Here is a 288358-nt window from a genome sequence, read left to right as displayed (position 1 = left end):
GGGAAAGTGGAGGCAGTATTTTGCAAGGATAGAAAGGTTGAAGGTGTCTTTTTTTGCTGGTTTTGACAGGGAGGGGGACAGTACCTGATGAGAGGAAACCTTTTACAATGTCAATTTGCATGGGTGCCAGGAAGGAAAGTTGGCAAGTCAGCAAGTGTGCAAATGAAGTCAAGGGAGCAGAACAAAATCTCATGGACAAGTTGGACTCTGAGGTGGTTTGATAAGTGATAGGAAAGAACTGAGAGAAAGTCATCAGTTCAGACCTAGTGCAATTGATAGCCTGTGGGAGGTTTGGCTTGGTGAATAAGAGGAAGGGAGCAAGCAGCAGAGGTAGTTGACTGGTTGATCTCAATCTTCGTAACAAAAAAATCCATGAGTTGCTCATACCAATTGTTGCAGGTAAAAGTGGAGAGAATGGGGGGAAATTATAATCACATTTAGCAGTGAAAGAAAGAATACAGGTTATCTTTTTTCCAGGATATTTCTATAGAAGTAGGTGGCATTGGCAGAGGAGAGTGAGGCTGGATAGCACTTGGTGTGATCCAGCCAGATCTGGTAATGGATGGCTAATCCAGTTCTGTGACAGATTTATTCAAGTCTTCACCTCTTGGATTTGAGGGAGTGAAAATGGAGGCTGTATCAGGAAGCTAGGAGAAGGTAAAGGTTTTCCAGAGATAAGGGCACAAGCCATCAATTTTATGGACCTTTGTCAAACAGGAGAGACTTTTGTTCTGGGTTCAATGTCTGCTGTCAGATGAACAAACCCATCCATATCACCAAGTTATGAATGTTTAAATGGCAAAATTAAACTCAGCTACTTATGAGTACACAGTGGCACTGTATAATATGCCAAGCAGGCCAAGCCAAGAGCTTAATTTGGGCATGGACTGTTAGTTTAGTACCTGCAGGTATATTGTTAGGCATGACTCGTGTGTTTTATTTATAGCGTTGTGACCATTGTGGCATCACTCTTACACAATTCTTTGTTCACCTTCAACAGAAATAAAATTTCCATCGAGTACTTGGAGCAGAGATGGGAATACACAGGTAATGAAAACATGTTTATTGTAAAATGCAGAGATGTTGACTCCTATTTTCTCATACCCTTAATCACAGATTCTGTGTCCATACTTGGAACAGGAGATGCAACCACTTGCCATCTGGTAGTTCTGCGACACACAGGTAATGAGAGTTGCTTTACAATGGTGCAATTGAGCTATAAACTTATGTTTGTGATGATTCGAGAGTTCACTGTGTAAAACAGTGTGGATAAGTGTCTCCATTCAGAACAAACCAAAATATTACAAATTTTCCAATCTCTGAAATTCTGCAGTCTTAAAATTGAACTCTGATCAGCAGGACAAGTGATATAATTGGGGCTTTAATTTGCCAAATAATTGATATTTTAAAAAATAATTCTAGTGTTATAATCATTGCTATGAGGCCAGGAGTTATTGCTTGACCCTAATTGCCCTTGGGAAAGTGGTGATTAGCTGCCTTGAACTGCTGGCAGCCTGTGCTGCAAGATACTAAGTTCCAGAGCTTTGACCTAGTGATGATGAATGAACAACAATATATGGCTAAGTCAGTCTAGTGTGTGATTTGCTATACTTGTCCTTCAAAGTGGTGGAGATCGAGAGTTTAGAAGATTTTGCTGACGAATTCTTTGGCTACTTGCTGCATTGCATCCTGTCAATACTTCATACTACAGCCCCAGTACACCAGTGTTGAAAAGATTGCATATTTAACCAGATGGATAGGGTGCCAGTCAGGTGGGCTACTTTGTCCTGGATGGTATTGAGCTTCTGGGTTGTTGGAGCTGCACTCATCCTGATAAGTGGGGAGTATTCCATTATACTCCTGATTTGAACCTTGTAGGTTCATAAAACCTAATGAGTGTGTGTAGAATTGAATTATTTGGTTAATTATAGGTAAATTAATAGTTGTGTGATTTGCCTGAAGGCTTTTTAAAATGGTGAGGTTGGTTTCATAAAAACAATTGGATGACTCCTTTGTTGATTTTTATTTATTATCACATATTATGTGATCCCATATCCAAGCTGTCCTTTGTAGATGGGATCTGGATGAGATGAAGCAATACTCTAATGTAATAGTTAGCATTGTAATTTGGTCCTTCAAGTTGTGCTGGCAGAGAATATGCAACCTCTTTCATGGTTTAAAAAAAATAAAATCTACTTAATTTGTGTTTTTCCCACTTTTTCCTCCTGGTGACTGTTTGCTGTGATATAATTGCACAGGCACCAATTAGTCTCTTCTACTTTGCCTCATGGCCCTTCTTTGTGAAAGAACCTAAACAGTGGATTTAGCCAAAATGTATGCACAGAAGCAGGCCATTTGGCCTAACTGGCTCATACTTATACTCCCCATGAGTCTCCTCTCGCCCTACTTCATCTCACCCTATCAGGATAAAGTTCTATTCCTTTCTCCCTCGCGTGTTTCTGTAGCTTCCTCGTCAATACATCTCTCTCACACACACATATCATCTGTTTGCGTTCAGAATTCTATTTCATATTTATTTTAAGTCTTTTATTTAAATTCTTAAGTTTTTTTTATTACATTTACCTCATTCCACCATGGCAGCTGGTGGAATTTAAATTCAGTTAATAAAATCTGGAATTGAAAGCTAATCACTAACGGTGACCATGAAAGACTATAAGACAAAGGAGCAGAAGTAGGCCATTCGGCCCTTGAAGTCTGCTCCTCCATTCAATGGGATCATGGCTGATCTGATAATCCTCAACTCCACTTTCCTGCCTTTTCCCCATAACCCCTGATTCCCTTACTAATCAAAAATCTGTCTATCTCAGCCTTGAATATACTTAATGACCCATCCTCTACAGCCCTGTGCGGTAAAGAATTCCACAGATTCACTGTCCTCTGCGGGAAGAAATTCCTCCTCATCTCTGTCTTAAATGGGCGACCCCTCATTCTGAGATTCTACCCTCTGGTCCTAGACTCTCCCACAAGGGGAAACAACCTCTCAGCATCTACCTTGTCAAGCCCCCTAAGAATCTTATATGTTTCAATAAGGTCACCTCTCAATCTTCTAAATTCCAAAGAGTACAGGCCCAACCTACTCAACCTCTTCTCATAAGAAAATCCCTCCATACCCAGGATCAATCTGGTGAACCTTCTCCGGACTGCCTCCAATGCCAGTATATCTTTTCTTGGATAAGGGAACCAAAACTGTTCACAGTATCTAGGTGTGGTCTAACTTGTGCCTTGTATAGTTTTAGCAAGACTTCTCTATTTTTATACTCCATTCCCTTTGAAATAAAGGCCAACACTCCATTTGCCTTCCTTATTACCTGCTGAACTTGTATGCTAGCTTTTTGTGATTCATGCACGAGGACCCCCCAAATCCGTCTGTGCTGCAGCTTTCTGCAGTCTTTCTCCATTTAAATGATATTCAGCTCCTCTATTCTTCCTGCCAAAGTGCATAACCTCACATTTTCCCACATTATGTTCCATCTGCCAAATTTTTGCCCACTCATTTAATCTGTCTATATCCCTCTGTAGACTCTGTCATCTTCACCACTTGCCTTCCCACCTATTTTTGTGTCATCTGCAACTTGGCAATAGTACAATCACTTCCCTCATCCAAGTCATTAATATATATTGTGAATCCCTGTGGCACTCCATTAGTTACGGGTTGCCATCCTGAAAATGCCCCTTTTATCCCAACTCCCTGTCTTCTATTAGTTAGCCACTCCTCTATTCATTCTCATATGCTACCCCCAAAACCGTGGGCTTTTAGCTTATTAAGTAGCCTTATGTGCGCCACCTTACCAAACGCATTTTGAAAATCCAAATATATTACATCTACTGGTTCCCCTTTATCTATCCTGCTTGTTACCCCCTCAAAGAATTCTGATAAATTTGTCAGGCATGATTTTCCTTTCATGAAGCCATGCTGACTCTGCTTGATTATATTATGTATTTCTAAATGCTCTGCTATTACATCCTTCATAGTAGACTATAACATTTTCCCAATGACAGATGTTAAGCCAACTGGCCTATAGTTACCTGTTTTCTGTCTCTCTCCCTTTTTGAATAAGGGTGTTACATTGGCAGTTTTCCAATCCTCTGGGACTTTTCCAGAATTTAAGGATTCTTGTAGGATTACTACCAATGCGTCCATTATGTCTGCAGCTATTTCCTTTAATATCCTAGGATGCAACCCATCAGATCCATGGGACTTATCAGTCTTTAGCCCCATTAGTTTCCCTCGTACTTTTTTCTCTAGTGATAGTTATTGTATTTATTTCCTCCCCCTCTTTTGCCCCTTGATTATATAGTATTTTTGGAAAGCTATTAATGCCTTCTACCATGAAGAAACTATCATCGATTGTCATAAAAATCCATCTGGTTCACTAATGTCCTTTAGGGAAGGAAATCTGCCATCTTCACCCGATCTGGCCTACATGTGACTCCAGACCCACAACAATGTGGTTGACTCTTAACCGTCCTTTGAAATGGCCCAGCAAGCCACTCAATTCAAAGGCAATTGGGGATGGGCAACAAATGCTGGTCTTGGCAGTCATGCCCATATCACAAGAAAGAATGATGAGAAAATATATCCTCAGCTAAAAGCTGTAAATTCTGTTCTTTACTTATGTACATTATCTGGGTTCATTTTTAGGCAGTGGGGCTACAAGTTTGGCGCACTGTGATGGATCAGATACAGAAGAGACAGTGCCTTTAATGTTAAATGCTGTGAAGTCCTTGTCAGTCGGATGTGATTCTGGAAGGTAAGCTCTTAGTGCACTACACGATAAACTGCAGGTAAGGGGAAACCTTCAGTTCACACCTGATGTATTCCACCTGGCAGCTGCATTTTCAAACAAATAATGGTGGTTTGTAGAATTTCATAACCATGTAGAATTGTGATCAGCGTTGCCCTGGTTGTTACAACTTCCAGTCTACCACCTCTTATGATGTTATGGTCTAGGAAAGAGCAGCCCTGTTGGAAATTTGGAAAATTCCAGTTTGGGGTGAGGGTTAAGAAATGTGGATGTTTGGTGAAGATTTGAAACACAGGGCTTCACATAATCCAAACTGAAATAATCAGTAGGACTCACCCTGCGCATATTGAATTGCTTAAGGTGGGTGTGAGAGAAAATCATAACTGCGGGTGTGAATGAGAGTCAGGAACATTAGGATTGTGGGATTGCCCCTGAAGTTAAGATCTTCTGGAGTAATATTTTTGATTGGGTCCAAGTCAGATTACTCATTTCCTCATCCTAAGCATTCTCAGTTACTCTCTTTCAGTAAGACTTTTAATCTTAGCGTTGGCTAAGAGAGTTATACTAAACACTTAATGCATTTAGGACATTGCTGAACACAGTAATGTCCTTCCCTCTCCATTGCAACAGTGTAGGGAAACCTAAATAATGTGGACAAAGAACAGCATTGCTGTGGGCCAGACAAGATTTTGCCACTCAGCAGCCAGGCCAAGTGAAAGCATGAAATAGAAATGGTGTAAATTTCCTTTTATAATGCATGTGTAATGTTACCCAGACTGTCTCCTTGGATAAAATTTTAGATACAATTAGAATTTCCAAGAGTCATGGGGACTTAGGAGCAGGAGTGGGCCAAATGGCCTACTCCTTTGAGTCTGCTCCACCATCCCATAAGATCATGGCTGAACTGGTTGTGGTCTCAACTCCACTTTCCCATTTGCCCCCCATAACCCTTGACTCTCTTGTCTAACCCTTGACTCCCTTGTCTATCAAAAATTGATCTAACTCAACCTTGAAAATATCCAATGACCCAGCCCCACAGCTTTCTGGGTAAGAGAATTCCACAGACTAACGACCCTCTGAGAAAAGAAATTCTCATCTCCATCTTAAAAGGGAGACCTCTTATTTATAAACTATGTCCCCTGGTTCTAGCCTCCCCAACAAGAGTGTCCACCCTATCAAGTCCTCTCTCAGTAAGATCACCCCTCGTTCTTTTCAACTTTAATGGGTCTCAGCCTGACCTGTTCAACCTTTCTCCATAAGATAAACCCTTCATCCCAGGAATGAGTCGGGTAAACCTTCTCTGAACTGTTTCTAATGCAATTATATCTTTTTTTCAAATAAGGAGACCAAAACTGTACAGTTCTCCAGATGTGGTCTCACCAGGGCCTTGTACAGCTGCAGTAAAACTTCCCTACATTTATTGCAAGGGGAATGGGATATAAACATCAACATTCCATTTGCTGTACCTGCATAGGAACATTTTGTGATTCATGTGCCAGGACACCCAGATCCCTCTGTACCACAGAGTTCTGCAGCCTCTCTCCATTTAAATAGTTTACTGCTTTTCTATTCTTCCTGCCAAAGTGGGCATGTTCACAGTTTCCCACATTACCCTCCATCTGCCATCTCTGAGTCAGACTGTTGGACAGGAGATTGTGCCATTTTTTAAATATTAAAATGACTAATAAAAGATCAATTTTAGCCTAACCTTGTGTGGTTATTGTCTTATTCAGCTTGAAACTATTGAAAACACAGTAATTCTGTATAAAGCAGTAATAATGCTCTTGCACGTTGAATTGAATTGCACATTGCAATTCCATGATGCATGCACGGACAGGTATACACTAATGTCCTGCATTGGTGCATAGGGTGGATTAGTAGAAGTGTACTTCCTTGAGCAGCATTGCACCTCAAGTTAAGATAGTTACTGGGGCACTGTGAGACAAAAAAGAATATTTGGTTGTTTTAGCTCCCCTTTAGAAAAGGGCCATTGAGAGGAGGCCTTGACATTATTGTCATGAAGGAAGCAGTCTAGCTTGCTTGGAACTTCTCCAGTTAAAAACCAGGGCTAAACACCACCTCGACTGTCAGATATTCTTATGTGTCACCCACATTTTTACTATACGTTTAAGATGAGACCACCATGTCTGCAAAAATATATTTGAGTTTTCTTACCCCGCTGTGGTTCTCCTCAGGGAACATCGTCTGATTTAAAGAATATTAATGTTCGACTACATCACACTACTTCCAACTTAAACATTTTCTTCCGAAAATGTTTGTGAAATTGTAATTTTGAATTTTAGATATGAAGTTCACCTTATCGGAGGATTCATTGATGAAAGGTCATTATCACACAAGCTCACCCTTGAACTTCTTGGTAGGTTTCAATCTAATATTTTACTGAGACGTTTGGAAATTGAACAATTTATATATTAGTGCATTTTTATGGTAATGTGTGCTGACAAACGAAGAAAAATTACAGTATGATAGTTGAAATTGTTATAAAAACACTGCCAATAAATGCCTTATCTTGTTTCTTTCGCTTCTTTGATTTTGCAGTTATCTTTCTGTTTTATAATAAGACCACAATCTCTGAGAAAATACATTTCCTAAGTTGCTTTTCTGTGATTTAAAAAATCCTCTCTATCTCTGAAACTATACAACCCTGAGAACTTTGTGTTCTTCCAAGTCTAGTCCCTCGAGCACCCCTGATTTTATCCTCCCCTCCATTGGCTGACGTGCTTTCAGCTGTCAAGGCCCAAGGTGCTGGAATTTCCTCCTTAAATTCTCTGCTTTTTGTCCTTTAAGATCCTCCATAAAGCCTGTCTCTGTGATTATGTTTTTGACCACCTGTCATTATATATCCTTACTTGACTCAGTGCCAGTTTTTCTGTTAATGCTTCTGTACAGTGCCATGGGATGTTTTAACCAAGTTAAAGAGAGACAATGCACCATCTGAATGTTCACTTGTGTATGTTAGTGTAGCTTCTATGGGAAGTACTGCAGCCAAATGTCCACAATGGTCATATCCCTAAGAAAACACCTTTGGTCATTAACACAGGTGAATTCCTTTGTTTAGGTCGATGTTAGTGGAATACTCATTGCAAGTTAGTTGAAGCACAGAACATAAGAGCAGGAAGGTTATGCTTAAAACCATATACAACACTAATTAATCCACACCTCGAGGACTGCGTTCAGTTCTGGTCACCACACTACAGGAAAGATGTGATTGCACCGGAGAGGGTGCAGAGGAGATTTATGAGGATATTGCTAGGATTGGAAAATCTTTGCTATGAGGAAAGATTGGACAGACTAGGGTTGTTTTCCTTGGAAGAGAGGAGGCTAAGGAGTGACTTAATTTTATACATTTCAATTATGAGGGGTCGACATAGACAAAATAGGGGTGACCTACTTACCTTAGCAGAGGGTCAAAAACCAGGGGGCATAGATTTAAAGTAATCGATGCAAGGATTAGGAGGGTAAATGAGGAAATATTTTTTCACCCAGAGAGTGGTAGGGACAGAAACTCTCACCACATTTAAAAAGTACTTGGATGTCTACTTGAAGAGCCGTGACCTGCAGAATTATGGGCCAAGTGGAGGAAATAGGATTTGGCTGGTCTGGTCAACGAGCACAGACATAATGGGCCTCTGTCTAAGATTTCTATGATTTTTACAAAGGGTTGAGTCTCAGAGACACAATATTTTGGAATATTTATTTGGAGACACTGGGTATCTAGCTTCTGTAATTGGAAACGTTAATGAACTTCCTGAAGAGAGACAATGCACCATCAGAATGTTCACTTGCGTATATTACTGTAGTTTCTATGGGAAGTACTGCAGCCAAATGTCCAAAATGTCATATCCCTAAGAAAACACCTTTGGTCATTAACACAGGTGAATTCCTTTGTTTAGATCAATGTTGGTGGAATACTCATTGCAAGTTAATTAAATCAGAAAATGTTCGTTATCAAAAGAGTTAGGCAGGAGGTAAATCTCACCCTGTAATTCAGGTGGGCGGACTTTTCAGCTGGAGGGCCACATTTGGGTATGGAAATTGTATGAGGGTGGTGGCTATAAATGTTCAAAATGCCATCCATGAACAAACAGCAAAACAAAATAAGCCCAACTATTAGACAACTCTAATTTTCTACATGGCTATGGCAATAATCTAGATTTTATATGATTGGCTTCAAATGTCGTCCAAAATATTATGCCTCTGAGACTCAACCCTTTGTAAAAATCATAGAAATCTTAGACACATGAGGGCTTTTGGCCCATCATGTCTGTGCTGGTTGACCAGAGTTACGCAGCCAAATCCTATTTCCTCCACTTGGCCCATAATTCTGCAGGTCACGGCTCTTCGAGTAGACATCCAAGTACTTTTTAAATGTGGTGAGAGTTTCTGTCCCTACCACCCTCTGGGTGAAAAAATATTTCTTCATTTACCCTCCTAATCCTTGCATCGATTAATTTAAAGCTATGCCCCCTGGTTTTTGACCCTCTGTTAAGGTAAGTAGGTCACCCCTATTTTGTCTATGTAGACCCCTCATAATTTTATACATTTCAATTAAGTCGCCTCTTAGCCTCCTCTCTTCCAAGGAAAACAACCCTAGTCTGTCCAATCTTGCCTCATAGCAAAGATTTTCCAGTCCTAGCAATATCCTCATAAACCTCCTCTGCACCCTCTCCGGTGCAATCACATCTTTCCTGTAGTGTGGTGACCAAATTGAATGCAGTCCTCAAGCTGTGGATTAATTAGTGTTGTATATGGCTTTAACATGACCTTCCTGCTCTCATGTTCTGTGCTTCAGCTAATAAAAGAAAGCATGTTTTATGCCTTCTTATTCATCTTATCAGCCTGTCCTGATAGCTTTAAGAATCTGTGGATGTATTCTCCAAGGTCCCTCTGTTTCTCCACATTACTCAGCATCCTCCCATTTATTGCATATTCCCTTACCTTGTTGCACCTCTCAGAATGTGTTACCTCATATCTTTCTAGATTGAATTCCATTTTCCACCTTACTGTCCAACTGACCTGACCATCTCTATCTTCCTGCACTCTAAAGCTTTCCTCCTCATTGTCAACCACACAGCCAATTTTTGTCCTCTGCAAACTTCTTTTTCATGCCCCCTACATTTCTGTCTAAACAATTAATATAAACTACAAAAGGCAAGGGACTAAGTACTGAGCTCTGTGGAACCCCTATGGTAACAAACTTCCGGTTGCAAAAGCATCCGTTAACCATTACCCTTTGCTTCCTGCCTTTAAGCCAGTTTTGGATCCAATTTTCCAGTTTTTGTAAGTTGAATCTAACTTCAAACAAAATTCCTTACAGACCGTTCATGTAAAAGTTCCAAAATGGTACAAAGGTACCGCTGAAATCAACAAACCTGACACATGTTGGGGATTGAACCAGCCAGCTTTCTGGTCTGCATGACTCAGCTATTCACTAGAGAAGCAAACTGTGACATTGAGAAACTTTTTAAAATACTTTTGATTGTCACTGTGAGCTGTGTGACACAACAAGCACATTGATTACTCATTTATCATAGAATTTCTCATGTTTAGAAATTGCTCACTGAGGTGAACTATAGCACTTACTGCCTCATTGAACTGTCTCTAACATTATTAATGGTCAGTTCCATTGTTCTCTAAGCTGATGTATTTTGTGTCGCTCTAACTTAATACTGCAATTTGTCACCTGTTGTCTGGTCTGTCTTTAGACATCTTTCAGAGTTCTGCTGGGTATAAATTAAAGGTTCGAAAACTATCATTATATCCTAGAGATCACTCTCTGTAAGCTTGTTGTATATATTCATCTGTTTTATTACATTCATTTGCAGAAGCTTTCAATAGGCAATCAGAGAACATTCATCTGGAAACCTACTGTTTAACAGGTGAATCAATTGTATTTACTTTTCACTGTTATTCCTTTGGGCAAGAATGATGCACTAAAATTTGATTATCGTAGATAATGTTATGAAACTCTTGATTTTAAATTATTTGTAACCGCTTTTGTTTTGCTTAAATATCTTGTCCTCTTTTAACTTTAAAGGAAAAAAATATATAGGTTTCACATTTCCATTTTTATTAATGATCTATAAGGTATTGGTGGATGATTGTAGAACATTCGCAAGTGTTCAGATAATGAAGCAGCCCACGCTCACAAGCAGCAAAACCTGGACAAGATCCAGGCTTGAGCTGATAAGTGGCAAGTAACATTTGCATCATAGAACTGCCAGACAGTGATCACACCAGCAAGAGAGAGCCTGACCACCTCCCCATGGCATTCAATGGTATCACCATTGCTTAGTTGACCAATGAGAGTGATTCAGTCTCTGTGAGAATATTAGCATCTTCCTGCTGAAGGGATGTTTCCAAACTGCACTTGGTGCTGCCTTTCTCCAATGGTATGGCACATGGCATTAAGCTTTCCAGTTCTATTTGGCAGCACCATGCCTTAAAGCAGCATTTCAAAAGTTACCTTTAATTTAAGTGGCCTAAAAATTGGACCTAATTGCATCTGTTTTATCAAGCAGAGAGGGGATTAATTTAAGGGGCTACATCCTATGCCCTAAAACATCTGAAATATGTATGACTCCATATTTGGACAGATGATTTTACAGACATCCCTTGATGGCTGCAGAAAGCAGTCTTTCAGCTCCTTGTATGTGTTGGTCAAGGTGTAATGCCCTTTGTCAGCCTTGCTTGCACCCCCTTCCCGATTGCCACCCTCACTCTTCACTGAAGACCGCTGTCAGTGTTCAATGTTAATTGAGCCTTGGCCTCCTTGTTTCAAAACAGGGATCATTCCTTGTATCTAATTCACGCTGGCAGGCTACACCAGTGTTTACTCTTTCACTCTCTGTTGTTATGCATTAGGGCAGAATATTTAGCAAGAGCTGAGATCACTGGTCCAAGAGAAAAGGCAAAAAATATTCATCCTATGACAGATTGCTGACATTGTCCTTTGTGGAACCTTGCCTTGCACAAATTGGCTGCTGAGTTTCCTCCAATAAAACAAAAGTTCTTGGTTGGTTATGAAGCATTTAGGGACATCCTAAGTTCATGAAACATGCTATATCAATGCAATATTTATTTCCTTTATCTCTCATCTCTGTGCCTTCCTTGTATCTGATCTGTACAACAAAATGACATGGAGTCATACTAATTAAATATTTAAAGAAAATGTTTTGTTTTGTAGAGCTTAACGATGTAGTGAAGAAAAATGTTCACTGGCCTGTAATATATGGGATAGGTGAGTATTTGTTGCATTTTTGCCCCCTAACCTGCCTCATATTTACATGTTTGCCAGGCTTATGTTGTGAAATATTCTCTACAAAATCTTCTCCTCCTGTGTTTTAAACTTGCCTCTTGGGGATTAAATTTTCTATTGTGGGATGGAGAACCATGAGCTCTGGACTTGCACAAGTTCATTTTTTCATCCCTCTCCTTATGAAACTAATTTGTGCTGAGAGTTCTGTGGACATCAGAAACTCTCTGATACCTTGTCCTAGTTACCACTCTGTTCTATGAATCTAGACTGACTGTCGCCAGGCTTTTTGGCAAGGGAAGGCACCATCTAATCTTGTATTGGTAAGGATGAGTCACTGGATAATTTTAAGGGGTATTCCTAGTTGAGTTTTTTTTTTGGCTTTCCCAGCTTAAGAGACTTAGGACAGGTGTAGTATTTCCATTGCAGACTTGGTTAAATTAGCCAATGTCAGTGTTCAAGCTGGAACCTTCATGAGCCATCAAGAGGAACAGGTGTTACAAGAAAAGGCTCCCAGCAGTAAGGAATGATCTAGTTGTCCTCATATCTTTAGATTGGGAAAAGAAAAAATGAGCTAGTGCCTACTCTTTATTTCCATTCAGTGAGGTTATTGGGTTTGGTATTAAGTGCTTTCCTGATGCATTAATTAATTTAGCTGGTTGTAAATCACTAAACTTCTTTCAATGTCCTAAGAGCAATTTCACTGTGGTTTGTTTAATGTTCTTTCAGCTGTAAATGTGAAAACTGGAGAGATTTTTCACGCAACTTTTCCAGACAGAGGTCCAGATGAGGTTATCCGTTCTGCTCGTAATTTTTTGGGGGGTTCTGTAAGTTTGAAAATCATCTCAAAATATAAAAGCCAGTTTAAAATCACCAAGATGTCCTGCTAATATAGAGCTGAGTTCTCTAAAGTACATACGTTTTCCAAGTCATCCATTTTTGTCTTCCAAGATTATGTCAGTTTATGATGCAAAAGTGGAACAACTGCAGATTGAATCATACCAGTGGACACTATTTCCAGCTGCTCAGTTCTGGTTGCAGCAGACTGATCAAGTGATATTACAGGTACAACAACATTTGTTCGTTAGAAATTTGTTTAAAAGTGTTCCTGTTGTTTGGAAGATGAGAGTTTAGATACTTCACTTCCATAGCTATATACACACAATTATTCTATGTTTTCTGTCTCTTTACAGAATTTTTCAACATCTCCACTTGTTGAACCCCCCCACTTCGTTAAACACATGAGGTCTATTTTCCAATTTCTAATTCGCTATCCCGAGGAGTCGTTATTTCCTAAGGGTAGGTCCAGGATCTACAAAAAAACTGCAGATGGTTTGTGGGAGAGGATTGACTGTGCTGCCTAATTTTTTTTTGAATTGCAGAGCCACTGACACCCAAGTGACACTGCAGTGTTCAACATGGAAGCTTGTTTATGCAAAAAAAAGTTCAAGACAGTTCATCCACTGCATGTGCAGCTTCAAAAAAAAAAAAATCCTGAACTGTTTTACAGGATGGAAGTACAATATATTTTTGTAAGGCTTCAGTAATTAATCTGTGGACCACTATGTACAGAACATTTCCCATGCTGGATTGGAGCTATAATGCTTCTAATTTGCTGAAGGTGGGAGTTTGTATAAGGAAAATTTTGAAGTGATTATTTTACTGATGCCAGTAAAAGAAAGACCGCTAGTCTATTTCCTGGTTATGTAATGATTAAGAATTAAAATAAATTATATTGCCAATTTTTCTTGTATCACATTTGGATAATCTACATTCTGTTGCAGAGTTCCATTGCTTGGTAGTAATTGCATAGGCAGTAAAATAGAATTCTCACTTACAGGAGGATTTACGGTTAATGTATATTTGCATTGAACACGTAGCAGAAGTGACTCTTATACAGAACGGATCAGGTAAGGATAAAATTAAGACCAGCCGTATCCTGTCATCACACTGATTATTCCAAGGCTGTTCGTTTTCAAACTACATATTAAGTTGACACTGGAAAATATAGTATTCACATTTGTCAAATAAATTTTATTTGATTTTGCTTAACTAAGAATCAAAACACTGAATTAAGTTTTATTTTGCTTGATGCTTAAATAACATTCAAGCATCAGATGTGTTTGAGTCTTAAATTATTAAGAGATGTACATAGGGGACGGTACAGAAAGGACAAAACCACCAATGTGCAAAATGAACAAAAATAAAATGATCCCCACCCAATTAAATATTGACAGCAATAGTAAAGGTTTACTAATTTTAAACAAACTACAAATTAATCCATTCTATTCATGGTGATAAGCATACGTAATTGTATTGCAAATGTAGTGAGTCAGGTTGATAATCGTATAAGGAAGAAAATGATAGAGCTTTCTTAGCACTCTACAGAAAACAGAACAATTGCACTTCTGAGATTCAGCCCACTTGACACATTCCATTTAGATCAACTTTTTAAATCAGCCCTTCAATGACAATTGAAATTCCTAATCATGTCACAGTAATGTGCAAAATCCTAATCAAAGGCATACAACAGTAGTATCCTTATGTACTATCACATGGCACAGTTCACATTAGTAAAGGTTCCATGTTATTCCAAGCATAGGACATGTGCTTTTTTCTGTATACAAAGTCTTTTCGCTTTTTTTGCTTTATCTAAGATCTTCTTTCTCTAAATCCTGAGCTTCTGCTGATTCAGAGGTCTGGTGAACTTCTTGTACGTTGCTCCTATTTTCATCAGATTTTCCCTCAGGCTGTATCGGGCCTGGATGCTCCAAATCACCATTCAGCTGCACTGAAGATTCAGAGCTTTTGTGAATTTCATTTTCACCCTCAAGCCTGGTTGTTCCTGTGATAGTTTGAGATCCTTCCATTTCTTCTGTGTGGCCCACTGAAGTTTCACTGACCATATCTGAGACTGAAGCCCTGGAAGACCTTCTAAACAGTTTCTGTCCTATTAATTTAAAAATGCTTATTAGGCAAGACTCCATTCCTGCATGTTAAAAGCCAAGAAAATATCCTGGTAGTGGCAATATGGAGATCACGCACAGTAAGTGAAAGCTCACAGGTATGGGGAAACCATCCCTGACTGTTCTTGTATTCTTCCTAGCTGTTGAGTGGCTACAGTTTGCACACACCATTCACTAAATAGATGGACAAGTAACTGTTAAGGGGCGCACATGAGCAATTCAGTGATTATTAAGTTTAGGGAGTAATCTGAAACTAGCCTTTAGTATTTACAGGGTAGAGCATATGGTAATAAGGTGCTCCTTGTAAAAAAAAATTGTATAGCTCATGAAATTGAGCAGCATTTTAAGCATATTGATTTTCCCTTCATTTTTCAAACCCATAAATTCTGCTTAACATTAAAATCAAAACAAATATTCCTCTAATCTGAATGACATCTCATTAAAATTTTAAATGTAACCTTTGTTTTGGGCTGTTCCTCATATTATACAAGTGTTAGGCGTCAAGACCTTAAAGTAAACCTGGGTGGTTCATTCAAGGTTGTGTTTTTCAGTTTGAATTTTGACTTCACAAAATCAATTTACCCTATCTCTTCAAATTCAGTGCAGATCCCAAATTCAACTCGTTCCAGAGGCAGTGAGAAAACGTTTTGCTGAAATGTTGAACTCATAAAATAAGTGGTTTATTTCTGGATTTTTTTTTAAAAACAAGGAGGTTAAGTGATCTGCCCAGCTGTCACATTGCATATTTTCAAAAATAGGAATAAGAAAAATAAAAAAATTGCAACATACCTGGTGACTTGGGTTTGGTGCGACTGGCTGTGGGTGTTGGAGGTGGGGTTCCTTCAGAGGCTTGGGCTTTTAGTGCATACAGCTTATCTGTTGACTCCAGAGAACCTGACAAACAATAATCAAGATAAATGAAGCCAAATGGGGAAAATGGTCATAAAATAAGTCATAAATAAGCAAAATAAGCAGCATTTATTGTTTGAAAATTAAACGCACAAGGGCAATTAAGTGTAGATATACAAGTTCAAAACACGTATTCATGCTTTATAGTAAAAGTTGCCTGTCATGCTCATTGCTTCAGTGGTGGTGGTTAGTGATCAGAAACTCATGTGCAACAAATTGCTGTAGTTACCTTATTACAAAAAGCTCTACACCCTCTTTGCAACTATATTTTCAACAAAACAATTATGAAATACTAAATGCAAAATAATCTTCCAGAACAATTTCTTTCATGTAGAATTAATTGTCACAATTCAGTTATGCTTTGCATTCTGCCCTAAAAACATAGTTTTTTAATATATCTATTCTATATTTAAAGTAATTTTCTTCTATAATAATTAAGATCTGATCCAATCTTGTACTAAAAGAAATCACTCAATGTTTAAGTAGCTGTATTTCGCCTCATCTTGAAATCGGCATGGCAGTGTTTAAGCAGGAATATCTCTATCTTTTGGCCAAGGGCTCCAAATCCAGCCCCTCAAAATGAGCATCAGGTGGAATTGATGGTTAGATTACAGTTGCTACCCTTTACCAAGTTCCAAACTGGAAGAGTTAATACAATATTTTCAGAATTCAATTTGTGGAAACTTCCTTATCTACATATTCTATGGAGCTTGAATATTGCAACTCTAAAATCCTTTTATTTTAAAAGTGGGGGGTCTTATTTATTCTGCAGTAATTAACTAAATATTTGGGTCATCCTATATTAAGGATTGATGGCACAGAACCAGGAATCTTCCAAAGCCTGCAACAGAGATTTGTGAGGACTGTGTGTTGAGTAACCCTAGTTTAAGATTACAATATATTTAAAATAATTCTTCAGAAAACCGTTGATCTTTCAGCTGGCGTGAATCAAGTTTGCCTCCTGATAGAGACTGTGGAACTTGAAATCTTTGCTGCTAATTTCCCTGCATCTATAAACAAGTGATTTTGAATTGCTGATTTAAAATAAAGAAAACAAATGGGGAAAATAGAATTCAAGCTTTTGTGTTAATGCCAGCATGTCTCTGATGGACAAAAGATCCAACAGCATGGATTCTGTAAATTGGTTAAGCAGAGCATCTTTTCCCTGATAATTTACTGTTTATATATTTTATGTTTTTAAAATATTGGAGGCTCAAGGTGTAGAGGCTCCAGACAACCACTGATGTAGTCGCTGGAATATACTCAAAATGAATTAGTGACGTTGATTGCAAGATAAATATTGGTCAGGATACAGGTTAACTCCCCTGCTACTCTGCAAAAAAGTACCACGGGATCTTTTACATCTAACTGAGAACAGGTTTAATGTCTCCTCAGAAACACGGCACCTCAGTGCAGCAATCTTTAAAGTGGGACTTGAACCCACTTTGACTGATACACACAGTGCAACTAACATTACAATAACAAAATATCAGACTGAGATAATAAATGTTATGACAGGAAATATGTTATAGAAAAAGCCTGATGAATCAATTTATCATCAAATACTACGCTATTGATACTTGTGGTATATGTTATTGCTCATTCTGCATTAAACACGGCAAACTTGTGACAAATAATTTTCTAATGCACATGTTCTATTCTAGTAATGTGAGAAATGATGCCCTGGCAGCTCCCTTGATAAATATCATTCATCTCAGATATAAATATTAGAAGGCTCCAGGTTCAATTACTGGTCTGTGCTCAGCGTATATCAACTGTGGTGTTTGTACAGACTCAGTATTTCACTGTAGCATTCTGGATGTGTCGAAAAAATGGCCAGGATTTCCAGTAACTTTTATTGGAAAGTGGATGTGTGTGGACAGGATCCAGCTAGGCTGAGATGCCCAAATAACCCTCAACGCTCACTGCTTAGGTACGCATGAAAAATGTGGCTGACTGGTGCAGACCGTACCATATCTAGCAGAAGTCAGGTCCTTCAGGAAAGGAAAACTGGCAATAAAAGTTTTTGAAGTTCAGGAAAAGGGAATCTGATGATACTTAATCCTGGGATTTCTTATATTCTGTTTTCAGAAGTTTTATAATAATGGGTAAAATTAGAAGTACTTTGCTCTAGAGCCATCATCCATATTTAAATAGTTTGTTCACAACCTGTGTTAAAAAGGTGCTGCAATAATTAATGCTTTGAAAAAATTGAGAGCATTATCTTTTAAGCAAAATAAATTATGCATATGACTACTGATATCTCACCTCCTGCCAGACTGAATGATCTTCCTTTAACTGAGCTGCGGACTGGGGATAACCAATTAAGCACTGAGCCAACGACAGGAATCTGTCGCAGAACTCCCTGCAAAGATAGAATGTGATGAAGGACCATAAGTGCACAAATACAAGTTTGTATTATTTTCACGTCTCCATAATTTAAAACTGACTTCTGGTACTGTTCCAATTTTCAAAGCTTATTTGTGCTGCATGGATGTTTTCTCTGTAATCAACTCCAACATGCAAATAAGTAAACTTCAATCGTTCATTCTTTTTGTGTGTGTACACATAATCACACATCAAATGCCATTACTGGCAGGAAAAACAATGAAGTTATACAATAAGTTAGAAATGATGATGAAAATACTAGTGAATGATTTAATCTCAAGGATTCTACAAAGAATTCTGCCTTTTGTGTGGTCATCTGAATCTGCAATAAGATCATTAGCTATTCAATGCCCAGAATTTGCGTGGTGATCATCGCAAAACTGTAAGCATTCACAATCATTACCTTACTGAAACTGTGCAGAATGATGCAGAAATCCAGAAGTTTCCTATCAGTGATTCTGCTCTTCTCCAGAATAAACACTATTGAGGTCCCCAAAACTGACATGTTTACAGTTAACAAAACAAAAACAATTACCTGGAAAAACTCAGCAGGTCTGGCAGCATCGGCGGAGGAGAGTTGACGTTTCGAGTCCTCATGACCCTTCAACAGAACTGATTTTTCTTCTCCGCCGATGCTGCCAGACCTGCTGAGTTTTTCCAGGTAATTCTGTTTTTGTTTTGGATTTCCAGCATCCGCAGTTTTTTGTTTTTATCTCTGTGTTTACAGTTAACCTTGATGTAAAAAGACTTGAAACCTTGTTAAATGAAGTGTAATTGGATTTTGAACAGTGTACTAAGTGCATAGTTACTGCTAAACTAGCTCTGGAACGCTCTTATTATATTTGTGGGATGCCAAATGTTTCCATTATGATAAAAAAAAATTCCACATTTTTAATTCCTTTAAAAATTATTGATATTTTAGCTTCCGTCTAAATCCAATTATAATTATTTTGCTACCAAAAAACTTAAATTAAAAGTGAAGGATATTAAGTGCTTTTAACTTCCTGGTTTTCTGTCTAAGAATACTTCAATGTGATTGGCTCCTTATGGGACTTATTGAGATCACTGCTGCTGTATGATTGGAGATCCCCTCGTCATGGCACTAGCTTTAAACTGGTGTCAGAAAAAGGGAGGTTTTCGCTACAGAAATCACTGGCAGCTTTAAGGTGAGTAGCCAGCGCAGTTACTTCACCACTGCCCTCCAAATCTGGTCAATTATTCTCTACTTACTAATTGACATTTATTAAAATTTGTATCTTATTGTACAAAGAGCAATTTTTTCTTGTAAAGTAATTAAACAATGCCAATAATTCCAAAGAACACTAGACTAATGTCAATAATTCATCTGTGCTCATTGTATTTTGCTTTCCACCATAATCAGTTATAAAACAATGCCACAAATTTAAAAAGTTCATATGAGAGATGTTGAATTAGTTGAAATTAAAGTTGGTTAAACATTTAGTTTATTAGCTGTCAGACTTTTGTTTAAAAAAGGACAGGTAATGCATACTTGAGGCTGTGCTTAAGGGTAGAATTTTCTCCCCATTGGTGGGGGGAGGATGTTGAAGAGTAGGCGCGTGGCGCCATTTTACATGGACAGGCCAATTAAGGTCCACCCAGCGTGACGTCCGCACGGAAGTGCTATGTGCTCCAGGTGCGGGAGGATTCCCTGAGCCGAGAGTGTGCACTCATCTCCCTGAGGCTAAGTGCTGCCTCAGGGAGATGGGCTGTACATTAAAAAATTCCTTGACATGTCCCCTTATGTGACACTGTCACGTGAGTTGGGACATGTCCATAACTTTTAAAAACACTTTAATCAAATTTTTAAAAACCTACATGACACCTCATCCCGCCCGTGGATGAGGTTTCATGCTTTATCTAATGCCCGCCAACCTTAAGGTTGGACGGGCAGGTCTGTTAGTTAGTTTAATGACACTGCCAATGGCCACACAGCTGATTCTGCTGAGCCCTGCCTACCTGAAAATTTAAATGGAGTTCTGCCCACCGTCACCGCGTGTCATTTTACCCGTCGGTGAGCGGGCCCCACTGGCCGACCAGGAAATCCTGGCCTATAGTACAGCTGCTAACCTGAGACTAGTAGGTACATAATCAATTCCATCCTGGCAGTACCCAGTTTCTCCAAGTCAAACATCATATTCCTGCCCTACTCGCATTTAAAAAAAAATCATTTGATACTATTATGTTCTACCACCACTCCAGACTCTGGAATTACACATGACTTTTGCGCCATCGGAAAGTGGCGGTATATCTACACTCCTAGTGATTTCAGCAAATATAGTTTGAAGATTTTTCTGAAATGAAACAATGACTAACAATAGATTACTAAATGTAAAAGCACACAGGTCAATTTAAAAGTACAGTCCTGTATTGTTATCTGTTTCAGTTCTTATGAATAACATTTGATAGAACGATTCAATGTACTAGATTATATCAAACTATATCAAACAATCTGGAAATATCTGTATTTACCTCTTCAAGAAGTTTAGCTTCATTTGCCTTCTGCAACTGTTGCTCTGCTTCAATAATTCCTTTACGGACTACTTCAGTCATGTTCTCCAATAACTTCAAAACAAATACAAGGAAGAAAGAATTAGGATTAGTATTGATACTAGACAAAGATCCAAGTAGTTTCTTCCACTGCATAGTCAATTTTTCAAAACACAAAGTGTCTGTTATATTCACCTCATTTAGTAATTCAACAAAGTAAAACCCTGGTTTAGCCCATTCAAGCAGTGACAGATACAGTAGAATATGCTTGGAATAATCCACAATGGAAGGGTTAATGCTTAACTGTCAAAACCACATTGTATTCAAAGTGGTAATATTTTGTAGAAAAAAAACACATGGAAATGTTAATTTATGAAGATACCAGAGACAAAAATATCAGAATCCAAAGCTGATTTCCCAGCTGTACTACTGTTCACCTTTTGAGTTTCACTTGGAGAAAGGAGAGAGTACTTAAAGGACAATGTTTTAACCAGTCTTTACTTCCCCTGACTCCAGTGTTAATGAACAGCACCATTGTGTGGTAACTTTACCAGCCAGCTATTTAAAGTATAATCCATGGAGAATAAACAGCCTTCCACGAATGATGAGCAGCACAAAACAGTACCATAATGAGAAATTGGCTGTAGCTACATCAATCACTGTAACTGGTTTTGACTGCCCTTGCAAACCATAACTGTTCAGACATAGATGCAGCATCTCACCTCACCCCACCGCCACCACCCCCCCACCCAATATGTAATATATATAAATAAAATATTGAGATCTTGGTGGAATTAGATGCAGAAGGAATTTATGCAGAATTTAGTTTGAAAATAGCATCATTGACAACTCAAAGCTTGGAGTTATGGTGTATTTCAATAAAGTTTTAACTTAAGTGACTTGGCATGCATCAATATACAAAATTAAGCATCGTTTTTGAATAGAAAATGATCTTTCTCAAACAAAATTAGTTTGTTTGAAAAAGAATGATTCAAAGTGTACATACCTTTGAACTTTCCTCAATTTCTTTGCCTGTGGCTGCAATGGTTTCCACTAGTTCTGGCACATCTAAAGTTTCAGCTACCATACCGATATAAATGCAATTCTTCTCACTTCCAAACTCAGGCCCTACAGGTTCAAAGTATTAAGTAATAAAATTAGCACAAAGTACAACTATAATGCTCCTCAAATAATGCCATTTATTTAGAATATAATTAATATTAAGTACAAAATTGGTTATGATGCCCATCTTTCCTACAAATAACGAGTAAATGAAACCAAACATTGCTCTTCCTCTGGTTGCTTTGGTAAAACAGGCTAAACATTGTTGGATTAAGGAGTATAATCTAATGTAGCAACTATGGTTCCCTTGATGCCCATGATCCTGTGAATTGATGACTATTGTGCTTTGGGGGAAGGTCCCTTTAAGTCCAAAGTGAAACTAAGGTAATTCTGGCAATATGTCCTTAGATTTTTGAAAAGTACTCATGCGACCTAGGTTGCTATGGAGCTGAAGCAAAAAGTAAATAGGCAGGTATTTGGATATCAGATGACAGCTGGTCTAAGCAGAATACAGAGACATAATTATCTTGACTGTAGAACAGAACCTGCAGTTGAGGGGACACTTTTTACAAGGAGCTGTATTTTTTTATTATTCGTTGCTGGCTAAGCCAGCATTTGTTGCCCATCCCTAATTACCCCATCAGAGGGCATTTAAAAGTCAACCACATTGCTGTCTGAAGTCACATGTAGGCCAGACCAGGTAAGGACAGCAGATTTCCTTCCCTAAAAGACATTAGTGAACCAGGTAGGTTTTTATGACAATTGGCAATGGTTTCATGGTTGTCCCTAGATTTTTTTTTTAAATTGAATTTAAATTTCACCATCTGTCATGGTGGGATTTGAACACAGGTCCCCTGGGTCTCTAGAACGCTAGTCAGTGACAATACCTCTATGCCACTGCCTCCCTTAAATATCTAATACAGCTGAAAACAGGGAGAACAAAGATTTTGGATTGGACAAGACTATTACAGCTGCTTGAGTTGTGCCAGAGCCAACCAGATCATTTAAAGGTATTGGAGAAAGGAGTCTCTGTGGATTCTGTGCCGTCAAGACAATTGTGAACCTGGCTAAGGAGGTTCTGCAGGAGTTTGCTATTTGGGTGTTGACTGCATCCAGGAACTTGGCACAGAATACGGCTGCCAGTGAAAGTGATTCGAGGGCAAGTGAGAGATTCTATGTACCAGAGCCTGAGTCAGAGCACTTTGGTACTGCACATGGTGCCACGTGTGTGCAGGGAGTGATGTGGGTGCTGGTGGTCCTGTAAGATGTATCTGGGTTCTATTGGCTAATTAAACCTTTTAATTGAAGCATCATCGTGTCTGTTAATTTTGATTTCTTTATTACAATAAAAGGTTTAAAAAGTTGTCTTGTCCTTCAGTTATTTCCATTGGCGTGATTCCAAGTTATACGAGGATCATAACAGAATCCTGATGCAAGCTCACGTGACAAGTTACATAAGTAAAGAATAATGATGCTTTCCTCTCCTCCATCCAATATTGATGTGTACCATCTAGACTCAAGCGAAGAAATGCAAGGTACCACAAGGCCACTGCACACAGAATTATACTCAATCCTAAGCCACTGGCTAACATAAGAAGTTAAGAAATAGGAGCAGGAATACACTATTCTATATGATTCCGACTGATCTCCTGCCTCAACTTCACTTTCCTGTACGCTCCCCATATTCCTCGATTCCCTGTGAAATGAAAAATCAAGGCCTATGTCGGCCTTGGATATACTCAACAATGGAGCATCCACAACCCTCCAAATGAAGAAACTTCTCATCTCGTCCTAATTGATCAACCCCTTATCTTGAGGCTGTGCCCATGTTGTAGATTCCCCAGCTAGAGGAAACAACCGTCCTGTGTCTTTCAGAATCTTCTATGTTTTAATGAGATAACTAAAGCTGAAAGCAGAAGCCATGTTTTTCCACAAGTCAAATAAAATGTCAAATATATTTTTCTTATACTCGATCTTAAAATATTGCTGCGTGTTTTATAGTCAGACATCAGCAGAATACTTGGAAGTCTGAAATAAAAACAGAAAATGCTGGACATATTCAGCAAGTTATGACAGCATCTGTGGAAAGAAGCAGTTACCGTTTCAGGTCTGTGACCTTTTATCAATACACTCTGGCTTCTCTTCAAATCGTATAAATCTTTCACCTTCATACAAAAAGAAGAGTTTCTGCTAAGCTGAATATGTTAACTTTTTTTTGAAAGAAATTAAAACAAAAATGATCCCAGTTGGACCCTGTTAGATTTTTCTCCCACATTCCTCCAATAAGAGCTCCTATTGATTTATCCATCTATCTAATGTAAAATGAACTTCCCCTCCTGGTCCTGTCCCCTAGCAGCATGACTGAGATTATAAATTCAATAATGGAGAAACTCAGTTAACCATTGACCCCCATGGTGCAGCAGGTGTGGCACATTCTAAGTAATTTGCTTTACACACTTTATCCTATAGGTAGAAAGGCTTTCTGACCTGTTGAGAACATCAGATCGGAGTCAAATTCCTTCAATTTCTTTAGCAATCTAGTAGTGATTTTTTCCATTGCTAGTAGCTGCTTTTCTGGGTCAGGTTCTTCATTGTTAATTTCATACCTGCAAAATGTATATAATTCAATATTATAATTTAAACCCAACTAGCAAGAAGCAACAAAAGAGTGTTCAATCTATAATTTCTTATTTATGTTTAAGGTAGGAAATAAGTCAAGGAGGATACAAAGTACTTCCCTTTACATCCCATCGACTTAAAAAACAATTAAACAGAACATTTAAGTCTTCACCCCAGCCATCCACCAAGGTCGGGGTCCCCATGAAGTCACTATTAAAGAGCAGCCTCATGCTTCCCAGACTGGTTTCATTCAATAATGGAGCTGCAACTCTGCATCAATATCAGGGCCATACTGGAGTGGCCCAAGCATGGTAAACTACAATCTGCAGCCCTGACAATCATGCCTTTCAAGTTGAAAGAGGATTTGTTACAATGGAAGATAGCAGTGGAGATTTTCAATTGGGGGAGAGTTGAAATGACAAAAAGTAAACTGGGGAAAAGGAGCACAAAATAAATGTGGATGAGAGATACTTTTGAAAATTTATTATAAATATCAGGCACAAACCATAAACATTGTAAATGCAATGTAATGATGCCAAAATCACCCCTTTTAAGCTGACCAGAGGAAGAACAACAACATTTGATGCTTTAATTTCTACGCGAATAAGTATTTCCTGGTAGTTGAATTAATTAATTGTTGGAAAGAACTTGTGGACATTGTGGCCAATTTTGTACTTTTACAAACTACAATCTAAAGAAATGCAGTCATTTTTTATTCCCAATCATTAAAAAGCCACATCTTAAAAGTGCATTTTAACTTGGAGTTTAAATCAGATGAACCATTTTTGCTATCAATATCCCCTAAACTACTTTTTAAATGTTACCAGCCCATAATGTGGGATTATGTACATTGTTTATTCTTGCTGTAATTAATTGCAATCATGCATACTCTCACTACTTCCAGAAAAATATTTTTGAATAAAGAGATTTTGAAAATCCTACCGTATAGCACCTAATCCTGGCCAACTCAGGTCTTCAATGTATGTCAGGGCAGGTGTCTGGTAAACTTCCTGTTTAAATTCTTCTCGAAGCTGTAAGGTGCTAATTAGAATGGGAATTTTTGCTTTCAGGCATTCAACCAGTTGGTCCACGTGCTCTGGCGTGGTGTTCAGGACTAAATAAAAAAAGCGAAATTCTCTAAAAACTCTTGTCTAGCAGTAGTGTATGACAATAACCAGTGACACATCAGTAAATGACATGGGAATTATAAGCCTTAAGTGACAAGTGATTTATTTTCTGCCTCTCATTTAGTCAAGAATGGCAAATTCTCAACGCTGTAGTGTATTAAGTTTGTAGCTACACTTATCATCATTACACTGCTTTGAATGGCCCTTTTTTATACGAAAAGGGCTTGTAGAAAGGTAACATGCAATAAACAGGAGAAGCAAATTTCCTGACTAAATGTGACAATTTGTTACAGGAATTAAATATCTGAATTGCACTAATAGGTGCACCAGAAAGTTCAACATAATTTTAGCCTGGGCTATTCAAAGAAGTAATGAAGTCAAAGAGAAATGCACATGGGATTTGTAGTCATTACTTGCTCAAGTCCAGATAATTTATATATGCAAAATCAGTGCTAAGATTGTTAGAATCCTTACAGATCATGTATGACTCCTCTCCTAATACTTCTGTAGACACAGCATATTGCAAAAGGCTAGTGAAATCAGCATCAGAATTGATGTTGGCAAAAATAGTTGTTAAACCTTCACCCAGCCTAGGCTTTAAACAGATATGAATTCAAGTAATTTGATACTGTGTATAACACTATTTTATAGAATTCAGGCTCTTTTGCGGGTAGGAGACTGGACGCTACACTGGATTACAACACAATACTGTCTCACTGTCATCTGACAGTGAGTTCAGACTAGTCTGATCCTCTCTATAGGGAAAGCTTTCTGGTCCATCTATCAGTGTGAAAAGAAAGAACTGATATTGTAGGACAACATTTCTGAGCCTTAAGCTAATGTAATCGTAAAAAAAAAGTATAAATAAAAGGATTTACACAATGAAGACAAATCCTTCACTGCAAAACATAAACTAATAGAAATATCTAATCGAGTTCTTTACTCACCTGCTGCTGTCATCAATGGGCTAAATCGTATACACGCTCCCTCATCTTCCAATTCTACAACATCTACGCCACTGGTCGGAACCAACTGTCCTAGCTGTTCTCCTAACTGTTGACAGAAGTACAGGGTATAAATTTGGTGACTATCTATAAAAAGATAATGCACTTCTATGATGTCACTTTGAATATCTTCAGTATTTTAATTGATTACATGGGCACTGGTTCAACATTTAATTATACATCTGCGAACCTTAACAATCATAAGCTTCACATTAAATTCTTACCCAGCGATTCAGGGCATCATCAGTTTCTCTCTCATTGCTGTCCTTTGTGGATTCCTGAACTGCAGCAGTTTGGTACTGAGCTCCATCTAGAGCTGAAAATGTTAATAGCAAAAAATTACAATGGAATTCACAAATGTCAAAGAAATGCTGCAGACATTTATTTGTTTTTGGCAATTTTCCTTTCTCCTCACTTGATGATGCAGACTCCTATGCTGGTATGGTTTTGTAAGCATTGTTCACCCTTTGGTACCCAATGAATGCTGCCCATGGCAAAGGAGTAGGAAAGGACACCACATTTGAACCTGATCCTCTGATCATCAGATGTCCACATGTATTTTTTCCAGTAGGCACCTGTGGATAACGAAGACTAGGTCGCAAGCGACATCCATCCTTCTACTATCAGTGAAGCAGAGATAGTCAGATTTGGAATGGGAGCCAGTGGAGTTTGGTGAGTGGAGCTTACAGAATTAGATGAAGAGGATGACGTTCTGGATGAGTTGAAGTTTGTGACCGGTTGAGCTCAGGGATCCAGGAAGGAGTGTTTTGCAGAAATAGAGCTTACTGATGACCCAGACATGGATAAGGGTTTCAATGCCCATGGGCATGAATAGGAGTTAAGGCTGACATTACAGAAATGGAAGTTGGTGGTGTCAGGAAGATATAATAATTCTCAATGTTATTGGAATTTATTGTAAAATAGAGTAATAGTGGGATGTGTCTGTGTGTGTGTGTGTGTGTGTGTGTGTGTGAGACTTAATTGGATTAAAGGCAGCTGGTCTGATGGCTTAGATGTAAACATGGGGGAAGTTTAGAATATAAGGTAAAAGGACATTTGCATTTTTAAATAAACCAGACTACAGTGTTTTCAAAGGAGGAGTGAAATGTGTCACCTAGCCAGGTGAAGTTTAGAAACAGTGTGTTTATTTTTCCCAAAGATTACTGGTAAAACTTAGTGCTGGGAGAGGGTTTTATTATCAGGAAGATAAAGCCCAAAGACATAGTGAAACAATGGGAATTTTCATGCAAAGGGGAAAATATGTATAAAGGAGTGAAGGCTATGTATAAGGGTAGGCATTTTAAGATTTTACAAGTGTGAAAAGCCTTCAGCATCTATGCCTCAAGCTGGTGTCTTCAAGGACTGAAGTTAAGAAAACTCAAAACAAAAATAAAAATAAAAATACCTGGGAAAACTCAGCAGGTCTGACAGCATCTGCGGAGAGGGACACAGTTAGCGTTTCGAGTCCGTATGACTCTTCAACAGAACTGTTCTATTGAAAAGTCATACGGACTCAAAACGTTAACTGTGTCCCTCTCCGCAGATGCTGTCAGACCTGCTGAGTTTTTCCAGGTATTTTTATTTTTGTTTTGGATTTCCAGCATCTTCAGTTTTTTGCTTTTATCTTAAGAAAACTCACCTTGAATTTGACTTGTTCAGGGTGTCATGTTTCTTTGCCTGGGTCTTTTAAAATCTGTTGTCTTACTCTTGCTTTAACAAAAGTGTAACTGGGAGTTAGAATGATTAGGGGATTTAGAAGTTATCATAGTAGTGATTTGTAGGTCTATGTATATTTAAAAATCATGTCTCTTATTAATAAATGTTTAATCTAGTTTTGTAAAACCTACAAAACTTGGTGGTCTTATTACTACTGCAAAACTTATTGTGGCAGGTGTTTCAAGTTTCCCTTTGGGATTTGAACAATTCAGCATTTACCATCGGTTGTGCCATTACAGTGGTTTTGGTGACAGACTACATGTGAGGTTTGAAACTCTGATCAGGTCCAATGTGGCCCAATTTCCACCCCATTTTGTGCATCACAGAAGAGGAATTAATAGTGAAGTGTGGAATCAAAGTGCACACAAACTTACCTTTAAAACCACAATGCCTTTAAAACAGTTTGTCTTTCAGTAACTTATAGAAGCTGGATAAGGATTTGGTATCTGGCCAGTGGTTGGAATCACTTATGACCCTATTTGGGTACAGAGGCACACAACAAACAATATTCTTTTTCGTCTGTTGACCCAAAAGCATTAGGCAAATAATAATCTAATGAACAAGAAATTCTGGAGGGTAACTGTTGGCAGTTCTCTGAGACAGATATCTGAGTTGGCTGACACTCAATTTGATCATGTGAAAATTGTTATTCTCCTAACAAAAATCATTCATGCAATTGAGTCATTTTCTGTCTGTCCGTGTTGAATAAAGAATGAACAACTTAGATTATGGTGTTAAAATACTCACATTCTGTACCCATCTTTATAAGAGAACCTCCAAAAGACTGTTCAGTACTCCTGGTGTACATGACTGTCTCACTGAGATCTCCATGTACTATTTTTACCCAAACAATTGAAAAACTAAGTAAAATAGGACCATGTGAAAAACTAGTTGCCAAAATTTGTCCTTTTATTTATAATGAACTTAATGATGAAATAAACAGGAATTCTGTTGTGACATTGCAATTAACCCCATTGATCTCCAGTGTTGGCTTTATTGTTGTGTTATTGGGAACACATCTACCGACGCATATACATGTAATTCTAATGTTGAGACTAATCAGGCCATGGAATTCTTCAATGTACCAAGATGCTATTTGGTTTACTAGAAATGATTCCCATTCTCTACACATAGTGTACCCTGAAATTGCACAAACTGAACAGGCAGGACCTACTTGTATTGGTAATTGGAACAATAAAGCTCCCCTTTTCCTTCTGCTGGGATAGAATGTACACATAATGAAAGGTTGATTTTCCTGGCTACCCTCTGTACTTGCCCAGACTGATCTCCAGTTCAATGTGGTGCACCGGAACATTAGCAAGGATTGGTCACAGCCCTGTAGGTGCAGGTCTTCCTTTTGGCAAGGCCTCACACCAACGTACAGAGGGACTTGCAGGTTCAGGCCTGGTCACTGCTCTCGATGCTGCCAGTATAGAGCAGCAGCCAAAAAGCTCGGGGAGCCAAACATCTGTTGAAAGCTGAACATGATTTATTTTCATCTAGATTTGGAGTATTATTGCACTTGGGATTGTTACCCCCAAAAAGATCCTCTTTTCTGAGAAGAGTCCAGGCACACGTTCTCAGCAGTTTCTTGGAATGGTGATGCAATCTGAATAAAGGGGAACAGCTTCCAAACATAGGATAGTGGTCGATTGTAACAAGCTGCGATATTCCCATACTCCTTTGCCCAGACTGTAGGTAAAACCACAGGGCATCTACAATACCTCCATTCTCCCAATGTACCAAGAGCAATCATCAGAAACGGGGTGCAGATAGCAGCACATCCCACAAAATGTTCTAAACAATGGTTCCATAAAATTCTTTATGTATACCTGAACAGGAGAATAGGGCTTTGGTTTAATGTCTCATTTGGAAGAGAGCACCGCTGATGATGGTGCACTAAAATTTCAGATTATGTGCTCAAGTTTTAAATTGATGCTTGAACCCTTAACCTCTGGCACAGAGACACATGAGCAACCACTGAGTCAAGCAGACACAATCCCCCTGCAGAGTACACAACAATTTGAGCACTATTAAAGTTATTAAGCAGATACAGAGTTAAGGGTCTACTTGATTGTGCTTTAGCCTAATACTGACAGTCATGGAGATTTAAAGAACAAAAAATCTAACTGTTCGGCATGAACAGTATTGGGCTTCTTACCTGATTTGAGGTGCTCCTGGATGAATCTGAACACTAACACTGGAGAATTAAATTCATCTTCAACCTTGTAATAATAATAATAATAATAATAAAACAACAGGTATTAGGTACTCATTGTTTTTAGTGAAGGAATATTTTGAACATTTGCTTTATGGGCCTTACTATTTTGGTCAAATAAAAATGTACAGCTTTTAGCAAGAAGTCACATTACCAACTCGTTCCAATGACCTTTAGTGGCAAGGCTTGATCACTGATTAAAGCAGGATTTTGATTTTCTAGAATGTTGCTGTAATACTATAGGATTGGTTCCCTGCCAAACATATTGGACTTGGCCCTTGACCACAAATAAAAAGATGAAGAGCCCATAAAACAACTTCCAATTTCTGACTAAGAGTCTTTTCTCTATTCTACTGCAGTGCGCATTTCAAACACAAAGAAGCAACATACCATCCAAAAGTAGTAATAAAAAGCCTTTGACATTTTCCATTTTTGTGAGTTATAACCCCAGTGAAAAGTTAAAAAGATTGGAAGCAGCATAAAATGATACATTAGAATCTAAACAAAAATGCTTGACCAAATATAGTCCAAAAATATTGCAGTCAGCATCATTTCTTATACAGACACAGCATCCATGCACAAAACCCAGATCCATTAAATGCTCACCCATTGTTTTATTTAATGCTCACCATACTGAGCAGAATGTACTTGACATAGAACCCTGTAGTAGGAGTAACTAGATAACTGGTTGGCAGTCAAGTGAGTAAGCATAACTAAAAAAAAAACTTGCTTGGTGACCAAGTGAACTCAGCTCAGGCACAACAGACTCACTTGCTTAACTTGTAGGTTTGTTGTTAGTGACTTAACGCTTGATTTTTTTAATTCGTTGACAGGATGTAGGTGTCACTAGCTAAGCCAGCATTTATTGCCCATTCCTCATTCCTCTGGAGAAGGTGGTGGTGAGCCACCTTCTTGAACCACTGCAGTGCATGTGTTGTAGGTACACCCACTGTGCCGTTAGGGAGGGAGTTCCAGGATTTTGACCCAATGACAAGTGAAGGAACGGCGATATAGTTCAAGTCAGGATGGTGTGTGGCTTGGAGGTGCGATGGTGTTCTCATGCATCTGCTGCCCTTGTCCTTCTAGGTGGCAAAGGTCATGGGTTTGGAAGGTGCTGTCGAAGGAGCCTTGGTGCGTTGCTGCAGTGCATCTTGTAGATGGTACACACTGCTGCCACTTTTAATTTCAGCCAAGCAGGGAAAAATATGGGTGTCAGTTCTTGAACAATGGAAAATGAATAAATCACAAACTTTAAAACCATTTTCTTTTGAAAATTGAGAAAAGGTAAAAGGCAAAATAAAATATGATAAAATGTCGGGTTGCCAATAGTGAGCTTTGCAAGTCAGGAAGATTAAAGATTTTATTCACAGTCTGTGTAAAATTAGATTTCAATCTTCAGTCTGCACTGAATTTCAAATGGGACAGTCAAAACGAGTATACAAGTTAGCTTCAATGTCTTTGGGTTTAGGTAAAGAAAAAGTGAGGCAAAATCTACTGTTCTCCTGATTACTAACCAGCAACCTCTGCTGGATGTCGCTGTGTAGGCTTCAGGCAAAGACAGTATCAAACTGTGATGTTTCCAATAACTGGCTATCCTGCTGGCACTCACCGTCATGGCTCAGACATGAAAGGCCAATTGGACGAGGTACCAGAGGGTGATCGGCATCCAGCAAGGAATTAATGTCTTCAGGAGAAGAGGGGATGGGAAAGAAGGAAGAGAAAATTGGCAAGAAAATAAATAAAATAGCAAGAATTAGGACATGAGACTAGGAAAGATAGATGAAACTCAATAAGAGAGGCAGCACATAAGATCCATTTTTATTTACTTTTGAGAACAGAATATTAATTATACAGTAATGAAGATCAGTCACCATTTTCATCTCCTGCATCAATTTCAGCTCCTGCTATCATCTTTGATTTCTTACCACTGACTAATTTCCTCTCTAGCCAATCAGGCTGAATCAGGCAGTGCAAAATCTTGGTGCCCAAAATGATCCAAGGATAAGCTTCAAACCCAATATTCCATCTATCACCAAGATCACTTATGTCCACTTCCACAATACTGTCTTCACTGCTTCAGCTGTTCTGTAACTGAAACCCTTCTGTTATTTCTGGACTATACTTCCTTGTCACTCTACTATTTTCCAGAAACTCTTCTGTTGTCTGAATCGAGGCTGCATTATTCCTGTCCTGCACTAAGCCCCACCTTGCCCCTCACACCCATCCCCACAAACCTACACTTGTTTGCTTTCCTCCAATGCATTACATTTAAAATCCTCATCTTAGTTCCCTCCATGGCCTACCCCACACCTAGCAATGTAATATCCTCCATCCTTATACCCTTCCATCCCTAACACATTCTCTCCTTCTCTGGCCTTCTCACATTCACTCCCTTTGCCCTACCCTCTGGAACCGCCTCCCAAAGCACTTTGCCTCTCCACTTCTCTCCCCCTTCAAAACTGTCCCAAGATCCAGTTTTTTCCCCCCACTGGTTCTTCATTCGCTCTTTCCGTGGCTGATGCTCCATTTCCCTAACTATTTTCTTTTAAGACTGGACTGGATAGGCAGGCCTGCCCGAATACTCAAGCCACCTCATGCCAGCATCATCCCAGAGGTGGGATGGGGGTCGGCATGGCTACCTGCCTGCAGATGGCAGGTAGACAATTAAGGGATTAAATGGCTACTTAAGGCCTATTGTCAAAGGACAACTGGAATTTTTCCAGTCAGCCTCCAAGCCCCCAAAAGGCACCAGGCACTAAGCAAGCTGCCTGGAGGCAGCTTCCTGCTGGCAAACAGAGAGGCCTGTGCTCCGGGCAAGCTCTGAGACTTTCCCTGCCTGCCTGCCCAGAGCTGCAACTGCTGAATCCATTCTTCAATTGCAAAGTTTAGGAAGTTGGAAACAGAGCACCTCAAGACGGAGGCACTGCTGCTCTCTCTTATCTGAAAAGACAGGCTGCAGCTCCTTCAAAACTGGATGGCCTCCTATTGGCCCTCCAGCCTCGAGAGCCCACCCACCTTTAACTGAGTGGCAGTCTTGCCCTCTGACCACTAATTAGCCAATTTGGGGCAAATCACTGCTGAGCGAGTGCTTCCCGTGCAGTGCAGGTTTGCGACTCTGATGTTGGGGTCCCGTCTTAAAACCATTCCCTTTATGTTAAAAAGTGCTGAAATATAAATATAAATGTAAGCTGTTATTGTTAAATCAGTTATACATTACAAAATATTGCCTTTTTGTCAGGTGCATTCTTATTTTTTGCCTACATTGATTTGCAAAATACACAGGCAATGATACACTGAAATGTAGTTTTCATATTGTGAGCTATAGTAGGAACTTCTGATGGTTCTGAAGTATATTAAGTTTGTCAAATCAAACAAAAGCATGTAAGATCAAGAATGAAAATCTATTAGTGCTTTTTTGTTCTGCTTTTGGGTCCTTTCGAATCTAATACTATATTATTTTAGCTCTCATATAGGGGGTCCCAAGCCCCCCTACCTCAGAATTTAGTGAAGCTTTCGGTCATATGCCCAGGAATTTTGTTATATTCATTCATGGGATGTGGGCATTGCTGGCTAGGCCAGCATTTATTGCCCATCCCTAACTGCCCTTGAGAAGGTGGTGGTGAGCTGCCTTCTTGAACCACTGCAGTCCATGTGGTGTAGGTACACCCACAGTGCTGTTAGGGAGGGAGTTCCAGGATTTTGACCCAGTGACAGTGAAAGAATGGTGATATAGTTCCAAGTCAGGATGGTATGTGGCTTGGAGAGGAGCTTCCAGGGGGTGGTGTTCCCATGAGTCTGCTGCCCTTGTCCTTCTAGGTGGTAATGGTCATGGCTATTGGAAGGTGCTGCCTGAGAAAGCTTGGTGAGTTACTGCAGTGCATCTTGTAGATGGTACACACTGCTGCTACTGTGCGTCGGTGGTGGAGGGAGTGAATGTTTGTGGATGGGGTGCTAATCAAGCGGGCTGTTTTGTCCTGGATTGTGTCAAGTTTCTCGAGTGTTGTTGGAGCTGTACTCATCCAGGCAAGGAAATGAACAACAAATCTTGTCTGGTAATTGCTTTTACCTCTTGTACTTTTCCTATGCCTCCACAAGACCACCTTCCAACATTTAAAAGTGGCTGAACATCACTGTTTAATGTTTTTATGTTTAAAATATCATGCAAATTTATTCTACAAAATATGCACAAGTACTTACACAGTCACCAGATATACCTATTTGTTTACACCATCCACCAAGTTTGCAATTGTTACACCCAAGCTAATCCTTGTAATGAGTGCTTTTTCTAGAATTTCTTGCCATTGTGGGAGTGTAATTAATCATTTTTTTAAAAATATAATGTAATTTTTCTCTCTTTCAGGAATTTAAATCTGATCATTTCTCACTGATTTTCAAATGTTGTCTTTGATTTGAGCAAAACAGCTCTTTTAATACTCTGGAGAAGAATTACCAGGATCCCCTGGATTTTGAATACCCCCATCATTTGAATTTTAAAAGCAATGGTTAGTCTTATGCAAATTGAATCAAATCATATTGTTTTCGTTTGAATCATTCCTTTCACTAGATAGGAACTGATGAAACTTTAATACTGTATTGTTTCAGGAATGGCTTGGGACAGGATTCGGAATAGCAGGTGGTTTTTAAATTACATGTGCGCACTGTCTGGATTTAAAGGAACGGGCAACAATCAAAATGTGGCAAAAATATATTATTGTAATATAAGAGGCATCACATTCATGGTGTAAGATCTTGTGGCGCATTTTATCATCTTTGTACAGTGAAGTACTCCACAATTTGGTCAATTCTAACTTAACTACATCTACTTAAAATCAGTTTTGAATAAAACAGGATTAAAAATTAAATAGAACAAAAATTTATGCAATAGCAGCCAATGTAGAAGTTTGCAAGTACCAAGAAAACCACCTAATTCTATGGATTATCTTTTTTAAGTTACACATAGCTGACTGCAAAACTTCTCTAACCCTCTTAATTGTATCGAAATTTGGATCCACTGTCATACATTTTTTATCACTCCACAGACAGATTATTTAACACTTTGCCATTGGATAAAACTTCTATTAAGTTTGATAATATTTTAGCTTGCATATAGAAATTTTTAAAATCCAAACAGTCTAAAAGTGCAGAGTACAAATCACTGAAAACAACAGCATAGTTGAAAATTTAATTTTTTGCGCAATCTCAGCATTTTTGACCAGATGGGGAAATTACACAGCATTTCTCAAGAGTGTTTAAATTTTTGAAATTGTAGTCCTATGAAGGCAAAGGGTTATTACAGATTTTAATTGCATTTGGGACTTCTTTGTCTGTACTATCACTTTAGATAAGTGTAAACAACTACAAATTGCTTTAATGGAATGCATAATGTTTCTTGATATGTCAAAGGCCTTTCATTGCCATGCAACAATTAAAATGTCCTTCATCTTTGGCAAAGTCAATTCCTTTTACTAATAGAGCAAATAAAATGAAGATCCTATTACATGCACATTACATCATGCACATGCAGTAATCCATAGTTTGGTTTGATTGACAAAGGACAAGAAATGAGCATTCAGAGCCAAGAATTGTTAGTTAACAGAAGAACAGCCACAGGGGAGAATTTGCACATGGTCCATTTACAGTCCAAACAATTCTCTAACAAAGTTACAAAATATATTCTGTGCTCGGTGCAAAGACAAACAACACCGCTTATGGAGCCACTCATGTAAGCATATAATTTTGTAGCACTGGTTAGAAGGCTGTTTAGGAATTACTGCAAAAAATTACTGGCATTGTAATAAATTCTTTTTGGTGCATGTAAAGGGCACCTGTTCAGTTCCAACATAAACTTTACGTAGGGCGGAATTTTAAGGCCCCATTGTGGTGGGGGCAGGGCCGGAAAATGCAGTGAGCCCTTCAAAACTCCACTGACTTTGGCGGGACCAGAAGATCCCACTGGAAGGGCGAGGCCGTAAAATTCTGCCTGTAGTTACACATTGGAAAATTGAGAAAAGACAAGGCTGCAGCACCACAATCAGTCATTAAAGAAATCCTAAATAAGTAAAACAGCAAAGATTTATTACAGGCCCCAGAGGACATTTTGAATGCATTGCAGTGGTATGTCATAGGTAAAAGGGTAATAAAAATTAGTGCAACACTGAGCTTGAAAGAATTTGGTATCAAGTGGCAAGTACAATAGTACGAGACATATTTTTCCTGCGTGATTAATCAAAAGTACCCAATATTCCACATGGACATACAGGCTGAAATTTGTTGCAAGGCCTGAACAGACAGATGGTCAAAAACTGATATAAAAATTATTTCAATGTGATAAGAACAAAGAATGAAAAACAGTCCCAGAAAACCTTAAAATACACTTGTAGCTTTTTCCACAAGTTTTTGCATTTATCAAGTTGAGGAATGTTAGTATTTGCGAATGAGCACTCCGAGGTCAGATATAGCACAGAAATGAAACTCCATCTACTTTGCCCAACATTCCTCAGCCTGAACTTCAGAAATGCAACCTTCACAGCACCAGTGTGACATTTCTTTCCATTTCCCAAAGCAGTTCATGCTGTGGCCTTTTGAGTGAGATTGTCAGTTAATCCTGAATTAGGCCCACACTCACATGGTTTTGGATTGAGATGTTCAAACTCATCACGTACAAAGAATATTTTCATCTAATCAGTCTGGCTGGGTTTGAACCGAGGTGACAGGCCAGTGTCAAACCTACTGATCTGCCCTGTTTTCCAATACTGTTCCAAAATATATACAAGTGAAGCTGGGGATTTTTCTCATTTTTTCCCAACTAGCAGCTAACTATTTTGTTATACATGCATGTAATTCTCACCAATGCAAGGCAACACATTCCACGTTGAACAGCCCTCTTGCCATCTACATATTACTGTAGTTGCAATTATTCAATATTAGGCTATTTAACTATAATAAACTGGTAATATTCTGATGGATATAACCACACTAAGTTAAACAAAGAGCTTATTTAAGTTAGAAAATTGGATGTTAAATGGATCATGTAACTTCTATATCTGGTAGCTACATATAATTAATGTTTCAAAAGAATTGGATGCATGTTAGCAATAAACAGTTTAGCAGGCATCACTTTACTCCACCTACAATTGCCAAAAGAATATTCCCCAAGATATTTCCTACAGACTTTCCAGTGAATGTCAGTTCCTTAGGTTTGGTGATTACCTCCTGAAATGATTCAGTGAGACCAGTCTTATTATAAAAATATTAAACATTATCAATTAGAAAATAGTTCATCAATAAAAGTTGATTTAAAAATTGCTCATCAGCTGCAGAATAATCAGAACAAGCTTTGAAATATATAATTGTGTTTTAACTAAAACCAACAATATACTGTATGTTCAAAGGTGACATTTATTTCCAAAAGCAAAAGTTATTCTCTTCCCCAAACCAGACACAAAAGCTGGGCATACATCAGGGCCCAGTCCTCTGTTAATGCTGCTCTGTCACAGCTATTAATATTATAGGAGCATGTTGAGGATATGCACTCTGATAGTTTCCCCCCATCTCTTCTGCAGGAACACTCAAATTTCACTGGTCACTTCAGTGGCCTGAGATGACATTCATGAAAGGAAGTTCTAACCTGATAATTAAAGAGAAATATTTGGACAAGGAATACATTTAACAGCCAGCAGTGAAAGGCAGCATTTATAGATGTAACAGTGGTTTCCAGCACAATTATCTGCCTTCAGCCCCTTCCACAAACCTCATACTCTTGTGCCAATTCAATTACCCTTCTCGGTCACTGTCTTCAAGTTTGCAACCTTGGCATCCTAGTTAACCTCTGACAGCATATCATCTCTCTCACAATGACGTTCTATTTCCACATCTGCAATATCACCAATCTCAGGAAGTCTCGTGCTTCACCCTATTTGCTGCAGAAATTCTCATTCAGATCTTTGACACCTCCAAATTTGACTATTCCGATGCACTCAATGCCATCCTCCCATCCATAAACTTCAATTCATCCAAGCCTTTGTGTAAACAGGTCTGCTAACCCATCAGCCCAGTTCTTGCTGACCTACTCTGGTTTCCAGTTAGTTGCCTAACACCTCCAATATAAAGTATTCATCCTCATGTTCATATCCCTTCATGGCCTTGCCCCTCCTACCCCTGTAGCCTTCACTAGCCTGAAAACCCTCAGAACTTTGTGCGCCTCTACTCTGAACCCTTGCTCATTCCCCATACCTTTCACCCCAATATTGGCAGCTGTGCCATCCAGATCCTAAGCTCTGGAATTCCCTCCCTAAACCTCTCCACCTCTATTTTTTTTAAAAACCCTCTTTAACACCTTCCCCTTTGATTCAAGCTTTTAGTTACTCTTCCTAATAGCTCTTTGTTTGTCTGATTATGCTTCTAATTTCTTAGAGGGTATTTTATAATTTTAAAAGGATGTTGCTGTAGCTGACCTTTAGAGAATTCAGAGGTATCTGATGGTTATTTATCTATCACATTTGGAAGAATTAAGATGCACAATGAAAATATTTAAATTCAAACACACACACAAAAATGTACATTTATCATCTTTGAAGCTTACACACACTCAAAAAGAGATGGATGAATAATATCCAACATACTCATTTTCAAAGGGGCGCAAGGTTGATAAGAAACGTCTTAAGAAGTTTGTAGCTTTCTTAAAACTAATATGGTCATTTCTGGACTACATCCAGCAAGTTGTTTTAAAATTAAATATAACACCTTTAACAACTGATACAAATCCCAATTAACCAAATCAAGTATAATTAATAACTAAAATTGTGAATATCAAAATTCCTCTTGCAATGTTCTTCTGAAAGTTTGTATTCTAATGTTGCATTACATGACTTAAGTAATAACCATGTGGTGTTTATTCTACTCAAATCGCCAAATGCCATAAAGATACAAGTAAAATACTTACCGAAGTTCTAATAGAACTTAGTTTTCTTAAGTTTTCCAGCAATCTCTGGCTCTAAAATATAAATGAAATGAAACAACTGTTACAACTTTTTTTTCCTTCTCCAAATACCCACCCCCCCACCCCATTTTATTCCTTGCATCTGGGGTAATGATATTCCCTCTGGAGCCTCATCTAAATGTCATTCTTTATGAAAGAAGATGATCCTGAGCACTGACAAATGATTGGAGTATGTGAATCATACTGAATCCAATCTTAATGGCATCCAATATCCATGAAGATTCACATCAAGTCGTCATCACACAACATTCATGTGGCCACGAATGAATTAAAAATGTTTTTTCCCTGATGAAGAGTCATCTGGGAATGCTGAGGTATCATATAATGTACCCAAGAAAGATGATTGAAATGGAAAGGAATACCACAAGTACACGGCAAAATTGTTGTCGCAAGATTGATAATTATAAGACAGATGTTTGGCACATCTCAGTGCACCTATCCAGAAAGAACCTACAGGTATTTCCATCATGGCATTTAATGGTTTCTTAAATGTTTCTGGCGTTTTTACTTACAGTCCCCTGCCCCTCTCTGTTCATCACCGTCTGGGTGTGTGCGAATGAAGCGGAACATCCTAATATCAGCCCTGAATTTGCCTTTTGTTAGTTTTGAGTGTGTCCTTATGTCCAATCTCAACTATTAAACACAAAGCAGTGTTCTTTCTATACCATCTACTATCTTACATACCTTTCTGAATTCTACCTTGGTCATATCATTTTAAAACCCCAGGTTTTTCTACTTTCTTCCTCATAACTGTTTTACAATACTATAGATTGCTTAGTGGTTCTTTTCTGCACCACTTTCAAGGTCTGATAACTTTACTTGAGCTTTGTTGACCAAAACAGAATAGATGTCACCTGAGCACTATGCTCAGACTCTGCATGACATCCTGCAATCTGGATTATTATCTTGGTTACATAGAATTTGCTTTGATTGCTATCCCACATCATGTTAAACCCAGTTCTGGTGAAGAGTCATACGGACTCGAAACGTTAACTGTATTCCTCTCCGCAGATGCTGTCAGACCCGCTGAGTTTTTCCAGGTATTTTCGTTTTTGTTCGGATTTCCAGCATCTGTAGTTTTTTGCTTTTATGTTAAATCCAGTGTATTACACCAGGATGTCTCCTAACTTTCACCATTAGCTGATTCGACAAAATATGTCCACTTTCCTTATGTGCAATACTTCACACTTATCTCTTCTTAATTTCATCTGTCAGTGCTTTTCTAGTTAAATATTTTATCTAAGTAATTTTGTACATCTTTGCCATTCTCTTCACATTCAATTCCCCCTCCTAAGTTTAATATGATCATGATTTGACTGGTTTACTTTGAGCTTTTGAATCCAAGCCTTTAATACAAATAGGACGCCCAGCAATAATCCCTGAGCACTCTAGTTATCACTTTTCCCCATTATATATACAGATCAACAAATCATACAAATACTTATGTTCATGGTTTCTTATATTTTGTAGAAATGGTACAAGAGTCAACACATCACTTTCACCAATTTTAGTGTTGCAATTTCTAAGAATAATTTATACCAGACTATCAATAAAAATGGTATAATATTCCTCTTTAGTCCTTGAATAAAAAGGAGACAGAATCCTTGCGGCTAAAGACATGGTGTTGTAATAATGTTGCTGTTGGACAGGATGCCTTTCCCCCACCACCCCCATGAACGATCAATTATCTAACTCATGGCCATGCTGTTGAACCCCTGTAGATCAAAGCGGATTCTGGAAAAGGATGCCTGAAATGGGCCCTGCTGTGCCTGCTGCACATAACAGCATGAGCCCACTGGCCAACATTGCTGCAGTCAGATATATTTGACAGCAAAAATAAAAACACTTGCCTGGGCTTTGCTGAAACAAAGCCCAGAATCTCCATGAGCTTGAAAGAAGCCAAAGAGAGTAACTACCATTGATCCGGAAGGTTATTCTACAAATGGATATGCAGCTTGCTTCCTGTCCAATTCTCTGAAGTGTGACAAGGCAAATCCAGTATACTGACAGGGCAAATGCAAATGCTTATTTTAATACTTTATGGTTAGTATTACAGTAATAAAGTTGTTCCCGATGCTTGATTCATTTCATTGCTATAATCATGTTTACTGAGAATCAAAGTTCACAAATTAAAAGCTTACAAAACTGGTTGGCCCAGTGAGGAGTAGCCAGAAGGCTTGTAGTTTCATGGTTTAATAGTCTCTCACTGTACAAAACAAACAGTTTCAAATCCTGGTCAGATTTTTGTGACTGGCAACAAACTGGGAGTGTAAAACATGCTCCATTTTAGTGTGCTGAGTCTTATCATTTCTAATATGAGGAGGGAAGTAATGTTGCGGAGATCACTAAAACACTGGGATGTAAACCTACAGGGTTATGCTGAAGTGACGTACTGCGCTGGTCAGACCAGACCTAAGGGTTCTTTGTGCAGTTTATGCCACCATCTTTTAAACGAGGAATGCAAGAAACAGAGTAAATAAAAAACAGCAAGAACTATTCTACAAGAGAGTGTGTATGAAGAGAAGATTCAATAAACTTAAACTAATGGGAAGATGAGAGGGTTTTTTTGATTCATTCACAGGATGTGGGCTTCGCTGGCTGGGCCAGCATTTATTGCCCATCCCTAATTGCCCTTGAGAAGGTAGTAGTGAACTGCCTTCTTGAACTGCTGCAGTCCATGTGATGTAGGTGCACCCACAGTGCTGTTACAGAGGGTGTTCCAGGATTTTGATGCAGTGACAGTGAAGGAATGGTGACATATTTCCAACTCAGGATGGTGAGTGACTTGGAGGGGAACTTCCAGGTGGTGGTGTTCCCATCTAACAGCTGCCTTTGTACTTCTAGATGGTAGTGTTTGTGGGTTTGGAAGGTGCTGTCTAAGGAGCCTTAATGAATTCCTGAAGCAGAGGTTGCAGGGAGGTAAATAAAATATTAAATAGCATATTATCTGGATTGACTCCCTTGGGTTTGTGGACACTCCATTCTGGCTTCACGGTGCCCACAAGTAGACCTTATTCCAACACAGTCTCATTGGACAGTTTCATACTGTCTCCTCTGTTTGGGATTGTCATTTTTTTCTCCTCAATTCCACCATGCCTATGTAACCCAAATTCCCTTTATGTCCATTTACATGCACATTTCGGATACTAGCTCCACTTTGTGTCACAAGTTTAAACTTTTTATCCTCACGTGGCCCAACCCATCCCTATCTCTGTAACCTTATCCAGCCCAACAACTCATCCATACTCTGATATTTTTTGCATCCCCCTTCCCTTCACCCCGCCATTATCCAAAACAACTGTCATCAAAATCCCAAATGACATCCTTTGTGATCATGATCATGGCACATTTTCCCTCCTTGTCTTTCTTAAAAGTAATTTACAGGATTTGGGAGTCACTGGCTGGGCCATCATATATTGCTCATCCCTTACCTCACTGCAGCCTCTACATCTCCACACCTTTCAATTCCTTCAAACCCTCTGCTTTGACTCAACTTTTGGTCAGAACAGCTAATATCTCAGTCTTTGGCTGTGGTTGTGAAATCCTTGAAATTTTGTTTGACATCAGAGGCGCTACATACAGTAAATGCAAGTTGTTGTAGTAGCAGTAAATATGGAGCGCCCAGAAAATTGCTTAACAAAATACAAATTTAAATTAACAAGAAGAAAATGAAAAAGCAGATTTTCAAAAAAAATCAAGGGTTATAAATGTTTGGAATACCTCTCAGGTAAGCTGATGAAATCAAAGATTTTAGTGGAGTTCAAAACACAGTTGGTTGGTAGGAAGGAGTGATATTTCTTGCCTTGGACATCTATGATCTTACAGAGAACAATAGCAACATCTACTATCAGAAAAGTGTCTGATATAAAAATTCACACCTAGCTTTGGGACTGAGACATCTTTAACTCATTCAAATCTAGTCAGAGAATACTCAAACATTTTTTCCAAATTAATTTTCCCTTTCATGCTTCAATGCTTATTTGAATATTTTAAAACTGTTTTTTCTCTTACAAATGCTGCCATACCCAAACTTCAATCGGGGCAGCTGAATCGTTTGAAGGTTTCTCTCACGAATACAATCAACATCTGCCTCACTGGTTGATTGGAAGCATGAATCAAGTTAAGCAGCCTAAGGTCTCTCTGTATGCTGCCCAAAAGACAAAACGTTGTGGGTGGAATCATGTGTCTTGATGAAAATTATTAGTGCTTATATAACCAAATTTGGGGCATCATGCATCTGTGAGTATTATTGATGATTTATTTAATGATTGTTAAATACCAAGTTAAAGATAAAACAATAAACAGACACTTACCAACTGAGAAGCATACTTGATTCTGTCAACTATCCCATCATGTCCCAAGTATTGTAGAGAGAGCCAGAGGGGCAAAGCTCGGAGTTTCTCAACTGGCTGACTTGTGGTGAGTCCCGCAGCTAGAGACTAAAGTAATAGTTGATTATACCAAAGATTCTAGAGCTCAGTAAAAACCTTTGAAGATAAACACACAGAGTTTAAACAATCTTCCTTTAAATTTGGAGCCTATAACATTGATTTGAATATTTTTCTGGATTTTTTTTGTCAAATGTTTGGTTCAAAGAGAGTCATTTACATTGAAACACTGTAAAGTTACTAATTATTTCAGGCTATATAATCTCTTAAATTTATGAAGCTAAAATATATATGTATAAATTCTTAGTTCTTTGCATGTTTGTCTTGAAGCAATAAAGCACTTACCAATGAAGGGTCCTCATGTCTATATAGTGTCACTGCAGGCACAGCTGGGAGACCTAACCAAGGTCCTAAAGTCAAGGTCATGCTGTCACATTTAGTTGCAGCCTATAAACATGAGAGAGTTAAACATCTGTACCACGCACATGCTAATATGGTATCAAATAATTCTAATGACAGCCAAAAAGTGGTAAAGTCAAACATTGAGGATTCATTCCCAAATTAAAAACGTTTCTTCTCTCAGCTTTCTGAAGTAACCAGTTAGCCATAATACACAAAGGGCCATAGGCATCTCCCTCCATTCTGTATTTGTTACTTACATTACATTGTCTTAGAATGTTTTATAATGCTGGTTCAATGAATATTAAATTTAAACTACCTGAAATTCCACATGCCTCCAGGGATCATATAAACAGTAAAAATAAGTAACTAAGATGATCAAACTACTTCATTAAACCAAAGTGTTACTAACCAGTACAGATGAAGAAACATAACCAAGTGTCAATGTGGCCAAATTAACGCTGCAACAGAAAAACAAATCTAATTTTAGCAACACATCAGAGGTCAGTGAAAACACTTGACAAAAGAGAAGTATACTAGAAGAGGCCACTTAATGGAATAAAAAACATTGCTGGCTCTGTGCAGATTGGTCTATGCTTCCCCTGCCTAACCTGGAGACACTGTAGCTTCTATACTTGTAGTTCGGTTGAGATCAACACAGGTAGGGATCAACCTCTAACTTTCCTGGTCTTCATGACTCAGTACCGTTACATATGGGCATTTTTTCACTGATCTCTAATCCTTTTATGTAAATTCGGGAATAGGCAAAATTCTAACAGGCCACCCACCACCATACTTTTGATCACTTTTGAGTGCACACAAATTTGCAAGAAATGGACTACAAGTACCAAAGCAATGAGTTATCTGTTGGAGAGCAATGTTAAAATTAGTTACATGCAAGTTCTTCATTTTTAATGGGCACATCAATTGTGTCAGCTAAATATATGTACAAATGGAAATCTTAAAATGCTTCCTTCACCAAAACATTTCTTTGCACTGATTGCACTAAACCTTTAAGTAACTTGTCACAGAAATGTAACAAAATAGCATAGCATTTTCATTGGACAAGAACATTTTGAAGTAAAGGAATTGCATTCAATCATTAAATTTAGCATTGAACTTGGTTAAAATGCTTATTCTTACCCTTCTACATGCAACCACATCTTGAACTGACTGCAGAGTTCCTTTAACCTTGCAAGTTTGTCTGTGTGTCCTGCGCCCGGTGTGCCTAAAATAAGTTTAAAAAAAAATCTCCATGTCTAGGAGACCCATTCAAACTAACATAGGTCAAATATCACCCCCAGCCATCCCATTAACAGTCTCTGCAGCACTGATCTCAGTGGAGGTGGTGGCTTTAGTATCAATACAATGCCTTACTGTTTAAGCATATTAATGTGCTGGTGAGAACTGCATTTAAATAAAGGCACTCTCTGTGGCTTTTAAATTTAGCAACTCCGTTGATATCAGAACTGCAGAGGCTGCCTATAAGATTCCTGAAGTGAATAAATACTGCCTGTAGCACTCACATGGTGTAGGTCACCATATGCCAGTAGATCAACAACAACTTGCATTTACATAAGCACCCTTATGGTTAAAAACCATCTCAAGACACTATGGAGAAATATAATCACTCAAAAATGGATAGTGGGCCAAAGAAGCAAATATTAGGAGGGATTACTGAAAGATTAATCAAAAAGGTGGGTTGTGAGTTGGGTCTTGAAGGAGGGGAGAGGTGAAGTTTTGCAGGGACTTTGGGAGGCCATTCTAAAGCAGGGGGTCTAAATAGCCAGAGGCATGGCTGCCAATGGTGATGGGAGAGTAGATGCATAAGACATACAAGTCAGAGAAATTAAAGGTTTAAGGGGGTTGTAGGGGTAGAGGAGATTGAAGAAATAGGGAGGGCCAAGGTCAAAAAGGGATTTCAACATGAAGATGTAAATTTTAAATAGGAGGCTTTAAAGCGGCTTTGTAGACAAGCGAGGACCGGGTGATGGATGAGCAACATTCCATGCAGGATAGAATACGGAAAGCAGAGTATTGGATGAATGGACATGTACAGCCATGAAGGATGGGAGAGATTTGGAACTCTTGGGTCTGGAAATGACAGAAGAATGGATGACAGTTTCAGCAGCAGAGGCAGATGAAGCTGCATGAAGGCTTCGGTTTTCTAATATTTAATTGGGAAGGAACTGTGGCTCATCCAAGATAGGATGTTGTTTAATCAATTTGACAGTGAGATAGTGGAGAGGGCAAGAAAGGTAGCATAGAAGTAGAACAGGGTGCCATCAGTGTACTTGCGGAAGTTGACTCCGTGTCAGTGGATCATATCATGAAGAAGTATAAGGGGAGATGGGAGAGAGACTAGAAAAAAGTTGCAGGATCGGGGCTAGGTTGGTGGTGGTGATTGAGGGTAGGGGGAGAGGCAAATAATGGATAGTTTGAATCTTAGTGACAAAGAAATGCAGGAACTCCCTGCACTTGATGGAGATGAAGGTTGAGGGCAGAGGGAAAGAGATTTAAGGGAATGGTTGGTGGCAGAGAAAAGAAGCTGTAGGTTACAGGAATTTTCCAGCACCCCCACAGTGGGGCCAGTGAGCCATTGATGTACAGGACCAGAAGGTCCCACTAGCGTGAAGGGCTGGAAAACTCCGCCCCAGGACTGTGATCTGATTTTTTTTTAAATGCCAAATCCCTTAATTAACAAATATTCACATGAATAAATAAAAATGTGGCTATTGGAAGTATGGGTCATTGAAGTGCCAATGCATAAAAAAATATTTTCTCTCTGCCTTATTACATACCTGCGTTTGCTACAAGTAACAGAGGAAGTTTTCCACATTCAATATCATCTTTAATAAGCCTTTCCAGGAGGGCTACATCCTACCAAAGCAATAAACGACAAACCATTATAATCCAAACTGGTTGCAAGCATTAATGCTAGTGAAAGGGCGTTTTAAAGAGCTTTGGTATTAGTAACTGATCTGTAGGCAGCAGGAGTTATACAAGCATTTATTCATATTATTATGGTGAGGTGGCACCACAAGTGGGTTTCCTGAAACTGAAAGGCAGGATTGAAAATACAACCCAGCAAAACAAGCTTTTGTTGTAAGGTCTAACTGTGTGAATTCCCACTCATCCTCCACCTGCCAATATTATGAATCAAGAACTTACCATTTGATGCTGAGATCCAAACATGGTGTTACAAGGCACACTGCACATACAGGAGATCGGAAGACCAAGCTACAATTGAGGAAAATTCACACAATTTAGTTTCAGTATAATGTATCTTCCTGAAACTAATAAATTTTCCTTTTAAAAATAAAAATAAATTTGGTGTTGCAAAGACGTTACAAGTTTACTGTAATGTTGAAATACAGTTTCCAATGGTCTCCACTTATAGCTACTCTGAAGCATATGTGCAAGATTAAAATTATACTGTCATGGCCATAATACTTAACTACATTAACAGGGATTTAATGTTATTGCAACACCTTGAACTAAATAAAATAAGCATAAAATTAAACATTGTTTCCTGTAATTTTTGCAAATAACTAATTTCAAACTTATGCAACACAGTATTTAATAGGGATGAGGTGTCATGTAACATTTAGCCAAAAAAATTAAAATTTATTTAAATTTTTGCTAAATATAATTTTAATACACATCCCATCAAGCTATTCAAATGTAAAAAGGTGGCTCACCACCCACCACCTTCTCAGGACAATTATGGATGGTCATAAATAAATCGACAACTCTCGCATTCCAAGAATGAATTATCAAAAGTTGTATCATGCAATGCAGGCCAAAATTTACAAAATAATGACCAAGATTCTGGATTCCAGATAAATGCATCATTTGGCTTCTTTAAAAGCACACACAAATTCCAGCAAAGGTCCATAAAAGTTGTCAATGTGCCAATTCCTTTTATAGTTTAATGCTTGAATCTGGTATAATTTAGACACAAGGTTTTTAATGTCACTATTTCCTGAGACCTATATCCTTCACGTCAGCACTGTTGATGCACCCCTATTGTTCTCCATTTCTAATATTTCACTTGCGCAGTCAATTCAATCGAGCAGAATGTTAGTGAATTTTCAGAAACAGAACTGAAGAATAACATAGAAATGAAAATATATATTCCAAATAATGGATGGTGAAGAATGAATTAAATGAATAGATTCGATGGTCCCTCATATGTGTAGTTATATGTCCATTTACATCAGATCCTTTGGTTATATACTGACCCAAAACTAATAGTTTACAATTAATCCCATTTGTGATGCAATTTGTATACAATGTATTAGGAAAAGTAATGCATTTTACCTGGTTACAGATATACTGACCCAGACCTGTTCTACTGGCAGCACTAATATAGAGGACAGGGGATTTGTTATGCAGAACGTTAAAACCTTCTGTTGCATAGTCGTCATAGTTTGAATGAATGATGAGTTTGCACACTTTCAACAGACCTTCTCGATCATCTTCATGATAATAGGCAGAACCATTTTCATACCTGAAAAACAAAACTCAGGCCTCAACTCACGATCATGATGTTTAAATCCTAAAGCTCATGCATGTACTCAGTAATAAATATGTTTTGAGCAGGACTATTCCTTTTACAGGAATCCACGGAAATGTACCCTCTTTGCGACTTCATGTGGGAAATCTGGAAATCAGAATGGCAGTAGTAACTGAAGATACTGGCTTGGCTGAGAAAGCCCAAAGGAATTCCTGTCCCAAGGAGTCTATATCATTGAATTATAACATCTTGCAGCACAGGAAACAATTCTACCTTTCATGCCTGCGCTGGCTATTTGAAAGAGTTCTTCAGTTTAATCCCACAACCCCAGCATTTTTCTGCTAACCCCACAAATCAGTCCTCTTCAGCAATATGTCCAATTGCCTTTTGAAAGTTCCTATGCAATCAGCTTCCATCACCCTTTCATGTAGTGTTTCAGATCTTAACAACCACTGATGAGAAAACATTCTCTTTTCTCTAGTTATTTGGTCAATTATTTTAAATCAATGACCTCTGCTTACCAACTGACATACCAAAATGCAGTTTGTTCATTCATCACCTATCAAAACCCCTCTAATACCTCACCCCTTGCTATCTCTAATCTCCTCTAGTACCACAACCCTCCAAGATATCTGCGCTACTCTAATTCTGGCCTCTTGTGTATTCCCAGTTCCAGCGTTGGCGGCCGTGCCTTCAGTTGCCTAGGTCCCAAGATCAGGAATACCCTCCCTACATCTCTCTGCCTCCCTACCTCGCTTTCCTCCTTTAAGATACTCCTTAAAATCTACCTCTTCAGCCAAGCTTTGGTCATCTGACCTAATATCTCCTTAACAAAAACAGAATTACCTGGAAAAACTCAGCAGGTCTGGCAGCATCGGCGGAGAAGAAAAGAGTTGACGTTTCGAGTCCTCATGACCCTTCGACAGAACTTGAGTTCGAGTCCAGGAAAGAGCTGAAATATAAGCTGGTTTAAGGTGTGTGTGTGGGGGGCGGAGAGATAGAGAGACAGAGAGGTGGAGGGGGTTGGTGTGGTTGTAGCGACAAACAAGCAGTGATAGAAGCAGATCATCAAAAGATGTCAACAACAATAGTACAATAGAACACATAGGTGTTAAAGTTAAAGTTGGTGATATTATCTAAACGAATGTGCTAATTAAGAATGGATGGTAGGGCACTCAAGGTATAGCTCTAGTGGGTTTTTTTTTTATTTTATATAATGGAAATAGGTGGGAAAAGGAAAATCTTTATAATTTATTGGGAAAAAAAAAAGGGGGAAACAGAAAGGGGGTGGGGATGGGGGAGGGGACTCACGACCTAAAGTTGTTGAATTCAATATTCAGTCCGGAAGGCTGTAAAGTCCCTAGTTGGAAGATGAGGTGTTGTTCCTCCAGTTTGCGTTGGGCTTCACTGGAACAATGCAGCAAGCCAAGGACAGACATGTGGGCAAGAGAGCAGGGTGGAGTGTTAAAATGGCAAGCGACAGGGAGGTTTGGGTCATTCTTGCGGACAGACCGCAGGTGTTCTGCAAAGCGGTCGCCCAGTTTACGTTTGGTCTCTCCAATGTAGAGGAGACCACATTGGGAGCAACGAATGCAGTAGACTAAGTTGGGGGAAATGCAAGTGAAATGCTGCTTCACTTGAAAGGAGTGTTTGGGTCCTTGGACGGTGAGGAGAGAGGAAGTGAAGGGGCAGGTGTTGCATCTTTTGCGTGGGCAAGGGGTTGTGCCATAGGAGGGGGTTGAGGAGTAGGGGGTGATGGAGGAGTGGACCAGGGTGTCCCGGAGGGAGCGATCCCTACGGAATGCCGATAAGGGGGGTGAAGGGAAGATGTGTTTGGTAGTGGCATCATGCTGGAGTTGGCGGAAATGGCGGAGGATGATCCTTTGAATGCGGAGGCTGGTGGGGTGATAAGTGAGGACAAGGGGGACCCTATCATGTTTCTGGGAGGGAGGAGAAGGAGTGAGGGCGGATGCGCGGGAGATGGGCCGGACACGGTTGAGGGCCCTGTCAACGACCGTGGGTGGAAAACCTTGGTTAAGGAAGAAGGAGGACATGTCAGAGGAACTGTTTTTGAATGTAGCATCATCGGAACAGATGCGACGGAGGCGAAGGAACTGAGAGAATGGGATGGAGTCCTTACAGGAAGTGGGGTGTGAGGAGCTGTAGTCGAGATAGCTGTGGGTGTCGGTGGGTTTGTAATGGATATTGGTGGACAGTCTATCACCAGAGATTGAGACAGAGAGGTCAAGGAAGGGAAGGGAAGTGTCAGAGATGGACCACGTGAAAATGATGGAGGGGTGGAGATTGGAAGCAAAATTAATAAATTTTTCCAAGTCCTGACGAGAGCATGAAGCAGCACCGAAATAATCATCGATGTACCGGAGAAAGAGTTGTGGAAGGGGGCCGGAGTAGGACTGCAACAAGGAATGTTCCACATACCCCATAAAGAGACAGGCATAGCTGGGGCCCATGCGGGTACCCATAGCCACACCTTTTATTTGGAGGAAGTGAGAGGAGTTGAAGGAGAAATTGTTCAGCGTGAGAACAAGTTCAGCCAGACGGAGGAGAGTAGTGGTGGATGGGGATTGTTCAGGCCTCTGTTCGAGGAAGAAGCTAAGGGCCCTCAGACCATCCTGGTGGGGGATGGAGGTGTAGAGGGATTGGACGTCCATGGTGAAGAGGAAGCGGTAGGGGCCAGGGAACTGGAAATTGTTGATGTGACGTAAGGTGTCAGAGGAATCACGGATGTAGGTGGGAAGGGACTGGACAAGGGGAGAGAGAAGGGAGTCAAGATAACGAGAAATGAGTTCTGTGGGGCAGGAGCAAGCTGAGACGATCGGTCTACCGGGGCAGTTCTGTTTGTGGATTTTGGGTAGGAGATAGAAGCGGGCCGTCCGAGGTTGGGCAACTATCAGGTTGGAAGCTGTGGGAGGGAGATCCCCAGAGGAGATGAGGTCAGTGACAGTCCTGGAAACAGTGGCTTGATGTTCAGTGGTGGGGTCATGGTCCAGGGAGAGGTAGGAGGAAGTGTCTGCGAGTTGACGCTCAGCCTCCGCGTGGTAGAGGTCAGTGCGCCAGACAACAACAGCACCACCCTTGTCAGCGGGTTTGATGACAATGTCAGGGTTGGACCTGAGAGAATGGAGTGCAGTAAGTTCAGAGAGAGACAGGTTAGAATGGGTGAGAGGAGCAGAGAAATTGAGACGACTAATGTCGCGCCGACAGTTCTCAATGAAAAGATCGAGAGAAGGTAAGAATCCAGAGGGAGGGGTCCAGGTGGAGGGAGAATATTGAAGATGGGTAAAAGGATCCGTTGAACTGGGAGAGGACTCCTGCCCAAAGAAGTGAGCCCGGAGACGAAGACGGCGGAAGAAGAGTTCAGTATCATGCCGAGCCCGAAATTCATTGAGGTGAGGGCGTAAGGGTATGAAACTAAGTCCTTTGCTGAGCACTGAACGTTCAGCATCGGAGAGGGGAAGGTCAGGGGGTATAATTGACTGCCACTGCTCTTCAAGAAATGCCTACCTCCTTGAAGAAGTTCTGTTCCTCTCTGCGACAAGATTTCTGTTTTTGTTTTGGATTTCCAGCATCCGCAGTTTTTTTGTTTTTATCTAATATCTCCTTATGTGGCTCAATTTCATACTTTGTTTTATAATGCTCTGTGAAACACCTTGGGATGTTTCATCACGTTAAAGGTGCTCTATAAGTTGTTTTTGTATTAAGTCTCCCCTTAGCTTTGTCTGGTCTAAGGAGAACAATCTCAGCTTCTCCAATCTCTCCACACAACTGAAGTTCTCTGGCATCATCCAGGTCAACCTTCTCTGTACCCTCTCCAAGGTCTCAAGATCCTTCCTAAGGTATGGTGTTGAGAACAGAACATAATACTTCAGCTGAAGTCTAACAAGTGACTGGTAAAGGTTTGGCAAGACTTCCTTGCATTGTATTCCATGCCCAAAATAAGTCTCCCATATGCTTTCTTAACCACTTTATCAACTTGTCCTGCTATCTTCAAAGGGTTGTGAATATTTTATGCATCACCTCAAAATAGTAGCATTTAGATTATATGCCTTTTCATGTTGTTTCTCCCAAAGTACATTACCTGAAACTTATCCGCATTAAACTCCAACTGCCTTTTGTCTGCCTATTTCATCAAGCAACTTATGTCCTCTTTATTTCTACTATTCTCTTCACCAATATTGTATTATCCACAGGCATTGAAATTGTACTCCTTAAAGCTAAGTCCTGGTAATTTATATGAAACAAAAAAATAAACGATCTTAATACCAGCCCTTGGGGACCCCACTGCATATTTCTCTCCAGTCTTAAAAATGTTAATTTGCCACTGCCTCCTATCCTTAACCAATTAAACACCCAAGTTACCAGCATTCCTTTATTCCCATGTGTTTTTATTTTTACAATTAGTCAGTAATGTGGTACTCCGTTAAATGCTTCTCTACACTTCAAAGAATTGTCGGGTTAGTAACACAGGATTTGCCTTTAACAAATCCAAGCTGGCTGACCCTTATTCACTCAATGCTCCTCCAAATGAGAATTAATTTTGCCCCTGACCGAAGTCTCTAGTGGTAAGATTGGACTGACTGGCATGCAGTTGGCAGATTTATCCCTCTCCCCGTTTTTAGGTAGGGGTGCAACATCTGAAGTCCTCTAGCCCTCCAGCACCACTCCAATATCCAAGGAGGACTGAAAGATCGTCAGGGCTCCCTGCTATCACTAGCGTAACTTCCCTCAGCAATCCAGGGTGCATCCCATCGGCACCAGATAATTTGCCAACTAAATGTTGTTTGTTTATTTGGCACCTCCTTTCTTTCTATTTTCTTTCATTCCAATATCTCTACACTCCCTTCCTCTACTGAGCATTAACTTCAACCTCTTTTGTGAAGACAGGTGCAAAGTACTCATTCAGTACCTCAGTCATGTCCTCTGCTTCCACACGAAATTTCCTATTTTATCCTTAATCAGCTCTACCATTCCTTTTACTTTATGTACGGTGATAAAAGATTTTTGGGTTCCCTTTTAAATTATCCTTTGATCTCCCTCTCTCTTTACCCTTCTCGCTTCCTTTTTCAATTTCCTACACAGCCAGCAAATTAAAAGACAGGCGCATCATACCACCCGGTGGGAGAATGCTGCAATGTAACATGCTGTACCATATTACTGTTCAGTTTTCGTGAATGGGATAGTATGTAGTTACACGTGCTTTGCACTGATAAGAACTATTACCTGAAAAGTCTGCACAACCAAAGTGTGGTATCCGACAAAATCCTAGTGGTCAGTTTTCGCAGTCTTTCTTTGTCTAGCACAGAGATATACGCTGCCAAACTGTGACCCAATAAGGACATATGACCTTGCTCTCCAATGTTCTGTAATCTGCTAATCACAGAAAGGTTATTAAAATCTGGCATTAGTTTTCAGGAGAAAATGCCCTCACATTGAAATACATATCAAAACAAAATGCATTAGTAAGGAAAGAGCAAGTTTCTCAAAGTACAACTGCAAACATCAGTTTACCTGTGTATATCTATTTTGGGCTGTGTTGGGTCTCTTGCTGTTTATTGTATATATTAATGATTTGGACTTAAATGTGGAGGCGTAATTGGGAAATTTGCAGATGACACATAAATTGGCTGTGCATGTGATAGTGAACAGTATAGCTGTTGACTACAGAATAATAATAATGGTTTGGTTGAGTGGGCGTAAAAGATGCAAATGGAATTCAATTCAGAGAAGTGTGATTTAATGCATTTGGCAAGGGCAAACAAAGCTAAGGAATACACAATAAATGAGAGGATATTGGGAGGGGTAGAGGAAATGAGAGACCTTGGAGTGAATGCCCACAGGTCCCCAGAGGATGGCAGGACAGATGGTTAAGGTGGCAAAAAACATATGGAATGCTTTCATTTATTAGACGAGATATAGAATACAAAAGCAGTGAGGTAATTCTGGAACTGTATAAAACATTGGTTAGGCTACAGCTGGAATTTTGTACACAGTTCTGGTCACTACATTACAAGAAGGACATAATTGCTCTGGGGAGACTACAGAGGAGATTTACAAAGATGTTGCCAGGGCTTGAAAATTGCAGCCATGAGGAAAGATTGGAAAGGCTGGGGTTGTTCTCCTTGGAACAGAGGAGGCTGATGGGTGACTTAATTGAGTTGTACAAGATTATGAGGGGCCTAGATAGAGTAGACAGGAAAGACCTATTTCCCCTAGCTGAGAGGTCAATTACCAGGGGGCACAGATTTAAGGTAACTGGTAGAGGAATTAGAGGAGACATGAGGAAAATCTTCACCCAGAGGCTGGTGGGTGTCTGGAATTCGCTACCTGGTTTGGGTGATGGAAGCAAAAACTCTCAACTCATTTAAAAAGGTACCTGGATCTGCACCTAAAGTGCTGTAACCTGCAAGGCTACAGACCAGGTGCTGGAAGGTGAGATTAGAATGGGTGGTTAGTTTTTTATTTTTTGGTCGGCACAAGCACGATGGGTTGAATGGCCTCTTTCTGTGCCGTAACATTTCTATGATTCCATGTACCATACAAAAACGACCAATTTTTCTCAGCATTGTTTTCTTGCTGTATTTAAGAATTATCTTGCAATATCTTCAAGCTTTGGACAAACTTTCTGTACAATTTGGTGATGCCATCATAGAAATTGGCATTGAAATCTGATTCAGCTCTGAGGGCGTGCCAGGAGTTAAGAAACTGTATAGAACATCACAACATTTCTTCATTGTACCAGTTCATCATTTTTTTACTTTAATTTTTGATGGTATGCTGTTGTCTTGAGAGGGCATACATCCTCTTTTGTGTCCTGGCTGACTTTTCCCTAGGAAGTGCATCTCATGTATCTAAGAGAGTGGTGAAGGCAGTCTGCTCCCCATTGCCATCAACTATAACAGGCAGGAGAAGAAAAGACCCACTGTGGCTACTTGACTCATTGATATTTCTTCAGCTGTACCAAGGAGGAGGGAAGAATACTTTGTTTCTACCAAAAAGCATGGGAGAAATTAGGAACAGAGTGGGCAGCAACCTGCATCACGCCACACTGTCTCCCATTTTTTGACCAAAAAAACGAACCCATATTGTGAAGGGGTTGGTACTTTAATTTTCTAAACAGTGTTCTACCGTGATATAATCTTACAAATTAATTTACTGTAAGTTCTTACTGGTCAGATAAAACGCTTCTCCTAAATCTACTGAGTCAATGTAATTTAAAAATATCTTTGTATTCTGATAAAATGGGTAAATGTGATTACAAAGCTAATTTTTGGCAGATAAATTTATTGCCAATTTCTAAAACCAAAGAAGACGAGTAATTCAATTAATTGGCTACATATTTGTACTAATGTTCTGACCCAGGAAGCAACCAGCATTACATAATTGAAATAAGTGCCTTGCAAAAGATGTAAAATATAATTAATTTGCCAGAAGTTAATTTGTCTTATTATTAATGAAAGCCTTGGAGACACAACATTTCAAGATATGTTTGTTATGAAGTTTATATTTCTTGCTCGGTTTATCCCAAATTGGACCCATACTGCATATGAATAGAAGTCTTGCTTTATGCCTCAAAAACTCAATAAGAATTATAGTGATAATTCGCAAAACATGAAAACAGCATGAGTATTTCTCAGTTTGTATTAAACCAATAAACTTAATTTACACAAAGTAATTTTATTCTACATACATTTGTTGAAAATGTATAAAGAAAGAACAATTAATATCTATAAAGCACCTTATCTTGCAAAAATGTCCCAAATCACTTTACATATAATGGATTACTTAGAAATGTAATGGTTGTTGTTGGTAAGTAAATAATTACACAGAAAAGGTCCGCAAACAGCTTAGAAAAATGAACGACTCATCTATCTGGTAATATTGGTCAAGGACGGAATATAAGCCAGAATACTGAAACAATTCCTTTATAGTGCCATTGAATCTTTAATGCCTACATGAACCATCACAGAGCAGATTTAAAGTCTGATCAGCACCTCCGATAATGCTGCACTCTAGCACATTCTCAGTACTGCACTAAATGGGCAGTCTAAATTGTGTACACGCATCCCGGAATGGGGCTTGAGCGCACAAGATCTGACTCAGAGACGAGAGTGCAATCAGGTGATGTAAGATTTCTGTACAGTGTCCTTTTGGATTATGACTTATAGTCTGCTGTACAATTAAAAGATCTTGTATTTTCAAAAGTTGGATTATGTCTAAACATAGCATGCTGTACAACACTAAGTGCTCATAGTTATGTATTTGCAATTGATGCCTAAAGTGGCAAGAGCAACTAACACTGAAGAATTTGTAGTATAAAGATGAGTATTGCACAACATGGCTGTACTTCCCACCCCACCCCCACCTCATGGTATTAAGGTAAACAAGCTGATGGGCAACACTGGGTAGCAAAGATCAAGGCTGATAGGAAAAAAAGCTAATTACTGTTAATCAAATAGCCATGGAAAAGAGGGATCAGTCCAAATCAGGAAAGCAATAACTAAGTTGATCCCATGGTTTGTACCCATCACCCCAAATCAGCCCCTCCCTCTCCTGAAGAAGATGTGGTATATTATGCTATGAAGTATATGAAGAAACCACCATTACAATAGCAACAACTTGCATTTACATGGCATCTTTAAGGTAGAAGATCAGCACCAAGATATGAGGAGAGGTAACAAAAAGCTAAGCTAAAGAGATAGGTTTTACGTGGGCGATAAAGTAGGAGGGCAACGCAGAGAATTTTAAGGATGGAATTCCAGGGCTTTGGACCTAGATGGCACGGCCGCCAACCGTGAACCATAGGGAGTGGGAGATGCACAAGAAGTGACAGCTTGAACAGCACAGAGTCTCAACAGGTTACGGAGCTGGAAGAAGTTGCATTCATAGGGAGAAATGAGTAGATGAAGAGGTTTGAACACCAGGGTGAAAATTTTAGATGGAATTTTACGCCGGCAGGATTTCACTGTCCCACCGAGGTCCGTGGACTTTTGAATGGCTCGCCACCACCCCCCAACTCTTGAAATCGGAGGTGTTGGATCAATACGAGTCAGCAAGCACAGAGGTGAAGGGTGAGCAGGATTTGGCACAAGTTAAGATACAGATAGCAACGTTTGAACAAGCTGAAATTCACGGAGGATGGCAAGGCCAACCAGGAGGTTGGAACAGCTGAATCTGAAAGTGACAAAGGTGTATGAGAGGGTTTCAGCAACAGACGGAGCAAGGGTGGAGATGTGCGATGTTATGGAGGTGAAAGTACGCTATAAAGAATATAGGATTAAAGTTCAACTCTGGGTGGAATTTTCTGTGCCCGCTGGCAGCGTGATAGGGGGCATATGCGGACAATATGCTGTGATCGGTTTCATGACGGCGGGGGTGACAGGTGGTAACCTTCTGCTCAGTCCGCCAACAGTGGGCTGCATTTCCCACCGACGGTTGTCAGAGAGCTCATTGTAATACATCAGCATACCATTAAAAGGCCATCCTGCCAGGCTTTTGGACCCCCGCTGGATTTTCCGTCCACGTCAGCGGGAAGGCACGTTGACGTGTTTCACAACAGCACAGAGTCGACGTACACGGCGGCCTTCACTTTGGAGAACTGGGGTGAGTGAACAGCATCACTCTCCACAGCTCGCCAGGGTCGCCTGTCACCTCACAGCCTCTTGCAATCTCAGCAGCCCGGTTAGGAGCTGTCTCCCCTATGTCGCTGGCCGACAGGGCAGCCATGCAGTGCACTCATCAGTGGCCATCCGAGAGGTCTCCAGCACTCTCCGGGAAGCATTAAAGGGTCGTCACACAGGGCCAGGAAAGGTGCTAAGTTCACCCATGCTAAATCACATCTCTCTCTCTCTTTCATGCCACAGAAGGACCACATCAGGAGCATGGATCCTGGTGACCTAGCTGTGTGCCTGATGGCCTGCAGAGACTGAAGAAGATGGAGGAAAGAGCAACTGAGGCTCCTGGCTGCGCAAAGGCAGGAGCAGAAACATCAGGAAGAAGGGCTGCTAGGGCTCCCGCACATGCTGCCCAGGAGCGACAGTGAGCCGTTGCTGGTGACCTAGTGACACCCAGGACCATAGATGTCGCCTGTCATTTCTACAGATGACCAAGAACCAGTGTTGCCCATGTCTGTGCATTTTTAGGGGCCTGGTGGCTCACATCTGCCACTTACTGCAGGACTTGGCACCAAGGGGACATGGGAGGCATCCAGTGCCAGTGGCTATGAAAGTGACTGTAGTGCTCAATTTCTATGCCAGTGGCTCCTTTCAGGGTGCTACAGGAGACCCCTGTGGGATATCACTGGCCACCACCCACAAATGCATCCATGAGGTCACAGATGCCATCTTCTTGAGGGCGCACAGCTTTGTGCATTTTGCCCAGGACTGGGACAGCCAGGATGCAAGGGCCATTGCATTCATCCGGATCTCAGGGTTCCCACAGGTGCAGGGTGCGATTGGCTGCACCCATGTGGCACTCAGGTCTCTGTCGCTGCACACGATGGACCACATCAACCACAAGGTATTCCATTCGCTGAGCATAGAGCTGGTATGTGACCACCAGAAACACATCCTGTAGGTGTGCGCACGGTTTCCAGAGTGTGCACGATGCCTACATCCTCAGTCGGTCACAGGTCCCTGGAGTCTTCCAGGGTCCACAGAAACTGCAGGGATGGCTCCTCGGGGACAAGGGCTAGCTGCAGAGGCCGGGGCTGATGATACTCATGCGGTGGCTTCAGACTGCAGCAGAGCGACGGTATAATTGCTGCAGCTCACAATTTGGTGGAGCAGACTACCGGGATGCGGGATGAGGTTCCAGTGCCTGGACCGCTCTGGTGGAGCCCTGCAATACAGTCCGCAGAGGGTGTCACGTATTGTCGTTGTCTGCTGCGCCTTTTACAACCTGGTGCTCTAACAGGGAGATGAGTTAGCTGAGGAGGAGATGGAGAAGCTGCACGTCTCTTCCGATGAAGACGAGAAGGCAACAATGATGAGGTTGAGGCCCTCGGACTGGCTAGGCGAGGAAGGCGCACTCGGAAAACTCACATAGCTGCTAGATTTGTGGATGATGACGACATGCAGTGAGGTGACCCCACTGATCCTCATATCGCATTTGTGAATGTTTGACTCCAGTCTGGCTTTTGGCAGTGCAAATGCCCTCTGTGAGAATGCTCCTGTCATGGAGACTAGGCAGAGGCCCTAACAGTCACTCACTTGCAGGAGGATGATGGCGACATGCAATGAGGACACTCCATAAATCTTCGCATAGCCTCTGAGAATGTCTGACTCCTGTGTGGCTGAGGGCAGCTCGCTTGCACTCCATGATCTGGAGACGCAGCCAAGAAAGTTTAGAAGCATCTGATGCTTTGTCCGCCTGCAGCACCTGAACCCTTGAGGAGCTGGAGCACAGCATCAGTGGTCACAGATGGGGGACAGCTCCTCCTTAAAGGTTCTGAGAACACATCAAGAAAATGAGAGAGCTCTGTGGCACCTGCCCACTACATTCTGGCAGCAATGAGAAGCACCTACGAGGTGCAGGCATCAGTAATGTTTCTAGGGAGTGTGCAGCCAGACCATCACTTCGGTCTGAAAGCTGCAGAGAGCACAGGAAGAGGCCCTGGACTGAAACATCTGCCTTTATCTTGTGCAGAAAGGTTTCACATCTGAGTGACAAGAACACTGCTCATCAGAACAAGGAGCCAGAGATAGGGAGACATTCTTGAAAGTTTATTGACAAAAGTGAACAGTATGTACAAGTAATTAACACCTGTGCCAAGGCTGTGCAACAAATTCTCCTTAAATTTTCTAACCTTGCCTCTATATCTTGGTGCTCCCCAGACATCCACAGCGGAGCTGGAGGCAGCCTGCTGACTGCGACGCCCTGTCTGTGATGACTTGTGGATGTCCTCCGGAGGGCCAAGACTTGGAGGGCCCCAGACTGCTTTTGGGGTCCTGCTTTGCGACAGTGGCACCCTCCTCGGCCTGTGGAGCTGGAGCTGTTGAGGTCACAGGAAGAGGGGATTCGGATAGGCTGGTCACTCCCGGAGTCACCTGGGTGGATGGGCCCGGAGCATGCACCTGCTGACCCTCTGCTTATGGGTACCTACAGGCCCCTGGCTGACTCCATGAGCGGAAGGGGTAGCTGCAGTGAGACCGAGGTGCCGCACACCTCTCTTGCAAACACACTGTTGTAGGCCAACTATGGCATCAGCAATGGAGTTGAGTCCATGCAGCAGTGCAGGAGTGACATACTGGATCAAAGTCTCCATGGCAGCCCCCATCCTACCAGTGTTGACCTCGGTGCGTTGTTATGCCAGCGCTATCACCTTAGCCTGAAGGCAGATGGACTCCTCCATTGTGCCTTGCAATCTGAGGAATGTAGCGGACATCCCTTCCTGGTGTTCCTGAGCTTGCCTTTGCATCTCCAGCAACTGTCACATGACCGAGTCCAGAGACTTGTCATCTGACTCGGACTCATCAAATTTCTGGCCTCCAGCAGTTCTCCGAATGCCGGGAACCTGGGAAGTCCCTGCCTCTGCCTGCTGTCGGTTAGACAGTGCGATATGCTCACCAGATTGTGATCCCGTGTATATTCTAAAGCTAGGTCCCACCGAGCTGTGTCCCTGCGCTAGTGGAGGGTGTGGGTGAGCGCTGTGATGGAATTTCGAGGAGGGTGCCTCCAGGTTCCCCTTCAGAGGTTTCTTTGGGGCTTGACAGGAGGCCCTGGGTTGTGGGCTCCGTCGGCTGTTTGGCAGATGTGCCTACAAAAGGAAGAAGAGATAAGTAATGCATGGCAGTGGCCTGTGAAAGAGGACACATCACTCACGACATGGTTGTCTGAAGAATGTTGCACAGCTAGATCCTCACTTAGTAGAGCAGCACCGACCTCACTGTCAGTACAGGATCGTTCCAGATCCTCGCCAGCCAACTGGATGGCTCTATTTTCAAAGTCGGTGAGGACCTTGATTTCGGGCATTCTGCCAACAGTCTGTGGCCTCTCTCTCTTGTTGTGTGCCAGCTTGTCCTACGTGGATAGAGATGGAGAAAGTGCAAGCAGCATGCTGCTGGGCCAGATGATAAGTATGCCTGGCCTGTGCGAGTGGTGAGTGGTCCCATGGATGGTCTGAGGGCAGTGAAGGTGTGTGTGAGAGAGTGAATGGTGATGTCCCTTGAACTGGCAGTGAGTGAAGGCCCTGTGGATGTGTGCTGAGTTTGAGAGAGTGAGTTGAGAGTGCTGAAAAGAGAGTGATTTACCCTGGCGGGACAGTGGAGATCATTCATCCTCTTGCGGCACTGGGTGACTGTCCACTTCAGAAGGGCACTGGCGCTGACTACCGCTCCCAAGCCAGATTGGTCATGTTGCTGCCCATCCTGCGGCCAGGGCGAGGGTACAGGACATTCTGGCGGGCCTCCACAGCATCCAGCAGTCGCTTGAGGGACCTGTCATTCAACTGGGAGGCTGAGGCCTTTTTGCCTTTGCTGGCCATGTCTTCCGGACAGCGGTGGTGAACTGCTAGCGATGAGCGGTGTGCTGGCGGCTGGCGTGATGCAATGGCGGGGCGATGGCAGGAGGGCAAACCCACCAAGGAAACGGCGTGTTTCCTGGGAATGCATAAGTAATGTGGCGGGCTTGGGGCGCTACGGTGTGAAAACCCGCCATTGCCGTCGACGGGTGGAATGCCATTTTGCCTGTCTGCTACCGCGCTTAGTGCGAACTTGGGAAAATTCCACTGTGTCAATTCGGTGGATCTTGTGAAGTTGGCTTCAAGCTACATAAATGGTTTTGCTTTCAGCCAATTCATTTTTAATGTGAGGGTCGTCCAACATTTAATAACAACTGTGTGAACAAAAATCAAAATGCTACTCATTAACTGATGGTGCAGCCATGACAAACTGCTTGGGGCCCTGCATTCGGAGTTCAAGCCAAATTTAATTCGTTGTTCTCCCCCATTTCTCACCACAACAATTTCCCACCAAAAACATATTTGACTCAAAAAACACATTTTCCTTCAGCTTAAATGCAGATGAGACTCATATTTCTTTTGAGCTAGTCTGCAACACCACCCAGTGTTTAGGTAAGCATAGTAGTTTCTGGTTATTATTAAGGAAATGATTTGTTACTGCTCATGAGTTAACATTTTAATGTAAATTTGCAGTACTTTGCCATCAAACAGATTTACATAAAGTTGTGCAGTAATTCATCAGATTTGTTATACGGTGCTACACTGCACCAAATCATGTACACTAAAATGGGGGAGACAGTGGCATAGTGAGAATGTCATTGGCCTAGTAATTCAGAGACCCAGTTTAATGCTCTGGGGACATGGGCTCAAATCCAAATAAAACTGGAACTGAAAATAGTCCTAGTAATGAAGTGACCATGAAACTTTAGTAATGATGACCATGAAACTATCAATTGTCATAAAAACCCATCTGCTTCACAAAGGAAATTTGCCATCCTTACATGGTCTGGCCTACATGTGACTCTTAACTGCCCTCTGAAATGGCCTAGTAAGGAGTCAGCTCAAGGGCAATTAGGGAAAGGTAACAAATGCTGACCTTGCCAGCGATGTCCACATCCCACCAAAGGATTAAAAAAAAATCAATTTTTCTTTCTTTATAATGCAGAAGCAGGCTATCCTTCTCCAGGTGCTCTTTTACAAAACACAACTGGCTCATTATCCTTATGACTTCACCAAACTAACAGAAAAGTTCAAGTAAGTGCAAAGCAAGTTTTACCTGCACTGAAATACTTTTAAAAAACTAAAATAAAAATATTACTTTAAGTTTACCCCTCTAAAAGCACCTCTAAAAATTAACTATTTACCGATGGGACTGTAATTCCTCCTCATCTTCTCCATGCATGAGGTTCTGTACAAGTTGAAGAATAGCTGTCATGTTCTGTCCACTGGAGAAAAAGTTGAGTTTAAACGGAAAATAAAATTACATTCAATTAAAATCAAGTTTCTCAACTGAAAATATTTACTACCTCATTGGAAATACTAATTTTAGGGTGCTGAGATTTGATTTTGTAGTACTTAGTCTTGGTTTCCACGATGAATAATGGCACATTGTTCAGCATGGCATACTTATTGAAGTTTTTAATATATAGTACATAAAACGATTTGTAGTGGTACTTTTCAGGGAATCCACAAGACGGAGATTTCCTACATAGCTGGTGATATTTTTAAAAACTCATCTATATTTTACTGTTTCAAAAAATAATGAGCCAGGGTGGATTCCCATTAGATGGCGCAATGATGCGATAATGAAATACAATTTCTCAGCAAACTAACCACATCAGTGTCTCCAATTGGAGGCCCAACATCCATATTATATTTTTCAGGCAAATTAATTTCAGTTAAAAATACTTCCTATACAGGAGGATGCTTCCATTGCAAATTATACTTATTACTGTTATGAAGCATTATCCAGGAGCATTCCAATGACTGAAATGTTGTTGAGAGAGCCCAAAGCCGTAATGTAGTGCTCAGTAGCGAAGCAATAGCACTCGCTGTTCACTACCCTCCAAATAAAGCAGGCAAACTTTAATAAATTTTAAAGAGCTCTGCAAATTTAACAATGGTAGGTATTCAGGTATATGCAATTCAAACTAAAAAGTTTCTTTATGGGATAACTGTAGTCACTTAGAAAGCACATCAAATGAACTCAAAATAAAATTAACAATCCAGAATTTGGAAGACTAATTACGTGCCCAATAACATTACCACGGTATATGAAACTGGAAATAAAATAGGAAGACATTGCAAAGAAAGAAAAAACCTGCACAAGAAATAATGATGATCTCCGCAATGTGATTTGCAGTGTTACCCACCTGCCCTGCAATGGGCCAGGAATATCTTTTCTGATATATTTCTTCTTCTCTCTTTCTTCATCTGCTTCCCTGAATTGATTAATAAAATTGAAGACATCACTAATTTGAGACATGCCCTGTGAGAAAGAGCAATGGCTCTACTGATCATACATAGACAAGATGTTATTTGAATAAGGATACATTTAAGTAGCTAATTTTATTGAAAACAATTTTAAAAGATACCACTGACTAAACACTTTCAATTACAATGAACAGATGTAACCTGCATAATATTTCATTTGAACCCTGTTAATGGAGTCATAACCACTGTAAAACAATTCCCAAATATTTGAAGATTACTCTTTAGTCATTACTAAAATATTAAAGCATTTAACAAGTTCCATAATAGTCAAAATAAAGATCATCCAATGCATTCTTTTTCCATAACTGATCAACTCATAATTACGACAGCACTCAAAAATATATATGTTTAGATTCTTTTAAAGGATAAAGCACACAATGGAGAATGAATATACTATAACCAAGTAACTGATAATCAGGGGAAATTCCAGGAGTTCTGAAGTTACTGAGAATGATTGCTCAGAAACTGATGAATGGGAAACGTGGATGATCAAAGTGTTAATAATTATAAGAAACAACCAAATTTATCATGAGGGAAGGCATTTACAAAAATGTGTTAATTATGTAGTTGTGCAACTTTAAGTTATTGAATAAACATGTTCCCAAATCACTGGCAGATAATTTCAACATTAATTTGTCTGTTCCTTTCTTGAATGCAAGGAAATTCACATCACCTCCTCCTGGCACTCTTTAAAAAAAAGTTTTCATGAAGTGATTTAATTGATACAGATTCTAAACTTACCTCTGAGAGTCTTCTAACATCTTCATAGCCTCATTGAGGTTCTTCCCCATCTCAGCTAAAGTGGGGTCTACCATCTGTCAAAAAAATGTGAAAGAATACTTAAAAGTAAAGAAAGAAAGACTTGCATTTATATAGCATCTTTCACACCCACAGGACATCTCAAAGTACTTTACATCCAATGAAGTATTTTTGAATTGTAGTTACTTTTGGTAAAGTAAGAATCATGGCAGATAACTTGTGCTCAGCAAGAATCCACAATCAACGATGTGATAATGACCAGATCATCTATTTTTGTGATGTTGATTGAGGGATAACTGTTCACCAGGACACTTGAGATAACACCCCTGCACTTCTTAGAAAAAGTGCCATATTATCCTTTATGTCGAGCTGAAGGGGGCCTCGGTTTAATGTCTCATCCGAAAGACAGTGTCAAACCTTCTCGTTGCTACACCAGAGCGTCAGTCCATGTTACTGTGCTCGAGTCCTAAAGTGAGACTTGAGCCCACAACTTTCTGCCTCAGGGGCAAGAGAGTGTTACATCCTGAGCTATGGCTGGCACTCAGACAAATTAAGTGAAATATAATAGCCCCAAGACATGTACAGGAACATAAGAAATAGGAGCAGGAATAGGCCAGATGGTCCCACCAGCTTCCTCAACCATTCAATATGATCATGCTGATTATCTGCCTCAATTCTACATTTCCGCCATTCTCCATATCCCTTCCTGCCGAGACAGCAAAAATCTATCTCAGCCTTAAAATGTTTTAAGCAATGGAGCATCCAGAACACTCTTAAAAGAGAGAAATCCAAAGATTCATAATTCTTGGAGTGAATAAATTTCTCCTCATCTCTGTTCCAACCGATTGACTCTTTACCCTGAGGCTGTTCCACTGTTTAGATTCCCTAGGGAATCAACCTCTCAGTGCCTACCCTCTTCATTCCCTTCAGTGTGATCAGCTCTCATTCTTCCAAATTCCAGACAGTATAGGCTCATTTAAGGGATGAGGAGAATTTTTTTCTCTCAGAGGGGTCAAGTGTCTTTCGAACTCTCTTCCACAAAAGGCAGTGGAAGCAGGGTCTTTGAATATTTTTAAGGCAGGGCTAGATAAGTTCTTGATTAACAAGGGGGCAAAAGGTTATCGGGGTAGGCAAGAGGTTACAATCAGATCAGCCATGAATGGCAGAACAGGCTTGAAGTGGCCTACTCCTGCTCCTAGTTTACATGTAATTTACTCAGCCTATCATTCAAGAAAACAATCTAGTGAATCTCTGCTGTACTGTCTACAAAGCAAGTTATATCTTTCCTTAGGTAAGGAGACCAAAACTGCACACGGTATTCACGGTGTGCTCTGGCCAAAGCCCTGTTCAATTGTAGCAAGACTTCCTTATTCTTGTACTCCAATCCCCTTACAGTAAAAGCCAATATGCCATTTGCCTTAAATGAAAACAAAGTGCTGGAAAACCTCAGCATGCCTGGCAGCATCTGTGGAGAGAGAAACAGAGTTAACATTGAGTCCACTATGACTCTTCTTCAGAGCTGAAGCTCAGTTCTAAAAAAGAGTCATATTGGACTCAAAATGTTAATTGTTTCTCTCTCCACAGATGCTGCCAGACATGCTGAGGTTGTCCAGCACTTTGTTTTTATTTCCAAATTCCAGCATCTGCAGCATTTTGCTTTTTAGTGCAATTTGCCTTCCTAATTGCTTGCTGCACCTGCATGCTAACTTTCTGTGTTCCTTGTCAGAGTATACCCAACTCCCTCTGAATGTTAACATCTAAATGCTTCATGAATATTTAAAAATATTCTGCTCTTCTACTGTAACTACCAAAGTGAATAACCTTATTCCACCTGCTACTCACTCACTTAACCCACCTATACCTCTTTGCAGACTCTTATGTTGGGATTTTCTGGCCCCGACCACCACTGAGATCTTCCAGTCCCACCGAAACAACGGACTTTTGGGTGACTTGCCACATTCCCCGTGGCTGATCCCATCATGGGGGGGGGGGCAGAAAATCCTGGCCTTTGTGTCCTCCTCACATCTTGCATTCTCACCATTCAGCAAAATTTGGTACATTACTCCTGCTTTTTTTAAATTTAATTGCTAGTATAGATTGTAAATGGCAGAGGCCCAACACTGATCCTTGAGGCACTCCACAAGTTACAACATGTCAACTTGAAAATGCCGTTTATTTATAGTAATTTGGTAGTACAAAACTTCAGTATTGCTGGGAAAGAGACACATCTAAGTTTTTCGTCTTGAACTCATCAGGGCACTCGCAAGAATACCAATATAAGGGGAGAAAACAAATTATACAGTATGTGAAGAGAGTGCTGATTGGTTGGAAAGTGGCATTGCAATGGAGAATGCACCACTGATGGTGACTAACAGTTAACTGCCTAGCATTGTTTGAAATTTAAACCAGGCAGCTTGGTCCTATTTGGTCAAGGCACTGCCCCGAGGAATGAGTCTTAGGGCAATGCCTACACCAGCACTTAGAAGAGCTCAAGGCAATTCAGAAGAGTCGGCATAGTTTTGTGACAGGAAAATCATGTTTAACCAATTTACAGGAGTTTTTTGAAGGAGTAACATGCGCAGTGCATAAAGGGGAGCCTGTAGACATATTGTACTTGGGTTTCCAGAAGGCATTTGATAAGATGCCACATCAAAGATTATTACGGAAAATAAAAGCGCATAGTGTAGTGGGTAACATATTAACATGGATAGCAGATTGGCTGGCTGGCAGAAAGCAGGGAGTATGCATAAATGGGTCGTCTTCAGATTGGCAGAATGTGATGAGTGGCATCCCACATGGGTTTGTACCGGGGTCTCAACTTTTTATGATTTACGTCAATGATTTAGATGAGGGGAGTGAAGACATGGTAGCTAAATTTGCAGAAGACACAAAGGTAGGTAGGAAAGTATGTTGTGAGGAGGACATGAGGACGTTGCAGATGGATATAGATAGGTTGAGAGTGGGCAAAGATCTGGCAAACAGAGTTTAATGTGGGAAAATGTGAAATTGTTCACTTTGGCAGGAATAACAAAAAAGCAGAGTACTGTTTAAATGGAGAACGGCTGCATAATTCTGAGGTGCAGAGGGATCTAGGTGTTCTAGTACATGAGTCACAAAAAGTTAGTATGCAGGTACAGCAAGTAATTAAGAAGGCAAATGGAGTGCTATCCTTTATTACGACACAGATTGAACATAAAATTAAGGATGTTATGCTTCAGTTATACAGGGCATTGGTGAGACCACAACTCGAATACTGTGTGCAGCTTTGGTCTCCTTATTTAAGGAAGGATGTAAATGCATTGGAGGCAGTTCAAAGGAGGTTTACTAAATTGATACCTGGAATGAGTGTGTTGTCTTATGAGGAAAGGTTGGACAGACTGGGCTTGTTTCCACTGGAGTTTAGAAGAGTAAAGGGTGATTTAATTGAAGTATACAAGATCCTGAATGGCCTTGACAAGGTGGATATCGAAAGGGTGTTTCCTCTTGTGGGGAGTCCAGAACTAGAGGGCATTGTTTCAAAATTAGGGGTCGCCCTTTTAGGACAGAGATGAGGAGAAATTTTTTCTCTCAGAGGATTGTGCAACTTTGGAATTCTCTGCCTCAGAAGGTGGTGGAGGTGGGGTCGTTGAATATTTTTGAGGCAGAGGTAGATAGATTCCTGTTAGGTGAGGTAATCATAGGTTATTGGAGTTAGATGGGAATGTGGAAATTGAAACACAAGATCATCAGCCATGATCTTATTGAACAGTGGAGCAGCCTTGAGGGGCAGAATGGTCTACTCCTGTACCTATTTCTTATGTTATGCTCTTGTCTGTTAACCATTCCTCCATCCATGCTAATACGTTATCCCCAACTCCACTAGCCCTTATCCTGCATATTAATCTTTTGCATGGCGCCTTATCAAATGCCTTTTGGAAATCCAAGAATATTACATCTATTGGCCCCCCTTTGTCTACCCAACTTATTTACAACCTCAAAAAACTGTGATAAATTTGTCAGGCACTATTTCCCTTTTGTAAAACCATGTTGAATTTGCCTGATCATACTATGATTTTCTAGCTGCATTGTTAAGACTTCCTTAGTAATAGATTCCAGCATTTTCATGGCTACTATTTTGGGCTAACTGGTCTGTAGTTCCCTGTTTTCTCTCTCCCTCCTTTCTTGAATAGCAGAGTTACATTAGCTAACTTCTAATTTTCTGGTACCATTATAGAATCTAGGAAGTGTTGGAAAATCATAACCAGTGCATCCATTATCTCTGCTGCTACCTGTCTTTGAACCTTAGGATGTAGGCCATCAGGTCCTGGGGATTTGTCAGCTTTTATCCCCTTAAGTTTTTCTAATGCTTTTTCTCTGCTGATATTAATTACCTTAAGTTCTTCACTCTTATTAGTCCCTTGGTTACCCTCTATTTCTGTATGTAATTTGCCAGCGACTCCACAATTTTCTGAGCCATGAACCTTTCATAGTCCTGTCCTTTTGACATCCTTTACTATCAGGGCTACTTCTCCTCCTTTCTTATTCTGCCTGCCTTTTTGAAATAAAAACAGAATTACCTGGAAAAACTCAGCAGGTCTGGCAGCATCGGCGGAGAAGAATAAAGTTGACATTTCGAGTCCTCATGACCCTTCAACAGAACTGAGTAAAATTAGGAGAGGGGTGAAAAATAAGCTGGTTTAAGGTGGGGGGGTGGGGGGGGGTTAGAGAGAGAGAGAGAGAGAGAGAGAAGCAGAGGGGTTGGTGTTTGTAGGGACAAGCAAGCAGTGATAAGAGCAGATAATCAAAAGATGTCACAGACAAAAGAACAAAGAAGTGTTGAAGGTGGTGATATTATCTAAGAGAATGTGCTAATTAAGAATGGATGGCAGGACACACAAGGTACAGCTCTAGTGGGGGTGGGGTGAAATAAGACTAACAGAGCATAAAAGGTATAGATTTAAAAGTAATGGAAATAGGTGGGAAAAGAAAAATCTATATAAATTATTGGAAAAAAAACAAAAGGGAGGGGGAAGAAACAGAAAGGGGGTGGGGATGGAGGAGGGAGTTCAAGATCTAAAGTTGTTAATTCAATATTCAGTCCGGAAGGCTGTAAAGTGCCTAGTCGGAAGATGGTGTGCTGTTCCTCCAGTTTGCATTGAGCTTCACTGGAACAATGCAGCAAGCCAAGGACAGACATGTGGGCAAGAGAGCAGGGTGGAGTATTAAAATGGCAAGCGACAGGGAGGTTTGGGTCATTCTTGCGGACAGACCGCAGGTGTTCTGCAAAGCGGTCGCCCAGTTTGCGTTTGGTCTCTCCAATGTAGAGACCGCATTGGGAGCAATGAATGCAGTAGACTAAGTTGGGGGAAATGCAAGTGAAATGCTGCTTCACTTGAAAGAGTGTTTGGTGTTTTCCAGTGAAGCTCAACGCAAACTGGAGGAACAGCACCTCATCTTCCAACTAGGCACTTTACAGCCTTCCGGTCTGAATATTGAATTCAACAACTTTAGATCTTGAACTCCCTCCTCCATCCCCACCGCCTTTCCGTTTCTTCCCCCTCCCTTTTGTTTTTTCCAATAATTTATATAGATTTTTCTTTTCCCACCTATTTCCATTACTTTTAAATCTATACCTTTTATGCTCTGTTAGTCTTATTTCACCCCACCCCCACTAGAGCTGTACCTTGTGTGTCCTGCCATCCATTCTTAATTAGCACATTCTCTTAGATAATATCACCACCTTCAACACCTCTTTGTTCTTTTGTCCGTGACATCTTTTAATTATCTGCTCCTATCACTGCTTGCTTGTCCCTACAACCACCCCCCACCCCTTCTCTCCCCCCACCCCTTCTCTCCTCCCACCCCCCCTCACCTTAAACCAGCTTATATTTCACCCCTCTCCTAATTTTACTCAGTTCTGTTGAAGGGTCATGAGGACTCGAAACGTCAACTTTATTCTTCTCCGCCAGACCTGCTGAGTTTTTCCAGGTAATTGTGTTTTTGTTTTGGATTTCCAGCATCCACAGTTTTTTATTTTTATGCCTTTTTGAAATGTTGTGTACCCTGGGAAATTTATTTTCCAATCTTGGTCACCTTGAAACAATCACTGCTTGACAGTCAATGGCATTACCGTCGCTGAATCCCCCCTCTAGGGGCATTACCATTAACCAGAAACTGAATTGGATAGCCGTATAACCAACACAATTTGCTGCCCTGTCTTCTCTGGGCCCGCTTCTTGGCCAGCTGAGCTTTTTGTTTCTGCTCACCTCTTCCAATATCCTTCCAGTCAGCCTCCAGAGGTCACAGCCATCAGTGGTTGCTTCTCAGTTGTCAGTGACAACATCCACCATCTTCATATCTTGCCTCCAGGTGTTCTTGTAGCAGAGGGATGCCCAGGAGGCCGTGACCCAGTGGCCAGTTCACCATACAGAAGGTCTTTGGGTATAAGGCCATCTGATGAACGTGGCCGAACCTGAGCAGATATCTTTGGCTTAGAAATGAGTGTATACTCCAGGACCTCTTAGTTAGTGACCTTGTCCTGCCAAGAGATGCTGAAGATACATCTGAGACTGCAAAGGTGGAAACTGTTAAGTGTTTTCTTCTGCCAAACAAATGTTGTCCAGCTCTCATCACTGTAGAGCAGTGCACTGAGGACACAAGCTTAGTAGATTTGCAGTTTGGTGTTCTCAGTCAGGTTGCAGTTGTTCCACACTTTCTTACTCAGCTTGAACATAACAGCTGGCGCTTTTGCAATGCATGTGTTGATTTCAGCATCAAGTGCCAGATTACTGGTGATTGTGGAACCTAGATATGTGAAGCCATCAATGTCGAGAGGTAGTCGTATGGCAACATCCTGGGCCATGACACTGATCTTCCTGATGCCAATGCTCAAACCAAACTCTTTACTAGCATGAGAGAGTCTATCCATTTGCCAAAGGTGTTCCTCGATACAGAACACTAGTGTGGCATTGTCAGCTTGGAGCAACTCTCTGATGAGGACCTGGCGCACCTTTGTCTTGGATCCCATGTAAGCAAGGCTGAACAGTCCTGGTATGTAATTGTCATTGAACATTTTGTACTGTGAAACAAGCAGTATGGAAAAGTAATATACTACAGTAGTTTCAATGTGATATTTACATTGTTCACATATATAATTAGGTGGAGTTATATTGAGTTCCAATTAAAGATTGCAACATTGCAAGATGTAATAGCAGCAATCCCACTAAACATCTGTCTGTACACAGTAATATTTTTTAAAAGACTAGCTTGGATTCTTTTGAGTACTTGAAACACACTACACTGACTGGCTGAATGACTAGCCACTTTTTTTCCTTGTGGGTATTGGTGACAATATGCTAAATAACCCTAGTGGCAACACAGAAAGTTCCTGCCTTAATGTTGCTTAATGTTTTCACTTGATCCTAATACTGAAGAACCCTCTCCTAAACTATTAAAGGCACTGAGGTGTTCTTTACTGTCAAGCAGTGTGAAGTGGCTATCAGCAATTTTCAAGTTACAAAGTGAAAAGTACATATGCAACTTACACTATTTAAGTGAGGGTAAACACCATTGAGGAACTGCTTTCTATTCAATCATTTTCTATTTGCTCAACATATCCGGCTGTGGATATATTCTCTGACCTACTGTGCTAACATATTAAATGTTTTGAAGTGCTGTATGTACTTAAAATCATTTCTCTTATTAATAAATGTTTCATCTAGTTTTATAAAAACCTATAAGACTTGGTGGTCTTATTACTAGCGAATTCAAGGTACGCATCTCGAAATTTACACAAATTGAAAATTAGTTGTGGCAGTTGTTTTGAGTTTCCCTCTGGGATTTGAACAGTTCAGCATTTACCATCAGCTGTGTCATAACACTCATTCTAAAGTAGTTTCACAAATGCAGAAGTGATGTTAGAGCTCAGGAGTCCGCTAGATTTTGACTCCACATTAGAATAACGTGGCACCCTTGAAGGGGATAGTCTCACACTGATCAGAGTTTGACACCACATGGGATTAAACTCCAGTGTAGTGTCAGATTGTGTTTACAAATGCTCTTTTCTAATTTAAACTTCAGGAGCAGAGTTCTATGTATATTCATGAGGAAGCATGCACAGTGCTCTCTGCTGGACCTTGTGTTTAAATTTCAGAAAGCCAGCATAAATAAAGCAGTATTTTGCTTTAAATAAATGAGGCATTGTTGGCTGCAAATCAATATTGCAGCTATCAGAGACAGGTGCCCTGAGACAGCTATCTGAGACAGGTGTCCAAGTTCTGTCCAAGGGTCATGAGGACTCGAAACGTCAACTCTTTTCTTCTCCGCCGATGCTGCCAGACCTGCTGAGTTTTTCCAGGTAATTCTGTTTTTGTCCTGAGACAGCTATCTGAGACAGGTGTCCTGAGACAGCTACCTGAGACAGGTGTCCTGAGACAGCTACCTGAGACAGGTGTCCTGAGACAGGTGTCCTGAGACAGCTCTGGTATGTAATTGTCATTGAACATTTTGTACTGCGAAACAAGCAGTATGGAAAAGTAATATGCTACAGTGGTTTCAATGTGAAATTTACATTGTTCACATATATAATTAGGTGAAGTCATATTGAGTTCCACTACACTGTAGCTTAATTCCATGTGGTATCAAACTCTGATCAGTGTGAGACTATCCCCTCCAAGGGTGCCACACTATTCTAATGTGGAGTCAACTTCTAGTGGACTCCTGAGCTCTAACGTCACTTCTGCATTTGTGAAACTACTTTAGAATGAGTGTTATGACACAACTGATGGTAAATGCTGAACTGTTCAAATCCTAGAGGGAAACTCGAAATGACTGCCACAACTAATTTTCAACTTGTATAAATTTCGAGATGCGTGCCTTGAATTCAATAGTAATAAGACCACCAAGTCTTATAGGTTATTAATAAGAGAAATGATTTTAAGTATATACATAGACCTACAAATTACTATGATAACTTCTTATTCCCCTAATCAATCTAACTCCCAGTTACACTTCTGTTAAGGCAACAGTAAGTCACACAGATTTTAAAAGACCCAGGCAAAGAAACGTGACACCCTGAACAAGTCGAATTCCAAGTGACTTTTCTTAACTTCAGTCCTTTAAGGACAACAGCTGGAGGCATAGATGCTGAAGGCCTTTCACACACTTGTAAGATCTTAAAAATGCCTTCCCTTACAAACGGTCTTCTCTTCTTCATACATATCTTCCTCTTTGAATGCAAATACCCATTGTTCCACTATGTTTTTGGACTTTATCTTCCTGACAATAAAACCTTCTCATAGCACTAAGTTTTACCAGTAACCTTTGGAAAAAATAAACAGTTTCTAAACTTCACCCAGCTAGGTGACACATTTCACCCTTCCTTTGAAAACAATCTAGACATAGACATAGGCATAGAAACTAGGAGCAGGAGTAAGCCATTTGGCCCTTCGAGCCTGCTCTGCCATTCATTATGATTATGGCTGATCATCCAACTCAATAGCCTGCTCCCGCTTTCTCCCCGTACCCTTTGATCCCTTTTGCCCCAAGAGCTATATCTAACTCCTTCTTGAAAGCATACAATGTTTTAGTCTCAACTACTTTCTGTGGTAATGAATTCCATTTGCATTATTTCAAAATGCAAATGTTCCCTTGACACCTATGTTTCTAAACTTCCCCGTATCTAATTAACATTTCAAACCTAACCTCTCTCTTCCTAGATCAAAACACCCAAATTAATTCAATTAATTTTTACACACACACACAGAGACACATCCCACTATTATTCTATTTTACAATAAATTCCAATAACATTATGAGAATTATTACCTCTTCTTGTCAATGAGTGAGGTGCAACAGGCAGGATAACTTAATTGGCAATACTACCCCAAATGATACAACCAAAGCTTTAATAACTTTGTCGCAGATAACCTAAGTTTTTATAACTGTGGCTCCGCAAAATATATTTACATTTACAATACCAAATTAGCAATGAATAGTTTTGAGCCTGGGGCTTTATTCAGTACATTTGGTTATTAGAGGAAAAGGAAGGGAAAGGGCTTGCACTTAGATATCTTCATTCAAACCCTCGTGGCATTTCAAAGCTCTTTATGGTCATTCTTTAAAGTGCAGTCACTGTTGTACATGTAAAATATACATTTTGGCTATACTTGCCCATAATTTCTCATTTTGATGTCTAATGGCATTTTAAGCTGGTGAACAATAATCTTCTGGACAGTTATTACACTTATAGATATAGGAAATTATAAAGCATCTTTCCCATTTACATTAATCAAAATGAAGATCTTCCACATTAGAATGTTTATCCATCCCCTGGCAGCGTAAAAAGAATGCTCAACTGTATACTATTGAGTATCCGCCATGTAACAATGTCTGAAACTAATCTGAATGATAATTGTATGTTGATACTACTTTATGGAATTAAGGACTGTAGGCAGTTTAAAGAAAGGTTTCCATTTATATGTTCCATTTATGTGTTCTTTTGTTCTATTGTTGTTGACATCTTTTGATGATCTGCTTCTATCACTGCTTGTTTGTCCCTACAACCACACCCCCCCTCCACCTCTTTCTCCCTCCGCCCCCCACACACACCTTAAACCAGCTCATATTTCAACTCTTTCTTGGACTCGAACTCAAGTTCTGTCGAAGAGTCATGAGGACTCGAAACGTCAACTCTTTTCTTCTCCGCCGATGCTGCCAGACCTGCTGAGTTTTTCCAAGTAATTCTGTTTTTGTTTTCCATTTATACAGTGCCTTTCACCACCTCAGGACTTCCAAAAGTAATCTATAACCAGTGAAGTACTTTTGAAGTGTAACGTAGGAACTGTGGCAGCCAATTTATGCACAGCAAGCTTTTACAAAGAACAATGTGATAATTGCCAGATAACATTTCATTTTTTAAAAAACTGAGGTTAGTTGAGGAATAAACATTGGCCAGGACATCAGGGATAATTCCCTAGCTCTTTTGCGAAATAGTACCATGGGATCTTTTACATTCACATTCGAAAGCAGATGCAGCCTCAGTTTAATGTCTCACCTGAGAAACACTTGTTCAGTAATGCACTAGATTATCAATGTAGATTTACGTGCTCAAGTCTTCGAGTGGGATTTGAACCAATAACCTTCTGACACAGAGAGCAGAGTGCTACCAACTGAGCCACGCTGACACCTCGCTTGATGAAATGTATATTTTGTAAATTGGATGTAGTGCAGGCAGCCAACCATTATTAAATAAATATGTTTTTGTTAAAAAGACAGAATTTTCTGTGCCAATATCAGAGACAAAGATAGGTATTATCTTATCATTCATCATTGATGTGGACAGGTTAAAATCAAAAATAGTGACAGAGGATTCATGTCAACTAAATAACAACTTGCAGCCACCCAACATTGTTAATAACCATCACTGGCGAGTGAAATGTTGCCTTTAGATTACAAATCTAAATATTGTCAGGTGCAGAAATAATCCAAATTTCAATAATTCTTCAACAAACTGTGTTTTTTATTATATGAAAGACCTAGACATGGGTGTACAAGGCACAATTTAAAAATTTGAATATGAACAAAGTATTATGAACTGAGAGGATAGTGATTGACTTCAAGAGGACACAGGCAGCTGGTGGAATGGGTGGGGACATGGCAGCTGAAATTTAATGCAGAGATGTGTGAACTGATACACTTTGATAGGAAGAATGAGAAGAGACAACATAAAATAAAGAGGATGCTGGAGCAGAGGGACTTGAGGGTATAAGTGCACAAATCATTTAAGATGATAGGGCAGGTTGAGAAAGCTGTTAATAGGCCTAAGGGATCCTGGGATTTATAAATAGAGACAAAGAATACAAAAGCAAGGAGATTATGTAATACCTTTATTAAACACTGGTGTGGCCTCATCAGGAATATTGTGTCTAATTCTAGCACCACAATTTAGCAAGGATGTGAAGGCATTAGAGAATGTGCAGAAAATATTCACAAGGATGGTTCCAGGGATGGAGGACTTCAGTTATGTGGATAGATTGGAGAAGCTGGGGCTGTTCTCATTTACAAACAGAGGTTGAGAGGAGACTTGATAGTGTTCAGAATCATGAGGGTTCTGGATAGAGTAGATAGGGGGAAGCTGTTCCCATGGCGCAAGGATTGAGAACCAGATGTTATGATGTGGCAGATGATGTGTGCCAGGCAGACCAAATCCACAAGGGAAACTTGGTCATGCTATCACAATAGTTTTTCAATTTGTATTCATTACGAGAAGTGTGCACTGAATTCAGAAGTAATAAATCCACCAAGACCTTTGGAGATTTTAAAAATTAAATTAAAATATTTATTAACAAAATAAAAAAGATTTTAAGCACATACATGAAACTACAATTACTTACTACTATAATACAGTACTAAAATTCCTAATTAACCTGATCCCAGTTACACTCCCTTTAAGGCAATGGTCCAAAATAGATTTTAGATTTAAAACAGAACCAGCAATTTAACACAATAACCACTTGACAGTGGAATTCCAAATGGCTTTTCCCCAACTTCAGTTATGTTAAGTATCAGACTTATGCACAAATGCTGGAGGCTTCATTAAGGCTATTTCACACACTCCTGCTAGATCTTACATGGTCTTCCGCCACATAGCCTTTCATTCTCCTTTATATATGTTTCTCTTTTTTTAATATGTAAATTATATTGTTTCATGTATCTTCCGCATAATGTAAAAACTTTCATGTTACCAATATTGCCAATAACCTTTGGGAAAAAAAATAAATACATTCCTTAGCATTGCTTATCTAGCTAGTTGTAAACAGACTAGTTGTAAACAGACTAGTTGTAAACAAATCCAAATCTCTTCACTTATCTAAAAATGCAAATTCCCTTCACACCTTACATGCTAAACCAGCATCCATGTTTACTCATTAGCATGTCAAGCACCTAGCTTCTTTTGATGATTTCAAACTTGCAGTCTACTTGACTCTCAATGTAATTAAATCACACATAGACCAATTATACTTAACCCCACAAGCCTACTTTACAATAAACCACAATAATGTAATGAAAAAAAGTTAGTTTCATGATACAGAAGACACTAACTTAAAGTGAACGGCAGGCAACATGGGGAAAAACTTTTTTATGCAGCATGTGGCCAGAATCTGGAATGTACTGCTTGAGAGTGTGGTGTAGGCAGATTTAATTGTGGATTACAAATAATAATTGAATAACCAGCCAAACAGAAAAAAATCTGCAGGGCTACAAGGAAAGGGTAAGGCTATGGGACTAGCTGAGTTGCTCATGCAGAGAGGAGGCATGGAAATGACAAGCTAAATGACCTCCTTATGTGCTGCAACTGTTCTATGATTCTATTGTAACTTGCATTAACATTGTCCCCAAATATTTTGCATCGTAATGACAAAGACTGTATTGAAAGTAATTTAAAAGGAAATTTTTAAAATGTATTCTTCACATCACAAGTGAGTACTTTTGAAAAAGCATATTTAGGGATGGGCAATAAAAATGCTGGCCTAGCCAGCAATGCCCATGTCTCATGAAAGAATTCTTAAAAATTTGGAACACATTTGAAAGTATTATAGATTAATACAACCCAAGTTTGAGGTTAACTCTAATCTAGTAGATCAGATACAGAAGGTTTTCAAAAAAACACCAGCAGCTAGACAAAGACCAGACCAAAGCGAGACATGAATCATCCAGGTATGCACACCAAATAGTGACTGAGGCTGCAAGGTAAGATGGATCACATTGTCCTGATCTGAGTCACAGGTGTTGGCTGAAGGAACTCAAGTGTAATAACGTTCTGAAATACAAATTAATTATGGTATTTCTGACCAAACACAACTTTTAATGGGAAAAAAATACTGTGGAAATGGTATAGCAGTTAAAAGTGAAACAACGTAAGATGCTGGAAATCTGAAACAGAAAGTACTGGAAATATATAGCAGGTCAGTCAACATCAGTGGAGAGAACAGAGTAGTGTTACGAATGTTGACCTACCTTCAGAACAGAAACATAACAGGCGAACTGGCATGTCAGAGCAATGAGAAAGGTGGGTGTGGGAAAAGTATATATAAAAGTATATATACATCTTCCTGTTTTTCTAATTATACTAATGTACGTACGGTTATAAAAAAATTGGACAGATAAACCAAGAGAAATTACGGACAGAATGATGCAAGAAATCATCTCAGTCAAATAATGGGCAGAAACATTATGACATTAAAGAAACAAGGATGTTTTAAATAGCTAATCAATCTGTACATCAATTAAGATATGCTGCAGAAGCAATACAACAATTTCCCTAAGTGTGTGCTTTGCTCAAGATGAATTATATCACATATGTAGCCCCAGAACTGCCTACACCAATGAAGGTCACATATCCAAAATGCTGATCATAATCATCATCTACTGGGAAACAAGCTTCCTTTCTAGCCCCACACTAAGTCAAATGCCAGAAATTGATCAATAGGCCTTTCAGCTAAAAAATACAACTTGTTCCAATAACAGAGCTCAATTAACCTTTTAACTTAACTTTTATGTAGTGATATCAAAGTTGTGAATAAAGAATCTTCAAATTCAGAAGCCACTGTGAAAAATATATCTTGTGGTTAGAAGGATATTTTTTTTTAAATAATTTTTTTCTTGGGATGTGGGCTACACTGGCATGGCAATATTTTTTGCTAATCTCTTGCTGCCCTGAGAGTATCAAGGGTCAACCACATTGTGGAATTGGGTGTTGTAAGCAATGCAGACTAAGTAGGGCAGGCAGGTTCCCTCCCCTGAAGAGCATTAGGGAACCAGTTGGGTTCTTACAACAAATTAAAAACAGGCAACATTCGTGGCTGAAGTAACTAGATGTAACGAATGCAGTCTGACAACTTGCCACAGAGGGGTGTAAGCTAGTTTAATAGCATAAACGTCAGGCTACCATATCAATGCACATTTAAAGCAGTAAGCAACTCTCCTACCACTTTACAGTAGCAATGGTTAGAGCAACAAATTTCATGTTTTAGTACTTACCATGAAAATTCTAATCTAAATTCATCCTAGTTTTGTGAATAATTACTTAAATGTAGTTGTATTTAAGGCTAAGGCCCTATCAATGTACTACATAATCCTTTAAACCATTTTTAAGACAGTCAGTCATGTCTAAAAAAGACTAGAGTTCCTAAATGAAATAGTTGTGCAAATTAAAGTGCCCACCCACTTTAATAGAATGTATTAAAACTTATAAATCAAGTGGTTTCATGAGTTTCAAAAATATTGTTCACACAAACTACACATGTACACATTTTCATTTGTTAAACAAGCGTAACTGAATCAGCTCACTTGTGGATGTTTGTATTGAAAGATAATACAATGAATTATTACAGGACAGTTGAAATAAAACTCAATTTTCCACATGGCCCATTCTGCATTTTTCAGCCTAAAATAAATGCTCAAAGTTCTATTTCAAACGAAAATCAAACGTTACAAACTAAATAATGCGGTTTTTAAAAAAAACTCGGCAGCATAATTGTTGATCTGATTTCAAAGCAATGCAGTACAGGCCCCCTCATGGAGAACATCTCACACCTCTTGGATTTGACACAACATGGAGGACCTTTAAACCACTACCCTAAAGTTCTCACGTATTCCTTGCACCACCATTCCTTGGACAGTTAATGGAGTCACACAAAAATTGTTTAAAATGTGTGTGGGGGGGGGTGTGTGTGTGTGTGTGTGTGTGTGTGTGTGTGTGTGTGTGTGTGTGTGTGTGTGTGTGTGTGTGTGTGTGTGTGTGTATGTGTGGGCATTCCAATCCCACCTACAGATCAAAAGATTCAAAAATATTAAAATGAACAAAGAATTTATATACAAGCTCACCCCTATTCCAAAGAGTCAATCTCAAACTAGACAGTGAAAAGAAAGATGTCAGACTTGAATTAATGCTCCAGTTCCTCCTCTCAGACTGGTAGGTTCAATACAAATGCAGCCTAAACGAAGGACTTCAATGATCCAAACTGTTAGGTATTTCTCATGAGTTCAATCCAGATAGTGTTCTTATTGGAGGAACAGCACCTCATCTTCCGACTAGGCACTTTACAGCCTTCCGGACTGAATATTGAGTTCAACAACTTTAGATCTTGAACGCCCTCCTCCATCCCCACCCCCTTTCCGTTTCTTCCCCCTCCCCTTTGTTTTTTTCCAATAATTTATATAGATTTTTCTTCTCCCACCTATTTCCATTATTTTTAAATGTATCCCACCCATCGTTTATTTCACCCCATCCCCACTAGAACTACCTTGCTTGTCCTGCTCTCCACTCTTAATTAGCACATTCTTTTAGATAATATCACCACCTTCAACACCTCTTTGTTCTTTTGTCTATCTCCTCCTATCACTGCTTGCTTGTCCCAACAACACCCCCCCCCCCTTAAGCCAGCTTATATTTCACCCCTTTCCTATTTCTACTTAGTTCTGTTGAAGGGTCATGAGGACTCGAAATGTCAACTTTGCTCTTCTCCGCCGATGCTGCCAGACCTGCTGAGTTTTTCCAGATATTTGTTTTTGGGGTTCTTATTGCCTTTTTGAAGCCTCAGTAATCTACTGTTCACCCACATTTTGGGAAGATGGTGGCGTACTGGTGATGTCACTGGCCTAGTAACCTAGAGGCTGAGGCTAATGCCTTGGGTATATGGGTTCAAATCCCACCATGGCAGCTGGTGGAATTTAAATTCAGTTAATAAATCTGGAATTGAAAGTTAGGGTCAGTAACAGTGACCATGACAATGATCATCGATTTTTGTAAAAACTCATCTTGTTTACTAATGTCCTTTTAGGGAAGGAAATCTGCCGTTCTTACCTGGTCTGGCCTACATGTGATGCCAGACCCACAGGAATGTAGTTGACACTTAACTGCTCTCTGAAATGACCTTGTCAGCCACTGTTCCAAGGCAATTAGGAATGGGCAACAAATGCTGACCTTGCTAGTAACGCCCACATGCCGTAAAAAACAAATAATTTAACATACTGCATCATTAACATACTCTTCCTCCTCCTTCATGTATCATGCCCTAAGAGGGCATTGACGACCATGAACTCCCAATGGATTGGTCCACGATTATGCTTGGCAAAGTACTGCAGTGGTTTGCTGCTGCTTTCTGCAGAATGGCTGTCCAGGAAACTCTCCTGCTCTTACCGCCTGCCTTCGGGTGTATTGAAAGTATTTGCAGGCTGATAATCAACCTGTTTGACCACATTATAAGCACATCTTCCGTGGCCATCAAGTTCAGAAGTGGGACTTGAGCTCAGAGCTTCTGGTCCAGAGGTAGAGATGCCACCCACTGTACCACAAGACTTCCCTCACTAACATACTATATCAGTTAAATCCCTTTCCCCCACTCATTTTGAAAACAAGTGATGTGGAGTAGCACACAATTTGAAGTCAGAATCAGTATCAAACAACACTGAATGATTGCTTCCCCATTTCAAGCTTTGGAACTTAAGACTATATCTCATCACACTAGTTTTGATGTGTACTGTGCTTTACAGTTCAGTTTATAAGCAAAATACAAGTCTTTAAAAGGACACAGTATTTTATAGAGGCTCCCCATAAAATCAATTCATCGGATCCTTACAATGACTTGCCAAAGCCTGTCCACCATCGACAAGGCACAAGGAGTGTAATAGAATACTCTCCACTTGCCTGGATGAGTGCAGCTCCAACAACACTCAAGGAGCTTGACACCGTCCAGGACAAAGCAGCCTGCTTGATTGGCACCCCCTCCACAACCTTCAACATTCACTCCCTCCACCACTGATGCACCATCAGTGTGTACCATCTACAAGATGCACTGCAGCAACTTGCCAAGCCACTTCGACAGCACCTTCCGAACCCACAACCTCTACTAACTGGAAGGACAAGAGCAGCAGGCAATAGGGAACACCACCACCGGGAAGCTCCCCTCCAAGACACGCACCATCCTGACTTGGAAATATGTCTTTCACTGTTGCTGAGTCAAAATCCTGGAACTCCCTCCCTAATAGGTTACGGGGAGAAGGCGGGAGAATGGGGTTGAGAAAGTTATCAGCCATGATTGAATGGCGGTGCAGACTCGAAGGGCCGAATTGCCTAACTTCAGCTCCTACGTCTTACGGTCTTATGGCACAGTTGGTGCACCTAAACCACATGGACTGCAGGAGTTCAAGAAGAGCAACTAGGGATGGGGCAGCAAATGCTGGCCTTACCAGCTGCACTCGCACCCCAATGAATGAATAAGAACAAACGTCAACACATATTACACACATTGTAGGTGTAAAATGTTTACACTTCTGACCAACCTGCCAGATTAAGCTGCCTTCACTCTGCTGGTAGACCTGAAGCACTTGTTTGTTTGTCTCTCTCTCTCTCTCTCTCTCTCTCTGCAGATGCATCATTTGATTTCTGGGCCTTTCTAGTTTGGAGAATAGGGCTGGCAATCGGAGCAAGGGAAGGCCTGGACAGTTTTTATATATATATATATATATATTTTTAAAAAAGCAATCGCTGCTATGAGCATCAAAAACTGCCCAAAGAAGTTTCACTCCAAACAACTCTCCAGCCCGTGGGCCCTGGAGTTCTCCCCACCCGGAAATGAGCAGCTTGAAAATTTGTCTCTGGGGCGCATGAAGCCGCCTTTTAAAGTGAACGGAGGGGAGGTGAAGGGTATTTCCCCTCAGGATCCGGACACTAACGGTGTCGGGTTTTGCTCTGCCTGGCCCCCTCCCCCCCGGCCCGGGACAGGGCGACAGGGCCTGGATCCTCAGGGTCCGTCCCCACCCCCCGTCACCTCACCTCACCTCACCTCACAGCCGACACTTTCCCTACCTTCTCCAGGGAGGCGTCCATCCTCCTTGTCTTCGCGCGTCGCCCTCGCGTGTTTTTTTTAATGGAAGAGGCGATCGGACGGCCCGGGGTCGCTCGCGCCTGCTGCACTCGCTAAACCGTTGTCACCCCCGGAGCCAGCCTCCCCGCTTCCGCCATCGGCCCCCCCCGCCCCCTCCCGTCGTCTCCACGCTGGCAGCTGCGCGCGCAGCCGGCCATCGGGATCTGTCAATCATCCCAGACCGCCACGCCCCCCCCCCCCTCCCCCCTCCAACGCAGTCAATCACCGTCCGACCTCCGCCCCTAAAGCGGTTGCTCATCGCTTCTGCCCCGCCTACCCGGGCGCACCGTCATTTCGTCAGTCACGGCCCCGCTCCGCCCCTCCCCCCCCCCCCCCCAAACCTGTCAATCAGCCTCTCCCGCCCCCGCCCCCGCCCCCTCTTTCCTCAGCTCCTCTTCGGCCAAAGCAAAATCCTGCGGATGCGGCACATCTGAAATAAAGTCAGGTGCTGGAAGGAGTCAGCAGGTCTGGCAGCGTCTGTGGAGGGAGAAGCAGAGTTAGTGTTTCAGGTCGATGACCTTTCATCAGTGTAAAGCCATTGGGCAGTGCCTCAGAACAGGGCTTATAACGTCATTTTTGGCCCTAATTATCACAGTTACTCAGAGGCCCTGTCACAATTGTGCCTGAAGATACTGGAGAAGCGACGTGGTCAACTCTTGCCTTGCTTTCACCGGATCGCCACCCAACTCCAAACTTCATTACGTTACCTGCGGCCTGAGCCCACGGCTGGTGGCGACCAGCCATGGAAATCAAAACAACCAGCTAAATTAAGATGTTAAAACGACAAGATTTAAGAATAGTCCAATGCCATGCCTCATCCCCACAACAAACAAGCTCTAATGATTGTTAAATTTGAACCCTGATAACATAAATACCTTAATCTGATGATCAGGATGTGATTGCACGAGAGAAAGTGCAGACGAGATTTACCAGGATTTTATTGCATGCAAACAACTGGACAGTGTTTAAGGTAAGATTTTAACTCACTCAAACACATTCATTGTTTCATAGTTTGCCACTGTGAGATTTGAACTCTTGATAATCTTTTAATTGAAGACCAAATCAACAAAATTGGGATAAATCAGGCACAGCCCCTAATTCAGGTCAGCTGTAAAATCAAGAACAAAGTTTAAAGGAAACTTACAAACTTTAAATCAAAATGTGAGAGATTTACCAGGATGTTGCCTGAGCTGGAGAGTTTTGGTTATGAGGAGAGATTGGATAGACTGGGGTTATTTTCCCTGGAGCAGAGGAGATTGAGGGGGGGGACATGATTGAGGTGTATAAAGTTCTGAAGGGCATAGATAGGGTAGACAGGAAGTAACTTTTCCCCTTGGTGGAGGGATCAATAGCCGGGGGCATAGATTTAAGATACGGGGCAGGAGGTTTAGAGGGGATGTGAGGAAGAATTTTTTCACCCAGAGGGTGGTGGGAATCTGGAACTCACTGCCTGAAAGGGTGGTAGAGGCAGAAACCCTCAAAACATTTAAGAAGTATTTGGGCGTGCACTTGCGATGCCATGGCATACAAGGCTACGGGTCTAGTGCTGGAAAATGGGATTAGAATAGTTAGGTACTTGTTTGACTGATGCAGATTCGAGGGGCCGAAGGGCCTTTTTCTGTGCTGTGGACCTCTATGACTTTATGACTCTAATACATTATTTTACTCTTCTTTCTATCACTTTTTGTATTTTGTATTTTACTTGCAAGATTAATTGTAAAACTTAAGTTAATTTGGCCCTTGACTGTGATGGAAATTGATTTTAAGATAAATAAACGTTTGCTATATAAATTGGAACTGAGGCAAGGCAGAAATGTAATAGGCTTTCAGGAAGTAAAAGTGAGAAGAGGGGAAGAAGAGCTAAAGGGAAGATCTGTGAAAATGTGGAAGGAAAAAAGATTAACTCACAAAAGGTTTCATCATACATCAGCCAAAGGGAGTGGTAATGCATAGAGACACACCTTTTGTTTTTACACTATACGCGCATTTACTATAACAAAAATTCATGATTCACTGGCCACTGTTTTTCTGGGCCCTCTTCTCAACCAACTGAACTTTTCATTTCTGCTCATCTCTTCCAAACAGTCAGCTGCCAGAGGTCACAGCCATCATCAGCGGCTATCTCCCAGTTGTCAGTGTCAATGTCCACCATCTTCATATCACGTTTCCAGGTGCCCTTGTTTTGGAGGTATGGATATCCAGGAGGTTGTGGCTCAGCAGCCAATTCACCATACAGAAGGTCTTTGGGTATACGGCCGTCATCAATCCAATGAATGTGGCCGAGCCACAGCAGACATCATTGGCTTAGAAATGAATGTATACTGTTGAAATTAGCACAGTGCAGGACTTCTCAGTTGTTGACCTTGTCCTGCCAAGAGATGCTGAGGTAATGTCTGAGACTGCAAAGTTGGAAACTTTTCAATTTTTTCTCCTGCCAAGCACATGTTGTCCAGCTCTCACCACTGTAGAGAAGTGCACTGAGGACGCAAGGTTGGTAGATTTGCAGTTTGGTGTTCTCAGTCAGGTTGCTGTTGCTCCACATGCGCTTACTCAGCTTGAACATAAAAGCTACAACTTTTGTGATGCATATGTTGATTTCAGCATCAAGTGACAGATTGTTGGTGATTGTGGAGCTTAGATATGTGAAGCTATTAAGAACCTCCAGCGCCACATTGTCAATGCTGACAGATAGGGGTACAGCAACATCCTGGACCATGACATTTGTCTTCCTGATGTTGATGGTCAAACCAAACTCTTTACAGGTGTGAGAGAGTTTGTCTATTTGTCGCTCAAACTGTTCCTCAGGATGGAATTCTAGTGTGGCATCGCCACTGCAGAGCAACTCTCTGATGAGGACTTGATGCACCTATGCCTTAGATATTAGGCGAGCAAGGCTGAACAGCTTTCTGTCAGTTCTGATATGTAAATAGACACCCTCCGTAAATGATCTGAAGGCATTTGACAGCAGCAAAGAGAGGAGTATGCCAAAGAGTGTCAGCGCCAGAACACAACCCTGTTTGACCCCACTGTGGACTTCAAAGGGTTCCGATGTTGTCCCGTCATAGCTGACCTTACCCATCATGTTGTCATGGAACAGGGAGTTTGCAAATATTGTAAACATTAGGAGAATCAAACATGGTTTTCCAATAGTGTCAGTTTAAAGAAAAAATAAACTTATGTGGAATGATTTTGCAATACTCACCTGCCTGAAGTTTATAATAACTAGCTTTCAAGCATAGTGATTTTTTGGCAAACTAGCCTTGAATTAACCATGATTCAACATTATGGCTGTTCATTTAAACAACACTGACAAAGCACTACAGCTACTAACTAAAGCTTTTTTAATATTGTAATTTCAATATAAACCAATACATGTTGATCACAAGTTGTCTTAATAATTGTAGGTTACTAACGTTTTATAATTAGGACAGCAGGAACAAGTATGGAGGAGCTTTTGAACTTGATTCAGCACAAAGCCTCCATACACACGGCAAGTGACTGCCTTTAGATCAGTTCTCAAAGATGTTTATTGTTCTGAATCGTTACAACATTAACTTTATTCCCAACACCTTCCTTAACACCTGCTGTCAGGAGGGGAAAGAGGAGCAGAAGCTTCTTTCCCTTTTGCACTGCAGAATGTGGAACCTTGTATGGTTTACTTTTATTAAATCTCATTTTGCTTAACATTTTAATTTCAATGTCATCAAAATGCTAACAAACATTAATGTCACAAAATCTAAAGTATTAATTGTGAGTAACCCAATCGGATATCAGAGCTGGACTTGTCTATGCCAAAGGGGGTTTTGACGACCATCTGTTTTGGTCAGATTCTGCTTCTGCAAAGCACCTTCGGATATTTTTCCACATGCGAGGCTGCTATACAAATGCAAGTTCTTTTCGTTGTGTAAAGTTGGGATATATAGCAGGAGGAGGTTATAGGAGCCAGAAGGGATAAGGCCTTGTGGGTGGGAGCAATTCATAAATCATTACAGCACACGGTAGGCCATTTGGCCCATTGTGCTGGAGCTAACTCTTTGAAAGAGCTGTCCATTAGTTTAACTCTACAGTTATTTCCCCATAGCTCGGCAAATCTTCTGCCTTCAAGCACTTATCCTGTTTCCCTTTGAAAGTCATGACTGAATATGCTTCCATCACCCTTTTTAGATAGTGCATTTTGTTAACAGGATCCATGCCAATTAGTGTAGTTACACTAAGACACAGCAGCTTTCTTTGCAGGAGAGAGCTTTTTGACTTAGCTCATAGTCAACATTGCTCCACCCTACCAGTGTCCCCATTTATTTATTTATTTATTTTTTTAAAGCATGATTCCTTGATTCATGGCTGAAGTCCCCATTTATAGTTGTACAAATGCCCATCACGTATTTAACAATGTAATTGCCATTAAACCCTAACAAATTAATTGCCATTAAACCTTAATAATGTCATTGTAATTAAACCTTAACAGCGTAACTAATAAAACATTGACAACAGTTAAGATTAGAACAACTTGCTGTTTAATTTTTATTTTGCTCATGTTGCCTCCGATGCTTTTGCTAATTATCTAAATCTGTGGTCCTCTTGTAACTGACGCTGGTGGCACTGTAAACAGTTTTTCCTTATTTACTCTATTAAAACTTCTCATAATTTTGAGCATCTCTAGCAAATCTTTCAATAACCTTGTATAAGAGGAACAGCCCAACTTCTCAAGTCTTTCCACATAACTGAAATCTTTTATCCCTGGTACCATTTTAGTAAATAAATCTTCTCTGCGCTCTCTTTAAGGCCGCGACATCATTCCTAAAGTTTCAAATTTGGCCACAATGCTCCAACCGGGATCTAACTATTGTTTTTGAAAGGTTCAACATATCTTCCTTTCTTTTGGACTCTAGGCAGCCATGTATAAAGCTAAGGATCCAACACACCTTTAACAGCCTTCTCAACCTGTCCTGCCAACTTCAAAGACTTGTGTATGTACAGTCCCAGTCTCTTTGTTCCTGCACCCCCTTCAAAATTGTAACCTTGACTATTGTTTTATTATTCTTCTTATTCTTCCTACTAAACTGGATCATTTCACATGACTTTTCATTGAATTTAATCAGCTCTGTGTCTATGCATTTCACCAGCCAGGCATTTGAAGATAGGAAACGTTTGAAAATAGGAAAAGTTTGAAGACAAGGAAACATTTCTACATGCGAAGCATAGCAGAAGTTTGGAACTTTCTTCTGCAAATGGCAGTTAATGCTAGGTCAACTGTTAATTTTGAATCTGCGATTCATAGTTAACCAGAGGTATTAAGGTACAGAGGGCATCAGATAGGTCACAGGTCAGCCATTATCTCATTGAAATGCAAAATAGGCTCAAGGGGTTAAATGGCCTCCTCCTGTTTCTATGTTCTTCTGAAGTCAGTTACTATCCTCCTGATTGTTTACTATATTTCTGAGTTTTGTGTCATCTGCCTTGTATACTCAGGTCCAGGTCATCAATATACATTAAAAAGAGCTGTGGTTTTAACACTGACACCTGGGGACACCACTACACACCTTCCTTTGGTCTGGAAAATAGCTGTTCACAATTACTCTTTGCTTTCTGTCCCTCAGCCAATTCAACATCCATGCAGCTACTGCCCCTTTAATCTCATGGGCTTCAAGTTTGTTCATGTCTATTATTTGATACTTTGTCAAATGCCTTTTGAAAGTCCATGTGCATAGCATCAATCACACTAAATCCCTTGAGATTAGTTTCTCAAATAACTCAGTCAAGTTAGTTAAATGTTGGAAAATAAATCCATGCTGTCCTTCATTTATTAATCCACATTCTTCCAAGTGAGAAGTAGTTTTGTCCCTGATTAATGTCTCTAAAAGTTTCCCCGTCACTGATCCTGAGCTGACTGGCTTGTAATGGTTGGGTTTAGCCCTTTTCTCTTCACTGAGCATGCGCAGTCCTCTAGTCATCAGTCATCAATCCTCCCACATCCAAGGCTAATTGAATGATTGAGGCCAGTGACTCCACAATTTTCACCCTTCCTTCCCTCAGCAGACCATTTCCACTTTGAGTGCTGCCAACTTTTTAAGTGCCTCCTCTTTATTTTTATCCTGTCCGATTTCTCTATGGCCTCCTTCTTTGCTGTGACATTGGCAGCATTCTATTCTTTTGCAAAGACAGTGCCTCAGCCACGTCCTCTGAGTCCACAAAAAAAATCTAATGTTTGATCCCTAATTAGTCCCACCCTTGCCTTTTCACTATTCATATATTTATTAGACTCATGGATTCCCTTCTATATTAGCTGCTAAGTCACACTGATACACTCTCTTTTCCCCTTTATTTCATTTCTGAGTTTCCCCCGCATTTTTATATTCAACTTAGTTCTCAACTGAATTATAATATGATACATTGATCATAAGCCTCCTTTTACTGTATAATTTTAATCACTATGGGGCTGGATTTTGCTGCAGAAGTGACCATGATGCTAATAGCTCTCACCGTGATTAAAGTGGATGATTTTTTGTCATCCAGGGAGCTGTAGTTTTTTAAAAATTCATTCATGGGATGTGGGCTTCGCATTTTATTGCCCATCCCTAGTTGCCCTTGAGAAGGTGGTGGTGAGCTGCCTTCTAGAACCGCTGCAGTTCATGTGGTGTAGGTACACCCACTGTGCTGTTAGGAAGGGAGTTCCAGGATTTTGACCCAGTGACAGTGAAGGTACGATGATATATTTCCAAGTCAGGATGGTGTGTGGCTTGGAGGGGAATTTGCAGGTGGCGGTGTTCCCATCTATCTGCTGCCCTTGTCCTTCTAGATGATAGAGGTCGTGGGTTTGGAAGGTGCTGTTGAAGGAGCCTTAGTGAATCCCTGCAGTGCATCTTGTAGATGGTACACACTGCTGCCAATGTGCGCCAGTGGTAAGGGAATGAATGTTTGTGGATGTGGTGCCAATCAAGTGGGCTGCTTTGTCCTGGATGGTGCCAAGCTTCTTGAGTGTTGTGGGAGCTGCACTCATCCAGGCAAGTGGGGAATATTCCATCACACTCCTGACTTGTGCCTTTTAGATGGTGGACAGGCTTTGGGGAGTCAGGAGGTGAGTTACTTGCTGCACTATTCCTAGTCTCTAACCTGCTCTTGTAGCCACAGTATTTATATGGTTAGTCCAGTTCCGTATGTGGTCAATAGTGACCCCAGGATGTTGAAAGTGGGGGATTCAGTGATAGTAATGCCATTGAACATCAAGGGGCGATGGTTGGATTCTCTCTTGTGGAGATGGTCATTGCCTGGCACTTGTGTGGCGTGAATGTTACTTGCCACTTGTCAGCCCAAGCCTGGATATTGTCCAGGTCTTGCTGCATTTGGACATGGACTGCTTCAATATCTGAGGAGTCGTGAATGCTGCTGAACATTGTGCAATCATCAGTGAACATCCCCATTTCTGACCTTATGATGGAAGGAAGATCATCGATGAAGCAGCTGAAGATGGTTGTGCCGAGGACACAGCCCCAAGGAACTCCTGCAGTGATGTCCTGGAGCTGAGATGACTGACCTCTAACCACCACAACCATCTTCCTTTGTGCTAGGTATGACTCCAACCATTGGAGAGTTTTCCCCCCGATTCCCATTGACTCCAGTTTTGCTAGGGCTCTTTGATGCCACACTCGGTCAAAGGTGGCCTTGATGTCAAGGGCAGTCACTCTCACCTCACCTCAGGAGTCCAGCTCTTTTGTCCATGTTTGAACTAAGGCTGTAATGAGGTCAGAAGCTGAGTGGTCCTGGTGGAGCCCAAACTGGGCGTCAGTGAGCAGATTATTGCTAAGCAAGTGCCGCTTGTTAGCACTATTGATGACCCCTTCCATTACTTTACTGATGATGGAGCGTAGACTGATGGGGTGGTAATTGGCTAGGTTGGATTTGTCCTATTTTCTGTGTACAGGACATACCTGGGCAATTTTCCACAAAGCCAGGTAGATGCCAGTGTTATAGCTGTACTGGAACAGCTTGGCTAGGGATGTGGCAAGTTCTGGGGCTCAAGTCTTCAGTACTATTGCCGGAATATTGTCAGGGCTCATAGCCTTTGCAGATTATAGTGCCGTCAGCCTTTTCTTGATATCACATGGAGTGAATTGAATTGGCTGAAGACTGGCATCTGTGATGCTGGGGATCTCCGGGGCAGGCCGAGATGGATCATCCACGTGGCACTTCTGGCTGAAGATTGTAGCATATTCTTCAGCCTTATCTTTTATACTGATGTGCTGGGCTCCTCCATCATTGAGGAAGGGGATATTTGTGGAGCCTCCTCCTCCAATGAGTTGTTTAATTGTCCACCACCATTCACGACTGGATGTGGCAGGACTGCAGAGGTTAGATCTGATCTGTTGGTTGTGGGATTGCTTAGCTCGGTCTATCTGTTGCTATCTATGCTGCTTATGCTGTTTCGCATGCAAGTAGTCCTGTTTTATAGCCTCACCAGGGTGACACCTCATTTTTAGGTATGCCTGGTTCTGCTCCTGGCATGCCCTCCCGCACTCTTCATTGAACCAGGGTTGATCCCCTGACTTGATGGTAATGGTAGAGTCGGGGATATGCCGGGCCATGAGGTTACAGATTGTGTTCAAGTACAATTCTGCTGCTGTTGATGGCCAACAGCCCCTCATGGATGCCCAGTCTTGAGTTGCTAGATCTGTTCGAAATCTATCCTATTACCCATATCCAATTTGTTTGCTCTTCCTTTCCTCATTATGTGAATCTGCTTAGTCTGTACTTGAAACATGTCTTCTTTGAAGGCCTCCCATTGGTTATTTATTGTTTAACATTCTGATCTTTGATCCTGTTCTCTACCTCTCTCCCTAGCTCCTGAAAATCTCTGTGTAGGACATCAAACTTTTTTCTACCTATGGTATGGTTTCAACATGGACCATGACTTTTGGCTGTTTCCCTTCCATTCAGCAATGTCCCTTACCCTAGCACAGTGATGGGCAACCTGGGCTAGTGAGTGGGCCGGATCAGTGGCCCTCCTTCATCTTGGTGGGCCACAAGTTTGAGGCATCATAGCAACACTTTGATTGGGCACAGCGGGAGCACATGGTTCTCACAGTCGATGTTGTGTGCAAGCAGCACGCACCTCACTTCACATGCCCTTGCTTTGCATGCGCATCACTTTAGTAATAGCAATAGGAAAAAAACTACATGGACGGAAACCAGCAGAATCTGGCAGCCCTGCGTATGGGCAACAGTCAAAAAATTGTCTCACAGGCCGCACTCAGGACCCTGTTGGGCCACAGATTTCCCATCACTGCCCTAGCACTAGGGAGGCAATATCCCATGCAAGATTCACATCGGTGGTTGACAGAAGTATCTATTTATCCCCTAGCCTATCGTATTCCCTATGTCAACTGCATCTCTACACTTCACTTTACTGTATCCCATGCAGTCATTTACCCCACAGTGCCATGCATGTGCTCTAGACTGCACTCCCCTGAGGTGCTGTCACCCTCATTGGGGGTATGCAACATGAAAACCAGTTTGGGAGTGGCAAGGTCCCGGTGGATTCCTGCACTTCCTGCCTCTTCCTACCCTGTCAGATGGCCGGTCATTCACTATCCTCCTGAATTATTTTAGCTCCAGGGTGAACACCTCCTAGAATGTGCACATCTGGAACTTCTCAGCCTCCCCTATGCAGTGCAGTGAATCTAGCTCAGGAACCCTGAGCTCAAGTTTGAGCACCTGGAGGCATTTCCTGTGCGAATGGTTATCCAGGGCAAGTGAAATTTCCTGGGGTTCCCAAATGGCACAAGAATCAAAGGCATCACCTCTCCCATCATCACAACATTGATACACAGAAGATTCATGGCATGGAAGGGGGCCATTCAGCCCTTTCTGTCTCTGGCAACTGGAAAAGAGCTATTAAGCCAAATCCCACTTTCCCACTCTTTGTTCCTAGCCCTGTTGGTCACAGCACTTCAACTGCACATCCAAATATTTCTTTAAATGCAATGAGGGTTTCTGTCTCTGCCAACTTTTCAGACAGAGAGTTCCACCATCTTCTGGGTGAAAACAATTCTCCTCAAAGCCCCTCTAATCCTTCTGCCAATTTAAATATTTGTCCCCCCATCCCACTCCCTGGTTATTGACCTCTCTGCTAAGGCAAAAAGATCTTTCCTCTCCTATCCACCTTATCTAGGCCCTTCGTAATTTTATACACCACAATTAAATCTCCCCCAGTCTCTTTCCAAAGAAGACAATCCCAGTCAATCCAAACTTTTCTAGTAAAGTTCTCCATTCTTGGCAGCATCCTTGTAAATCTTCTCTCCACCCTCTACAGTGCAGTCATACAAGTTTAACTCCTTACATCATTTATGTCTAATGTCTTATATAGGTCTTAAGTTTAGTATTTATTTATGTAATCTTTTATTTACGGCAATTCAGATCCCTTTTGCACTATTATCCTCTACTTAGTTCATATTAATTTTATCTCCTTAGGTCCAATTCATTGTTTGCAGAATCACAGAATGGTTACAGCACAGAAGAAGGCCATTCGGCCCAGCATGCCTGTACCGGCTCTCCGAATGAGTAATGCATCTCATGCCTCTCCTCCGCCTTCTCCCTGTAACCCTGCACATTCCTCCATTTCAGTTAATAATTCAATTCCCTTTTGAATGCCTCAATTGAATCTGCCTCCACTGCATCCCCAGACAGTGCATTCCAGATCCTAACCACTCGCTGCGTGAGACAGTTTTTCCTCATGTTGCCATTTCTTCTACTGCCAATTACCTTCAATCTGTGCCCTCCGGTTCTCAATCCTTCCACCAATGTGAAGGAAGTCTCTCCGTCTCGACTCTGCCCAGACCCCTCATCATTTTGAAAATCTCTCAAATTTCCTCTCAACCTTCTCTTCATTGAGGAAAGCTGTCCCCACTTCTTCTAGCTATCTATGTAACTGATGTTCCTCATCCCTGGACCCATTCTCATGAAGCTTTTCTGCACACTATCTAATGCCTCCACATCCTTCCTAAAGTGTGGGTCCCAGAACTGGACACAATACTCCAGTTGAAGTCAACCCAGTGTTTTATACAAGTTTAACATAACCGCAATGCTCTTGTACTCCTGGGATAATGTATGTTCTGATTGATTATTTATTTATTAATTATTTAACACACCTCTGCACTGATTTTCCTCTCCCACCAAATTCAGATTCATCCATCTCTGATCAATTTGTTCTCCATCACTGGCTTAAAAACTGGTTGAAAGGATTAGAGTTTAGTATAAGAATACATTGATTTGTTTGACGGTAACCCGGGTTAGTGAATCAGTAACCAGATACCTCAGCTCCACTAAACCAGGCGAAGATGTCCAGTCCGGGTCGTGGCTGCATGACTTGAGTTTGGAGTCTAAACTCCGGGGGTGATCTCACGCAGACCTGTGACCATTAACAAAGGAGGGGTTCTGACGAAAGGTCATTGTAACGTTGCTAACTCCCTCTCTCCCCCTCTGGATGGCTGGCCTGCCGACTGTTCTCCAGTGTGTTGAGTGAGAAGGAGAGGGGGTTACCGAGGGGCTGGGCGAGTCCTCCTGCAGATCAGTGGGTGATGTGGAAAGCCCTGATCTCGCAGGCCAGGAGATACCCCTATCCCACCAACGTGGTCTGGTACAGCAGCATATTCGCGGCGGGGGACCTGGCCCAGCAGAACTTCCTGAAGGAGAAAGTCGACCTGAAGCAGACGAGGAATGTCGCCATTCTGTCCTTAAGCTTTCACGGGCATTTGTTCTACATGTGGCTGAGGGTCATGGAGAAGCTGTTCCCCGGCAAAGGAATGGGCAGCATCCTGCGGAAGGTGGTGTGCGACCAACTGGTGGTGACTCCCACCGGCATCAGTGCCTATTACATCGGTAGGTGGATTGGTAGCCAACCCGGCAGGAGTGTCAAACTGTGGACAACAACTCCAGGGCAGTGCGAGGTAGACAATTTCCACCAGGACTGTGAACGGGTGGTTTTAATCCCGGAGTGAAACTGAAATTAAATCGTGTGTGTGTGTGTGTGTGTGTGTGTGTTCAACCTCATCCATCTAAATTAGTGTTTGTGTTGAAATAGTAAATGATGGACCAGGGAATTTTTTTCTGCTAGGTCATGTCCAGAGGTCCTAATGGTTCCTCAACTTTCTAACACCGTTTTTTCTAATGCGCAGCTGGAACATAAGCAACAGAGTGGTGAAAGTGTATCATCCTTCCGGGGAAGTGTGTATTAGCCCTTGTTATTTCAATACTGGCATAATTTTGGATGAAAACAGAGGCCAGTAAATCCTAAAAAATGTTACACCCTCCCTCCTGCATCTTTGGATTAAGGGTGTGGTCTGCGGAGAGACGGTTACAAAGAGGCTGGTATTACGCAGCATTTTGTCACTTGATGAACCAGGCACAGAAAAGCTGATTTTCGTCAATCTTTTAATTGGCTGTGACCGAAGGTAGGTCAGTAGACGCAAAGTGAAACCAAATGTTACCATGGTTACGGTAGCATGAGCCAAGGTTATGTAATTGGATGCAGAGTACCAGAAACCACAGCTCAAGAATATTTTCAAAGTAATTTAAATTTTCAGATAGTTAAACAACGATTATGATTGGATTAAGTTAGGACAAAATAAAGATAAGCTTAATTTTTTTTAAAAAGTGCAACCTTTTATATTTTATATGGAGAAACTTGACATTCCACAAATAGAAAAATAGCTTCTGTGGGGTGGGGGGGGGGGGGGGGGGGGGTGGGGGGAGCAGTAAGGCTGTTCAGCGTAATTATGAACTTAGTACGCTATTAAAAGCCAGTTATAAAACCTTATTCAATAAGGCGTAACTTTGTCTCAAGAGTTTTACAGCGAAACTAAGTGTAAGGGGAATGGAATATTAAAGTAGGGAAGTTTTGCTGCAGTTGTACAGGGCTTTGGTGAAACCACATCTTAGTACTTTGTACAGTTTTGGTTTCCTTATTTGAAAAATTATATAATTGCATTAAAAGCGGTTCAGAGAAGGTTCACTCGGCTTATTCCTGGGATGAAGGGCTTATCCTATGGAGAAAAGTTGAACAGGTTGGGCCTTTACCCGTTAGAGTTTAGGTGATCTTATTGAAAGATATAAGATCCTGAGGGGGCCTTGACAGGGTGGATACCAGGAGGATGTTTCCCCTTCTGGGGGAGACTAGAATTAGGGGACTCCGTTTAAAAATAAGAGGTCTTCCATTTAAGATGGAGACTAGGAGATTTTTTTTCTCTCAGAGAATCATTAGTCTGTGGAATTCTCTTCCCCAGAGACCAGTGGAAGCTGGGTCATTGAATTTATTCAAGATTGAGTTGGATAGATTCTTGATAGACTAGGGAGCCAATGGTTATGGGGGACAGAAAGGTAAGTGGAGTTAAGACCACAACCAGATCAGCCATGATCTTATCAAATGGCAGAGCAGGCTCGAGGGGCCGAATGGCCTACTCCTGTTCCTAAGTCCTGTGTTTATACGTTCCTAACAGTTTGAGAATGGAAGTTCTCATCAACTTAATTGATTTCCATTGATTGAATTCTTTTGGTGCCTCAACAGTGCAGACTCTGAAAAAGCTTAGAATCAAAGTAGAAGGTTACAATATTCTGTCAGTGGAGTTGTTCATTATTCTCGTCCAATTATAATTTTGTTTAGGTATGAGTGCAATGGAAGGGAAACAAGACATCCTTGCTGTCTGGAGAGAAAAATTTGGGAAAACTTATAAGGTAAGAAGGAAACTGGAGACTGGCCATGGTATATTTGTCAGTGAATCTGCGCCCAATTAGCTTTTCCTTGCTCTTCGAGTGTTGTGACAATATATTTTGGCTGAAAATTAAGGTAAGGCCAATACGTAATTAAAATAAAAAACAGAAAGTGCTGGAAATACTCAGCAGGTCTGGCAATATCTGTGGAGGGAGAGAGAGTTAACATTTTGAGACAGGTGTGACTTTTCTTCAGAAGTTCTGAAGGGTTCTGAAGAAGTCATATTCAACTCAAAATATTAGCGCTGTTTCTCTCCAAAGATGCCAACAGATCTGTTGAGTATTTTCAGCTCCATCTATTTTTATTTCAGATTGCTGACATCCGCAGTATTGTGCTTTTACAATACTAAACTAAAATCTGGGTGTAAGGCCAAAATGGAGTTACTTCCAGAAACTGATGGTATTTTGGCTTAATTTAGATATTAAATACATTTTTGCCTCACTCATCTCTTTTGTGATTTTACTCATCATTTTTGCTAGCTTACTTCACTTTTCCTCTTTCCATGTAAGATATTAGGTGGGTGACCAATATCAATTATAATTTTTGCAATTTTAACTGGAAGGACTAGTCTATTCAAGTTTCCCCTCCCACTCTGCAGAGTATCTTTCCATGAAGTCACAGATGAGATTTGGAACTCACTGTGTGGTGCACTAAAGGTGAAGTACATTTCAATTCCACCTCAAACATATTGGCCTGGATTTTGCAAGGGCACTCACCACTGACCTCGAAGAAAGATGCCCACAAAGATCTGGCAATCCTTGTGGCATGGTTTTCCTCTCTCTCAACAGCAGTTTAAATCTGATGCTAAGTCAAGGGGATGTCTCTGTGTGCAGCAGCAGTGATAGCAACAAATAGGTCATTAGCCAATCACATTGAAGTATTCACACAACAAACCAGGAAGTTAAAAGCACTTAATATCCTTCATTTTTAATTCATATTTTTAGGTAGTTAAATAATTGTTATGATTGGATTAAGATAGAATAAAATAAAGATAAACCAATTTTTAAACCAAGATTGTTTTTATTTTTAAAAAATATGTGGAACTTATCATTACGGTGAAATGTGACATTCCACACATTGAAAATTAACTTCTCAGACCCAGAGGTTGTGCAGCAGTAATTATGAAATTAATGCACAGTTAAAGACCCAGTTATACCTCTTTCAGCAAGATGTAACTTTTCAAGGAGTTTTACTGTGAGGTTAACAGGGTAAAAGTGGAAGCTCTCATCAACTCAATTGATTTTCGTTGATGACACTCTGATGGTGTCTCAACAGCGCACCCTTTGGAGAAGTGTAGAATAAATGACAGCAACTTCTAGATCTCCATGTTATTGTACGCATGTCCAGACTCCAGAAGTTGCTGTCAGTTTCAGTGGAGTGCTGTCAGTGAATGCTGACAGTTTCACTGTTATTACCACTACAAAATCTGAACCATTGTACTGTGGCATGATAACACTGTCAAATACTGCAAGATTAGTTATTGTCTTGTTTATTGTTTTAAATGCCATATTCTTCAGTCTCCTCATTAACATTTCATTAAAAGCAATCTACTGCAACCCTTTCCCACTGTCACACCGAGTTTCAAAGTGAGAAATGATTCAATAAATGCTACAGAGCTAATTTTTACAAATGTTTGCTATAGCTTTAGAAACAAATTTGCTGGCTGTACGATCAGGAAATTGCGGGTGCAATACTTCTGATCTTGCCTCTTTTAATTTTAATACTGCATTGATAAAATTACCCCTAATGTGTTGAAAGTGATTCTAAATTAAGGAACTAGAGGAGATATAGACATTTTCAAAAAGAACCATCTATTGGTTGCATTTAGTCTCCTAGGCTCAACCATCTTCAGCTGCCTCATCAATGACCTTCTGTCCACAGGAGGTCAGAAGTGGGGATGTTTGCTGATGATTGCACAATATTCAGCAGCATTCGCGACTCCTCAGATACTGAAGCAGTCCATTTCTGCATGCAGCAAGACAACATGGACAACATAATTGGCAAGTACCATTCATGCCAGACAAGTGCCAGGCAATGACCATCTCCAACAGGAGAGAATCTAACCAACTCCCCTTGATGTTTAATGGCATTACCATCGCTGGATCCCCCATTATCAACATCGTGAGGGTTACTATTAACCAGAATCTGAACTGGACCAGCCATTTAATACTGTGGTTACAAGTTGGGTCAGAGGCTGAGAATTCTGCGTAGAGTAACTTACCTCCTGACTCTCCAAAGCCTAACCACACCACAAGGCTCAAGTCAGTAGTGTGATGGAATACTCTCCTCTTGCCTGGATAGGTGCAGCTCCAACAACACTCAAGGAGCTTAACACCATCTAGGACAAAACAGCTTGTTTAATTGGAACCCCATCCACAAACATTCACTCCCTCCACCACCCACGCACAGTGGTGCAGAGTGTACCATCTACAAGATGCACTGCAGCAATTCACCAAGGCTCCTTTGATAACACTTTCCAAAGCCATGACCTCTACCACCTAGAAGAATAAGAGCAGCAGATGCATGGGAACACCACCACCTGCAAGTTTCCCTCCAACCCACAAACCATCCTGACTAGGAACTATATTGCCATTCCTTCACTGTCACTGGGTCAAATCCTGGAATTCCCTAATGACATTATGGGTGTACCTACACCACATGTTCAGCAGCGGTTCAAAAAGGCAGCTCACCACCATCTTCTCAAAAGCAATTCGGGATGGGCAATAAATAAACGCTGGCCTTGCCAGCAATGCTCCCATCCTATAAACAGATAAAAATAAATCCAAGTCTACTGGTAAAATCTGTTTATTTAATAATTTATTAACACATATTTCAATCCGTCTTTCATTTTCAGGTCGCTGTGATATATTGGCCTGTGGTACAGGTATGTTTTTGTTGAAGCCATGAGTTTGATATTCATTTTCCATTTTCCTTGCTACTTTACATAGTTATGATGAATTTCTGTCTCTTTACAGATAATCAACTATAGACTGGTACCTGTGTTCTTCAGGATGGCTTTTTTTGGCTGCTGGGGTTTTTTGTGGGTTATTTTCATGTCCCATTTAAGACAGAATCATCATGGCACTGCAAAATCCGAATCTTGATTATTAGCTATAATCAAGAGCTATCAGCCTGTGAATAGATAGGATAACTTAAAAACATTTTTTATTGAAATAAATGGATTTATATACTGCCTCACAGCAATTTTAATGCCAATTTGGTATAATAATGCATTTGTGGGTTAGTTACAACAGTTCACACATTCCAACAAGTGTTTAGCAGGGAATTAAGGGTTTTATATAACAACAGCTAACCAACTATTCAAATGAAGAATTAATTAGCTTTTAATTAATTAGTGATAGGAGCAGAAGCAGACCATACAGCCCTGCAAACCTGCTCCGCCATTCAATGTGATCATGGTTAATCTTGGTCTTCAACGCCACCTTCCCTCCTCCCCATATCCCTCGTTTCCCTGGGAGACTGAAAATGTGTCCATCCCAGCCTTAAAAGAGTACTCAGAAAAGAAATGTTCCAGTGAGAAAGAAAGATTCTAAAGGAAGGACTAACATGGCCAACTAAAGAAGTTAAAGATAGTATCAAATTGAAAGGAAAAGCATACAATTCCCCAAAGGTGAGTAGCAGGTCAGAGGATTGGACAGAATATGAAGAACAGCAAAGAATGACTAAAAGATTAACAAGGAAAGAGAAATTATAGTATAAGGGAAAGCTAGCTAGAAATATAAAAACAGATAGTAAGAGTTTCTACAGGTATTTATAAAAGAAAAGGAGGCAAACGGAGTGCAGCAAGTACTGTGTAAGCAGGCTAAGTTCTTTCTTTCTTACAGTTTTAGACAGGGTAAACTTACTCTCAGCTATAAGGAGCTGAGTAGTTAATTAGCTAACTGGTTACTGTAGCCCCAGTTCAGTTCATGATAAATTCAGGGCTCTTTAGTGCAGCCAGGGCAATGGAATATACCTGATGAAACTGAGTGAAGATTTGGAGTTTGGTGAGTGGGAGAGCTCGGTGAAGGGGGTGAAGGAAGTGTGGGAGCTCCTGGATTACATTGTGATCCAGGGCAAACACACCTGTAATAAATGTTTGCGGCTTGAGGAACTTTGGCTCAGCGTCATTAAGCTGGAGGCTGAGCTACAGACTCTGCGACCTTTCAGGGAAGAGGAAAGTTACCTGGATGCTTTGCACCAGGGGCAGTTACTGATTTGGTCAGTGATAAGGGACAGGAAGGCGTGACGGTGAGTGATTCAGGTAAGGGGACCCAGAGGGCAGAAGTGTGTGAACCTCTGCAATTGTCCAATAAGTCTGAGGTTCTCTCAGCTTGTTTGGATGAGAGTGGGGACTGCAGGGTGGACGAGCAAACTGACATGCAGCCGTGGTACAGGAAACCATCCAAGTGGGGAGAGCGGAAAGGAACGTGGTGGTAGTAGGGGAGAGTATAGTGAAGGGATTAACACTGTTCTTTGTAGCAAAGAGTGAGAGTCCAGGTGGCTGTGTTGCCTGCCTGGTGCCAAGATTCAGGACATCTTCTCAGGGCTGGAAAGGAACTTACAGTGAGACGGGGAGGATCCAGTTGTCGTGACCTACATAGGCACCAACGACATAGGTAGAACTAGAAAAGAGACTCTGCATAGAGAGTATGAGGATCTAGGCACTAAATTGAAAAGCAGAATCTCAAGGGTTATAATCTCTATTATCAGCTGAGCCGTGTGCAAATTGGCATAGGATACGTAGAGTTAGCATGATGAACACATGGCTCAAAGACTGGTATGGGAGAAGTGGGTTCTGATTTGTGGGGCACTGGCACCAGTACTGGGAAAAGTGAGGGCAGTACCATTGGGACAGTCTACACCTGAACTGTGCTGGGACCAGTGTCCTTGCCAACTGCATAACTAGGAAAGTAGAGAGAGTTTTAAACTAAATAGTGGTGGCAAGGGATCAAATGTGGAAAGATATGGTAGATCAAAGAGTAGAGACAAGATAAGAGAAGAAAATAGTAATATGGAAATGAGGGTCAGAGAATAGCAGGAAGGAACAGAGAAAAAAAACCTAAGAGTGCATAAAGAATCAAGACTAGATCTTACAAAGATAACAAAAAGACTAAACTAGAGGCTCTGTATCATGAATGCGCACAGTAAACAAATTGATAGTGCATATTGAAGTAAGTAAATATGGGCCTGAATTTTAGCCTTGGTGGGTGTGTGCGATTGGCAGACCCGCAACTGACTGGGAAACGGGCCTCTGCCCACGATCGGACCCTGACCACAATTTCACGCTGGCTGGCCAGTCAAGGCCCAGTGATCGGGAAGGGCTGGGCAAGAGCGTTGGCCTGTCAGCCGCTGGGTTCAATGGCGACCCAGTGGGCAGTTTAGAAATGGCGAAGGCAGCTCCTTGAAGGCTGCCAGGGAGGAACATATCTTCTGCATGCTAAAGACCATTGCCATGTCCTCAAATACAGCTGGAGACGCCAGGCGGGAGGGCAGGTCAGGTGGGCACTCGGCCCCCTTGTTTTCATACGGGTGCCTTACCAGGAGGGACACCCTTGTCCCTAGAGATGGAAGGAAGAGGCCACCTCACCTGACAAAAACAGCTTGGGAGGAGGTGGCAGCTCTGGTCAGGAGCCATAAAGTTGTGTGGCGCACATGGATGCAGTGCCGTACCGCGTTGGCAAGGATCAGTGTGGAGAAGTGTTAAGGTCTGGCTATCCCCCTGTGGTGCTCAGGGGTGTTAGAGTCTGAGCGCCAACTGTCAATGATGCCGGAGCTGGCCAAGGGGGTGAGCCCTGGCTGCTTGGACTGAGTGCCTTGCGGCTCGAGGGCCACGACTCGGATGTGCCCTGTGAGGTGTTCCGCAGCTGGGGTTGGCCAGGCTGCAATGGTGCTGCAGGTAGAGAGGGGATTCATCAATGCTCCTCTGCCCTTTCAGGAGAAGATGATCCATAACAACATAGAGAGGTCGCGGACAGGCAGAGGCCCTCCACACCTCCTAAACTTAACCACCTACAAACAGAACGCCTTGGAGCTGGAGAGGCTCCACGCACCTCGGTCAACCAGCCGCGGAGAGGCTGTGGTGTCAGACAAAGGTAAGAGTGTACTGCACAGAGGTGAAAATTTCAGATGGTGCAAACATTCTTGTGAAGCCTCCTCATTGACAGGAGCCTCAAAACTGGTTTCCCCATTGATCATTGAAAGATGATGGCACCGTGATGCAGATCTCCATTGTCTCACCAGAGTGCCTGGCATAGTGACAGTGTGGTGAGTTAAACTAATGAAATGTTGCTGTTTTCCCTTAGATTCACCAGCACATACTCAATTGCAGGACCCCGAAGACCCACCCCTGACGCTGGACGACTGCCAAGCTTCATTTGCACCTGCGTCATACCTGCTCTCTGACCCAGGCATCAGCGCAGATACCAGCACCTTGGTGGGAGTTAGATGTTCGGCTAGAATTTCGGAGCACAATGAGGGCACTTCACACTCGTTTGAGGTACAGGCGGAGGCAGAGAGTGCCCAGAGTGCCAGCAGTTGGAGGACAGCTGGAGACCAGGGTGATGTTGAGTCAAGGGCAGATGATGAGCCTCTGGAGTTGTCCATTAGGCGGCAAGTGCTGGATGTCGAGTGGGGTGTGTGAGATGCAGCTCCAGGGACAGAATTAGGGGTTCCTGGGGTTGTACTCGGATCTGCAATGACCTCAGGTGGTCAGTGCCAATGTGGGCAATGGATGGATGAGGCACCCAGTATCCCAGCTAGGTGCCCATCCTCCAATGATGAGGAGGGAGGTCCAGAGTGACTTCACTTTGGCACACGAGCTGCCTATTGTCTCTGCGGGCTCCTCTCAGGGCGCTCTGGATGATGCCAGCAGCTCCTCCGCCCCTCTGGCATCTGATGAGGCGGCGATGACTGGGTAGATGCCAGCCGTGGCACTGGCTGCTCCCTCCCAGGCGGGGTCAGCACAGGCTCCACTGGCCAGAGGATGGCTGCCAAGGTCATCAAGGCCAATAAGATACCAGAGCCAGCAGCCTGTCTCCAATGCCACTGCCAACGAGGAAGGTGAGGGAGGTGGGGTAGGGTGGGCCAAGACATAGCACTCGCAAACGTTAACTTAAGGCATCATGAGCATAGGAGGGTCAGGTCATGGGTGATCTTCTGTTCTGTAATGTTTTGTTTATGTTTACTGGTCTGGGAATGAAGACCAGAGAAGGTTATGTTAATTTTTTTTGGATTGTGAAAATGACATAAACTTTGTTTTTGTCATAATGGCCTGAGTGTGCTTCACTTTTAAATTTTTTTGGTTCAGGATACGCCAATATGTAATGCTGGACATGAGTGGCTCTAAACTTTATTACACAGACACTGAGTGTTCTTTGTGTTCAAATGAAAGGGTCATTTCAGACACCCAGGATGGAGGCAGCAGCCCTGGCATGCAGTTGAAACAAACCTTTGGCAGCCTAGCTGAAGGAGCATTGGATCAAGGAGTCCCAGCCTCCCTGATTGATACAGAGATCTTCCGTTAGCGTTCTCCTCACCAGGCTCCTCTTCTGACTCACTACTGGATTCATCCTCCGTGGCCTGTGCAGCTGCCTCAAGATCGTCTTCCTCTGGGTCCGCCACTTGCCAGTGTCAGATTGTGGAGAGTGCAGTATGCAACCACTATCAGTGACATCCGCTCTGGGGGGGGTATTGTAGTGCTCCCCCTGAACAGTCCAGACACTGGAAGCGCATCTTCAGAAAACCTATGGTCCTCTCTATCACTGCCCTTGTGGAGGCCTGACTCGCATTGTAACACTGCTCTGCCTCTATTGGTTGGTGGCTGAGAGGTGTCAAAAGCCACCTTTTCAATGGATAGCCCTTATCACTCAGCAGCTATCCATCCATCGTGCTGGAGTACTGAAGAGCCTCGGCACCTGGGAGTGTCTCAGGGTATAAATGCCATGGGAGCTGCCAGCATACCATGCACAGACTTGCAGAATCTGTGTCCTGTGGTCACACACTATCTGGACATTCATCAAGTGGAAGCCCTTCCTGTTGACGAAGGCACCCGGCTGACCTGCTGGCGCCTTGATGGTCACGTGTGTGCAGTCGATTGCACCCTGGATGCTGGGGAAGCCAGCAATCGCTGCAAAGCCTCTGGCTCGCTCAGCCTGGCTGGCCTCTCCTGTACAGAAATTAATAAATGTCATTACCTGCCTGAACAGAGCATCAGCTTGATGCAACTGTGGACAGCTGATTGGGACACTGCACCGACCCCTGGAAAGAGCTGGAGGTATAGAAGTTGAGGGCCACTGTGACCTTCAGAGCCACTGGCATGGGGTTTCCAACTACACAGTTGGAGGTGATCTCAAGCCTAATCATCTGACAAATGGACGCCATGGTCTTCCTGGAGAGGTGGAGTCTCTTTTGGCATAGCGCCTCGGACATACTGAGGTAGCTGCATAGCTGCCTGTAAACCCTGGCAGCGAGGCAGTAGCATCTTCTACGGCCCCTTCCATATTGGACTACCGGCTGGCCCTGCACCCCTTGTGCCTGCGCCTCGCCTCCCACAGGTCGATGCCCTAGAAGCTGCATTGGGACATGTGGCCTCCTGTCCCTTCTGTCCCTCTCTGCCTCCTCAGAGGAGGTGCCACCAGTGGAGACCACAATCCCCATTACCAGGGTAAGGGAAGGCTGTCTGACACCTGGAAAGATTCACACAGTCAAAATCCTCCAGGGGCCTTGGAGACACCGATGGACCCTGAAATGAAGCCTGAAAATGCTAAGAATGAAGCTCAGAACAGAGATGAGGCTGTCAAGTTCAAATAAGCAACGAGCAGCAAACTATCTCCTGAACTCCTCACTACTCACACTGGCAATGCTGCCCTTGGATGAGGTTTTGCAAAGTGTGAGCTGCCCGTCTGCCTGTTTTGTCTGTGCAATGAGTGTGAAGTTGCACAGGCAACATAGAATCTGGTTCAGTTGGGTTTTTAATGGCCTTAAGCGACCTTTTAATTGATGGTGGGCGTGGCTCCGACACCCACGTGTACTCACCCACCTGACGATCGCGTGCGTGCGGGATAATGTCAGGATGCTCGCCTGATGTCTTCTTGCGCTATTTTATGTCCAATCCGGTTGGGCATGCGCTCGCCTGCGAGGTGTAAAATTCTGCCCATGATCTGATAATCATTGCGGAGACCTGGCTGCAAGATGACAAGGATTGGATCCTGAATATTGAAGAGTATATGACATTCAAGAAGAATAGGAAGCTAGGCAAAGGGGGAGGGGTAGCGCTGTTAATCAAGGAGGGCATTTGCGCAATATTTAGAGATGACCTTGGTTCAGGAGATCAGGATGTAGAATCAATTTGGGTGGAGATGAGGAGTAGGAGAGGAAAGAAGTGACTAGTGGGAGTGGTTTACAGGCCCTCTGACAGTAACCACAATGTAGGACAAAGTATACATGAAGAAATATTGAGTGCTTCTGATAAAGGGATGGCAATAATCATGGGTGGCTTTAATCTACATATAAACTGGAAAAATCAGATTTGCTGTAGTCGCCTGGATGAGAAGTTCATAGAATGCTTTTGAGATAGTTTCTAGAGTAGCACATTCTGGAACCAACCAGAGAGCAGGTTATATTGGACTTGGTATTATGTAATATGACAGGATTGATTAATGATTCAGAGTAAAGGCACCCCTAGGTAGCAGCAACCACAATATGATTGAATTTTACATCCAGTTTGAAAAGGAGGAGTGGGTCTAAGACAAGTATTTTAAACTAAAATAAGGGCAACTATGTGGGCACGAGAGCTGAGCTGGCTGAAGTGAACTGGGATACGAGGCTAGGAGATAAACCAATAGAGAAGTAGCGGAAGACATTTAAGGGGATATTTCAGAATACTCAGAATAAATATATTCCTACAATAAAGAAAAATTCTAAAGGGAGGACTCACCATCCATGGTTAACTAAAGAAGTTAAGGAAAGCATTAAACTTAAGGAAAAACCCTATAACTGCACAAAGATGAGTGGCAGGTCAGATGATTAGTCAGAATATAAAGAACGGCAGAGAATAATGAAAAGGTTAATCAGGAGAAAGAAATTACAGTATGAGAGGAAGCTAGCTAGAAATGTAAACACAGATAGCAAGTGTTTCTACAGGTATTTAAAAAGGAAAAGAGTAGGTAAAGTGAGTGTTGGTTCTCTAGAGAATGAGAATGGGGTGTTAATAGCAGATAATAAGGAAATGGCAGATGAAATGAACAAATATTTTGCTTCTGTCTTCACTATAGAGGATACAAAAACATTCCAGTAATAGTTGTAAATCAGAGGTGGAGGGGAGAGAGGAATTTGGTGAAATTCCAATCACTAAGGAAACAGTAGCGAGCAAACTGATGAAACTGTGGGCTGACAAGTCTCCAGGTCCTGATGGACTTCATCCTAGAGTCTTAAAAGAGGTGGCTAATGAGATAATAGATGCATTGATTTTAATTTTCCAAGATTCCCTGATTCTAGAAAGGCCCCTTGGAAAATGGCGACTGTGACTCCTGTATTTAAGAAAGGAAGGAGAAAAAAAGCATGAATCTACAGGCCACTTACTTTAATGTTTGTCGTAGGAAAATTGCTCGGATCTATTATCAAGGAGGTTATAACGGGTGCACTTAGAAAATCTCAAAGCAATCAACAACAGTCAATATGGTTTTATGAAAGGGAAATCATGTTTGACAATTTTTTTGAGTTCTTTGAGGAAGTAAGAAGTAACGTGAATAAAGGGGAACCTGTGGATGCGCTGTATTTAGATTTCCAGGAGGCATTTGACAAGGTGCCACATCAAAGGTTACCATGTAAAATAAGAGCTCACGGTGTAGGGGGTAACATATTAGCATGGATAGAGGATTGGTTAGCTACCAGGAAGCAGGGAGTAGGGATAAATGGGTCTTTTTCAGGTTGGCAAGGTGTGACAAGTGAAGTGCCACAGGGATCAGTGCTGGGGCCTCAGCTATTTACAATTTATATCAATGGCTTGGATGAAGGAACTGAATGTAGGGTTGCTAAATTTGCCGATGACAAAAAGATAGGTAGGAAAGTAAGTTGTGAAAAGGACATAAGGAGTCTGTAAAGCAACATAGACAGGTTAAGTGAGTAGGCAAAAATTTGGCAGATGGAGTATAATGTGGGAAAATGTGAACTTGCCCACTTTGGCAGGAAGCATAGAAAAGCAGCATATTTAAATGGAGAGGGATAGCAGGACTTGGAGGTACAGAGGGATCTGGGTGTTCTGGCACATGAATCAGGAAAAGTTAATATGCAGATACACCAAGTGATTAGGAAGGCAAATGGAATGTTGGTGTTTATTGCAAGGGGAATGGAATTTAAAAGTAAGGATGTTTTGCTACAGTTGTACAGGGTGTTGGTGAGACCATGTCTCGAGTACTGTGTACAGTTTTGGTCTCCTTATTTAAGAAATGATATAAATGTGTTAGTGACAGTTCAGAGGAGGTTCACTCAACTGATACCTGGGATAGGGGGTTATCCTATGAGGATAGGTTGGTCAGGCAGGGAGTCTAGAAGATTGAGAAGTGATCTTATTGAAACATACAAGATCCTGAGGGGACTTGACAGGGTGGATGCTGAAAGAATGTTTTCCCTTGTGGGAAAGACTAGAAATAGGGGACACAGTTTGAAAATGAGGGGTCTCCCATTTAAGACAGAGATGAGAAGCATTTTTTTCTCAGAGGGTTGTGAATCTTTGGAACTCTCTTCCCCAGTGAAAGTTGCCTTTGGGAAGGTGGTGGTGAGCTGCCTTCTTGAACTGCTGCAGTTCATGAGGTGTAGGTACACCCACAGTGCTGTTAGGGAGGGAGCTCCAGGATTTTGACCCAGCGACAGTGAAGGAACGGTGATATATTTCCAAGTCAGGATGGTGAGTGACTGGGAGGGGAACTTCCAGGTGGTGGTGTTCCCATCTATCTGCTGCCCTTGTCCATCTAGGTGGTAGTGATCATGGTTTGGAAGGTGCTGTCTAAAGAGCCTTGGTGAATTCCTGCAATGCATCTTGTAGATGGTACATACTGCTGCTACAGTGCGTTGGTGGTGGAGGGAGTGAATGTTTATGGATGTGGTGCCAATCCTGGTGCTTTGCCCTGGATAGTGTCTAGATTCTTCAGTGTTGTGGGAGCTGCACTCATCCAGGCAAGTGGAGAGTATTCCATCACACTCCTGACTTGTGCCTTGTAGATGGTGGACAGGCTTTGGGGAGTCAGGAGGTGAGTTACTCGTCGCAGGATTCCTAGCCTCTGACCTGCTCTTGTATTTATATGGCTAGTCCAGTTCAGTTTCTGGTCAATATAAACCTCCAGGATGTTGATAGTGGGGGGATTCAGTGATGGCAATGCCATTGAATGTCAAGAGGCGATGGTTGGATTCTATCTTGTTGGAGATGATCATTGCCTGACACTTATGTGGCATGAATGTTACTTGCCACTTGTCAGCCCAAGCCTGGATATTGTCCAGGTCTTGCTGCAACCAGAGAGAGACAGCAATGAACGTATACTGTTGCCAGCCTCTCCTTCAGGTACCATGCTCCAAGAGGGCATTGGCATTCATGGACTTCCAGTGGATTGGTCCATGATTATGATTGCAAAGTATTGCAGTGATTTCCTGTTATCTGCTGCAGTTTGGCTGACCGTGAAACTCTCCCGCTCTTACCATCTGCCATCAAGTTGATAATTAATCTGTTTGGCCATGTTATAAACGTACCTTCTATGGCTATCAAGTCCTGAATTGGGACTTAAACCCAAATCTTTCTGGTCCAGAGGTAGGGGTGCTACCATTGCGCCAGAAGACCTCCTGCACTGCCCCCTAGATGTTATTTATTATATTCATACAGCAAACAAAGTCACTAATAGCATGTGTTGGTTGCAAGGGCATGTTTTGTCTCAATGTTTAAACAGTCTCCGATGCTCAGAGAAGAGATCCTACAGGTGAATATAACATTTTCAAGATTAACAAATAACTCCTTCATTCTTAGTTATGTTTATATAACAAACTGCAAGGTCAGCTTTTGGAAGATTATAGACGTTTAGACGTTCAGTGTTTTCAACCACAATTTTGATTGCCTCAATCAATCAAGGAGAACTTTGCATTATTAGACAGTCTATGTTGCATATATGCTCTGCAATGCTGCACGACATGGTCATTCATGTGAATATTCACGAATAAACGCACCCATGCCATGACATTGGAAGAACTCCATGGGCATAGCCAGCAGAAAAAGATGCAGCTTTGGCACAGGGGATTCCAAGAACCCTCAGGAGAATTTTAACTCTCTCCAGCTTCTGGTTTTAAAGGGATAGGTTGGCTGTGTTTGACTAACCTGCTCCAGAGTGGACGAATAAGTAATTTAAATATTTCAATGTGGCTGTATGTCTCAAATTATTACATTTAATGGGTGTGGGCTGACTTTCACAGGCCCCAGGAAACCTGGTACCTGGAGGGAAGCATAAAATACCAGATCCAACAGGTAAGTCCCTTTTCTAGCATTGCTTGTGGGACAAGGTGAGCAGGAGTGCTTCCTCAGGCCCTTCAAGCTAACCTGCTTCCCTCCCCAATAGTCTTCTGCCTCCCCTGCGATCAGCTTCTCTCTCCATAATCTTCCTTCCTCCCCAAGATCTGAATCCCACTCTCACTGATCTAAAGCCCTCGTGATCTCTTTCCCCACCCAAACCCTCCATGATCTCTCCCTCCCTTCCACCTCCTGTCACTTCATAGATGTGGCCTTGTGTCACAGGTCTTCCTGCCCATTAGTCAATGGGAAATAGAAAATAAATTCAAATGAGGCTGTGCTGTTAACTTCAGCAGGACCTCCACATGACTCAGCTTTCCAGCCCTTCAATGTCCCCCGACTCCTTCCCCGGGCTTCCTTGTAACTAATAGAGCCTGCATGTTTACAAATCTTTGCTCTTTCTACCCCCAAAATCCTCATTTCAAGAAATATGAATGGCATAGACATTTCTCTACATAAATATTACGATATTCTTTGTTAACATATATATGAATTTGGAGCAGGAGTAGGCCACTCGGCCCCTCGAGCCTGTTCCACCAATCAATTAGGTCATGGCTGATCTGATTGTAACCTCAACTCCACATTCCCATCTACCCCGATAACCTTTCACCCCCTTGTTTATCAAGAATCTATCCAGCTCTGCCTTAAAAATATTCAAAGACTCTGCTTCCACAGTCTTTTGAGGAAGAAAGTTCCAAAGACTCACTATTGTCCAAGAGAAAAAAAAATTCTCTTTATATCTGTCTTAACTGGCTGATCCCTTATTTTTATAGTTCTAGATTCTCCCACAAGAGGAAACATTCTTTCCATATCCATCCTGTCAAGACCCCTCATGATCTCATATGTTTCAACCAAGTTGCCTCTTACTCTTCTAAATGCCAACGAATACAAGCCTAACCTGTTCAACCTTCCCTCATAAGACAACCTGCCCATTCCAGGTATTAGTCTGGTAAACCTACTTTAAACTGCTTCCAATGCATTTACATCCTTCCTTTAATAAGGAGGCCAATACTATACACAGTATTCCAAATGTGGTCTCACCAATGCCTTGTAAAACTGAAGCATAACCTCTCCACTTTTGTATTCAATTCCCTAACAATAAACAATAACATTCCATTAGCTTTCCCAGTTAATTGCTGTTCCTGCATACTAACCTTCACGTATTAGGACCCCCAGATCCCTCTGCATCTCAGAGCTCTGCAGTCTCTCACCATTTAGATTATATGCTTATTTTTTATTCTTCCTGCCAAAATGGACAATTTCATATTTTTACACATTATACTGCATTTGCCAAATCCTTTGCCCACTCGCTTAACCTATCTATATCCCTCGATAGCCTCTTTAATCCTCTTCACAACTTACTTTCCTACTTACCTATGTATCATCAGCAAATTTAGCAACTATACCTTTGGTCCCTTCATCCAAGTAATTTATATAAATTGTAAAATGTTGAGGCCCAGCATTGACCCCATGGCACACCTCTCATTACATCCTGCCAACCAGAAAATGACCCATTTATACCTACTCTCTATCTCCTGTTAGCTAACCAATCTTCTATCCATGCCAATATGCTACCCTCATGAGCTTTTATTTTCCATTGATGTGGTACCTTATCAGATGCTTTCTGGAAATCCACCAGTTCCCCTTTATCCACAGCACATTTTACTTTTTCAAAGAACTTCAATAAATTGGTTAAACACGATTTCCTTTTCACAAAATCATGTTGATTCTGTCTGATTACCTTGAATTTATCTAAGTGCCCTGCTATAACATCTTTAATAAAGCTTCTAACCTTTTGCCTGTGACAGATGTTAAGCTAACTGGCCTGTAATCTCCTGCTTTCTGTCTTCCTTTTTGAATACAAGAGTTACATTCGCTATTTTCCAATCCAATGGAAGCTTCCCCGAATCTACGGAATTTTGGAAAATTAAAACCAACACATCAACTATCTCATGGGCCACTTCTTTTAAGACCCTAGAATGAAGTCGATCAGGACCCGGGGACATGGCAGCCTGAAGCTCCAACAATTTACTCAGTACCACTTCCCCAGTGATTGTCATTTTTCTGGGTTCCTCCCATCAGCTAGAATTTTAAACAACAACCAAAACATTTGCAAATAGATACTAATTATGTTTTTTAAAAATAGAATATTGCTGAAAAGAGAGACATCTTGCCAAAGCCCTTTTTGTCTTGCACTCATCAGGACAAATGCAAGAATGCCAAAATTCAAATGATCACAATTTATATTACTTGAGAAAAAGGTTGGAAAATCGACTCTGATTGGTCAATGCATTGCCATGGAGAAAGCAAAGGAGAACTGTAGGCTTTCCAAGCTCCTTGGTAATTCAAAAAAGGTGCAAGGCTTGAGCGTGTTCCTTTTGTTTGCAGGGCTTTTTTACCTCCATATGAATGTATGTTGCTTCTAGGACATGTAAATGAGCCACACTATGAGCTTGACTGATTATCTTAAATTGGTTTTTGGTGTAGCTATTAGCGCACTCAGGATTGATCAGCAAGTGCTGCACCATCACAGAATCACATCTAACAGTAGACATTTTGTTCAAGTGGTGTTCACGAAACAATTGATGTTTAAAGGATTGATTAAAATATCAAACAATACATTTGTAATGATTTTACTTTCTCATGGACATAAAAGAATGGGTAGGGTTTAATATTGTGCTGTTTGCTTGACAAATATACTTATAGGGTGTACTTAGCCAGAAAAATACCTTGAGGTTTCTGAGTCTTCACCTAAGTGGTGCCTCTTGTTACCCAGAGGGGGATAAGGCAACCAATAATCTGGAACAGAAAGGAAAGCAGCACATAGCAAAAAAAACCCGGGATTTAACGTACTTTGTAAAACTGAAAATCAGTAAATACCGTATTACAGTATAAAGTCTCAGGAGGTTAACTTGACAACAAAAGGGTGGAAGTGTAAGTAAACAGTTCTTTGAAATGTTGGGTTTTGATGTAATTTATATAAACTTACCTGGTACTACCTGTTACTGTGCTGTATGTCCATGGTATCTTGATATCGTGGGATTGTCATTGTAAAAAATACATTTGCCATTTCAAAGTCTAGTATTAAGACCTTTATTGAATGTTTGTGAAGTTGGAATAACAAATCATTTGTGAAAATAGCAGTAAAATGATAACAAACCCATGAAGTGACTGTGACCCAGGCTCCCCTGATACCTTATATCCCGAGTGTGATATTGGTTAGTTTAACATATTTGTTCCTATTGACTAGGCTGGTGGGGAGCTATAGTTCTCTCAGTGCCAAAGTTGCTGGAAGCAAAAAAAATGTTACATCATGGAAGAAATCCATTCAGCCCCTTGTGTCTGGGTGAGAGAGGAATGGCAGTTCTATTTTCCTGTCCCTCCATACCTTTCAACATTTTTCTTTTTTCAGATGTTTATCCATTTCCCTTTTAAAGGCCATTATGAATTCCCCCCCCCCCCCCACTGTGTCTGGTAGGGGATTCCATATCCTGATAATAATTTTCATGATAATAAGAAAAGAATCTCCTCAACTGTCTATTATTTTGGTGATCTTAAATATATGTTCTCCAATTACCAACACACTGGCCAGTGGAAATAGCTTTCCCTCATTTATCTTTTCAAAACCCCCGCATGATTTTGACCACCTCTATAAGATCTCCTTTTACCCTTCAATATTCCAATGAAAAGAACTCCTAGAACTTCAATCTCACATCATAACTAAAGATGTATCATCTCTGCGCTCCTTCCAATGCCTTATGATATTTCCAAAAATATCTTGCGGAAATATGGATACAAAACTGTGGCCTAATCTATTCCTAACTGATGTGCACTGTCTTCTGATTGGAGGTACACAAGTCCATTAACATTAGATGAGAATTAGCCATTGCTGCAATGCCTCCATGTCAATTAGTCCACCTAACTTCACTGTCCATATTTACAGATGAAGACTGATTACCTGGGCAAATTTTTATTCCTTTTTTTTAATGGGATGTGGCGAATCACTGGCTGGGCCACATTTATTGCCATCCCTAAATGCCCTTATTCAGAGGGCATTTAAGAGTCAACCACATTGCTGTGCACCTAAAGTCACATGTAGGCCAGACCAGGTAAAGACAGCAGATTCCTGTCAGTGCATCAGCTCCAGATTCCTGTCAGTGCATCAGCTCCAGATTCCTGTCAGTGCATCAGCTCCAGATTCCTGTCAGTGCAGGACATCAGCTCCAGATTCCTGTCAGTGCATCAGCTCCAGATTCCTGTCAGTGCAGGACATCAGCAATGGGGGAGGTGAAGCCACACCCCTTGTGATGTCAGCAGCTGCCGTAAACCAGATAAGTTTAAAGGTCCCAGCCACTTTGAGGAGTCAGGGTGAAGGTAAGTGTGTAAGGTAAGTGGATGAGAAGTTAGGTTGATCAGGGGGTGGAGGGGGCAATTGGGTTGTTGGTTGGTGGGGGTGTTGGAGGGGGTGGGGAGGTTGGATGGTGGGGGGCTCAGGGGGAGGGGTCAGGCTGATTGGTAGAGGCCACTTGCCAACCAGTCAGCACTCACTTCTCATACAATATTTAAGTTGTTGCTTCACCTGACATTGGTATTCTTGCAATTGTCCTGATGAGTGCATGACAAAAAGCTTCGACAAAATGTCTTTTCTCAGCAATACTTATATTCTGTGCTACCAAAAGACTTCCTTAAGTTTTTAAAGGCTGACATTACTAATAGGGAGAAAGAGAGAGGGAAATGGGCCTTTAAATTAGTGGTGGGCACCAATTTCCAATTCATAGCCGAACCCCTCTCCCACCGGATGTCCCAATTGAGACAAATTGATGGCCAATTGGGTACGGAGCCCCACCCAAACCTTCACAATGCTAATTGGCTGGCAATCCCGCTGGCTGGCTGCTGATTGGCTAGCTGATGCTTGATTCGATGCGCTGAAATGGCAGAGGTGAGAGTAAGAGGACCGCACACCTCCTGTTTCGCCTCCCTTAACTCACCAGAAACCGGAACATCCAGCATCATGGCCAGAGTTGATCAGTCAGCCAAGCCTTGAGCATGTTTAATGTTCCAGTGAAGCTCAACGCAAACTGGAGGAACAGCACCTCATCTTCCGACTAGGCACTTTACAGCCTTCCAGACTGAATATTGAGCTCAACAATTTTAGATCATGAACTCTCTCCTCCATCCCCACCCCCTTTCCGATCCCCACTTTTTTTCCAATAATTTAAATAGATGTTTCTTTTCCCACCTATTTCCATTATTTTTAAATGTATTTCCATCCATTGTTTTATCTCTACCTTTTAGCCTATTTTGATCCCTTTCCCCCACCCCACCCCCACTAGGGCTATCTGTACCTTGCTTGTCCTGCTTTCTACCCTTAATTCCTTTAGCTAATATCACCACCGTCAACACCTCTTTATCCTTTTGTCTATGACATCTTTTGGTTATCTCCACCTATCACTGGCCCTCTATCCAGCTCTAACTGTCCCACCCCCTCTTAAATCAGCTTATATTTCACCTCTTTTCTATTTTGCCTTAGTTCTGTTGAAGAGTCATACAGACTCGAAACGTTAACTGTGTTCGTCTCTGCAGATGCTGCCAGACCCGCTGAGTTTTTCCAGGTATTTTTGTCTTTGTTTAGTTATAACTATCTGTTCAAGGTCCTGGTCACTGGAAATGTGTCAATCAGACAGACTCTGTTACAATGTAAGTAACAGAAATGACAGCTTCAGCAAAAAGGACAATTCATTGTAGGAAGTAAAGGGAAGAATAAACCTTTGAAATATATAAAGGTCTGATTGAGGAGCCTAAAACACAGGGGTACAGTCTCATGAAAAGGGACCAGTCATTTTGGACTGAGGTGAGGAGAAAGTTATTCAATCAAATGTGAATCTTTGGAATTCTCTATCCCAGGGGGTTGTGGACGCTCCATCGTTGAATATATTTCAGGCTGGGAAAGACAGATGATAGTTCTTTGCATACATTAGTTTTATTTTACATCAGTATTCTGTAGACTAAACTCCCAGAGTTCAGATTAAAGCTGTCTTCCTGCTGATTCTTTCAAAATCTTGAGGGGTCTAATAGAACCATAGAAAAGTTACAACACAGAAGGAGGCCATTCAGCCCATCTTGTCCATGTCAACCTGAGGACCCCCAGGTGCCCTTTCTAATTCCACCTTCCTGCACCCGGCCCATAGCCCTGCAGCTTACAGCACTTTAGGTGCAGATCCAGGTACTTTTTAAAAGAGTTTAAAGTTTCTGCCTCTACCACCAACTTGGGCAGTGAATTCCAGACACCCACTACCCTCTGCGTAAAAAAGTTCTTCCTCGTGTCCCCCCTGCACCTTCTGCCACTTATCTTGAATCTATGTCCCCTGGTTCTAGAATTCTCCATCAAGGGAAATAATTTTATCCTGTTCCCTCTACCTATTCCCCTCATCATTTTGTAAACCTCAATCAAGTCACCTCTCAGCCTTCTTTGTTCTAAGGAAAATAATCCCAACCTATCCAATCTCTCCTCGTAGCTACACTTTTCTAACCCTGGCAACATTCTTGTAAACCTTCTCTGCACTCTCTCCAGAGCTATTACATCCTTCCTGTAATGTGGTGACTAGAACTGTGCACAATACTCCAGTTGTGGCCTCACCAGTGTTTTATACAATTCCAAACATTATATCCTTACTTTTATATTCTATACCTCTGCCAGTGAAGGAGAGTATTCCATATGCCTTCTTTACAACCTTGTCTACTTGAACTGCTGCCTTCAGGGACCTATGTACTTGTACACCAAGATCTCTCACTTCATCTACCCCTCTTAGTATATTCCCATTTATTGTGTAATCCCTGTAACTGTTTGACCTCCCTAAATGTACGACCTCACACTTCTCTATGTTAAAATCCATCTGCCACTTTACCGCCCACTCCACCAATCCATCTATATTGTTTTGGAGATTATGGCTATCCTCTACACTATCCACTACTCGGCCAATCTTCATGTCATCTGCAAATTTCCCAATCATGCCCCCCACATTCACATCCAGATCGTTAATATATAACCCAAACAGCAAGGGTCCTAACACCGAGCCCTGTGGAACATCATTTGAGACAATTTTCCATTCGCAAGAGCATCCATCGACCATTACCCTTTGTTTCCTGTTACAAAGCCAACCTGTTATCCAGTTTGCCACATTACCCTGAATCCCATGGGCTTTTACTTTCCTGACCAACCTGCCATGTGGGACCTTGTAAAATGCCTTGCTAAAATCCATGTACACAACATCCACTGCACTACCTTCATCAACCCTTCTTGTCACTTCCTCAAAGAATTCAATCAAATTTGTGAGGCAAGACCTTCCTTTAACAAATCCATGCTGACCATCCCTGACTAGTCCATGCCTTTCCACATGACAGTTAATCCTATCTCAGGATTGATTCTACTAATTTGCTCACCACCGATGTAAGACTAACTGGCCTATAATTGTTTGGTATTTCCTTTGATCCTTTTTAAACAATGGAACTACGTTTGCATTTTTCCAGTCCTGTGTTACTTCCCCTGTATCTAGTGAACATTGGAAAATCATCATGCAGTAGATAGGGGTAAAGCTGCTCCACTAGTGGCAGGCTCAAGAACGAGAGGGCACAGATTTAAGTTAATTGGTAAAAGAAGCAATGGAGACAGGAGGAGAAACTCTTTCATGCAATGGGTGGTTAGGCCCTGAATGCACTGTTTGACAGTGTGGTGGAGGCAGAAACAATTAAGGCATTCAAGAGGGAATTAGATTGTTATCTGAAAAGGAAGAATGTGCAGGTTTACGGGGAGAAGGCAGGGTATTAGCACCAGGTGAATTACTCCTTCAGAGAACCAGTACAGACATGATGGGCCAAATGGCACTGTAACAGTTCCGTGATTCTTTCTGTTTCAAATAAAAAGCCCCATAGTTTGGAACAGGTGGAGTCACAATACACCAACATTTTTTTTAATGATGATGGCAAGACTGTGAATTCACAGGGTGTGTCGGGAGTTGCTGTTTATAAGCCATACCTCTCCCTAACGCCTGTACCTATCCCCTAAGCACACACCATTGCTTCAAGAGTATAACCTTTGACTCACCATGGTCAATACCACAGTGTAAATATCGAAGTGAAAGCAGGAGAGTTGTGAGGTCAAAGGGGAGAATAAAAAATAAATAAGCATCAATCACTAAGGTAGGAAGAGTAAATTACTTTTATAATGGAAGTAGATTAGGAAAGAATAAATAAAGTTACTTTAATCTCAAACAAGTTTAGTAAAGTAGTAGGTAAATAGTGTCAAAAATATTGGGCTGGGGCAATGGGGGTTTTTCTCCTTCTGAACTTGGACATCAAATAATTGCCCGAACAAAGGACAGAGGATGTTTAGGAGAGGAATACTGTACATCCAGAACAGACCCCACCTCATTATCAAATTGTTACCGGTGTGAGTTCCCCAGCTCAATTTTCCTGCATGCTCTGTGGCTAGCTAATTAATTAATGCCCCAGTCCAAAAGAGGCATGTGTGCCCCAATTATATCTCTGAGGCCTGTGTCTTTCAGTAGCTGTAAGATGTATCATATTTTAAAATGTATAATGTTTCACCTTCTGTCAGTCGTACATTACTTCATTAAATCTAAGGTAGCACAGTGAAGGTTGATCTGCTTCACAGAGCAGTGAGAACCTTCAGATGTCACGTTCCAGAGAAGCATGGTGAAAACTTTAAAACATGATTTCACTCTTCTTCTCTCTCTCGCACATAAACACCCACTCCTACCCCCCAACAACACACGCACACACATACATTTAGCACTGAGATGAGGGGAAATTTCTTCACCCAGAGAGTGGTGAGCCTGTGGAATTCATTACCACAGAAAGTAGTTGAGACCAAAACATTGTATGCATTCAAGAAGGAGTTAGATATAGCTCTTGGGAAAGGGATCAGAGGGCATGGGGAGAAAGTGGGAGCAGGCTATTGAGTTGGATGATCAGCCATGATCAATATGAATGGCAGAGCAGGCTCGAAGGGCCGAATGGCCTACTCCTGCTCCTGGTTTCTTTATTTCGATACATAGGGCTTAATTTAATTGCCATGGTAGTGGCCCATCCACCAGCCAGAGAGCCAGTGGCCACCCCATTGCAGCCATTTCCCGGGAGCCCTGATGGGACTAAATCCCAAACAGGCACTTACCTGCCTGTCACCTGGGTTCCTACGACCCTCAGGATGAGGATCAGACCTCCAAGTGCTGCCGGCCAATCAGAGAGCCGGTAGTGCTTCAGATCCAGCCAACTGATTAGGAGCACTATGGTGGTTGTGGCGGGGGGGGTGGGGGGGGTGGGGGGAGAGTGTGTGGGTGGGTGGGGAGTGGGGGGCGGGTGGTCTTTCTGCAGTGGGTGGCCCATGCCTCCATTGGGCACAGGGTGCCCTCTTCCCACCCAGCAGCCAGGCAGCCAGCTTTTGTCGGGCAGCCTGTCCAATGTGGCATGGCCACACCCACACACACCCACCCCACACCCACCCACCCCCACCCACCCCCACCCACACCCACCCACACCGCTGGTAAAATACCAGTGGCAGCGGGATGAGGCCCTTAAGTGGCCCCTTAATTGGTCAACCTATGAGTTTGCCATAGAAAATCTACCAGTTTAACTTATAACCATTTATTTACCTACCAATGGTGCATTACAACCTGTGTTCCTTGTTAATAAAACCTCTGCTCAAAATCTCAGTATCGACCTTTTCATTCTAAACAGCCTTCAGTTCCTGACAGATGCTCTGGCAGCGAGGCAGAACAAACTGGTAAACCCGCGTTCCTTAGAGAACTTGAACAATTAATTACCTTATAGAGTTGACCGCAGGAAGTATTGAATTAAGGTGGCTTTGCTGTGCTTTTTTTTTTTAAAGCTATAACACTTAGATGTCGAAAATCCAGGATCCCTCTCTGCCACCGTATCCACGAGGGAGTGCCACCATGTCCTGATGGTGAACTGTGATCCTGGCCCTCTCCCAGTTGTCAGAGTCAGGGTGAGGGCAGGAAGTTTAAATTGAACAGCTGGGCGTCGGTATGGAGGAACCTTGGCTATCTACTGGTGGGCGGGTGGGCTGGTGAGGAGTGGGGGAGGGGGTGGAGAGGAAGAACGCAATACGTAAAAACCACACATAGAACGAGCCGGCAGAACTAAAAAGTGAATCGATCTTGGACTGTTAAATCATGGCCAGAGAGAGAGAGGGGCTAGAGAAAGAATGCATTAACCATGTACTAATTATACACAGCTTTTCAAAAGTACGGTTCAATGTTTAAATAGTCAGTGATGAAGCAAGGGCGCTTACTGCTCATTTCAAAGAGAGCTTCCAAAAAGATCTGAAGCCCTCTGAATTATAGTTTTCTCCTTCCATGACGGAAGTTTAAGTCTGGCACCAAATAAAGGGAAAGTCTGATTATGCAGCAGCAGTGATGTCAGCAAGTTGAGTAAGCAGCCAATCACAATGAAGTATTCTCACAGAAAACCAGGAAGGTAAAGAACTCAATCACTTAACCCTTAATTTAACTTTTCAGGTAGCAAAATAAATGATTACGATGGGATTAAGACAGAAGCTAAAATAAATATAAACAAACTTTACTAAAAAGAACAAAAGTATTTACTTAAATATGTAGATTTTTAAAATAAATTTGACATTCCACAAATATAAAACGAGCTTTTCAAGGTCAGTGAGAGTGTTTATCAGTAATTATGAAGTTAGTACACCAAGAGGATACTTCATTCTACAGGGAGCAGCTTTTTAAGGGTTTGACAAGGGGCTGGAGGCCTGGAATTTTGCTCCTGGGTTGGGTGAGCAGAGTCTGGAGAATTCCCGGCAAATCCAACTTTAAAAAGTGGCTGCCACCACCACACTTCACTCTTAACCCCTCCATGCCAACTGAGCTAGTATCCCTTGACAGTCCTTTGATACTTTGACATTCTTTGACAGTTCTTTGACAACTTCAACAGTTCCAATGAGTTTATGAACGTTTTACACAAATTATGTATACTTTTAGCAATCCCAAAGAGGTACCTTACCTCTCTCAAAGGGATTTCCTGCCTATCCAAACGAATCCACCAGGTTTAGACCTCCTCTTACCTGGTCTAATCTGCACACTTTGAGTTTTACACTCCTGGCCCCCTAAAATCCCACTTCAGTGGAGGCAGCTGGTGATTTAAATGGTCAGCTTGACTCCGTAAACCATGTATGTGGAAACCCTGGCCTGACTCCAGACCTGCCCCCACGAAAATAGGAAATGCTGCGTTTGAGGACAGGACTTAGAATTTCTGACCATTTTCAGGATCTTCGCCATGACAGGGAGCATTTCCATTGCACTGAAAATCTGGGCCTCTGATACATAGAAACCCATTTACTACATCTACATTTCTTTAACTGCAATAAGCCATATAACATCAAATGTTTCTTTCAGTTGCACAATCCCTTATAACAACAAGCATTGGAATTCATAGTCCCACTTCAAAGAGTCTGTAACCACTTGTAGCTGTCAATCAAACTGTGAAAATGGTTGTGAAATCAGCCATGCAGCACTAATCCAGTAATGGAAACCCTCAGTCTTATATCAACAGACAGAGTGAAATAGCAAGCAATGGTTTTTTTCCAGACATTTTTCTCCAGACATTATTTTCAAAGATTTAAAGGGCAGGACTTTTAAATGCCTTGACAACTTGACAGCTCACTTTGACAGATGCTTTTGATAAGCCCTCTTGACAGTTTTGACAATCAATTTTGACAGGTGTGTTGGCAGTTCGAGTGAGCTTGACATTTAATTAGTTTATGCACTTTTTACACACATTTATCCCTACTTTTAACAATTTCAAAAGGCACCTGCCCTCCCCAAAGGTATCCCAGGACTTTGTCCAAAGGGGTACCTTATTTCTCCAAAGGGATACTCAAGCTATTAAATGAATCCACAAATTTCTGATCAGCTCTTACCTGGTCTAATCTGCACACTCTGGGTTTCACTCTCCTGGCCTACCAAAATCTGACATTAGTGCTGGGAGCTGATGATTTAAATGGCCAGCTGCCTACTTGAAACATGCACGCGCAAAACATGAACCTCCCTGATTCCTGCCCATGCATAAATGGAAAGCGCCATTGTAGAAACACACTCTGGGAGGCTTCATAGTCAAACAAAATTAACTTTATTTACATGAGAGCTTCTGTGGCTGCTTGTATCCAGCCAGCCCCTCATACAGCCATCTTTTTTTCTAGGAAACTCCTCCCTAGAATTTATTCCCCCCGGGCTAGCCTCAGATTGGCTGAACAAATCACGTGACCCCCCCCTACTCAGTTGAACTAATCTTAAAGTGACAGTCATCACAGCTGTGTTCATGGGCAGCACTTTCTGGGCTCACCCACTGTTATTGCCATGGTGGGGAGGTTCTCCATCCTGGTGAAAGCCCAAGTCTAACAGTGTAAGAGTGGAAATTCTCATCAATCCAATTGATTTCCGTTGATTACAGTCTGGGGAGAGGGGCCACATCACTCTGGAGAAGTGCAGAATCATTGAGAGAAACTTCTGGGTTTCCACATTGTTGTGCACACGTGTGGATATCGGGAGTTGCAGTTTCAGTGGAGATTTGACTGTGGATGTTTGTCATTTTGCCACTATCACTACTGATGCAAAAACCTGGGCTAACATTACCTATTTATTATAAACGCAAAAAACTGCGGATGCTGGAAATCCAAAGCAAAAACAAAAATACCTGGAAAAACTCAGCAGGTCTGGCAGCATCTGCGGAGAGGAACACAGTTAACATTTCGAATCCGAATGACCCTTCAACAGAACTAAGTAAAAATAGAAGAGAGGTGAAATATAATTACCTATTTATTCTTGGGCATTGACAGGGTGTTTCTTGGTTTAAGGAGAATTTTGTATAATGCAATGGGTTTCTATCTCACTTTATTTCTTCAATGCTGTGGAAATTCTAGGTCAGGGATGGGGAATACTTTCCTTATCACAGGTCATTCACGTATGGACAAAATCAGTCGCGAGCTGCACACGCGTGAAAATCAACTTAATTTTGTTACTTTTAAGAGAGAATATAGAAATATTCAACTCACCCGCTGTTTTAAGACGATGGCTGAATTTGATTATATTGTTAACTATTATTATATCAATCTAGCTGATGCTTTCATCCAAAGCAAATGCACAATGATGATGATAAATACTATTTTGAAGGCGCCCCTGGTCTATATTTTTAGGAACCTTGTGTGGGTGGGGGGGGGGGGGGGGGGGGGGGGGGGCGGGGTGGCGGTGGGGGGACACACACACCTTAAACCAGCTTATATTTCACCCCTTTCCTATTTCTACTTAGTTCTGTCGAAGGGTCATGAGGACTCGAAACTTCAACTCTTTTCTTCTCCGCCGATGCTGTCAGACCTGCTGAGTTTGTCCAGGTAATTCTGTTTTTGTTTTGCTTTAATTATACTTCCTTATTGACTTATTTCTTAGTTCCAGTGTCTAATTTCCTCAAACTGTATTTTCCTTCACACACATGAGGTGTTAGGACTTGCAATTGACATGCTGGGTTATCACCCACGGGTATGTTGGTGCTATTCAATCTTAGTATAATAGCTATTACAGGCTGGACATAGAATTTCGTCAACAGTTATTGCTGTGCTCAAAATGTGACATATCTTTGAATTTGCTGGGGGCAACTCCTGGATCATTATTTGAATGGAAATTTCAAGCTTCAATGCATTGCAAATTAGTCCTGTCCTGCCATAGATTTGAGAATTATTTTCATTTCATTTTTAAGTGGAAATGTGCAAGAAAATTTGATTATAAAGCCTCTTGCTACTGAAGTTTCATTCTTCATGGGGCATTGCAATCAAATTGTGGTAGTTGAGCTTCCTTACTTTCTTGCCTGAAGAAAGAAACTATAACCTCATTCCCTTTTCATCTTCTCGTTAGACCAGGAGAAAATAATATTCACCCTCGGTGCAATGTGTTGTGTACTTCCTAATAGGACAGAATAATTATAATTCCTTGGCTTGTCAGTGTTTCGGTCCAGGTGGAAGTGGCCACTTTCTCAATTGAATTAAGACCCTGCAGAGTGCCAATTAATGCAGGGGAGACATCTTCAAGTCTAGCAAATTCAGAATTTGTGCCACAATGAGTGATTATTCCTATTAATCATTTCAAACGTTTGGTCCTGAAACTCAAATCAGTGAAAATATTCTGACCCCTTCATCATACTATTGTTGATTGGATTTAAATTGTTTTTTTTATTCATTCATGGGATGTGGGTTTCACTGGCTGTGCCAGCATTTGTAGCCAATCCCTAGTTGCCCTTGAGAAGGTGGTGGTGAGTTGCCTTCTTGAACCACTGCAGTCCATGTGGTGTAGGTACACCCATAGTGCTGTTAGGAAGGGAGTTCCAGGATTTTGACCCAGCGACAGCGAAGGAACGGCGATATATTTCCAAGTCAGGATGGTGAGTAGCTTGGAGGGGAACTTCCAGGTGATGGTGTTCCCATGCGTCTGCTGTCCTTGTCCTTCCAGATGGTAGCAGTCTTGGGTTTGGAATGTACTGTCTAAGGAGCCTTGGTGAGTCCCTGCAGTGCAGTGGATAGGAACATAGGAACAGGAGTAGGCCATTCAGCCCCTCTTGTCTGTTCCGCCATTCAATGAGATCAAGGCTGATCTGTACCTAAATTCTAGCTTACCTCTGTTCAGCCAATCAAATCCTTTAATTTTCTGAAACTCTCTCAATTAGATAACCTCATAATCTTCCATGCACAGGGGAATGCAACTTGTACTCATAATTTAATCCTTTTAGTTCTGGTATCATTCCTCTAAATTTTGCTGCATCTCTCCTGGGCCAATATATCCTTCTCATCACTTAGAAAGTGCTCTGACCCATCTTTGTTTGATCTGAAGCAGATGAGTTCACGTTCCCCCACTCACTTAACCTCTCAAAGTCCCTTTGCAGTTTTCATGCTCCCATCTATATTTCTTATAGCAAGATAGAAATTTAGCAACATAGATTCCTGAAGATTGTTTGCCGACAATCATATGAAATTGAGATGTTTTGTAGGTTTAACATGAATCAGTAATTGTGATTTCCGCTGGAAACAAAGGAAGCAAAAATATCAGGGACTAAAAATTCAGCGAGGCCTGTTTGCAGGCACAATGACTGCGACATGCAGTTAACCCACGCCTGAACAAACTTCGTGCTCTCTTCTAATTTTCATGATAGTGGTGTGCAGCTCAGCTCTCAGCCCGCTGTTGACTGGCTGTGAGCTCTGCAGGAGGCCCAGATGTCCCTACGAGGCTCAACCCCTTAAAGCCATCCTGCATCTCTTAAAGAGGAGGCACATTCCAGCTGCGGCAGTCACTGGAAGAGGTGCAGGAAGTGACCGCGTCCCAGAAAACATCAAAGAGTGGCACAACATGGAGCGAGTGGGCTCTGAGGTTTTCAGATTCAGCACTTCAAGCCCTGGCTCAGGAGGGAAACAGAAAGAGAGATGTCCTATATCCACAGGAGGCAAGGCCCTCGAAACAATAAGAAGGAGATAGTTACAGAGGTTAATGAAAACAGTGTCGCCCCAAAGGACTTTGTTGCAGCACTGGAAGAAGTTCAATGACCTCAAGAGAGTGGTTAAGGTCAGTAGTTACTTCTTCAATTGCCATATTCTACCCACTGCATCACAAGTCCCACAAAACTGTTCAATGCACCACACTTCCTTCATTCACCCACCAACAATCTCTATCAACAGGAGCTTACACCTCACATTCAGAGCATTGCTGCACTGTCACACATTTACAACTGCTGCAAGCATCATACCCACATGGCACAGCTCCCACACACTGGCAGCTATTCAAATATGATAGACACGTCACCCAAACACATAGCGCCACAGTCACTTCTGAGGACACAAATAACATACCGGAAATGTTGGGGAACACAGGGTTTAGTGAGAGGGAGGAACTGAAAGAAATCAGTATTAGTAGGGAAATGGTGTTGGGGAAATTGATGGGATTGAAGGCCGATAAATCCCCAGGGCCTGATAATCTACATCCCAGAGTACTTAAGGAAGTGGCCTTAGAAATAATGGATACATTGGTGGTCATCTTCCGACATTCTGTAGACTCTGGAACAGTTCCTACAGATTGGAGGGTAGCTAATGTAACCCCACTATTTAAAAAGGGAGGTAGAGAGAAAACAGGGAATTAGAGACCAGTTGGCCTGACATTGGTAGTGGGGAAAATTTGAGAGTCCGTTATAAAAGATTAAATAGCTGAGCACTTGGAAAACACTGGCAGAATCGGACAGAGTCAGCATGGATTTACGAAAGGGAAATCATGCTTGATAATTCTACTGGAATTTTTCGAGGATGTAACTAGTAGAGTTGATGAGGGGGAGCCAGTGGATGTGGTTTATTTGGACTTTCAGAAGGCTTTCGACAAAATCCCACATAAGAGATTAGCATGTAAAATTAAATAACATGGCATTGGGGGTAGTGTATTGAGATAGATAGAAAATTGGTTGGCAGACAGGAAACAAAGAGTAGGAATAAATGGGTCTTTTTCCAAATGGCAGGCAGTGACTAGTGGGGTACAACAGGGATCAATGCTGGGACCCCAGCTATTCACAATATATATTAATGATTTAGATGAGGGAACAAAATGTAATATCTCCAAATTTGCAGATGAGACAAAGCTGGGTGAGAGGGTGAGCTGTGAGGAGGATGCAGAGATGCTTCAGTGTGATTTGGACAAGCTGAGTGAGTGGGAAAATGCATGGCAGATGCAGTATAATGTGGATAAATGTGAGGTTATCTACTTTGGAAGCAAAAACAGGAAGGCAGATTATTATCTGAATGGCTATAAATTGAGAGAGGGAATGTGCAACGAGACCTGGGTGTCCTTGTACACCAGTCGCTGAAGGTAAGCATGCAGGTACAGCAGGCGGTAAAGAAGGCAAATGGTATGTTGGACTTCATAGCGAGAGGATTCGAGTACAGGAGCAGGGATATCTTTCTGCAATTGTACAGGGCCTTGGTGAGACCACACATGGAATATTGTGTACAGTTTTGGTCTCCTCATCTGAGGAAGGATGTACTTGCTATAGAGGGAGTGCAGCGAAGGTTTACCAGACTGATTCCTGGGATGGCGGGACTGACATATGAGGAGAGATTGAGTCGGTTAGAATTATATTCGCTGGAGTTCAGAAGAATGAGTGGAGGATCTCATGGAAACCTATAAAATTCTAACAAGTTTAGACAGGGTGGATGCAGGCAGAATGTTCCCGATGATGGGGGAGTCCAGAACCAGGGGTCACAGTCTGAGGATACGGGGTAGACCATTTAGGACTGAGATGAGGAGAAATTTCTTTACCCAGAGAGTGATGAGCCTGTGGAATTCACTACCACAGAAAGTAGTTGAGGCCAAAACATTGTATGGTTTCAAGAAGGGGTTAGATATAGCTCTTGGGGTGAAAGGGGTCAAAGGATATGGGGAGAAAGCGGGAGCAGGCTATTGAGTTGGATGATCAGCCATGATCATAATGAATGGTGGAGCAGGCTCGAAGGGCCGAATGGCCTACTCCTGCTCCTAGTTTCTCTTTATGTTTCTACTTACACATTTTCCTCTCTCTTGCAGTACAAAAATCTGATGCTTGTATTCGAACTCATATGAAGCCCTATTCACTCGTCACACCTGTGCCCACTGACCTGCATCGGCAATGCCTCAATCTCAAAATTCTCTTCCTTGTTTTCAATTCCCTCCATAGCCTCACCCCTCACCGCCTCTTTAACCCGCACCAGTCCTACAGCCTGTGAATTGTTTGCACTCCTACAACTCTGGCCTCTTACATATCCTCAGTGTGAATCATTTCACCGCTGGCAGCCAGGCCTTCAGCTGTCCAGGCCCAGAGCTCTCAAACTTCCTCCCTAAACCTCTCCACCTGCCTGCCTCTCCTTTTTTAAAGTACTTCATCAAACCTACATCTTCCACCAAGTTTTTCGTTACTTATCCTAATATGTCCTATGTACACTCCAACTCCTCCTGATCCACAAACAATGCAATAAAAGAACTTACCTCAAGGACCTAACCCTTCTTGCCTCCTCTTAGCTGCCAGGTCTCCCAGGTTAAAAATAAAAGTCCAGTTAAAATGCACCTTTTAAAGATTTCTGTGACTGACCTATCTACTGAGAACAGTTTCATCCCCATCCCCCAGCCTGTCTCCTTTAAAACTAGAGGGGGTGTGGGTTCGAAGCTGGTTAGTGTTGGGTTTGAGAATTTTACAATTTTTACCTTCCCATCCACCCCCCAGCCCACCCATCTTTGGGGATTAAATTGCCCCACCATATTCCTGTTAGGAACAATTAATATAAAAATTAGAGAGGCTTTGCAAAAGCATTTGGAAGCGAGCAGATTTCTTCTAATTCATAATTACCAAATAGATGTATATAATCATAAAATCTTTCCATCCTTATTAATCTAATTTTTGGGGATATATTTTTGGGAATGGGCTTGCAAAAATGCAAAATCTAATAAACAGCAGAAATATCAAGTTTTGCTGATCCACAATTAGTTCGATATTAATGCCCTAGCTGCAACAATAAGAAGCTTTTTCATCACAACGGACTTCCTAATACCAACAATTCATGCAGGCCGCATTCCCTCTGGCAAAATACTATATATCACAAACAAATTGAGAAATTACTGCTAAAAAAACAATTTCACAAGTAGAGACTTTTAGCATCCAACAATCTTAACAGTGATGGAAACTTTATGACAACATATATAAGCTTCTATTTCAGATCTATTGTTGATCTATTGAAACATTAGAACATTTTAAATGTCAAGGTGCACTCCCTTTGTTCCTGATGGGTCAGTGGATAAATGTATTATCAGGACAATACAGAGAATTTACAGCACAGCAACAGACTATACGGACCAACATGCCTATTCCAGTATATGTGCTTCACATGAGCCTCCTCTTCCCCTACTTCATTTAACCCTATCAGTAAATCCTTATATCCCTTTTCTCCCTCATATACTTAACTAGCTTCTCGTAAATGCATCAGTGCTCTTTGCCTCAACTACTCCTTGTGGTATTGAGTTCCACATTCTATTCACTCTCTGGATAAATAAGTTTCTCCTTAGTTCCTTATTAAATTTATTAGTGCACATCTTATATTTATAAGCCCTACTTTTGGTCACCCTCACAAATGGAAACCATATTCTCTATATCTACCCTATCGAACCCCTTCATAATTTCAAAGGTATTTATTAGATCACCTCTCAACCATCTTGTCTATTGAAAAAAGCCCCAGCCAGATCATTCTTTCCTGATGGTAATAAATTTGTGCTTCTGGTATCTTCTTTGCAGCTTCACCAGTGCCTGGATATCTATTTTGTAGTATGAATAGTATGGTATGGAACTGAGCCTCACTGTCTAGAGGTAAATATTACTTCCACTAGCACAGAGCTTTGAACATGGGAACGCATTTTGGAAATCAGACATACATTGAGCCAGGAATGTATTGTGCCAGGAAACAATTTGGCCTGTGGCATTTGTTCACACATTGTGTATGTGCATTTTTTTTCAATACATAATTAAATTGCATCTGCACTTATTGCTTGGTGTATGACTAGTTTAGCTGGTCATCACCAGGTCTGGTTAGATCACGTCAGCACCTTGCTCTCCTCTGCCATCCAGACTCATCCTGGAATGTGAAGATAATCCCTGGCTTCTTCCTCTGTTAACAACCGTTTCTTTAAATCCTCTCCCTTGCTTGCTCCAATCACCCTCACCTCCAACAAGTGCAAGGAACTCACGGACTTCTTTCTTGCTCAGATTGAGACCATTTGTTCAGCTGTCTTTGCAGCATTGCTTCCGTCCCCTCACCCAGTAAGCCAAGATCCACATAAAGTTCCACCTGCCCTAGCCTTGATCCCACAACCTTCTCCGCTCCTGACCTCTCTGAGCTTCTGCTGTTCATGCAATCTACCTCCTGCTCTCTCGACCCGATTTCCACTAAACTGCCGACCACCCAACTCTCCTTCCTGTTCTCATGTTGGTGATGGTAGACTCCCTGCTATTTGAGAGTGCCCAAGCTGTAAGTGCCTTCACCTTCTTCTGTGGATCCTCTCATGACTTTAAACTCCGATGCAAGATTAACATGGACGTCCACAGAACTGGTAGTTCATGTTGTTATTGGTAGCCGGGGGAACTTCTGCACCATCTCTGTTCTTCCTTTGGGCAAGTTGGGCATTGTGGGTTTAGTGGAGACATTCCTCAAAGCACGCTGAACTGAATTTCAATGTTTGCCTTCAAGTGGCCCCCATGTTATTTGATATTGTAAATGGTTTCATTTTCTCAGGTACGATCCCCATTCCTATCAAATCTCCCACCATCACCCTTTTCCTCAAACAAAAGCACTATTCAACCCCCGATCCTGAAAACTATTGCCCCATCTCCAACCCCCCCTTTCCTCTCCAAGGTCCTTGAATGTGTCGGTACCTCACAAATCCATGCTTAGCTTTCCTGCAGCTCCATGTCTGAGTCCGTCCACTCGGATCTCCGCCTCTGCGGCAGCACTGAAACAGTCCTCAGCAAAGTCACTAATGGCATCACCTGCGAGCAAAATGCATTATCTCTCCTCACCTTTCGTGACCTCTTTGACCCTTTAACTTGCTTGACCACATCATCCTCCTAAGTGCCTTTCCTATATTGTCCAGATTAGTGGGACTGCCCTTTGACCTCCCCACTCAACCTTACCACTGCCTTTGTATTGTCCACTAGCCAGTCCTGGATGAACCAAAATTTCCTCCAATTAAATTTTGGAAAGGTCAAAGTCATAGCCTTTGGTCCCCACCATTATCTCTGTTCCCTCCCCATCAACACCATCCCTCTACCTGGCAACTGTCCGAGGCTGAACCAGGCCCTTTGCAAAAAGCAAAAAACTGCGGATGCTGGAAATCCAAAGCAAAAACAAAAATACCTGGAAAAACTCAGCAGGTCTGGCAGCATCTCCGGAGAGGAGCACAGTTAACGTTTCGAATACGAATGACCCTTCAACAGAACTAAGTAAAAATAGAAGAGAGGTGAAATATAATCTAATTTAAGTTGGGGGGGGGTGGGGTTTGGGACAAGTAGAGCCGGACAGAGGGCCAGTGATAGGTGGAGATAACCAAAAGATGTTACAGACAAAAGGACAAAGAGGTGTTGAAGGTGGTGATATTATCTGAGGAATATGAATGTGCTAATTAAGGGTAGAAAGCAGGACGAGCAAGGTACAGATAGTCCTAGTGGGGGTGGAATCAAAGGAATCAAAAAAGGCTAAAAGGTAGAGATAAAACAATGGATGGAAATACATTTAAAAATAATAGAAATAGGTGGGAAAATAAAAATCTATATAAATTATTGGAAAAAAGGGGGATCACAAAGGGGGTGGAGATGGAGGAGAGAGTTCATGATCTAAAATTGTAGAACTCAATATTCAGTCCGGAAGGCTGTAAAGTGCCTAGTCAGAAGATGAGGTGTTGTTCCTCCAGCTTGCATTGAGCTTCACTGGAACAATGCAGCAAGCCAAGGACGGACATGTGGGCATGAGAGCAAGGTGGAGTGTTGAAATGGCAAGTGGCAGGGAGGTCTGGCCCTTTGCAACTTTGGTGCTGCATTTGACCTAAGCTGAGCTGCTAAACCCAGCTCATCTCTATAACATGGCCTGGCTCAGCCCACCTGCTGTTGAAACCCTCATCCATGCTTTTGATACATCTGGGCTTAACTATTCCAATGCTCTTCTGGCCATCCTCCCAGCTTCCAGCCTCCATAAACTTGAACTGAAACTTAAGCAATTATGCGATTAAGAAATTATTTTCTTTGAAGCCATCCTGTTTACGTTAATGTTTATTTTGATGCCTTCAGATATGAAAACTTACAAGGTGAAATGGAGGAGCCCAATTCTATGTTCTTAGAATGCCTTGGGGCAAATACGTTTCAAACAGAGGCCAGGATAGCGTCTCCTCTCTCTGCTGGCTGGAAGTGAAGGTTCAGTGCCTGATGATTGTGAGGTTACAGCAAAAACTGTTCATGTTTTGATTCTAACCTTAACTACATTAGCAGATTCAGTGATTATATGAGTAACCAGTAATGAGGAATGGAATATTTATTCATTCAGTCAGGGTGTTCCTGTGAGATGAGCTCAAATTGTGGTTGGAAGAGTGGAAAAATATGGCTTCAGCAACGAAAGCCTTAGGGCAGAATTTTACAGACCGTCATGGTGGGGGTGGGGCCATAAAATGCGGTGAGCCGTTCAAAATCCATTGACTTTGGTGGGACTGTAAATTCCCACCGGCGTAAAATTCAGCCCTTAGTTTGCTGAATACAAGACAGACCAAGAACTTCGAAGGACTCCTTGGTTTTGGTTTCTCTGTAAATAAGTAGTGATGAATGTTTGGCGCTCAGATGCACTTCGCTTATTGAAAATTGGTTGGCAATGGTTGCCTTGATGAATGGACCCCATGTACCAACCTAACTCTCATTGTCTGGACTCATCATTCAGTTCAACAGCTCCAGACCATGAACTCTGCCCTCCATTTTGTATTTTTCTCCCCTGGCGCCAGTCTGTATCTCGTTCTTATGTTTTCAGACAGCACTGACCTTTACTTTGCTATTAACACCTACTCTGGACCAATAGATAAAAACAAAAAAACTGCGGATGCTGGAAATCCAAAACAAAAACAGAATTACCTGGAAAAACTCAGCAGGTCTGGCAGCATCAGCGGAGAAGTAAAGAGTTGACGTTTCGAGTCCTGCTGAAGGGTCATGAGGACTCAAAACGTCAACTCTTTTCTTCTCCGCCGATGCTGCCAGACCTGCTGAGTTTTTCCAGATAATTTTGTTTTTACTCTGGACCAATGTTTTGTTCCTTTACTACTACCATTCCCACACTCTTTGCCTTTTGCTCCACGCTTGTAATTCAGTCTCCTCCATCCTTGAACCAAGCCTGACCTTCCTTTTTTGCTGCACCTGGTCCCCCTTTTTCAGTAGCACGTTTATGGCGTGATGATGTCATTGTGGCACTGTCACTGGGCTAGTATTCCAGCAGCTAAGGCCCAGTGGATACAGGTTCAAATCCCGCTATGGTAGCTTGGTGGAATTTAAATTTGATTAATAAATCTGGAATATGAAGCCGGTCCTCAGTAATGGTGACCATCTGTCTCAATAATGCCCTTAAATGCATGTGACTCCAGATTCCCCCCACCCCCAGCTTTGTGGCTGACTCTTAAATAGCCTAATGAGCCACTCAGTTCAAGGATAAAAATAAAAAAAACTGCGGATGCTGGAAATCCAAAACAAAACAGAATTACCTGGAAAAACTCAGCTGGTCTGGAGAAGAAAAGAGTTGACGTTTCGAGTCCTCATGACCCTTCAGCAGAACAAGGTGAATCCAGGGAGAGGGGTGAAATATAAGCTGGTTTAAGGTGTGTATGTGGGAGGGGGGAGAGAAGTGGAGGGGGGGGGTGGTGTGGTTGTAGGGACAAACAAGCAGCGAGGGCTGTTAGGGACGGGTAACAAATGCTGGCCTCGCCAGTGACACTCACATCCCATGTAAGAACCGATCTGCCGCTCTGAGGAGGAAGAGGGGTATAATATGCTGCCAGACCTGCTGAGTTTTTCCAGGTAATTCTGTTTTTGCTTTAATATTGGAGCGTGTCTCACAGATGCTGCCAGCACTTCCTGGTTTTTAATCCTATTGTTTGACAGCGGGTTGTTCTTTCATAGCAATTCTCCACGCACAAAAAGAAGATGGGTCAACGTTGAGCAGGTTAATCTCTGGCTTGGGGAGTTATTTTAGTTTAAAAAGAGGTGTTGGGGGGGGGGGGGCTGCCCTGGCAATGCTATAAATGCGCACTTGCTCCTCCCTCCCTTTCCCAGCCCCTTTTGCAAAACGCTGACATCGGCGGGGAGGTGGGTGGTGGTTCAGTGTGGAGTGAGAGTGCGGGGGGGGGGGGGGTGGGGTAGGAGGGGAGGGGAGGACTTTCACTCACACACTCACGCACGCACACACACACACACACACACACACAAGCCCAGCACAACCATGGAGCTGAAGAGCTCGCCGGCAGCCTGTCTGGGCAGCAAGAAATCGCCGAAGGGTTACGGGGCTGTGCAAGAGACAGAGTGGAGCAAAGTGACCGCGGGCAAAGGCAAGTTACTCGGACCGCCCCACCCCACACCCTGGATCAGGCTCCCCTTCGCTCTCAGTCCGGCTGCTCGCAGATTTTTTCCGCATCTGTTGTCGAGAGGTGGTTGGGAAACCAGGTTTTTTTTTTTTTGTTTGTTTTTTTTTGACACCAGCAGCACCTTAGGTGGTGTAAGCAGCCGCCCGGCTGGCGGGCGCGCAGGATATATATGCATGTTGAATATTCCAGGGAGTCTTTTACCGCTGTTTCCTTGCAGAATTCAGCAGCGGGTCTTTGATCTCGCCCGTCTACCGGGCCCTGGTTGCCAGAGATAGTTGTATTGGTGGTGCTGGGGGGGATAGAGAGAGAGAGAGAGAGAAATATAGATATAGTGTTACAGGGCAGAACTGTCCATCAGTGAACAAAGCGTGGGAATGGGGAATGGAAGGAGCTCCTTGTTATTTATTATTATGGAAGGAGCTCATTATTATTATGGAAGGAACTCCTTATTATTATTAATTATGGAAGGAGCTCCTTGGAATGGCTTTTCCGAATTCCCAAAGGCGCCTTTCAGAAACAAACATCATCCCAGATGCAGATTTGCAGTTGTTTTGTTGCAGTGTAAAAATGCAATTTAAATGCATTCATTTTGATGGGTTATTATTATTATTATTTTTTGGAAACGACAAAGGATGGTGTGTACCTGCCTGATCTTTGGTTTGGCCAAAGTAATTGGAATTCGTTGCGCCGGTTCTTTATCCGTCGTTTCCGCGCATTAAATGCATTGGAGTCAAAATGACATGTTTGTTAAAAATCGCTGTGAATAAATGGGCTAAATGCTCTGTTGCATGTGACACACAATATAAACTATGCGGTAGGAATGGGTTTTAGATTTAGGGGTTTGCTGATCACGAGTATATAAACCTTTCCCTCAAAAATACAATACTCATTGCAGTTAAAATGAAGTAAAAAGAAACGAGAATAAGCGCCGGGAACATACACCAGGGCCGTCAGCATCTGGAAAAGGAACAGGCAGGTTAATGTTTCGGGACTGTGTATTCCATGGCCCATAAGGAACGCAACATGTTCATGTAAGCGTGGAAACTGAAATTACACACGCACTAATTCTAATAATTGAAAAGGACAAACGACTCTCCCGTATCCGGATCACATTATGTAATAGTAAAGCGGCCAAACCGTTCAGCAGCTTTGCATGAGTATGAGGCATACCTGAGTCAACAATTATGAGGCCCCTTTTAAAACGCTGGCACACTTCATGAATAATCCAACTGCACAGTCAGATCCCTGAAGGGATTGGTGTAACCCGGAGCACAATACATACATGAAATAAAATATGAACCAAATTACCGTTCATTGAAGATGTGCACTTGTTAAATACGGCGATTCTTGATGGAACAATAATAGAATTTTACTTTAAGAGAGTGTTGTTTTCCAACGGTTTGTATTTAATAGAGCAATAAATTACTTTGCATGCAGTCAAACATTACATATTTAAAATGGCCAGCTCGAATGATTCCACATCCTTCAGGAACACAGTATAATAGAAATACAACAAGGAAGTACTTGAAATCTCAATTTCACAAATAGCCATTGTGTTTATTTACATTAAATGGAATATTATGCAAGTTTATTATTTTTAAAACGGGCCTATGTCTTGCATTGCTTACACCTGTTAGTGAGTTTACATTAGATGGATTCCTTTGCAACTTTCTCAAAAACCCATTAGAATAAATTTAAGTGCAAAGCCTTAAATCTGGTGTGTGGTAGATCTCTAACAATATTTGCCTCAGATGATTTTATTTGCATGTCCCTGTCTGCATAGTTTAATTACAGTAGAATAATTTTAAGAGCAGATATTTTTCATTACTCAGTTCCCTTAAATAGTCTGTAGTGTTAGACAAAGCTGTATGTTGTGACTGGCAATGATCAATTGTTTTATGATTTCATTCTGGATCAAATGAAAAATTCTAGTCAAGCATCATTTTGGAACATGATGTGTACATGCAAAGACCTTGTAGGTTTTTAATATAGTTTTATCTCAGATGAAAATTCTCTTCCTTTTAATATTTTGAATGTAAAAAGCACATTTTTCCGTCTGAATATTTGAACAGAGGAATAGAAATGTTGAACATTTACAGCACAGGAGGAATCCAGTTGTGCTGACCGATAAAGATTTATCCAGCCAAATCCCACTTCCCAGCTACTGGTCCCTAACCCAGAAGATTACAAGCTTTCAAATGCATAGCCATTTTTAAAAAAAACATGGTGATGATTCCTGCCTCTACCATCCTTTCAGGCAGCGAATTCCAGATTGCAACCAGCCTCTTGGCATTCAAAATACCAACAGCTGGGAAGTGGGATTTGGCTGGATAACTCTTTATCGGTCAGCACAAATGGATTCCTTCTGTGCTGTGAATGTTCAACATTTCCATTTCTCTGTTCAAATATTCAGATGGCAAAATGTGCTTTTTACATTCAAAGTACTGAGAATAATCTTTCTGAAGGAGGCTGGTTAGCTCAGTTGCCTGGATGGCTTGCATGTGGTTCAGAATAATGCTTAAGGCACGGGCTTGCTTCCTGTTCCAGCTGAGATAAACTTGGGACCTGTCTCCTTACCCCATCCCTGAGAGTGGGAGGCCGTGGTAAACCACTGGCAAGAAAAATGGCTCAGGCTGAAGTGTCGGAGGATAATGAGCCAAGGACCTGCCTTAGGACAGAGCACTTGGTGGAATGGAATCTTTCATAAAAGATTTTTAATGTAAATTTATATATAATTGACAACAGAAAATCAGTAAAAAAGCTGAGGAACGGATTTATAGGATCTGCTTAAATCATTAAAGGCTTTTGTGTCGGCCCTCACCCAGTTGCGCAGAAGGTTCAGGTCCCACTACTAAGATTTGAGTACAAAAATCGAAGTTAGCTCTCCGGGCCAGCGCTGACCAATGGTCCCTCTAAACTGCAGCAACCCAAAGGGCCTCACACAGGCCGATCACAAGTTGGCCTTTTTAAATTATCGTTGTTAAAAGTGCTGCACACTGAAACAGATTGCCTGCGCACTCTGAAAAATATTGGAGGGAATGTTGCTACTGAGGGAGTGCTGCATTGTCAGAGGTGCCATCTTTCAAATGAGATATTAATCCGAGGCTCAGCCTGCTCTTTCAGGCGGATGTAAAAAGATTTCATGGTACTATTTCTAAGAAGAAGCTGAGGAATTAACCCTGGGGCAGAATTTTCTGGATGGCAGGGACAGGGGGGAGGTGGAACAGGAGTGGGCGCGGACCTGGTCACCGCTCGCGATCGGGTCCACACTGCCATTTTACGCGGGCGGGCCAATGAAGGCCTGCTCAGCGTATTCACGACTCTTGTGCATAATGGGAGTGGGCGGGCGCACTCAACCTGCCGGATCCAATGGCGACCCAGCGGCCTGTATAAGGGAAGGCCGGGCAGCCTCGCAATGGCTGGGCGAAGGGATCTGCAGTTGGGCAATGGAGGTTATTCAAGTTCTGAGGATAGGCCATTGGGGCAGGCCAGGCCGGAGGGTAGGGTAGGTGGGTGGAGCCTGTGTGCCCCTTGTTTTTTGGATGATTGCCTTGTTGCCCTCCTCAAGGAGGTGGTAGCACGGCGGGAGGTGCTGATGCCCCAGGATGGAAGGAGGAGACCCCCCCACATGACGAAACGTGCCTGGGAGGAGGTGGCGGGGGTGGTGAGCTCCTGTGACGTAGTGCGGCGCACCTGGATCCAGTGTCGCAAACGCTTCAATGACTTGTTGCGCTCAGGCAGGGGTGAGAACCATGTTGGCATTGGTCATTTAACCCAGCCGGTCAGCTTACCCCCCCAAGTCTGATGTAGAGACTGCATTGAATCATTGATGGAATGTGTCCTTCACTGGGGGGGCCGGCAGATATTGCCCATGCCGAGGTCACACTGAGAGAGTGGTGAAGAGATGGGTTCTGCCCCTGCAACATGTGGTACACTGACACCCACGTGACTGGTTTGGGGGCAATCTGGAGGAGCTGTACCTGGGCGCAGTGCTGGAACTCCAGGACATGTCAAAGTCAGGGTGATGAGATGCTGGGAGGGGAGCTTCAAGGTGGCGTTGGCACCGATCGATCAGCTGTCTTCTGCATTCCACGTGCTTGCGCCTCCTTGCTATGGAAGGTTAGACCATGTGGTGCCAAATGTGACATAGGCAGCATGTGTCCAAGGGGGGTTGGGGGTGGGGGGCAGGGGGACAGGCCTGGTATCTTTGTGTGAGTGTTCGGCAGCAGTTGGGTGAGGAGACACTGGAGCCCTGATATGTCCCACTCTGGTTGGGGTGGGCCGTGTGCAAAGAGAGTCCAGGTACAAGTAGCACTAATCAATGCTCTTCTCTCCTTTTCAGGAGAAGAATGTTCATAACGCGGCAGAGTGTGTGAGGACTGGTGGCGGCCAGGTGCAGTTACCATTCTCAGCCAGTTTGAGCAGGAGGCCCTGGATTTGGAGAGGTGCCATGCACCCAGGTCCACTGGTGTCGGTGAGGCTGGGGGTGCCACGGGCATGTATTTATGCCCAGCAGTGAGGTCAGCATTGCTCTCCCAACAGCCATAGCAGTGCTGAATGTTCAGTGATTGAAGTTTGCAACTTGGCTTGACCATTGCTTATGGAAGGATGAGCACATAATGATCCGGGGGACAGGAATGCACATTGACATTGCCTCCACGTTAACTGATCCAATGTCCTTGTTCTTCCTTTCAGCATCATCAGAGCAGGGCCGGGAGGAGCAGCAGAGGCCCCCTCTCACACCTGAGGGGTCTGATGTCTCACTGGCGTCACACCATTTCTGCCAGGCAGGCACCAGCGCAGATACTACCACCTCGGTGGGAATTAGAACATGGGCTAGTTTCCTGGGGCACAGTGGTGAGGGCACTTCCCAATCGCTGGAGGAGCTGGAAGAGACAGAGAGTACCCATGGGGCCAGCAGTCGGAGGACTGCAGGGGACCAGGTGCATGCTCAGTTGGTGCCTGATGATGTCCCTCTGGAGTCGTCCGTGACACAGGAGCTGCAGGAAATGCAGCCGGGTGTGTGGGAGCATCTGGTGGAGATACATGAGACTATGCTTGGTCTCTGCGGTGGAGGAGTCTACACGGACTATCGCTGAAGCAATGAGCCACATGTCTGAGTGCCATGAATCCTCCATGGAGAGAGTGGCGACTCTCGTGGAGAGGCTCCTCCAGCAGACTTTCCTGGGGATGTGCTCTGACCAGCAAACCCCCACATCGGCATTGACCTCCGCTGGTCAGTGCCAATGTGGGAGATGATGTGGGCACCAAGTATCCCAGCTCGGTGCCTACCCATCCACAGTGAGCAGGGAGGTCAGAAGTGACCTCACGTTGGCGCAGCATCTGCCTGTTGTCTCTGTGGGCACCTCTCAGGGCACACCAGGTGAGGGTGGCAGCTCCTCCCCCCCCCTATCCCAATGACCATTAAATCCAGCGAGGCTGTGATGATCGGGGAGATGCCAGCTGTGGAATTGGCAGATCCCTCCCAGGTGGGGCCAGCACAGGCTCCACGGGCCAGAGGACGACCTCCAATGTCACCGAGGCCAACAGGACAGCAGAGTCAGCAGGCTGTCTCAGATGCCACTCCCAGCGATGGGGCAGCACCAAGACGTAGCACCTGGAAATGTAAACATAAATCACCTTAGGCACACCATGGGTTTCTCACTGGTGCTTTTGTGTTGGCCCGAGATGAGGTCTTTATGATTTGCTTTGCATTGGAACACCCTTGTCATTTTGTTTCATTAAGTTTGTTTGTTTGTGATATTAAATTCAGAGATGTGATTATGGCTGAGGGTCCCTCTTTTCTTCTGCATGTTATGGTTTCCAAAAATGTTAGGAGTGTTTTGTGCGACATTCAGCTTTATTGACAAGGCCCTTAGTGACTGTTCATAATCTGGAAGGTTTGGCACTTAGGTATCGAGTATGGAGCCTACAGCCCAGGCTTGTCCTGGAGGTCCATCTATGGTGTGCTAGCTGAAGGTTCATTGGATTAAAGCCTCCCAGGTGTCCCTGCCTCCCTGGAGTAGGCCCGGGTCAGCGTCTACCCCCTCAGCATTTCCCTGTGCGTGCTCATCCTCAGACTCGCTGCTGGACTCATCGTGTGCAGCCGCAGACGCTGTGTCGATGTCTTCATCGTCCACTGTGTCCCCCCTTTCCAGCACAAGATTGTGGAGAGTGCAGCATGCAACCACTGTCACCGACTCACGATCTGGGGGGTACTGGAGTGCACCCCCTGAGCGGTCCAGGCATCGGAAGCGCATCTTGAGAAGACTGATGGTTTCCTTTACCACAGCCTTGTGGTGCCGTGGCTCCTATTGTACCGCTGCTCAGCTTCTGTTCTTGGATGGTGAAGAGGCGTCATGAGCCACCTTCTGAGGGGATAGCCCTTGTCACCCAGCAGCCATCCATCCAGCCGGGCTGGAGCACTGAAGAGCCCCGGCACCTGGGAGTGTCTGAGGATGTAGGTATCGTGGGAGCTGCCTGGATACCTTGCACAGACTTGTAGAATCAGCATCCTGTGGTCACACACTATCTGCACGTTCATGGAGTGGAAGCCCTTCCTGTTGATGAAGGCACCGGGTTCACCTGCTGGCACCTTGATGGCCACATGTGTACAGTCTATAGCACCCTGGACACGGGGGAAGCCAGCAATGGCCGCGAAGCCTCTGACTCGCTGTGTCTGGCTTGCCTGGTCACAGCTGAAGTGGATGAAGATCAATGCCCGTCTGAACAGAGCGTCTGTGACCTACTTGACACAAGTGTGGACAGCTGATTGGGAGACACCACAAAGATCACACACTGACCCCTGGAAGGAGCCAGAGGCATAGAGGTTGAGGGTGGCTGTGACCTTTAGAGCCACAGGCATGAGGTGTCCACCCACACAATTCGCCGAGATCTCAGGCCTATCATCTGACGGATAGAGTTGACTGTCTCCCTTGAGAGACGGAGCCTCCTTTGGCACTGCACCTCAGACATATTGAGGTAGCTGTTTCGCTGCCTGTATACATTGGCAGCAGGATAGTGGCGTCTTCTGTGTCCCTTTCCACCTTGGACTACCTCTTGGCCCTGCACCCCTTGTGTCTGCGCCTGGCCTCCCAAAGGTGGCTCCACTGGAGGCTGAATGTGCACTCCTGGCCCCCTCCCCCTTCTAGCCCTCCCTTCCTCCTGAGAGGAGCTGCCTCCAGTAGACAGATCAGCTCCCATTCCCAGGCTAAGGGAAGGCTTCCTGAAAGCTGCAGGCCCAGAAAAGATTCCTCATTGCAGAGTGCTGACCTGAAGGTTAAGAGTCCAGACAAAGCAGCTGGGATGCGTTTTGAAGCTCTGTCAACCGCCATCACCAGGAGAGATTATCCGATTCATTATCTCATGTTTGTAAAGCACTTTGGGGCATTCTGAGGTTTTGAAAGGTGCAAGTCTTTCTTTGCTGATAACATTTGTTCTACACCTCCATCGATGATAACATATATAAAAGCAAAACTGGAATATTATCAACAGTTGGTGGTTTTAACCTATCTTCTGAACAATTGTTTTCATTGTTTCTAACAAGGGCATCAATTTACATTAGCAGCTTCTGATGTATCCTACCCAGTAAGAAGCCACAGTGCATCACAGTACACAGTTACGTGATGGATCAGGCAAAGTACCTTTATTACTTGAAAAAGGAGCTGAATGGTCACTTCCAGTAGAGCTGTTAAGAAAATATGTTTTCTTGAACATGCAGCTTGCTGTGGAGCAACATATCCATAAGGTGCACACTTCTTATGACAGATATTAATGTCAGAGAAACTCCCAAGCCTGGTTGTGAAGAAATCATTGAGATTAGGATGCTTTGTTAGAGACTGTTTATTGCTCACCACAGAGCTTACTTCTTTACTCCGACACAATCTCCCCCGGTGCTGGCTGACTCTTCTTTATATACATATCTGAGTATAATTAGCTGATCTATACCCAACACCTATTCACCTTATTATCTTAAACTACTGGGTATTTAACATCCATCAATAGAACCTATTAGATACTAACAAGTAATAACCTGGATTTAGGAATACGGGGCATAATTTCAATATTTGCAACTGACACAAAACTGGGAAATGTATTAAATGGTGAGGAGGAGAGTAACAGACTTCAGGAGGACAGGAACACGCTGGTGAAATGGGAAAACACATGACATGTGAAATTTAATGCAAAGCAGTGTGAAGGGATTCATTTTGGGAGGAAGAACAGGGAGAGATAATATAAACTCAATGGTACAATTCTAAAGGGAATATAGGTACAGAGAGAACTGGTGGACAGATCATTGAAGGTGACAGGAGACATTAAAAATGCACAGGATTTTGGTTTTATAAATAGCATGATTAAGTGCAACAGCAAAGAAGTTAAACTGAATTGGCCTGAGCTGGAGTGCTGTGGCCAATTCTAGGCCATACTTTAGGAAGTGCAGACGCGATGGGCCGAATGGCCTCCTTCTGCCCTGTAAAGATTCTGTGAAAATGAAGCTTAAATTTAACTCAGACAAGTTTTGAAGAGCTGAGGAGTAATTTGAGCACAGTAAACTAAGCTGAGCTGTTATTAGGTAAGCTTATGGACAAACAGTGGGAAGTATTCAAAGAGGGGTTTGGTTAAATACAAAACTGGCACATATCTTGAAAAGGCAAAAGCTCCATTTGTGCAGTTAAGTAACCATGCTCAAAAAGGGAGGTGGGAGACAGTAACAAGCTAAAAGAAAAGGCAAGTTTTTATTTTTTATTATTCATTCACGGGATGTGGGCTTCACTGGCTGGGCCAGCATTTACTGCTCTTCCTAATTGCCCTTGAGAAGGTGGTGATGAGCTGCAGTCCATGTGGTGTAGGTACACCCACAGTCTGCTAGGAAGGGAGTTCCAGGATTTTGACCCAGCGACAGTGAAGGAACAGCGATATATTTCCAAGTCAAATTTAAATAGCAAGCCAGCAAGTTTACCACAGCACTCACTCGACAGTGGAATTCCAAAAGCTTTCCTCCACCTTTGGTTACTAGAAACAGCAGACTTCTGCTAACATGGCTGGAGGCTTCCCCAAAGCTGTTTTACATGGTCCTTTAGATCTTACATGGCCTCGCAACATAGCCTTCCATTCTCTTTATATATGTTTTTCTTTCTTTTTCCATATTATAAAAATCTTTCATGTTGCCAATATGGTCAGTACCTTTGGAAAAGATAAACACACTGCTTGGCTTTGCTTATCTTGTTAGTTGTAAACATCCTATCATCCCTTTGAAACCTAAACAGCCTCTTTATGTATCAAAAAAATCAAATTTCCTTCACACCCATATGCTAAGATCTGGTCCATGTTTACTCATTAGCATTTCAAATGCCTTTTACCCCTAACTTCTTATGATAATTTCAAGTTTTGCAGTTTATCTGACTCTAATTCAATTAAATCACACAGACATAACCATACACACTCACACTCATAAACCTACTTTACAATAAACCACAATAATATATTGGAAAATATATTAGTTTTATGATGTACAACACAAAGAACATGTATTTATTTGCACAAAATTTGAAAATATTTTGAGCCATTGATCAGCATGCTTTTTCCTTTACCCTCATCGTTGGGTCATTTCCATACAATCAGAGCAGGAATTTTTTCTGTATGTGTTGCTTTGTGACAGTACAACAATAAAAGGCAGAGCAACAGTAAACAGTGCTGGTTTGTTTCATCTACTTGGAACTTGCCTTTAATTGGAACCTGATATACCCCCAATTCTGTTTTTGGCTCATTTTGTCAATCAAAGTTAGACCAAACCATACTTCACATGCATAGGCATGATGGAAACTTTCCAGTTCTTTCTCTCTATTAAGATGTGTTGGTTTCTCACACTAAGAATTATCCATGATTCTTCTGGTTACCAAAATTAGATTTTTGGATTTATCATTAAATGACGTGTTATTACTTATATATTGTGTTGATCACGTTGAACTTATGAAATTCTGCCTCTGCGTTGCAGAGGCTTATTTAATTGCATTACCTCGATATTACAAACTACATGAATATCCAACATATTGTCAAAAGTATTATTTATTTCTTCCCTTATACATCTTGGCAACCACGATTGCATTTATAAGGTTGTATCTGTATTTTAGTTTTTGCGTGTTTCCTATTTTTTGAATACGTAGCTTGATTTCTATTAATAGTCTGCTCCACATATGAGCTTTATATAAAACAATATATTTAGATTTCAGAATCAACAAACTTAGAATTCAACTGAAAAGCGATAATGATTTTATCTTCCAAATAAAATGTTAACAATTTCAAGGCTGACATGTTAAGATATATTTTATAGCCAAATAATATCTTTATATAATATTGCCCATTATGTTAATGTAGAATTTGCTTTTAACATGCTCAATTATTTAATTAGTATTAAAATGAGGAGACACAAAATACCTCATTTAATCTTTAATTGATAACACCTTTTATATGCGATGCTTTTGAGCTTCTCATTTTATTTAATACCCTCTTTGTTTTGTGCACAGTGTTTCCGGTTAGCATTTACACTTGAGAAGGCTATTTAAACCACGTGTATTCTCTGTATACCTTTTATCACAAGAGCTGCTTTTCTCTGCTTAAGTTCAAAAGACTGATGAGCTGGATGGAAAGAAATGGCTAACTAACATCTGTATTATCTTCCCATAACTTCAGGATATCTCAAAGGGCTTTGCTTCCAATTAATTACTTTTGAAGTCTACTCACTGTTGTTATACACGAAAGCAATAGACAATGTTGCACACAGCCAGATCCCACAGACAAGAAGTAAACGAATATTTTATTTTGGTTGTATTGGTTGAGGGAGAAATGTGGCCCAGGCCATCAGAACATTTGCTGTTCCTCTTCAAACAGTTACGTGAGAAATGTTGGACAAAGCTTTCTGAGACCCGACACCACCAGTGGGGCCATCAGAGTGGTGATGATTCCTCAAAAAGTGGGCACGTTTCCTTTGATCTTCTGTCCACTACATTAGTGAACAGATGCCATTTGGGAAGCCCTTCAGAGAATTTTACCTGTGATGTCCACCTGAAGATAAAAGATGAAAGGCTCTCATTAAACATCTCATCCAAGTAGGGGACCTGAAACAATGCAGCACTCCCTCAGTACGGCCTAGTTTGTGTGTACACGTCCTGGATTGGGACTCGAATTTTCTGCCTGAGGCCAGGTGCTATTAACTCAGGCCAATTGATGTTGAACACCCAAGCACAGGAATGCAAATTCCCAAATCTTATAGATCGAGTTGCAGTTCAGAGGAGTTTTAGAAATGTCACAATTCATGAAATTAGTCGTTATCAGCTCAATTAAACCCTTTCCACAGTGGCCCAGATTTTTCTGCAATGGTGGAAGTGTTGCTGGTCTTATTGCTAACTTTTGCTGGTTTTCTAATTATAATTAAGAGCTGAAGTGTTGACATACTGACCACCATGGTGGGGTTGTGGGGATGGGGGTAGGGGCAAGTAGGTAAGGTGGGGTGGTCTCGGCGAATGGAAGTATAACTTCTTAAATAAACTTTTATTAAACACTGAGGTCATACTGAAACACTCATGCCCACATGACAGAAAGATTTAAACAAAAACAGACTCTAAATTTTACTAAGTAAGCCAAATGTAAACTAAATAAATGACTAAACACCATAAAAACCATTTTGATTCCTTTGTGATTTGAGGCAGATGAAACGTTCTCAGGGAAGTCACCATCACAAGATTATTCAAGTAAAACATAAATAGCACCGTGGAGTGCAATTTAATTTTGCCTTTTGATTTAGCATACTGATCAAATATGGAGCAAGATGTCACGTCACTGCTCTTACCTCCATATCTAAGTGGCTATGTCTCAACTTTGAGCTACACTGTACACATCATAGGATCCTGGTTGCTTCTCCCTCATAGAGAACCAGGATGCTATTGACTATCTCTCAGAGAATCAGCAAAAATTGGGTCGATGAGGAAACCATTTGACCCTCCTCTCGGTGGCAGAAGAGCATGGCCTGGAAAGGATTCTAACAAGGACTTAAAAAAACAGTCCTTCCTCGATATCCTTGAGAAAATAACTTTAAATCATTCATGCAGAAACTACTCTCTATACATACAGAGTGGGGTGAATTTGGTACCTGAGCTATAAAGGCAGCATTATAGACTTCAAGTAAATTCAAGTTACATATGAATTGTGGTCCCTTAACTTGGAATTTCAGCCTTCATTTATAAGCAATTTGAGAACCTAATTTATAACGTAGCAGCGCAAGAAAAAGACTGCCTCAATCTAATAGTGATTTATATTGCTCAAACCGTTTGGAATTAATTCAGAGAAGAAAGTGTCATGTTTGCAGCTTAATATATGCCTCTTGGTGAAACAGTTAAGATTTGGTGTCACTCAACATTAGTGAACTAGTGGCTCATGACACATGCAATAAAGCTTGTTTTGATTGATGGGAATGAATGGAACTTGTAAATTTTTTAATCAATTTACTGCGACTTCACAATGTGTCTTCCCTTACAGATCAGCTTGACATCATCTCAATGGCTGACTTGACCATGACACCTGATGAAATTGAAATGGAGATGGCGCGAATCCAGCAGCTTCGAGAGGTGTTGGTCAGGCGGGAATCAGAACTCCGATTTATGTGGGTATTTGGAACATTTAATTCACTGTAAAACCATGTAAACAACTGGCTGTATTATTTCTCCAGGTAAAATATAGCATTCAGCGCACAACATTTTAAAAGCTAGGTGCATTAATTAATATTGCCTTGCAGCCTCTTCCTTATACTTCATTTAAAGATTTTACTCTTTTACATCCACAAAACAACGTTTTAAACAGACATGTAAAATATAGTGGAATCATGCAGTGTTTCCTGCGTCGAGGTGCTATACCGTGAAATGCTGGAGCATGGGGTCACCACTGTAATACATGGGGCTGAATTTTCCGTTCGTCAGGTGGGCGGAGCTGACCCAAGCGCGGGTCACGCCACCATTTTGCGCGGGCGGGCCAATTAAGGCCCACCCAGTGTGACGTCCGCCAGGAAGTGCCCTATGCGGGTGTGGGGGGGGGATCCCTAAAATCGAGACTGCACTCTTTCATGCATGCCCACGAAAGAGCGCACTCATCTCCCTGAGGCTAAGTGCAGCCTCAGGGAGATCGGCTCTACTTTCAACAATATTAAAAATGGAGGAAAAAAATTCCCTTACATGTCCCCTCATGTGACAATCACGTGAGTTGGGACATGTTCATAATTTCCATAACAACTTTATTACAATGTTTAAAACCCTGCATGAAACTTCATCCCACCGCTGGATGAGGTTTCATGTTTCCTCTATTGCCTGCTGGGGCTCCTGGCTGACCCACTAACCTTAAGGTTGGACGGGCAGGTCCTTTCATTGTTTATTTGATCCTGTGAATGGCCTCAATTGGCCATTGACAGGTCAGCGGGCCGCAGCTGATTTTGCTGCACCCCTGCCTTCCTGAAAATTTAAATGGGTCGGGATGACGTGGGGGGTTCCTCCCAACGTCATCGTGCGTCATTTTACACATTGGCCCCCGTTCCCTGTTCGCCGACGGTAAAATCCTGCCCCTGGAGTGGAATTTTATGGCCCCTCCCGCCGGTGGGATTTTCCGGTTCCACCGAAGTCAATGGACTTTTGAACAGCTCACTGCGTTTTCCGGCCCCACCCCCACCGCGATGGGGCTGTAAAACTCCACCCATCCTGTTTGACACACTCAGCACTGAATGGAGCGCAGGTATTGCCCTTAAAGAAAACTAAGGAAAATAAATTGAGTGTGGAATGTGATGAAATGTTCCAAAATTTACTTTTAAAAAATAAATGTTCAAACAAATAAGCAAAAGGTATTTAGACGTGCTGTTTAAACATAGTTACTCTGCTTGCTGCTGCATAATGTATCAGATCTCTCAGAATAAGGGGCAGGCCGTTTAGGACTGAGATGAGGGTGAATTTCTTCACTCAGAGCGTGGTGAATTTTTGGACTTCTCTACTCCAGGGGGCTGTATTGGAGGCTGAATCGTTGAGTATGTTCAAGACTGAGATCGATATTTTCCTACATATTAAAAACATCAAGGGATACGGGGATAGCACAGGAAAATGGTGTTAAAGCAGAAGATCGCCCGTGATCTCGTTGAATGATGGCGTGGATTCGAAGGGCTGAATGGCCTACTCCTGCTCCTATTTCTTATGTTCTCAGACCAAATAATGATCTTTATTCTGACTGAAGTAGCTAAGTTTAACCGATGGATTTTTACCTCACCAATAATGATCATGTTTACATATAGTTCGAAATCAGCTTCTTATTTGGCTACCTAGAAACTCAGCCATCGAAAATGCACAGATTTTTTCATTTTGGTTGAAAGAAAAAAATAACAACAGCTAATGCTGCAGCAGATTTTAATATGGAACAAATTTTATGTATAAGTTGTATATAGAAGCCTAGGCTTATTTAGTTATCATAAATAGTATCATACAGTGGAATAAATCTTCTGTTTATATGGAGAGGAATTTGATAGACATTCGTAGAGGAACATCATTCTCAATAATTTCAAGACCACTGTTTACTTCATTTATGAGTTATTTTATTGACTGAAAATATTCATTGGCAGAAATGACACAGTTATAGGATTTATATTCTCTGTCAGCGCAGACAAAGCAGAAAATTCAGATTCTAATCTTGAGTAACAAACTGAACCTGTAAAACTGTAAATTTTATGTACAATATTTGCGATGCACATTTTTTATGAGTTTTGGGGTCTACCTTGGATATTCTCTTGGGCAGGTCAATCCTGCTGTCATCTTGTGTCCAGGAGCACGCCTTTTACTGCACAATAGTTAATTCTACAACAGTGTAACCCAGAGTTGTGACAGTTGGGACGGTTGTGTGGTCTGAACTAGATATTGTGTCTTTCAGACATGTGCTCCCGCATGCTGCTCTGGTCTTTTTAAGATGGACCAGGAAACATTTTGTAATCGGATGCCAGAAACTAATCATTAACTGCTTTATTGCACAGGCAGCAATAACAGCGTAACAGTCAAAACAAATATCACTTTTGCTTCACTCAATCTCGCCTCTCTTCTGGAAAAAAAAGAGAATAAGATGATAAACCAGGTGTCCTGTCCCTTTGATGGACTGGTTAACTTGATTTTGGCATTGGATCTCTTTGTGCATGACTGCAAAAAACTGAACTTCTGCATTTCAGCTTCCGGATCTGGGTCGTAAGCCTAACTCTTGCCGGCTGTTGTTTAGAAGCTGATTGCATCCATTTGTCACTCGCTGTCCTGTTTCTAGCCGGGTGGGGGGGGAGGGGCAGGGGTGGGGGTGGGGGTGGGGGCGCTGCTAAACTGACTTCCTCTCCATTCATCTGCTGCTGTTCCCAAAGCGAATGGGATTGGCTTGGATAATTGGCCTTGCATCAGTTTAATATAGATCGTGAGCTGTGACATTTTGTGAACTGTCTGACTTTAATATAGATCTTCGATGCCTGCAGCCTGTGGGGGTTTTTTTTTTTAAAGAAAACACCAGTTTGATTTAAAACATAATGTTAAACATAATTCAGCCCCAAAGCCTTATAGAATCATAGAATGGTTACAGCACTAAAAGTAGCCATTCGGTCCATCATGTCCATGATCTTCTCTTCAAGAGCAACTCAGTTTGTCCCTCACCTCCATCCTTTCCCTGTAGCCCTACAATTTTTTTTCTTATGTCTGTTCACCAGTCCATTGATGTCCTTTTGAAGTCTCTCGCTATCCTCCTCACTGTTTGCTGTACTTGCAAGTTTTGTATCATCTGCACAATATGAAAATGCGCCCCGCATATCCAAATCTAGGTATTTAACATAGATTAGGAAAAGCAATGGTCCTAGTACCGATCCCTGAAGATTCCCACTGTATATCTTCCTCCAGTTCACCACCACTCTGTTTCCTGTCACTCAGCCAAGCTGCCGGGGTTCATTTTATTCCACAGGCTTTAACTTTGCTGATACGCCTGTTAAATGGCACTTTATCAAATACATTTTGAAAGTCCATGTGGACCTTATTGTTGTAAGATGTGTGTAGTTCAGTAGGTCTCATGAAGAGGTTCTGAGTCTTATATAGTTTAGCAACAAGTGTTTAGTAACTACTTGTAGCTATGTACATACATACAGCATAAGGTCTAAGCTAGGAGCTGTCTCCCTGCTTTCTTCTACACACGTCTCTGTCCAGTACAAGACAGCCCTCTAGACTTGGGTCATGTGTTCTTTTGCATCACACTATGAGTGATACTGTCCCCAGTCCCACATTCTTGCTTTCTATGCTAGACCCTTATACTATAATTACTGTATTACTCTCATCAACCCTCTCTTTCATCTCATCAAAAAAACAGTCAAGATAATTAAACACAATTTGCCTTTAATAAATCTGCGCTACCTTTCCTTAATTAATCCACATTTGCTAAGTGACAATGAAGAAAAAGATTGATTAAACTTTTTGATATGTGGTTCAAACTAAGTTGTATTCTTTAAAAAAAATTCCAAAACACCCAGACTTTAACATGTAAATTGTCTTAGACAATGAGCGCAAGGTCCACTGTGAGAATTAGGACCCTGGATAATCTAAGGCTTTACTGAGCAGTTTAGGCCTTTATTGACATTAGAAGTGTTACACTGTGCAGCACGTGCTTTATTATGAAAAGATGTAAACAGGTAACGTGAGTTTTTCCAGGTGATACAAGTTTCCATCTGATGTAAGATTAGTGGAGAGGCAGAAGTGTAGGACTCAGATTTTCTGTTGGTTGTTGAACATATAGGAAACTTAAAAAAAGTATATAATTATATAGTTCTCAAAAGTGGGAAAAACAAAAAACTGCAGATACTGGAAGTCCAAAACAAAAACAGAATTACCTGGAAAAACTCAGCAGGTCTGGCAGCAGAACTTCAGTTCTGTCGAAGGGTCATGAGGACTCGAAACGTCAACTTTGTTCTTCTCCGCCGATGCTGCCAGACCTGCTGAGTTTTTCCAGGTAATTCTGTTTTTGTTTTAGTTCTCAAAAGTGCTGTGTATTCAGATCTTAACCATTTGTTGAAAGTCAGCTACAACAGATCGTTACATTTGAGAAGTTTGATTAAATTGGTTGACATTTATGGTCTCCCCTCTATATTTAGAGTGAATATGTTTAATGCTGTTCAGTTCAGGGGTTTCCTTTTTACAGCTAAAGAAAGAGAGCAGCTGGGGGAGCCATGTGTGACTTTTATCATGATGATGACTTGGCGGCTTTGCAGTGTTTCTTTCTGCACTTTTTATTCCTGCCAAGTTTCTCCCCTTCTCTCCTGAAAATGTTAATTCCATGTTGGGGGTGCAGGTGCTTTTACTTTTGAGCATCTCAACCAAGTGACCATTGTAAGTCTAGATAGCGAATCTGTGTGGGTTATTCAGCTCTTGAGTCATCACAGCCAACCCTCCTTCTGTCTTCAGCCAGCAGCCACACACACTTCTAGTGATTGAGAAGAAGCTGATTTGCCTTCTGCAATGCTCCGCTTATCATCCAGCAGAGATCATGTAATTCAGCATTGAACGGATTTAAACTAGGACCTCATTCATTGTAGGATTCAGCTGCTCATTATCTTAATTAACTGAGCACTCGTTGGGGGAGACCAGTGGAGCATTTCATTGTGGTTTAAATTACTGCACGATATGGTTACCACTAAATGGGCATATATTTTCTTTTGCTAAGGACAACTCTAGTTTAATCACCAATTTTATTCTGGTTGCTCTTATTTTAGTCGCACCGCCTTTAATGATTAGTACTAAAAAATTCAGTATATTGCAATTTTGGGGAAGATGGTGGCGTTCTGGTGATGTCACTGGCCTAATAATCCAGAGGCCCTGGCTAGTGCTCTGGGGGCATGGGTTCAAATCCCACCATGGCAGCTGGTGGAATTTAAATTCAATTAATAAAATCTGGAATATACAGCTAGTCTCAGTCATGGTGACTGTGACAACTATCACTGATAGTTAAAACTCACCTGGTTCGTCAATATCCTTTTAGGGAAGGAAATCTGCTGTCCTTACCTGGTCTGGCCTACATGCAACTCCAGACCCACAGCAATGTGGTTGACTCTTAACTGCCCTCTGAAAGGGCCTAGCAAGCCACTCAGTTCAAGGGCAATTAGGGATGGGTAGCAAATGTTGGCCTTGCCATAAAATAATACATTGTTAAAAAAATTGACTTGCGTTAAAGTATTTCTTTGGGATGGCTGCCCATAGCAAGATTATTAAAATGCATGACCATCTGAAATGCAGAATGGTTAATTTGCACACTAGGATGAATGGATATCAATAATAAGGGCACCATCTAATGGAGCCAAGATTAAATTAGTCAAATTCACTTTAATTAACTGCTGTATATCTGAACAAAAGTGGGTTAAGCAATTGCAATGCTTTATCTACAAAGATAATGTGCTTGCTGCAGTGAATCGTTAGATATAGAACATTTATGGAGGCTGTAAGGAACAAACTGTGAAGTATGAAGATGGAGCTGGTTATTTGGATTACAAGACTAGATCCACAATCAATGGGTAGAAAATCCAGCCCTAATTTAATCTTCACAGTTGTAAAACTACAGTACGTGGGTCAACAGGCAGAAAATGTTTGTAGTCATGAACTGGCGAAAGAAAATAATTAACCTTGTACTGGTGGAGGAACCAGATGGTTGAGTTAATAATGTACTAAATTACTCTTCCAAAATATGAAGAACGGAAGAGAGCAGCAGCTGGGCAGAGTTCTAATGTGCTGACTTAGGCTTTCAGAAAAGATTTACACCTTTTAGCACAAAGCAGGTCCTTGCAGCTTCACCAGGTCACAAGGAGGATTCAGGTTATCTTAATGTAATTTATTGCTTTACCTAATCTATAAATGCGGATACTTGGACTTACAGGTCTCTTTAGTGAACATTATAATGAGAATTTTACAGTCGGGGAAGGATGTGATTGCACTGGAGGGGGTGCAGAGGAGATTTGCCAGGATGTTGCCTGGGATGAAACATTTAAGTTATGAAGAGAGGTTGGATAGACTTGGGTTGGCTGCCTTATATTTCACCTCTCTTCTATTTTTACTTAGTTCTGTTGAAGGGTCATTCTGACTCGAAACTTTAACTGTGTTCCTCTCCGCAGATGCTGCCAGACTTGCTGAGTTTTTCCAGGTATTTTTGTTTTTGTTTTGGATAGAATTGGGTTGTTTTTGTTGGAGCAGAGAAGACTGAGGGCCGACCTGATCGAGGTGTACAAGATTATGAGGGGCATGGACAGGGTGGATGGGGAGCAGCTGTTCCCCTTAGTTGAAAGGTCAGTCACAAGGGGGCATAAGTTCAAGGTGAGGGGCAGGAGGTTTAGGGGGGATGTGAGGAAAAACTTTTTTACCCAGAGGGTGGTGACAGTCTGGAATGCGCTGCCTGGGCGGGTATTGGAGGCGGGTTGCCTCACATCCTTTAAAAAGTACCTGGATGAGCACTTGGCACGTCATAACATTCAAGGCTATGGGCCAAGTGCTGGTAAATGGGATTAGGTAGGTAGGTCAGGTGTTTTTCACATGTCGGTGCAGATTTGATGGGCTGAAGGACCTCTTCTGCACTGTGATTCTGTGAAAGTACAGGAGATTCAAGTTCACACACTTGGACTGGCTTCGTGTGCTGATACAGCAAAGCAAGTGCATATGGGTAAGACTATTGGCTGCAAGGGAACAATAAAAAACTGGTCTTTACGACAGGGAATGAAATTGGGGTAGTGGGAGTGGAGATTTAAACCAAGCCTGGAAGTCTATAAGAATTTATGGATTGTGAAAAGCCCATTCAAATGATCAAACCTACTCTTTCAATACATCACATTTTACTTTATCACAACTTCTAACTTAATTGATCAATTATTAGCCTAACTAATGGATTTAACTAGTGACATACATTAGTTAATGCTACCCAGTTGTGCACAGGAAATGTTTCCTAAGCAGCAGAGGATTCAACTGAGTATTTAATCAACACTCAATATAGTTGTAAACTTAAGTTTGTTCTTAATTATCTGCTTATATCTGCTTTAGGGAAAAGAACACTATATATATTCACATAAAGGGCCCTGTCCTTTGCAAACAGCAAGAGCATATCCAAGGATTGCGGCATTTTCAACTAAACAAAAGCTTGGGGGACAGCCATTCCCTGGTTCATTCCCCATGGCAATGCCTTGACCAATCAGAGTAGACCTGCCTGGTTTGAATTTAAGCAAAAGGTTAGCAGTTAACTATTCCCAGGTGCATTCTCAATGGCAACACCTCTACCAATCAGAGTCTTTTGTCAACCAATCAGCATCCTCTTCTCATGGGGCAGAATTTTCTCCTATCGGGCGGGTGTGGGCAGGCATGGACCCGGTCACTGCCCGTGATTGGGTCAGTGCTGCCACTATACGCGGGCGGGCCAATTAAAGCCTGCCCAGTGTGAATCGCAGCTCCCGAGGACAGCGGGAGTGGGCGGGCAGAGGTGGGACTGCAATGACCACCAGGCCCAATGGGGACCCAGCAGCCTGTTTGCTGCAGCCTTTCCAAGGCTGTGAATCACGGCCAGTGGAGGGGCTCCTCCGAGAGCTGCTGGTGAGCAGGCCAGGCAGGAGGGTAGTGCAGAGGGGGGCACTGTGCCCCTTGTTTTTCAGATGACTGCCTTGCTGCCCTCCTCGAGGAGGTGGCAGGACAACAGGAGGTCCTTGTACCCCAGGACGGGAGGAAGAGGCCCCCCCCAACATGATGAAACATGCCTGGGTGGAGGTGGAGGAGGAGGTGAGCTCCTGAGATGTGGTGCGACGCACCTGGATCCAGTGTCGCAAGCGCTTCAACGACCTGCTGTGCTCAGGAAGGGTGAGCACCATGTTGGCATTGGTCACTTAACCCAGCAGGTAGGCTTACCCCACTGGTGCCCCTCCCGAGTGATGTAGGGACTGCATTGAATCATTGATGGAATGTGTCCTTCGCTGGGTGGGCCCGCAGATATTGCCCATGCCGAGGTCACCCTGAACTCCAGGACATGTCATAGTCAGGCTGAAGAGATGCTGGGAGGGGAGCTTCAAGGTGGCGTAGCACCGATCAATCTGCTGTCTTCTGCACTCCACGTGCTTGCGCCCCCTTGCTATGGAAGGTTAGACCATGTTGTGCCTATTACAATGTTGGCACATTTTGCCAAGGGGGTAGGGGAACAGGCCTAGCATCTTTGTGTGAGTGTCCAGTAGCAGTGGGGTGAGGAGACACTGGAGCCCTGATATGTCCCACTCTGGTTGGGGTGGGCCGTCCGTGAAGAGAGTCCAGGTACAAGTAGCACTAATTAATGCTCTTCTTTCCTTTTCAGGAGAAGAATGCACATAATGCAGCCGAACGGGTGAGGACTGGCGGAGGGCTGGCACAGTTGGCAATTCTCAGCCGCTTCGAGCAGGAGGCCTTAGATTTGGAGAGGCACCATGCACCCAGGTGCACCGGTGTCGGTGAGGCTGGGGTGCCACAGGCAGGTATGTTCGCCCAGCAGTGAGGTCACCATTGTTCTCCCAACAGCCATGGTAGTGCTGAATGTTCATTGATTGAAGTTTGCAACATGTCTTGACCATTGCTTATGGAAGGATGAGCACATAATGATCCGGGGGACAGGAATGTACTTTGTCATTGTCTCCACGTTAACTGATCCAATGTCCTTGTTCTTCCTTTCAGCATCATCAGAGCAGGGCCGGGAGGAGGAGCAGCAGATGCCCCCTCTCATACCTGAGGGCCCTGAAGTCTCACCAGCGTCACACCATCTCTGCCAGGCAGGCATCAGCACAGATACTAGTGCCTTGGCGGGAATTTGAACATCAGCTAGTGTCCCGGGGCACAGCGGTGAGGGCACTTTACAGTTGCTGGAGGTGCTGGCAGAGACAGAGAGTACCCATGGCGCCAGCAGTCGGAGGACTGCAGGGGACCAGGTGCATGCTCAGTTGGTGCCTGATGATGAGCCTCTGGAGTCGTCCGTGACGCAGCAAACGCAGGAAATGCAGCCGGATGTGCGGGAACATCTGGGGGAGATACATGAGGCTATGCTTGGCTTGGTCTCCGCGGTGGAGGAGTCTACACGGACTATCGCTGAAGCAATGAGCCACACAGCTGAGTCCCAAGCGTCCTTCATTCCTTCATGGAGAGAGTGATGACTCTCGTGGAGAGTCTACTCCAGGAGACCCATCAGGGCTTCCTGGGGATACACTCGGACCAGCAAGCCCTCACATCGGCATTGATCTCAGCTGGTACCAGTGTGGGAGATGGTCTGGGCACCAAGTTTCCCAACTCAGTGCCCATCCATTCATGGTGAGCAGGGAGGTCCGAGGCGACCTCACATTGGCGCAGCAGCTGCCTGGCATCTCTGCGGGCACCTCTCAGGGTGTTCCGGATGAGGGCGGCAGCTCCTCCGTCCCTCTGCCAGTTACCATTACATCCAGTGAGGCTGCGATGATCGGGGAGATGCCAGCTGTGGAACTGGCAGATCCCTCCCAGGTGGGGCCAGCACAGGTTCCACGGGCCAGAGGACGACCGCCAAGGTCACCGAGGCCAACAGGACAGCAGAGTCAGCAGGCTGGCTCAGATACCACTCCCAGTGATGGGGCAGCATCAAGACATAGCACCCGGAAACGTAAACATAAATCACCTTAGGCACACCACGGGTTTCTCACTGGTGCTTTTGTGTTGGCCTGAGATGAGTTGGTCTGATTTTCAACACCTTTGTCATTTTCTTTTCTTAAGTTTCTTAGCTTGTGATATTAAATTCAGACATGTCACCATGGCTGAGGGTGCCTCTTTTCTCCTGCAGGTGGATGGTTACCATTAATGTTAGGAATGTTTTCTGGGACATTCAGCTTTATTAACAAGGCCCTTAGTTAATGTTCCTAACCAGGCAGATTTTGCGCTTTGCTATCGAATATGGAGCCTACAGCCCAGGCTTGTCCTGGAGGTCCATCTGTGGCGTACTGGATGAAGGTTCATTGGATTAAAGCCTCCCAGGTGTCCCTACCCCCTGGAGTATGCCCGGGTCAGCATCCACCCCCTCAGCATTTCCCTGTGACTCACTGCTGGACTCATCATGTGCAGCTGCAGACACTGTGTCGACATCTTCATCGTCCACTGCATCCCCCTTTCCAACGCAAGATTGTGGAGAGCGCAGCATGCAACCACTATCACCGACTCACGATCTGGGAGGTACTGGAGTGCACCTCCTGAGCAGTCCAGGCATCGGAAGCGCATCTTGAGAAGACCAATGGCTCTCTCCACCACAACCCTTGTGGAGCCGTGGCTCCTATTGTACCGCTGCTCAGCTTCTGTTCTTGGATGGCGAAGAGGCGTCATGAGCCACCTTCTGAGGGGATAGCCCTTGTCACCCAGCAGCCATCCATCCAGCCGGGCTGGAGCACTGAAGAGCCCCGGCACCTGGGAGTGTCTGAGGATGTAGGCGTCATGGGAGCTGCCTGGGTACCTTGCACAGACTTGTAGAATCAGCATCCTGTGGTCACACACTATCTGCACGTTCATGGAGTGGAAGCCCTTCCTGTTGATGAAGGCATTGGGCTCACCTGCTGGCACCTTGATGGCCACATGTGTACAGTCTATAGCACCCTGGACACGGGAAGCCAGCAATGGCCGCGAAGCCTCTGACTCGCTGTGTCTGACTTGCCTGGTCCCAGCGGAAGTGGATGGAGATCAATGCATGCCTGAACAGAGCGGCTGTAACCTGCTTGACACAAGTGTGGACAGCTGATTGGGAGACACCTCAAAGATCACCCACCGACCCTTGGAAGGAGCCAGAGGCAGAGAAGTTGAGAGCAGCTGTGACCTTCAGAGACGCTGGCGTGGGGTGTCCACCCACACAGTTAGGAGAGATCTCAGGCTCAAGACAGATAGAGTTGACTGTCTCCCTTGAGAGAAGGAGCCTCCTTTGGCACTGTACCTCAGACATATTGAGGTAGCTGCTCTGCCACCTATAAACCCTGGCAGCAAATCTGTGGCCCATTCCGCCTTGGACTACCTCATGGCCCTGCACCCCTTGTGCCTGTGCCTGTGCTCCCAAAGGTGGCTCCCCTAGAGGCTGAATGTGCACTTCTGGCCTCCTCCCCCTTCTGGCCCTCCCTTCCTCCTCAGAGGAGGTGCCTCCAGTGGACAGTGCAGCTCCCATTCCCAGGCTAAGGGAAGGCTTCCTGAAACCTGCAGGCCCAGAAAAGATTCCTCACTGCAGAGTGCTGACCTGAAGGTTGTGAGTCCAGTCCAAGCAGCTGGGATGCATTTTGAAGTATTGCAGATCACACAGGCAAGTATCAGTAACTTTCAAAAATCAAAATTTGAGCACATTCACCACCCCACTGAGCCCTCTTATCCCGCCCGTGGATGAGGTTTATACAAATGTGTCCTACTCGCCTGCTGGTTACGCCCGTGCGCCGACCTGAAGATTGTACGGGTGCCGAAAAATCGCCATCGATCTGTGCCTCAAGGGCCTTAAGTGACCGGTTAATTAATGGTGGGCGCGCATCGGATATCAACACGTGCGCCCGCCCAACGAAATAACGCAATGGCGCGCAGTGAGGTTGGGACACTCGCCTGACGTCACTGTGCATCATTTTATGCGCACCCCAGCACGCCAATGGGCAAATTCTGGCCATGGAGTACACGTTGTTGTTCCTTTCAGATTTGATCTTCTCGTCAATCGGTCCTGGTAAGTGCAAGGTGAAAAGCTTCGACAACATGTCTCTTCTTTCTGCAATAATCACGTTTCTTTTAATTTTTAGCTTGAGACATCTTAATTTTATATATGGTTCCTATAGTTTTGACATGAAAGTAACCTTTTTAAATAAAAACAAAAAGTGCTGGAACTCCTCAGCAAATTTGGCAGCATCTGTGGAGCGAGAAACGATTCAGGTCGATGATCTTTCACCAGAACTGAGAAAAGTTGGAGACGTAACAGATTTTAGGCATGTACAAAATCAGTGAAAGGGGAGCTAACCCCTGATGTACTGGCCGATATTTAGCTCTGAATCAATATCACAAAAACAGCTGATCTGGTCATTATTACATAGCTGTTTGTGGGAGCTTGCTGTGTGCAAATTAGCTACCACATTTTCTACATAACAATGGTGACTACACTCCGAAAGCACGTCGTTGGCTGTAAAGTGCTTTGAGATGTCCGGTGGTCATGAAAGGTGCCATTTCAATGCAAGTCTTCCTTTTTTTGGAGCAATATAGGGGGCTCAGGATGGAGAGGTCAGAGTGAGTGTTTGGATGTGAGGGGGAACCGGAAGTTCGGGGGCACACTTGTGGATTGAACAGACGCGTTCAGCAAATCAGTCATCCAGTGTGTGTTTGGTCTCCCCAGCATAGAGGAAACCACATTGTGGGCAATGAGTATAGTGTACTCAATTGAAAGGAGTACAAATAAGTCATTGTTTCACCCAGAAGGAGTGTTTGGGACCCTGGATAGGGAGGAGTTGCAGCTTCTGCACTTGCATGGGAACATGCTGGTGGAAGGGGAGGGTTTGTTGGGGGTTATTGTGGAATGGAGCAGGATGTTGTGGAGGTAATGCTGAGAAGGGAGGGAAGGAGGAGATGTGTTTCGTGGTGGCATTACACTGGTGACGGCCATAGACAGCAACATTTGTCCAGGGACCACTGAAAAATTGCCTGATTTGGGCTTGGATGTATTTTTAAGTGTGGGAGACAGCACCATGAAATTATTGTCTTTGGGCTCTGTTCTGAGCCCAAAAAAACTGAAACACTGGGTTCCAATTTCCACCCCATTGTCCTTAAATATAACACTTCTGGTGAAAACCTCTTTCTAAACTAAGGAGGAATAATTTGGGGTTTGCCGTCTATTAAGGATTATGAAGCGAAAGATAGACATTGAATTAAACAAAGAAGTTTTGCAGTGAGGAATATACATAGTAACAAACACTGTCTATGGTGATTAAATAGAACATTAAGCAAAAGACATTCACAATGGCATCTTAATGATTTTATATTAAAAGATAAAAACAAAAAACTGCGGATGCTGGAAATCCAAAACAAAAACAGAATTACCTGGAAAAGCTCAGCAGGTCTGGCAGCATCGGCGGAGAAGAAAAGAGTTGACCTTTCGAGTCCTCATGACCCTTCAACAGAACTGAGTGAATATTAGGAGAGGGATGAAATATAAGCTGATTTAAGGGGGGGGGGGGGGGGGGGGGGGGGGGGAGAGAACTGGGTGGGGGGGGGGTGGGGGGGCGGTGGTGGTGGTTTTGTTGTAGGGACAAGCAAGCAGTGATAGGAGCAGATAATCAAAAGATGTCACAGACAAAAGAACAAAGAGGTGTTGAGGGTGGTGATATTATCTAAGAGAATGTGGTAATTAAGAATGGATGGCAGGACACACAAGGTACAGCTCCAGTGGGGGTGGGGTGAAATAAGACTAACGGCATAAAAGGTATAGATTTAAAAATAATGGAAATAGGTGGGAAAAGAAAAATCTATATAAATTATTGGAAAAAACAAAAGGACGGGGGAAAAAACAGAAAGGGGGTGGGGATGGAGGAGGGAGTTCAAGATCTAAAGTTGTTGAATTCAATATTCAGTCCGGAAGGCTGTAAAGTGCCTAGTCGGAAGATGAGGTGCTGTTCCTCCAGTTTGCGTTGAGCTTCAGTGGAACAATGCAGCAAGCCAAGGACAGACATGTGGGCAAGAGAGCAGGGTGGAGTGTTAAAATGGCAAGCGACAGGGAGGTTTGGGTCATTCTTGCGGACAGACTGCAGGTGTTGCATCTTTTGCGTGGGCATGGGGAGGTGCCGTAGATGGGGGTTGAGGAGTAGGGGGTGATGGAGGAGTGGACCAGGGTGTCCTGGAGGGAATGATCCCTACGGAATGCTGCCAGGGAGGGTGAAGGGAAGATGTGTTTGGTGGTGGCATCATGCTGGAGTTGGCGGAAATGGCGGAGGATGATCCTTTGAATGCGGAGGCTGGTGGGGTGATAAGTGAGGACAAGGGGGACCCTATCATGTTTCTGGGAGGGAGGAGAAGGTGTGAGGGCGGATGTGCGGGAGATGGGCCGGACATGGTTGAGGGCCCTGTCAACGACCATGGGTGGAAAACCTCGTTTAAGGAAGAAGGAGGACATGTCAGGGGAACTGTTTTTGAAGGTAGCATCATTAGAACAGATGCAACGGAGGCGAAGGAACTGAGAGAATGGGATGGAGTCCTTACAGGAAGCGGGGTGTGAAGAGCTGTAGTCGAGGCAGCTGTGGGAGTCAGTGGGTTTGTAATGGATAGTGGTGGACAGTCTATCACCAGAAATTGAGACAGAGAGGTCAAGGAGAGAGCAAGGTCAGAGAGTGTGTCCTGCCATCCATTTTTAATTAGCACATTCGTTTAGATAATATCACAACCTTCAACACCTCTTTGTTCTTTTGTCTGTGACATCTTTTGATTATCTGCTCCTATCACTGCTTGCTTGTCCCTACAACCACACCACCCCCCTCCACTTCTCCCCCCCACCCCCCCACACCTTAAATCAGCTTATATTTCACCCCTCTCCTAATTTCACTCAGTTCTGTCGAAGGGTCATGAGGACTCGAAATGTCAACTTTTTTCTTCTCCGCCAATGCTGCCAGACCTGCTGAGTTTTTCCAGGTAACTCTGTTTTTGTTTTATATTACAAGATACTTCATTTCCAATAAATGGACAAGGTAGAAAAAGACCATCAGTTGTTGTAGTATTCAGATTCAAAGGGTTAATGTGTGGGACTGTTTAAATAGCACCTCCCATAATGATGATATAAGGGGCACTTGACCAAGAGTTGAGAGGGAGAATGTTTCTAGCTTCAGCAGAGTAACATGTATATCTGTACATGGTTCAGTTGTAGCTAACAAACCAGTTATTGTTGAGACGTACCCCAGTGTTGCAGCAATCATTCATCAGCCAGTCCAACCAACATACAACAGTTATGCTGTTAGCAACGGACAATGTGAGAAGGAAAGTTTCACTGTGGCTGAAAGCGAGATGACCTGGCCAGGGGCCCATCAATGTATAAGAATGAAACATGGAAATATTCTTTCAAACGAGACTTTCTGGCCTAGCCACAATGGGTCCTACCGTGGCGAAAGCAGTGATTCATTGATTCGGTGGGAGCAAGAGAAAATCGCACCCTTTGAATCTTGACATTAGAGTCAAGGATATTCTTAGCTTTGCAGTTTTCTTGCAATCGTCTTTCTGGGCCTGGGATCGGTCTGGATTGAAAGGGTAGAGAGCTCATGACGTGACTGGAAAATTATTGTGATTACCTCCTCCACCATATACTTAGAGACTGCAGGGTGGGGTGTCTTAAGCAGGCAAAATCATCTGATGAAGTGGCTCTATTCTTAGTCAAACATCCATTACAAGTGTATAAAGCAGTAAGATAGCTGCATGTCTAAGCGACTATTATCCCATCCCTGAGAAGTTATAGTCAAATCTTTGAGGTGGACCCGTCTCCTCTCGAGAAGGTGGTTTTTGCTCCCTCGTTGGTTATAAATACCCGAGATATTGGAAATCCTGATTTTACATTTCACGATAGCCCACCTCGTTTCTCAGCTTTAACCGTATTTGCTGCATTTCTGTTGCTGCATAAGTAGCCATGGCATCGGTATCAATATTTCAGTACGAGTGATAATAATGAGCTTAAGATGGAGTTTCCAGTCTAAGTTTGCTCATGTTAGAATCACACTAAATACATCGTAACCTACAAACAGCTGGGGAACTATTGACATCCTATATCTCCACCGTGCCCACATTTTGTCAAAGGAAATGTGGCAACTAATTTGCGCACAGCCAGCTCCCACAAACAGGAGTTGCGATAATGACCAGATAATCTGTTTTTGTGATGTTGATTGAGGGATAAATATTGGCTAGGACACCAGAGAGAATTCCCCTGCTCTTCTTTGAAATAGAGCCATTAGATCTCTTATATTCCCCTGAGAGGCCCTAGGTGCAGCATCTCATCCAAAAGATGGCACCTCCAACAGTGCAGGGCTCCCTCGGTGCTGCACTGGAGTGCCAGCCTTGATTTTTGCGCTCAAGTCCTTCAGTGATCTTGAACCCGCACCTTGTGACTTGGTGGGGAGAGTGCCACCTAGTCTATAGAAAAACATCTTGTTAAAACCAAAGTAATTGTAAAGGGAAAGACAATTAAATTCTCCTTTTATGGAGCTGTACGTTAATTTTTATATAATTATAAAATGAAGGATTGTGTGGATTGTCACATTGACAGGGTTAAAGAAATGTATAAAAAATTGGTTGTTTGTAATAAAAATTTGGATTCTTAAAAGCCTAAGACACTGAGCTCAGGGCTGTAACACATTTGAATCCCCAATTATCATTATGTCAGGTTGTAAGCGTACGAGTATCCGTTACATATTACGTATGTTAAAAAAAAATCTGTGAAGCCTGATGGTCAATTGATTCGAGGAGTAAGTTATAAATAAGTCTCCTAATCTCTAACAACAATCTGCTCGAGAATCACTTTCAGGCTAACGTGGCAAGGACATGTGGTAATTCAGGCAATTTATCATTGCATGTCCCTAGCTTCCAGGCCCTAATGAAAGCGATTGTGCAGCATGTAGGAAAATTCATCATATTAATTGAGCTTCTTAATGTCTGTTTAATGAAGCAATCAAATTCAGTAAGAATGGCAAGCAGTTTTAAATCACAGAATTTCTACGGTGCAGAAGGAGGCCTTTCAACCAGCTCTCTGAATTATTGTTTTATTCGTTCATGGGATGGGACCCTTGAGAAGTGAGCCAGGCCACTTCAGAGGACATTTAAGAGTCAACCACATTGCTGTGGGTCTGGAGCCACAGGTAGGCCAGACCAGGTAAGGACAGCAGATTTCCTTCCCTAAAGGACCTTAGTGAACCAGATGGGTTTTTATGACAACAGTTTCATGGTCATCCAGATTTGAAAGTAAATTCTGGTTTCACCATCTGCCATGGTGGAATTCAAACTCAGGTCCGCAAAGTGTTCCCCTGGGTCTGTGGGTCACTAGTCCAGTGGCGATACCACTACACCACCGCCTCCATGCTCCAAGTGAGCACTTCACCAAGTGTCATTCCCCTGCCTTCAATTGTTCCAAGAAGATAACTATATTCGACTAATAAATTCAAAATAAAATACTAGCAGGTTAAAATGTTTTTTAAATACTAATAGTAAAATTAGTTGTAATGGCAACCATTTGAATAGATTAATTCTGGGCTAGTAGCAGGTACACATCAAACTGATTTCTGCATTTCTAAAGCATGATACCAAATAAACAGTACTATGCAACAGACAAAGTTGGGTGGTTAACAGACAGCAAAACAATGTCAGGTATAAAAGTTATGTAAGTATTGTTTTTTGTGAGCCCATTGTAGCTTCTGTTTATACCATGGTGATAGTTTTATATGCAATTTAAAAAAAAAATTAATTACATTTTTGAAAGTCCAATTTAATTTTGCTATCTTAACTCAATGTGGGTTTGGAATTGGAATTTGGTTTAATACTTAGTCTTAGAAGGCTTCACATATCTAGAGAAGCATGAAGCGAATGCTTATGTAACTCATGCCTCCTGAAACAGGTCACTAGCCTGTCATTCGAGGGGCATTATGCCACATCAAGCATAGCTAAGAATGAGATTCTCCTGCTCTTACTATGTACCGTGGGCATATTGTAAGGATTTGTAAGTTGATGATCAATCTGTATGGCCATGCTATGAATTCGCCTTCTGTGGCCTTGAACAGGACATAAACCTGGAGCTTCTGACTCAGAAGTAGGGACACTATCCACTGCGCCACGAGACCTCCTTGGTTTACCCTTACCTTGTGATAGAGTTATACAGCACAGAAACAGGCCCTTCGGCCCATCGTGTCCATGCCGGCCATCAAGCCCCTATCTATTCTAATATCATTTTCCAGCACTTGGCCTATAGCCCCGTGTGCTATAGACATCTAGGGTTATAAGTGAAAGTTGACCTTTAAAAGTACTTCAGATCGCAATTAGAAGAACAGTTTTTGGTGTCAGGAATATGGATCGATGGAAGGGGATGACGTGATCTGCCAAATGGAGGAGAGGGCAACTGGATACTGAATCTCCCACCTAAGGAGTATGTTCTTGAGCAACTGATCTTACAGTTGGGAATAGTAGGCAGGGCTGGTTACACTCACCATGATTCCAAGAGGGAGCAATCATGATGATCAGCCTGAAAAGATTATTGCAGGAAATTTTAAGTAACTAGCTTAACTGTGACTTGTAAGAATGCAGCACACATTTACTTCATATGGAGCTGGTGGTACTTAACGTTTTAAAAGTTCTTCCATGGGATATGGGCATCACTGGCAAGGCCAGCATTTGTTGCCCATCCCTAACTGCCCTTGAGCTGAGTGGCTAGTTCAATATGGATATTAGCATCACTGGCTGGCCCATCATTTATTGCTCATCCTTAATTGCCCCTTGAGAAGGTGGTGGTGAGCTGCCTTCTTGAACTGCAGCAGTCCATGTGGTGTAGGTACACCCACAGTGCTGTTAGGGAGGGAGTTTCAGGATTTTGACCAGGAGAAGGCCACTTGGCCCTTCGATCCTGGTCATCTGTGTTATGTGGCTTGGTCTCATATATTTTGTTTTATAATGCCCTGTTGTACGGTGCTGATAGAGCTGATATCCCACCGCTGCCAACCATGTTGTAATACGGGTACTTTAGATGTCTAAATGATGAGATCTTGAGATTTGTATATTTAAACATGAACTCCTTATTGTTAATCTTTAACTATTTACAGATCCCAGGTTATTGTCATGCATGGTGCTGTTACCTCCATGCAGGCTGGTTCCAGTGGTTCTTTCTAGACTGTTCTCTCAGTCTATTACCATATGACATCATACCATGGGCAGTGCTACTCTCCAGTCCCACATTAACTCTTGTTCTGCTGTCGAGCACCTTTACATTACAATGGCATGCAGGCACATTATACAACATCCCCCTTTCTTCTCCAAAGAAAACTTACTATTCCAATGGAGTATAACTATTTTAAATACAATCCACTTGCTATCCCTGGTCCCCTGTCTCAAGTCCCTGACTTTATAAATTCAGATGGTCTTGAGGCTCGAGAGGTCTTCCATTTCTCGCTCTGTTACTTTTGGAGGAATGGTAGTGGTACTCTTGTTTCTGGTACTTGGTTTTCTCCATTGGACTCACTTTTTGCGCTCCCTCGAGTTACGTTTCTCTTTATTAACAACCTGCCTGCTTATTTCCGACACTGTGGTTTATCCCATTCGCCCGAGGGGAGTGTGTACTCCGTTCGTTCTTAGAGTGGACTTGGATTTTCTTTTTCCGTGATATTCACCACATTCTTGCTGGATGCACACGTTTCGCAAATGGAACCTTCATTTTCACTTCTCAATCTCAGCCAAGCATTTGTCTGCTGTTTTATTTTCAAATTGTTTTGTAAGCTTATGAATCTTTTCACTCAGCTCAATGTTTGGCAGCACCGTGCCTCAGTGTCAGATTTACATTTTCCGATCTTATTTCTATCTTTTCTTTCTCTGTCTGCAACAGGACTTTGTCCTTGTTCTTCATTTTGGTTTCGTTGTTGGCCAGGTCTGTCTCCAACAAAGTTGAACTCGGTTTGGTTCTGTGGTTGTGCAATTCATGGCTTCATTATCTGCTCACAGTTTGGGAAGTCTGATGGCTTTTCCTTTCAATGCCTCCTCTTCCCATCCTACTGCTTCTTCAGCTCTTCAGACTGTTTCTTTAGCTTTCGGCTTCCTCCTGGAATATTGAACATTGCTGAGTCTTCTCTGCCAACTGGTTCTTCAGTTTGTTCAGAGTGACGTTAAATTCGTTTTCCTTCTCTTTGTAATTTTCCAGAGGAATAAACTTTGTCCTAAGGAATTCTTGTAACATGTGAAGATCTGTCACCACATTTTCCTTTGTGAAGATCGCTTGTTTCATCTTGAGCTTTCCTGTAATTCAGTAGAGTCTCCTCGAGTTTCATCTGCTTTGCTTCCTTTCTGCTATTTAAGATAGCATTTCTTCATGTTGCTGATGGTTATGCATTCCTTTTGCTTTTGATCTTGAAGGACAATCAAATGTTCCTTCAACTGTTTATTTTCTTGTTGACCTCTTGCCAGCTCACTCTGGGCTTCATTGCATCGGTTTGTTGCAAATGGTAGTTCAAAAGCAGCTTTTACTGAATTAATATTCAACATACCTTTTGGCTCTTCATGTTTTTCCATGGCAACATATTGATTCTTCAAGGGGTCTTTCAGGGTTGCAACTTCTTTGCTTGCCTTCTCTGTCTGCTGTTTTGCCTGTCTGCACATCTGGTTGAGTTTTCCCAACTCCTGCTTTGATTTACCAACTGTGGAATAGAGGGTTGTTATCTCTGCCTGTTACCTTTGTGTCATCTCTGAAATTTGTTTGTTCAGATCTCAAACAGTTTGGTTCATTGATGACTTCAGTTTATCGTGCATTTTTAGAAGTATATACTCAGCTTGAATCTTGCGCTTTAAATCTTCCAGTTCAGCTCTGATGCAAATGGTCCCCTGTAGAACAGATTCATTTACTTTTTGCACATTTTGCTTCTTTTGAGTTACCTCAGATAGCTTTCCTTCATTCACAATCATCTGCTCACTCTGCACTGCCATCTGTCTCCGTCCCTCTGGGGTCTTTTGTTGCTCTCGCTCTGGGGATATTTCTTGTCCGATGCTTTATTGGGAGTAGCCCTCTGGGGTTTCTTGTTGCTCTCTCTCAGGGGCCTTCTGTTGTCTTTGGTGCTTTATTGGGGGTGTGCTGGACCATCTTCTAGGATCTCTGCTTTCCACAACTTGGACATAACAATATCTGTCAAACCCTTTTAATACCTCAGTGTTATTGCACAGCAGATGGTAAATGCTGAGCAGCTCAAATCCCAGAGGGAAGCTTGAAATAGCTGCCACAATGGTTTTTGCAATTTGTATTTTTATTTCAAGATGCATGCCTTTAATTCAGTAGTAATAAGTCCACCAAGTTTTTTTTACAAAACTAAATTAAACAATTATTAATAAAAGAAATGATTTTAAGCACATACAAAGGTCTACAAATTACTACTATGATAACTCCTAGCTCCCCTAATTAATCTGATTCCCAGTTACAACCCATTAAGGCAACAGTGAAACAACATAGATTTCAATAAACCCAGGCAAAAGCAAATAATACCCTGGACAGAGATATTTAAAATGAATTCCCTTAGCTTCAGTTCCTGGAGACAGCAGCTTGATATACAGAGGCTAGAGGCTTTTCACACTTGTTAGATCTTAGAATGCCTTCTTTCCTTATCCATAACCTCATCTCCTTTATACATGTTTCTCCCTTTTTAATGTAAATCCCACTGGTCCAAAATGTCTTTGCAACTTTACCTTTTCCATAATATAAATCTTTCATAGTACTCATATCATCAGTAATCTTTGGGAAAAATAAACACACTGTTTGGTTTAGCCTCTTATGGTTAGATGTAACACCTTACCATCGCTTTGAAATTCACTACTCTGGTTTATCTAAAAATGCAAACGTTCTTCACACCTCACATTCTCAAACTTCAACCACATTTACATATTTAGCATTTCAAATCTAACTTCCCTTCTGATACATCAAAGCACCCAGACCAGCTGGATGTAATTCAATTAAAACCCACACACCCACACCTAACACACAGACAAACTAATCCAAACCCCACTATTGACTTACCTTTATAATAAATTACAGTAGTATTATGAAAATTAGTATATTTTCATGACACTCACCAAATGTTGTCAGGTAAGGATCTATACGTTGGCTGTGGAGTATTTCACCAGCAAATAACCAAAGTGGAATAAAAACTTATCAGCTTCTGATTCCCTATTTAATCTTGTACTTCTCTTGTACACAAAAAATGATCCGCTCCAAGACTCCGACTCTTGGGTCTGGTTCAGCCCTCTCCAGAGCAAAAATGCACCTGACTCATCTAATTTTCTGTCTGTGGATGTTTTCTCTTCCCCTTGTAGTTACAGCTTTAAATTCTGTTATCCCCTTTAAAACTGTCAGTGAGGTGACCGTTTTTCTCACTCGGGCTGCCTGTGCTGTGAGCTTCCCGCGCTTCCTCAGGGTTTGGCGGGTTCTCTGGGGACCGTGGCTGCATTCAAGGTAGGAATATTGCTTTTCTCTGCCATGCTTTCCTTTTGTTTTTGCCGGTCCTCTCCTTTGGAGTTTTGGCCAACCTGTGGTCCAAACAGGGCCCATTTTTCTTTTAGCTTTTAGCGACAGCACCTTTCACCTCTGCACTGCCTGCCCTTTGTTTATTTTTCTTTCGGGTAACTTCATTTTTTTTCAACAGTTTCTTCTTTCCTCTGCAGTTTTCCTTCTTAAACTTTTGACTCTGCTAGCTGATATCTATGTAACTTCTGTTGTTTTTGACTTCAGTGCAGCATAGCCACCACTGCAGTGATCTGCTGAGCCCCAGGACTACCACCTATTCTATAATGTAAGAACAGCATTTTTGTACCTTTGCTCACTGTCTTGTAAATTCTCCAGGTTCTCTGGCTCTGCGTTACTCAGGGTCGTGCAATTTTTTTGTATTTTTGCTCACCCGTCCTTGTGAACTGACCAGGTTTTTTTCTTTTTACTCTGCATCACTCGGGGACCACAATAAACTTTCACTCATTCTGGCAGATTCCTCAACTTCTAAGGCGGTAGTGAAGATTCTTCAACTGTTTCTTCAATTTTTCTTCTTAGGTGCAAGTCTCTCTAGTTTGGCTTTAGCTGTTTGTGCTTTACACCTGGGGATACTGTTCTGGGTTCATCATCTAAAATGACCTTTCAGATCACCACTGATGTGATATTATTTAGAAGCTCCCACCACTGCCAATCATATTGTAATATGGGTTCTTTAGATGTCTCAATGATGAGATCTTGAGCTTTGTATATTTAAACATGAATGCTCAATTGTTAATCTTTAACTATTTACAGATCCCAGATTATTGCCATGCATGGTGACTTTACCTCCATGCAGGCTGGTTCCAGAGTATTCTCTCTTAACTGTTCTCTCACTCTATTACCATGTGACTCTATACATCATACTGTGGGTGGTACTATTCTCCAGTCCCACATTAACCCTTGTTCTGCTGAGCACCTTTACATTACAGTAGCATGCAGGCACATCATACGACATGCTCCTGTGAAGCGCCTTGGGATATATTATTATGTTAAAGACACTACATAAATGTAAGTTGTTGTTGTCGAAGGCACTGAGTTTTGATTCCACAAGTGTTGGTCACTATCCCGTACTTCATGCAAGTACCTGTAGCCACTATTTACAGGTGAATCGAACCAGGGAGCATCAGCTTGCTATATCCAAAGGAGCATCCAAAGGGGAGGTGGTGGCGTAGTGGTATGGTCACTAGACTGGTAATCCAGAGGTCCAGGGTAATGCTCTGGGGACCTGGGTTTGAATCCCGCCACAGCAGATGGTGGAATTTGAATTAAATAAAAAAATCAGGAATTAAAAGTTTGATGATGACCATGAAACCATTGCCGATTGTCATAAAAACCCATCTGGTTCACTAATGCCCTTTAAGGAATGAAATCTGCCTTACTTACCTGGTCTGGCCTCCATGTGACTCCAGGCCCACAACAATGTGGTTGACTCTTAAAATGCTCTCTAGACAAGGGCAATTAGGGATGGGTAATAAATGCTGACTTAGCCAGCAATACCCACATCCCCTGAACAAATAAAAAAAGAAATCACAGCCAAACTTCACCCTATCCTTCCCCAATATCCAGATATGTACTTGCAACAGGCGCTGGTCCAATAAGTTGCCATAGAAGCCAGTTTACACATCTACAGGCTTTAGAATGCTGCAGCCAAGGTTCATTTTAATGAAAGAATTTTTGCTTCTCTGCTAACATTTTAACACCAACATGACTTACCAAATACCATCAAAATCAAATGTGAAATGCTCCTCATGGAAAGTAATAGTCACTTTCCATTTAGGAATTTTGGTAATATCCTCTCTTTGAATTTCTACTGCAGTTATTTAAGGAATTAATAAGTTCAATACCGCATTCCCATTACCGTTGCATTGCATTGTGCAGCACGTTAACATCGGCTACATCAGTCCATGTCCAAATGCAGCAAGACCTAGACAATATCGAGGTTTAGGCTGACAAGTGGCAAGTAACATTTGTGTCACACAAGTGCCAGGCAATGATCATGTCCAACAAGGGGGAATCCAACCATCGCCCCTTGAAATTCAATAGCATTACCATTGCTGAATCCCCCACTATCAACATCCTGGGGGGTTATCAATGGCTAGAAACTGAACTGGACTAGCCATAAAAATACTGTTGCTATAAGAGCAGGTCAGAGGCTAGGAATCCTGTGACGTGTGACTCACCTCCTGACTCCCCAAAGCCTGTCCACCATCTACAAGGCACAAGTCAGGAGTGTGATGGAATACTCCCCACTTGCCTGGATGAGTGCAGCTCCTACAACACTCAAGAAGCTTGACACCATCCAGGACAAAGCAGCCGCTTGATTGGCACCCCATCCACAAACATTCATTCCCTTCACCACCAATGCACAGTAGCAGCAGTGTGTACCATCTACAAGATGAACTGCAGCAACTCACCAAGGCTCCTTGGACAGCACCTTCCAAACCCATGACTGCTACCATCTAGAAGGACAAAGGGCAGCCGACAGATGGGAACACCACCACCTGGAAGTTCCCCTCCAAGTCACTCACCATCCTGAGTTGGAAATATATCACTGTTCCTTCACTGTCACTGGGTCAAAATCCTGGAACTCCCTCCCTAACAGCACTGTGGGTGCACCTACACCACATGGACTGCAGCGGTTCAAGAAGGCAGCTCATCACCACCTTCTCAAGGGCAATTAGGGACGGGCAATAAATGCTGGGCCCAGCCAGCGACGCCCACATCCCGTGAATAATTTTTTAAAAATGAAACCTGTAACCTCAGGCCTCACTCCTGGAGCTGCAAGTTACTTTCCAACTCTGCCTGAAACCCAACCAGAATTACAATCAGGGATCTGTGACAGACCAGTTGTGTGGGTGGTAAAATTGGAAATCATGGCTGTGGAAGGAAGTAAATTACTGCATCAGCTTTAGAGTAGTCAATTTTGGATTTATATTTATTTCCTCACTGTAACTATAAGCCTGTTGGTCTAATAGGACTTGGAGTGAGTAGTTCCTCAAAGGACACCCCAATGTAGTGCAGTAGAGCAGGCAGGGTCTCTCACTACAGAGACTTACCCTCTGGAGGGCATGGCGCTAAGAATGTCTGAGCCGGACAAACTCCCAAGGAGCTTTTGTCCTTTCAGGAACAGCGTCCCCCTGCTCTGCCCAAAGTGTGAGCAAGACCGTGCTACTGCTGCAGGACACAGGGGCCACTCGGTCCCTAATGTTGGAAGAAAACCTAAACCCTCCTCCCGAGTGCTCCCTGAAGGCCAAAGCACCGATCAGTGGAGTGGGAGGAGGACGTGTGTTTGCCCCTCCTCCCTCGTCCATCGGTCAGAGGTTTGATCCTGTTTCAGGGCCTGTTCCAGTAGGAGTTGTCCCCGAACTATCCATTAGAAGGAATCGATTTCCTCCTTGGGAGTGATTTGGCTGCAAGGTGTTAGCCAGCGAAAGAAGAGTCCAAAACCCACCAGTGGAAAGCTGCAGAAGAACAGAAATCTGGGGAAGGTCCAGAGGCCCAGAAGGATGAAACAGCACCTGTAAAGATCGAGGGAGTGCTGCTTGAATGTAACCAAGCTGAAGTTCGACCAGTAAAGTTAAGAGAAGTCGAGGAAAGGCCACTGGAACCTAAAATAAATTCACAGGGTATCCCAGAATTAAATAGGGACCGGAGAAGTTCCAGAGCAGGGAAAGAGGTAGTGAGGGAGACGCCCCACATGGTTGAAGAGCTTGAAGGAAGGCAAGCTTTTAAACCAGGAAAGGAAAAGGTTAAGGAATTGCTTGAAGTATGGCTGGCAGAAACCTTCTTTGGAGTTCCCAAACCGATGAGCAGGTAGGGAGTGAGAGTCCTCCCACCCCCGCATGCCAGTTGAGAAGCCACAAAGGAATGTTGCTGGAGCTGCGCCTCCACTTGAGGGCACAGTGGACATGGAACAAGCTGGGGGACTATCCCTCCAAACCCCTCCAGCTAGGAAGCCACTGATTGGTTTAGCCCATGGCTTTCTGGCAAATTTAAATGGGGACTAGGGAAGTTCTCAAATTGGCCCAGAAAGAATGAGGGTGATGCCTCAATTAGTTGAGAAGCCACCAAGAGGTACAGCAAGAACTGACCATCCACCAGAGAGCCTACCACCCAACTGACCAGCAGAGGGATTCCAACCAGATTGGACCCCACACTTACCCAGCTTAATACAGAGTCACTAGGTGATCTGACAGGGTTGCCCCCTGCAGTTATAATGATCCAGAACAACCCACCAGACCCTACCTCGTATGGATGTGGGGGAAACCCCTTCCAGAAGGCCATCTTTTTATCATCTGGGCCCAGAAAGGCTGCCCATGTTCAGGAATCGACTGCCTGCCTGTTGCTGTGCCAACCCATTGGACCTAGCAACAGAAACTGGAACACCCCGGTTGTGCTGGTGTCCGAATGGGGAATGGGGTACTGAACCGGAATCCCCGAAAGAGGCCAAAGGTTCAAACTGCTGAACCCACAGGTTACCAAGGTGGACAGGGAGAAACTAAGCTGGACAAGAGCAGCTCGGCCCTATGATCCAAGGGCCTGGCACTCAGAGTGAGATGCCCAGCATTTCCCTGTGGATCACCCAGAACAGCTTGGCTATCACTCACCCCCTGAGTGCTAATCACCTTGTAAAACCCCCAGACCCTTTTGACTTAATCAGGAGTTGGACGGGCAGAGTTCTGAAAGCAAAGGCTTTGTTTAGATCTGTCCCATTAGGACAGATTCGAATCTTCCCAAGTCACCTAAACATTCCAAATGCCACGACCGGATAATGATTTTGCTGACGCACTAACTCAAGTCTAAACCTCAAAGGAAAATGCAGCAGGGAACTGTCATTGCCCCTGTTAGTTATGTGTCTGATGTGCCAGTGTGAATGTATACTTCTTTACTTCCTATTCTTCAAAAAAAAAGTAAAATTTGTTTTTTACTCCAACGTCACAAAAACAGTAACAGGGTTAAGACCTCACACTCACAATTTTTTATATCATCATGGCAAATTCCTAAAATCGTAAAAATGGATAATGACCTTTTGAAATGACTGGACTCATGTCTCGATGTAAACTTCGAGGAGTAGGACCTAATCTGGCAGCATCGAAGAAATTTGTGCCTCGTTATCTCTGAAGAGACGCTAACGACCCCTGTGGACTGCGGAGACCAAAGTCAAAGGGAATTATATAAAGGCCATCTCCGTTGCATAAGCCGAACCTGGCCAACTGGAACTGAGTCATCTGCTAAGACAAAGGACCTTGCAGCCTTCCTTTCAAATTCTTAATGGTTAGAACATTAACAATCTCAGGAACCGAAACAAAGGAATATACACCCTTTGCTAAAGCCAAAGTGGAGGGGTGGCAGTCATGTGACATGACCCCCTTAGCTGGGAGAACTAGTTATACTGCCTTGCTACACTGTAAATCAGCCTGCAATCTTCCATCCACCAAGCAACAGCACAAAAAAGGGGCTCTGTCTAGGGTTGAATGCCTTCCCCCATCTACACTGTTTCTATTGAAACTTCTGAACTTCTATACCATTGCCTACAAGGCTAGTTCACCTCTGCGTGCTTATTTCATTGTAGAAGTCATTCTACTGGAAAAGTGAATTATCCAGCATCAATTTTCAACCTGCCAACCTCTGTGAAAGAATACACCATTGGTGTTTGATTCTGAACTCTAGACTCACGTGAAACAATAATTCTTTACTCTGTGGTCTTTGCCCTGTAGATTTTTTTTTCTCTATCCTTCGTTTATTGTATGATTGCACAGGGGACTACATAGTGACACCCCTCCTGCATTTTGAGTGTGTGCAAATAAACTAACCCGCTGAGTTCACTTTAACCCAAATTTGCTGTGGGGATATTGATAGAAATTGGGTCACACCAAAACTGAGCAGTTGGAAAATTTGCCACCACTTATAAAGGGGGAAATCAAAATCAGAGACACCTTCCTGTTTATGGACAGGTGGTGAGAGGAGAAATCAGGGCTGTTTGAATTAAACCCTCTCCTGTCCATAACACAAACAATCACCAAAAACAGATGTTTGGTTCTTTGTAAATGAGGGGCCTACAGCCATTTTAGGATCCCCTGTAGAAATCTGTCTCTGAGGACTGGGGCAGGAAGTGGGTGTGTCCCACTCGAGGATCTTCAGTGGGCCCTTGCGATTGCCAACCACAGGTAGATTGTGAAAGAGAATGTATTTAAATAAAGAACTGTTTCTGTGAACCCAGTGTCTCCACCTTCCCGACTCCACAAGTCCCTCCCACAGTTGGTCGAGTATCCAACTGTGATTAAATGTATTCCTGGGGGTTTTATCATAAGAACATAAGAAATAGAAGCAGGAGAAGACCATTCGGCCCCTCGAGCCTGCTCCACCACTCAATAAGATCACGGCTGATCTTCTTGTGTTTCAATTTCCACATTCCCATCAACCCCCGATAACCATCACATGACTTTCCCCCCACGCTCCAGCCATTAGTCGGCCAACACATCCATCCTTGTGACCAACTGTTTTCCTACGCCAATTGGAAAGCAAAAAGACTCATTACCCAATTGGACGATGCTGGACTGTCAGCCAAACAGCCTTTTATTCCCCATTTTCAATATTTTTATACCTGAGAGAAATGTTCAAAGAAAATTTTTTTTTAAAAACAACCAATTTTAATGTCCTGATGAGTTTTCTCCAGGGTTGCACACAGCAATGTCTTGGAGATCGATCTTCAATTCCTGGAGACTCCAGGCCAATCCTGGAAGGTTGGCAACCCTAATAACCTCTGCAGCTTGCCTCCCCTTCCTGGCGATTACCCCTGAGGGCTGTTGCCGGTGAAGCAGCTCCCCCTGCTATCAACGTTCCCTCTAATTATGTTCTGAAAGGTGCAGGCATTTTGTTTAAGTGCGTTGCACTTTTAACCCTTTCTTGCGCAATTTGGTGCATTAAAAGGGCTGGCTTGATCGTGGCTTGTGCAGCAAGGCTGCCCAGCTTAAGAGGGAGCCTTGTGTGAAATTGAAGTCTTCGCTCAGGCGAACTGCGTACAGTGTTATGATCAGCACTGGTGTCAAGTATAGTCATAAACCTCAGGCCTCTTACTCTGGGCGCCCACTGGCTGCACAAGCACTGAGTCTGGATCTGAAAGCGTCCATCTTGACATCGATTACCTGTCAGTGTAGGAATAAAATTCCACGTTGCAGTGACTGATGATCATGAGTGCGTAACCGACAATGAGATCATGCTCATACAATCAACAGCAATGTCAAGTTAATATTCTCTTTGGAATCTCAGAGCCTGCTTCAGAGGTGAGCAATTTATTCTCCTATAAGTCCTCATGCTATTCAGCTACGTTGTATGTCCTTCCTGCAAGCAGGCCAATTGCCTCAATTCAGGTCAGCCAGTGCTTGATTGAATCTGGGACCTTCCAGCCTCTATGACTTTGTGCTACACTGCGGTGTCCCATCACCAATGAAGCTATCTTGGGGAGCTAATGATGTATTTCTGTAACCTTCATAAGAATAAAATCGAGTTGAATGCATCATAAACTTTGATTGAAATGATGCATGAATAACACATTGAAGAACTGGGGCAATTGTGTCATCACAGCTAATGAAGTGGAGCTGAAGGCTGCAGTCACTCAGAGCCCTGGGTACCTCACCTCCTGAGCAACGTGCTTTACAATAGCATTGGAAATACCTAACCTGATTAATAGGACAGGTCTGCTGTTCTCCTGCCTGGTGACTGCGACAGAGTCTCAGGTGCTCAGTGGTAGTGATGCTTGTTGTGAATTTGTAACAAACCAGTTAGGCTGGACCTTTAAGGGATTTCTGCAACTCTCCTGGTGATAGAAGGGGAACAGCTCAGAGGATATTCCCCTCGAGGCAGGACAAAAGCTTGCTCTCTAATCAACTACGGTATTTGAAAAGATGTGAGCGCAGTTTTTTGATCATCAAGCTGTAGTGATATTATTAGCCATTCCAGCTGGGGACAAACCCTAGAGGGCAAAATCATTTCTCATGTGAGACAAAATGATCCTATTAAAATATGTAAACATTTCCATTGCTTTAGGAGCTGATGAGTGTGGAGCTAATAAAGACATCTGAACTGAGGGGGTGGAGGTTTAAATGGTCAGTCACGCATGACGGGATTATGACTGAGGTTGCATTTAACCAGTTAATTAGTTGGTTAAAGAGAAGTCTGTGTACGTGCATCAGAAACACATTTAGAAATCTAAAATGAATTTTGAATGATTTTAATATTAACTGACATTTCATGCAGACTTTGTATTCTAGGTTAAGAAAGATGCAGTGTTTGTAGAGCACCATTTGCAACAGCAGGAAATCCTCAAAGTGCATTACAGTCAATAAAGTACTTTTGAAGCGGTGTCACTATTACAATGTAGGAAATGCAGCAGCCACTTTGTACACTGCAAGGTGCCAAAAACATTAATATGATTAATAATAAGATAAACTATTTTATTGGTGTTGCTTAAGCAATAAATATTGCCCAGGACATCAGGAGATCTCATTAGCTCTTCATCAGAAGAGTGCCATGTGATCTTTTGCATCCATCTAAGAGGGCAAAGGGGGCCTCGGTTTAGAGTCTCGCCTGACAGATAGCGCCTTAGACAGTGCAGCATTCCCTCAGTACTGCACTGAGGTGTCAGTCTTTGTTTGTGCTCGAGTCTGAGGAGTGAGACTTGAACCTTTCTGAGGCGAGTATGCTGACAATGAGCCACAACTGGCAGTAGGGTTTTACTGCCCTCTCAATTAGTTTGTCTTAGATTCCTGTATATAAATGATATGTCAGTCTTTGTTAAACTGTTCTTTTATGCTTCCTGCATGGCAATAAAAAAGCCTAAAAAATTGAAACAAGGAAGATTACGTTAAAATATTTTTCCTGGGGGAAAAAAAATCATGCTGTCTTGCAGTCATCAGGACAGATGCAAGAATGTCAAATTTCAAAGAGAGCAACAATTTATACTACACAAGAAATTGTTGCTTCCTTTGAAATTTGGCATTCTTGTGTCTGTCCTGATGAGTGCAAGGCAAAAAGCTTCAACAGTATGTCCCTTTTTTCAGCAATGTTCGAGTTCTGCACTACCAAGCAACTACTAAAACATTTTTCTCGACACACTGAATTTTGCTTTGATTTACCTGTAAATGACTAATACCACTTCTGTAATGTTGAATTGCAGGATGGATGACATTCAACTCTGTAAAGATATAATGGATCTAAAACAGGAGCTCCAGAAATTAGTATCAATTCCAGGTAATGCCATACTTTGAATGTCCAATAGTATTTCCTTCAGTACTTTGGTTTGCATTACAGGTGGTTTTCATTTTCCTTTAACTGCTGTACAACTATAAATAATTTAAGACTTGGAATAGTGAGTCAAGAGTAGCTGTAACAAATTTCCCTCCTGCTCCTGGATTCCCATGTGTATTCTGAGTTGTTGACAGACCAGTCAAACTGCAGTATACTACTACCAAATGCAGTAGCAATGTACATCAAGCTAACACGTCTAACACCATTGGAGGAAAACTTAGTTGAGGAAATTATTATCTGTCCCCTGGGAATATGACACCCATGTCCAGTGAGCTACAAAGTGAGACAGTGCACAAACTGTTGCTACAGTGACATAAAACGATAGAACCATAGAAAAATTACAGCACAGAATGAGGCCATTCAGCCCATTGTGTCTGTGCTGGCCAAAAAATAAAATCTATCTGCCCTTTCTAATCCCACCTTCCAGCACCAGGTCTGTAGCCTTGCAGGTTACAGCACTTCAGATGCAGATCCAGGTGCCTTTTAAATGAGTTGAGGGTTTCTGCCTCCACCAACAAACCAGGCAGTGAATTCCAGACACCCACCACCCTCTGGGTGAAGAAGCTTTTCCTCATGTCCCCTCTAATCCTTTTACCAATCACCTTAAATCTATGCCCCCTGATAATTGACCCCCCCCCCCCCGCTAGGGTAAACAGGGCATCCCTGTCTACTTTATCTAGGCCCCTCATAATCTTGCACCCCTCAAACAGGTCACTCCTCAGTTCAATCCCCAGCCTATCCAATCTTTCCTCACAGCTGACATGTGAGGTGTGTAAAAAAATATTTGAAGTCCCTGTGGACTCTATGTTCAGTGGTTTAAAGCTGACACCATAATGGTAAGTTATTATTTTATTTTGGCATAAATGGAAATTAATACGTTGCAGTATTTAAGCAGCAGGTTGCAAAAAACAATAGAGAAGTATATTGTCCTTTGTGGGCTTTGGTAGGAGTGAGGTCCATTCCCTGTACTTTCTACTCACATAAGTGGCTGCAAAGAACATGTATACACCTTCTGTATACAAAATAAGTGACAGCAATTCACTGTCTCACTCCTTAGGGCAATGCCTTGACCAATTAGGGCCAAGCTGCCTGGTTTAAATTTCAAACAATGCTCGACAGATAACCGTCAGTCACCATCACTGGGGTATTCCCCATGGCAATGCCTCCACCAATCAGAATCCACTTGCCAACCAATCAGCACTGTCTTCACATGCAGTATAAATTGTTGTTTTTCCCTTCTACTGGTAGTCTTGTGGTGTCCTGATGAGTGCAAGACAAAAAGCTTCAACACGTCTCTTTTTCTCAGCAATACTCAAGTGCTGTACTAACAAATGACAATAAGTTTCACTTTGCTGCAGAGACGATCAGGTAAAACTGAGATAGCTCTGAGCCTCACCTGTTCTTTTTCTCCTACTTCGATAAAAAGTAAAGTGAAATTTTGCCAAACATTGCGTTGTTTGTGACACACCCACACCTGCTGTCAGCAGGAAGTTGAGGGCAGTGTGTTTCTGCTTAAAGTGGCACCAAGAGAAAAGCATTGGGTCGTTTTACTCCGAGGTGGCCTGATCCCTAAAATACCCTCAAAAGCCCATTTTCTTATAGGTGATGGCACCAGCACATGCCCAGAGGAAATAACTCCTGATGTTTTCAAGCAAATGGAAGAGGTTCGATTGTTTTTCTTTCAAAGACGAAGACTTATAAATGCTTACGTTTACCTTTAATTAAATTCCTAGTTTAACTTGTCAGCAGCTGCATATCTCTCGGTAGAACAGGATGCGCTGTTATGGTGCGGCTATAGCAGCGACGCCAGTGCTTTCCTCTCTCTTGTCACTGCTGCTTGCGTTTTGAATTTTGGATTGTATTAGTTGGAGGGATTTATGCACACCCAGCGTTATAGAAATGGGCCAATGCAAATCTTCACCCCCTCAAATGTTTGAAGGAAAAGTTCAACTCTGTCCGAGGCAAAGCCCATTAGGTTATGATGTACAAGTTGCACCAGTTGATGGGATGTTCCCAGTAGTATTGCTGTTTTATTTTCTTTTTTTTTAAAAAAAGACCAGCATTTCTATTAATTTCATGAAATTGCTGACTTGCCTTTTTGTGGGCTTTTGGAATAAACTGTGTTTATTGCCTGACCATGTAGTTTGTACGGTAGCGGGGGAGGTGAACAGGACCTCTGTGTCCCGGCTTCCGACTTCAGTGCAGGGCTGGATGCCGGGCTCCTCCCACTCCGGCACAGTCCCTGTTGGGCACCGGGTCCCTGCCAGCAGAGGGAGGATGGCAAGTAGGGGAGTCGGTCCGCCCTGGGAACAGAGGTGAGGTCCTTGGCAGGCAGAGCCTGAGTCCAGATAGTGGGCTGAAGAAAGGGGAGGGGAGTGGAGTCTGCAGCTGCAAGGAGGGAGAGAGAGCAAGAGCAGCAGCAAGGAGTTGGAGCAGAAGTCTGGGAGTGGCGAGCTGCGGCATGGAGGAGCCAAGGCCGTTGATGTTAATTATATTGTTAGGATACACAGGTGAAGAGCATTATTTAATGAAGTACTATGAACACATATAAATAGGGGACAGCTGGGACACTGGGCGTGTGTGAGGAGATCTATAAGACTGAACAAAGTCTTGATAAAGAAAAGCTCTGTGTCTTGGTTTTGACTTCAGCAACCGGCTTGAGTCCTGTTAACAATGAACGGGGCAACCCGAAGCCTCTGACAGTGATTAGAGAACCAGGAAGTGGAAGTGAAGCAGGCTTACAGCTAGACCATAAAACCATAAGACATAGGAGCAGAAATTAGGCCAATCGGCCCATCGAGTCTGCGCTGCCATTCAATCATGGCTGATAAGTTTCTCAACCCTATTCTCCTGCCTTCTCCCTGTAACCTTTGATCCCCTTACCAATCAAGAACCTATCTATCTCCGTCTTAAATACACTCAATGACCTGGCCTCCACAGCTTTCTGTGGCAATGAATTCCATAGATTCACCACTCTCTGGCTAAAGAAGTTTCTCCTCATCTCTGTTCTAAAAGGTCTTCCCTTTACTCTGAGGCTGTGCCCTCGGGTCCTAGTCTCTCCTACTAATGGAAACATCTTCCCCACGTCCACTCTATCCAGGCCTTTCAGTATTCTGTAAGTTTCAATCAGATCCCCCCTCATCCTTCTAAACTCCATCGAGTATAGACCCAGAGTCCTCAAACGTTCCTCATATGTTAAGCCTTTCATTCCTGGGATCGTTCTTGTGAACCTCCTCTGGACCCTCTCCAGGGCCAGCACATCCTTCCTGAGAAATGGGGCCCAAAATTGCTCTCAATATTCTAACTATGGTCTGACCAGAGCCTTATAATTGCTGGAATACTTGCTAACTTAATGAAATAGACAGGGGTTTTGATTAACCGCAGAACTGGAGGACATCCCAGACAGATAATTGAAAGCTGTCAGAGTACTGTAAGTTTCCAACCCCTGGTGCAGGCGAGCTAGCGTGTACTGGAACTGGTCCCCAGGTAAATGGGGAGAGTTAGCGGCAGGGAAGCAGCAACTATAAAACCGCCCGCCTGATCCAAAAAAACAATGGTTGATTTGAAGATTATCAGCCAGCATTTTGGTGACCCCATGTAACTTGGGAAAAGCCAAAAGGGAAAGGAAGGAAAAAAAGTCCAAGTACCGGAAGCTGCTGATTTCTCTGCCTCTTCCCAGCATCAAGCTCCATTACTCCTGCCAACGAGACTAGACAGTGCTGCAGCCAACAAATCAGCTCATCTCCTGGCTCACACCTTCCCCCAGACACACACCATCGCTCGCTCCAGCTGTCACATCACCTACTGCAACTAGAACTGTTTCCACATCATTCCCCACCCCCAATGCTGATGTTAAAGACATTGCCAACTTTAACATCAATCCTCACCCAACACGGGGAGCATATTTAAACAGATTGCATTGATTTACAAGTCGGAGCCGCTGCCAAGATCTGCGTGGTTGAGGCCACTGATGTGACTGGTTGAGCCGAACATGTATTCCTTGTGGCATTCACTTCAGGTTGACTGGCTAAAGTGGGTCTTCAGCAGTGACAGCTGGAGTGGGAGGGAACTGTATAGTGGGTGGATGGAGCAGGGGGAATAGCTGTGAGCCAGCAGGTTAGCTGATTTAATAAGCTCTTGAGAACCAGTTGATCTTGCTGACAGGAATCCTGAGATGGAAGCCACAACTCCCACTGGCCTCCCATTTTCCATGAAGATTCCCGTGGATAATAAACATTGCGAATGATGGGGTGAGGATAACTGAAGTCCCATTGTAAGCCAGCGAGTGATTTCAGACATGGCTTTGCCAACTAAACACACAGGCTGGCACAAGCTTTTGTACAGCAACTTAACTCTCTTAAGACTCAGCTTCTGTGTCTAGAGCTACATGAGGCAGGCAAAGCTATCCATTCTCTCCTATCCATGGTCAATGTTCTCACATCACTCCAGCATTTGTTGATCAGCTGGAGATCTCTACTGACGGTCTGGCACCAGCTCAGCTTGGGTTCCTGTCTTCTTCAGTGTCCTGTAGGAGCCAACTGCTTGACCTGGTGGGCAGGGCCACGATGGTAAAAGTCAAGTGACATGGCCAAGCGAGTTGAGCCATCTTTTGTAGGTGATGGATGAACGTGGAGGATGTTCTCAGCTTTAGTGTTGGGTATAACATCCCTCCAGTGTATGCCTAGAATCCTTCCAAGGCATCTGGTATCAAAGACACCCAGTTCCCTTTCTTGGCAGGTTCCAAGTTTCACAACCATACAGGAGAGCAGAGAACACATTTTCACTGTAGACGTGATTACAAAATAATTCTCACTCAAGGAGATATACATGAACAATAGATTAGTGGGGGGGTGGGGGTAACATTAATCTAACTTCCCAGAAAGGATTGAGCACAGTACTGTACAACGCTATTTTTGCACACTGCCCAATGTTACTGGCCGTCAGTTTCAGTGGAGAGCACAATGGCGAAAGTGTAAAGCCAACGTTGCAGCCAATCCTTTCAGTTTCCCAACAGCTGCATTAGGGTTCAAACCATCTCCCAGGAACAAGCAGGCACTGAGGCACATGTGAGGAGGCAAATCTATAAATAAGATGTATATATGTGAACATTAGAACTAGAGGCATCAACGTCGTGGGGGTTAGCATTGACCAGAAACTGAACCAGCCATATAAATACTGTGACTACAAGAGCAGGTTAGAGGCGAGGAATCCTGTGGTGAGTAACTCACTCCTGACCCCCAAAGCCTGTCCACCATCACAAGTCAGGAGTGTGATGGAATATTCCCCACTTGCCTGGATGAGTGCAGCTCCCACAACACTCAAGAAGCTTGACACCATCCAGGACAAAGTAGCCCCGCTTGGTTGGTACCCCATCCACAAACAGTCAATCCCTCCACCACCAATGCACATTAGCAGCAGTGTGTACTATCTACACGATGCACTGCAGAAACTCACCAAGGTTCCTTAGACAACACCTTCCAAATTCACGATCACTACCATCTAGAAGGACAAGGGCAGCTGATACATGGGAACACCACCACCTGGAAGTTCCCCTCCAAGCCAATCACCATCCTGACTTGGAACTATAACCACCATTGCTTCACTGTCGCTGGGTCAAAATCCTGGAACTCCCTCCCTAATAGCACTGTGGGTGTACCTACACCATAGGGACTGCAGCGGTTCAAGAAGGCAGCTCACCACCATCTTCTCAAGGGCAATTAGGGATGGGCAATAAATGCTGGCCTAGCCAGTGATGCCCACATCCCGTGAATGAATAAAGAAAAGGCTGCTGAAGCTGCCAACAACCACACTGTAGTGGGATTTTCAGAAATGGATACATCCAGAGCATGGAAATGAATCTAATGGATATATAGCGTTTTAGAAAAGACAGAACACAAATTGAGAAATGGATCCTGTGCAAAATCGAAAACTATAACAAATGTCTTTGGTCAGATATTCATTAAAACTATAAAATCCAACCTTAACTAGGACTAATCTGTGGAGCACTGGGTCAGCATTAATGATGGGGTGATTTACTTTATTAAGAAATTGAAAGAGAATGGAAAAGTTATTTTGCTGGAAGTCTTCAATCAATTGTATATAATGGGGAAAACCATGTTGATTAGTCACCTAGTATGTGATTACATCTTCACTCACAGTGTCCAGGAAGTGATGAAAGGCAATGCTTATCTTGATTTGGTCTTTGACTTCTAGGGCAGATTGAGAGCCTAAGTGGAGTGTGGTAATCCCAATGACATGGTTGGCCTCAACTTCCAAAAGACTTTTGGCAAAGTTCCATACGAGAGGCTGTTCATTGAGCTCAAAGCTGTGGGTATTCAGGGTCACCATGGGAATGGGTACCAAACTGAAGGAGGGTAGGAAATAATGCATACTTGTGAGAAGAGTTATGTCAAACTGTGGGGGAAGGATTAAGTGGGCTCATTCAGGAGTGCTGGGAGCATTCATGCCAAGTAGTCAATTTGACATTGATATCAAACTAGAGGGATAGTGGAGTTGGAAGAGCCAGCTCAGAAATTACAGAAGGATTTAGACACAATGTGCAAGCGGGCAGTACAATAGGAGGTGAAATTTAGTGTAAATTAAGTATGATGTGCTCCACAATATGAAGAAAAAGTAGATGTCACACATACTCCATGAACGGTGATGGTGTCGAACTGGCTGAAATTGAAAGAGACTCAGGAGTCTTAGTAAACTCAATGCTAAAAGTCCAACCAACATATAGCAGCAATCAACAAAGCTGATTGGGGTTGAACTACATAGTCAACACTGTAAAATATGAGTCAGAGGAGGTATTGACCAAACTTCATAATGTTGTTGTCAGACTGCACCATGGATACCGCATCCAGTTCTGGTCACCAAGAAACAAGAGCAATGTTCAAGTGCTGGACGCAGTCCAGAAAAAAGCCACAAGGCTGAGCTCTGGTTTCTGCAGCCTGAGTTATGAGGAGAGACTGGCTGGACTTTGGCTTCTCAGCTTTGAAAAGAAGTGACTCAGAGATGAGCTTATAGAGATATATAAGATTGTTAAGGCTACAAAGAAAGTTAACCTGGAATTTTTTTTTCAGTTATTCTTTCATGAGATGTGGGCATCACTGGCTGGGCCCAGCATTTAATGCCCATCCCTAATTGCCCTTGAGAAGGTGGTGGTGAGCTGTCTTCTTGAACCGCTGCGGTCCTTGTGGTGTAGGTACACCCACAGTGCTGTTAGGGAAGGAGTTCCAGGATTTTGACCCAGCGACAGTGAAGGAACGGAGATATATTTCCAAGTCAGGATGGTGAGTGACTTGGAGGGGAACTTCCAGGTGGTGGTGTTCCTGTCTATCTGCTGCCCTTGTCCTTCTAGCTGGCAGAAATAGCGATTTGAAAAGTGCTGTCCCAGGATCGGGTTGGTGAGTTACCGTGGTGCATCTTGTAGATGGTACACATGATGGAGGTTATCCTTAGTGTGAAGATGGGACCTGGTCTCCACAAAGACTGCACAGTGGTTACTTCTAACAATACTGTCGTGGACAGATGCCTCTGCGACAAATAGATTGGTGAGCTATCTTAAGTCAAAATGGCAGTTGAACAAGGGAAACCTGTAAAAGGGAATCGTAGGAGGGATTTCGGGGAAAAATTATTCACAGACAGAGGGATCAACATGTGCAGGAAGATTCTGGATAGCGTAGTGAAGACAGAAACCCTAGAATTATTTAAGAATCAATGAATAATATGATGGATGAATGTTAGACTCTCTCTGGATGAATGAATTTTTACGGACTAAATGATCTTCCTCATCTGTAAAGATATTGCTACCTTGTGGTCAAAGCCTTGTGGTACTAAAAACTGAAAATGCTGCAAATACTCAGCAGGTCTGGCAGTATCTGTGGAGAAACAGTTAAATAAGCAGTAATATTAGGGGACTGTAATAGATTTTGACAGTAGTTGCCTTCCAGATGGCTATCGCTTTGGAACCTTGAGAAAGGTCATTTCAAAATGTAATATTTGCTTTTGAAAAAGGTCATGTTGTGTAAGAAACTCATGTATTTGTGGTGCTGCAATAAGTCATGGAAAATGGATGAATTAATGTATTGGAAAATGTAACTTAGGAAACCTACATTTAACAAAATGGTTCTGCAGATTTCCAGAGATCTGTTAAAACTTTCCACTTCAGTGATTCAAATACTTTAATCAATGTGCAGTAGTGGAAATGTTGAGCTGTTTATGTAAAACGTAAATTCATGTCTAAAAAAAGAATAAAAATAAATTGGAAGGCCACCAATGTTGATGCAGCCATGTCACAGTAAAAGTAACAGGCCTTCCAATGAGGTTAAATAAAAACCTTGTATGAGCCATGTGCTTTATTCATTTTTTGATATATTATTGTCAATATGATTTTATTTTTCCCTTGTTGTCTAGAGGCTACTTTGAAAAAGGGCAATAAATGCTGGGCTAGCCAGCGACGCACACATCCCATGAATGAATATTTAAAAATTCCTAGTTGTTGCCATTTCCATTCAGATGAATAAGTGCAACAGAAGTAATAATGAGACTAATAATGAGAAGTAATAATGAGACTAATAACAAGAAGTAATAATGAGACTAATAATGAGAAGTAATAATGAGACTAATAATGAGAAGTAATAATGAGACTAATAATGAGACAATCACTGTCCCATCAGTGCCAAGCTAGAAAGTTAGCAAAACTGATTTGAAAGGAAATTGGGTGACCACTTCAGGGAAATAAACTCTCAAGGCTACAGAGATAGAGTGAGGGAATGGGACTGACTGGATTGGATGGGCTGAATGGCCTCCTTCTGTGCCGTAATCACTCTATGAACTCAATTCCAATAAAGCTAACACAGGGCCCAAAAGCTCACTTCAGGAATGAGTTATAATTATACACCAATGACATTAAAATGAATAGTTCCATTGGCTATGTTACTTAAACTAAAGGCGTAGCCACTCGGGATGATCTTTAATCAGGTATTTCCACTGAGGAACAGTACCTGGTTTTCCACCCTTTCATTTAAATGGACAGAAAATAAATCTGTAGTCATCTGATTTCCTGCTCAACAGTCACTGTGAGTACTGCTTCTCAGTAGGTGTGGCAGTTCAAGGAATCATCCTTAACAATCCTTCACTAGTATCAGAGGGGAAAATAAAACATGTGTGTGAAAGCCTCAAGGAAGAAATTCAAATCTTATGTAGAAGTAAAGCACAGAAACAAGCCATTTGACCCAATCGGCTAGGAAGCATGAAGGGGGGAGGAGGGGGAGGGTTGATGTTATCAGGCTTCATGTGAACAGGAATGTGAAGCTACAACACATAATGGTACACAATGCCTCACGAACAGAGTTAGACCTCAAGCTGGGCAGGCGCATCTAGGGTTGCCAACCCTCCAAGATTGGCCTGGAGTCTCCAGGAATTGAAGATCAATCTCCAGGACATTGCTGTGTGCAACCCTGGAGAAAACTCACCGGGACATTAGATTGATTTTTCCGGTCATTTTCTTTGAATATTTCTCTTTACCAGATATAAAAATGTTGAAAATAGGAACAAAAAGGCTGTTTGGCTGACAGTCAAGCATCATCCAATTGGGTAATGAATCTTTTTGCTTTCGATTGGTGTAGGAAGACAGTACGTCACAGGGATGGATGTGTTGGCTGACTAATGGCTGGAGCGGGGGGGGGTGAGTCATGTGATGAAAACCCAAGGAATACATTTAATCACAGTTGGTAACCCTAGGCACGTCCAGTTAGTCTAAACAGACATCTACATCGAGATACAAAATATTCAGTTTAGAGGGGTAGCTGGAGTGCTATTGCACGTAGATATAATTTAAAAAGGGAAGTGTACTGTATAAGAATTCTGTTCTCCATCCATTTGATAGCATTGACGATGCTCCACAGCAGGAGTGGGGTTGCAGGCTGGTGGTCTTCAAGGGGAAGTCTCATCCATTCTTCCTTTGCCATTCTCTAAATGACAAGCTATCTCCCTCAGATTGGTTATCAGCCAGATATGACATTGTGCAGGTGTATATGTTGCTTGTTTGCTTTGTAAGTCATCACATTCATTTCCTCTTGGGCACAGTGTGGAGCATTAGAAGGATTCACTGGCTGTTTAACAACCTGATAGGCTGCATTGTAAATGCTTCTTGCCTGGCCACCTTCAAGTCTTGGAGCTGGACTTTGAACCTGGAACCTACTGGCTCAGAGGCAGGAGAGCTAACTGTGCCATGGGAGCTGTTTATTTGTTGCTGATAATATACTGAGTGAGAATTCATGTGGAGGAGAGGCTGGGAGAGGCTGGGATACCACCAATCCCGCTTTCCAAAGTGACTTCACCACTGGGTCTTTGGTTGAGGGGAGGAGACCAGGAACATCCACGCACTCCACCCAACTGCACCCCACCCCCCCACACTGCACCCCGCCCCCCCACACCGCACCCCACCCCGCCCCCAGCACCGCACCACACCACACCCCGCCCCTCCACACCGCACTCCCACACCGCATCCCCCACCACACTCCCTACACCGCGCCCCACCCCCACACTGCACCCCACACCGCACCCCGCCCCCCCCACACTGCCCCCCCACCCCACCCCCACACCCCACCCCCACACCGCACCCTGCCCCCCCACACTGCACCGCACCCCGCACCCCCCACACTGCACCCCGACTCCCACCCTGCCCCTACACCGCGCCCCACCCCCACACTGCACCCCATCCCCCCACCCCACCCTGCCCCCCCACCCCACCCCCACATCCCACCCCCCCACCCTACCCCCACACCCCACCCCCACACCCCACCCCGCCCCCCCCCACCCCCACACCCCACCCCCCCACCCCACCCCCACACCCCACCACGCACCCCCCACCCTCACACCCCACCCCGCCCCCCCACCCCACCCCCACACCCCGCCCTCCCCACCCCCCTCACCCCACACCCACACCCTGCAGCATAAATTTCTGAATTAGTTCAGGAAGGAGTGAAAATCCTGTGAAACAGGCTCCATCTCAAACCACTTAGATGATGCTAGTTCTTCACTGATTAGCCTGGGACCAGTAATATTTATTGTCATTTTCTCTGACATAACAAGCTACGTTTACTTTAGAAACTGTAGCCATTAGTAACTTGGTAAATTATTTGCAAGCAGATGAATTGGTGTTTCAACGTTCAATCTCTGCCTTTAAGGGTTACAGAAGTCCCAGAGATATTTGATCGTCGAGTTCACCTCTACTGATTTGGCTGAGCAAACCCCAGCCACTGAGCACTGAGAAGTGAAGGAGGCGTTGCAGGTACACAAGTGAAGTCTGATGCAGTATGTTTTGAGGATCATCGATGCCAACCTTGCGACATCTGACATGCCCAGAGGAAGGTCAGAGGCGGAGCAGCTGCAGGGAGTTCCCCCCAAAGCACCAACAACGACTACATGAACTGCCAATTCTGTGGACGGTCCATGATGACCCTGCACTGGACTCTTCAGGCACGAGAGGACCCGCTGAAGACAATTACATCATTTCAGCTGGGACTTACTCGAACGACAAGGAGTCTTTCTCGCAGCGATGGCATTTTCACAGAATTTGAAACAGAGGAAGAGTCAAAAAGCAAAATCAAGTCTACATAATATTTAGATTATTGCTCATAGCGACCACAGTTCGAACTTAGAGACAAATGATAAATTTCTCCTGGTTCTTTGACTGCAACACAGCAAGAAAGGCAACTTAGTGCTGCCTGCTGAATTCACTGATCTCAGCAAACAGCCAGATACTGACACTAATATAAGAAAAATAAAAAAATGCTGGAAAAACTCAGCAGCTTTGGTGGCGCCTATGGAGAGAGAAACAGAGTTAACATTTCAAGTCCAGAGCTCTGAAGAAGAGTCACACGGACTCAAAACGTTAACCCTGTTTCTCTCTCCACAGATGCTGCCAGACCTGCTGAGTTTTTCCAGCATTTTCTGTTTTTACTTCAGATTTCCAGCAGCTGAACTACTTTGCTTTCATCAGATGCTGACACTACCCTGTATCTTAGAGGATTAGAGGCAAGTTCTGCACGTGGTGAGACATTAGGTACAACTGAGCTGCAGCCAGGTTTGGGGTTGTGAGGGGAGGGCAAGGGTAGTGGAAGTGGCAGCTCAATGGAGGGCAAGGTCACACCTGAGCTGCACCGGACTCAGATGAGCACTTTGGGCAGTGCATGGACAAATACTAATACATGGGTACATTGGGAAGCCTATCAGCCTACAGTCAATGTCAATGTCGAGCACCAATTTGGCACAGGGTTTTGTGCAGAACTTGGAGTGTGTCCTTTCCAGCAAAGGAGCGGTGACCAATTCCCATTTGCTCACTTGTGGATCCAACCATGATGCAGCTGATGTCCCAGCTTCCATTGCAGCACAAGCAGCGACCACCGGATATCTGAATGTTGCTGTCATTCAAGGTCAGCTCACTGCCGGGCGAGCTCAGTGTGCTGCTATCACAGCTGTGGATTACCGGGTATGCAAGGCAAGCGTGCAGGGTCTCAGCAGGTCCAGCGATCTGTCCTCCAAGAGGATTCCTGGGGCACCACCCAGGGGGATGTGACAGTGCCTCCATGCAGCAAGAGCTCGCAGGATGAGAGCATTCATTTGCCCACCCCTGCCACTCTGCTGTTTACCTGTCAGCCAGCCAGCCCAGACTGCTGCCAACCCACGCCAAGCACCAAGTCCAGAGCTCCCCGAGGTCGTTCTAGCTCCAAGGTCATCTGCAGCTTCCTCCACTGAAAGTCCATAGTCTTCCGCCAGCCCCTGGGGTGGCACTGTGTAGGAGCAGCAGGATGGCCAAAGGCTCACAGAGGACAAGCACTAATGGAATGCACAAGGGCGATTAATTGACTTGTGTGTGCAAAATGACATGATTTAATTTATAAATTTAGTTTGGAATGTTTATTTTGTGGCGAATTTTTGTTTTTGCATTACAGCCAAGTGGACAACGTGACGGTCAGTGACAGAGGGAAGGTAAAGGTGCAGGACTGTTGGTGAATGAGGAGTCGGGTTGTAGTTACTGGTATCATGCTCGGATGAATTCTTCATGGACAGCCCGGCCATAAGGAGGTTGTCTAGCTTGTCCCTTTCTCTTCCTCCTTTCTTCCTCATGCTGCTCTCCTCAAGATGGCAAAATGGTGCAGTAGGCAGCATATCACCATAAATCTTGATATCTGCTGTGCTGAGCGCTGCAAGGCTCCTCTAGAGCTGAAATCGAAAGAAAGATGCTGGTAAAACTCAGCAGGTCTGGCAGCATGTGTGGACAGAGAAACAGAGTTAACGTTTCGAGTCCGTATGACTCTTCTTCAGAGCTGAAGAGAGGTAGAAATGTGATGGGTTTTATATTGTTGACAGAGGTGGAGGAGGGGGTCGGGGGGGGGGAGGGGGTGGTTGAGGAGCAGGTAGAGCGAAATAGTTGATCAGAGATAGGTGGGTTCTCAGGCGAGATTGACAAAGATGTCATGGACACAAGACAAAGAGATTTAAAGTTTTGGGCAAGACATGTCGGGGGGAATGAGAGGAGGAATTTTTTTTTACACAATGGAACTCGCTGTCTATGTTGGGGGTGGAAGTAGGAACATTATTCCAATCAGGAAATTGGATGGACACTTGAAGGAAATTAACCTGCAGGGCCAAGGGGATCGAGGGGGAAAATGGGAGTGACTCGATTGCTCCATGGAGAGCCAGCATGGGCCATGGGTCTCTTTCTGTGCTGTAAATGGCTGACTCGAGATTGCAAATATCCCCAGTTCTAGCTTGGGACAGAGTTCATTTTGGGCATTAATTGTCCACTTAAGGGCATCACACAGTTCACAGGTAGGGGTCCCACCTGATGCCACTGCCCTCAACGTATTTTTTTTAATTCATGGGATGTGGGCATCGTTGGCAATTGCTGTGGATTTGTCCTTCCCTAAAGGACATTAGTGAACCAGATAGGTTATTTACAGCAATCCAGAATTTTGTTGAATTCAAATGGCGCCATCTGCCAAGGTGGGATTTGAACCTGGGTCTGTAGAGCATTCCCCTGGGTCTCTGGAATACCAGTCCAGTGATAATACCACCATGCCACCACCTCCCCCTATGATCATGGGGCATGAGGGAAGGTGGCAGGCAGGCTGATGATGGCACAGTGTCCTTGTACAGGGGTCACCCTCCACCCACTTGCTTTCCTGCCCATGGGTAGCCTGTAAAATTCAGCCCACTGTTCTTCACCAAGGTTCAGGTGGGAGAATTTCTCTTTGCTCATCCTGGGCAGGTATGAGCTTCCTCTGAGGGCCCTTTGTTCTCTCCTCCTTCTCCTTTTCCCGATAGCTTGTTTTGCTCTGCAATCCCCATGGCTGCTGGCTTGCTGATAGCTCCACACATCTACAGAGCAAAGGCCTAATGACCCAAGGGAATCTCTCCCACCAGATGTCTCAGCTGCCTCTGGAATGGTGTGAGCTGTTGCAACGCCCTTCTGCAGAAGTAGGGTACAGCCAAATGAATTCTGCTGACTGTGACTACGGAGAGGTATCCCAAATGACGAAACATCCTGTTGAATGCCCCCTACGAGCAGAGCCACGTGCCCTTGAAGATCTTCAATGCCTGAGCCAGAGGCTGCATGGAATAGTGACGAGGGAAGGTGTAGCAACACCACAGGAAGGCACCTTGTCTTTATTCTCCTGGGTATTCCAAGGGGAATGGCTGCACCCATGTCTGGGAGCAACGGGTATAGACGCAAAGTACTGCGGCTGCTGGAAATCTGAAATAAAAACAGAAAATGCTGGAAAAACTCAGCAGGTCTGGCAGCATCTGGTGGAGAGAGAAACAGAGTTAATGTTTCAGGTCTGTATGACTTTTCTTCAGAACTAAAGAGCTGCTCTTTAGAGAAGCCAGACCTGCTGAGTTTTTCCAGCATTTTCTTTTTTTATTATCTGGGAGCAATTGGTTTGTGCAGAAGCCTTGAAGTCAGCAAATACTCCTTCAGCAGCTGACCCTGCCACTCTGTGGAGACATCTGTAACTTGAAACGAGTACGAAAAGCACCAGACGCTTGTAGAATTGTAGCAACAGTCAGACGAACTCTACCAACCACTAACCTGATAATCCCTTTCTTTAGTGCTGCTGTTGGGTGCTCCCTACTGCTGGCCTTCATGATTAGCTGTGCAAGGTTAAGCCCAGGACATTAGCTGGAGCATTGAGCTTCAAAATGGCACCCGCTGGCATCAAATTAGCGTTGCTGGTTGGTGTCACAAATTGTCGGTTCTGCATGTTTCTGATGGGTGTTCGCTGCATGTGCGCTAATGCCTGTAACAAGATGGTGTCTGGCATGATTCACCTCGCAAGTTTGTGCATGTGCCCGGACACCATTTTGGCGCTCTGAGTGCACCCAAAAAATGTTTCGTCCAAAATGTATATCCGTTCTTAATTATAACAATTATAATTAAGCTCAATACATTTCCTTTCCCTCTGCGGCCTAAGGATGTTGATATATGTGACCACTTGATGTACTTGACTCTCCATTGTAAATATATTTATTGTCACTGATGCTTTGGGTATTGCCAGCTGCAGGCTTTCTGATTGACTGGAGGCAGCTGCTGAAACAGTCAACCATACATAAATATATACACCTAAGGCTAAATTATGGCAAATATTTTAGACAGCAAAAGAATCAAAGTGGAGTAAGGTTGACAAAAAACTTTGCTGTATTAAGTTGCGCAGGCATTGACCTTATTAAAATGCTCATGTGCCTGAGCTACATGCAGCTCTAGCTATAATTCAATCAACCTCTATCACATATATCAAAGCTGCCAAAGAAGTGAGAGCAGTTAGTGCTTGCAAGAGGCAACAGGGCAAAATGATCTCACCAAACGCTCAGCAACTTTAAATAAAAATACAAACCCTTAATAAATCAAATGTTCTATTTTTAATATATGTTATGGAGGCACAGTTCTCAGGAAAGCAGCTTGCTGGACCTTTTGTTTACAGACAGATGAAAGGAAATGAATTAAGTGAGTGGGTGAGCTGTACATTATTTTCACTGCGATGGCATATTTCACAAATAACATGATTTTTAATTCCGTTTACATCGTTGCATTGTACGTTTGTTCTCAAATGAAATGAGGATTGGCAAATGGGTTGCCAGAGGGACAAGGGCCCATTTCAGACTGCTGCTGCCTTTCCCTCACGACAGAAAATCACACATCTGATGGTCTGGAACTTGTTCTGTGAACGTACTCTAGATGTTGATGGATTTCACTGCAGTTGGTAGGTGGCATTCCAGCTCATAATACGATGACAGATTTCATCAAACATGGAGCTGGCTATTATTATGAAGGATTAAGAGGTGTTTATGGCACATCTGTGTGGGCTATAACCACTCCAAGCTCTACTCTGTAAGTCACTATATTATAAGTACTTCATTTGTTGTAAGCCCTTTGGGACATCCTGAGGTCATGAAAGGTGCTATATAAATTCAAGTTCTTCCCTTCTGTCATTGGATTCATCAAATTCAATGCTGTAGGGTGACTTCCCTTCTCCATAAATGATGACACTGTCCTTTCATTTTAACAGGGAAAGGTCAATGATAGTATATGAACTGCAGTCATTTTGTTACAAAATTAAGCGAGATTGTTTTGATTGTAATCTTGTTCTTTAATATCCAAATTTAATTGAAACAACATTGCAAAGGCTTTATAAGGCTCTGGTCAGACCACATTTAGAATATTGTGAGCAATTTTGGGCCCCGTATCTCAGGAAGGATGTTCAGGCCCTGGAGAGAGTCCAGAGGAGGTTCACGAGAATGATCCCAGGAATGAAAGGCTTAACATATGAGGAACGTTTGAGGACTCTTGGTCTATACTCAATGGAGTTTAGAAGGATGAGGGGGGATCTGATTGAAACTTACAGAATACTGAAAGGCCTGGATAGAGTGGACGTAGGGAAGATGTTTCCACTAGTAGGAGAGACTAGGACCCGAGGGCACAGCCTCAGAGTAAGGGGAAGACCTTTTAGAACAAAGATGAGGAGAAACTTCTTTAGCCAGAGAGTGGTGAATCTATGGAATTCATTGCCACAGAAGGCTGTGGAGGCCAGGTCAGTGAGTGTATTTAAGACCGAGATAGATAGGTTCATGATTAGTAAGGGGATCAAAGGTTACGGGGAGAAGGCTGGAGAATGGGGTTGAGAAACTTATCAGCCATGATTGAATGGCAGAGCAGACTTGATGGGCCGATTGGCCTAATTTCTGCTCCTATGTCTTATGGTCTAACACTTGTCTTGCAGTACCCGTTATTGTCAAATGATGAACTTAATTGTATTTAGAACAATTAATATCCCTCCGAAGGAAGTAAAATGTAATTATTTTAGGTAATTTAATCTTAACAAGCTGACATTGGCTGTGCTAATTGTGGTACCACGTACCGTAACTGTTCTGAGAACGTTTCACATTTTATACAGAAGTTGCATATTGCTGTTAACCCAGCAGTTTTGAGGCAGATAGGGCAGTAACTATTGCAACTAATTCCATCGAGGAAAAAATATCAGGTAATAAGAGTAGAGAAAAGTGGCAATCATTTTTGTGGGTGTCACTGGCAAGGCCAGCGTTTGTTGCCCTTGAACTGAGTGGATTGCTAGGCCATTTCAGAGGGAAATTAAGAGTCAACCACATCGCTGTGGGTCTGGAGTCACATGTACGCCAGACCAGGTGAGGATGACAGATTTTCTTCCCTAAAGGACATTAGTGAACCAGATGGGTTTTTACAACAATCGATGATAGTTTCATAGTCACCATTACTGAGATTAGCTTTATAATGCCAGATTTATTAATTGAATTAAAATTACACCAGCTACTGTGATGAGATTTGAATCCATGACTCAAAGCATTAGCCTGGGCCTCTGGTTGCTCATCCAGTGACATTACCACTGCACCATCATTTTCCCCAAATGCTATTTACATTCATTTATGAATAGTTTCCCAGTAGGTTTTCATGTATTGCTGTCTGTGGTCTAAATCTTAACACAAATATCAGGGAATGCTTCTGAATGTTAGAGATCAGTAGGGAAATTGCCTGGTTAAAGACATTTGCTAAGACTATGGGGGTGAAAATGGTCTTAGGCTCTAGCGCACAATAAGCGATAGCTGATAGACAACTGGTTTTGTATGTGACTTACACGAAATCGGTGCAGAAGAGAAATCGGGTGAGTGCAAACTGTGCTGCTGATTCACTATTGCATGCTTTGTGCTAAAACTGATGCAGTAATTCATTTCCTCTATTTAAGTGGATAACTCAATGAGAGACTCTGCTTTTAATGACTACAAGAAATAGGATTGCCAACCCTCCAGGACTGGCCTGGAGTCTCCAGGAATTGAAGATCAATCTCCAGGACATTGCTATGTGCAACCCTGGAGAAAAATCATTGGGACATTAAAAAAGATTTAAAAAAAAAAATTTCTTTGAACATTTCTGTTTACCACATATAAAAATATTGAAATGGGGGTTTAAAAAAAAAGGCTGTTTGGCTGACGGTCAAGCATCATCCAATTGGGTAATGAGTCTTTTTGCTTTCCAATTGGCGTAGGAAGACAGTACATGATGGGGATGGATGTCCGTGAAGGTAGCGCATCACATGGATAGGGTTCCGAAGAAGGGTCATATGGACTTGAAACATTAACTCTGTTTCTCTCTCCAAGATGCTGCCAGCTCTGCTGAGTTTTTCCAGCATTTTCTGTTTTTATTTCAGATTTCCAGCATCCACGGTATTTTGGTTTTATTATACAAGGATGGATGTGCTGGCCAACTAATGGCTGGAGTGTGTGGGGGCAGGTCATGTCGTAAAACCTCCGGGAATACATTTAATCACAGTTGGCAACCCTAACAAGAAGTGTGTTGCCATTAGCTCTTCAGTGTGACTTTGGGGGTGATTTTAACTGAGTGGAAACTGCCCAACCAAACAGGCGGGAAAACGTGTCCAAAGTTGGCGGGGTCCTTCTTTACATCTGCACGCTGCACCTTGATGACTTCATCAGCGCCCAACTGCAATTTTAACTGAAGCCTGCGCAGGGAAGCTTCCAATGCTTTCCCACCACCAGGTGAAAAACAGTCAGGAGCTATTAGGAAGAAGAAGAGGCAGAAAACAGAAGTTGTTGGCTATCCTTTGAGGGGCTAGGAGAAGCGTGAGTTCTGCTCTGGACCTCACAAGGAAAGTGAAGCTTTCTCCTGTCCTCGACTTGCCTTCCCTACCCCTGCCTCAGCCGGAGGCCACCCTGAGATGGTGCGGCTGATTCCACCGCCTACCTCGCATTGGCCGGTGCCCTCAAGACCGTGCAATTTTTCGCAACTTTCCACCTGCTGCGGGCTGAAAGTTGGCTGATGGGCTGTCCTCAGCCTAACCACCTTCAGCTGCTTCGTCAATGACCTTCCTTCCATCATAAAGGTCAGAAGTGGGGATGTTCGCTGACGATTGCACAATGTTCAGCACCATTCGCGACTCCTCAGATCCTGAAGCAGTCCATGTCCAAATGCAGCAAGACCTGGACAATATCCAGGCTTGGACTAACAAGTGGCAAGTAACATTCATGCCACACAAGTGCCAGGCAATGACCATCTCCAACAAGAGAGAATCTAACCATCGCCCCTTGACATTAAAAGGTATTACCATCGCTGAATTCCCCACTCTCAACATGCTGGGGGTTACCTTTGACCAGAAACTGAACTGGACTAGCCATATAAATACTGTGGCTACAAGAGCAAGTCAGAGGCTAGGAATGCTGCGGCGAGTAATTTACTTCCTGACTCCCCAAAGCCTGTCCACCATCTACAAGGCACACGTCAGGAGTGTGATGGAATACTCCCCACTTGCCTGGATGAGTGCAGCTCCCACAACACTCGAGAAGCTTGACACCATCCAGGACAAAGCAACCCGCTTGATTGGCATCACATCCACAAACATTCACTCCCCTACCATTGACATACAGTAGCAGCAGTGTGTACCATCTACAAGATGCACTGTAGGAATTCACCAAGGCTTCTTTGACAGCACCTTCCAAACCCACAACCATCTAGAAGGACAAGGGGGCAGCAAACACATTTGAACACCACCACCTGGAAGTTCCCCTCCAGGCCACTCACCATCCTGGCTTGGAAATATATTGCTGTTCCTTCACTGTCGCTGGGTCAAAATCCAGGAGCTCCCTCCCTAACAGCACTGTGGGTGTACCTACACCACAGGGATTGCAGTGGTTCAAGAAGGCAGCTCACCACCACCTTCTCAAGGGCAACTAGGGATGGGCAATAAATGCTGGCCCAGCCAGCGAAGCCCACATCCCGTGAATAATTTTTTAAAAATGAAACCTGTAACCTCAGGCCTCACTCCTGGAGCTGCAAGTTACTTTCCAACTCTGCCTGAAACCCAACCAGAATTACAATCAGGGATCTGTGACAGACCAATTGTGTGGGTGGTAAAATTGGAAATCATGGCTGTGGAAGGAAGTAAATTACTGCATCAGCTTTAGAGTAGTAGTCAGTTTTGGATTTATATTTATTTCCTCGCTGTAACTATAAGTCTGTGTTGAAGATAGTGACATGGTCTTAACTTCACTTTCTGATCAATATTTATGACAGAAAAGGAAAAATACAAAGAAGACAAGCAAAAAGAGGATATACTGATCCAGAAAATCCAGAAATTAGTAGAGAAAAGGGACTTTCTGGTGGAAGATGCAGAGGTGGAGAGACTAAGGTAAAAAGTTGGATGCTGACAGAGTACCTTATTTATTTATGATTTGTTTTCTATCTGTTTGCTTTCATCACCTTTTGTGGGGACATAGGTTCTTAACTCGTAAAGGAGGGAAAAAAAGAGATTCAGTCCTTCTCAAATAATGTCATGTATTTTAACAGTTCATGAACATTGAGCAATGGGATCTGTGACTTCAACCTCATGGTGTTGTTACCAAATTTAGATAGAGTACCAGCATAAGCTGCAGTGCAAAGAAAAGTTCCTCTTTACAACCTGAAGCATTATATTCATGTGTGTGGACAGTTTAGGCCTCTTGTTGTTCATTTCACTTTGGGGGGGTGGGGTTTCTGATTTTAAATTTTATTAATCAAATATGTATCACTTCTGAAAAATGCAGGTTTGAACATTTCTATCCAAAACAAATATTTGAATTTTTCTAGCTGTGGTCTGGTAAGTATTTTATCTCCAACTCATGTTAAGTTGGTATAGTATATTGTAAGCTCTGAGCACTTTGTTAGATTGTCCTCTCTGCTGGGGAGGTGTAAAGAAGTTCAAAAGTGGCAGACCCGCCTACACTCCTGCAACCAGAATCGACAGTGAGTTTATCTCAGTGGGATATGCAACAGAAAGATATTGTCATATACCACACTTGGTGTACAATTGAAAGATTGTAGACATACCCCAGAATCTCCATTAATCATTTGCAATATGATAAAAATTTGCAACAGAATTTATTCCTGTAGCTTTATTGACAATGGCAGTAGTGTTTTTTGGAGACTGCTGGCCATATGGGTAATTGACGAGTTGTTATAAGTTGAATTTGTTTCAAATATCTTTCTTTAAAATTGAGAAAACCAGTTGAATGGCTAAACCTCACGGGCTGACTTTAGGGACCCGATGGCGCGTTTGAAGACAGGGAGAGGGCTCAAAGGGTAGTGCGTGGCCTACCACCACCTTCCCAACCTCCTCGCCACCACACCCCCCCCCCCCCCGACTTAACTTCAGTCGGGCCTCCAATAACCTCTTATTCTTTGGGGAGTGGCCACCGCTCGATACTGGCGCTGCTGGGACTATAGCTAGCCAATCGGATTGGTTGGCAGCTCTCCAAGGCAGGCGCCCTCCCCAGATGGGGCAATTCATGCCCACTGAGCGTAAAATAGCTGCGGGGCAGCGGCTTTTTTGTGGGCGGGCTTCCAACCAACTTTTTAGTTGAGGGGGGTGGTGGGATGGTGGGGGTACAGGGATCACTGCACCCTGGAAAATCCTGCCCCGTGTTACAGACTGCAATGTTTTGGGTTGTTACTCTAGAATGGGCCAAATCTTCCAGAGACTGGACATATGACCTAAGATGCACGCAGGACCCTGGGGAAGTCCTGACACACGGATCTACATGGGAATTGCCCAGGAAGTTTAAACTTCCCCTGTTCCCTGGGACCCTCTGTGAATGTCTCTGACTTGGAGGCAGAGTTGGCGACTTGGAACAGATCTGGGGGACTTGCCTGGATATGTTAGACGGATTAAAACCTAGTCTAATACACAGCTGACACTCCCAATCAACCCCCATGACCCCTCGACTACCCTGCGACCTGACTAACCTCTGACCACTTGACTACACCAAAGAGCAGACCCGCCTACACTCCCGCAGCCAGACCCAACTACTCCCCCAACTATACGATTACCCCTCCAATCCGACTACCCTCCTGTCCCAACCCGAACACCCTCCACAACTACTCAACCAGCCCCAAACCACCAGACTACCCACCTGACCCAACCTGAGAGCCTCCCCAAACTAATTACGCCCTCTGACCACCCGACCACCCCTCTGACCACCCGATTACTCTCCTTATGCCTGCGACCAGGAGTATGCCTTGATAACACCCATAGGAAACCCAGGGCTCACACCGAGAGCTGAAATCTGGTCACTGTACTTTGAGCAGGGATTTAATGTGCTGCCACAAGGTTTCCTCTTCTTCAGTCAGTGCAACAATTAACATACTCAGAAAATGACTTACATTATAAACCACTAGAGACATTTATTGATTTTTTTTAGTGAAGTTGCAAATTGTGTACAGTGAATTCTATTATTTACAATTATTTCTATTTGGAAGATCAAAAATAACAAGGTGCTTCACTAGGTCCTACACTAACCTTCACTGTAAATTTGATGGCGATGTAGACGTTCATTGCTGGCTGGCTAATGGAATTTCTGGCCTCCCTGTGCCTACAGTGAGTTCAGCGGACTGTGACAAAGTCAGCATCAGATCTAGCTTTCAAAAAATGCATCCCTCAAACTCATTCAGAGCAGCAAATCAAACACAGCTTAAAAGATACAAAGAATGTTCATTTTTAAACATGATGCCTTGACACAAAATATAGGACCCCATGCCTCATGATGTAAGAGGATGCAGTGATTCTTGATTTGACATGGTTGAGATATAGGAGCAAAAGAATGTCTAGAACAGCGTACTTTGAACTGACAATGAATACAAAGGGAAAGTTTGGGAAAAGGGACTTTAAGAAAATAGAGATGAAAGTTAAAATGTAAATAATATCCTTTGCTATGTATTAAAGGGTTGCCTGCTGGGGGAAGGGTACATTATTAGGACAGTGCAGATTGCTGAAAATGCAGAGTGCTGGATGCAGTGTCCTGTATTATCATAACACCTTTGTCATTTTTGAGCACTGCAAGCTTCCAAAAAGTGAATAGAGAGTTGAGACAATGTTTACTATTCTCAAGTAATGCACGATAACTGTTTTGAGAATGAAATGTAAAGTTTAATCAACGGCTGGTAAGTTTCAGGTTAATCTACGATCTGCCAGCTTCTAAGTATGGTGCTCAGTTAAGCTCAGGGTTAAAACCCATGCTCAGGTTGACATGTTGCCCTGCATTGAAACCGTGCAATACCTAGCTGAGGATGCTGATACAGGGAGAAGCAGAGTTAACGTTTCGAGCCTGCGTGACCCTTCTTCAGAGGGCCCTGAGGAAGAGTCATACGGACTTGAAATATTAACTCTGTTTCTCACTCCACGGATGCTGTCAGATCTGCTGAGTTCTTCCAGCATTTTCCGTTTTTATTTCAGATTTCCAGCATCCGCAGTATTTTGCTTTTATGCTGATACAGGGTACGAACAGTAAACCCTGTTCCATTTACTGTCACTGATGTTCCACGTCTTAATGAATGTAGAAATTCACCACAAACCAACTAAAACACATTCGTATATGTTGTGTGAGGGGTAAAAATGACTCACTTTCTACAGGGAAAGAGAAGAGGACAAGGAAATGGAAGAATTTGTCCAATCTAAGTTAAGACCACTGAAAAATGTAACTAAAGCACCTGCAGGTAAGTGATGACAAGTACTTTACTTGTATTAATAAAGAGGCTAATAAGAGTGAGGAACTTCAGATAATTACTATCAGCAGAGAAAAAGTACTGGAGAAAATCTAAAAAATCCCCAGGACCTGATGATCTACATCCTAGGCTGCTAAGACAGGTAGCTGTAGAGATATGATAGTGAATGCACAGATAATTTTCCAAAATCCCTTAAATTCTTGAATAGTCCCAAGAGGTTGGAAGTTAGGAAATGTAGCATTGCTATCCAAGAAAGGAGGGAGTGAGAAAACTGGCAACTACCGGCCAGTTAGCCAGATCGGAAAGAGTGTTGGAGTCTATTATTAGGAAGTCTTAACAAAGCACTTAGAAAATAATAGTAAGTTTAGACAAAGTTAACATGGAAATCATGTTTGACAAATTTATTAGTTTTTTGAGAATGTACTTAGTAGGGTAGATAAAGGGGAACCGGTAGATGTACTCCTCCTCCTTCAGGTACCATACCCTAAGAGTTTGTTGGTGATCATGGGCTTCCATTGGATTGGTCCTTGATTATGCTTGGCAAAATACTGCAGTGGTTTGCCATTGCCTTCTGCTAACCAGGAAACGCTCCCACTCCTACCGCCTTCCATTAGGGGTATTGGACGGATTTACAAGCTGATAATCAACCTGTTTGGCCACATTATGAACACACCTTCTGTGGCCATCAAGTCCTGGAGTGCAACTTGAACCCGGAGCTTCTGTCCCAGAGGTAGGGACGCCATCCTGAGTACCACAAGACCTCCTGAGTAGATGTACTATACTTGGATTTCCAAAAACATTCTCTATGGGGTCACACAAAAGGTTAATATGCAAGATAAGGGCTCCTGGAATTGATGGTAATATATTAGCATGGATGGAGAATTGGTTAACAGACAGAAAACAAAGAGTCGGGATAAATGGGGCACTTTCAAATTGACAAGCTATAACTATTGAAGTGCCACAAGGATCAATGCTGGGGCCTCAGCTATTTACAGTCTATATTAATGACTTAAAGGAAGAGACCAAGAGTAATATACCTAAGTTTGCTAATGATATAAAATTAGGTGGGAATGTAAGCTGTGAGGAGGACACAAAGAGGGTCCAAAGAGATATAGACAGGTTAACTAAGTGGGCAACAAGGTGGCAGATGGAGTATAATGGGGAAATGTGAGGTTGTTCACTTTGGTAGTAAAAATGGAAAAACAATGTCTTTTAAAAGGCAGGAATTTTTAAAATGTTTGTGTCTGAAGAGCCTTGGGTATACTCATAAAAGGAAACACAAATGTGGCATGCAGTTACAGCTAGGAAGGCAAATGGCATTTTGGCCTTTATTGCAAGGGGATTGGAGTACTAGAAAAAGGAAGTTTTGCTACAATTGTACAAGGATTTGGTGATATCAGACCAGGAGCATCGTACGGCGTTTTGATCTCCCTGTCTTGGAAAGAACATACTGGCCTTGGAGGCAGTGCAGTGAAGGTTCACTAGATTGGTTTCTGGGATGAGAGGGTTGTCCTGTGATGTGAGGCTGAATAAATTGGGCCTATACTGTCCAGAGTTTGGAAGAATAAGAAATGACCTAATTGAAACATACTAGATTCTGAAGGGGCTTGATGGGGTGGACTGAGAGGTTATTTCCCCTGGCTGGGGAATCTAGAACATGGGGGTACAGCCTCTGGATAAGGGGTCAATCATTTAGGGCTGAGATGAGGTGAGATTTCTTCATGCACGGTCGTGTGAATCTTTAGAATGATCTACCCTGGAGGGTGGATGCTCCATCATTAAGTATATTTAAGACTGACATCAATAGATTTTTGATCTCTCAGGGAATCAAGGGATTTAGGGAGCAGGTGGAAAAGTGAAGTTGAGGTAGAAGATCAGCTATGATCATACAAAATGGTGGAGCAGCTCAAGGAACCGAACGGTCTACTCCTGTTCCTATTTCTTATGTTTTGAAAACCGAATAACATTTTGAAAGTAAAAACATCAAAGAAATGGAAGGAGAAGATCTCATTTAGCCTATCGAGCCTGCTGCCGATCTAGACAAGGTCCAATGTACACTGTCTTGAACTCCAACCCAGCTATTTCATCTCCTGGGGAAATTTCTACATACATAGTCCCTGATCCTCAAAAATAATCACACAAAACTCTTGAATATTCTTTGGTCCTCGCACTTCAATCATAGTTTGCTTGCCTTCAAATACAACACCTTCCATGCCCTGACCTAACAGCATAAGAAACATCTCCTAAGGAACATTTGCCTACTTGAGCCTGTAACCTCTAACTCTTTAACATCCCATTCTATTTTACCTTATATACTCATTCAACTCATCATTGAAGGAACTGATCAACGCAGCATTAACACCTTTTCAGGGAGTCCGTGCATGCAGCTGCTGCCCTGAAAGGTGGGGGCGGGGTAGGGTGGAGAGCCCTGTACTTTAATTCTGTAAATGGAATATATTAAACACTACAAATATGTAGAACTTTGTATAGATTTAAATTGGCAGTTTCAAAATATCAGCATTAAATCTGTGTTCAGCCAAGACTATATTAGTCCTTCAGATCACTGGTTCTCAAACATGTTTTGATGGAAGGACCCCATTTCAAATGGATTAGTAATCAAGGACCCCTCCTTCTAAACTATAATACTTTATAATACAAAAGTGCTGCAAGTAAGGAATGTTGTAATAATGCTTTTAAGCAAACAGGTTATTTACCTGTGAGATGGGTGTGTCTCCTGCTTAGTGTGAGGGTTGAAAATGGCACTTGTAAATGATTGACAGCTGTTCAATCCAATCAAAAGTCACCAGTGATTGGTTGCTGACCAGTCAGAAAGAGAGGCAGGAACATATATAAACATTTTTAAAAAAATGTTTATATATGTATAAATATATATGCAAGTGTGTATGTAAAATAATTAAAAGTTAATTATATAAATGCATTCCAGCATTTCTTCCATTGAGTAAAGCTAAAGACTAGCTTTTAAAATACAATTTGATCTATTCCTCTTCACAAACCGAACCCACTAGTGGGTCATATGATTGACGCGTTAAAGAACCAATTAATATGAACCTCTGTTCCTGTTTGGCCCTTTCCAGCTAATTAATGCACAGAGAGATAATGCTCATTGAGGTTGGGGGGGGTGATGGGAGGTTAATGTTAACGTTAATGTTAAATCTATTGTATTCAAGTGGTCCTCAGTTGGAAACATTTTTATTTCAATATATTTTGCATCAATCTTGTGACTGAGGCGATTTAGCTCGTGGACACCCTGGAAAGTCCATTTGTAACCCAAGGGGCCAACAGCCCCCAGTTTGAGAATCACTGCTTCAGATTACCAACTGAAAAATATACTTGCAATTGCAGCTGCTTGGGAATCTTGAACATCTTGATTTTCTTTGTCACTAGATGAATTAGCAGCTTCATTGAAATACCAAAATGTGAAAGAGATATATATTTAAAAATCACTGTTGTGGTCATGGGTGTTCTTTTGAGGTTGGGGTGAAAGAGTATTATTTGGGTTGAATAGATGGAGTTTTACTCTGTATTTGGCCTGTGCTATACTGGCTACGGCTATGGAGCGTTTAAGGAGGTCATTGGTTGGGCGTGAAGTGGAAAAGTATTCTGTAATGTAGCACTGACATCCCTGAACTTCATGACAAGAAAAATTGAACAAAAACTATAAATATAACAACTATAACATTTATAATATCGGCTATAATTTCTTGGTACACAAGTTTTGATTGTTATTTGCATATACTTTTGGTGATTACTCCTTCATGCACCATTGTGTGTTGATAGCATGGAGCACAACGTTGTCATCCATCACAATAGCAACCGGTGGCAAAAGGTCAGATTCAAAATTAAATTAAATGATTGAGAGAGCTCACTGTTATTAAAATATCGGACGCCTCGGAGTTATTTCAAGGCTGTAATCTAATTGTGAGTGTCAGGTGAAAATGATTGTGGTTGATCAATCACCTGAAAGCTGAGATGAGACAGCTGCTTTGTAATCACTCCCAGCTATCCATTATTCTCGAAATAATGAAACATGTAAGATATTGCATTATTCAAAATCAAAGTTTTCTAATAGCCTAGAATGAGTCCGTGACATAATATGGTCAAGTTGTCCGGAAACTGGGATAATCAATCCATTTCCAAATTTCCTTTTAGGACAATTACCAATTCTTGGTCCTTCTAGTCTCAATAGACATTGAATGAATTGTCACACAATGCTAAGTACACAAAGTAAAAGCCCACTTTAAACCCTGGTCTGATTTTCTTTTCCATTGACTTCACTCTATAACTGGTGGCAGATGTTATTGATTGTTCTTTGCCTGGCCCATAAATGTTAAAATATTCCCAAATTGTATATGTCATGTCAAAATGAGCTGGACAGCTGTATAACTCTGCAATGTATTAAAATATTGTCAATAATAAATGTTTAAGTTTAAAGACAAATGTGGGGAAAGCAACATAGTGATTACAAAATCAGCTCCAATCTGACTAAAATATTGGTCTGAGAAGGAAGGAAGGACCTTTCTTTTGACAAGTAGGCTGACAGAGTCCCATTTGTGCTTCTCATAAGGCATGTCCTTCCTTATCAGGAGTTATTCAATTCAAAATTCAAACTTCTCTAAATAAGTGTGTTGAATTGAGCGAGTTCAAACTAAACACTTGATATTATTTAGACGTAGTTTGATTTTATATTTTGCTTGCAAGAAACACTGAGCTGGCCCAGTATGATAGATATGTAAGTACGACGATTATGGCTATGCTGCTTCAGAGAGAAAACGGATGGAAGATGATTTTACACGAGAGGATACTTCACAATTTTGAAACCTAACAATTGATTTTCTTAAATGGTTGGTTTCAAGACCCTTATGGTCTCTTGATTTTTATTCACTGTTGGAGTGAGTTTCAGTTATATTAATTGAGTCTTCTGATATTCCAATGGAAGAAAATTAGCCCTAAAGTTATCTAAGGTACATCACAGGAAGTTCTATAAACAGACATAAAAGTTCTAAGGGATATTATGGAACTCACATTCCACAGCTTTGCTACAATTAAAACAGAGGGTGATCTACAGGTGGCCTATTGACCTCTGGAAGCAATAATATTATACACAAAGGTAGTGTTGAGAACTGTGGGAGCTGTCTCCCAGAATGTCAACAGTTTGCCAAAAGTTACAAAAGCAGCAGTTGAGGTAATTATAGCATGTGTCGATCCAACTAAATCCCACTTGCTCTCCACTGCCCTCACACGATCCCTTCTCTTTCCAGAAATACATCTTCTCGCTAGTGTATGTCTCTTTCCTAGATCCATCATTTTCTCATTGAAATAATGGCCCAGATCTTACGAACTCTGGCTCCTCAGAGACTGATATAGACCCAGGATGTGCATCAGGACCCAGCGGAAATCCAGACGTGCTGATCTCCCTGGGAATTGCCTGGGAAGTTTGAACTTGCGATGGGCAATTCCCCTGCTCCCCGGACCCTCCACAAATGTCTCCAACTCTGAATTAAAACTGGAGACTTCTGAAAGTTCCATGGGACTTATCTGAATAGTTATCCAGGAAATGTTAGACAGAAAAATCCTAGTCTAACTCCTGGGTAACTGCAGAACTTACACTTCAATCACTCACACTGACCCCCCTGCCTTTCCCCTTGACCCCCAGTCTACACCCTGACCTGACAAGCGTCCAACCTGACAGCCCCCGACCCACCTGCCACCTCACCCGCCTGTCACCTCACCCACTTGTTATCCTTCCAACCTGCCCCCTACCCACTTACCACCCTACCATCACATCCACTTGCCATCCAACCTACCTCCCATCCCATCCACTTATCACGTCACCTAAATGCCACCCTACCCACTTCTCACCCACCCTATAGACTTCCCTTGCTCATCCTACCCTTGTACTCCACCTACCTACCTACCCACCCTACCCCATTCACTCATTCATCCACTCACCCCTTCACCCATTCACTAACATTCAGACTGAACATTTAAACTTACCTTACGGCAGCTAGTGCTGTAAAAAGAGGGCATGTCCTGTCTTCCTTCTGAAGCTACAGCACTGCGATGGTATTCTCCGAGGCATGCTGCGCTCCGCATTTCTGGAGAAATTGGAAGACCTGTCCAGAAATGTGGAGCAGCGTCAAGGCAGGAGAACATTCGAGCGGAGTGGCAACCCAACAATGATTCCCGCTTTGTGGAAGATTCAGGCCAATATTTACACAGGTTCATTTCGAGTATTGCTTCACCTGAGGCTGTGTTTTCTACTTCTATTGTTCTGGATAAGATGAAACAGCTGATCATTGTTTAAGCATCTAGTTCCTTTAGAATCCTAAAAGCAGCAATCAGGACAACTTTCAACCTTCTCTCTGCCAATGTGAACGTGCTCAGTTTATGTACTCGTTTCTTATAATCCAGTCCCTCCTCTCAGGGTTCCGCAGTCATTCTGATCATCAAAGACAGGTGAGCATTTGTGATGCGTGGGGCTTGGGTGACCTTGTGAAAGGTAACACAAAATACAGCAAGCAGTTAGGAAGGATAATGGTATGTTTGCCCTTCTGGCAAGGGGGTTGGAGTATAAGAGTAAGGAACTCTTGCTGCAATTGTACAGCACTTGGTGTGACCATCCCTGGAGTAGTGTACAGTTTTGATTTCCTTACCTAAAGAAGGATATCCTTGCCTTAGGGGTGGTCCAGCAAAGGTTCACGAGGTTGATTCTTGGGATGAGAGTATTGTCCTCTTAGCAGAGATTGAGCAGAATGGACCTATATTCTCTAGAATTTAGAATGAGATCCAATCTCATTGAAATGTATAAAATTCTGAGAGGGCTTGAAGGGTAGATGCTGAGAGGCCGTTCCCTTGGCTAGAGAGACTAGAATTCGGGGGTCATAGTCTCAGGATAAGAGACTAGATATTTTCAACTGAGGTGAAGAGGAGTTTCTTCACTCAGATGTTTGTGAATCTTTAATTGTGGATGCTCAACTGATAAGCATATTCAACGTTTATTATATTTTTGGATGTTATGGAGAGAAAGGAAAAGTGGAATTGAAGGCGCAAGATCAATCGAGATCTTACTGAATGGCAGAGCAGGTTTGAGGGGTTGTATGGCCTATTTCTTGTGCTGTTACTCAGAAGCAGAGTTCTTCTTTGTCTTTGGTAGAAATGTTTGCCTTTCTTAATTAAATCTTTCTACGTTAACGGAAGGAAATTGGATAGGCACTTGAGGGAAATGAACTTGCAGGGCTATGGGCATAGAGCGGGGAATTGGCTGGACTAGACTGATCTACAGAGAGCTGGCTTGGACTTGATGGGCTGAATAGGGGAAGTGGTGGTGTAGTGGTATTATCACTGGACTAGTAATCCAGAGATCCAGGGTAACGCTTTGGGGATCCGGGTTTGAATCCCACCATGGCAGATGGTGGAACTTGAATTCAATAAAAATCTGGAATTAAAAGTCTAATGACAACCATGAAACCATTGTTGATTGTCATAAAAACCCATCTGGTTCACCAATGCCCTTTAGGAAAGGAAAAAGGCTATGCTGGCCTAGCCAGTGATGCCCACACCTAATGAATATAAAAAAGCCTCCTCCTGCGTCAGTATGCGGTCTGTCTCTATGACTCCTCTTCAGCAATGTGTTTCTTGTACTAGGGAAACCAGGATTATAACCATAGCCTGAGAACTGTACACAGTATTTAAGTGCAGTCAACCAGTGATTTATAAAGCGACAGAATTGCCTTGCTAATTCATCTCAATATTGACCTTTTAATACATTACAGTGTCTGATTTGCTTTACTTTGTCAAATATTGGTTTTTTTAGCCTCTATTTATCGTCAATTGGATCCCCAGATTGATTTCATTTTCCTTGCAAAATATTTTCTGTTTAAGTAATGGACTCTTTAATTTTATGTGAAGCACTCTGCATGTCTCTCCATTCATTTTAATCTTCTGCCTGTCTGCACAGGTTCTCAATGTATTTAAACCTCCTGTAGTTTACCCTGTTCAGCCTGTCAGTCTACCACCTTCATTAATAAAAACAAAAAAAACAAAAAAACTGCGGATGCTGGAAATCCAAAACAAAAACAGAATTACCTGGAAAAACTCAGCAGGTCTGGCAGCATCGGCGGAGAAGAAAAGAGTTGACGTTTCGAGTCCTCATGACCCTTCGACAGAAGGGTCATGAGGACTCGAAACGTCAACTCTTTTCTTCTCCGCCGATGCTGCCAGACCTGCTGAGTTTTTCCAGGTAATTCTGTTTTTGTTTTACCACCTTCATTAGCTTTGTATCATCTGCAAATTTAGCCAATTACTTGGGACTCGTAGACTCAGATCATTTATGTAGATTTTAAATAAAGGAGGTCCTAAAATACACCTTCAATGCATCCTACTTGGAACATTCTCCAGGGCTGATGCCAATCCCTGGACCATACTCTGGGTTCAATTGCTTAACCCAGTGCATATCCATTGTGAAATATTGCCCCAAATCCTGCTCTTTACATTTTCTCAGTGGCATCCTCTTGAGCGAAACTGTATCAAAGGCTTTTCTGAAATTTAAGTGCACTACACCTACTATTTTAAATATATTAGGTCCTTTGTCACACCTCAAAGAAAAGCACTAAATAAAATCATAGAATGGTTGCAGCACAGAAGGAAGCCATTCTGCTCATCATATCTGTGCTGGTCCTCTGAAGGAGCAATTCATTTAGTGCCTCTCCCCTGCCTTCTCCCCATAACCCTGCAAATTTAGTTAATAATCCAATTCCATCTTGGATGCCTCGATTGAACCTGTCTCCTTCGCACTCTCAGGCAGCGCATTCCAGATCCTACCCACTTGTTTTTCCTCATGTCTCCATTGCTTCTTTTACCAATTACTTTACACCTGGGCCCTCTGGTTCTCAATCCTTCCACCAATGGGAACAGTTGCTCCCTATACATGCTGTCCAGACCCCTCTTGATTGACAAGACCCCCACACCTCCCCCTTTCCCTGAAGACCCTTGGGTGTATCTTCTGGGCCCATGAGATTTAATTACCTTCCGTTTTCACAACTGTTCAGCAAGCATCCTGCCAGTCATGTGAATAGTGTCACAACTTACCTCTGCAACACTATCTAGCTCCCCTTCCAGATTGTTATTTGTCTGCTCCTTGCTAAAGACTGAGGCAACAAAACACATTTAAAAACAAAATCAAAAATACCCGGAAAAACTCAGCAGGTCTGACAGCATCTGCGGAGAGGAACACAGTTAACGTTTCGAGTCCGTATGACTCTTCATCAGAACGTATTTAGCATTTTACAGTCTGTGTAGCAGCAGCTGTCCTCACAACTGCACTTTCAGCAGCCCAATTCCATCCCTTGTTTTTCTTTTTCTCTCAATATAAATTCTAATATTATACTTCACTTTACTTGCCATGTAAATTTTGACAATTCCTTTCCTTTTTTTACACTCCTGACATACCTTTTGGTATTGAATCCATCTTAATTCTGTCCAATTTTCCTTTGTGGCCTTAAATTACTATTTCGTCTTTCTATGAGTTTCTTGGAAGTCCTGTTCCGCCAGGCAGGAGTGCCTTTAAACTTTGTTCCTTTCTTTGCGTGAGTACATACTGGCCCATTGCTTTCAGTGCTCACCTTTTTGAAGGAATCCATAGATTCTTCTCTCTCCTCGCCAAACAGTATTCAAATCTGACAAGCACACTCTTAACAAGACTTCTTAAGTTGAGCGTAAAGTTGATCCTCTGGCTGGGGGATCTGTAGCATCCCTTCCAGTAGTGGTTTATCTTTGTTACCATCTATTAATTCTACCCAAAATGATCCTGCGTCTGCCTCTCCTTACATATCCTCCCTCGGTTTGTAATTGTTGACAGGAAGCTGTTTGGAGAGTTCAGGGATCAGAAGGAATTGTTCTCTAGGTAGCAGGTGTAGCATTTTAGTTTTAATGGTGGCTAGAGGCTAACAGACTCTCATGCAATAAATCTAGGCTAATACTAGGGGTATGTTACTGTATGAGGTTGGGGGTTTGGGAACTCCTGACGCAAGAGAATCCCCAGTCTAGTTCAAATTCCCTCCTTAATTTATTGCCATTATTTGGGTCAGACAGAAATCCTCAACTTAACTCGTGACCTTTCTGCAACATCCCCATAGAATTATTGTGGGAATCTGGTGGAAGGACTGTGGATTTTTGTGGCTGGGTTTTTATACACGATAAATGATTGTTTACTTGAAACAATATGCCACTGATTTAGTTTCATCGTTTTGATGTTGCAGAGTCTTCAAAAGAGAAGTCTATGGTTACTGAACCTCCTTCAAACAAACCCTCAATTACCAAAGCCGGAATGGCATTAATAAGGGATTGCTGTGGATCTACACAGTGCAACATTATGTAGTTCTCACCGTTCAAGCCTGACTCTTGTCTACAAAGAGTGTTTGTGAAAGAGTACCCATACCCAAGATGGACGAAAAGCACCTGAATGGTAACCACGCTCAAACAGACTTTGACCTACCATATTCAGAGTCACGTTAAAGCACTGTTAATGTTGAAGTGAGTCTGTCCTTCATGCATGGATCACAAACTGCGCATGCTGAAAGGAAATGCATCACATGTTTCCACTGGTAGAATGGGAAGTTTTTTATACTTGGCATGTGTGATAACAAAGTAGTTTTAGGAAATTGTTCCAGAGGTAATGATAGAATACAACGTACCATTTTTAAAATTTCCTAAATACGTTGTAAGGATTTTACAGGGTTTTTCATGGAAAAGCTTTCCCAGAGTTATTTATTACGATACTCCAGCCTCTGCAAGGTCTTTCAACTGGGGCCTCACAGTTACATCATTTTGCTGTTCAAGAGCACAGGCAGGTAACAAACTTTACAAATTTGAACTCAGCGACTTTAACAGGGGTGGAGTCAAATTCTGTCCCCTAGAAAAAATGTACAGACTTAATAAAGATTAATGTATGATTGTCATGTATCATAATTTAAAATATGTTCTAATTCTTTGTGTTACAATGAAGTGTTTCCTTATTGATGAACAGGATAATATTACTAATGTACTATAAACGTGAATCAAGGTTTGTCAGTAATCATGTGGAGCAGAGATGTTGGTAGAATCGAGCAAGTTAAGTGTAGAGACTATAGGCATTGCTAAAAGGTTCAAGGGGATGAAATTCAACTTTGGCAGGAGCACAAAGTGGGCAGTAGTTAATTAACTCGCCTCTTGGACACCCAACCAAAGTTGAGTTTCATCCCAAGCCCGTCAAAGCAAATATAACTATTTTTTTGAAGTGTACATATTTCTTAACTTTGTTTCTCATTCATTATCTTTATATATTGTTCTATTCCTTTTCTTGCCTGTTGCACACCGCCTTCTACATTGAGCCGCACAATGTCAGATGGGAACTAACCCAGTGACACAAACTGACAGAAAGTGGTGTAAGCAGCTGACGGCTTAACGTAAGATGATGAATACAGGACTAGCCAGTACCGAAATTAATCCCTGAAGGAAGTTAAAACACAGTTGCATGCAGCTATAGAACATGAAAAGGAAAGTGCACCTTTGTCTCTCTCTCTCTCTCCTGTCTCATGGTAATCTCATATTTATGATCCTGTTCACTAATCTAATATTTTGTCTTCATTTCATGTTGAATCTTAACCTTTTGGCAGCTCTATTTTAATTAAGTGTATAATTATTGAAATGTTGCTAATTAAACAGTTGTGTGTTTAGGTCTTGAGCACAATAAAGTTATTGCTTCGCATTAAGCGTTTCTTTATAGTGGCATCTGCAGTATTCACTTTATTTATACACTATGTAGTACCATATAGGGTTTTGTTTAAGAGGTTGGAGAAAATAGAGTTAACACTGAGTTACTTTATAGAATAACTACTGAGCAACCAGAAGCTGATTCAGAATAGCTTTTTAACACAAAGCCTCAAAAAAAACTCTCAAACTTACTTTGTTATTCTGCCCTGCCTATATCAGGATTTATTTATGTGTAGAGGCTGGAAAGGAACTTTCCGAAATGTAGGGGTACAAATATGCACATTCAGGAAACTCTGCACAATTTAACAGAACTCTCAGCTACGATTGAGATGTTCTGGAGCCAAAGGCAACTATTAACTGGTTTTCTGGAGCAGCGATTAATATTCTCCTGCTCCAATAGCGATCCACTCGGTTGCCAGGTTGTACAACGTGGAACGATATGCATGACACCAACGTATACATCATCATAATGCAGCAGACATTGTGTAGGCCATATTGTAGTGAGCACCCACGCCTCCCCAAGCATTTGGACCTTTTGTTTCAATAGCCCAATAGTGTGCTCGGTAATGTTCCTGGCAATCCCATGGCTGTAATTGAATATGAGCCCTCTGACATTGCAGAGGGGAGTTACTAACCATATTACAGGATCAGCCCTTTTCCACAGTACTTTCTTGGTAGTGGTGAATGGTGGGTGGAATAGTTGAGTGTCCCAGGATGAAGGTGTCATTAACAGCAGCCTGCAAAACTGGCACATACCTGATTCTTCTTGCAGTGATCTCCCATCAACTGAATATGAACTGAATGACAGTCCTTTCTGTTAACAGAAGCTGCTGGATTGTCTTCCGGTGACTTGATGGCTACATGACTGCAGTCTGTAGGTGAGGAAAACAAAACACTGCTGCACATCACACAGCTCTCATTGAGTGTGAAAGTCCTTGGGGATGGTGATGTAGAGGTTGGCATTGACAAATAGAGCATTAGTGACCTGCTTGGCGCAGCTGTAGCTTGCAGACTAGGTACTGTAGGATATGCCCTGGAAGGAGCACAAGGCAAAAAAGTTAGTGTTGGTGACTTTGACAGTCAATGGAAAAACATTGGGCCACTTAGGAGAGCAGGCAAAAGGTTCCATTGGAGGAATAGATCAGTAACAGCTTACCTACTGATTTTAGTGGCTTCCCTGCCCCACCCCAATATTCCTGGGTGGGGTGGGTTAAATCAACTGCATCTAGTGTTTAGCGTGTCAGTTTTTATTTCTATTCCTCCTGTCAGTTTCTCTGCATTTCACTCATTCTTAATCCTGCTGCTGTGACTCACTATTTTACTGCCTTTCTTTGGGGAAATATTTTCTGATCAACCCTAACCTCTGCTCAGAAAGGAGAGAACATTTCTGATTAAGAGCTATAACTCAGATGGAACCTCATTTACAGTGAAAATCTGTTGTAGTGGCGCAGACACTGCCAAACCGCTCTTTCTTCTTCTTCTCCTCCAAGTTCTCTGCCCGAAGGCAGGTCCGACCCATAGATTTGTGATCTTCACCAAGGAGGCAGGTCCTGAATCCACCCCAGCCAGAACTGGGATCAAACCCCGTGCTGTTTTCACCAATCTGATCCGCACCACCCGTCCAGCCAACTGAGTCGACCAGCCCCCCAGTGAATCAGGGTTCACTGTGGCAACTTACACTTTCACATGCATGTTGTTGTCCAGAACTATAGATAGTGATGGTAGCGACTCCAATTTCTTTCCCTCACATGGCTGACCAGGAATCTCTCCTGCTCTTACTGCCTGTCATTGGCATATGTTGGAAGGATTTACAAACTGATTCTCAACTTGTTTGGGTGTGTTATGAATGCACCGTCCTGGGGTAGGACCCAGAGCTTCTAGCTCTGAGGCAGGGTCACGACCATTGCGCCACAAGACCTCCAGACTGCTCGCTAGAGAGATGCAAAGGTAATGATCACTGGACTGAATCACAAATGTACATTATCACTGTCAGGGCAAAAATGTGTTAATTAGCTGTTCAATGCATTTAAAAAAAGGAAAAACAGATTGTACTTCTGATAAAAAACAAAAAAACTGCGGATGCTGGAAATCCAAAACAAAAACAAAAACAGAATTACCTGGAAAAACTCAGCAGGTCTGGCAGCATCGGCGAAGAAAAGAGTTGACGTTGAGTCCTCATGACCAGTTCTGTCGAAGGGTCATGAGGACTCGAAACGTCAACTCTTTTCTTCTCCGCCGATGCTGCCAGACCTGCTGAGTTTTTCCAGGTAATTCTGTTTTTGTTTTGTACTTCTGATGTTGAGTATAGATACCTCCCCACCCCACTCAACTTTCGGCCTTTTCCTGAAGGCATTGACTCACGCTGGATCTGTCTGTATTAGTAAGGGCTTTGCCCAAATGACATTTCCAACAGTGAAAAAAACAAAATACTGTGGATACTGGATTTCAGGTCAACAACCATTCATCAGAGATAAAAACAAAAAAACTGCGGATGCTGGAAATCCAAAACAAAAACAGAATTACCTGGAAAAACTCAGCAGGTCTGGCAGCATCGGCGGAGAAGAAAAGAGTTGACGTTTCGAGTCCTCATGACCCTTCGACAGAACTTGCGTTCGAGTCCAAGAAAGAGTTGAAATATAAGCTGGTTTAAGGTGTGTGTGTGGGGGGCGGAGAGATAGAGAGACAGAGAGGTGGAGGGGGGGTGTGTGGTTGTAGGGACAAACAAGCAGTGATCAAACACTAGGAGGGAAATGGAAAGCAATGAAGGTGAACAAGGCAACAGAGAGATACGGAAATCTTGTCGCAGAGAGGAACAGAACTTCTTCAAGGAGGTAGGCATTTCTTGAAGAGCAGTGGCAGTCAATTAAACACAGATAAAAAAAAAACTGCGGATGCTGGAAATCCAAATCAAAAACAGAATTACCTGGAAAAACTCAGCAGGGCTGCCAGACCTGCTGAGTTTTTCCAGGTAATTCTGTTTTTGTTAACCATTCATCAGTCCTGGTCATTGACTTGAATGTTAACTTAATTGCTCTCTCCACAGATGCTGCCTGACCTGCTCAGTGTTTCCTGCATTTTTCTGCTTTTATTCTCAAATGGAAGCCTAGATTGCAGTTTACAGGCTATTTTATCTTGGGGTGCCTGGATGGTCATCTAATTTGATTTTTCCTTTCTGTAGCACAGGAGCCTCAAGCTATCAATAGCAATCACATTGCTGCAGTGGTTGAGGGGAACAAACTCAGGACAGACCCTTGTTTGTATCACCCGATACATTCATTTACTCATTCAGCCATAAGGCTATTTTTTTTTTAAGCTCCATCTTCACTGAACCACACAGAAACCAGGAGGAGGAGTAGGCCATTCAGCCCTTCGAGCCTGCTCCACCATTCAATATGATCATGGCTGATCCTCTACCTCAATGTCCTACTCCTGCTCTCTCCCCATACCCCTTGATGCCCCTAATATCCAAAAATTTATCAAGTTGTTTCTTGAATATACTCAGTGACGAGGCCTCCACAGCTTTCTGCAGTAGAGAATTCCACAGGATGACCACCCTCTGAATGAAGAAATCTTTCCTCATCTCAGTCCTAAATGGCCTGCCCTGTATCCTGAGACTGTGGCTCCCTAGTTCTAGGCTATCCAACCAGGGGAAACACCCTCCCTGCATCCAGTCTGTCTAGCCCTGTTAGAATTTTATACGTTTCAATCAGATCCCCTCTCATTCTTCTAAACTCTAGTGAATACAGGCCCAGTCAAACCACCTTCTCCTCATACGGCAGTCGTGCCATCCCCGGTATCAGCCTAGTGAACCTTCGCTGCACTCTCTTTATGGCAAGTATATCCTTCCTTAGGTAGGGAGACCAAAGCAGCATGCATACTCCAGGTGTGGTCTCACCAAGGCCCTGCATAACTGCAGTAAGACATCCCTACTTCCGAACTCAAATCCTCTTACAATGAAGGCCAATGTACCATTTGCCTTCCTAACTGCTTGTTGCACCTGCCTATTTACTTTCATTTACTGGTATACAAGGATACCCAGATCCCTTGTACATCCACATTTCCCAATATATCACCAAATAATACTCTGCATTTCTGTTTTTCACACTATAGTGTATAACTTCACCTTTGTCTACGTTATACTGCATCTGCCATGTGTTTGCCTACACACACAACTTGTCTAAATCGCCCTGAAGCCTCCTTGCATCCTCCTCACAACCCTGCCCAATTTTGTGTCATCAGCAAACTTGGAAATATTGCATTTGGTTCCCACATCCAAGTCATTTATATATATCATGAATAGCTGGGGCCCCAGGCACTTATCCCTGCGGTACACCACTAGTCACCACCTGCCACCAGAAGGACCCATATATTCCCACTCTCTCTTTCTGGTCTGTCAACTATTCATCAATCCATGCCAGTATATTACCCCCAATCCCATGTGCTTTAATTTTGCCCACTAGCCTCTTGTGGGACCTTATCAAAAGCCTTCTTGAAATCCAAATACACCACATCCACTGGTTCTTCCTTATCTATTCTACTAGTTACATCCTCAAAAAACTCCAGAAGATTAGTTAAATATGATTTCCTTTTCATAAACCCATGCTGGTTTTGTTTAATCCCATTAATGCTTTCCAAGTGTTCTATTACCATGTCTTTTATAATAGACTAGCATTTCCTCCACTACTGATGTTACGCTAACTGGTCTGTAATTGTTTTTTTCTCTCCCTTCTTTTTTTAAAGAGTGGGGTTATATTTGCCACCTTCCAATCTGTAGGAACTGCTCCAGAGTCTATAGAATTTTGGAAGATGACCACCAATGCATCTAATATTTCCAGGGCCAATTCCTTTAGTACTCTGGGGTGTGGATTATCAGGCCCTGGGGATTTTTTGGCTTTTAATGCCATTAATTTCTCTAGCACCATTTTTTTTTTTTATAAACTAATACTGATTTTCTTCAATTCCTCTCTCTCACTAGACCCTTGATTCCCTAACATTTTTGGGAAATTGTGTTCTCTTTTGTGAAGACAAAACCAAAATGTGTTCAATTCTTCTGCCATTTCTTTGTTCCCCATTATAATTTCCCCCATTTCTGACTGCAAGGGACCTACATGTGTCTTCCCTAATCTATTTCTCTTCACATATTTATAGAAGCTTTTACAGTCAGTTTTTATGGTCCATGCAAGTTTACTCTCTTACTCCATTTTCCTCTTCTTGATCAATCTTTTTGTCCACTTTTACTGAATTCTAAACTGCTCCCAATCTTCAAGCTTGCTACTTTTTCTGGCAATTTTATATGTCTCCCCTTTGGATCTAATACTATCCCTACTTTCTTTTGTAAGCCATGGTTGAGCCACCTTTCCAGTTTTACTTTTGTGCCAGGCAGGAATGGATAATTGTTGTAATCCATGCATACGTTTCTTAAATATTAGCCATTGCCTCTCCACTGTCAACCCATTTAGTGAAGTACCCCAATCCATCATTACCAATTTGTACCTCATACCCTCAATAGTTCCCTTTATTTAGATTCAGGACCATAGTTTCAGATTCAACTTCTTCACTCTCCAGCCTAATGAACAATTATATCATTTTATGGTCGTTTTTCCCCAAGGTACAAGATTGTGAATTAATCCTCTCTCATTGCACAATACCCAGTCTAGGATAGCCTGCTCTTTAGTTGGTTCCTCAATGTATTGCTCTAAAACACCATCATGTACACACTCCTCCTCCACAGTATTGTTGCTAGTTTGGTTTGTCCAATCTATATGCAGATTAAAGTCACCCATGATCACAGTTGTACCCTTATTGCATATATCTCTAAGTTCCTGCTTTACACCTTCCCTTACAACTCCATTACTGCTTGCGGACCTATAGACAACCCCCACCAATGTTTTATGCCACTTGGTGTTTCTCATCTCCACCCAGATTCCACATCATGATTTTCCGAGCCAATGTCCTTCCTCACTATTGCATTGATTTCCTCCTTTACTAACAATGCTACCCTGCCTCCTCCTTTACTAATAATGCTACCTCACCTCCTTTCCCTAATTGTCTGCCTTTCATAAATATCAAATACCCCTGGATGTCCAGTTCCCATCCTTGGTCACCCTGCAGCCATGTCTTCATAATTGCAACTATATCATAACCATTTATATCTATTTGCACAGTTAATTCATCTACTTTATAGTGAATGCTCTGCGTGTTAAGATACACAATGCCTTTAGACTTTCTTTTTAACCTTGTTAATCATCTTAGCTTTATTTTGCACTATGACCCCATTTGTTTTTCACCTTTGTTTTTCTGCCTTTCACTTTTTCTCCTTACTTTTGTCTTTTGTTTCTATCCTTGTTTCCCCCTCCCAGCTCCCTGCTCAGGTTCCCATTCCCCTGCCATTCTAATTTAAACCCTCCCCGACTGCACTAGCAAACACCCACGCCTTGAGATCATGGATCTCAGTCGTGTCCAGATGCAACCCGTCCCGTTTAGTATCGGTTCTGGGGAAGGTGGGACCAGTACAATGTCCCAGGAATCTGAATCCCCCCCCACCACCACTCCCCACCGAGTACACCATTACTTCAGCTACATACTCATCTAATATATCCTGTTATTTCTACTTTCGCTAGCACATGGCACTGGTAGTAATTTGAGATTACGACCTTTGAGGTCCTACTTTTAAATTTACATCCTAACTCCCTATATTCAGCTTGTAGGACCTCATTCTTTTTTTTTTTAAAACCTATATCATTGGTACCAATATGTACCACTGGCTGTTTACCCTTCCCCTTCTGAATGCTCTATAGCCTCTGCGAGACAGAAACATCTGTCTGTTCCCCATACTATTGAATCCCCTACCAATGGATCTGCCACTCTTCTTCCTCCCCTCTTGTGCAGCTGAGCCATCCACGGTGCCGTGACTTGGCTCCTGCTGCTTTCCCTTGATAAGTCGCCTCCCGCAACAGTGTCCAAAACAGTATATTTGTTAGAGTGGGATGGCCACAGGGGACTCCTATACTACCTGCCTTCCTCTACTCTCCCTGATGGTCACCCTTCCCCTTTCTGCCTGTTCAGTCTTTACCTGCAGTGCGACCACCTCACTGAACTTGCTGTCGATGATGATCTCAGCATCGCGGATGCTCCACAGTGAATCCACCTGCAGCTCCAGCTCTGAAATGCAGTTAGCCAGTAGCTGCAGCTGGATGCACTTTCTGCACACATGGACGCCAGGAAGTGGCCCAACATATGCAAGAGCAACAAGTACAGTTACAAGACCAAAATGAAGACAAACCCAATTGAAATTATCTAGTTTCCCCACTTGAAAATGTTTTATTTGCTAATTTCTTGCTGCACTGGAAAACTTACAATATTATATAACGTACTCATGAGCAAGTCATGCCCATGATTTAGCTCAATTCAAAAAGTGAATTATATGCATTACTGACACTGAATGTCTCAAAAGAAACCAGTGTTCTAAACTTCTTCATCGATGAAGCATGGTCATTCTCAATAAAGTTGAGCTACAGGTTCAATTAGCAAAAATAAAGGTATTCCAATCATATGCTTTCCATCATTTAATTTTTCACCCTCCCAAGTCATTTCGTACAACGTTCTGTTAGCAAGAGCCTTTAACCCACTATAAGCAGACAGCGGATGCTTGAGAGCAGTCCAATGATTCACCTGATGTTCACTGCTTGTCCCCCAATGGAGAAGTGCCTATCCTTCAGCCAGTGTCTCCCAGAGAATCTGATTAAAATTAACAACTCCATCTAGGAGCCGTCACAGGAATAAACACCATCCTACTGGGCTGCATATACCAACAAACAGCACCTTTGATCATGTGAATAAACTATTCCTTATAGCCCAATGACATTATTAATACCAAGTTTATCAATCTGCTGTCAGTTAAATATTTTAATATGGAATTTAAAAACTCTTTCAAAGCCCTTAATTTCAAAATTGTCAATAAAATGGAATGATAACTAGAATTTTTAACATTACAGACAAGTATGGATTAATGTCATTAAAATATACATTTTCATTTTGGATAGAAGTGTATTCAGATCATCTGGAATGGCAGCTCCACTACTGCTAATCAGTGATTGTGATGTTTTTGATCAAAATATTTTATGGAAACTGGAAAACGTTATTCAGCCCCTTGCATCTGTTCCATCATTCAACGAAACCACCTGTATCTTCATTCCATCTGTCCGCATTGGCTCCATATCTGTTTATACCCTTGTCTTGCAAAAATCTATCAGATTTAAAATTAATGAAACGAGCATCTACTGTTTTTTTTTGTGGAAGTTTTCTCCACACTTCGCACAAAGTAGTATTTTCTAACTTCACTCCCGAATAGTCTGCCTTTAATTTCAAGGTTATACCCCTTTGTTCTGCTGGGGTTTTCATTTTCAGGATGGCAGCCTATAACTAGTGGAGTGCCACAGGGATCATTGCTGGGGCCTCAATTATTTACAATATTTATTAATGACTTAGATAAGGGAAGTGAATGTACTATTGCCAAATTTGCAGATGATACAAAAAAAAAGGTGGGGAGGCAAGTGGTGAGGTTGACACAAGGAGTCTACAGAGGGATATAGACAGGTTAAGTGAGTGGGCTAAAACTTGGCAGATGGAATATAATGTGGGAAAATGTGAGGTTATGCACTATGGCAGGGAGAATAGAGGAACTGAATATTATTTAAAATAAAGACTGCAGAAGGCTACAGCACAGAGGGATTTGGGAGTCCTTGTATGTTAGCTTTTTGGGATTCATGCAAAAGTTCAATAGGTAATAGGGAAGGCAAATGGAAAGTTGGCCTTTATTGCAAAAGGAATGGAGTATAAAACTAGGGAAGTATTGCTAAAACTATACAAAGCACTAATTAGACCACACCTAGAATACTGTGAACAGTTTAGGTCCCCTTATCTAAAGAAAGATATAGTGGCTTTGGAGGCAGCCCAGAGAAGGTTCACTAGGTTGATCCTAGGTATGGAGGGATTTTATGAGGAGAGGTTGAGTAGGTTGGGCCTGTACTCATTGGAATTAAGAATGAATGGCCATCTTATTAAAACATAAGTTTCTAAGGGGGCTTGACAGAGTAGATATAGGCAAAGCTCCCCAAATTAATGTCACATTAAGACCATTGTGGCCGGCAAATACTTCCATCAGCGGGGGCTGCATTAAATCTCATGATGCCAAGTGATAGTGTCTTGACCTATTAAAATATTTTTCTAAACTGTTATGTTTGATAATATAGATTTTTCATTAAATTTGTTTGCAACAGCTTATTCTGTAACTCATGTCAGTTAATAAAATGAAACAAAATGTAGAGGAATGCAAAACTCTAGTCAAGATGAATTTGAATTAACCTGTTTAAAAAAAAATCTTTAAAATAAACCCGTGTCCTCAACATTCCTCTGTAACCCATATCCTTTAATATTTTTCTATCTTCCTTAGCATACCTCCTGTACCTCCTCCACCCCCAGTGTACACCTTTGGGCTCTAACATTTTCCTCCTCGTTTCATAATATGTCCCCTGTGTTTCCGTTTCACACATCCATTGCTTCTTCCCTCTCCAACCTCCAGCAACATTTTCCTTCTCTTGTGCCCCCTTGCCAAAATCTGACCTGAAAGATGAACTAGAACTCCGAACTGACACCCTGGCCTCAAAAATCATGGGGCAGCAATATTAATTTGGGGAGCTTTTCCTACAAAAGTCCACAAAACAAAAGCAGCCTTAACTATCTAAAATAAAAATAAAATACTGGGAATGCTGGAAACCTAAAATAAAGAACAGAAATGCTGGAAAAACTCAGGTCTGACAGCATTTGTGGAGAAAGAGTGTGAGCTTTGACGTTAATGTTTCAGAGCTCTGAAGGGTCAATACGGACTCAATGTTTCTTTCTCCACAGATGCTGTCAGACCTGAGTTTTTCCAGCATTTGTTTTTATTATTATTATTAAAAACTGTCTAATTTGCGTCTGTATTGGCAGTGTCATTTGTGCTTCACAATGATGATAGATGTTGAAAATTCACTAGTGCAGTAACTGCTCTTCAGAGGCGGGATTAAAGCATGCAAAAAGGAACATCGGGAAAGTTTTACTCAAAAACAAAATATGATGCCTGTTCAATTGTAAACCAGGCCAAGATTTAAATATAACTTCTATAAATATCACACAAAGTTGCTTTATTAAGCTACAATATTTAACAAAGACTTAGGATTAAATTCTTTTTCAATAAAACAAGAGAAACCCCAAAATCAATTCTGGGCTGTGCATTTTTGTCATTTGCACTAGTTTTTCATTCACGCATTTTCCTCTAAAATGCAAAATTACTTCACATTGCTGCAGTTCAATTCCTTTCCGTCAGTTGCTTTGCCATTCCAAAGTTCCAATTCCATCCTTAAAGCCTAGATTTTAAAATAGTGGTTGGGAGCCTACTTTACATGGGAGGAGGAAGGAAACAACATCACTAAAAAGGTGAAAGATGCAGAGGGGAAAGCGAACAATCGGAACACTAAAACCTAAGCCACATCCTGGCTCAAGACTGGACCAGATATACCACAGTTCAAATTCTATGGAATGAATAATCCAGTAAGATATAGACGTTTTACTCTTAGTTATCATCATAACTTTCAATCACAATACAAATGCAACTTAGTTCAATTTTCTTCAGAACACTGCAGCAAAAATGCATTTGAGCAGTTTGACTTACCAAGAAACACCATTTACTGACATTCAGCCAAGTTACCCATAAGCTGAAAGGGAAGGCATTTATTCAACTTACTTGGAATGAGGTGCTTAGGATTTTCTTCAGGGGTAGCTGCTGAAAATAATGTTTCATGTTTTTGCAGACTCTAGTTTTTTCTACTTTAAAAATGGATAACATTTCAATGATTGAAGACCTTTTGTATGTGCACCTTTCTTTTGCATTTTATTGAAATATAAAACGTTTCTGTTCCATTGCCACATTTGCAAGATGTGAAATTGTGTTCCATGACATGTTTGCATCATTTTGCAATGCAAAGATGAATTCCAAAATTAAATGCTCAAAAAGATATGTAAACATGTTTTCAGTAAATCTTAGGGCTGATCACCACCTGCTAGTTAAGAACCCCCACCCGCCCACCCCCACTTTAATTCCTTTCATTTAAATTCAGTGCAAGCATCTACTAATGCTTGGAGATCTGACTACTGCCAATATGAAAACTTAAACATCCTCTATTCTCCCTTGGAACATCCCATTTTAGTTTAAGGCGTGATATCCATTCTTTCAACACAAAAAAAAGCCTGGATTTTGCTCTGTCCTTCACCTCATTGACAGTTCCTCAAAAACTATTTATGGACTTGTCAGCAAAGATTTCTGGTACTCCAGCATGGAGCCCTGTACAGGGCGGTCTGTCGCATGTATAAACTGTTTAAAATACAGAATGCATTACAAATGAGAAAATAATACCTCGAGCAGTCTCCTACAAAATTCTCCAGAGATTTCAGCCAATCATGTTTCATCTACCCATCTCGTCCAAATAATGTGCAAATTTAAACCAAAATGAAGGACAAACACAGGAAATATGCTTGCTGTAAAATTTTATTCATGGCAAAATAAATTTGGTCCCAAACAGAGGCAGCCAGCATTGATAAGCCATTTTCTTGTTCTATTTTTGTTGAAAATTCAGAGAGGAAACAAAGCAGGAGCCCTTGTCATATTTCAGATATATCCAATATTTAGTCAACATAATAATGTTCAAAGCCCTCAAATAAATGCATCTCTACTAGTTTACATCAGTTGTACAAGGTCTGTTACTCAAACCAGCCTAGAAATTACCAACACAAATTTATGCAGATCTGCATATATAAGCCACCATTTCAGAACAAGTACTAACATACTGTGGGTTTTAGACATCACAAAACCAGAAACCTATTATACGAGACTTGAATGGCTTGTAATAAATTAGAATATTTCTGTTCCTCTTTAATAGTTCCTGCTTGGAACATCAAAAAGGTGTTTAGCAATAGTTACTGCACATTAACTTCTTTAGCATCTAAATTGCCACCATTTGATAAGATTTTAAAAAAAATTCTATATGTACTAAACACCTCGTTCAAGTCTTCAACATTTGAGTTCCAGTTTTAACTTGGAACAGATTTTTCCATAGAATTGTTCAATTTATTCTTTTGCTACTTTCTAATATTTCTGAAGGTAATATTTTCAATGTTTATGCACATTATAAACCTGCATGGTCACAAATGCAAGTCTGTAGAGAAAGATAGTTTCAGCAATTACACATTTTACTAACAAACAATCTCTGGCACAAGTGGAGAATTTTTTTTTCAAAAATAGGTTATTATAAAAGTGTGTGTTCTGGCAAATACAACCCATTGTAAAAGCCAGGTTCTGTCCAGAAGGCCCTTAATGGGCCTACTGCCACACAGTATTAAATCCTTCTAACCTTGTCCAAGGTCATCTGGCACTACAGTCACCAACTCTGACACTTAAAACTTCCCAATAGTAACCACTCAAAACACAATGGAATAAAAGCAGTTCACATTAAAACAACAATCTTCTGCAACTGTTAGTTTATCTACACAGCTCCCCAATGAAACATGGCTTAAAAAAAAACAAGGTTTGACAACAAAACCTTGACATTTCCACACTTTCAAGGGGAAATTCAGCTCCATTAACCGTCAAGTGGGAATGATAGCTTTTAAACAGTTTTCCTTACCTGACCTATGACCTGCGATTTATGCAATACATGCATATTTCACAATGAACTCCCAATTCTGCACTAGTGCCACTCACATTAGACTGGAGACACACCATAAGTGTAGCAGATTGCTAAGGCAATGGTGAATTCAATTCCTAGATATAATTCAAGAAGACAAGATTACAGATAACTGATTAAACCAACTTGCAGTAAAAACTCGGCATAAACATTACGGGAAGCCATCACATCCAACAGAATTTGCATTATTAGGAGGTTCTTTAGTTCTACTCTTCAACTACAGGACATTATAAACAACACAACCATTGAATGCAATCTGTTCTTTCTACAGAGAGGTGAACAAAACCAAAGGTTGGATTATAATTACAAGCCATTCAAGTGATATTCAAAACATTTCAACTACACGTGTACAGTTTGATTATACAAGACTTACTGCTGGTCTGTGGGCATTGGATCAAAAAACCCTCAACTACCAGATTCTGAGACATCATGCATTTTGCTGAGAAACCTTAGAAATTGGAGAGATGATATGAACAGGCTTTTAGTGCAAGAAAACACGGCTTTGACTTTCTTAAAAACAAAAACCTTGATCAAACATTACAAATTTCTAAATTATAACAAACTATGCACAAATCTTGGAATCTTAATCGCAGCCAGGATAGATCACGGACTACAGCAAATTAGCTCCAGATGTAGATCCAGATTTCTTCATATAATTTTTGTGGCCTTTTTTTAATTAAATATTTTAAATACAGAAGACGGCGGAGATAAAAAGGTTTTTAATTCTTTGGATTTAGCACTTTGGAATCAATTTTAGTGCTTTAAGTAGTAAAAATCAATCAGTATACAAGCTTGTTCTTAAATTCATTTAAAGATTAATGGGGGGATGCCAGTGAGAAATTTGCTGCCAACTTCACTTTACTTCTGGGCTTCTTGATAGGACTGTCAGTCACTTCCACGTGCAGTGACTTGGTTTCATGCACATCCTCAGGTTGACATACAGTGGGAATATTTTCTTTAATCTGGTTAGAAACGCTGCCACTGGTAAAAGCCTCTTCGGTCATTGCTGTAGGAAGGACAGTTTTCTCCTCCTCTTTCAAGATCAACATGTCTGTTTAGAAAGTTATACAGCATTACAACACATTTTGAAAACTTGATCATTCCATGTTAAAAGTTGCATTCCACTCCTGGCATTAAAACTTCATATGTCAATTAGCTAGATAATTCAAGTCTTACATTTAAAAGCACCTCCCTGCAACTGACCAGCTGCCTTCATACCCAGCCAGTTATTTATTCTTTCATGATGAGGACATTGCTGGTGAGACCAGCATTTATTGCTCATCCTTAATTGCCCTTGAACTGAGTGCCTTGCTAGGCCACTTCAGAGGGCAGTTAAGGTCTGGAGTCACATGTAGGCCAGACCAGGTATGGACAGCAGATTTCCTTCCCTAAAAGGACACTGGTGAACCAGATGGGTTTTTATGACAATGAACGGTAGTTTCATGATTATCATTACTGAAACTAACTTAACATTGCAGATTTATTAATTGAATTTAAATTCCACCAGCTGCCATGGTGGGATTTGAACCCATGTCCCCAGAGCATAAGCCTGGGCTTCTGGATTACTAATCCAGTGACATTACCACCACCCCCCCCACCCGACCCCAAAACCACTTACTCCTCACTAATTGACTTTTTTTATTGTACTTTAAATGCTGCAAACTTTAATGGAGTGAAGAGTTCATGCCAAGGTCACCTTCAGACAAATAACTCAATTGACAACTTGGGTAATAGCTAAAGTTATCACCTGTAATTAGCCCAAATCAAATATGGCAAAACATGTGTGTCTGACAAAGCACCACTGCAGTCTATCCAATATTGCTGACTGGCAATTACATGGTCATGTGCTTTGAAATCAACCAGTCAATTCCACACAGCAGCCTTTATTTTCACTTCATTTTTAAAGCCACAATTAAATAATAGGGAATATGAGCACAATCAGGTCTGCACTTGCTTGGTTACTCTGCTTAGTCAAACCCAAATCTTCCATCTCCTCATTGCAAAACGCTTACAGGTATTGTGCGCTTTTCAGTCCATAGTTCCCCTTTCCTGAGTGAAACCAATGAGCTAGATCTGGGAAATCAGTAACTATCTAGCAAATTAAAAACAGATTGTTTTTACTTGCCTTGAAGCTAAAACTCAATTTTTTAAGTGAAAGAATTACGCTACAAGCAGGCACATCCTATGGAAGTTATAAAGAGAATTGGAGGTAAGTGAGGCAGATGGACACAAAGACAAGAGGAAGATAACAGCAAACAGTAAAGTGATGCAAACTCTTTTTTTGTCCATACAGAGATTTGAGCACAAAATTTAGGCCGATACTTTGGTGCAGTACTAAGGGAGTGCTGCTTTGTTTGAAGTGCTATCTTTTGGGTGAAACGTTAAAACCAAGGCCTTGTCTTCCAAGGTAGGTAGAAAAGATCCCATGGTACTATTTTGAAGAGGAGATCTCTCCCTTGGTGTCCTGGACAGTATTTATCCCTTAACCAACAAATTACCTGGTCAAGTCTCATTGTTTTGTGGATCTTTGTTGATCCTTGCTGTGTACAAATTAGCTACTACATTGCAAGTAACTACACTTCAAAAATACTTCATTGGCTGTAAAACATTCCAGGATGTCCTGAGATCATGAAAAAGTATTGTATGAATGCAAGTTGTCTTTTTTCAAAACAGAGTTGCATCAGGCAGTGTGGTATTATAAGTAATGCAATATTATCCAGTATTAAATAATATTTTTTACTGTTCATTTAATGAATTATACTTTGAGGGATTATATTAATACATGCTTCATACAGTGGTATGCAGAGTTTTAATGCATTATATGGAGAAATTTTGACTATCTTAAAAATGAAAAGATAAAAAGTTTGCTCTCAACCTGCAACATTAGGTGATTGTTCCTCAAACCGAATAAGATCAGCATTTTCAAGAATAACCGGGTCTGGTCTGAGCTGAGGGGATGGCAAACATGACGGGACGGGTCCACACAGCAAGTCAACGGGAGATTGGTTACTAAGGCAGAGAAGCTCTTGTTCAGCCTGGTTTGAACCTATGAAAAGTGATACTTGTTACAGGTTATGCACATTACTGAACATATTTAGCAGTCAATGCCCGATCATGCAGTACCTTCACATTAAAATCTTGTTCAAAATGTAAGCTATTGCACAAAAGCTACATTGGAAAACCTGCATCTACCTACTTGTTGAGTTTACAATAAACAAAATACTACCGTACATTATGAAATGTGGAGTGCAACAACCATCCACTGTTCTGCCAGGGCCACTCAGCTCCCGACTTCATTACAGCCTCGGTTCAAACATGGACAAAAGAGCTGAACTCCTAACGTGAGGTTGGAGCAACTGCCTTCGACATCAAGGCCACATTTGGCTCAACATGGCATGAAGGAGCCCTAGCAAAATTGGAGTCAATGGGAACTGGGAAAACTCTCCACTGGTTGGAGTCATACCTAGCACAAATGAAGATGGTTGTAGTTATTGGAGGTCAGTCATCTCAACTCCAGGAGTTCCTCAGAGTAGTGTCCTTGGCCCAACCACCTTCAGCTGCTTTATCAATAACCTTCCTTCAGATAAGGTGGGGATGTTCACTGATGATTGCACAATGTTCAACACCATTTGCGACTCCTCAGATACTGAAGCAGTCCATGTCCAAATGCATAAGAGCTGGACAATATTCAGGCTTGGGCTGACAAGTGGCAAGTAACATTCGCACCACACAAGTGTCAGACAATGACAATCTCCAACAGGAGAGAGAGAGAGAGAGAGAGAGAGAGAGAGAGAGAGAGAGAGAGAATCTAACCATTGCCCCATGATGTTCAATGGCACTACCATGACTGAATCCCCCACTATTAACATCCTGGAGGTTACCATTGACCAGAGACTGAACTGGACTAGCCATATAAATATTGCGGCTACAAGAGCCAATCAGAGGCTAGGAATCATGCAATGAGTAACTTACCTCCTGACTGCCCAAAGCTGTCCACCATCTACAAGGCACAAGTCAGGAGTGTGATGGAACATTCCTCCACTTGCCTGGATGAGTGCATCTCCCACAACACTCAAGAAGCTTGATACCATCCAGGACAAAGCAGCCCGCTTGACTGGCACCCCATCCACAAACATTCACTCCCTCCACTACTGATACAGTAGCAGCAGTGTACACCACCTACAAGATGCACTGCAGGAATTCACCAAGGCTCCTTAGACAGCACCTTGCAAACTCACAACCACTACCATCTAGAAGGACAAGGGCAGCAGATAGATGGGAATACAACCACCCGGAAGTTCTCCTCCAACTTACTCACCATCCTGACTTGGAAACATATCGCCATTCCTTCACTGTCGCTGGGTCAAAATCCTAAAACTCCCTTCCTAACAGCACTGTGGGTGTACCTACACCACATGGACTGAAGCGGTTCAAGGAGGCAGCTCATCACCACCTTCAAGGGCAACTAAGGATGGGCAATAAAGACTGGCCGAGCCAACGAAGCCCACATCTTGTGAACGAACAAAAAAAAGCATTATACCTCCAAGTCATAATGGAGAGAGAGTTTGAGGGGATGGTATATATAATTCCAGAGCTAGAGGTGAACCAATCGTTGCAACACTGACTACGAAATCTATTATACTTACAGGAGCTGGAAGTTTCAAACTCCTTTGTCTCAGTGTCATTTGAGTTCTTTACAGCCAAGGTTACTGGTCGCTTAGGATCTTCTGGTGTCTGTTCACATTCTTCAACCATGCAAGCAGGAGAACAACAGGCGGAGTTGTTACGAACTGTGGGGGGGGGGGGGGGGGGGGGGGGGGGGGGGGGGGGGGGGAATGGGGAAGGGGAGAAGAGAAGAAAAAAATAAGAGCACGAAACCACGGTTAAAGTTAAAATACCCTGAAAGATTAATTCAGAGCCAAAAAAGGGCTATTTAAGCGCATGGCAATAGCATTTATTTAACGTTTTATTTAGCTTCCCTGGTCTCTAGGGTTAGTTATTTTCAGGTGAGATAGCTAAAGGACAATTCAACACCCCTAAAGTAAGAGGAAAGGAAAAGGAAAAATTAACAGATTTTGCTTTTCACGATTCCTGTACTTTTTTCCTTTCCTCACCTGCCAGGTTAAAAATGTAGAAAGTTTGAACAAATCTTAGCGGAATACCAATTCATAATTGCAAATATCAAAACCCAGGTTTTTAATGCTGCTAAAGGTGATTTCTCTAATTTTCCCTTTAAACAATTACTGTAGTACCAAAAACGGCAAAGGACTTAAAATGCAGAAAGCCTAGTTAAATTTAAAATAAACTCTACCTTTCATGTCATTTTTTAAAACTACTATTCTTTTGTGTCCATGTCCTTTTATCCAGATAACCTGTTAAAAATGGAAAATATTGTTAAATTAAAACTCCACATATACTATACTAAAAAATTATCTAAAAGGCCTTCCTTGAAATTCTGGCTGACATTTCATGCCACGGGACAATCCAATATGTTGGTCAAAGTTGTATGTTCTTTCATATGGTGTCACTCTTACCAAGATCTAAAGTAAAAAAGTGGCAGAATTTGCAAGAGCTATCTGTTTGAAATTATTAGATCTCTAGCTCAAAATGAAACAGGCCTCCAGGGACAAAAAAAGTTCATGGACCACTCTGCAAAGTTTTGCTTAAAAACTGCATAAGGGTCACTTCACAGTGAGTAGCAAGGCAGAAGACTTTCATTCCATTAAATAAGCTAGTTTTGAACCCATGCCCAGAAGAATGCATTATAACCCGTCAACAGAACAACTAGCATGGCTTCATAATGAATGATTGCACTGGCCATTCCACAAAGGCCCAAATTTTGGGGTTGAGCGACGAAGGAGCGGCTCTTGCCATTCACCTCGTGTTCACTTAGTGGGCTTTGCATCCGGCAGCAATTTGAATTCAGTACCCTCTACCGGGTCCTGTGATGCCTGAGAAGAATCCAATATAAACTACATTCAAATCATTGTACAAGATGCAAAAAAAGGAGTGGAAAATATACAAGAACAAACCGAGAATATTAAATTTTTTTTTAAAATCTGCAACATTCAAAATTAATGAGATCTGTCACATCAATTTTTCAGGGCCAGTGCTTTTTCAGCGATTATCATTCACTACGCCATTAAAAACTTAGTTACTGAACATGCCCCAGCTTTTCTAGCCATTTAAAGAATAGTGGATAATTAGCCATAGTTTGCCTCATGACAGTGACCTCTGTGCATAACCCATTGGTGAAAACTACAACAGTGCAACCAGGAGGAACAGGGTAACACTAGCAGCAACTTGTGGATTTCTACATTTAACTGCACATCTGCAGCTGCAATTAGACCCCTGTACATCACATGCTTTGCTAATTTAGCAAAGAATCTCCAGAACAGGCTATAATAATGTTGCAGATGTAAATGGATAATGATGATTAGGAGACAGCTGAAACATGAATATTAATATTCACCAATAAATCTGTGCCACTGTAACGATTCGTCAGTTAAGCACTATTTAGTTCTGAAGGCTATTGCCGAATACAATTTATTAGCACAGTACTTCGCAGTTCTGATGAAACCTTCTATTTACTGGCTAAAAAAGCCAATATATAGATTTTAAAAACTAATTCCCATCTCCAGGATATAGTGAGACACAACAGAAAGGCGGTGAGGGTGTGGGAGAAATTAAAGTTCACGGTTCATTTTATATAATGGATAACTTATGACTGCAACTTTGTTCCACAATCACAGTATGCCCAAAAAAAAAAATCAGCTGGCCCCAGGAGACTAACACCCAGCAGGTCTATGGAAAGGGTTAAACAAAAATACTATTTCACAGTTTAAGAGCAGAGAGAACTTGTAACTAATAGGCATTCTTACCTGTGGTATAGCAATAAGAAGATCCTCTATGCTTGCATACCCATATACTTTAGGCTGTAGTACTTCACCTGTATACTTGTGGTAGGTGGAGGGAAATTCAGTGAGGAAAATCTGCTGGTAGTGGTAGGTGTGTAGCAAGGCTCGCACATTCTTAGCAAACTGGTACACTTTGGTAAGTTTCACATATTCTTCTCCTGTGTCATCAGTGATTACCTGTCACCAATTAACCCAAGGGTAAAGTTTAATAATGAGCATTATTCCCCATCTAAATCCTGTTCAAGTTACTGCAACACAGCTAAGAAAACAGAGCAAACTATCATAAGATATCATAGATCTCAAAAACTAATGAAAATAAATTTCATCTCTCCCCAAGTGTTATATCCTTGAGGCAGACTCCAGTGGTAGGGAGTATGAACTTTCCTTTTTAAATTCAGTGAAGACCCTTCACGTAAACGGTCCTACAATGAGCTGAAATTTATTCTTCTACATGGAAGGGTAGTCGAAGGTGTTTATTTCACATGCTACAACAGAATGGCATGCTCCATTCAAAACTAATATAATTATTCAAACTGGAAGATGAACAAGTTGATTTTGAACATCCACTTCAAAACAAGGTATTGTGCAAACAGCACTTCTACCAGGATTTCCCAGACTTGATTACATCAACAAACTTTGACAACATAAAGCAACCCAACATTGTGTCGGTGAAGGGGATGTAATTAAAATCAGCACCAGTCTGGCACATCTTGACAGTTCAATGAGGGAGGAAGTTACAAGATCTATGCAATACTCATTGTTCTCTCACTTGTGTAAACTGAAGCAATATGTTTGAGGGCTAAGTCTTAAAAATGCATCACGTGAAGAAAAACAGAGGGTACTGAGGAAAGTGAAAGTGGGAATTGCAGAGGGACTAATGATAATCTTCCAGTCTTCCTTAGACACAGGGGAAGTGTGCCAGAGGACTGGAGAACTGCAAATATTACAACCTTGTTCAAAAAGGGGTGCAAGGATAAAGCTAGCAACTACAGGCCAGTCAGTTTGGCCTCAAATGGTAGGGAGACTTCTGGAAACTATTTTATACGAGATAAAAATCAATAACCACTTAGCCAAGCGCAGGATCGATTCTTCAAGGAAAAATCATGTTTAGCTAACTTGGGAGTTTTTTTGAGGTGGTTACAGAGAAGATTGATAAAGGAAACACTGTTGATGTAGTGTATGGATTTTCAGAAAGCGTGTGATACAGTACCACACAGGCTTGAGCAAAATTCCAGGTCATGGAATAAAAGGGAAAGTAGGCACTTGAGTAAGAAATTGCTGAGTGACAGGAAGCAGTAGTGATAAATGGTTGTTTTTCAGATTGGAAGAAGGTTTGTAGTGAATTCCCCAGGGGCCAGTGATGGAACCCTTGCTCTTCCTGATATATATTAATGACCTAGACTGTGGTGTGCAGGGCATGATTTCAAAATTTGCAGACGATAAAGTTTGGAAATGTTGTCAACTGTGATGGGGATAGTCTTGAACTCCAAAAGGACATAGGCACGTTAGTGGATTGTGCAGACAAGTGGCAGATGAAGCTTAATGCAGAGAAGTGAGGTGATTAGTTTTGGTAGGGAAGATATGATGAGACATCAGAAGATAAAGGGAGAGCCTCTAGAGGTGGTGCAGGAACAGAGGGACCTCGGTGTATACGTACATAGGTCGTTGAAGATGGCAGGGCATGTTGAGAGCGCAGTTAATAATGCATATAGTACCTTAGGCTTTATTAATTAGGGGCATTGGGTACAAGAGTAAAGAGGTCATGTTTAACTTGCATGAGACACTATTTAGGCCTCAACTGGAGTACTGCATACAGTTCTGGGCACCATACTTGAGGAAGCCATTGGTGAGAGTACAGAGGAGATTCATAAAAATGATTCCCAGGATAAAGAACTGCAGCTATGAGGATAGATTGGAGAGGTTGGGACTGTTTTCCTTGAAGAAAAGAAGGCTGAGAGGAGACTTGATAGAGGTATTCAAAATCCATAGATAGTGAGAAACTGTTCCCACTCAAGAAACATCAAGAACCAGAGGCCACAGATTCAAAATAATTAGCAAAAGGAGTAAATGTGATGTGAGGAAAGTTTTTTCACCCGGAGGGTGGTTGGAGTCTGGAACAACTTCCTGAAAGGGTGATGGAGGCAGGTTCGATCGAGGTATTCAAAAGGGAATTGGATTGTTACCTGAAAAGAGCGAATGTGCAAGGTTACGGGGTTAAGGCAAGGGAAAGGGGCTAGATGGAATGCTCATTCAGAGAGGCAGTGCAGACTTGATGGCCTGATTGGCCTCCTTCTGCACTGTAAAGAGTGAGTCACGGGGTCAAAGGGATTTCCATATGAATTGCCTCTGACACAGGAAAGGACACACTCACTCTTCAATTTAGACATGGAGTAGATAGGTATGCATCAGATTATAGATAACAAATGTCTTGATGAGGACAGGGTCAGAGGTGAATACGCAGCAATTTCTGTTTGCACTGTCACCACATACAAAATAAAAGCTTTGTCATACACTGCCAGAAATAATCTTGTAACAATGCTAGTTAAAGAATCTTAGAATTCATACCTCAACCAGGTAAGGCAAACTCTTCAACAATTCTGTCAAAGACATGAAACCATATTCAGACGGGACAAGAGGATTTCCATATGAAGCATCAAAATGTTTCTTGAGATCGTCGACTTTGAGAAGTGAGACATCATCCAGAGACATCAACAGCACAAGTAGTTGAGCAGTTAGTGTGCGGAGAGACTTCCTGTTTATCAGCTGGAGCTGCTTACCTGCTGGTGTGCTGGCAATCTTTAGGTGGGGGAAAAAAGTTATACTTAAATTAGGAGAAGCTGAAATGAAAATTACAATGGGGAAGTCATTACAAAGTAACCATACAACATACCTTTGCAACATGGCAGAGTTTCTGCATAAGCTCTGCAACAGTACTGACATCATAATCTTGAAGGCGCAGAGTATATCCATAAGTGTTGTTATACTCTAGAAGGAAATCCGAAAGTGTCATACAATTGTCCTTTTGTGATCTGAGCAATTTAACAAGCTGGGCCGTCAGTGCTTTAATTTGCTCGTTTTCTGTTAAAACAAGGATTTTCTCATCTCCACACTCCAGAACCTGTGGACAATATCATTTGCATCACAGATCTATAAACATGAGTTCACAAATGCAGTGTGCTTTCTGAAAGTATCATCTCAAAGTAGAACATTTGAGAGTTACATATGCAGCTCTTGCAAAAATGAATTAACAAGGCCAATTTTTTGGCTTATACATTTTACTGGTTGGTCAAAAAAGTGTTTGTACTCATTCTAATGTCCTAGGCCCAACCACCTGCTTCATCAATGACCTTCCCTCCATCATAAAGTCAGAAGTGGGGATGTTTGCTGATGATTGCACAATGTTCAGCACCAATCACGACTCCTCAGATACTGAAGCAGTCCATGCCCATTTGCAGCAAGACCTGGTTAACATTCAGGCTTGGGCTTATAAGTGGCAAGCAATATTCTCATCACACAAGTACCAGACAATGACCATCTCTAACAAGAGAGAATCCAACCATCTCCCCATGGAGCACTACCATCACTGAACCCCCCAGTCAACATCCTGGTGTTACCATTGATTAGAAACTGAACTGGACCAGCAATATAAATACTGTAGCTACAAAAGCAGGTCAAAGGCTGGGAATTCTACAGAGAGCAAGCCACCTGACTCTCCAAAGCCAATCCATATCTACAAGGCACAAGTCAGGAGTGTGATGGAATACTCTCCACTTGCCTGGATGAGTGCAGCTCCAACAACGCTCGAAGCTCGATACCATCCAGGACAAAGCATCCCGCTTGACTGGCACCCTATCCACCACCTCCAACATCCACTCCCTGATGAACAGTAGCAGCAGTGTGTACCATCCACAAGATGCATTGCTGCAACTCTGCAAGGCTCCTTTAACTGCACTTTCCAAACCCTTGAACTCTATCTAGAAGGATGAATGCAATAAATGCATGGGAACACCCATACCTGCTAGTTTCTCTCAAAGTTGTGCACCATCCTGACATGGAAATATATCACTGTTCCTTCTCTGTCGCTGGGTCAAAATCCTGGAACTCCCTCCCAAACAGCACTGTGGGTGTAACTACACCATATGGACTCCAGTGGTTAAAGGCAGCAGCAGCTCACCACCACCTTCTCAAAGGCAATCAGGGATGGGCAATAAGTGCTGGCCCAGCCAGCAACACCCACACCCAAGGAGGAATTTTAAAATTACAACATTGTAAGATTGAGGTGTGACCTTATTGAAACAGAGATCCTGAGGGGGCTTGCCCTTGTGAGGGAGACTAGAGCTAGGGGACAGAGTTTAAAAATAAGGGGTCTCCCATTTAAGACGGAGATGAGAAATTTCTCTCTCTATCTCCTATGAGGGCCGTGTGTCTGTGGAACTCTCTTCTCCAGACAGCAGTGGAGGCAGGATCATTGAATATTTTTAAGGCTGAGGTAGATAGATTCTAGACTAACAAAGGGAGCGCAACGTTATCAGGGGTAGGTGGGAATGTGGAATTGAGGCCACAATCAGATCAGCCTTGATCTTATTGAATAATGGGGCAGGTTAGAGGGGCCAAAAGGCAACTCCTGCTCCTAATTCATACGCTCGTATGACTTTGAGTTCTGTAGCTGCTTGGTATCACCTTCAGCTTAAACTTCAACACCACATCTACTTTTCAGGGATAATGCTTCAGAGAAAGTGAGAATGCTAACTTTAGAGATTGATTTTATACTACTGGATATGCATCTCAAGCCAGGGTGACTTAAAGGGAGTAGTCTTAATTTTAGTTTAACAGCAATGTGAGAACAGGGTTTGAATTTCCAGAAACTGTTCATGTTCTGTTTGAATATCAGTTTATTCCTGGCTTACTGCAGTTAGCGTCAAGTTCTCATGCCCTTGCACTCACCTGCAGCACATCAGGTATAGCTTCAAACAGTTCCATGAGTTTGTTAAATCCATAGTAGGTGAGCTTGCACTGACGTCCAAAGTGGTGATGGTATGCGGGTATAAATTTATTAAAGGGCATACGGCAATGAGATTGATGCCGCAGTAAATCCACGACCTCTTTTGCAAATTGCTTTGTCCTCTCTATTTCTTCTGGAGTACGTTCTAGATTAAAATTCAATAACTTTTCAATCATTGAACAGAGTTTGTGGCTTTCAAAAGCATAAACAGTTACTCAATAACATTAAACTGACAGCATATTCAAGGTGAAGCTACAAATAGAAGATCTACAATCTAGAAAAGTTCTAAAAACACTAATGAACTACCTGTGATATTACCCATGGCTAACTGAATGAATGCAAGTGTTAAAGGCATCTGTTTACATACAGGATTTCCATTCTAAATGTACATTTAGCATTGAAGCTTTTTGTGTAAATATGTATGGTAACTTTGTCCTTATGGCACTGGACTGGGAATTCAGAGGCTGTAAATTCAAATCCTACCATGACAAGCTGTGAAACCTGAATTCAATGAATTGGACAATTTGTGGGCACAATAAAATAATAAAAGTTGCTAGCTGGTTAATTCACAAATTTCCTTCAGGAAATGGAAAATGCTGCCTCTACCCAGTCCAGCCTACAGCAGCTTCTATGCTCCACTATGTGGTTGACTCATGACGTTAGAGCAACCAGGAATGGTAATATATGAAAATCAAAACAGAAAATGTGCAAGTATGCAAAAAAATACATTATGTAGATTAAAAGTTCATCATCTGTTAAGGGTAGAAAGGGTCAACTTTTTCTTCATGCCATAAAAATGCCCATTATACCTCAAAACCATCCTACTTTTGTTTCCCTCCCCAGCGCCCAAAGTCCACATTTCTTTTGCAGAGGAAGGAAAAAAAACCACGGGCGGTGATCTGAAATGGGCAACTGACGTGTTACCACCCTTCTCTCATCAAGGGATACCACCTTCCCCTGAAAAGGATTATGGCCTCCATAGGAATACAGCAGGTTGAGAAAAACAGCCATGTATCATAATGTACTAGTATTCCAAAATACCATTCCTCACGTTATATTTCATGAAAGCCAACACCAATCTAACCACCTGTCATGCAAACAGTATGAAGTCCATTTTCAAGGCTTACCCAGCCATGTAAGAAAAATAAATTTCAGGAGGAGGAATCAAAGTGGTCAGAGACTTGCTACTCTGCATTTACATAGATAACAAAGTTGGTGGAGCAGCTGATTTAACAGGAACTCCACTTTAAATTAAACATGCCAAATAATTCTTGTTACAACATATATCAGTTTTAAAAAAAAAATCAGCACCTCGCTTTGGGATAGAAATCACAGTATCATCATCTTGTTGTGAAACGCAGATTGTAGTATCTGACATTTCTGAAAGAAGATCAGCCAATTCACACACACCATAGTCTGTGACATTCCAGTCTTTCGAAAAACACCTAACAGAATCAAGACATGTAGAAAATTGAATCCAGTATAGTTTAGCCATCCAAACAGTACAAACATTATTTCAACATTGATTGTGCACCATAATTTAGGAATAACCCCATGCAAGATTGTTCAGAGTTACCAACTGCCATATGAGAGTCATTTTAAGTGTCACATAATACACATGGATGCTCAGCTGATTTGCTGGTTTCTCTTATATAGCATGCACCATGGGCTGATACCTCAGCATCACATGTGGGGCCAGAAGGCCCTCTCTTGCACGTAATTTTGTAAATTGAGACTGTCAAGCGCATCCCGAGGAATAGCTTATCCAACAAGGTCTAGGTGCACTGTTCAACAGACCGTCCTTAGAGAATGCTTGTACTCCAGCAGTATATGAGTCAACAACAAAAGAGAATTAATAGGTACAAGAAAAAGGACTGAAACTTTAGCCATCATTCAATGACAAGATTTTTTTGTTGTTTCCACCCAGATGAAAATCAGGAAGGATCCAGAATACTGAACCCAGATGTGGTACAGAAGGCCCAGCAGGATGGCTTACGGAACAAATAATTCACTGCTGTGCAGAAGATTCTAGTTAGGCTGGGTCAGACAGAGACCACTAGATAGGTGCTAGGTGCCAAGATGGAAAAATCCCATTCCTCATTTCAATTCCCATCCCATTCCTCATTTCAAGAAATCACATGAAAACAACAAATTCAAATAACTAAACTGAGCGTAGAATTTTAAGATCACACTTACCAATGATATGCTTGTTCAAATTCTCTTATGAGAACTTGTTTACTGGCTTGAGATTTGAGAAGTTTAAGTAGATCTTGGGTAAAGCGCTTTACTTGTGCTCGATGAGTTAAGGTAAGTAGGCGTTTAGTGCCCAAGCCAAGGATCTATAATAAATCATAAGGGCAAGTGATTAGGATTAGTGGTTAGTATCCCAGAGGACAGACCCGAAAACCTGCGAGACTTTCATAGACCAAGTCATGATTAGTACAACTCCAGGAATATACACAAAACATTTTGTTTATGCAATTAGCTAACTTGTCCAAACTAGCTTCATAAAAAGGAGCCTCATGATGTCACATTGCAATCCCTTCAACCAGATTGATTAAGGACTGGGGAAACTACAAAGCGCATGCACTTTCAAAGCAAACTTCAAATGATAAACAACCCAATTATTAGATTGTGACCTCAAGGAAAGCATTTTATAGAAACTACAAAAGGAGATTTATTTCATCTGGTAATACACTGGTTAAAGTACTTGTACCAACTCACTGCAGTGCGGCATTATCAGCAAGTAGTTCACAGCAGATCAGTGCTACACAAAGGCATAGTACAAGGATATCGGAAATCAAGGTCAAGGAAAACTAGCAATATTGAGGAGGTTGTGAAAGCATGAGGATGAGACAGGTGCATCAACAAAACAAAGGCTGTAGCAGTTAAATGGAAAGAGGTCAACCAACATCGCAGGGCAAGTAGAGATGGCCAAAAAGTCTACTAGCGTTACCCATATCCTAAGATTGTGACACAGGAAGTAAGAGTAATGTGAACAGGAAGTACAGGCATTCACAAGACTTGAGATAGAAACTCAACTTTATAAATGGAAACACAAGGCTTCAGAGATGGAAACACAAGGCTTCAGAGATGGAAACTCAGTCCAAGTTTCCTATCAACCCAATAACAGATTTAAGGCCAATTAGCTTCCCTTTCACTTGTAAAAGCCTTCTAAAATTGTCCGAAGTGTTATTTTTGGATTTTTTTTAACCTTCCAAGTGAGATTTAAAAGCTCATACTACAAAAAAATGCAACTTTTACCTCTACATCTTAGGCCTCAATCTCAGTGAAAATATAGAATTTGTTTTTTTGTTTAAAAACAGGAACTAGTAATACACATTTAACTGATAAAATATTGCTGCATTCAAACAATAATCTAGTAAGCATTTCCAAAACTCTGCCTACTTGTAGTAAAAGCCTAGGACTGTGGTGTATGATTAAAACCAATTTCTGTTCCGCAAAGCTCACCTGCAAAACATGAGGTACTGCTTCCAGCAGCTCCACTAGTTTTGAATAGCCATAGTCTGAAACTCTGCACTGCTTCCCAAAATGATGATGGTAGGTTGGTATAAATTTATGTTGACATATTAAACAGTGAGCCTGGGTCTTTAGGAGATCGATCACTTCTCTACTAAACTGAATAAGCTGAGGATTTCCGACTGGACTCTTACAGCGTAGCAACCAGGGATCTATAGAACAGAAAGTGTTCACTGGATTCAGCACTTCAGATGTGAGGAGGAAAAGTACTGTGATCAAATCACTTTTGATGAACCTGTTTCACAATAATGCTTCAATATTTGAATTTTAAACCCCAAGCTTTAACAGGATCAGCTCAATTTTCATTATGAAAACTAGTCGCAACATCTTGTAATCAAGATTTGGTTAACAAAAACCTTTTCTTATGCGAGAACAGAATTTTTCTATTCCAAGGGGGTTTTAAGTTGGAGAAGGGTTAAAATCTTAAACAACTTAAAAGATCCTATAGCACCTCCGCAGGTATAACTTCAAACCAGATAACTGGTGAGCTTGGAGTAGCTGATACAGTTTGAGCTTTAACTCTAAATTTAAAGCAGCTAATAAATAAATACTGTAGTAACTCAAAAAAAAACCATAAAAAAAAGATATCCTGGTACCTTGAATTTCTGAAATGAGGTCATGATAAAGCCAATTTCACAAGCGGACTCCATCACAGCATCTAACCACAACTTGAATGTTCCGAGTTTTTGTCTTCAAGGTTCTTCCTAGCAGTAATGAACTTGCCTTCCAATTGCGACTTTATTAAAACAAGTACTCTGCCAATTTTAAAATCTTCCTTGCCACCAAGGCCTTCTCCGTTGGCTTTAAATGGTGAAGAGCCCGAACTTCTCTATACCCACATAACTCAGTCCCCCTAACCTTGGGGATGAAACTTTATAGCATTTTGCTGAACCATTTTCTTGTGCAGGCAATAATTCCTTTGTTTTATTGGTGACTAGAATTGAATGTAGCATTTAAATGTGCTTGACTAGGACCAAGGTGCTGTATAACTTCAGCATGGTGGTCTTATAGCCTTGTCTACTGCTTTTTAATGACATCAGCTTATTAATTGTTCAGGTATCACACTTCAGAGTATGTTGGAAGTCAGGAGCAAGGAAAATTTGACAGTAATCCAATGTTGGTATGCCAAATGAGGTGACGTTATACCCATAATTATTCACAATAGATAAAAGTAGTTCTACAGTAGTCAAGCACCACTATTCTCTTCACCTTCCCACAAAAACCTAATCTAAAAACATGTTGGAATGTGGGTTTATCACATGCTGCCAGTGTCTTCTTTAAAAAAGCCATTACTTTATTGATTCACTTCTATGTCAACTAAACAATCTATAAATTAAATGCCTTACATTTGCATTTATTCTCCATTAAAGATCCTATATTCATATTTATAAATGAAACTTGCTATCTGCAATTGCATTGTGCCATGGGATAATGCAGCATTACAATTGGCAGAGAGTGCAATTACATTGCAGCATCTTAGCCAGTTTGAGGGTGAGGCCTGAAAACTCACATTGGAAATAAAGATAAAATGCATGACTAAGATGGGAGTGAATTATATCCATCTTGGACCAATTATCCACCATGCTCCAACTCAGCCTCACCCAAAGACTATTCTTGGTTTTAATTTCCTGTATGCAATGCCACAGCAGAAGACTGGTTGTTAAAAGATTTGATATGGTTGAAATTCCACATTCACAAGAGAATGATAAAATTAGTACAGTTGCACAGCTTGTGGAAGCACTCACTAGGCTAAAAATAATTTTATAGTTTAAATAATTCAGAATAACCATAGCAATTATGTTCGCTCTTGGATATTTATTGCAGATTAATAGATTCATTTCCATTGCTTGCTTTAAATGGAAAACTTATATCAGCTTACCAGCATTAGGAGGCGGTGGCTTGTTCTGCACCCATTTTACAACTTTAATGCCATCCTGTGTAGTAACAATGTTAACACCAGGGACACAGGTAATGAGGTGCTCCAAAGGAACACCACCCTCCCCTTCCTCCACTGTCCTCAGAACAGTAAACTCTGCAGCATAGCAGTCCAGAAAGCTAAGAAAATAAAATGCATCAAAATTTTAAATTGAGTGCTTATATATTGTAATAAAGATGGAATCGCAACAAAATAAAACACATTCATTGAACAAATAAAATCCTGCCCACTTATATAAAGAAAGGAGGCTTAAAGTACACATGAATACTGAAATTAAGTATGCTCAAGGCTTGGGCTAATATGGTCTGAAGGGAACAAAGCTTTCACAGTGGAGTCAATTTCCATTTACACTATGAAAATTAGCCTATAAAGAGGTAGATATTGTCTATGTAAATCAAGAACAATGTGATTTTCTGGAAAAGTTTAATCATCCAAAGTGAGTGGAAACTTCCACTCATTTCCCCTATTTTCCTGGGATTTTAAGTGTGATTTTTCAGCTCTCCTTGATTACATGAGCTACAAGGGGTTTACATGCATTGTGATGCACAAGACATCACAACTATGTAGGATAGGTAGAATGGACCAGCAAGTCTTTTTCTGTCATTTTCGTATATTTTCAATTCAACTCACTGCCCCCAACCAAACATCTCGTTGCATAGGAGTTGGGGAGTCAGTGATGAGAAATCAACTACAAAACCACCAGGTGAGAAGATAGAGGTGGTAAAATTTATTTTACGTAGAAGGCAGATGGAGGGGGAATACTTTGCCACAGGGAACGATTGAGGGAGGAACTACTGCATCTAAAACGAAAAATTTAGATAAAGATTTGAAACAAATTTTAGGAGTGAGGCAGTGGAGAACCTTGAACTGCCCTAGCAAACAGCCAATACATACAAGGGCCATGTGGCCTCCTGTGCTCTAAGCTTTCACAGGGGTACAGATCAGGAATTTTAGGTTTGATTCTCAGCTATTCAGCTAACTGGTTTCAGTTGCAATAATTGACCTCACCACTCCTGGCACCGGGAAAGATGTAGATTGGGAAAAGATCAGCAAGCTTCCAGTTCCGGAAAGTGATTGCAATATTCTCAAACGTATGTGTATTAATAGTTGATGACCTGTCTGGGCTGAGTAACAATGTTCATTATTTCAGTACACAGGGGATATTAAATATTGTTGTTCACTTTCTGCGTAGGAACACAGTTTCTCTGTTTCATTTAATTCAAGTGATCGGCTGACACTACAGGTCATTCAGGGAACTGCAGCATAGTTGAAACACCAAGGTTTAATCAATGACAATTTTAAGAGAACATGTAATGGAGGAACAATAATTGAAGCAAAAAATTATGGAAAGCTTTCTGAACAGAGTAAACATATTTGAGCTTCAGATTGTCATTCACAAAGGAGTCTTTTCTTACAATTGCCTGTGATGCTATTTTGTCAATGCCAGAGACTTAAACAATTTAAAATGGAATGCACACAAACATTACTCTCATGCTCTTAAGAATTGAAGTTAGATGCATCTTTTATTAATTTCACAAAACCTACAGCTACTGATCAATACAGATGTAAAACAAACTTGCTTTATCTCTCTACAGATGCTGATACATCTGCTGTACATTTCTCAGTTTTTAAAATTTCTGCTAGTATAACCAGGTAATTTCAAACTCAGTCCTTTGTTCAAATTTTAGGTGGTGCTGATACATAGCTTCAACATTAAGGACTTAGCACAGAAGAGCCTAACAAGTTGCTGCTCATTAGGAACATAGGAGCAGTTCTAGGCCATTTGGCCCTTCAAGCCTGCTCCACTAATAAGATTATGGCTGATCCGAGTCTGGTTGTAGTCTCAGCTCCACTTCCCTGTCTACACCTCCATAACCCTTAACTGCTTGCCTAACAAAAATCTGTCAAACTTTGCCTTGAATAAGTTCAAGGACCCAGCCTCCACAGCTTTCTGGGGAAGAGAATACCACACACCAATGACCCTTTGGGAGAAAAGGCTTTCCATCATCAGTCTTAAAAGGGAGACTTCATTTTTAAAATACGCTGCCTAGTTTTAGTCTCCCCCCACAAGAGGGGACATCCTCAGAGTATCCACCCTATCCAATCCACTCAGGATGTTACATATTTCAATGAGATCACCTCTCATTCTTCTAAACTTCAACGGGTATAGGCTTAACTTGTTCAACATTTCTTCACAAGACAACCTCTTCAACCCAGGAATGAGTCCAGTGAACCTTCTCTGAACTGCTTCTAAAGCAATTATATCTTTTCTTTAAAAAGCTGAGCTTACTTAAGACACTCATTAGACCTCAGCTGGAGTATTGTGTAGACTTCTGGGCACCACACTATAGGAAGGATGTGAACGCATTGGAGAGTGCGCAGAAGAGGTTTACAAGAATGACGTTTCACATTCCTGGAACCAATTATGAAGATAGGTTAGAGATATTGGGACTGAACTCCTTGGAGAGGAGAAAGCTAAGAGGAGATTTGATAGAGATGGTCAAAATCTTGAGGGGGCTGGATAGGAAGACACTGTTCTCAATTGTAAAAGGATCGAGAACGAGAGGACAGATTTAAAGTGATTTGCAAAAGAAGCAAACGTGGTGCGAGAAAAAAACTTTCACACTGAGTGGTTTGAGTCTGGAATGCACTGTCTGGAAGTGTGGTGGACGTACGTTCAATCAAGAGGGGATTAGATGATTGTTTCTATTCAAACATGCAAGGGTATGGGGAAAAGGCAGAAAGGATGGTTTTGTCATAATGCTCATTCTAAGAGCCGGTGCAGACACGATGGCCCAAATGGCCTCCTTCTAAACCATAACAATTCTGTGATAAGGAGACCAAAACTGTACACAGTACTCCAGATGTGGTCTCATCAAGGCCCTGTACAGCTGCAGTAAAACTTCCCTACTCTTATATTCCATTTCTCTTGCAATAAATGCCAACATTCCATTTGCCTTTCTAATCACTTGCTGTACGTACATACTAACTTTTGTGATTCACGTACCAGGACACCTGGTGCTATACTTACATACTAAAATATTCCAGTACTAACTAGGATTGCCTACAGTCCCTTAGTGATTGCAGCTATCAGGAGATCTTTGCATTTTTAATTACCCATCACGGCAGCCCCATGATCTCAACCGTAGAGACCAAGAACCTAGCAGGCAGAGCGAGAGAGACCGAGGATAAGGATTCAGGTGAAGGGCATGCAATGGGGACCAACATTTTCTCCAGTGGGCGGGAGGGAGCAACAGCAGTTGTAATATAACGGGATTTTACTAGCCCACATTAAGTAGCTTCTTCAGTGCACTTCCTCAACTGAATGGAGAATTGTGAGACTAATTTATTACAAATAAATACACCACTGGACATTTTTGAAATTGTTAGCAGTAAAGCCAATATGCAGTAGGTTTTTACATTGTACACTGGTCCAACAAACTAAGGCAAGTCAATTCGAGTACAGGAGTTTTGAAGAGTTTATGCACATCACCAGGCACGGATGAAATTCTGGAAACATTTTCACTTTTCTCTCCAATCCCACCAATAATTTGCATCATACAAATAATAGAGAATACTCACCTAAGGAGGGGCACAGTACCCTCATGGGTATGTAACAGGCTATGTACCTGCGGTGCAAATGTTTTTAGAGACAAAATTATGAATGGTATTTTATAAGAATCAGGGTCAAATCCATCTTCACTGCAACTGAAAAAAACAAAAATGTTATTCTAAGGCATGCACTATCTACATTCAGCTACTTCAAAAATTTACATTGATTTAACAAAATACTGTAAAAAATGACTAAGTGGCTTTAGGACGTGTGGAAGTGAAGTCTTACTGGGTTTGTACAAAACAAGTACTGAAACATTTGCTCTCATATAGCACATCTTTATTATTTCCTGCAGTGCAATGTCTTATGTCTTATCAAATTACAGACCATTGTTAAGGAGGCAACAAAAGCTATCATGATGTTTATTTTTAACTGTTTAATGTACCTGAAGAGCTGTTGCTAGGATATGGACTGCTACCAAAGGGAACAGGATTCCTACCTATGGCTGTTATTGGAGCAGTGTTGTCTGCAGATTGGTTCATGGTATTCTAGTTCTTCAAATATCACTGGGCTGCAATTGGATGATGAACCATCATATGATATTACGGAACCCAATGGGCTCTGCCGAGCCTGACTACCGGGCAGGAGACAAACCATTCTTCCATTTACTTGGTCGCGAATAGCCACTGTGTCCGTTAATTTGTATAAATCAGACACAACCAGTTTGTGTCCAAATCTGGAGGGAGGTAAATTAAAGTTACTTACTCAGCTATAGAATTTTCTGAAGTGTGTTAATTAGCTTCTGTAATACCAGATGAGAATTGCGCAAAATAATTTGACAAAAAGTAAAGCAGTAACAAAATGAATAAACTTTCCATTTTGCCAAACATGAGTAATATTTAATTGAGATATGAAATGTATCAAATTCTCTCTCAGCATGCAAAACAATTTCAACCAATTCCCTACTTCAGAATGATTACATTTAAAGACTTAATGTCATTCAACACCCACTATTACACATCTGAAGTGGTGTGAACATTCTTGAGACACAGCGGCCTGCAAATTTAGTGTAAATCAGTCTATAGTGGAATAGCTAAAATAGTCATTGAACAAATAAAATGGTTAATTTCCATGTGAAATGAAATTAATTCTTTTACACTATGGACAACAATCCAAAGGGAGAAGTCATTACTTGTCTCCCAAATCAGTAGAGGGATAAAGCAAGTCTCAACTGCTAAATCTATTGCCCTTTCCCTCAGACACTTCTCAAATCAAAGGGATGAACATATTTGCTGCAGAATAATTGGTATACTAAATCAAGTACATCGACAGTTCACAGAACTACAATATGTACCTTTTCTCATAAAGTTCTGTGAATTTGAACAGTGGCAAGCAACATGCTGGGGAATCCTGCAGAATGGACATGGCTTCAGAGCTGTAATCAAAAATAAAAGAAATCATGAAAGCAAAATACTACAGATGCCAGAAATACAAAATAACAGAAAATTCTGGAAAAACTCAGGTCTGGCAGCATCTGTAGAGAGAGAAACAGGGTTAACATTGAGTCCATATGATTGCTTTAGAGCTATGAAGAGTCATATGAACTCGAAACATTAACTGTTTTTCTCTGTCGGACCTGCTGAGCTTTTCCAGCATGTTCTGTTTTTATTTCATTCACGACATTTCTGAAAACTACGCAAGCCATCATTAGCAAGTACTTTTGTAAGATTTATTTTTGACTATTCAGCCACTGACAGCAATCCAAGAATAGGTGAAGGAAGCAATTTTAGTTTCTGTAACTATTTAAACTAACAAAATATCAAATTTCATAGTTTATTCACTACTAAAGCTATTGTTACTACGCCATAGAATCAGGTGTATTTTCCTCAGAATAAAAACAATTACAAATCATCTTACTTTGTCAATTTATAAACTGTGGACGTTTCACTGTAATTGATCACAACAATTGCTTTTGTCAGGTCAGCTTAGGTTAGATCAGGTCAAGGTTGCAATTAAAAGGGAATGGTTTTTAAATTGGTTGAAAAATACAAAACTTGCAGGTGTGGCCATGACGCAAGTCCAAGGCACACGTTTTTGTTAATTCATTGCCACAAAATGTGTTTATCAAGGTGAAGAATCCACATGTTCGTCCTTGGCTTGCTGCAATGTTCCAGTGAAGCTCAACGCAAACTGGAGGAACAGCACCTCATCTTCTGACTAGGCACTTTACAGACTTCCGGACTGAATACTAAGTTCAACAATTTCAGATCATGAACTCTCTTCTCCATCCCCACCCCCTTTCCGACCCCCACCTTTTCCAATAATTTATAATTTTTAAAATATATTTTTCTTTTCCCACCTATTTTCATTATTTTTAAATGTATTTCCATCCATTGTTTCATCTCCACCTTTTAGCCTATTTCGATCCCTTCCTTTCCCCGCCACTCCACCCCCACTAGGGCTATCTGTCGCTTGCTCGTCCTGCTTTTTACCCTAATGTCACCATTAGCACATTCCTTAGCTAATATCACCATTGTCAACAGCCCTTTATCCTTTTGGCTATTACATCTTTGACAATCTCTTCCTTGCCTTCACCTATCACTGGTCCTCTATCCAGCTCTACCTGTCCCAACCCCCTCAACCAGCTTATATTTCACCTCATCTCTATATTTCCTCAGTTCTGATGAAGAGTCGTACAGACTCGAAACGTTAACTGCATTCTTCTCCGCAGATGCTTTCAGACCTGCTGAGTTTTTCCAGTTATTTTTATTTTTGTTTTAAGAATGCAGTTTTAGTCAGACATAAGAATGCATATGTCGTGTTAATTTGCAGCCATTTGTGCTGTCTATTATGTGAAGGAGCACTTGCAACTGCTCATATGGCAGATGTTTTTATCTTCTCGGTATACAATGGGTTCAGGCCTTGTTTATGACACTGAACTACCCTAGACCAAGTTTCAAATAGACCAGAATTCAGGTTTTGGAGGGCAAGAATATAATGGTCCCATCCATGCACAAATGAGATTATGGTAAGAATAAAGAGATGGTATAAATGCATTAGCTTCCCCCACCACCAGCATTACACAAAGCTATCTGAAGCTGTGATTTGAATGTGTTTTATGGTTACACCTTGAACGCATGTGTTATGGTCGCGCCTCAGCTGGTACCAGTATTGTTCAAATTTGCACTAATGCACTTACACTTGAATCAGAGAGCAGAACTTTGCATATGCTCACCTCAGATGTGCACAGTTCTGTTATCTATCCTCCAACTGCCAATGAAGTTTTTAAAAAGTTAAAATTGGCAATTAGTTTTCCTCTATTCAAAAATAAACTTCAAGGCTAAGACAGTTCAAACACTTAAAATCTTTATTTTAAATTTACCATGACATTCTCTTCCTCCACATCCCTCCCCCAAATAGTCAATTTGATAAATATAGTTTAGAAGGATGAAAAATACAAGCCAGCAAAACAAGAAAACAAAGTAAAAGCAGAAAATGCCAGAAAAACTCAGCAGGACTGACAGCATCTGTGGAGAGAGAAACAGAGTTAACATTTCAAATCTGTATGACTCTTCTTCAGAGCTAAAGAGAAGTAGAAATTAGATGAAATTTATGCTGTTGAAGAGGGTAGAGCAGGTAAAGCAGAAAAGGTCAGCGATAGTGGGGGCTAAGGAGAGATTGACAAAGGTGTCATGGACACAAGACAAAGGGATTGTTAATGGTAGTAGTGAAGACTAAAGAAGGTGCTGATAGTGGCATAAAGATGAGAAAGCTGAATATGTTAATGGAAGAACAAGAATCAGCTCTGTGAAAGAACAGACAAAGATGGGCCTGTTTTTGAGAGGGGGGTGAAATGGGGAAAAAGGAATTAAAAAATACAAAAATAAATAAATAGGGATGAAAAGAAGTGGGTGAAGATGGAGGAGTGTGTTCATGGACAGGAAAAGTCTTACCCAAGTAAAGCCAGAGATTTATTGGCACTTCCGGTGGCTAACGATACTTGGACTCGCTTGCTTCCTATTTTGTATCTGTGCAAACTATTGATAGCCGAGATAGCTTCCTGGAGGCTCCCCATCTGAACCACTGCCTTCAGTTGATAATCAGTATGAGGACTTAGTTCCACATTCTTTACCTACATATCCAGGAGTCAAGACAGACAAAGCTTCCAGTTATGGTTCGTTTTCAGGTAATTATGAAGTTTTGATTTTTAAACTTCATAAGTGTTTTAAATTAGCAGTGCAAGTAGTATGTTGATAATTAATAAGAACATACATCTCATTGCAGGCTTTTAAACTAAAATTATAGAAACTCCAATGAAAAAGTCACATCCACTCCCCTCATGGCTAAATGGTCAAAAGCACCAGGCGGTACTGAGTCATCTCGACTATGCTGGGCCTACGTTTATGTGTCAAGCTAATACAGCACAGGGGGAAAAATAAACATCAGCGTTTTAGTCCTCATTACAATTGCTCCCACACAACAATTTGTGATTAGCAACCTGGAGAAAAAAAATGTTCTAGATCCAACTCTCCCTCACTTCCCCAAAACAAAGTTCTAGTTAACTTGTCAATTCAGTTAACTTGTTCAAATGAGGCAATCAATTAAAACAGAATTAAATCCATAACCTGACAGGAAACCTTATACTGAAGCAAATCAATTAGTTAAATTGTTTGGGGAACACAGGATTACAAAATCAATTTATGTAAACAGATCCTTTTATTCTGACAATGCATTTCAACCAAAGTTAGTAACCATAAGGATGCATATTAACTACAGTAAAATGATGAATTGCATCTTAGCTCCCCTCACTAAATGCACTCCTCCTGTCCCAAGGGAGATAACAACAAACATTGTTACGAGTACAGCTAACCTTTAAAGCGATAGATTACAAAAATTATTGCTACTCAGGCTGTTAGCTTCACAGGATATTTCAGGTGAATTTTTGAATATAACTAAAAACTGAGAATCACATTCAAAACCTCAACATGAATAATGGAAAATTACTTAGTCACAAATTAGTTACAAGATGCCACAACATAAATAACTTTCCTAACAGGAAAGAGATAATCCATTAGCAATTTGATTTTTTTTTGAAAGCACGTGAAAAATGCAAGTCATTACAACAGAATTACCATCTGAATTGTGCTCACAGTATGGAAGCAGACATTAAAGTGTGAAAATTTTAATAAGCATTGGACAGGAGATGACAGAATTGGGCACAATCTCGAAATGCAAATTCTAACACTTGAAATTCAGTTTATGGTCATCATCTTTTCCAAGGGCAACACAACCGAACAGTCAAATGGTATAAATCTGCAATTAATGTTCTTTCACAGTTCTCATCAGACCCAATGCACCCTGGGGCTTAGTCAGAAATTTACATTCCTAATTCATTTCTAACCCAACGCAAATTTTTCAGAAAAAAAGTCTGGCTCTAAATACAGGACTTAAAAAACCCACAAACGTAACAGGGCACAAACTGCACAGCTACTACTGGCCTTGAAACATAGAACTCTGCAATTTTGCAACCACAAAACAATATTTAGCCTGAAACATTACTCTTTATTTGAGCATTCACTGAGTTTACCTTGCCATGCCTGAGGAAAATCTCATGCAATGTTTGTTGTAGTTCCTTTCTGGACATCCTGTAATCCAAGTTGCTGACCTGTATGTCTGCTCCATTTGCAAATGGGCCAGTCTGAGAGTCAGAATAATGTGTTTGATTTGCACTTATAGAAGGGGACCCATTTGAAAGACTTGGGGATAGGCTCCTAGGATAATTAAGAAAGAGTCAAACCACACACACATTAAACCTCTACCAGAACTACGTATCAAAGCAGCGCTCATGGAGCCCAAGTTCCTCGGCTAGCTCAAATTTCCTTTTTTTTTATTATTAGTGATTAATTTTAAAAGATTTCTCTCAAAATTACGCTCTTGATGAGGTACTTTTTAAAAAATGCGGACGGAAGTTAGAAAAAATAAGTTACCTTGCGGACCAGGTACCATGGCCTGGAATAGGTGGTGTGTTGTGTCTTGGAACTGACAGCTTAGAAAAAGCAGAAGGGGAACTAACGTGGAAGTCAACTTTCTTCTCAATTTTATCTATGGGAGATTCCAGGGAACTTCTGGAAGTTGGAGTTTCTCTCCTATTTAAGAAAAATGCAGATTTTAAGTAATATGTTTTAAGTTTACTTTCTCTGAAAATTGCTTGAAACATGTTTTATGCTCAAGCACTTAATATTAGAAGTTTGTGTGTCAGTTGATTTTTTTTTTTACATACAAGGATGGCTTTAGAATACAGCAAGGTCGACACAAATATTTCTTCTTGGCACGCAGAAAAAATTTTCTATTTGGATATCTTTGCTGAGTCCATATAGAGGTACCTTGTAACAAGGACCTCTCCCATACTGTGGAGGGAGCCAATTTACCTCTACCTAGCATCCCGCACAACTAAATTTACAGGCCAATTAAGTTAACACTTAGTTACAACTTCGCCGCTTGCTCACTGATGCAAAATTAAATTAGAATCAGCAACTTTGTCGGGGCAAATTGTTCATACTAACTCCTATCCCACAACATTATGATCCAAGTGTAAGATACACCAACATATTGTTGTCACAGTTTCTCTGATTCACACATGGACAAATAATAGCACTTCACCCACTGAATTTATTATTCCAGTGGTACTTCACAGTCCTGGGTTGTAAGCTCATTTTGTACCACAAATAGTTTGTGGCATCCTAGGTTACTGCTATTTGAACAGATGAAATGCCAATGAATCAAGAATTTGTTTATGAAATATCGTACTCAAAATATTAATTTCTTTTCAAATGCAAAATTATCTATGAATTTCCAGCATTTTATTTTGAGATAAAAACTAAATTGACAAAATAAAAAGCTATTTAATAGGTAAACCAGTCCATTTAAATGAATTTATGCAAAGCAATTCAAACATGTGAGCCTATCCCTTAACTCAATTAGATTACAATGGCACGTATAGTTGTACTTTAATTCCAAAATGTGCAAATAATCAAAAGTACATCAAACTTAAAAATGAGTTAATCAAAATAAAAAAATAAAAACCAGCTAGTTTATAAATGTCAAGTATAAACTTACTTAATGTTTCCACTGAACGAATCTCCATTTCCTATATTTTTGGAGGTGGGTGGGGAATAAATGGAAGTGCAGTGGCTGACTGGTGGAGATTCAGTTCCTTGCTTTTTGATCTTCTGGGTACGTACGCTTTGCTTTGTTTTGGATTCCATACCACAGAGCTCCTTACAAAGTAAATAAGTAATTAACCACTTACAACTGCACAATTTAATGCAAAAAAAAAAGGTAGCTTCAACAACCGAAGTCAGAGAATAAAGTCAGCCTTCAATTAAGAGTTATGAATAAATTACAACTAATATTCAAAACCAAGGAGTTAAATTTAAATAAGGCTGAGGAACCTGTGTTCTCTGAGCCATTGATGGAAGTACAAATAGCAGCAAATGGGGAGGGGATTGATCCAATATCACCTGGATAAAGCCCAGCTCAACAAAAACAAAAGCTTAGTTTTCTAGACAAAGCTTCCAGTTACTAAAATTACAGAAATCAACACTATCAGGTCAATTTTCCTTAAACTTCAAGGTTTACAATATCATCTATTCAAGGTTGTGATAGCCATTAAGCTCACTTTTGCTGCTAACATCCTGCTTTTATGATCCTAAAAGGCCAAAATTTCCTAATGCCAAGCCTAGGCATTTGCCTTCACTCTGTCAGGTAAACAATTTCAGGAAATAACTACTCAGTTTGACAAATCACAAATGCATTTTGTTCTGTTTTCATGAAACTCAGCATATTCCCACTAAGTTACTCAAGTGAAAACTTATGACCATCAGGTGCACACATTTATAAACAAATATTGTGGGTGAACCGCAGCTCATTTCAGAAGTCTAACACTGACATTTCCAATCGTCCATATTATTTCACTCAGTTCTGCAGTACTAGATATACAGATACCAAGAGTATCTATTATTATTTCAAAAAGGCATGATTGAGGTGATTAGGAATGAGATAACAAAAGATACCTTGCTAAAGGGATTCCATTTCTATGTGTACTAAAACCTGATAAGCTATAGTAAACTAGTAGAGACATTGGTAAAACTCAATATTCACATCCACAAAAACTGTTTAACAGCAACCTTGCTACATTTAGCATAATGGCAGGTCTACCAGAGGACTAAAAGCTTCCAAATTAAACTGCTAAGCATACAGCTCAAACACTACATTGGACCCTAAACTTCCATACTATAGGCAAACAATCATCAACTAAGTTACTTAACAACAGGGACTATGTGAAATAAGACTAATTCTCTAATCATCCTCTTTTTCTGCCTCCTGATGCTGTACACCTGTAACATATAAACTAATCAATCAATTACTTATGAGTTACACTCTGCATTAACTCTTTAATAGAAAATTGTTTTCTCTGATTAAGGATTGATTGAACTGAACTTCCCATCTGCTGTTTTTGGTTTGTTAATTTGCACATGAAAATATATCCAAATGTCAAGAAGGTAAATCAGTACATTTTATTGTCCATAATGCTAAACTGGGATCTCTCCTTGCTTATGGCTGCATTGCTCATTTCCAACAATCTTTGCTTTTTTGTACTGATACAGTTAAATGCTGATTTGGAAAGAAACTGGTTACTAATTACAGAAATAAAGTCTGTTGCGTCACCAATACAAAAATTATAGAAAAAGACAATCTATTTTAAAGTTAACTTTGGAAAAACAATAAATGCATAATTTGATCACATCTTCACAATTTACAAAACAAACTTATTTCAGAGTGACCCCCTCACTTCCACTTCATCAGGTGAACACCAATATAGAATTCCAACAAAACTGAGCTCCTCCCTATTTTATCTCAACTCACATTTTAAAATGGAAAATCTCTACGACACTAAACAGCATTCCAATAAAATGCACGTTAGAATATAATATGTACAAGATTATCAACAATAAACCACATTTGTGGTCATGCACAAAATGTTCCAATCCACTGTTAAACATCCAATAAATAGAAGTTATTAGTAGCTTAGATTGAAAATCAAACAAAATCTTTATGGGTACCTAAGGAGCAAGGTTTCCAATATGAACAATATCCAAAGAATTGGATGAAGAGAAGTTTCAAAGTCTGACTAACAATACAGTACAAATAACGATTGTGAATGAAGAAACTGCATTTATAGTGTGCTTTATCAATCATGTACAATTAATTATTTTGAAGTCCAGTCATGTCAACCATGATGGCACCTATTTAAACACAGCAACATCTTGCAAAGTCCAATTTAATGTTTTTTTTTGTTGGTAGTGTTTGAAGGAGGAATGTTGCAAGGATGCAGAACTGGCATAGTTATCTTTAACATTCAACTGCGCAGGCAGAGGCTTAGTTTAATATTTCATAAAACATGTTTTTCCTTTAAACAAATGTAGTGAAAGCAATTGGTATTTGGCCAGTCACATTCTTCAAAAGAAACTGGATAAATGATCTAGTTTGCAATGAGATTATAGGGTTAACTATTAAGAGAGACAATCAAATGCTCCATGGACACAATAGTTGGAGTCTAGGGAGGAAGTGGTATCATTAAAGGAGTGGCAGTCCCCAGGGTTGAGATGCAAAAGGTGAACAGAGAGTTCACAGTTTACCATTATTTTGGGGGTTTAAGAATGTACTTTTTAAGCTAACGTGCAGGCAATTAGGTAGGCTAAGGAATGTTAGCACAGAGATAAAAACAAAAAACCGCGGATGCTGGAAATCCAAAACAAAAACAGAATTACCTGGAAAAACTCAGCAGGTCTGGCAGCATCGGCGGAGAAGAAAAGAGTTGACGTTTCGAGTCCTCATGACCCTTCAACAGAACTAGGTGAATCCACGGGGAGGGGTGAAATATAAGCTGGTTTAAGATGGGGCGGGGGGAGAGAAGGAGGGGGGGGTGTGGCTGTAGGGACAAGCAAGCAGTGATAGGAGCAGATAATCAAAAGATGTCACAGACAAAAGACTGTGACATATTTTGTCTGTGACATCTTTTGATTATCTGCTCCTATCACTGCTTGCTTGTCCCTACAGCCACATCACCCCCTCCACTTCTCTCCCCCACCCCCATCTTAAACCAGCTTATATTTCACCCTTCCCCTTGGATTCACCTAGTTCTGTTGAAGGGTCATGAGGACTCGAAACGTCAACTCTTTTCTTCTCCGCTGATGCTGCCAGACCTGCTGAGTTTTTCCAGGTACTTCTGTTTTTGTTAAGGAATGTTAGCCTTTATTGCAAGAGGATTTGAGCACAGGAGTAGTGAAGTCTTGCTTCAATTGTACAGAAGTTTGGTTAGACTGCACCTGGAGTACCTCCCCTTACCTCAAAGGATATTATTGCCTTGAAGGGAATGCAACGAAGGTTCACCAGACTTGTTCTGGGTAAGGTGGGACTGTCTTATGAAGAGAGACTGGGGAAACAGGGCCTGTATTCTCTAGAGTTTTGAATAATGAGAGGTGATCTCATTGAAACCTGCAAAATACTTAAAAGAATAGATTGGGGAGGGGGAGGGGGAGGGGGAGGGGGAGGGGGAGGGGGGGGGGGTGTTAATTTCAAAATAAAGCGGAGCCACTTAGGACCAAGATGAGGAGATATTCCTTTACTTAGAGGGTTGTGAATCTTGGAATTCTCTACCCAGAGGGCCGTGGGAGTCACTGAGTATGTTTAAGGTAGAGATTGGTAGATTTCTGATTAGCAATCACGTAAAGGGTTATGGGGATAGTGTGGGTAAAAGGCATTTAAGTGTTTGATCAGGCATGATCATACTGAATGGTGGAGCAGGCTCGATGGACTGAATGGCCTTCTCCTGTTCCTATGTTCTATACATTTCAACAGGAAATAGATTAGATTACAAATGCCTGTGAAAATTTACTCTTGAAGGACTGAATATTTCACTATCCACTTTCTCATGTTACTTCATTTCTTTGCCAGTTTTCTCTGCCCTGCCTCTTTCTGACAACAATAACTACTCTTTGGGATTGCTCTCCAGTACCTCTCCCAAGTGGCCATTAATTTTAATAGTGAGGGTATGTAAGTTTGTGGGGAGAAACACAGCTGAGCCCAATGCTCTTTTTATTGTTTGTCCACATCCATGCACTTCCAACAGGTTTACTGAATTGCAGTGAAGTGGGGATTGAACCTGGGACCTTACTAGTATGTGTCAGCATTTCACCACAAATACATGTCCAGTCACATTGCTCAATTTTTAACCTCAAATTACATTTCACTGACAATTGTGTATCACCACAATCCTCAAATAAACCACACCCAATGGTTTACATTGCTTTGGAGGCTGATATAGTTTTGTCTAGCGTTATCACACAATCTGTAAAAAGATTAGTCACAGTAATATTTATTGTTGTTCCCATGATCCCACATGTAATTTCAGCTGTATTAAACAAACAATTTACCTGTAAACTTCTGACATTGCTGTCTTTCAATGCTGATCCTTGGGGTGTATTCTTTACTGTAGAATTTTTACCATTCTGTAACTGCTCATCAAGGCCTTTGTTCCGCTGAGAGAGTTTTGTCAGCTTGCTAGCCTTTTTAGGGGATTTTGCTTTTTCAACTGCAAAGCAGTTATTTTTGCTCTCACAAAGATCTTTGTTTTTTGGTGTAAATGATACTAGGATCTTATTGCCAAAGACATCTTCATTTTCCATACGTTTCTGTGCACGCTCAGCACTTTCCTGGCTTGTAAAACGAAGGATTGCACTGCTACCAGTAATGCTTAAAACTTTTCCACCACAATTATCAGACAAACGACGCAGTCGGTTGCTTACTTGCTTGCTGTCTCTGTTGAGTGGTAAATTGTATGCATACAGAAGAGTATGGCATTGCTGAAGAGCAAGTAGGAAAGTGAGTAAGCAAGAGTATGAGAAAACAAGAGTGAAAGTGAAATCAAATTTGCTTTTTTTTTGTTAAGAATTGAATAATTCAGCAATATTCCATTGCGAATACACTTTTAAAAAAGCTGACAGAAGTTGTGGGATCCCACAATTCAATTACTTCCAATTGAAACATCACAACTTGTAAGTACCTGGGCTACCTTTCATTTCAGCGTGAAAACCTAAATCATTGTTCAGATATAAGTGTTGCAGGAGAAAGGCAACCTCACCAATGCGAAAAACAAATTAACAGACTGTACAGGTCTGTAAAGTACCCAAATCTACAAATATTAAGAGCTCCCATCAGAATCTAACAAAATATAGCCTTTTGGGGGAATGTAACATGTTATGCAAACTATTTCATAATAGGCTAAAGAGGGTTCCAGCTTGTTTAAACAATTGCAAAGAGAAAAGATAGGGCAAAATTGCCTAATGAACAATGCTGCAAGTCTCAAATGATCCATTAATTCTTCAGATTTCAGAATTTGTTAATTTTAATTTAAATTATTATTTTAGAAGACACTTACTGGCATTTTTTCTGGTAATCTCGGTGGTAAGTTAGAAACAAATTCCTCAAATTTGATATGCTTATGTGCATGTTGTAAAAGCGCATCTGAAACTTGGTTCTTATGCACCAAAATAATCTGAAAACCATGTCGATGTCGAAGGTCACTCAGTTCTAAGGCAAAGTTAACATCAGCTGCAAAATGATAAAGTCACAATTATTGAAAAGAATAAATTCTGACTGAAATTAAATTCTCACTCTTCTATTTCAAACTACAAAAGCCTGGACAAAGTTTCCTCAATGTTCACTCATTGTTCAGTACTTTACTAAGATATGTTTGTAAGGGGTGATGCAAAATTAAACTGCTAAACCATGAATACTTTGCAAAATTTGCCTTGATCTCCACCTAAGAGAATACGTGTTGCTGCTATGTTACATATTCATCCATTTTCATTACTGCATTCTGGATTTCCAACACCTAAAATTACAGAGACCCAATCCCAATTAATTTATAAATTTCACTGTGGCAACAACACCACTGAGCTTCTTTCTGGATCCCGTTCCTTTCCTGTGTTTCAAATGAAAATCAGAGTTTTGTAGCACTGATTACTTACAGGACACCAAAATAACAGTGGATGGAGCTGTGTGAGTGTCAGCAAATCGCCTCAAACTCTGTCTAAGTTTATCATCTGCAGCATTCTTTGCTGTTGCATTGATATGTGCAACTGTCACCTGCAAACACAGAAATGATAAAATAATACTAATTTTCAATCACTAAATCTCAGCGCTAAAAGGTACAAGTACTGTCTCATTCACATAACTCAGGGGGATGAATCAAGAATAGGAAGCGCGGGGGGGGGGGAGGGCGAGCGGGCAGAGTTAACTTAATCTGACATGATCAGACTGGACACCCGTTTTACAACTTTGAAGTCAAAAGAATATTAAAAAATTGGGGAGGTACTTATTTGAATGCAAAGGACATCAGCATATACTTACTAACCTTCCAAAAGTTTGAAATGCAAGAAGCATTCGTCATTCTTTCACTTTAAAAACCTTTCATGGCAAAGTACTTGTTTCTTATTTTTAAAATTAACAGCACATTATATTCCTTATATTCAGAAAGTACAGTTGACTGGTATTAGTGGGTTATACAGCTGTCTTACCTGGCAGTTGTTAAGTTCCTGAATGACTTCCTTGTTCTCTTTGCTAATATCACATACACACATGAATTCTGCCTCTCTGTGGCCTTGAAAAAATTGTTGACGGATTCGCTGTACTATTGTCATGGCTGATCGTCCTGTTGGGACGGAGCAATTTTCTATATCCCAAAACACTCCGATAGGAGGTAGATTCTCCTGCTGTCCTACAACACCAACATCAGGTGATCCTGTAAAAATCCATCCCAGAATTAGAACCACATTTTCCAGTGTACTTTCTTTCCCAGTAACTGTCACTGCTAACAATTAAAGCTGTATTCTCCTATCATTTTATTTTTAATTTAAAGCTAACACAAAAAATAGATAAAAGCAAAATACTGCGAAATCTGAAACAAAAAAAAATTGCTGGAAAAACTCAGCAGGTCTGACAGCATCTGTGTAGAGGAAGACAGAGTTAACGTTTCGAGTCCATATGACTCTTTGTCAGAACTCTAAAATAGAAAATAGAACTCTTCATTAAACCATAACTAACACCCATTAATCAGGATATCAGAAACATTTTGATATAAACAAGACCAAAAATAATCACAACATTATTAGTACAGTGCTTTAAGAAATGGAAGCCAATGTAACTAACATTCTGGAAGGGCATACAAAGGGAGTAAGACAACTACAAGGTATTTTAAAATCAATTTTATTTATACAACTGAAGTTTTAAACTGGCTTTCAAGCTTCCATTTGAAAGAAATACTGAGCGGAATCTTCCCTCCTGGAGTCTAAGTTTGGTGGCGAGTGCAGAAGTACAGTGATTTCCATTGTGGGGTGGGATGGCTGATCCATGCACGATCTTGTGCTGTACAGCTCATTACATATGCATCCATGAGGAACTCGCCAATTCTTGTGGCAGGGAGGGCAGAAAATTACCGTCCCTGTTGTTACCTCACGGGGTCAAAGGTCAGGTGCCATGTTTAAAGGCCACCCAGACAGCTTGCACTATCCCTTCCATCTTTGCCCAGCTACTGCTCAACACTTCCTCACTAACCATTCCACCTTTCCTTGGTCATCCTCCATGTAACTTGCACTGTCACCTTCCGGTCTCAAGTATGGGCCGGCATTTGCAGACACTCCCCAAATGCAGCGGCATCTCACTATTAATCATGGAAGAAGTCTACCTCGCCAGGTGCACATCACTTATGTGCAATCATGAATGTGACCATTCTAATTTCTCGCTGGCGGGGAACTTAATTTGGTGGGGGAACTTTTAATGAGCATGCATGATGTGCTAATGCATGTACAAGAGCTTCCCGACATCGATCGTTGGGGAGCTCAATCCACCTTTAAAAGTCCCGAGAATTTAATTGATAAAATTCATCCCACCATCGAGAAAACTATTTTTGGCCTCCTGCCAAATTAAGATCCCCGGCTGCTGCTGGCAGGACTGTAACATTTCGCCAACTATATCTTTTCCATTTAAAAGATATTTAAATAGAATTTAATAAATTTCCATTTAAATAGAAAGAATCTGACGGGTGATTATTGGTTTTTATTCTTTCAGCAGCACAATTCTAGAGGTTTGTGTTGTCTCCACCATTTTTCTTCTCAGAGTGCTTTGTATAGTACTCTTTCTAAGATCAGTTGAGTGTGAAAATCATGCCTAATCAGAATAAGTAAGATGGAGTATCAGTAAAAACAGATGGAAGATTAGGCAAACCTCTTGGAATTAATTTAACTCACCCATTTGAATGTAACAGCAATTTATGTTGACTCTAAATTGTGTGAACAACAAGCATAATGTGAGCAGTTCTCAGTGGCATGGGGGTATCAAATTGACTGATGGATGTCTCAATAATTTAGTAAAAAAGATGCAGCTTATTTCTTGGAGAAACATCTTCTAAAAAATCCATAAATATGACAATTCATTAATAATCAATAAATTAATCTTCAAAATGCTGGCTAATTAATAGGATACATTTTAATTTAGGAAATTTAAGTTAGGTGGAACTAAATGGCTTGATTTGAGGACTAATTAAAAATTGAATACAGAATGATCAGTAGTTAATAGCAAAATGCCTAATCTTCCATCTGTTTTTACTGATACTCCATCTTACTTATTCTGATTAGGCATGATTTTCATTCTCAATCGATCTTAGAAAGAGTACTATACAAAGCACTCTGAGAAGAAAAATGGTGGGGACAACACAAACCTCTAGAGCACACCTTGTGCTTGTCACTCCATGGATATTACTAAAGTTGACCGCAGAATCTTCTTTAGCCTGCTCCCATGATAGCTCAATTAATAACTGCACCTGCCACTGTGGAACTTCAGATTCCACTTTTGATCCTAGTCTATGCTGAGTGAACTGTGCTCAGGCAGGGTGACAATACAGGTGCTATAATTGCCCTATGCAATCGTACGCTGGGGCAAGGTGAATGGATTGGAAGAGAGGGGTGGGTGGGTAGTGAGGTCAGTCACAGTTCCTGCTCCTTATCACTATTCAGTAACTCCCCCTGTGCATTTTAGGTGGAGGGAGGATTGGGTTTGGTTATGATGCCTCCCTCATGTTTGTGTTGCCTGCTTGCCGATGAACAATCATCATTCTTGTTTTTGAAAAGATACATCAAGGAAATAGAACTTATAATTAAAGGGCTCTCCATATACATGTGTGAACACATATGTATATGTAATATATGTGTAACAAATAATCTAAGTCCAGTTGTTGGCTCATCTTAGTAGTCAGTTTATAATTCAATAACTTTGGAGAGTGCCAATCATATGCAATGTAGCAGAGTCTCCAAAAACTTGAAATACTTCATCTGACGACTCCTTCTCTAAGTGGAGAGAGTGTGGGTTGTGGTGTCAATGTAGATTTATATAATGGTTGATCATGAATTATTGTTATTTTCTTTTAAAAAAAAAGTTAATATCAATGAGAAAGAGTACTAAAGCATAAGTTAAGATAATACTGCAATCACATACCATACTTTTGTGGCTGGAGGCCCAAGCTTCCTGTTGTTAAAACTGGTGTCTCTGCAGTTTGACCTTCAATTTGAACACCATTGCACAAAGACATGGGTACTGGAACAGACTGTGCAGGTGGAGCAATATTTGGCCAAATCTTTGTAACATCTATAACAGGATGTCTAGGTGGCTGCAAAAGGATTAAAAAAAAAACAAAGTATGACAACTCTTCAGATTACATGCAAAGCAGCCTGCTTTAACTTTTTGAGAAATTCATACAAAAGTATTATTTCTGCAAATAAATTAACAGGCAATAGGTATTTTGTGTAATAGACAAACCAGATTACATTATTCTATGCAGGTTTCTGCTTTTACAATACCAATTGTCAGTCAGTCATAGTTTAAGAAAGAAGTCCACATTTGAAAATCAACTGCAAATTTGTTAGAATGCACAATATCCGAAAATAAAGTAGTACATTTTTTTTTATTTCACCAAATTATTTACCCAGTAATATGGTTCTGTATTAAAATGCATTTATATTTTAAAGCAGCTCAGCACCGCTGAATATTTAAGGGGACAGTAAGTACAGATCAGGGGCTGAATTTTTGTTCCCAGGTCCTGATCTCATGAGATGAAATGCAAGTTGGGAACACACAAATGCTGGCAGCGGTACCCACAGGGAGATTTTGGAAGGGATTGCCCATTAAGTGGCTAGCTCTGAGAGCCCTGTCCAATTAAAGACAGTGGGTGTGGTCCAAAATCTGTAGGGCCAATAGGAGGCAGTCCAGCACTGGAATATCATGAGCACCACTGAGTAAAGTGGATGCTGCTACTCTAGGTAGGGAGAACAAGAGGATGCCTCAAGATGAAGGCACTCTCTGAAGACTTCTAAGTGTATGAAATTAAAATATGGCCACAGCTGTCAGATCATCATTGTGATGGGGAAGCTCCTCCAAAAAGGGCCTACAGGCCCAGCTGTGAGAGAAAATTACATGCTGCATGCTTGGAGCTGGGCTGATTGGAATTCCCTCCCATTTTCAAGAGAGGTTATCACAGTTTCTTCCTGCGCCTTTCTTTGCATCCAATTGGAGAACTGAATAACAGTTTTATTGCACAGGGCTGAGCACAGTGAATAGTGAGCAAAAGGGAAGAAAAAAATCTCTAAAAAGGTTACACTCCAGAATGGTCCAATGGGTAGACATTCAGTGTTGTACAAAGCCAATGGAGGAGGAGGACTGTCATACCTAATTTCAATCCACCAGCAGTACAGTCTCTAAGATTATCCTTGGAGTTGCTGGACTTTGAAAGTTTAAAAAAAAACTTTGGTTCCCACTTGTAATCTCTGCTCCTTCCCATAAAGTGCACCGTATGGACATCATGATTAGGATAGGGTCACGCTTGGGCATTATGGCACACAGCCCACTCTCACAATGGTTAACAGCCTGCTACTAATAATCAACTAGGTTAATTATTGTAGATGCATCAGTATAATTGTACACTGATGTCTATTTTAGAATAGAGGATAGTAACATGTGGGGGAGGGAAGGGATGGAATAAGATTTCACAAAGGTCACTTAATAGAGTGCACACATTGGAGAAGGTGAGGAAACAATTAGCAGCCACAAGCAAGTATTTCAAGTATACATGTATTACAATTTTAATTATATCCATTTACAGATAGGTATGGCTTATGTTTTGACATACTTGACATTCATGCAGTGAAGTGACTCTTTGGGAAGGCCAGGTAGTGTTAATGTTTTCCCAGTTAACAATTAGGATTCAGCTTAGAGGATGAGGTTGTGCAGAACAGCAAAAGCAAGGAAAATTTGGAATTTGTTTGGTTTGGGGTTTTTTTTGCAGAACAGTATTGATGATGTGACTATACTGTGAACAATTTTCTGTGCCATCACATTTTTCACATTTGCAACATCTTTTCTGACACAATTGAGTGCTACAAGTGCATCATAAAAATCCTCCACTGGTTACTTGCAGACTGCATAAATAATTTTAGAAGCCACACATATGCAATAAAGATTAAAACATCTCAGATAAACTGAACGTTTTGCTCATGTGCAAACTCGTCAGCATTTCAAAATTGAATTTAAGTTTGAAAGTTAAAGAATTGAAACTATTTCTAAATATACACTTTTCATCGTTTTATCTTTGAATCAAATAAATTGTAAAATTATACTAACCTTGTTTAAACAATCATCACAGTAATGTGAACCCTTCAGAAACATAGGTGCCATGTGAAAATGTAAAGAGTTAGTGCAAACACGTTTAGGTAGCTCAGCTTGATTCACACGATCTTCCAAGTGCCCTCTAACCCCACCTGTGAGTTCCATGCAGGAAAAAAAACTGGATGCATTGTAGCTCTGTTGCATAGGAGTTTGATGCTGCTTGTGGACACTGCTGTGGAAAGGCTGCAGCTGTTTGAAGAGATTTCCACAACAGGACAGATGTTGGGAAAGAGGTGGCTGAAGCTGACAACCAGAGACAGTATTCTCTATACAGGGTCCAGCTAAACGGTCATTAGTTACAGCCACCTTACAAGATTTTGATGAATGGAAAGTAGGCCTTGAGCCTACCTGACGTGTGACTGTTCCAGCATTTGTGTGTTCTAAAGCTCCAGCTTTTACAGAATGAATGCAACCATCACCATTGGGAATTTGGAGGGAGCAAGAAGCCTCATTGCCACAATGAGGACAGCAGCTTACTTTAGTGCCAGTTGACTGCTGCTGTTGAAAGGCCTGAATGTCAGAAGGTGGAGCACTTGCAAATAAATTAGAAATAGCATGATGGGAGGGAGGTGGAAAATCCTTCAACTCTAACTTGGATTTGTTGCTCTCCATGCAATTTTTCTAGAAGAAAAGACAAAATACTCATGATTAGTATCTAAATTTCTGGTACTCCAACAGTATACAACAGTTCCTCCAATACAAAATATACTCAAGATTTATGTTATGTTTCATTCACTAGTTTTAGAATCTGCATTTGGAAATAATACAATCATTTCCTTTCACATGAGCAAAGATTGTTACAAAAGAATTCACACATACTAAGAGGAAAGTATCAATGCTTACATTATGGAAATGATTGTAATTACTAATTATATTGTCCTACTCTAAATGTCCATAAACAGAGAAGAATCAAACAATTCAACATTTAAAGTATTATTTACAAAGCAGTACATGCAGGAATATGATGGTACAGAGTTAACAGATTTGTTTGTGTAAGAATTTTTTTCTTTTCTTTGCTTTCAAGTTAGGGCACAGTATCTGTGTACCAATAAATAAATGTGTTTTGTTGGGTGGAGGTGTAGTTGTGGCTGAAAGAAATATCATAATTAAAGATCAATATTAGTGAAGAATTTCCACTCCTTCCTCCTATTTCTAGCCACAGTAAATTATTTGAGCTCTGAGGTCCCATCTAAAGAATTCCAAGTTCCTAATTATTTTTCTACATTGTAGAGCCCTAATTATGTAAAATAATTATTTTTCATCACAATTATTACACACAAATCATCTTGTGTAAATGCATCGGTTTCCAAGCTTGGACAGCGGTGCAGTCACTCAATAACTTATATATAAAAATATAATATATCTAAAAGTACCCATTTCAAACTTCAGCTATTGTTCCAGCAGGTAACACTATGTGACAATTAACTTTACCAACTTATGTCACAACTACAGGTATTACACAGAATTCTGTGACTCACTAACTGAGATGAAAGGCAACAAAACAATAAAAATTATTAAATAGAGCTCTCTAATTTCCTTGAAATGAATCTATTATGGTGAGGGAATCAATTGTATTAAGCTTGTTATAAGTGGCAAGTTTGCTTAAAAAAATTGTTTACATGGTGATGAACACTGCCCATAAACGGGCAATGTCTCTGCTGCCATGGAGAACACTTACAATGACAAAACTTACTTTGCACCTCTGCCAATTTTTTTTAAGGTTACTCAACAACAGGATGAACTATTATGAATTTACACAGCTGACACTAAGCATATTCATTAGATTTTCAAGAAAACTTCAGTGAAGCAAAATGAAAATGATTCTAGTCAATGTTGCAGGATGCCTCAACCATTATGAAAATTATAATCAAACATTGCTACCTTCCTACTGGAGTGCTCAACTTCAAAACATGCACGCCACTTGTGGGAAGCAGAAAAACCTTGCTTGTACCGAATACAAAATCTTACCACTATATTTAATAAGCAAATCTATTTGTGTTACATGTATGGAAAGGTAGTAAATATCATAGGTTGCAATGAGAATTTACCGTTTTGCCACTAGTCGGCAATATCTGTTCAACTGTTGAAAAGCAATTGGAGATTTTCCAGAGCCACGGTTTGGAAACGCCGCCATCATCATCTGGTTGATTCAGCCATCCAACAGGCCTACTGCAGGAATTCTCCTTTCTGTTGCCATCCATTATATAGCCTTACATACCTCCTCAGCATCCTTTCATCCGTCCTTCCTTTCATTCTTCCTTCCTGTACTTACAAAAACGTAAGCAAATATTGTTCAGAAGGAAATAGCGAAGCAGCTGCATCAGGTTTTTGTCTTGCATTTAGCCTTCCCCAGCCTGCACTACTTTCATCTACATAACACAAGCTTAGGACCTGCGACAAGTCAACATTATTTGGTTAACTTCTTTACATGATTATTAGTACTATAAAGCAAAATGCTAGCTGAACACAACATATACACTCACAAAGGAACAGTGGTACAAATTAAGAGTTGCTTCCTCCTAGTCAACAATATTGGGACGTGAGATAGTTGTGTCAACAACAAGATATACCTTTCAACGTAGATGTGAAGTAACAAATAAAGTTAGTGAGACAACTAAATTTACTGCTGTGTGTCTGTAAGGCTTTCAGAATTTTTTTTTTAAGTTAGATACATTCTACAGGGTGTAACTAATATCAGGTTCGAGACTCCACACTCCACAGCATAGTCTTCTTGCAATCTTTATTTGACAGTTACAAGCAGACCATATAATACTGTAGTCTGAGACACAACAGTACTTTTGCAATCTGAATCAATTATATCTCACATGTTCCTGGTGGGGTGTAATCATTGAAGCTGCTCATAGGACTATTTAACCACTAAAATCAGAAGAATTCATTAGCACTGGCACTTTTGCTCCTAGCTGGATCATATCAAGTAAAAGGGAGGCAACCCTGTACTAAGCAAAACTAAAACTAACAAATATACTTCTGTTCAAAGTACACCCATTAAAACAAAGACTGCTCTTGGTGTCAGCTATTTCATCAATGACATCATATTCTACAGCTAATATTTTATTAGATTAAAGTCTGTTGATTCTTCTGTTCTGTGTTTCTTGGTAGTACATCATTCATACTGCATGAGAAAAGGGGTGTTGATTGATTGGCAAGTCAATTCTGATTGGTTGAGGCAATGCCATGGAGAATGCAGCAGGGCACTATTGTCCTCCATGCTTCTGCTTAATTCAAAAAAGGCACAATACCGGCACATGTTCTTGTTTGCCAGCACCCCTTTTCTCACGCAGTATAAATTGTTGCTCCCTTTGAAATTTAGTACTCTTGCATCTGTCCTGATAAGTGCAAGGAGGAAAGCTTGAACAACAGCAGAAATGGCGGAGGATGATCCTTTGAATGCGGAGGCTGGTGGGGTGATAAGTGAGGATAAGGGAGACGCTATCATGTTTCTGGGAGGGAGGAGAAGGTGTGAGGGCGGATGCACGGGAGATCATCCTCCGCCATTTCCGCCAACTCCAGCATGATGCCACCACCAAACACATCTTCCCTTCACTCCCCCGGCGGCATTCCGTAGGGATTGTTCCCTCCGGGACACCCTGGTCCACTCCGCCGTCACCCCCTACTCCTCAACCACTACCTATGGCACCTCCCCATGCCCACGCTAAACATGCAACACCTGCCCCTTCACTTCCTCTTTCCTCACCGTCCAAGGGCCCAAACACTCCTTTCAAGTGAAGCAACATTTCATTTGCATTTCCCCCAACTTAGTCTACTGTATTCATTGCTCCCAATGCGGTCTCCTCTACATTGGAGAGACCAAACGTATACTGGGCGACCGCTTTGCAGAACACCTGCGGTCTGTCCGCAAGAATGACCCAAACCTCCCTGTCGCTTGCCATTTTAACACTCCACCCTGCACTCTTGCCCACATGTCTGTCCTTGGCTTGCTGCATTGTTCCAGTGAAGCCCAACGCAAACTGGAGGAACAACACCTCATCTTCCGACTAGGCACTTCCGGACTGAATATTGAATTCAACAACTTTAGATCTTGAACCCCCTCCTCCATCCCCACCCCCTTTCCGTTTCTTCCCCCTTCCTTTTGTTTTTTCCAATAATTTATATAGATTTTTCTTTTCCCACTTATTTCCATTATTTTTAAATCTTTTATGCCCTGCTGGTCTTTCCACCCCACCCCTACTAGAGCTGTACCTTGAGTGTCCTGCCATCCATTCTTAATTAGCACAGTCGTTTAGATAATATCACCACCTTCCAAGCCTCTTTGTTCTTTTGTCTGTGACATCTTTTGATTATCTGCTCCTATCACTGCTTGCTTGTCCCTACAACCACACCCCCCACTTCTCTCACACGCCCCCACCTTAAACCAGCTTATATTTCACCTCTCTCCTAATATTCACTCAGTTCTGTTGAAGGGTCATGAGGACTCGAAACGTCAACTCTTTTCTTCACCGCCGATGCTGCCATATCATGAAGAAGGACTGAATTATATCAGCTAAACTTCTGCCTAATCAAAAAAATCTTATGCACTTTTACTCATATCAATTAAATTGAAGACTTAAGCAACCAATGTTTACAACCTACTACATTGCTATATAAATTACAAAATGGCTACCTTTACTGTAAATCTCAAAACTCAATGTTACTGCTTTAGGGTGAACCCACTATGGCTGTGATACTTTAATATGAAACGGGGTCATGCTTTGCTGAACTTAATGTTGTCTGTTGCAAATCAGAATCCAAACTATTGGAAGTTTTCGAATAATTATGTTGCCAATTGTATTATTGTTGCCTATGTAGAAATTACAAAAGAACGCAGTTATTAAAATGTCATATTATGTCCTTGCAATCCTTGGCACCTTTAAGGTGACCTGAAAATGAAATGGTCCATCAACAATGTTGCATTATTAATGATGTTCGAACAATGGCTGGGTTTGTTTAATACAGAGTTTGATGTGGAACAACAAACAGAATCAGGCATCAGAAATAAAACTGTATGTACTGGCTTAAGAACTAAATTAAACTCAACAAACATAACAAGGATCATGGAGAGTAGATGACAAAGTGGAGTTGAGACCACAACCTGATCAACCATGATCTTACTGAATGTCAGAGCTGCTTTGAAGGGCTAAATGCCCTACTCCTGCTCCTAAGTCCTATATTCCTATGTAACTGAGCAATTCATATCACATATCATCAAAAGACTCCTCTCTTAGTGCAACTGTTGTCTTCATTGTAATTCATCACAATTAATGGAAAAGCCAATCTAATAGCTTACAATGTTCTCATCAAATTTCACAATCTTTTCTGCTTGATCCTCCTAATGTTTACAGTGTTTACCATCTCCTTTTTCCTTGACAACATGATGGGTAAGGTCAGCTATGACAGGGCAACATTAGAACCCTTTGAAGTCCACAGTGGGATCAAACAGGATTGTGTTCTGCCACCAACACACTTTTGACACATTCTCCCCTTTGCTACTTTCATATGGCTTCAGGTTGTCTACTGAGGGGATCTATTTACACATCAGAACTGATGGAAGGCTGTAATGCCTTGCCTGCCAAAGATCCAAGACTAAGGTGCACCAAGTCCTCATCAGAGATTTGCTCTATGTTACATTAACATTCCATAAAAAGGAACACTTTCAGCAGCAAATGGACAGACTCTCTCATGCCTAGTGTTTGGTTTGACCATCAGAACAGAAAACAAATGTCATTGTCCAGGATGTTGTCATATTGCCATCTATCAGCACTGACAATGTGACTCTGGAGGTTATTCATAGCTTCACATATCTAGGCTCTATAATCATCAGCAATCTGTCACTTGATGCTAGAATCAACATAGGTATTGCAAAAGTTGCAGCTGTTATGTCCAACCTGGCTGAGAACGCCAAACTGAGTCTACCAAGCCTATGTCCTTAGTGCACCGCTCCACAAGTCCTAGGCAGGAGAAAAGCCTGAACAATTTGCACCTTTGTTGTCTCAGGCATATCCTTCGCATTTCTTGGCAGGACAAGGTCACCAGCTCAGCATTCCTGAAGTAGACTAATTCATTAGCATATAACTGTTTTGGCTTGGCCACGTTCATTGGGTATACAGCTGTTATCTATCCAAAGACGTTCTCCATGGTGAACTGGCCACTGAATAATGACCAACTGGGCATCCACACCTTCGCTACAAAGACACCTGCAAGTGGGGAATGAAGATGGCGGACGCTTGACACTGACAACTGGGAGACAGTCACTCACGGCCTTGACCTCTGTAGGCCGACTCGTTTGGAAGGCATTAGAAGAGGCAATCAGAAATAAAAGCTCAGCTGGCCAAGAGAGGCCAAGAAAGTAGATCAGTGAATCATGCACCTTTTCAGCAAATGAGCCACACCACACGATACTTAACAGAGTTGACCATGGTGCTAACGCCTCACCTTACAAGATGGAAGGCTGCCACTGGTCCCAAAATAAATTTTTAAAAACAGGTTTTAAGCCATTACTAGCAGAAAAAGGTAGGGGGAGAACAAATGGAAAGGTTTACAAGTGGAGGTTAAATGACAAAAGGAATGATGGTGCAAGGTAAAAGGAGATGGTAATAGGACTAGTAAAGAAACAAAAAATGTGTCTAGATGTGTCATTGTAAATGAGAAAAGCAGAATGACCAACAGTTGCCATCCAAAATAAATGGGGGCCAAGGTTATGATCTGAACACAATGTTAAGTCTGGAGGGACTCAAAGTGCCCAACTGAAAGACGAGCTTTTGGTCCTTGAGCTTATGTTGAGCATCACTGGAATAGCAAAGGAGACCGAGGACAGAAAGGTTAGACTAGGAGATATTGGACTATTAAAATGACAAGTCCTTTCTGAACTATCGATATCTTAGGCATCTGAGTTATGAGGAGAGATTAAATAGTTTAGGATTATTTACTTTGAATGATAAGATTCAGGGAGCATTTTTCAAGATTGTTGAGAAAATGGACAAAATAGTACCCAATAACATATTCAAAATTGCCATAAATTCTAGAACCAGTGGATAAAACTCAAGCTTAGAAGAGGGAAGATGTGCAGACTAATTTATGCAACAAGTGGTGAAGATGTGGAGTGAATGGCCCAGAAGGTTAATTAAGGCAGATAGGTGGGGGAAAAAAATTAAGGAAAAATGTTCCAGCATTTGAGGGAATGGACGATCCAGATCTGCTAATTTCCAATATTTCCCTCTGTGACACTCTGGTCCACTCCTCTATCACTCCTAACACTTCATCCCCTTCCCACACAATTGCAGGTGTAACACGTGCTCCTTTTCCTCCTCCGTCCTCACCGTCAAGGCCCCAAACACTCCTTCCAGGGGAATCAGTGATTTACTTGCATTCCTGGCAGTGGTGTAGTGGTATTGTTACTGGGCAAGAAATCCAGAGACCCAGGGTAATGCTCTGACCCATGTTCAAATCTCACCCTGGCAGATGTATGTCCTTTTGCACCAGCAAGACATACCCAGCAGAGGTGGCGGCACAGTGCTATACAGTCGGGAGACAGTAGCCCTGGGAAACCTCAATATCGACTCCAGGCCCCATGAAGGCTCATGAGGTCAAACATGGGCAAGGAAACCTCCTGCTGATTACCAAGTACCACCCACCCCACTCCTCAACTGATGAATCAGTACTCCTCCATGTTGAACACCACTTGGAGGAAGCACTAATGGTTGGGGACTTCAATGTCTATCAACAAGAGTGACTTGTTAGCACCACTACTGGCCAATTCCTAAAGGACATAGATGCTTGACTGGGTCAAGAGGGAAAAACATACTGACCTCATCCTCACCAACCTGGCTGCCTCAGATGCATCTGTCCATGACAGTATCGGTAGGAGTGACCATCGCACGGTCCTTGTGGAGACAAAGTCCCACTTCACATTGAGGATACCCTCCATTGTGTTGTGTGGCATTACCACCGTGCTAAATGGGATAGATTTCGAACAGATTTAGTAACTCAAGACTGGGCATCCATGAGGTGCTGTAGGCCGTCAGCAGCAGCAGCAGGAATGTACTCAACCACAATCTGTAATTTCTTCGACCGGCATATCCCCCACCCGACAATTACCATCAACGTAGAAGATCAACCCTGGTACAATTAAGAGGGCAGGAGGGCCAAACTAGAGTCAATAAGAATCAGGAGGAAAACTCTTCTCTGGTTGGAGTCATACCTAGCACAAAGGAAGATAGTTGTGATTGTTGGAGGTCAGTCATCTCAGGTCCAGGACATCACTGCAGGGGTTCCTCAGGGGTAGTATCCTCGGCCCAACCATCTTCAGCTGCTTCATCAATGACCTTCCTTCCATCATAAGGTCAGACGTGGGGATGTTCACTGATGATTGCATAATGTTCAGCACCAATTATGACTCCTCAGATACTGAAGCAGTCCATGTCCAAAAGCAACAAGACCAGGACAATATCCAGGCTTGGGATGATAAGTGATAAGTAACATTTGTGCCATACAAATGCTAGACAATCACCATCTCCAATAAGAGAGAATCTAACCATTGCCTCTTGATATTCAATGGCATTACCATCAACGAATCCCCCACTATCAACATCCTGGGGGGTTACCATTGGCCAGAAACTGAACTGGACTAGCCGTTTAAATACTGTGGCTAAAAGAGCAGGCAATAGGCTTGGAATCCTCTGGCGAGTAACTCACCTCCTGACTCCCCAAAGCCTGTCCATCATCTACAAGGCACAAGTCAGGGGTGTGATGGAATAATCTCCACTTGCCTGGATGCGTGCAGCTCCAACAATACTCAAGAAGCTTGACACCACCCAAGTCAAAACACCCCACTTGATTGGCACCTCATCCACAAACATTCACTCCCTCTACTATCGATACATGCTGGCAGAAGTGTGTACCATCTACTAGAAGGACAAGGGCAGCAAACACATGGGAACACCACCCTCTGGAAGTTCCCCTCCATGCCACACACCATCCTGACTTGGAAATATATCACTGATCCTTCACTGTCACTGGGTCAAAATCCTGGAACTCCCTCCCTAACAGCACTCTGGATTCACCTATACCACATGGACTGCAGGGGTTCAAGAAGGCAGCTCACCACCACCTTCTCAAGGGCAATTAGGGATGGGCAATAAATGCTGGACTAGCCAGCAACTCCCACATCCCATGAATGAATAAAAAAAAGTCTACAGTATTCATTGCTCACAATGCGGTTGCCTCTATATTGGGGAGACTAAACACAAAGTGGGTGAATGCTTTGTGGAATCCACAAGCATGACCCCAACCTTCCTGTTGCTTGCCATTTCACTTCACCTCTTGTTCTCATGCTCACATTTCTATCCTTGGTCTGCTACAGTGTTCCAGTGAAGCCTAGCGCAAGCTGGAGGAATAGCACCTCATCTTCCAATTAGGCACTTTATAGCCTTCTGGACTCAACTTCAGACCAATGATTCTGTCCACCATTTTGATTCTCCCCTTGTCCCTGAAAGTGCTAGTCTGTCTCTTGTTCTCCATGTTTTGCTTTCAAGTAGTGCTGACCCTTTTTCTGCTATTAACACATTCTGCTATTTCAGACAGTTCTGACCTTTATTCCGCTATTTTAGTCTTTAATACTATCATTACCACTCCCTTTGTCTTGTGTTCCATGACATCTTTATCATTTAATCTCTCCTGACCTCCAACCTACCCCTGGCCTTCTATTTTGCTCCAATTGCCCCACGCCCTCCTTTTTCAACAGCATAAAATCCATCACATTTCTACCTCTCTCCAATTCTGAAGAAGTCATATTAGACTCAAAACGTTAACTCTGCTTCTCTCTCCACAAATGCTGAGAGACCTGCTGAGTTTTTCCAGCACTTTCTGTTTTCATACTGGTAATGATTACTTGGTTATTGTCACACTAATGTCTGAGTTTGTGAAAGACATTTTACAAATATAATTTTTTAATTCCATATATACAAAATACATATACAAATGTACTATGTTTCCCTGCATGAAATTATTAGAAATCAAGTTTGATATTGCTTTAGTTCAGGGGAATGTGCAAAATGCACTAGAATTTAATCTCATTCATATGACAAATTGTGCTTTAATCCATCAGTGTATGTGTTATACATTACTCAGGGAGTCCATGTTGCTGTGGCAATTTGCAGTTTTATATGCATGTTGTAGTCTGGAGCTATGGATAGTGATGGTAGAGGCTCCATCACATGGCCAGGAATCTCTCCCACTCTTACCACCTGTCACTGGCATGTTGGAAGGATTTACAGATTGATTCTCAACCTGTTTGGCTGCATTGTGAACGTAACTTCGTTGGCTAGCAAGCCCTGGGGTGGGACTGGAACAGCTTCTGGCTCAGAGGCAGGGATGCAACGACTACACCACAAGTCCTCCATTTTAATCCACCAACTGCCATTCAACTTACTTTCTTTACATTCAAATTTGAATTTTTGGCAGGACTTCATAATATATAATACATTTGTGCATAACCAAGTCATATTTAGTTGGTACATGTTAAGACAATAACACATCTATTTGCTCAGGTTGTGTTAATCAGCTTTCATGGGCCACCCCTGTTAGGGCACATTTTGGCCTCCATTCAGACATTACAATAACCTGGTTGGCTATTATCAAATATCAATACAGGTTCTACAAACTTTGAGGTACTTTCCTGATCACCAACTAAAGAGGCAGAGGGGACAGAAACTGTCACTGACATAATATAAGCCACATGACATGTTTATCATTATTTTTTGGCAAATTTCTCATGTAGGAATTAGCTCTTTGAAGTACAATTCCAAAAGGAACCAGCTACCCTCTGATTCTTCGATCGTTCTTCATTTATAAACCTTGACAGTGGCGTTGACAGGCTATGCAACTACACAAGGCATCACAATTGAGCCTGATCCTGTTCTCGTCAGACATCCACATACACTTCCAGTACAGGTCACTGGACCACAATCAGAAAAGACAGCCCCGGCCCATTTTCCTTCTGTAACCCAAGAGAAAATCTGCGACTTCAGCAGACATTTGTAATCAAATCTAGAATGTTCCCAATTTTTATGGCCAGGCAACACAATACGTACTTATAAATTTAAGGTAATCAGGCAGAATCAATGTGGTTTTGTGTAAGGGAAATCATGTTTAACTAATTTATTGGAGTTCTTTGAAGTAACATGTGCTGTGGATAAAGCTGGGTGTACTGTACTTAGATTTTCAGAAGAGATTTGACACAATGCCACATCAAAGGTTATTGTGGAAAATAAAAGCTCAGGGTGTAGGGGGCAACATATTGGCATGGATATAAGATTGGTTAGCTAACAGGTAACAGAGGGTAGGCATAAATTTTCTGGTTGGCAGGATGTGGCGAGTGATGTGCCACAGTGCTGGGGCCTCAACTATTTACAATTTATGTAAATGATTTGAATGCAGGGACCGATGTTGTGGTTGCTAAATCTGCTGATGACACAAAGATAGGTAGGAAAGTGTGTTATGAAGAGGACATAAGGAGGCTACAAAAGGATACAGATAGGTCAGGCGAGTAGGCAGAGAGATGTCTGGCAAATTGAGTATAACTTGGGAAAATGTAAATTGTCCATTTTGACAGGAAGAATAAAAAAGCACATTATCTAAATGGTGAAAGATTTCAGAGCTCTGAGATTCTGAGGAATCTGGGTGTCTTAGTGCATAAATCACCAAAGTTAATCTGTAAGTGCAAGTAATTAGCAAAGCTTAACATTTACTGCAAGGGGAATTGAATAGAAGAGTAGGGAGGTTGTGCTTCAGTTATACAGGGCATTGGTGAGGCCACATGTGGAGTATTGGTCTCTTTATTTAAGGAAAGACGTAAATATGTTATAAGCAGTTCAGAGAAGGTTTACTGGACTAATACCTGGAATAAGCAGATTGTCTTATGAGGAAAGCCGTACAGGCTTGGCTTGTATTGCCTGGAGTACAGAAAAGTAAGAGGCGACTTGATTGAAACATATAAGAACCTGAGGGGACTTGACAGGATGGATGTGGAAAGGATCTTTGCTCTCGTGGGAGAATCTAGGCTAGGGAACACAGCTTAAAAATAGGGGGTTGCCCATTTAAGACAGAAATGAGAAGTTTTTTTTTGTCTCAAGAGGGTTGTGAGACTTTTGAGGAAGAGAATTTCAGGGTCTGTGAAGATCCCTAAGGCAGAGTTAGGTAAATTCTCGATAAGGCAACGTGGTGAGAGGTCATCGGGGACGGGCAGGAACGTGGGGTTGAGGTTACATTCTGGGCAGCCGGGATCCTTATTGAATGGCGGGAGCAGGCTCGAGGGGCCGAGTGGCCTAACTCCTGCTCTCTCATTCAACGGTCCTCGACAAAAGTAAAGTTACCAGAGGTTCGGGTAAAGCGTTCAGACTTCGCTAAATTACAGCGGCGTTCCTGAATAAAACAGACTGGCGAGGATCCGACTAAAAGTAAAAGCTCGACTTCCCGCGGGGGGGGGGGGGTTCCCCGACTTATGCAATTCGTCGCGCAACCAGGGGATAACTGAGCCGAGTACTCTTCCCGAGAATCGGGCCGGGAAACACAAAGCACAGCCTGCGAAAGGAAGGAAGGAAGATGTTTAAAAGGGAAGGGGGGAGGGAGATGGGAGATTGGGGGGGATGGGAGATTGGAGGGGGTGGGAGATTGGGGAGGTGGTGGGGGGAGAGATTGGGGGGGGGGAGAGAAGGGGAGATGATGGGGGGAGATTGGAGGAGATTGGGGGGGGGTGGGAGATTGGGGAGGTGGTGGGGGGAGAGATTGGGGGGGAGAAGGGGACATTGGAGGATGGGGGGAGAGATTGGAGGATGGGGGGAGAGATTGGAGGAGGGGGGGAGAGATGGGGGAGGGGGGAGAGATGGGGGAGGGGGGAGAGATGGGGGAGGGGGGGAGAGATGGGGGAGAGATGGGGGAGGGGGGGAGAGATGGGGGAGGGGGGGAGAGATGGAGGAGGGGGGGAGAGATGGAGGAGGGGGGGAGAGATGGAGGAGGGGGGGAGAGATGGAGGAGGGGGGAGAGATGGAGGAGGGGGGGAGAGATGGGGGAGAGATGGGGGAGAGATGGGGGAGGGGGGGAGAGATGGGGGAGGGGGGGAGAGATGGGGGAGGGGGGGAGAGATGGGGGAGGGATGGGGGAGAGATGGGGGAGGGATGGGGGAGAGATGGGGGAGGGATGGGGGAGAGATGGGGGAGGGGGGGAGGGATGGGGGAGAGATGGGGGAGGGATGGGGGAGAGATGGGGGAGGGATGGGGGAGAGATGGGGGAGGGGGGGAGGGATGGGGGAGGGGGAGAGATGGGGGAGGGATGGGGGAGAGATGGGGGAGGGGGGGAGAGATGGGGGAGGGATGGGGGAGAGATGGGGGAGGGGGGGAGGGGGGGGAGGGACGGGGGAGGGGGGGGAGGGATGGGGGAGGGGGGGAGAGATGGGGGAGGGGGGGAGAGATGGGGGAGGGGGGGGAGAGATGGGGGAGATGGGGGGGGGAGGGAGGGAGGGGGGAGATGGGGGGAGGGAGGTGTGGGGGAGATGGGGGGAGGGGGGAGATGGAGGGAGGGGGGGAGGGAGGGGGGGAGATGGAGGGAGGGAGGGAGGGAGGGGGAGATGAGGGAGGGAGGGAGGGGGAGATGAGGGAGGGAGGGAGGGGGAGATGAGGGAGGGAGGGAGGGGGAGATGAGGGAGGGAGGGAGGGGGAGATGAGGGAGGGAGGGAGGGGGAGATGAGGGAGGGAGGGAGGGGGAGATGAGGGAGGGAGGGAGGGGGAGATGAGGGAGGGAGGGGGAGATGAGGGAGGGAGGGGGAGATGAGGGAGGGAGGGAGGGGGAGATGAGGGAGGGAGGGAGGGGGAGATGAGGGAGGGAGGGAGGGGGAGATGAGGGAGGGGGAGATGAGGGAGGGGGAGATGAGGGAGGGGGAGATGAGGGAGGGGGAGATGAGGGAGATGAGGGAGGGAGAGATGAGGGAGGGAGGGAGGGAGAGATGAGGGAGGGAGAGATGAGGGAGGGAGGGAGGGAGAGATGAGGGAGGGAGGGAGGGATGAGGGAGGGAGGGAGAGACGGGGCGATGAGGGAGGGAGGGAGAGATGAGGGAGGGAGGGAGAGATGAGGGAGGGAGGGGGAGATGAGGGAGGGAGGGGGAGATGAGGGAGGGGGAGAGGAGGGAGGGAGGGGGGAGAGGAGGGGGGAGATGGAGGGGGGAGATGGAGGGGGGGAGATGAGGGAGGGAGGGGGGAGATGAGGGAGGGAGGGGGGAGATGAGGGAGGGAGGGGGGAGATGAGGGAGGGGGGAGAGGAGGGAGGGAGGGAGGGGGGAGAGGAGGGAGGGAGGGAGGGGGGAGAGGAGGGAGGGAGGGAGGGGGGAGATGGAGGGGGGAGATGAGGGAGGGAGGGAGGGGGGAGATGGAGGGGGGAGATGAGGGAGGGAGGGAGGGGGGAGATGGAGGGGGGAGATGAGGGAGGGAGGGGGGAGATGGAGGGGGGAGATGGAGGGAGGGAGATGAGGGAGGGGGGAGATGAGGGAGGGGGGAGATGAGGGAGGGAGGGGGGAGATGAGGGAGGGAGGGGGGAGATGAGGGAGGGAGGGAGGGGGGAGATGAGGGAGATGAGGGAGATGAGGGAGGGGGGAGATGAGGGAGATGAGGGAGGGGGGAGATGAGGGAGGGAGGGAGGGGGGAGATGAGGGAGGGGGGAGATGAGGGAGGGAGGGAGGGAGGGGGGAGATGAGGGAGGGAGGGGGGGGAGATGAGGGAGGGAGGGGGGGGAGATGAGGGAGGGAGGGGGGGAGATGAGGGAGGGAGGGGGGGGAGATGAGGGGGGGAGGGGGGGGGAGATGAGGGGGGGAGGGGGGGGGGGATGAGGGGGAGATGAGGGGGGAGGGGGAGATGAGGGGGGAGGGGGAGACAACATCTTTCCAATGGCTGCGGTAAACAAAGCCACACGGGGAGCTCGGATCTGATCCGCACCGACCCCCAAGGCGCCGGCACTGCCAGATGGGACGTTTAACCAGCGGACTGAATCGACACGATTAAAATCAAAACACTAGAGCGGTGGGTTTTTGGGATTAAAACGGGCCTTTACAACCGAAACCAGAACCTCGGACGCAGAAATGTGTTGTTTATTCCCCTCCCCCCCACCTCCAACCCCCTGAACTGCAGACCCGCACCCACTTGGCACCAACTGCTCGATCTGAAACATGTTCCCCGTTGTGGGCCCGGGGGCCCCGGGGGCCGGGGTCAAGATCCTTACCTGCTTCAGCCACCAGACATTCCCGCTTCTCTCTCTCTCTCTCTCTCTCTCTCCAACAACCGCCCCACCGCCACCACCCCCACCCCCCCCCCGACTCCAACACACACACACACACACACACAAAACTCCCAACTCTTCCCCCACTCCAGTCACCGCCTCGGAACCAGCTGCCGCAAACCGGGTTGCTGCCGCAAAGCGCTGCGCGGACGCCGCTCTGGGGTTTCTCGCCCTGCCTGGCAGGGGCCACGTTGGCAGTTGGTCCCAGCGCGCGAGTCGGCGAGCGAGAGAGAGAGAGAGAGAGAGAGGGGTTTGGGTGGGGGGGGGGAGAGAGGGTTTGGGTGGGGGGGGGGGAGAGAGAGGGGGGTTTGGGTGGGGGGGGGGAGAGAGGGTTTGGGTGGGGGGGAGAGAGAGGGTTTGGGGGGGGGGGGGGGGAGAGAGGGTTTGGGTGGGGGGGAGAGAGGGGGTTTGGGGGGGGGGGGGGGGAGAGGGTTTGGGTGGGGGGGAGAGAGAGAGGGTTTGGGTGGGGGGGGAGAGAGGGGGTTTGGGTGGGGGGGGGAGAGAGGGGGTTTGGGTGGGGGGGAGAGAGAGAGGGTTTGGGTGGGGGGGAGAGAGAGAGGGTTTGGGTGGGGGGGAGAGAGGGGGGGTTTGGGTGGGGGGGAGAGAGAGGGGGTTTGGGTGGGGGGGAGAGAGAGAGGGTTTGGGTGGGGGGGAGAGAGAGGGGGTTTGGGTGGGGGGGGGAGAGAGAGGGGGTTTGGGTGGGGGGGAGAGAGAGGGGGTTTGGGTGGGGGGGAGAGAGGGGGGGTTTGGGTGGGGGGGAGAGAGAGGGGGTTTGGGTGGGGGGGAGAGAGAGAGGGTTTGGGTGGGGGGGAGAGAGAGGGGGTTTGGGTGGGGGGGAGAGAGAGGGGGTTTGGGTGGGGGGGGGAGAGAGAGGGGGTTTGGGTGGGGGGGAGAGAGAGGGGGTTTGGGTGGGGGGGGAGAGAGGGGGTTTGGGTGGGGGGGGGGAGAGAGGGGGTTTGGGTGGGGGGGGGGGAGAGAGGGGGTTTGGGTGGGGGGCGGAGAGAGAGGGGGTTTGGGTGGGGGGCGGAGAGAGAGGGGGTTTGGGTGGGGGGCGGAGAGAGAGGGGGTTTGGGTGGGGGGCGGAGAGAGAGGGGGTTTGGGTGGGGGGCGGAGAGAGAGGGGGTTTGGGTGGGGGGCGGAGAGAGAGGGGGTTTGGGTGGGGGGCGGAGAGAGAGGGGGTTTGGGTGGGGGGCGGAGAGAGAGGGGGTTTGGGTGGGGGGGGGAGAGAGAGGGGGTTTGGGTGGGGGGGGGAGAGAGAGGGGGTTTGGGTGGGGGGGGGAGAGAGAGGGGGTTTGGGTGGGGGGGGAGAGAGAGGGGGTTTGGGTGGGGGGGGGAGAGAGGGGGTTTGGGTGGGGGGGGGAGAGAGGGGGTTTGGGTGGGGGGGGGGGAGAGAGGGGGTTTGGGTGGGGGGGGGGAGAGAGGGGGTTTGGGTGGGGGGGGGAGAGAGAGGGGGTTTGGGTGGGGGGGGGAGAGAGAAGGGGTTTGGGTGGGGGGGAGAGAGAGGGGGTTTGGGTGGGGGGGGGAGAGAGGGGGTTTGGGTGGGGGGGGGAGAGAGGGGGTTTGGGTGGGGGGAGAGAGAGGGGGGGTTTGGGTGGGGGGGGGAGAGAGGGTTTGGGTGGGGGGGGAGAGAGAGGGTTTGGGTGGGGGGAGAGAGAGAGGGTTTGGGTGGGGGGGAGAGAGAGAGGGTTTGGGTGGGGGGGAGAGAGAGAGGGGGTTTGGGTGGGGGGGAGAGAGAGAGGGGGTTTGGGTGGGGGGGAGAGAGAGAGGGTTTGGGTGGGGGGGGAGAGAGAGGGTTTGGGTGGGGGGGAGAGAGAGAGGGTTTGGGTGGGGGGGAGAGAGAGGGGGTTTGGGTGGGGGGGAGAGAGAGGGGGTTTGGGTGGGGGGGAGAGAGAGAGGGTTTGGGTGGGGGGGGAGAGAGAGGGTTTGGGTGGGGGGGGGAGAGAGAGGGTTTGGGTGGGGGGGGAGAGAGAGGGTTTGGGTGGGGGGGAGAGAGGGGGGGTTTGGGTGGGGGGGAGAGAGAGGGGGTTTGGGTGGGGGGGAGAGAGAGAGGGTTTGGGTGGGGGGGGAGAGAGAGGGTTTGGGTGGGGGGGGGAGAGAGAGGGTTTGGGTGGGGGGGGGAGAGAGGGGGTTTGGGTGGGGGGGGGGGAGAGAGGGGGTTTGGGTGGGGGGGGGGAGAGAGGGGGTTTGGGTGGGGGGGGGAGAGAGGGGGTTTGGGTGGGGGGGGGAGAGAGGGGGTTTGGGTGGGGGGGAGAGAGAGGGGGTTTGGGTGGGGGGCGGAGAGAGAGGGGGTTTGGGTGGGGGGGGGAGAGAGAGGGGGTTTGGGTGGGGGGGAGAGAGAGGGGGTTTGGGTGGGGGGGGAGAGAGAGGGGGTTTGGATGGGGGGGGGAGAGAGGGGGTTTGGATGGGGGGGGAGAGAGAGGGGGTTTGGGTGGGGGGGGGAGAGAGGGGGTTTGGGTGGGGGGGGGAGAGAGGGGGTTTGGGTGGGGGGGGGAGAGAGGGGGTTTGGGTGGGGGGGGGAGAGAGGGGGTTTGGGTGGGGGGGAGAGAGAGGGGGTTTGGGTGGGGGGGGGAGAGAGAGAGGGTTTGGGTGGGGGGGGAGAGAGAGGGGGTTTGGGTGGGGGGGGGAGAGAGGGGTTTTGGGTGGGGGGGGGGAGAGAGGGGGTTTGGGTGGGGGGGGAGAGAGAGGGGTTTTGGTTGGGGGGGGGAGAGAGGGGGTTTGGGTGGGGGGGAGAGAGAGGGGGTTTGGGTGGGGGGGGGAGAGAGAGAGGGTTTGGGTGGGGGGGGAGAGAGAGGGTTTGGGTGGGGGGGAGAGAGAGAGGGTTTGGGTGGGGGGGAGAGAGAGGGTTTGGAAGGGAGGGGGGAGAGAGAGAGAGGGTTTGGGTGGGGGGGAGAGAGAGGGTTTGGTTGGGGGGGGAGAGAGAGGCTTTGGGTGGGGGGGGGGGAGAGAGAGAGGGTTTGGGTGGGGGGGAGAGAGAGAGGGTTTGGGTGGGGGGGGAGAGAGAGAGAGGGTTTGGGTGGGGGGGAGAGAGAGAGGGTTTGGGTGGGGGGGAGAGAGAGAGGGTTTGGGTGGGGGGGGAGAGAGAGAGGGTTTGGGTGGGGGGGGGGAGAGAGAGAGGGTTTGGGTGGGGGGGGGGAGAGAGAGAGGGTTTGGGTGGGGGGGGAGAGAGAGGGGGGTTTGGTTGGGGGGGGAGAGACAGGGGTTTGGGTGGGGGGGGGAGAGAGAGGGGGTTTGGGTGGGGGGGGATAGAGGGGGTTTGGGTGGGGGGGGAGAGAGAGAGGGTTTGGGTGGGGGGGGGAGAGAGAGGGTTTGGGTGGGGGGGGGAGAGAGAGAGGGTTTGGTTGGGGGGGGAGAGAGAGGGTTTGGGTGGGGGGGGAGAGAGAGAGAGAGGGTTTGGGTGGGGGGGAGAGAGAGGGTTTGGAAGGGAGGGGGGAGAGAGAGGGTTTGGGAGGGAGGGGGGAGAGAGAGGGTTTGGTTGGGGGGGGAGAGAGAGGGTTTGGTTGGGGGGAGAGAGAGAGGGTTTGGGTGGGGGGGGAGAGAGAGAGGGTTTGGGTGGGGGGGAGAGAGAGGGGGTTTGGGTGGGAGGGGGGAGAGAGAGGGGGGTTTGGGTGGGGGGGAGAGAGAGGGGGTTTGGGTGGGGGGGGAGAGAGAGAGGGTTTGGGTGGGGGGGTGAGAGAGAGAGGGTTTGGGTCGGGGGGGGAGAGAGAGAGGGTTTGGGTGGGGGGGAGAGAGAGGGTTTGGAAGGGAGGGGGGAGAGAGAGAGAGGGTTTGGGTGGGGGGGAGAGAGAGGGTTTGGAAGGGAGGGGGGAGAGAGAGAGGGTTTGGGAGGGAGGGGGGAGAGAGAGGGTTTGGTTGGGGGGGGAGAGAGAGGGTTTGGTTGGGGGGGGGAGAGAGAGGCTTTGGGTGGGGGGGGGGAGAGAGAGAGGGTTTGGGTGGGGGGGAGAGAGAGAGGGTTTGGGTGG

The 288358-nt window shown here is 42.5% G+C and overlaps 5 protein-coding genes across 14 annotated transcripts in view; 3 read left to right on the top strand and 2 right to left on the bottom strand.

Annotated features, from left to right (window-relative positions):
* Positions 1 to 34942, top strand: part of ntan1 (N-terminal asparagine amidase) — a 41351-nt gene extending 6409 nt beyond the window's left edge. Inside the window, exons 3-11 of one of the 3 annotated variants that reach the window (XM_041206033.1) lie at positions 1117 to 1182; positions 4664 to 4772; positions 7070 to 7143; positions 10613 to 10666; positions 11974 to 12027; positions 12772 to 12869; positions 12994 to 13107; positions 13236 to 13341; positions 34920 to 34942. In XM_041206033.1, the coding sequence (XP_041061967.1) occupies positions 1117 to 1182; positions 4664 to 4772; positions 7070 to 7143; positions 10613 to 10666; positions 11974 to 12027; positions 12772 to 12869; positions 12994 to 13107; positions 13236 to 13341; positions 34920 to 34927 (683 nt within the window). In that variant the 3' untranslated portion in view covers positions 34928 to 34942. Of the gene's footprint in view, positions 1 to 1116; positions 1183 to 4663; positions 4773 to 7069; positions 7144 to 10612; positions 10667 to 11973; positions 12028 to 12771; positions 12870 to 12993; positions 13108 to 13235; positions 13796 to 34919 lie in introns of those variants that run through there. The other 2 variants (XM_041206032.1, XM_041206031.1) reach the window with 2 other exon arrangements.
* pdxdc1 (pyridoxal-dependent decarboxylase domain containing 1) lies at positions 14056 to 84594 on the bottom strand. Of its 4 annotated transcripts, none has more exons than XM_041206026.1 (24): positions 84440 to 84594; positions 65575 to 65648; positions 64713 to 64781; positions 63705 to 63785; positions 54105 to 54254; positions 48668 to 48857; positions 47516 to 47584; positions 47146 to 47224; positions 45488 to 45572; positions 44757 to 44805; positions 44291 to 44392; positions 43871 to 43996; positions 39501 to 39551; positions 37691 to 37771; positions 30503 to 30566; positions 26850 to 26941; positions 26569 to 26674; positions 25437 to 25608; positions 24363 to 24481; positions 21820 to 21941; positions 20796 to 20888; positions 18186 to 18282; positions 15798 to 15902; positions 14056 to 14992 (listed from the first exon to the last, which is right to left on the bottom strand). In XM_041206026.1, the coding sequence occupies exons 1-24, from the start codon at positions 84458 to 84460 to the stop codon at positions 14691 to 14693; spliced, it is 2499 nt and encodes an 832-aa protein (XP_041061960.1). In that variant the 5' UTR covers positions 84461 to 84594; the 3' UTR covers positions 14056 to 14690. The 4 variants fall into 4 exon arrangements, with proteins under 4 accessions (XP_041061960.1, XP_041061961.1, XP_041061963.1 ...); XM_041206027.1 differs by having other exon boundaries at positions 54105 to 54251; XM_041206029.1 differs by lacking the exon at positions 37691 to 37771.
* An 11473-nt stretch (positions 84595 to 96067) lies between these two features.
* Positions 96068 to 148703, top strand: mpv17l (MPV17 mitochondrial membrane protein like). 2 transcript variants are annotated; one of them, XM_041205773.1, is made up of 5 exons: positions 96068 to 96368; positions 98149 to 98219; positions 101111 to 101140; positions 101232 to 101296; positions 148582 to 148703. In XM_041205773.1, the coding sequence occupies exons 1-5, from the start codon at positions 96068 to 96070 to the stop codon at positions 148589 to 148591; spliced, it is 477 nt and encodes a 158-aa protein (XP_041061707.1). In that variant the 3' UTR covers positions 148592 to 148703. The 2 variants fall into 2 exon arrangements, with proteins under 2 accessions (XP_041061707.1, XP_041061706.1); XM_041205772.1 differs by lacking the exon at positions 148582 to 148703 and having other exon boundaries at positions 101232 to 101449.
* bmerb1 (bMERB domain containing 1) lies at positions 148590 to 216403 on the top strand. Its single transcript, XM_041205775.1, has 5 exons — positions 148590 to 148705; positions 180521 to 180594; positions 201278 to 201392; positions 204648 to 204730; positions 215017 to 216403. The coding sequence occupies exons 1-5, from the start codon at positions 148602 to 148604 to the stop codon at positions 215133 to 215135; spliced, it is 495 nt and encodes a 164-aa protein (XP_041061709.1). The 5' UTR covers positions 148590 to 148601; the 3' UTR covers positions 215136 to 216403.
* An 11668-nt stretch (positions 216404 to 228071) lies between these two features.
* On the bottom strand, positions 228072 to 284417 carry LOC121288046 (meiosis regulator and mRNA stability factor 1). Of its 4 annotated transcripts, none has more exons than XM_041206309.1 (28): positions 284343 to 284417; positions 271115 to 271328; positions 269022 to 269687; positions 266844 to 267015; positions 263873 to 264096; positions 263324 to 263441; positions 262732 to 262904; positions 261728 to 262156; positions 257349 to 257509; positions 256220 to 256378; positions 255820 to 256003; positions 254186 to 254364; positions 251587 to 251667; positions 250732 to 250968; positions 250262 to 250387; positions 246623 to 246798; positions 244675 to 244895; positions 243400 to 243542; positions 242515 to 242648; positions 241146 to 241348; positions 239092 to 239319; positions 238767 to 238997; positions 236166 to 236378; positions 234596 to 234656; positions 233931 to 234074; positions 232160 to 232330; positions 230147 to 230335; positions 228072 to 229732 (listed from the first exon to the last, which is right to left on the bottom strand). In XM_041206309.1, the coding sequence occupies exons 2-28, from the start codon at positions 271265 to 271267 to the stop codon at positions 229620 to 229622; spliced, it is 5289 nt and encodes a 1762-aa protein (XP_041062243.1). In that variant the 5' UTR covers positions 271268 to 271328; positions 284343 to 284417; the 3' UTR covers positions 228072 to 229619. The 4 variants fall into 4 exon arrangements, with proteins under 4 accessions (XP_041062243.1, XP_041062245.1, XP_041062246.1 ...); XM_041206311.1 differs by having other exon boundaries at positions 233931 to 234029; XM_041206312.1 differs by having other exon boundaries at positions 269544 to 269687.
* Positions 284418 to 288358: the final 3941 nt, after the last annotated feature.

This window comes from Carcharodon carcharias, chromosome 15 (genome assembly GCF_017639515.1).
Source record: "Carcharodon carcharias isolate sCarCar2 chromosome 15, sCarCar2.pri, whole genome shotgun sequence".
Taxonomy (NCBI): domain Eukaryota; kingdom Metazoa; phylum Chordata; class Chondrichthyes; order Lamniformes; family Lamnidae; genus Carcharodon; species Carcharodon carcharias.
This window is presented reverse-complemented; position numbering and strand designations above follow the sequence as displayed.

What these genes read in the sequence shown, in the direction of transcription:
- pdxdc1 (XM_041206026.1), bottom strand. Translation starts at nt 84,460, where the DNA reads ATGGACGCCTCCCTGGAGAAG. An exon ending in GAGGAATTACAGTCCCATCG is followed by an intron (nt 54,255 to 63,704) that starts GTAAATAGTTAA and finishes TTCTGTGATTAG; the next exon opens with CAGATTACAGAACATTGGAG. An exon ending in TAAGTTCTATTAGAACTTCG is followed by an intron (nt 37,772 to 39,500) that starts GTAAGTATTTTA and finishes GAATCATTTCAG; the next exon opens with GAGGTAATCACCAAACCTAA.
- mpv17l (XM_041205772.1), top strand. Translation starts at nt 96,068, where the DNA reads ATGTGGAAAGCCCTGATCTCGCAGGCCAGGAGATACCCCTATCCCACC. An exon ending in AATTTGGGAAAACTTATAAG is followed by an intron (nt 98,220 to 101,110) that starts GTAAGAAGGAAA and finishes TTTCATTTTCAG; the next exon opens with GTCGCTGTGATATATTGGCC. An exon ending in TATATTGGCCTGTGGTACAG is followed by an intron (nt 101,141 to 101,231) that starts GTATGTTTTTGT and finishes GTCTCTTTACAG; the next exon opens with ATAATCAACTATAGACTGGT.
- bmerb1 (XM_041205775.1), top strand. Translation starts at nt 148,602, where the DNA reads ATGGCTGACTTGACCATGACACCTGATGAAATTGAAATGGAGATGGCG. An exon ending in GAAATTAGTATCAATTCCAG is followed by an intron (nt 180,595 to 201,277) that starts GTAATGCCATAC and finishes TATTTATGACAG; the next exon opens with AAAAGGAAAAATACAAAGAA. An exon ending in GCAGAGGTGGAGAGACTAAG is followed by an intron (nt 201,393 to 204,647) that starts GTAAAAAGTTGG and finishes CACTTTCTACAG; the next exon opens with GGAAAGAGAAGAGGACAAGG.
- LOC121288046 (XM_041206309.1), bottom strand. Translation starts at nt 271,267, where the DNA reads ATGGATGGCAACAGAAAGGAGAATTCCTGCAGTAGGCCTGTTGGATGG. An exon ending in GCCACCGCCTCCTAATGCTG is followed by an intron (nt 244,896 to 246,622) that starts GTAAGCTGATAT and finishes TCTGTTCTATAG; the next exon opens with ATCCCTGGTTGCTACGCTGT. An exon ending in TTCTTATTGCTATACCACAG is followed by an intron (nt 234,657 to 236,165) that starts GTAAGAATGCCT and finishes CATTTTTAACAG; the next exon opens with GTTATCTGGATAAAAGGACA.